Source organism: Canis lupus, chromosome 9 (genome assembly GCF_011100685.1).
Source record: "Canis lupus familiaris isolate Mischka breed German Shepherd chromosome 9, alternate assembly UU_Cfam_GSD_1.0, whole genome shotgun sequence".
NCBI classification, from domain to species: Eukaryota; Metazoa; Chordata; class Mammalia; order Carnivora; family Canidae; genus Canis; species Canis lupus.
The window spans coordinates 45007209-45283939 of record NC_049230.1 but is presented as its reverse complement, the minus strand read 5'-3'; the positions used below and the strand labels follow the sequence as shown (position 1 = coordinate 45283939).

General features: G+C 43.9%; 7 protein-coding genes and 1 long non-coding RNA gene across 16 annotated transcripts; 4 read left to right on the top strand and 4 right to left on the bottom strand.

Annotated features, from left to right (window-relative positions):
* The first annotated feature begins 27017 nt into the window (after positions 1 to 27017).
* Positions 27018 to 28478, top strand: LOC611221 (protein FAM32A-like). Of its 2 annotated transcripts, none has more exons than XR_005364752.1 (2): positions 27018 to 27405; positions 27886 to 28478. XR_005364752.1 is itself a non-coding variant. In XM_038548449.1 (2 exons), exon 1 carries the CDS (start codon positions 27018 to 27020, stop codon positions 27324 to 27326), a length of 309 nt encoding a protein of 102 aa, XP_038404377.1. In that variant the 3' UTR covers positions 27327 to 27370; positions 27886 to 28477. The 2 variants fall into 2 exon arrangements, 1 of the variants encoding a protein (XP_038404377.1); XM_038548449.1 differs by having other exon boundaries at positions 27018 to 27370; positions 27886 to 28477.
* A 24377-nt stretch (positions 28479 to 52855) lies between these two features.
* Positions 52856 to 64640, bottom strand: LOC111097455. Of its 3 annotated transcripts, XR_005364754.1 has the most exons (4): positions 63528 to 64640; positions 60652 to 60769; positions 53902 to 53991; positions 53739 to 53797 (listed from the first exon to the last, which is right to left on the bottom strand). It is a non-coding gene; the product is annotated as an uncharacterized LOC111097455 (long non-coding RNA). The 3 variants fall into 3 exon arrangements; XR_005364755.1 differs by lacking the exons at positions 53739 to 53797; positions 53902 to 53991 and adding an exon at positions 52856 to 53603; XR_005364753.1 differs by lacking the exon at positions 53902 to 53991 and having other exon boundaries at positions 53738 to 53797.
* Positions 64641 to 64740: 100 nt separating this feature from the next.
* C9H17orf97 (chromosome 9 C17orf97 homolog) lies at positions 64741 to 67772 on the top strand. Its single transcript, XM_038548446.1, has 2 exons — positions 64741 to 65002; positions 67177 to 67772. Exons 1-2 carry the CDS (start codon positions 64798 to 64800, stop codon positions 67668 to 67670), a joined length of 699 nt encoding a protein of 232 aa, XP_038404374.1. The 5' UTR covers positions 64741 to 64797; the 3' UTR covers positions 67671 to 67772.
* Positions 67773 to 72804: 5032 nt separating this feature from the next.
* RFLNB (refilin B) lies at positions 72805 to 81840 on the bottom strand. The gene is made up of 3 exons (XM_038548444.1): positions 81584 to 81840; positions 78880 to 78989; positions 72805 to 76085 (listed from the first exon to the last, which is right to left on the bottom strand). Exons 1-3 carry the CDS (start codon positions 81788 to 81790, stop codon positions 75755 to 75757), a joined length of 648 nt encoding a protein of 215 aa, XP_038404372.1. The 5' UTR covers positions 81791 to 81840; the 3' UTR covers positions 72805 to 75754.
* On the bottom strand, positions 72805 to 240707 carry VPS53 (VPS53 subunit of GARP complex). 2 transcript variants are annotated; one of them, XR_005364750.1, is made up of 24 exons: positions 240466 to 240707; positions 238405 to 238485; positions 229838 to 229887; positions 227896 to 227962; positions 202447 to 202533; positions 197941 to 198056; positions 196184 to 196303; positions 186475 to 186553; positions 183766 to 183909; positions 182792 to 182934; positions 179032 to 179173; positions 164306 to 164407; positions 156595 to 156689; positions 146224 to 146466; positions 142942 to 143089; positions 139232 to 139314; positions 138238 to 138316; positions 123380 to 123528; positions 117896 to 117965; positions 103438 to 103575; positions 101373 to 101477; positions 99432 to 100874; positions 78880 to 78989; positions 72805 to 76085 (listed from the first exon to the last, which is right to left on the bottom strand). XR_005364750.1 is itself a non-coding variant. In XM_038548440.1 (22 exons), exons 1-22 carry the CDS (start codon positions 240550 to 240552, stop codon positions 100704 to 100706), a joined length of 2499 nt encoding a protein of 832 aa, XP_038404368.1. In that variant the 5' UTR covers positions 240553 to 240707; the 3' UTR covers positions 97550 to 100703. The 2 variants fall into 2 exon arrangements, 1 of the variants encoding a protein (XP_038404368.1); XM_038548440.1 differs by lacking the exons at positions 72805 to 76085; positions 78880 to 78989 and having other exon boundaries at positions 97550 to 100874.
* Positions 240708 to 258576: 17869 nt separating this feature from the next.
* Positions 258577 to 267484, top strand: TLCD3A (TLC domain containing 3A). 3 transcript variants are annotated; one of them, XR_005364751.1, is made up of 6 exons: positions 258617 to 258801; positions 259211 to 259294; positions 263877 to 264081; positions 265235 to 265330; positions 265801 to 266574; positions 266973 to 267484. XR_005364751.1 is itself a non-coding variant. In XM_038548441.1 (5 exons), the coding sequence occupies exons 1-5, from the start codon at positions 258680 to 258682 to the stop codon at positions 266068 to 266070; spliced, it is 777 nt and encodes a 258-aa protein (XP_038404369.1). In that variant the 5' UTR covers positions 258617 to 258679; the 3' UTR covers positions 266071 to 267484. The 3 variants fall into 3 exon arrangements, 2 of the variants coding, with proteins under 2 accessions (XP_038404370.1, XP_038404369.1); XM_038548441.1 differs by having other exon boundaries at positions 265801 to 267484; XM_038548442.1 differs by lacking the exons at positions 263877 to 264081; positions 265801 to 266574; positions 266973 to 267484 and having other exon boundaries at positions 258577 to 258801; positions 265235 to 265292.
* A 994-nt stretch (positions 267485 to 268478) lies between these two features.
* GEMIN4 (gem nuclear organelle associated protein 4) lies at positions 268479 to 274462 on the bottom strand. 3 transcript variants are annotated; one of them, XM_038548437.1, is made up of 2 exons: positions 274310 to 274462; positions 268479 to 271833 (listed from the first exon to the last, which is right to left on the bottom strand). In XM_038548437.1, exons 1-2 carry the CDS (start codon positions 274317 to 274319, stop codon positions 268664 to 268666), a joined length of 3180 nt encoding a protein of 1059 aa, XP_038404365.1. In that variant the 5' UTR covers positions 274320 to 274462; the 3' UTR covers positions 268479 to 268663. The 3 variants fall into 3 exon arrangements, with proteins under 3 accessions (XP_038404365.1, XP_038404366.1, XP_038404367.1); XM_038548438.1 differs by lacking the exon at positions 274310 to 274462 and adding an exon at positions 273940 to 274049; XM_038548439.1 differs by lacking the exon at positions 274310 to 274462 and adding an exon at positions 273657 to 273769.
* LOC480641 (diazepam-binding inhibitor-like 5) lies at positions 274408 to 275662 on the top strand. The gene is made up of 2 exons (XM_038548445.1): positions 274408 to 274590; positions 275202 to 275662. Exons 1-2 carry the CDS (start codon positions 274420 to 274422, stop codon positions 275520 to 275522), a joined length of 492 nt encoding a protein of 163 aa, XP_038404373.1. The 5' UTR covers positions 274408 to 274419; the 3' UTR covers positions 275523 to 275662.
* The last annotated feature ends 1069 nt before the right edge of the window (positions 275663 to 276731 follow it).

Here is a 276731-nt window from a genome sequence, read left to right as displayed (position 1 = left end):
CTTAAAAACAACAACAACAACAACAACTTTGTATTAAGGTGTCTATTGTTTAGAATCACTTTACCAGGGGATGCCTTCTGGGGGAATTATCTCCTCCCTGCCTGAAGCAGTAGCTAAGGCCCACTCAGGAAGTGGCAGGGCTCAAGATGTGTCTTTGGTCCCCCTGCCCCAGGGCAGGAGAGAGCAGGAGTCAACCAAAGAAGAGGTGTCTACCAGGTCCTCTGCTTATTTCTAAGACAGGGGAGGGCTCCACAAAAAGAAGAGAGGACAATAATTAAGAATTTCATGGGACACCTGGGTAGCTCAGCAGTTGAGCGTCTGCCTTCAGCTCAGGGCGTGATCCCAGAGTCCCAGGATCAAGTCCTGTATCGGGTTCCCTGCAGGGAGCCTGCTTCTCCCTCTGTCTATGTCTCTGCCTCTGTGTGTGTCTCTCATGAATAAATAAATTAAATCTTTAAAAAAAAAAAAAAGGACCATCACTGTTTGAAATTATTACACTTGTATAATTATTATATACTTTAGGATAATATGGATTAAATACTAGATGACATTTTATTTACTTTTTTTTTAAATTTTATTTACTTTTTAAAAAGATTTTATTTATTTATTTGCTCATTGATTCATTCATTCATTCATTCAAGACACACATAGAGAGGCAGAGACATAGATGGAGAAGCAGGCTCCTCACAGGGAGCCTGATGCAGGGACCAATCCTCAGACCTGGATCACGTCCTGAGCCGAAGGCGTCCCTACTTATTTATTTTTAAAGATTTATTTATTTACTTACTTGAGAGACAGAGCATGCAGGAGTGGAGGGAGGGGCAGAGGGAGAGGGGAAGCAAACTCCATGCTGAGCAGGGAGCCCAGGACCATGACCTGAGCCAGGCAGGCACCCCCGGAAGACATTTTTAAATAACATCCCAATCTATTTAGTAACTTGTTTTAACTAATTTTGCTTTAACAGTGAGTAGGGTGATCCATGGCCCTGAACTCCCCCAACAGCCTGGTTAATGAAGACCATCTCTGTCTCATTACCACTGTCTATGCTATTCATGTATTCTCCTCATGGAAAATTCATAGTGTGCTCACTGACACACTAGGCAGAGATGACGCTGACCTGAGTTCCAGAAGAGGGAAACAGAAGAGCAGTAAAACATTAAAAACAGAATTTAAGTGGTGGGCATGTAGGATTTCACTGGAAAAGTCTTTCAACTTTGCTTTACATTTAAAATTTTTCATAATAAATTATTGTGTAAAAAAAAAAAGGAAAAATTACAAATGAGTATTCTGGGCACTCAACTCATAAAACCAGATTCACAGCCTCAGTGGGAGGAAACAATGAGCATAGGCAGCCCCATTTGCAGGTAACTACCCTCACACGTGCTCCTTCTCCTCACAGGCATCTGCAGGTGACAGGGTGGCCTGGAATAAGGAGCAGTGAACTTCCCTGTCACGGCAGAGACCTGGGGTCTGTAGAGACAGTATCCAGATAAATACATTCAGCTCTTTGGGTTTAGACCAAGTCAGAAAATGGGCAGCAGCTCCACTGTTTTTATTAGTTCCAAATGAATTCGGCAATGGATGCCCAGGCTGACCACACAGTCCCCAACCTGGTCCTGTATACCAGGTGGTCCTGCCAAGGGGCAGACAAATACACCTTTTCTGCCGTAATAAAGGGCAATGGTTACAAGTCTGTTCTCTGGATCAGGTGTTGGGTTTGCCTTCTGCTCTGTGAATTATTAGCTCAGTGACCTTGGACAGCTTCTTGACTTCTCTAAGGCTTAGGTGCCTCATCTGTAAAATGAGGAGCTGCCTCCTGGGGCTGTTAAGAAGAATAAATTAGATCAGTGGTTCTGAATCAGGGTGATTTTGTCTCCCAAGGGACATCTGGCAAGGGGGCCACTGGCTACAGCCCAGCGAGTAGAAGCCAATATGCTGCTAAACATCCTACAAGGCACAGTCCAGCCCCCTACATTAAATCATCCAGCTGAAAAGATCAAAGTGCAAGTTTGAGAAACCCTGATTTAGACGGTACAGGTTAAGACATCCAGCACAGGACCTATGACACGGTGCGCTCTCACTGAGGCCACCATGACCTTCACCACCATCGCCCTCACCATCACTGCCATCATCAGTATTATAGCCTTGCAATTTCTGGTACCCAGCAGGTAGGGAGCATTAAGGAATGATGCTGTATGAAACTGAATTAGCAGGTCCTTCCTTTGGGTGGAGGACTGGCCTCCTCTGACATGCGCCTTGAAGAGCCTGAGCTCACCTGAGGGAACTGGAGCACTTTGGGTCAGGGAGTGGGAGGTGGGTAAGGGGAGTAAAAGTGAGGTGCTCTGGGGAAAGGGTCTGAACCAATACTGATGATACCTGCTGATATCCCCATTTAACACTGACCATGGAGGCGCCTGTGTGGCATGGTCCGTTAAGCAGCCACTCTTAGTTTTTGCTCAGGCCATGATCTCAGGGTCTGGGATCAAGCTCCACACTCCGCGGGGGGTCTGCTTCAGGATTCTTTCTCCTGTCCCTCCCCCTGCTGGCTCTCTCTTTCTCTCTGTCTCTCTCTAAAATAAATCAATCTTTTTAAAAAGACACAAAACCCTGACCATGTTTAAGTTTTGTTCATTTTAACATATTAACTCAACTCTCTCAAAGACTGAAGGAGATCACCTCATAATAGAATAATATATCTGTCCTCCCCACATGATCAATAACCAAACAATGCTTCCCCGGCAGGAAGGAGCAGCATTTCATAGAATATGCCCTCTGCCGCTGGCCAGTCTTGCATGACTTGTGTGACCTCTATACAGAGGACCTCAGAATGTAGATGTTTTTTGGGTCTTCCATTTGGTTTTGTGGGAAATGCCCAAAGGGCATCATTTCTGGGCAGGGCACAGGCCTGGGGAGCAGAAATTCTAGCTCCTCGGAAAAGAAATCAGCATGAGGGAAGGGCCATACTGCCTTCCCAATAGACCTATAGGGGCTCAATGGTGAGGCTGAATGAGAAACCAACCCCAATGCCCATGTCTAATGAAGCCAGGAGCCAGCCAGTCTGGATCCACTAATGGAGGCCTCCACCAACCTGGTCACTTTCCCACCACCCCAAAATTTTCCTCACTGCCAACAGCAGGAACTCACTCAAACAAAACGGACCTGGGGTTTATCCTCAGAGAAATCAGAATGAGGAGCAGCTGGGATGTCTACACTTAGAGTCAGGCTTGGAGAAGCAGCAGGGGACAAGGCCCGTAGAAGGAGTAAACAACAGAGGGCGAGTGCAGCAAGTCTGAGGCTTGTAACAAGGGCGGTGAGAGGAGGCCAGGCAAGGGCTAAGGCTGAGAAGTGAGTGCCTGCTGGGGCATGACATGTGCCCCATATGAGCACACATCCTAACTGCTCAGTAAAGATAATGGAATTCTAGTGTGTTCTGGGGTCTCAAAGACTAGGACACAAGAGAAATACAAAGTGTCACACAGAAGTAAAAGGTATGCATGTTAATTATCTATTAGAAGAACCACCATTTATTGAGTGTTTACTTATTTGTCAAGCTTGGTGCCAAGTGCTTTAGAGAATCGTTTCCTTCATTTTTCATTGTATGTATGTATGTATGTATGTATTTATTTATTTATTTATTTATGAATGAAAGCAAGCATGTGTGTGCACACACATTGAGGGTAGGGGCAAGCAGATTCCATGCTGAGCACGGAGTCTGACTTGGGGCTCGATCCCACAACCCTGAGATCATGACCTGAGCCTAAATCAACAGTCAGATGCACAAATCAACTGAGCCACCCAGGCGCCCCGCACAGCTGGTTTTAACATGCTCATTTTACAGGTGAGTAACCTGAGGCTCATAAAGATGAATGATTTACCCAACATCACACTCAATAAGTGGCAAAGCCCAGTATTTGAACTCTGAGCTCAAGCTCTTTATTTTAAGGATATCCTAACTGCTCAACACCAAATAGAACGCTATGTGTTTGGTGGTCAATCACCCCCACATACACACACAATCTTTTTTCTTTATCCTTTCAGATAAACCAGAGACAATGAGTAAGACTCCAAATGGGGGAACACTGTTTTTTCAAACATAAACAACCCAGTTAAAGAATGGGCAAAAGATCTGAACAGACACCTTATCAAAGAAGACACACAAATGGCAAATATTAGCATAAGGAAAGATACTCAACATCATGTCCTTAAAGAATCACAAATTAAGGTAACAATGAGATACTACTACACACCTATTAGAATGGCCAAAATCCAGAACACTGACAACACCAAATGCTGACAAGGGTGCAGAGCAACAGAACTTTTTTTTTAAGATTTTATTTATTTTTTCGTAGACAGTATGTGTAAGCAAGCAGGGGGAGGAGCAGAGGGAGAGGGACAAGCAGAATCCATGCTGAGCACAGAGCCTGACACAAGGCTCGATCTCACAACCCTGAGACCATGACCTGAGCTGAAATCAAGAGCTGGGTGCTTAACCCAATGAGCAACCTAGGAACTCTTATTTACTGCAAAACTGTTCAGTTACTTTGGAAGGCTGTATTTTTCAAAACTTAAATATACTCTTACCACGTGATCCAGCAATTATACTCCTTTGTATTTACCCAAAGAAATGAAAACTTATATCCACACACAAAATGGCATTCTAATGTTTATACCCATTTTATTCATTATTGCCAAAAACCTAGGAGCAACCAAGATCAACAGGTGAATGGATAAATAAACTGTGGTACATCCAGACAGTGGAATAAAATTCATTAATAAAAATGAGCTTAAACAGTGAGAAGACCTGAGGGAAACATAAATGCATACCGCTAAGTGAAAGCAGCCAATCTGAAAAGGCTACATACTATATGAGCCCAAGTCTATGACATTCTGGAAAAGGTAAAACTATGGAGTCAGGTAAAAGATCAGAGGTCCTGGGGGAGAGAGAAAATGATGAACACAGGATTTTTACAGCCGTGAAACTATCATTCTATAAGACACTTGTAATGGTGGATACATTCACATTTGTCATTATACATTTGTCAAAACCCAAGATACAATAAAAGTGACCCCTAATGTAAATTATGGACTTATAGTTAATAATTATGTAGCAATACCAACTCGTCAACTCAACAAATTTACCACATCAACACAAGAGGTTAATATTGGGAAATTGGGGGCAGTAAGGGATATGTGTGAACCCTCCATAAGTTTCACTCAGTTTTTTTTCTACAAACTTAAAACTGTGTTGAAGTCAAACACTACTATAATGCAATGGAAAAAAATTTTCATTTTCTTCTACAGAGGAAAAAAAATACTACACCCCAGTTGTCATTAATGGGAAAGAATCTTGCGATACTGCTAGTAGGATTAAAATTAAATTTGTAGGGCAGCCCCAGGGGCTCAGCGGTTTAGCACCACCTTTAGCCCAGGGCGTGATCCGGGAGTCCTGGGATCAAGTCCCATGTCAGGCTCCCTGCATGGAGCCGGCTTCTCCCTCTGCCTGTGTCTCTGCCTCTCTCCCTCTCTCTGTGTGTCTCCTATGAATAAATAAATAAACTCTTTTAAAAAATTAAAATTAAATTAAATTAAATTTATAGAACATGTCAGACTCTTCAAAATGTTTTTGTGTCGGTTAATGATTTGATATCATCCCGGATCACAAACACGGGAAGCGCATACTGTTCATGCCCTTTATTCCCCGACCATCTTCTGTGTCCCTGCCACATGGGGACACAGCCTATTGCAGAAGACTGCAAGGGTGACAGATGCCAGCTCCCAATTCTCTTCCTTTACCACTTGTATCACAATTTGAATGTGCACATTTATTTCTTTGTTTGTTAATCTCTGTAAGACCCTCTGGGAGTGGGGCCACCTCTGTTTTATTTGCTCTGAATACCCAGTGCAGACTGCATGTGAGTAGTATGAGTCCTGAGTGCATCCGACAATGACTCCAATAAATGCTAGGGCCATTTATTGGAACAGTGAGAGCAAAGAGCTGGCACAGTTAGAATTCCTCTCTGTGGCAATCTTGGAGGGCCTCAAGGGAGGAGTCTGCTGGAGAGCTGAAAGGAACAAGTAGGGACTTGGCAGGCATGAGGCAGGCATTCCAGGAAGAGAGTCATCCTGCTAGAACTGCCAGAAAGGAAGAGGCCTCTCTGAATTTTAGAGCTGGAAAGTAATTCAGAAGATAGCTACTTAAGATCACAGGCATTTAGGACACACAGCTCCCGGGCACCAACTCAGAGCAGATGAGATCCTGGGACCTCCCAGAAGCCCATGAAAACAACAAAGTGTACCCTGATTCTCAGGCTTCCACCTAAGTAAAGCTAAAGATAGAGGAAAGTGAACACAGACCCATCCCCTGTGGCCCCCTGCCATCCAGGGACAGGGGAGTATGGCCAGAAACAGCCAGCCCAAAGGTGAAATATATCTGATGTCAAATCTCCATGCTAGGCCATATATCTTAATTATTTTAAAATTAAAACAATGTTTTTCCCTCACCCTAAGTGATACTGTCCCCAAAAAGTCTCCCAGCAAAATTGATGTTCAGAATCGCATAAACTCCAGTTTTATGTAATCACAGCAGCAGCAGCTAATATCTATACATGACCTTTGCTTTATCATAACTCACATAATCCCCACTGCAGCCCATTTTACAGATGCACCCAGCACGCAGCAGGGGCCGCCCCACACAGACAGTGACTGGATTCTCTCAAGTTACAGATCTTGTCCCCAGTCACACTTCCACAGACAACACCAGCATATGCATGGAATGCAGTTAACTGGCTATAAAATCTGGGGCCAGCTCAAATTCCCCACTCTTCCCTCCTTCGTACAAAGGAGATGATAGTACTTTCTGCAACCGTTTTTGTCCGGGAGGAACTCTGATTCCAAAGTCAAAGTTCCAGACACAGGGACTGGAACACAGTAGGTCCCCAAGGGAGAAAACAAAAATTCTTGTCTTTTATACCAAGCGGATCTCTGAGCTGCTGAACTTACCTGCACTAGAAGGAAGAGATGGGACAGTTAAATAAGACAACTGGCCCAGATGACTGCAGGCTCTGCTGACGAATGAAACCCTTGCCTGGGGCTGTCAGCCAGGCTGCCTGGGCCAACTAGAGGGCAGGAAAATGCACGCTTCCTTCTGCAGGAACTCAGCACCCTGGCCTGGAGAGGAGCTTCCTTCAGCTGCCCCCACCCATTTCCTCCAGAACATTCCATGCTCAGCCAGGAGACAACAAGAGACCACTGGGTCAACTGAGAGGGGTGGGCAGAAGCCTCCTTCCCTGCCTCTGTGCACAGTCTGACCTACACCTTTGCCTGGCTCCCATGGTTTCCCCATACAGAGACCAAGGCTTGCCTTGTCCACCCTAGACTTGCCTCTGCCCACCTGCTCCCGGCTGCTGGCCAGAAACATTGGGAGACCAGCTAGGGTGCTGGGTCTGCTTGTCCTCAGCCACAGCCCTAGGTTGGCCTTTTACACTCTCTTTACTGAGGTCCCTGACAGGTCATCCTACCTCTAGTTCTGGTGCCTACTACAAGTGAGTCTCTTCAACAGCAGTCAGGAACCACTCCCCATCTCAAGCACTTTCAATGTCTCCCACTGCCCCTTCACAGGATTCATAGTCCTCCCCAATATAATCCAAACACCAACCCCACAAGGCTCATCATGAAATGAGTTTGAGCAAGATGTGCACACACATTTCTGGACCTGTGAGTACAGGTTCACCCTATCTAGATCCTAGCTGGATCCTATTCCTCCCTGGCCCCACATAACTCTCCCAATAGCCCTTTCCCTTCCTGGTCTCTGAATTCCTCTAGCATGCTGTTCCCAAACCTCAGGCATCTCAAGCCACCTGGTATCACCATGTGGCCCCTGTACTATTCTTTACTTAATATTTTCCTCAAAATAAACTCACTCTTTCACTTAAGCTTATTTTCAAAAGAAACCTTTTATCTCCACCATAAACAGAAAACTATATTGGGGTGCCTGGGTGACTGAGTCAGCTGAGTAACTCTTGATTGCATCTCTGATCATGATCTCAGGGTCGTGAGATGAAACCCTGGGTCAGTATGTGCTGAGCGTGGAGTCTGTTTGAGATTCTCTCTCTCTCTGCCCCTCTCCCCACTCACAAACATGTGCCCACACATGTGCTCTCTCTCTTTAAAATAAAAAAAAATCATTTTTTAAAGATTTTATTCGTTTATTCATGAGTGATGAATAAACATAGGCAGAGGAAAAGGACTCGATCCTGGAATCATGACCTGAGCCAAAGGCAGACACTCAACCACTGAGTCACCCAGGTGCCTCTAAAATAAATAAATCTTAAAAAGAAAATAAAACTGTATCATTTGCCATAAACAGAAGGCAACTGAAATAAACAAGGCTATATTCCAACAGACATGAAAATACATAATTCATCAAGTGTTTTAAATGCTCATCTGTATTACATACTTAATATTACTGTATAACATACTTAAAATCACACCCTAAGAAATGCTGCTTTGGGGATCCCTGGGTGGCGCAGCGGTTTAGCACCTGCCTTTGGCCCAGGGTGCGATCCTGGAGACCCGGGATGGAATCCCACATCAGGCTCCCGGTGCATGGAGCCTACTTCTCCCTCTGCCTATGTCTCTGCCTCTCTCTCTCTGTGTGTGACTATCATAAATAAATAAAAATTAAAAAAAAAAAAAGAAATGCTACTTTGGCATTTTATTTTATTTGGCAGTTTATTTTTGCCTCTCGTGGTCCTTTGCTTTTCTGGCCCTGTCATATAGTTATCTGGGGACTTGTTCTAGGCCTGTCCTGGTTGACTCCCAAAGTGAGAACTTTGGGGGTACAGATCCTACCACCTCTTTCCTGGTGCCAACATACAGCATGATGTGCAATAAAAAATATTTATCAAACCGGATGTTTCAGTTAGCTCAGTCATATTAATGGGTCCCATTCTCCACCTGGCCCCAGGCCCACTGCTGCTCAGTTTTCTACTGAAACATCTATCCTCTCTATCGACCGACCCCAAATCAATTCCTGTCCACTAGGTCTCTCAGACGATGGCACAGACAGTGACTGTCAAAGCAGCCCCGCTGGGGGAGGTCCCCTTGCTGCCTCTTCCTCCAGAGCAGCAGGACCTGGGTCACCCAAATCCGGAAAAGCAAGTCTCCAATTAACCATTAACCCACACTCACACAGCTGAGACACACACACCCTGCCCTGGGCCTTAGCAAAGTTCTGGGAAAACCCCTGTATGAGCTGAGTCCCTGGCTCTGGGAAATACAAGTCATCTTCCTGTCCCCTCAGAGCCAAAGACCCCAAAACACCTACCAGGAACCGAGGGGGCTTCGTCGGGCCTGACCCTGCTGGCACCCTAGATGGGAGGTCACTCTCCCTCCCACCACATGTTGTCAGGGGCGACCCTGAGCAAGATCTGAATCACTGAGACTTAAGTCAATAAGAGGCAGTCACTGGGAAGGCTCAGATGGAACCAAACCAAGGCCTGGATTTTCCTTGGTGGACTGAAGCCTGGATAAAACCAGCCCATGGCCAGTTTGCTGGTGACCAACCTCCCTGACAACATAGTCTTTTCTAAAACTGAACAGACTCAGGACACTTCGTATTAGAGGGAGGTCTCCGTGGGGAATGTTTATAATCTTCTCAGTATTATTTTTGTAGTCTGGTCAAGGATATTTTTTGTTACAAAGGCTACATTTCACGGAAAGGTATCCAAAATACTCATTCTATGGGATGCCTGGGTGGCTTAGGGGTTGAGCGTCTGCTTTAGACTCAGGATGTGATCCTGGAGTCCAGGGATCGAGTCCCACATTGGGCTTCCTGCATGGAGCCTGCTTCTCCCTCTGCATATATCTCTGCCTCTCTCTGTGTGTCTCTCATGAATAAATAAATAATCTTTAACAAAATACTCATTCTAGATAGGGGTCACGCATGAGACACCAGCTTCACATAAGTATGGGTGTAGTTCCCAGGAAAAAGATAAACTGAGGAACAGGTAACTTGCCCAATGCCATAAATGGAACAGCCTCCCAAATGTAGCTCAAAGAGGACAAGGATAATGGAGTAAGCCCCCGTGTAGCCAGGGATTGTTATATGCTACTGCTGCCTATGGTGGGAAGATGACAAAGATCTCCTCTTTGACCTTTTCATAGTGCAAACAAGTTAATGACAGAATAAAGATTGTAGTAATAAGAAAAACACCACAACTAGCAACCTAATCCCACATGGGGAGCAAAAGCAGATGCCACTGAAAGGGATGGATGGACATAATGAGGAAGAGGTTTTCAAATGGGGTTTCAAGGAGCCCTGTCACACCACCTCTTCAGAGCTGCTGATGTAGGGTGAAGGGAATACAGAATATGTTCCACCCCAACCCAGAGTTACATGGCTCTTGTCTGCCTCTCATACGGGACTTTTTCTTTTTTCTTTTCTTTTTAAGATTTTATTCATTTATTTATGAGAGACAGAGAGAGAGAGAGAGAGAGAGAGAGAGGCAGAGACATGGGCAGAGGGAGAAGCAGGCTCCCTGCAAGGAACCTGATGTGGGACTCAATCCCAGATCCCAGGATCATGCCCTGAGCCAAAGACAGACGCTCAACCGCTAAGCCACCCAGGTGTCCCCATACTGGACTTTCAGGGGAGGTTTCATTTCAAGAAAAGCTTCCATAGCTCACAATGTTGAGGAGTGCTGATGTGTGATACTGGTTGTATCAAATAGGGGACTGTGACGTAGTTGTCTCTGAGTGTGGGGGAAGCAGCTGCTACATACCCAGGTATGCTGGAAACTAGCTGGTCCTTCATCCTGAGGGTAGGCTCTGAGTTTAGGAAAAATGAAGAACCTCCTTCGCCAGGTCCAGCCTGGCCACTTGCCCTTCCCCTGGCAGGACCACAGGCTGGAAAATACAGGTGACACCAAAATCAAGCCAAGCTTAGAGCTAAGTCTAGATCCATAAAGGAGATTCAAACCTCGACAGGAACAGGGCCAAATGCAGACATCAGAGTCAGATTTGTGAATCCCAGGCCAGAAGCCAAAGAGCCACAAGAAGTGGGGTCAGTTGAGTGGAGACACCCTAGGGCACACACAGTGGAGAAAGGTTGGTTTCCACATGCCCCTAGCAGCTTGCTGCCTGCAGAAGGCCAGCCTGGATGAACCAGACCTGAGGATATGAAGAGGCCTGACTTCCTGCATGGAGCCTGCTTCTCCCTCTGCCTGTGTCTCTGCCTCTCTCTTCGCTCTCTCTGAATGAATAAATAATCTTTAAAAAAAAAAAAAATGAAGAGGCCTGAGTGGGCATATTCCTCCCAAAAGCAACAGACATGCTCCCATGCTGCTACACAGACTCCAGAAAGCTGTGTGCCCATGCACAAAGGCAGAGGCTGGCGTAGGGACACATTTCATCTGTCCAGCATTCCTGTCTTTGTGAATGGGTCTTCCTCCAACCTGAGGAAATAATGCCCAGTCCTTGAAGGGGGTAGGTGGTGGGCACAGACACAACACGGCCACACCGTCCCCTTCCTCAGGGTAAAAGTGAATGGGGTCAACTAACTAGAATATCCCCACCCCTGAGCAAAGAATGGCTCAGGACGGGACAGGCATGTGGCCAAAGCCTTGCTACAAAGCCCCCCCCCACCCCAGGGTGCTCACCAGAGTTACTGAGAAATACACTCTTTCCCTATGAGAGTAAGCTGTGAGGACAATATTGGCTAAGGATGGCCAGTGGCCATCTTGCTACCACAGATTGAGAATGAAAGCAGCTGAGCTGATGGAATGTCTGGGTGGCTCAGTGGTTGAGCATCTGCCTTCAGCTCAGGGCCTGATCCCGGAGTCCTGGGATCGAGTCCCATATCGGGCTCCCTGCATGGAGCCTGCTTCTCCTGTCTCTGCCTCTCTCTCTGCCTTTCTCTGTGTCTCTCATGAATAAATAAATAAAATCTTCAAGAAAAAAAAAAAAAAAAAAAAAGAAAGCAGCTGAGCTGATAGAGGTAAATAACCCAGATGGCACTGTCAATCGCTAGATCTAGCTATGCCTGAACCACTACTTTGATTCCCAAGTTGCCAGGAGCACAGAATCTCCTTTTTGCTCAAGCTAGTTTAAGTTCGGTCTTTGTCAGGTGTAATCAAGAGTCCTGAGTAGAGCACTTCTCCAGGAATGGGAAGGAATAGAAACACATATACTAACCTGAATTAACTTGACATATTAACTAAAATACCCTAGAAGGGAACTTCTTGCTCCAGAGCTTGCTGGCCCCTGTGGAGGTCTGTACCAGGAGCAATCTGGCCCAGAGATGCCAGGGCAATGGCTGCTTCCCTTTGAATGCCCAGGGTTCATTCCCAGGCCTACTTGGGCTCCTCTGCAGCAGTCACATGCCCAGAGGGAGCCCCCTCCGCTGTAGGCTTCTTCCGTGGCCCCCCAGATGGTATGGCAGTCTCCCTGTCTGTCACCATGAGTGAACTTTTCCTCGGCATCCACCCAAACAACTACTAGAGGTTCATCCACTCTTCATGCTCCAAGGTTCCAGACCTGAGTCATCTGCCCACTGTCCACCCTCAACCACCCCAGGTTTGCTGGTCTTCCAGACTAGTGTGACCAGAATGAACAGGGCAAGGAAGCCTTGTATGCTGACCTGATAACTTTCCACACTAACATGTAGGGAGTATATGCATCCTCTGGCATCTCTCAATCCAGCATCTTCCTGCAGTGTAGGAATCATAGCAAGAAGGCCTAGCACTGCTACAGCCCCTCACTCTCCAGTCAAAACCTCACTAAACGGGTTTGAATGTGAAAGTAGGAACCAAATTGTTTAATGAATCCATATGTAAGATCTGCAAGAAGGAGGCTAAAAGGGGTAAACTGAATGATTCGTACATGAGAGTAATTTGATACTTAATATAAAGAGGAAATAAAAGTTTCCTAGGTAAATGACTGAAAAACACCTTTAAAAAGCTGAAGAGGAAGGAAATTAGGAAAATGATTCTGTTCCTGAAAAATAAAAGCATTAAAAAACCCATGCTGGGCAGCCCGGGTGGCTCAACGTTTAGCACTGCCTTCATTCAGCCCAGGGCATGATCCTAGAGACCCTGGATCAAGTCCCACATCAGGCTCCCTTCGTGGAACATGCTTCTCCCTCTGCCTGTGTCTCTCATGAATAAATAAAATCTTTAAAAAAAAAAAAAAGCCATGTTCAAGAAAACATGCTACTAATATGATCAATACACATTCTATTTAAAATTGGAAATGTAGGGGTGCCTGGGTGGCTCAGTCAGTGAAGTATCTGCCTTTGGCTCAGGTCATGATTTCGGGGGTCCTGGGTTCTGAGTCAGGCTCCCTGCTCAGTGGCGAGTCTGCGTCTCCCTCTCCCTCTGTCCCTCCCCCTGCTCTTGCTCTCACTCAAGCACTCTCTCTCTCAAATAAATAAATTTGAGGGGCACCTGGGTGGCTCAGTGATTGAGCATCTGCCTTCAGCTCAGGTTGTGATCCCAGAGTCCTGAGATGGAGTCCCACATCGGGCTCCTCACAGGGAGCCTGCTTCTCCCTCTGCCTATGTCTCTGCCTCTCTCTGTGGGTCTTTCAAGAATAAATAAATAAATAAAATCTTTTAAAAAATTAATCTTAAAAATAATAAAATTTTGAAAAATCGTTAAAAAATAAAATTAATTGGAAATGTGTTGACACAGTGTTACGCTGTGAACTAGCTGCATACAGCTGCATACAGCCCCTCTGGAGAGCTGGGCCATGCCAGCAGGAACGGCAGGCACAGACCTGGGCTGAGCTGGGGGCCAGGGGCCAGAGCCTGCCGGAGGGTGGTCTCCAAGGTTGACGGGCGCAGGAGAAGCAGGATATAAACTGAGACTGAAGAATGAAGGCTGCCAGGCCTCCCCAGGTACTGCCTCCGCCACTCCCTGGGTCTAATTTCCCCAGCTCTCCTCCGGCCTGCCCCTGCCTACCTGAGGTCTCTCCCACCCCATCCCTGCTCCACCCACAAACCTGCTGCCACCCGTGCTGCCCGAGGAAGCCTGTGGGCACAGCTCCAGCAACTGACTCCCGCCTCCCCACCGCTGCCCTAACTGTACCCGAAGTAATTCTGGCCCTTCTCTCCTCCAGCTCCCAGGGCCTCAGATGATCCTCCCCTCCACCTCATCCTCATAGACCCAGCAAATGGTGCTCTACCGGGAAGCCTTCCTTGGTCTCCCTGTCCTCTCTGAAAGCAGCCTCTGCTCCCCTGAGGTCCTTTAGCTCTTCACTGTCCCCCCGGATCAGTGCAGAGCATCCGCTGCCGTATGTTGGTATTTGTTTATGTCTTTGCTTCCCAGGCAAAGCCTGTGTCTGCTTCCTCCCTATGCATTTTATTCTTTCATTCATCCATGCCACAGTTGTATACTGGGCACCTCCAACATGCGAAGCCTATGCTGGGATGGGGCATGAGCAGGACACACATTGTCCCTGCCACCTTGGCGCTCCTGTCTCCGAGGGCAACAAAGCCACTAAACAAATCAGCACCAAACAAATGTATCAGTATCAGCTATGATAGGGGTTCTGAGAGAAAAGTGCATGGTTCTTGAGCTCTGAAGCAGAGGAAGAGTCAAGGTGGGCATCTCAGAGGAAGTGACTGGTAGCAGAAGGGAGAGGACAGTGGGTCAGGCATAGTTTCTAGGCAAATAATAGGTGTTTGCTAAATATTTAAGGTACAAACGAGTGGCTGTAGTGAATCAGAAATTGCTATTGTGTCCCTGTGTCCTTCCAGACACACGTATTCCCTATCACCTTGGCAGGTCACTGCAGCTGGCACCGAGAGGGGGTTTAGGGCAAAAATATTTGCCATACACACAGGACTGATCCACCTATGTCACACCTGCAGAGGGGCTTGCCCTGATGGTGCAGTTCCCTCACGACTTCCAACACTGCCATCATGCCCAGTGGGGGCATGCCAAGTGGGTTTTGTCTTGCATGCCGACTCCAAATCAATGGTAATGGCTGCTGCCCAGAGCATATGCTAGAACGATGGGAAGGCTCTCTCTGGCCTCTGCAGGCAAGGGCCACTACCGACTGGTGACATCTGCCATGGGAGCAAGAATACACAGCAGTGGCACATGTGTCCCAGAGTTTCTGGGCCACTCAGGGTCCCATAGATGACCACCCAGGCAAGAAATTTCCTTCAGATCTAATTGCCTGGAAAAGCACTTAGTTTTGGTATCCTTTCCCTCATAGACCACATGGTTTGTGGAAATAATATTGCTTTCCTGCTTTGACCTCTGATGAGTTCGGAGCTAAATTTGTGGTTCAAATGTAGCAGACTGTGTATAGCTCTATGGCCTGAGTACCTATTCTGACTCTCTCCCTGGTTTTAACCTTCCAGTTAATCTACATTTTTCCCGATCTTGTTTTTATGGGTTTCTATTTAGTTACATAACACATATACATATACACAAACATACATATATAGGAAACACCCTCATCTTGTCTGGCATATAATATTTACATTGCTATTATAAATACATATCTCTATATATGTCTTCTATATTCAAGATATACAGAAAAAGCTGTGTTCTCATGGGCATCTTGATTCCTTCATGGAACGAGATGGAGGCCTATGTGCAGAAATAGGTGGATGATAGACAGGGAACACCAGGAAGAATGAGAGCACTCAGATCGCCACCATGTTCTGCTGTGAATGGAGCCTGGGATTAGAGAGGAGTGGCCAGGCTTCTCGGCCCAGCTCGGCGCAGCAGTGATGGAAGGACGGGAGAAAAACTATTCTCACACCCCGACCCACGCCAGGCAACCTGAGGTTGCCAACTCCTGAAAGCATATAAAGCAATCTGTCCTACTTTACTTTGTCTTCTTCTAACAGAAATTAAATGCAGAGGTGCCTGACTGCTAATCAGTGGTAAGCCTGCAGCTTATGCTACCCGCATCATTATGACGCCTAGAGAGAATATTATAGGCAACCAGCACCCAGTCATAAACATGAAAACGCCACACCGCATGGCTTCCTTTAAATGCTGCAGGAATTCAAAGAGAGTGGAGCCTTCGGAGCCAACATCTGCATGCAACGTCCTTCTGTTCCCCCCCCACACACACACACACCCCATGTCTGGGAGCCGTGTCTGACTGAAGGACTTCAAGTCCCTGCTTCTCACAGCCACAGAAAAAGTGCCATCTGGGCAGATCACGCTCCTTAGGGCCGGAAATGGCAGCCACCATCTTCCCCCGCACCAAGGCCCCACGTGGCTCTGCCCCCCATGCATCACCTTCAGGCCAGGTAAAGAGCCTGAGCAAGGCTGAAAACCACTGGGTGGTGTGAGGTCACAGGCAGCCGACCCTCATGCACACCTCCCACCAGAAGTCACATGCATTTCCTGTCCCCTCTCATGCCCCATCAGAGGCCCATTTATTCCACAACCCCCAGGGTTTGGAGGCACCTGAATCAGTGCTACTGAGTTTTAAAAGGCAGGTGAAAACAAGACAAGGACACTAACTGGGGCCCTTTTCAACAAGTCTGTCAGCAGGGCACGGGTTAGGTCTTTCTTTTCTGGGGGAACTGACAGACTTCACAAAGGTAGTAAGACTAATTCTAAATTCTGGAATGTTCCCTGCCCCAGTCAAGGGTTGAAAGTAAAGGCCAAAAGAGGAGGGGAAATGGACAGTCTGCAAACCAGTTCAAGTGACAACAGAAAGTGTCATGTAGTTTATCCCTAAGGGCAAACCTGTCCTAGGCAGTGCATTACCCAAAGTGTATGTGCGAGGGGTGGGGGACACTTGCCATAAAGGAACCTGACATCCCATCTAATGCCCCCTCCCCTCCCTGGCCTCACCGCAGCTGCCCAGCTACCTTCAGGGGTGGGCTGCAAAAGCCCAGTGTTCACACTGTGACCTGCTGACCCTCTGGGGGTGCACCAGGTGTGTTGAAGTCCTTCCCCCTGAAAATCTGGGAAATGGGTAAAAGTCTCAACTCAGCTGCTCTCTGGAACAGTAAGATGTAAAGCCAGGAGCTGATACTGGGCCTATTGTCCCCATGTGGACACCTAGGAGAGAGAAGGGTGGTGTGCAACAAAAGAAACAAGAGGCCACATGGAGGCTGAAGCATTTCCGTTAGGTCCGTGGGCTTGATTCAGCCTTTCCAGGGGCCGGGTGGTAAATTCCCGTTTTTGTTCAATGGCTACAGTTTGCCACCAGCCAGCCCTAGTTAGCCTGATACATAGAAGGCCCATTCCCTACCATGCAGAAGGCAAGGAGATCTCAGCCAGTCTCTGGGCGGATTAAGAATACCCAAGGGGATTCAAATCAGTGGCTGGGGGAGGTCTGGCTCCATCTAGCGGGGGAACCTTGAACAATAACCTCCCTGAAACGCAGAGGCCTCTCCAAACCCACCACTCACCCTCTCCCATCTGTTCTCCTCCACAGTCACAGAGAGCTCTTCAAAATGCAGTCCTGAAATGGAACTCTCTAGGCAAATCCTCCAGGGGCTTCCTACTGCTCTGAAGATAAAACCAAAATCCTCCCTGCTAACCCACCCCCTCTCCAGCTCTCCCTCCCCACTCCTACTCCCCTTAGCCCCCAGGGAATCACTAATCTCCAGGCTTTCTCTTTGGATTTGCATATTCTGGACATTTCATATAAATGGGGCCATTAATACATGGCCTTTTCTATTCTTTCTTTTTTGTGTGTGTGTGCTCTAATCTTTATTATTTCTGTCCTTCTGCTTGCTTTGGGTTTGGTTTGCTCTTCTCTTTTAGTTTCTTAAGATAGAAGATTATTAATTTGAAGTCTTTCTTCATTAATATAGGCACTTATAGCTGTAAACTTCCTCCTAAGCACTGCTTCAGCTGCATCCTGTAAGTTTGGACATGTTGTATTTTTATTTTCTTATATCTCCAAGTATTTTCAAGTCTCTCTCGTGACTTCATTGACCCATTGGTTATTTAGGAGTGTTTACTTTCCACATATTTGTGAACTTCCCAAATTCCCTTTTGTTATCGATTTCTAATTTCATTTCCTTATAGGCAGAGAACATACTTTGTAGAATTTCAGTCCTTTGAAATTTAATGAGGCTGGTTTCATGACCTAACATATGGTATCTCCTGGAGCAAACTTTCTGTGCCCTTGGAAGAATGTGGACTCTGCTTCTGTTGGGTGGGGTGCTATACAGACATCTGTCAGGTCTACCTGGTTGACCATTTGCTCAAGTCTTGGCTTTCCTTGTGGATTCGGCCTGCCCCAGTCTGGTTCCCCAGTCCTGAAAGGGGAACCTCCAACTACTACTGGTTTTTTTTTAAAGATTTTTATTTACTCATTCATGAGAAACACACACACAGAGAGAGAGAGAGAGAGAGAGAGAGAGAGAGGCAGACACAGGCAGAGGGAGAAGGAGGCTCCATGCAGGGAGCCCAATGTGGGACTCCATCCGGGGTCTCCAGGATCATGCCCTGGGCTGAAGGCAGATGTTCAACCGCTGAGCCACCCAGGCATCCCACCAACTATTACTGTTGAATGGTCTACTTCTCCTCTCATTTCTGTTAGTCTTTGCGTCAAGAATCTTGGAGGTCCGTTGTTAGGTACATATATAATTGGTATGTTTTCCTGATCAATTAACCCTTTCATCATCACAAAATGTCCTTGTTTGTCTCTAGTAACTATTTTTGTCTTAAATATTTTGTCTGCTATCAGCAGAGCTACCTCTTTGGTTACTGCTTGTATGGTATATCTTTTTCTACTTCTTTAGTTTCCGCTTCTGTGTATCTTTGAATCCAAAGTATGTTTCTTATAGACAGCATAGAGTTGGGTTTTTAAATCCATTCTTTTACTCTCTTTTCATTAGAGCGTTTAGTCCACTGGCATTTAACGCAATTACCATAAGATTTATGCCATTTTGTTATTTGTTTCCTATATGTCATGTCTTTTTATTCTTATATTCTTCCATTACTGCCTTCTTTTGTGTTAAATAGGGATTTTCTACATATATTTTAATTCTCTCTTATTGCATATTTCTTAGTTATTTTTTTTGTGGTTGTCCTGGAGTTAACAATTAACATTTTAACATAAAATGATCTAGCTCTGATTTATGCCAAATTAATTTCAACATACAAAAAAAATTTCAACAACATACAAAAACTTCACTATACACTAGCTCTGTTTCCTCTCCCATCCTTATATGGTATTACCCTGTCAACAGAGTTTTACAACCATTGCTTTATGCAGACAGAAGAAAGGAGTTACAAACAAAATACATTTATAACTTTAAAGGTGCTCCTGATTTCTTCATGTAGATTTGAGTTCCTGCCTAGTGTCCTTTCATTTCAGCCCGAAGGATTCCTTCCAGTATTTCCTGTAGGGCATGGCTGATAGCAACAAATCCAGTTTTGATTTATCTGGGATGTCTTAATTAATCTTTCACTTCTGAAGGATAGATTTTTTTCTGGATTTAGAATTCTTATTGATGGTTTTTTTCTTCCAGCACTTTGACTATCATCCCACTGCCTCCTGGTTTCCATGGTTTCTGATGAGAAGTCAGCCGTTAATCTTATTAAGGCTCCTTTGCCTAACTGAGTCTTACCCTTCATTTCTGAGCTCAACCATCTCTTTCTCCCTGGACTAGGCCAGACCCTTTGCACATGCCCCCCAGTGCTCTTTATTTCTCCTTTGTAGTGATGATTACAACTGTAATTAAACAATTAACAATAGAAGTAGCTCTTTTGTGTGTGTTTCCACATCTAGAGTCTAAGTTCCATAAGGCAAGAACCAGGTCTGCTTTGTTCACCACTCTATCCCCAGAGGCAGCACAGTGACTGGCACACTGTAGTCTTTAAAAAATACTTACTGAGTGAATGAATGAAATTCACCCAAAGTAGATTGAATTATTGGTGTCAATTCTTTACTCACAGTAACAGTATAAGATAGCCACACATTGCCTAATGGTGGGCAGTGTACTTTTCCTGTCCCTTGGCTTGGGGTTGACCATGTGGCCCGGGATTGGCTGATGGGATGTCGGCAGATACGATGCAAGTAAAGGCTTGAAATGTGCTTCAGCAACTGAGCTTGCTCTCTTGTACTCCTGACTATCATCATGCCACAATTATATGACTTGGTGGTCACTGGTCCAAGTGGGATAAGAGACACACAGAACATATCTAAACCCAACTCCCAGCTTGAAGCCAACGAGTTCCACTGAGAGCAGCTTAGGTCAGCCAAATCTCACCCAACCTGAAGATACGTGAGGAGGAATAAATACTTATTGCCATATGCCGGTGGGTTTTGGGGTGGTTTGTTATGCAGCAATGTTGTGGCAAGAGATGACTGAGACATATGCCTTGGCAAGTTTGAAGAACACTAGGAAGTCCTGGGGAAGATCTTCCATCTGGTCCTTCATATGGCCCATGATTGGATCCAAACCAATTCTATGGTAGATCTGCACCCCTCCTCCAGACTTACAGGATGAACTCCTTAGAATTCTACAATCCCACCACTGGGATAATTATCCCTAGTAGCAGCATCCTGAAGAAGCCCAGAGTGGGTTAGGTACCTGCATGCTGCCAGGCAACAGAAGTGCTTGATGAGTTCACCTTTGTCCTCCTGCACCCACCCTATCACCAGCCTCCAAGAGGCCTGAGTGCACATATTCATGGCCAGAAAAATCTGGGATTTTTTTCTCTGCAGTGGGGTTGGGGAGGGAGGTGTACCTTAACCTGTCCCAGGGACTGACCTTTCTTAAAGCCTTAACTAATCCCCCAAACTCAGGTAAAGAGAGTGGGCAGGGACACAGGCAGGCAGAGCATACCTCCTTACATTGTTACTCTGATTCAATATATGATGTAAAGTTATACGTATTCATTCAAAATGTGTAACTCTCTCTTTTAAAGGGCTTGAGGCAGCCTGGGAACTAAACAAAATAGCAAATAAACAACTTAATGATCAAAGAGAACAGAGGCCAGGCAGAGAGCAGAAAGAAAAGTCTCCTGAAATCTGATGATTAAACTGAGAGACACATCTGACTCAGCTTGCTGCAACCACAGAAACAGGGCAAGTATGTGGGTTATAGAATTCAATATAAAATCAAAGCAGCAGCCCTGGTGCCAGTGTTAACCCCAGCTGCAGGTAGGTCTAAGGCCAAGAGGACACCCATCTGGCCAAACCAGGGAGACCTCAATACTAACAAAAATAATCACCATCACCCACATGTCAAGCACTGTTCTAAATGCTTTATACAAGACTTTTCATTTAGTCCTCATGACAGCAAGACAGATACTCTTATTACTTCCATTTTACAGATGACAAAACTGAGGCCCATAGAGGCAAAGCAACTTTTCAAGACCACAGAGTGAGGGAGTGTTAGAGGCAGGATGAAACCTGTAAGTCTGAACCCAGAGCCCAGGCCTTTAACAGCAACAATCCAGCTTCTGCTTTACTCATGCTAGGCCCACCCATGTCCTACAGACCCTGAACACTTCTGGCTCTTGGCCTTTGGCTCTGGGCCAGGTACCGGCCAACCCTCTTTTCTACTGAAGCCTCATTCCCTACGTTTCTGAAGCTCTTCCACCGCTGGCCTAGCCTGTGTGTCAGTACCCTGTGACTGCCTGGTGAGCCTCCTGCAGACAAACTGGCTGATTCCCACCTGCCAACCTCTGAAGATGTACCTCACCTTCCTATTCCCACTAACCCTGCACTCCCAGCACAGGCCCCCCCTTGCCAGCCAGCCCTCCTTCGAAGGTAGCTCCTCCCAAGCTGCCTCAATGTACTGTCCATCTCACATGCCTTCCCCAAATCCCAACACCAATGCCTTAAGGGTCCATGTTCTACATCTATCAGCAGAGCTCGCCACTAAAAATGATGTACAGTGAGCCTGCTCCAGAACAATGACCCATGCGGTGCAAACCTTCAACCCTCAACTAGCTCCTGATCCATCCTCTGGACAGGCCTGCACAAAGTGAGCCCAGCCCACAGTAGAGTTCCAGCTGCTCTGTTGGCCTGTCCTCTCTGCCATGACCTGAGAGTGACCTAGATGCAAAGTATCAGTTCTGTGAAGGCAACTGAGATTTTTTTTTTAAGTTTTATTAATTTATTCATGAGAGACACACAGAGAGAGGCAGAGACACAGGCAGAGGGAGAAGCAGGCTCCTCACAGGGAGCGCGATATGGGACTCAATCCCAGGACTGTGGGATCACGCCCTGCGCTGAAGGCAGATGCTCAACTGCTGAGCCACCCAGGAGCCCTGGCAACTGAGATTCCACACAGGGCCTGCTTATTTCCCAGCTCTTGCCTTTGCAAAGGTATTCCCCCCATCACCCTGTCAAGGTGATGAACCCAGTTCACCACACAACACAAACCTAAAGACAGGGTTATGGGAAGTCTGAGGCCATCACGGCCCATGACATACTTTTCTGTGGAATCAGAGGAGGTTCCTTTCATCAGAGATGCTTATCTTCCACCTGTTTAAAAAGGATTGTAGTAAACTGCTAATATGAAAACGAGATGCTTCCTATCCATTTGTTAGAAAATCGCTTTCATAAACCACATAAATTGAAGCCCTCTTCTGTGTGGTGCCCTTGTATGATGCTCAACTTGCAAAAAAAGCCTGGCAAACCCACCATGCTCACAGCCACCTGCAGCTCTGGCCAAGTGAGACACTCCAAGCAGCTGAGTGACCTGCTCGGCAGCACCCTTGAGAGGGGGAGGCTATGGGGAACCATATTCTGTCTGCTGAGCTCAAGTCATAAGTATAAGGTCCTAATGAGTCCCGAGAGTAGAATAAAGTTCTTCATGTCTAGGCTGGGGTCATCAGACCCCAAAGCAGTGGCTTCTGCAAATGAGGAAAACCATCATGAGGATTAAAAATGGCTGAAGGAACTGGCCATCCAGAAAGGTCATGGGATGGAAACTGGGCAAATGTGGGCCACTTGGGCGGCTACCCTGAGACCCAGCCTCAGCTGGCTTTTATTATTTGGGGTAAGAGAATTTCACAGTCATATCTGACCTTTTCTTGGCGAACATCACCCATGACACCTGTCCCTTGATCAGATATTTTCCCAGACCCTGATATTAATGAGGACAAGCACTGTGACAACTCAGACACCAGTCAAAATTGAGTCGTTTCCTATCACTAACCTGTGTGATTGGATGACATTAAAAGAGAAATCAGAAGTGAATTCATTTCCTTTTTTTTTAAACTTTTAAATGAGGTCCCACTTAGAGTAGAACAATGTGGGTGCTGAGCCTTCTGAAGCAAACGGTCCCTGAGGGATGGCGCAGAAGAACTCTGACTCCAGGTCTACCCCAGTTTCCCGTCACTGCTCTGAACACCCCCTCCCCTAGCCCCACAGCACTCTATGTGGAGAAGCAAGAGAAATAAACCTGCTTTCCAAAAATGAAGTTCAGAAAATCATACACACTCCTATATTTCACCTTCTAAATTAAGCCAGTGTTCTCCATTAACTTTCCACTGGGGACTGAGAGAAAATTGTTCCAAAATTGCAAACTAAATTTAAAGTTAGAGGGGGGAAAAAACAACAACCAACAATCCACCAGGTCCAAATGTTCGAAGTAGCTTTGCTGCCAACTTTTAAATTAGAGGTAAAGTGACTACCTGTCTCAAAGCTCACCTTGTCAGGCCAGGAATGCAAGGGTTTGAATGGGGTCGTAGAAGACCTCAGGGATTGGTTATAGGTAGATTTGACTGCTAAGATGGTTGTAGCAATGTGAGGGGGGCAATCCACTAAAATCTGGGGGCTAGTGGTTGGGTGTGCTGTATCCACCAGGAATTTGACTGCAAGCAACAGAAGCCAGGTTTGGCTGATATAAGCACAAAGGAATTCACTGGAGGGATACCTGATGGCAAGGCTGAAGGTGCTAATGCGGGAAAAAAAAATCCATGAACTCTAATAGCTACAAGAGTCCGGGCCTCAAAGTCTCTTTGGCTCCACTGCAGAATGAGGGGCTCTACTATCCTTTCCCTCATGCCTCAATCAGCATAGATGTCCAGCCCCAGAATGGACAGCCCAGCTGACTGGCCCAGAGTGGGCCAAGATCCCACCTCTTGACTAGGCGATGGCTACATGGCTGTGTACACTTTCAAAAGCTATCTAAGCAATATACTTTGAATGTGAGTAGTTTTCTGAATGGATCTTATACTAAAAAAAAAAAAAAAAAAAAAAAAAGGTTAGGCCTAACGTATGACCCAGAAATTCTACCCCCAACAGAAACAAAACATGTAAGAGAAATAATATATATGAGAGACATGAGACTCAGGGCCACTCCATTTATAATAACCAAAAGCTAAAAACAGCCCAGGGATCTATCAATAGGTGAATAAGTAGGTAAATTGTACATATTCTTTTTTTTAATTTTTATTTATTTATGATAGTCACACAGAGGGGGGGGGGGTAGAGACATAGGCAGAGGGAGAAGCAGGCTCCATGCACCGGGAGCCCAACGTGGGATTCGATCCCGGGTCTCCAGGATCATGCCTTGGGCCAAAGGCAGGCGCTAAACCACTGCACCACCCAGGGATCCCAAATTGTACATATTCATATAATGAAACGACTCAGCAATAGAAAGGAAGCAGCTACTGATACACATACCAAGGATAAGTACCAAAACATATGTCAAGTGAGAGAGAAAGAAGTCTTTGACAAAAAAGTACATACTGTATGATTCCATTTGTATGAAATTCTAACACAGGAAAAACTAGTCTACGGCAGAAAAAAAACCCAAATAGTGGTTGATTCTGTGGGAGTGGTGTAGAAACTGCCTGGGAAGACGAATGAGGGAACTTTCTGGAGTGAGGTCATGTTCTCTATCTTGATAAGGGTCTGGGTTGCATGGTTGTATGCATTTATCTGAGCTCACTGAAGGAACACTGAAAATTTGTGCACTTCACTGCATGTACATTTTACCACAAAAGAAATAAAACATAAACAAATATTGAACTTATTTTTTTTAAGATTTTATTTATTTATTCATGAGAGGCACAGAGAGGAGAGAAGCAGAGACACAGGCAGAGGGAGAAGCAGGCTCCATGCAAGGAGCCCGACATGGGACTCGATCCCTGGTGTCCAGGATCAGGCCCTGGGTTGAAGGCGGCACTAAACCGCTGAGCCACCCAGGGATCCCCAATATTGAACTTCAGTTAATGATAGGCTTGCTGGCTTAAGCTCTGACTGTTGTATTCAACAAAAGATGCTATTAGGGTGCCTGGATGGCTCAGTCGGTTAAGCATCCAACTCTTGATTTCGGCTCAGGTCATGACCTCAGGGTCATGAGATTGAGCCCCACATTGGGCTCTGTGCTGGGCACGGAGTCTGCTTAAGATTCTTTCTCTCGGGCAGCCCCAGTGGCCCAGCGGTTTAGCGCCGCCTTCAGCCCGGGATCAAGTCCCACGTTGGGCTCCCTGCATGGAGCCTGCTTCTCCCTCGGCCTGTATTTCTGCCTCTGTGTGTGTGTGTATGTCTCTCATGAATAAATAAATAAAATCTTAAAAAAAAAGATTCTCTCTCTCCCTCTGCCCCTCCCCACCCTCCCTCTAAAAAAGATGGAAAAAAAGGAAAAAAAGAAAAAATATTTTTAAAAGATACTATTAAGATAGTGAAAAAGCCAGCCACAAACTGAGAGAGGTGTTTACAACACATAATAAACAAAGAATTAGTATCAAAATGCTCATGTGGGAAGATCACTTATGAATCAGTAATAATCTAATAGGGGTACCACCTGGAGGAGGAGAGGGAAGAGAAAAAAGTTGAATAGGAAAGAAAGAAAGAAAAGTATAGGTGCATAAATGAGGAAACAAATAGCTCATAAATATGTTCAGTGTTAGCAATAATCATCAAAATGCCAACTTTTTAGGGACACCTGGGTGGCTCAGCGGTTTAGTGTCTGCCTTTAGCCCAGGGTGTGTTCCTGGAGTCCCAGGATTGAGTCCCACATCAGGCTTCCGGGAGCCTGCTTCTCCCTCTGCCTGTGTCTCTGCCTCTCTCTGTGTATCTCTCATGAATAAATAAATAAAATCCTGGGCAGCCCTGGTGGTCCAGTGGTTTAGTGCCGCCTTCAGCCCAGGTTGTGATCCTGGAGACGCAAGGATCGAGTCCCACGTCGGGCTCCCTGGGTGGGGCCTGCTTCTCCCTCTGCCTGTGTCTCTGCCTCCCTCTCTCTCTGTCCATCTCTCATGGATAAATAAATAAAATATTTGAAAAAAAAAAATAAAGTCCTTTTAAAAAATGCCAACTTTTTAAAAGATTTTATTTTTTTTAAAGACAGACAGCATGAGGGGTTGACAGGGGTAGAGGGAGAGAGAGAACCTCAAGCAGGCTCCACGCCCAGCACGAAGCTCTCACTTGACATATGTTTTGGTACTTATCCTTGGTGTGTGCATCAGTAGCTGCTTCCTTTCTATTGCTGAGTCGTATTCCATTGTATGAATACGACTGTTATCTACCTATTCACCTGTCGATAGATCCCTAGGCTGTTTTTAGTTTTTGGCTATTGTAAATGGAATGGCCCTGAGTCTTCTTGTTGATATATGTTCTCATGTCTCTCATATATATTATTTCTCTTACATGTTTTGTTTCTGTTGGGGGTGGAATTGCTGGGTCATACAATGCAAGGCTTGAGCTCATAACCCTGAGATCATGATCTGAGCTGAAATTGAGAGTCAGAAGCTCAATCAACTGAGCCACTGAGGTATCCCAAGACTTTTTAAAAGATTTTTATTTATTTGACAGAGAGAAAGAGAGTGAGAGAGCACGACTGGGGACAGAGGGAGAGAGAGAAGCAGACTCCCCACTGAGCAGGGAGCCCAATGAGCCTGGGATCACAACCTGAGCCGAAGGCAGATGCTTAATGGACTGAGCCACCCAGGGGTCCCCAAGATTTTATTTTTTTAAAGTAATCTCTATACCCAAAATGGGGCTCAAAACTGAGATCCAGAGTCACATGCTCCACTAACTGAGTCAGCCAGGCACCCCTCAAAATGCCAATTTAAACCACAATAAGATACCAGTTCATGGGAAAAGCAAGCACCATGGCGGCCTACGAGCAGGTTCAGAAGGGGCCCCTGAAACTAAAAGGCGTCGCAGAGCTCGGTGTGACCAAGCGGAAGAAGAAAAAGAAGGACAAAGACAAGGCGAAACTCCTGGAAGCGATGGGAACGAGCAAAAAGAACGAGAAGGAGAAGCGGCGAGGCCTGGACAAGCGAACCCCGGCCCAGGCGGCCTTCGAGAAGATGCAGGAGAAGCGGCAAATGGAAAGGATCCTAAAGAAAGCATCTAAAACCCACAAGCAGAGAGTGGAGGACTTCAACAGACACTTGGACACCCTTACGGAGCATTAGGACATTCCCAAAGTCAGCTGGACGAAGTAGCCTCCCCACCCAGGGTATGCAGTGGCATCGAGGGGAATTGGAAGGCAAAGTTAAGGTTCTGTTTGGTGCCTTTGGTATTTTCTAGAAACATTCTTTTATACACACCCTTGCGTTTTCTGCTGAGACAGATGCTTTCCAAAGCACTGTGCCCTCTTGCTGGAACTTGATTAAAGTAAGACTGTTCTTTTACTCCATTTCAGTTTGTTGGTAGCATAGAAGGTAAACTTTTTTAGTTTGGACTGGAAATTTTGTACAGGTTTATTTAGAGATTAAGGTTATTTCTGTGTCACATACAGAAAAGCGTCTTTACCCCCAAGTTGCATCTCATTCTGACAGTCATCCAGCTAGCTGTCTTTACCGGGATGAAACGGACTCCAGAGGATAAGGAGTTAATACCAGCATGGACTTCAGAGGATAAGGAGCTAATGCCAGCACAGCCTGAGCTTACAGACCCCACGGGTCCTGCGGGGCCTGTGTGAGCTGTCCTCCCAAGCACCCTTTAGCTTGGGGCTTATTCTCTTCCTTCCAGAGCCTAGGGAAGCCACTTAAACCTTCATGGCCTTCAGAATGCCTCCTCAGCCACCTGGTGTGTGAGACAATGCAGCCTGGGAAGCAGAAGAATCGCCAAATGCAAGGATATAGTACATACCTTGTCCCTGTCTGAGCAGCCTGTGGCCAGCACGCAGTCTCTCCCCCCAGGGTCCCCATTCCAGACATGTCTAGAGGGTATCGCCGTGGCAGACTTCGTTAATCAAGCACAGCATCCCTTTGTAATGGACCCAGACACAGCCTGCCTCACTACCCTCAACCCTAGGCTCTAAGCAGTCCCCACGTTTATTCAAAGTTGGCAGAGAACATGTAGCCTGCTTGGTGTTTCTGGCCTAAGGACACCTCAGGGGTGACAGGACCTGGGCAGAGCCCCAGCACCAAGAGTACAGTCAAAGGGGATGACGGAGGTCCTGGTGCTGGAGAGCCCTGATCTCTGAGGACCTGTGTTATACCGGCGTGATGAGGATCAAACCATATATACTACTGGGAGGAAGACTGTTGACCTAGGTAGTGGCAGAGTAGTAAAGTCAAAAGAGAAAAACCAAGTGTTGGGCTTGGGGCTGTCACGTATGAACAGAATAAAGCAAAAAATAATTATTTAAAAAAAAAAAAAAAGATACCAGTTCATGCTCACCAGACTGACACAGAGTGGATGCTACAAAGCATTGGTAAAGATTGGTAAAGAGGTAAAGAGCCACTGACACTCTGGTCCAGGGCTGCAAGGAATACACATTGCTTCAGAATCTGGAGAAGAAAAAGAGGTGAAGGTGCACGTGGCTTGTGACCTTCTAACTCTGCTCCCAATTTACGTCCCTGAGAAACTTAAACATGGAAAGGATATCGGTAATAGTAAAGAAAAGCAGAAACAACCCAAATATTCATCAACAAGTGGAAGGGATAAAAAAATTCAGTATTAGCTACATGCAACAACAGGATGAATTTCAATAACACACACATAGATCAATTTAAAAACTGGAATCCAGCATGAGTCCACTGATAAAACTTCGAAAGCATACAAGAATCACACAATGTATTGTTTTGGGATCTAAAACCGTATGGTGAAGCTATAAAGAAAGGACAGAAGAGGGACACCTGGGTGGCTCAGCGGTTGAGCGCCTGCCTTCAGTCCAGGGCATGATCCTGGAGTCCCGGGATCGAATCCCACATCGGGCTCCCGGCATGGAGCCTGCTTCTCCCTCTGCCTATGTCTGTCTGTCTGTCTGTCTGTCTCTCTCATGAATAAATAAATAAAATATTAAAAAAAAAGAAAAAAAAAGAAAGGACAGAAGGTTAATAATTATAACAAAATCCAGGTTAGTGCATCCCTTAGGGATGGGGAAAGAGGGAGCTCCAGTTAAGGAGAGGCATAAAAGCAATTCTAAAGGGCTACTGGTGCTCTATTTCTTTTCTTTCTTTTTTTTTTTTAATATTTTATTTATTTATTCATGAGAGATACCGAGAAAGAGACACAGGCAGAGGGAGAAGCAGGCTCCATGCAGGGAGCCTGACACGGGACTCGATCCTTGGTTTCCAGGATCACGCCCTGGGCTGAAGGCAGCACTAAACCTCTGGGCCATGCGGCTGCCCAGTGCTCTATTTCTTAAGCTAGTGAGGCAGATGTCTATTTTATTCTTTTTCTTTAAACTGTACATATATGTTTTATGTGCATGTATATATATATATCAAGTTAATTTTTTAAAATCAATAACTTCTTATATTCCAAAATATCCAGTTGAAAATAAATGTTAAGAAGGGACCTGGGTGGCTCAGTTGATTGAGCTTCTGCCTTCAGCTCAGGTCATGATGCCAGAGTCCTGGGATCGAGTCCCACAGTAGGCTCCCTGCTCAGGGATGGTGGGTTTCTCCCTCTCCCTCCGCCTCTTCCCCCCCAACCCACTCTCTCTCTCTCTCTCTCTCTCTCAAATAAATAAATAAATAAATAAATAAATAAATAAATAAATAAAATCTTTAAAAAGAAAAGAAAAGAAATGTTAAGAAAAAAGATCCTATTCCTTAGCAACAAAAAACATAAAACACCTGGTCACAAACTAAACAAGAAATGTTCACAGTCCTCACAAAGAAATCTAAGAAACTTTACCGCATACTATAAAAGAAGAGATGACTAGAAAGAATGCATAAATAAATACAGGACAGGCCATATTTCTAGATAGGAAAATCCAATACAGTTACTATTTTATAAGTTTAATATAATCCCAAATTTGATTTTAATATTATTTGTAGAAAACCAATGATTATAAATTTCATATAGAAGAATGAATAAATTTCATATAGAGGAAGGAAATTTCAAGAAAGAATCTGTACCACCAGTGTTAAAATATATTTAAAAATGTAATCATAGAGGAAAAAGAGACAGATAATGAATGAAACAGAAAGCTTGGAAGTTAATGTTTGTACACAGAATAAAGTTCACATTTAAGGGCAGCATTGGTGGCTTAGCGGTTTAGCACCGCCTTCCGCCCAAGGCCTGATCCTGGAGACCCAGGATCGAGTCCTGAGTCAGGCTCCCTGCGTGGAGCCTGCTTCTCCCTCTGCCTATGTCTCTGCCTCTCTCTCTCTCTCTCTCTCCAACTCTAATAAATAAATAAATAAAATCTTAAAAAAAAAAAAAAGTTCACATTTAAAGTTGGTCCAGGGGGGATCCCTGGATGGCTCAGCAGTTTAGTACCTGCCTTTGGCCCTGGGCGTGGTCCTGGAGTCTCAGGATCGAGTCCCACATCAGGCTCCCTGCATGGAGCCTGCTTCTCTCTCTGCCTATGTCTCTGCCTCTCTCTCTCTCTGTGTATCTCTCATGAATAAATAAATAAAATCTTTTAAAAAAATAAAATAAAAAATAAAGTTGGTCCAGGGATGCCTGGGTGGCTCAGCGGTTGAGCCCCTGTCTTCAGCTCAGGGTGTGATCCTGGAGTCCCAGGATCGAATCCAATGTTGGGCTCCCTGCATAGAGCCTGCTTATTTCTCTGCCTCTCTCTCTCTCCCTCTCTCTGTGTCTCTCATGAATGAATAAATTTTTAAAATCTTAAAAAAAATAAAATAAAATAAAATAAAAATAAAGTTGGTCCAGAGAAGAGGGAAAGATACTTAGTATCCAAAACCAAAACCTATAACCTAGTAACACATGGTTACTAGTAACACCTGATCTGGAACTGGGAAGCTAAGGGATAAGAGAGGAGTGAGAATCTCATTGTCTTTTGTATCTTTTGAATATTGTGGGTTTTTTTTTTTTTAAGATTTTATTTATTTATTCATGAGAGACACAGGGAGAGAGAGAGAGTGAAAGAGAGAGAGAGAGAGAGACAGAGGGAGAAGCAGGCTCCATGCAGGGAGCGGGATGCGGGACTTGATCCCGAGTCTCCAAGATCATGCCCTGGGCTGAAGGCAGACGCCCAACTGCTGAGCCACCAGGCATCCCAAATATTGTGGGTTTTTAAAAGTTTTTATTTTGATCCCAGTTAGTTAACATACAATGTTACATTAGTTTCAGCAGTACAATTGTATCTTTTGAATTTTGAACAACAGAATTATAATGTAGACCCCAAAAAATCACTTTAAATTTAAAATATAGATGATGGGAAAGGAAATTAAACAGAAGGAACTTGTCAACAATTTGGAAAGAAATAAAATCAGGGTCTTATCTCACATCATAAAACAAAATAAGTTATTTTAAAAAATATATTTTATTTATTCACGAGAGATGCAGAGAGAGAGGTAGAGACACAGGCTCTCTCAAGGGGAGAGCAGGGTCCCTGTGGGGAGCCCGATGTGGGACTGGATCCCAGAACCCCAGGATCACAACCTGAGCCAAAGGCAGACGCTCAACCACTGAGCTACCTATGTATGCATCCCCCAAAATAAGTTTCAACTGGATTAGAGAGAACAAGTAAATGGAAGACTGGGCCCTAAATAAAGAACTGGAAGAAAATACAGGTGAATATTTATCTGACCTTGGGGTGGGGAAGACCTTCAAATCCAAAAGCAAAGGAAGAAATTATAAAATGAAAGGACTCATGGCCTTAGCCACAAGGGTCAGTGGGCTCAGGCTGCCTTCATAAATAGCCTGGAGAGGACAACCCCTCAGATCCCCTCTTTCTTCGGGAGCAGCAGACTCTAGCTCAATATCACTCAATAGACTGGACGTTGCTGCCCACCACAAAACAAAACAAAACAAGAAAGAAAAACAAATACCCTGGAGAATGGGTAACTAAATAACATTGATTTCTCAGTTCTGGAAGCTGAAGCTCAAGATCAAGGTGCCTGCTAACTTGGCTCCTGAGTGCTGTGTGCTCACCTGAGTCCTTGGTGCAGGCAGAGCTGGAAGGGAGGTAGAGGAGGAGAGGGAGAGGGGAAGAGGAAGAGAGGACGGTGGGAGGGAGAGAGGGGGAGGGGGGAGGGAAGGAGAAGGAGGGAAGAAGGAGGGAGGAAGGAGGGAGGAAGGAGGGAGGGGGGAGCCTGCTGGCCTCTCTTCTAGGGATACTAATCCCATCATGAAGGCCCCCCACTCATGGCCTCATCTAATTCTGATCACCTCCTGAACACCCCATCTCCAAATACTATCACATTAGAGGTGAGGATATAAACATACAAATTTTGGGAAAACACAAAACATTCAGCCCACAATACCACAAACTTCTCTATGTTTAAAAATAATGATAAAAATAAATAAATAATAATTTAAAAAAAAAAAAAAAACAATAATAGGGGAGCCTGGCTGGCTCAGTTGGTAGAACATGTGACTCTTGCGCAGCCCGGGTGGCTCAGTGGTTTAGCGCTGCCTTCAGCCCAGGGTGTGATCCTGGAGACCTGGGATTGAGTCCCACGTCAGGCTCCCTGCATGGAGCCTGCTTCTCCCTCTGCCTGTGTCTCTGCCTCTCTCTCTCTCTGTGTCTCTCACGAATAGATAAATAAAATCTTTACCAAAAAAAAAAAAAAAAAAAGAAGACGAAAGAAAGAAAGAACGAACATGCAACTCTTGATCTCAAGGTTGTGAGTTCAAGCCCCAAGTTTGGTGTAGAGATTACTTAAAAATAAAATCTTAAAAAATAAATAAAAAATAGGGATGCCTGGGTGGTTCAGTGGGTTAACCATTAGACTCTTGATTTCAGATCAAGTCACAATCTCAGAGTTGTGGGATTGAGCCCTATGTCAGGCTCCACTCTCAGTGGAGAGTTGGCTTGATACTTTCTCCCTCTCCCTCTGCCCCGCCCCTTGCATACACATGTGCATGCATGTACTGTCTCTCCCTCTCTCTCTAAATAAATAAATCTTTAAAGAAATAAAATAAACATAAAAATAAATTTTTTAAAAAAGAAAAACTGTGAACTAAGAAAAAGTATGTTACATATATGTCTGTCATCATTCTTATGGATAAGTAAACATGTTAAATAAAATGTAGGTTAGAGGCGCCTGGGTGGCTCAGTCAGTTAGCCATCTGCCTTCGGCTCAGGTCATGATCTGGTCTTGCGCTGGAGTCCACTTTGGGCTTCCTGCCCGGCAGGGGATCTGCTTTCCCCTCTGTCTCTGCAGCTCCCCACACCGTGCATACACACACACACTCTGTCAAATAAATAAATAAACTCTTAAAAAATAAAATACAGGTTATAAAATCATTTATATAGAATGATCTCAATTTTTAAACATTAAAAACAGCTATTTCTGGGGGTTGAGAATCACTGGCTCTTATTTTCTTGTGTTTTGGTGTATTTCCTAAATTTCCACAGTGAATATGAATTATGTTTATAATTCAAAAGACCATTATTATCTTGAATAAATATTATGTTGTGGTCAAGCAACAACAGGGGTAGAGGATCCTATTCTGCAAAACTTTAGGAGGATGGCTTATGAGCCAGGTGCCCAGGACAGTTTGGGATCTGGGATGTGTGATCCATATAACCCTACAGATTCTACAAGGAATCCATTTAAGAGATGAGTATTTCTCTCCAGAGGAGGTAGGTATGATAGGTATCTTGCACCAGTGAAAATCCTAGTCCATGGAAAAGGGAAGGCTTATTTGAGAAGGTCCCAAAGGGACAGACTCAGAGGTAGAACAACAGAGTCAGGTCTCAGCTCAAGTAAAGGAAGAATTTCTACCTACATAAGAAGCCCTCAAATGCAAAGCACTATATGATGAGCATGTCACAGTCCATTGGTGCTCAGAGACACACTGAGGAAAGTTTTCTTGTATCACGAAGGGGATTAGACTAGTATTAACCTTTAATTATATACTTTTCCTTTTACGAATTCAACCAGATTATATACTTAAAATGAGTGAATTATTTGAGGTATATAAATTATATACATCAATAAAATCAATTTAAAAACTTTAATATCACAGAGGCTAAATTTCCCTTTGATCATCCCCACCCTACCCCCAACACACATACAATTCTGGTCTCTTCCCTCTTTCCTAGAGATAACAACTATTAGGGGGATCCCTGGGTGGCTCAGCGGTTTGGCGCCTGCCTTTGGCCCAGGGCGCGATCCTCGAGTCCCAGGATCGAGTCCCACGTCGGGCTCCTGGCATGGAGCCTGCTTCTCCTTCCTCCTGTGTCTCTGCCTCTCTCCCTCTCTCTCTCTCTCTCTCTCTCTCTCAGTCTATCATAAATAAATAAATCTTTAAAAAATTTAAAAAAAATAATAAGTTTGAAAGGTTTGGGGCCCCTGGGTGGCTCAGTGGGTTGAGTGTCAGCCTTTCGCCTGGGTCGTGATCCTGGAGTCCTGAAATTGAACCCCATGTCAGGCTCCCTGCTCAGTGGGGAGTCTGCTTCTCCTTCTCCCTGTGCTATTCCTCCTGTTTGTGCTCTCTCTCACTCTCATTCTCTCTCTCTCTCAAATAAATAAATAAAATCTTAAAAAAAAAAAGTTTGGAAGTTGTTGTTGTTTTAAGATTTTATTTATTTATTTGACAAAGAGAGAGAGAGCACAAGCTGGGAGAAGGGGCAGAGGAAGAGGGAGAAGTATGGTCCCCAGGACCCTGGGACCATGACCTGAGCCGAAGGCAGCCACTTAACCAACTGAGCCACCCAGACACCCCTGGAAAGTATTTTTCTAGACCATTTTATATGCTTTTACATGAAGGTATGTGTTACATATATATGTATTCATATAAAGTATAAAGGACTATGTATATATATTTCTACAAATAGTATGATAACAAATTTATTACTTTGAAACTTTTCCTCCCTGTACAATTTTAAAGATTCATCTATATTGTTTTATTTTGTTTTGTTTTGTTTTGTTTTAGAGGGGGGGTGGGCAGAGAGAAAGGAAAAGAGAATCTTAAGCAGGCTCCACACTAGGCTTGATATCACAATCCTGAGGTCATGACCTGAGCCAAAATCAAGAGTCAGACGCTTAAGCTACTGAGCCACCCAGAAGCCCTTCATCTATGTTGTTATATAAAGATCTAACTGATTCTTTTTCAAAACTGCACAGAACTCCTGGGTATGACCATCTGAGTTCCTCTAGCTACTTCACCAACAGTGAACAGTCAGGCTGTTCAGTTTCTCACGACCGCAAACTGCCACAAAGACTATCCCAAAACTTTCTACCTGTGCACACATGCCAGGGTTTCCTTAGGGCAGATCCTGAGAAACAGCACCCCTATGTCGTAGGGCAGATACATTTTTTATTTTAACAAATTGATGTCCATGTGACATTCCTTTCTAAGCCTCAGATCCCGTGGCTTTATCAGTCTGATCCCTGTGAAATATCCTCTTGTTCATTTTGGCCTGACATGTTGGTCTCCCTGGCATATTCTGTGCCCTGGCTTTGTCCCCTTGCTCTTCCTTCCTATGCAGATCCTAACCTTTTCAGATGGGTTGCCCCTGGTCACTTCCAAGCACAGGCCAAATAGTGCCCCCTCCCAGCTACTCAGTGAGGGGACCTCTGGATGGGGAGGAGGCCCTTCTAAATCCAAGATGCTGCATTTCTGGGAATCAGAGGACATACAATAAGTGAATGAGAAGGGGGCTAGGGAGCAGGCAAGAGAGAACTTTATAAACCCTGGCATCGACTCAACCGCCTGGATGGCCAGATCCCAAGATGAAAAAGCAGCAACACGTTGCAGGCATGAGCACAGCTGCATGAGTCAGGCAGGGCTGGGTACTGACGACCATCACCCTCCTCACCAGGCAAACATTGTAATTCTGTAATGATGCCCACGATAATCACTGCAACACCCCACTGATTAACTGCCCCTGGTATACTAAGTGTTTTTACATAAGGTGCTAAGTACGTACAGTCTTACATAAGATGCTCTGGTATTTTTAGCAGTATATAACTGCCATATGAAAGGAGATGCTCTCCCAATGAATGCCACTTACTTTATAGGCTGGCGAAGTCCCTGGAATACTGATGTTTTACAGGCAGCTTGTTGCTGTCAGAGGATTGAGGATGTCTGTGCTGAGGGCAATAGCACCAGCCGTATTCTGCAGTTTCTCCAGGTCAGTCTGACACCCTACAACCAAAAGAAAGTGATACATATCACTTCGATTGCCCCCAAGAATCACAGCAGCAAGAAAAGGGCCACTTCGTTGACTTGGCAGATCCCCACCAGCCACATTCTAGCTTAGTAAGCCCTCCCCAAACCCAACAGAGTGGAGGGGGACAGGAGGAAGCCAGAGCAGAGCTAGCCCTGCTTCCACATCCCCAGAGCTGTCCCCACCCCAGAACCTGGGCAGCTACCATCCTTTACCTCCCAATTATCACTAGAAATCCAAAATTCCAAGGACAGTGAAGTCAGAGGTGTGGCATATCTGTATTCATGTCTTGGGTCTAGGGTCACTGCTGCCTTTATTCTGGTTTTGCTAAATCTTCTTGAAGTATGATACACATACAGAGAAGTACACAAATCAAAATTGATGAGTTTTGGCAATATGAACACACCTATGTGACCAACACCCAGATAAAGAAAACAAAAAATTACCAGCCTCCCAGAAGCCTTCCTCATGCCTCCAGGAATCCACTATACTGACTTCCAACACCTTATCTTCCTTTTGCCCGTTTTTTGTGCTTTATGTAAATAGAATCATATGGTATGAGGTATGAGTAGCCAGGAAGGGGGCGCCATTTGGCCTGTGCTTGGAAGTGACCAGGGGCAACCCATCTCACTGCTGGGTGAGGATCTGAATAGGAAGGAAGAGCAAGGGGACAAAGCCAGGGCACAGAATATGCCAGGGAGACCAACATGTTGGGCCAAAATAACAAGAGGAAATTTCACAGGGATCAGACTGATAAAGCCATGGGATCTGAGGCTTAGAAAGGAATGTCACGTGGACATCAATTTGTTAAAATAAAAAATGCATCTGCCCTACAACATAGGGGTGCTATTTCTCAGGATCTGCCCTAAAGAAACCCTCATAAGTGTGCACAGGTGGAAAGTTTTGGGATAGTCTTTGTGGCAGTTTGCAGTCATGAGAAACTGAGCAGCCTGACCATTCACTGTTGGTGGAGTAGCTAGAGGAACTCAGTCATATGGTTTGTGTGATACATTCACATTGTTCCATGTGCCTGTCCATTGTTCATCCTCACTGTTGTAGAGCATTTTATCCTGTGTATTCCCCCCAATTTATTTGTTCATTCTACTGGCAGTTGGATATTGGGTGATTTCTGGTGGTTTGGCTATTATGAATAGCGCTGCTATAAACATTCGAGTACATGCCTTTTCACCACAGACTCGTGCCCTTAAGACATAAAAGGTGGTGAACTGAAGAGGTGCCTGGGTAGCTTGGATGGTTGGACATCTGCCTTCGGCTAGGGTCATGATCCTGAGGTCCTGGATCAAGCCCAGAGGTGGGCTCCCTGCTCAGTGGGCAGTCTGCTTCTCTTTCTCCCTCTCCCCACTGCTCATTATGTCTCTCTCTCATATGAATAAAATCTTTTTTAGGGGTAAACTAAAAAAGAAAGAAAGAAAATGATGAAGACTGCTGCTTTAAGCCTCAGTGTTGAGAAAGTCAACCTGCCCAACCCCTCCAATTTTCCCTTTCATGCTTTAAACACAGTCCCTCCACGGGCTACAACAACACCTCATCGGGGATCCCCTGGGTTGCTCAGCGGTTTGGCGCCTGCCTTTGGCCCAGGGTGCGATCCTGGAGTCCCGGGATCGAGTCCCTCCTCGGCTCCCTGCATGGAGCCTGCTTCTCCCTCCTCCTCTGTCTCTGCCCCTCTCTCTCTCTCTCTCTCTCTCTCTATATATATATATATATATGTATATATATATATGTATATATATATATATATACACACATATATATATAATGAATTAAAAAAATAAATAAATCTTAAAAAAAAAACACCTCATCAAGGACACTGGCCACAGGAGCCACACTTCCTAGGACTATTGCTGTGGTCCTTGGGCAAGCACTCTGCTTCTCTATACATCAATTTCCTCACCTATAAAATGGGAATGATAAGAGTATTTTAAACTTCATTCAGTTGAAGAGTGAATAAGGGAACAGTGTGTACACATAGTAAGTGCTCAACCAACGTCAGCAGCTATGAGGCCTGCCAAAGGCCTCCTTCCTGAGCGCCCCTGAGGCATCCTGCTTTGGGCAGCCCTTGCAAGAGAGCTGAGTAAGGCTCTAACACAAGAGACAGCAACAGAAGACAATTTCACCACCTCCACGTGGAGCAGAGCTGCACCAAAAAGCCCTGCCCACCACACCAAACCACTCTCTCTCCTGCCTTTCCTGTCATTAAGGGATAAGTGGTGGCCACAGCTCCTGCGCCATGGACCGCACTCAAAATATGACCTAAACCAGGGACACTGGTCTAGGGTCATTATTAATGGCCTGTGCCGGCAGCCCAGTAACAAGTTCCTGGAGCACCAAGTATCCAGAGACCAGGGCCTGAAAAAACCCTGAAATTTTTCAGTGTTTATGAGAAGGGAGACTGAAGCGTAGCATTTTGTGCTTTAGGCGACAGAGATGGAAACCACCCCTTGAAGCTTACAGTGGGAAGACCTCAGAGCAAGAGACTCAGAGCCTCACACTAGTGGTTGCCATGGCAACCGTGTTTCACAGCAGGAATTCATTTTCATATGACAGTGACCTGCAGAGGGAAGAAAGGACTAGGAAACTTCATTGAAGGAGGTACTGTTTAGAGGGTGGGGTGGGGTTGATTTTGTTTACCAAAAAAGCCTGTGAAAGTGCCTAAGGGACAGACAGGACCCAAACGACCTGAGGGCCCTGCAGCATTCTTTGTACCACAACTTTTACTTAACACACACACACACACACACACACACACACACACACACAGATGTCCTGTTTCTAAGGCCTCAGGGCAGATGTCACAGCCTGAGTCATTTGTCCCACCATTAACCATCTGTTTGGTTACAAAGTCTTTTCCTGGAGTCCCAAAGCAACCACCTGACCATGGCACCAGCACATCCCACACACCTGGGCCAGGTGCCAAGAGGACATATAACTCCCTGGACTGAAGCACACGCTTCCCTGAACAGCAAATGCTAGCAATGAAAAAAGTCCTGGAATCAGACAGACTCGAGTTCCAACCTTTGCCCTGCCCACCCATAAGCTGTGTGATTCAGGCAGGTCCCTAACACTCTCTGGGTTTTGTGTTCTCACGGGCAGAACAAGACAATAACTGCAGCACCCACCCATCTCGGCACCAGGAGGATAACCCACACAAGGGAATGCCTTGGAAAGATCAGCATGCTGCCCCCACTCAAAATGACCACTCAATAAACAGCTGCTATGATTAAGAGCTGGAAAAGCATCGCTCATACCCATGATACACCCGGAGGCTAATGGCAGAGAACAAAGTATTAAATTGGGTGGCACACACTGTAATGAATCCATCAATAACCCAGCAGGAGTGTAGATAGATGGGAATCTGGAAGACTGGATCAGCCACAGTCAGAGGTGGAGTTTCAGCCAGACTTGGAAGGATAACAGGGAGGTATTCATGGATGTCCGGGCAGTGGGAATTCTTTTATGTAGTGCTTCCTGGGTGCCAGGTCCTGGGGATCCAGGAGAAAGGGCACAAAGGGTCAGAGATCAGCAGCAGACAGCTGCACAAGGGAAAGCCAAGGAAACACACAAACACACATGTCCAGCCAGAGGAGTCACAAAGCTTTCCCAGGGCAACAGCGACTGAGCAGCATCTCAAAGGGGAAGGGCAGAAGGGCTGACCCTAGTAGAGAGCGAAGATGCTACAGGACTGGAAACTGGTTTGGGAGACAGAGGCAACAGGAATGAGGAGCTTTCAGCTCTGGGCGGAAGAACTAGGCTCTGTGTGGGAGGAACCCCCAACCCTGTGAAGATTTCTCAGGGGAGGAGGGTCGGCAACCATAAGTCTACAGGTGACGTGGCAAGTGGGCTGCAGAAGCTGGATAGGATTCTGGAATCAGGGAGACCAGCTGAAGGGCCTCAGAACCCCACCTGAGATGTTCTAAGGCCTGCAGGGGTAGCCAGTTCACAGAGGGGCCACTAAAGGCAGAGAAAAAGTGGGAGCCCCACTGCTGAAGAGCAAGTGAGAGCTGCTGCCTGGGAGGAGGAATCCGGGCTCAGATGTGCCGGGTTTGGGGTGTCACTGGGGCAGCCAAGGAACCAGGACTGATGCTAGAACCCAGAGGGGTGGGCTTTCCTGAGGGCTCCTGATGAAAGCTCCTGTGAAGTTAAACACAGCCCCTCAAAATACATGCTGCTAAAGTGGGAAGAGGGGTGCAAAGAGAAAGAACAATAGAGAAGAACAAAGCCAGGAGAGTGAGGTGCCCCAGAAATCACAGCAAAGGCTGCAGAGAAGGCCGGAGCACACAGGGGGCCACTACCCAGGCAGAAGGATGAGGCCAGCCAGAGAGGAATGTTTGGAAACAAGATGACTTTCAAGAAAGCAGTTTCAGCCAAGTGGTAGGGCCAGGCTGCGCCAAAGCTGCGGAGGATTAAGAGGGGAGGCGTGGAGCCGAGAGGGAGGCAGCAGGTGCAGCACTCGTCTGAAAATGTGACAGTGAAAGAAAAGAGGAAATGAAGCCTTGGCCTCCCATGCATGATTTTTTCCCCCAAGAGGTGGGAGACCAAGTGGATGTTACAGGAAGGAGGACGGGGGGGGGGGGGGGGGGGGGGGGGGGAGGGTATGGAGACCCCAGTAAGGGCATATTCTCTCAAGGGGGAGGAGAGGGAAGGGGCAGAGACCAGGCTGCAGCCCTGGCTCTGCCAGTGCTGTTACCAGGGTGCCCAGGGCCACCACCCAGACTCCTCCAGCCCCCAGCTGCTAGAAAGATCAAAAGTGCTCATGGAGCAGTGCAAGTGGAACCTGATCATTCACCAGAACCCCCCTGGCCCTGATCTCACTGAGGATGGGTTTCCACCTTCTGCATCACACCTCTCCCTAGAACGACGTCGGGGGGGGGGGGGGGGGGGCGGGTACAGACCACCCAGACCGGAAAATCGGGTGCTCAGCTTTCCCAGCAGCCAGGCAGCAGACAAAAAACCTCAGAACTCCGGGCAGAGCCGTCGCTAAAGCTCAAGAAATGGGGCTTCTGCCCCAACCACGCAGGTGTCTTAGGTACCACTATGAGCCCACAGCCTTCACCCTGAAAGCAATGAGGCACCTAGATGGATTTCAACCTTCCTCCGAGCCTTCTGCCCAGGAAGAAGGTGGGCCTGAGAGCTGGGAGTGGGTTTCCGGGGGGGCTCGAAAACACACCAGGGCAGGACTCTCAGACTCAAAGAGGTGGGCAGAGCGAACCAGAGGAATCCCGTCCGCCTGCGAGAAGTCCTCGGATTCCGCGCTCACACGCCCCTGGGGACCACCGTGCCTCGGGAATCCCGGGCAGAGCCCAGACGTCAGGGCCCGGGCCCACCACGGCGCCCCAGGCCAGCCCCCCGGAGCGCGAGATCCTCACCGGGGGCGGGGGCGAGCGCAGGAGCGCAGGGACCCAGCGGGCAGCCCGCGGCGGGCACCCGGTAACACGGCACTTGTTGACGCGCTCACGGGGACCGCTCGCCAGCGCCGCCTGGCGTCCGCAGCCGCAATCGCCCGCCTCTGGCCGCCCGCTCCCCTCCCCCACCCGGCCGCCCCCGGCCCGCCCCGCCCCGCCCCGGCCGCCCCCGGCCCCCGCCCCCGCCCCGGCCCCGGCCCCGGCCTCGGGCGCACCTCGCGGGCTCCGGGCACAGCAGGCCAGACCCTCAGCGCGCGCCGTTCCGCGGGGCAAAGGGGGCGCCGGCCGCGGCCGCTGGGCCCAGCCCGGGCTCCCGGAGAGGCGGACGGCGGGGAGGGGAGCGCGGCGCTAGGGCCTCCAGCGCCCCGCGGGCTCCCGGGGCTCGCCCCCGCGCCCGAGCCACAAGTTTTCAGGTGGCGCCTGCCAGGAGCCCGCCGGAGCCAGGCGCAGCCCCCCACCCCGGCCCTCCGAGACCCGGCCCCGGGCGAGGGGGCGGCCGCACTTTAGCCGCACTCACCTGGGGTGGGAGTGAGGGGGGCGGCCCTGCCGCCGGGCGCGCGCCCTGGCTGCCCTCTGCCGGCAGCCGCAGGTACCCGGGCGCCCGCCCCGCCCCGCCCCGCCCCGCCCCGCCACCTGTTGCTGGAGCGCGGGGCCTGAGGTCACCACCTGGTGGGCGGAGGACCCTCGGCACCGCCGCCCTCTCCACGGGACGGGTCTCCGGGGCCCCTTCTCCTTACTGGATTTTAAGCATCACTCTTCTCCAGAAGCAGCTTCGAGTCCCCAAAGCCAAAAATGACCCATTCTAACAATTCCAGGACGCAAAGGGGAAGGCAGGGTATGGGTTCGGGGATCTGAAACAGCTCCACACCCGCCGGACCTCAACATCTGTTGAATGAACAAATCCTCCCTTGACAGAGGGACGAATGGAGGCAACGCTACAGTCGCTAAAGAGAACAGCGACAAAAAGCTAACGCTTTCATCAGCCTGGTGTCTGGGCTCTACCATGTCCAGAACATCTGCAACGTTCTTCATTTTCTTCCACTCTGAACCTCAAGGGTGGGAGTGGGGAAGAATGGAAAGGCCAGCCTGCTAAAGCCCTCGAACCCTTCATTCTACCAAAAAAATTTTTTTGTGAAATAATTTCCTGAGAAAACGACAGAAATCAGTAGTTGAGTGATGAATAAATCTGAAAGTCCTGGTTTCCAGAATACAGCAGCCCCCACCATCACCGGGGGTAGACCTCCATTTGGGATCTGGATCTTCCCCACGGGAGATGTGATCTTGGCCATGTGAGCGAATGTCTCTAAACTAGCACTGTCCAGCAGACTTCCTGCCATTATAGAAATGCCATATTGCTGTGCTGTCTACTACACACCAGTCATATGAGATGGATTCTAAAATTTCATTTAATTTTACTTAAATCAGAGTGGGTAAGTCTCAGTTTCTTTATATGCAAAATAGACATAATAGTCCTATTGTAAGGATTGAATGACCCAAGTCTCAGCTCTTTGCAAAAGTTCAGGGCCGCCTGGGTGGCTCAGTCCCTTGAGTGTCTATATTAGGCTCAGGCCTTCCTTGGTCTCTGGGTCCTGGAATGGGGCCCCCACCCACACCCCTGTTGGTCTCCAGGCTCAAGTCCCTGCTTCTCCCTCTCCCTCTGCCCTTTCCACACACCCCCTCATGTGTTCTCTCTCTCTCTCTCAAATGAATAATATCTTTTTTAAAAATAAAAGCTCAAAGGGACTTTTTAACATTAATTTTCACCATCACCATCACCTCACTAACTCTAAAAGGTCAAGGCTGCAGGGATTTTACAGGCTCTACCCCACCTACCCACTCCAAAACCACCCTCCAGGAGTTGCTCACATGCTGCTGGCAGAGCCTGTGACAGAACACCTAGCCTCTCTGGGGGAACCTAATTTCTCTTCGGACTGCTAACCACCTGGAGAAGATTTACACCTAACACTTTTGTGTGAGTAGATTTTGGTGGACAACACAAGGGAGTGTTGTGTTCCAAGAGTGCACAACAGCCGAGGACAGGGTGAGGCCCAAGGCAGGGAGCTTTGAAAGAGTAAGTGCCTCAAATTAGGGATGGAGGCTTCTTTCATTTCAAGGCTTGGGGGAGACCCAGTTGACAACCTGGTTATTAAGACTTATTTCCCAAATGTTCTGTGGTTGCTCCTACAAATTGCCCCCCCCCCACCCCGTGCTGCCAGAAAGGCTTAGTGTTCCTGACACCACAGCAGGTATGCACTTGGATGGCCTTTGAAATCTGCTACATGAGGAGGATGGGTAAAGTGCATGGTTTTCAAGAACCTCATAGTTCTGTGGGGAAAATAGAAACATAAACAATTTCCATGAAATTCATTCTATGGCATGTTGGCTACTGTGTACTGATCACACAGTACACAGGTACCATAAGAAATAGGACCTTGTTTATCCTCATTTTATTGCTATGCAAGTTGAGTAATTTCCCCAAGGACCTAAAGACAGGTAGTGGCAGAGCCACTATGCTCTCCTACCTCTGTGGCTATGTAAGATACAAAAACGGGCATCTCGGTGGCTCAGTCTATTGGGTGACTGGCCAACTCTCTTGGCTTCTGCTCAGGTCATAATCTCCAGGGGTGGTGAGATCCAGCCTCAATGGGGCTCCATGCTGGGTGGAGTTGGCTTGAGATTCTACCTCGCTCTCTGCCCCTCCCCCACACCTCAAAAAATGGTAAGATACAAAAGAAACACAGAGGAGCGAACTGGAGTGTGGCAGGGCTCAGAGGGGGCTTTTCAGAGGAAACCCCAGTGCAGGGACTCATGGGTTGAGTAGAAGTTTGCCCAGTGGGTTAGATGGAGAAGGACATTACAGGTAGAAGGAATAGCAGGTGCAAAGGCACAAAGAAAGCAAGAAAGGGAATATTGACAATTTGGGAATGGCAGATAGGGAGGCAGAGCAGAAAATGAGGCCAGAGTGGTAGGCTGGGATCAGCACAAGAAGGGCCTCATACACTCTACTGAGCATCTGAATTTTAGCGGGCCAATTTCTTCCAGTTTTTGATCCTTGAATTCTGGTACATCGTCAAGAAGATGATCAGCAGGGTGCCTGGGTGGCTCAGTCTGTTCAGCATCTGCCTTTGGCTCAGGTCATGATCCCAGAGTCTTGGGATAGAGTCCTGGGATCAAGTCCTGCATTGGGCTCCCTGCTCTGTGAGGAGCCTGCTTCTCCCTCCCTTTTGCCTGCAGCTCCCCCTGCTTGTGCTCTTTCTCTCTCTGTCAAATAAATAAATAAAAATCTTTAATTAAAAAACCCAGAAGATAATCAGCAATCCATTCGCATGTGTGTGAAGTCATGTTTCTTCTCTACTGAATCTATGAGGCGAGGTAAATAGATATTGGCTAATACAGATTCACTCCCACAGGAGGAAGACTTTATGAACATAATGTATCATTGTTGTTTTTTTAATATTTATTTGTTCATGAGAGACACAGAGAGAGAGGTGGAGACATAGGCAGAGGGAGAAGCAGGATCCCTGCAGGGAGCCCAATGTGGGACTCGATCCCAGGACTCCGGAATCATGACCTGAGCAGAAGGCAGGTGCCCAACCGCTGAGCCACCCAGGGTTCCCTATAATGTATCCTTGTTATAGAGTTTCATATATTTCCAAGGCTGCCATTGATTGATGTAATAGTCTGTGGCCTAGATATTCAGGTTCTAGGTCATAGATGTGCCCATGTATATGCCCAGAAATTAATGATTAAAGCTCAAACTCTCTTCTTACTTCAAGGCACTTGGAGACCTTTTGGTCCAATATACCAAAGCTCATTTTATATGTTTCCTATGATACTTTCAAAAGATTGGAGGTGGGGAACAGGCAGTGTGGACAAGTTGGTATAAACTGGCAGAACACTCCAAGAAACCAAGAGACTCTGGGTATGCATAATGGTCCAGGGTCATATTGGTCAGCATCCTCTGGCCACCTCATCAGTAGAGGACACAGAAATCTTCATTTTTGTATTTCTGAAATTAATCTATTCAGGTTGGGGGCGAGATATGTCAGCCGAGGACATTTTTGTAAATGCCCTAGCTCCCTGTGAAGCAGATCCAGATGACATGGAGAGGGTATGGATCTCTTACCTTCCTTACTCTGAAACCCTGGGAGTCCTGGCATAGCTAAAGTTCCCCATTGCTTTTTTTTTCTCCCCAGTTTGCCTTAAAAAAATTAATAGGCCATTTTAGAATGGCATTAGATTTACAGAAAAAATTGAGTTCATGCAGGTTTCCTTAGTTTTTGCCTACTATCCTTTTTTATGTTCTGATATCTCATTCAAAGTAGCACATTACATTTAGTAGTCCTGTCATGTAATGTCATGCCTTAGGCTTCTCTTCGCTATGACAGTTCCTCAAACTTTCCTTGTTTCCGATGACCTTGACAGTTTTGAGAAGTAGTTGTCAGGTATGTTGGAGGATAACCCACTACTGGGACTTGTCTGGTGTTTTTCATGTCACACTGGGGCTAAGGGTTTTGGGAGAAAGACAGTAGAGGCAGAGCCATGTTCCTGACATCATATCAAGAATCACTACTGTTGCCATAATTTATCACCATTGACTGTTGGCCTAGATCACCTGGCTGAGGTAGTGTTCATCAGATTTCTTTAAAGTTACTCTCCCCATGGAAGTCACTACACGCAGCCCACACTTCAGGAGTGAGATGTTATGTTCCTCCCCCTTTAGGGTGGGATAGCTATATAATTTATTTGGAACTCTTCTGTATGGAAGATTTGTCTCTTCCTCACTGTGATATTGTGATATAACAAGAAATATATATCTTGGTCTTCTTCCTGACTCCTGACCAGAGCTCCTAAAACCCTCCCAATTACCTAAGTGGTAAGAAGTATAGAGCCTAAATAAATAAAAAATCTTTTTTAAAAAGGGGAGGGTGCCTGGGTGGCTCAGTTAACCATCAGACCTTGACTCAGTTCATAATTCCAGGGTCCTGGGATCAAGTCCACATCAGGCTCCCTGCTCAGCAGAAGAGTCTGCTTGTCCCTCTCCCTCTGCCCCTGCTCATGTGCTCTCTCCCTCACTCTGTCTCTCAAATAAATACATAAAATCTTAAAAAAGAAAAATAGGGCCATCTTTTGCTATAATACTTAGGTTTTGTCCCAGGCTCCTGAAACAGCTCCAGAGTGATAAACTGAGAGGAGAGCATCTTTTCTTATTCATAACAAGCCCCTTTCAAGCACACCTGAGTTTGTATTAATGAGTGACTTTTGGAAAGCCCTTTCCTTTTGGAAAGATGGATGAGCCAGTTGCCAGGGGAACCAACCCTGTGTTTAGAGGGTTGGAATTTTCAGCTCCACTTCTGGGTAGCAGGGAGGGAAAGGGGCTGGAGACTTGACTTTATGATCAATGGCCAATAGATTTAACCCACTGTGCTGACATAAGGAAGCCTCCACAAAAATCCTAACTAAAAGGGTTTGGAGAGTTTCCAAGAGGATTGGTGAACACATATATGGAGGTGCTGGGAAGGTGACAACTCAGAGAAGACACAGAAGCTCTGCACCCCTTCCCACATACCATGCCCTACACATCTCTTCATCTCACTGTTAATTTGTATCCTTTAATATATCCTTTGTAATAAATTGGTGACCTCCATTTATAACCAATCAGTTTGAAGCATAGGAGGCCTGGACCTGTGATTGATATCTGAATGGGAGTGGGGGTGGGGGAGGTGTTGTGGGATTGAGCCCTTAATTTGTGAAATCTGTGCTTCTTTTGGGCAATTAGTGTCACGATTGAATTAAATTGTAAAACACTCAGCTGGCATCTGCCGAGAATTGGAGACTTTCTTGATGTGGAAAAATCCATATATCTGGTGCCATAAGTGTTATAGGTCTAAAAGAGAACAAAGCAAAATTTTCCTTCAGTTGGTGTCAGAAAAGTGGGATTTGCTAGAATGGCCAAGGCTCATGTAAACGGTGTGCTTTGGCAAGAAAAAGGATAAAAGGGTGGGGATGAGGAACCGTGGACCTAGGTGGTCCCTGAAGGTCTGGAGCAGCAGGTATGCCCAGTTACTAAAGGTAAATGTTACTAGTGGAATTTAGAGGTAGATCCAACTCCCAGGGAGTTGGTTCACAGGATGTAGAAAGAAATGCAAACTAATAAGAGAAAGGCAAAATACCCAGTTCTTTGGTTATCATCGGTAATAACTAAAATGAAATTAAAAGAGAGTTCTGGTTGGACTCTGATACTAGATTAAGCACAGATTTGGGTCAGTCTAAGTGTCAGCAACTAGCCTTGAAGCCACCCACCCAGCACAAAATATGCAGCGACAACAGAAAGTACTTCTAGGACCTCTCTGGTCACCAAGAAGTAGTCAATGTAGGGGTAGGGAAAACCCAAGAAACTATTGAAACCAGGGGTTATAGTGTGAAGGAGCTGTTACATTTTGTAGGTCAGTATCATTAGCTTCCTGAGGAACCTTTAATAAAATGGATTATGAAAGTAAGTACTTTGGGGGCTATGTCTTTGGTTTTGAATGCTGGAGAGTGGAAGAACATGCTTGGGTTGATGGAGGACCCATAGATCACTAGGGAACAAGGATAGACTACTGGACACATAACCCAGACACAGAGCATCTCATTCCCAAGAGAACAGCCAGCCTGGTGGACTGAATAAAAGCCACTGTAAGGTCTGTTTACTATGAGAAGGGGACAGTCTGTGCCCCCCTATAAATGCCAAGTAGAGCATCCCAGATGAAGCGGCAAGTCACAGAAGATGCTTTACAATGACCTGGATACCACTGTATGTGCTCATTACTCAGATCATGATAAATGCCAGGGTTAATGGGGTGACATGTAAAAGGCACCCCATATGCCGTTACTGCTATAAAACTGAGGGACAGTCCTGGAAGCCTTATCAAATTTGCTGCCTCAGCTTCCCCTCATAGGTCTTACTGATACTAGTAAAAACATTAGGTTAATTAATAAGAGAAGGGGGAAAGGCATATCCTAGCCACTGGTTTAAGCATGGTGGACATTTCTAAATGGCTATTAAGAAATAAGGGGAGGGGTGCCTGGGTGGCTCAGTTAGTTAAGAATCTGCCCTTGGGGGATCCCTGGGTGGCGCAGCGGTTTGGCGCCTGCCTTTGGCCCAGGGCGCGATCCTGGAGACCCGGGATCGAATCCCACATCGGGCTCCCGGTGCATGGAGCCTGCTTCTCCCTCTGCCTGTGTCTCTGCCTCTCTCTCTCTCACTGTGTGCCTATCATGAATAAAAAAAAAAAAAAAAAAAATCAAAAAAAAAAAAAAAAAAGAATCTGCCCTTGGTTCAGGTCATGATCATGGGGTCCTGGGATGGAGCCCCACATCGGGCTCCCTGCTCACCAAGGAGTCTGCTTCTCTCTCTACCTCTTTCCCCTGCTTGTGATCTCTTTCTCTCTCAAATAAAGAAATAAAATCTTAAAAAAAAAAGAAGGATAATAAAGCAAATATTGATAAGAGCGAAACAAAGAGGAAACAGTCATGGGACTCACCCAGCAGAGTGGAAATCTTTAGAGGGTTATTAAGAAATGATAAATGAAGCAGACATTGATGGAATTTTAAAAAAAGGTGTTAATACAGCACTACCAAAGGTTTAGTGGTCCAAATGGACTCCCTACTGGTCTCCCCAATGTTAAAAGGCCCCAAACAAGCCCACTCTCTGTACCCCAGTTTGGAGGAGAAACCTAACCAACTCTACCCAGGCAGTGGTAAGATAGAATAACCAAGATAAGGATTGACAAAAGGGCCAGGCTGGGGACCCAAAGGTTTTTGTACATTGAGGAATAAATTATCAGAAGGTGAAGAAGTTAATTTCCTGGGACCCCTTTCCAGGAGAGCCCCACAAATCATGGTGCCAAAACCCATTGAGAAAGCCTCCACTGGGGCTGCAAATTGATGGAGAACATAAACATGTGAGTTTTGATAAGATTATGAAGGTCAGAATGTTTACATATGCTTTATGTAAAGCAGTTGTAACTCTTTTCTCTGAAAGTTTTATAGGAATGAATTAAAAAAAAAAATTCATGAGAGACACACACACAGAGAGAGGCAGAGAGACACAGGTAGATGGAGAAGCAGGCTCCATGCAGGAAGCCCCATGCAGGACTCGATCCCGGAACCCTGGGATAACTTCCTGAGCCAAAGGCAGATGCTCAACCACTGAGCCACCCAGGCTCATTCCCTATATTCCCTATAGGAATGAATCTTATTAAAAAAAAAAAAAAAAAAGAATGAATCTTATATCTGACTGGGGAACATTTCTTCTCCCTACTACTGTAAAAGCAAAACCTGTTGATGGAGTCCTAATGGAGGCCACAGTCAGGAATGTAAGGGTTGATGGAATTAAGGTAAAAGTTTGTAGAACTGGAATGTTTGAACAGGCTTTCTGTGAACAGATTATGTCTATTCACCTGATATATTATGAAGATGTGTTAGAGCAGGCAGTTAGGCTTTAACCAGATGCCTGGAGGCCACCAAAGGGGGAAACAAGGCCCACTATCAGGAAAGTTAGCAACCAGCCCTGGCAGCATTCCACAAACAAGGCCACAAGAAGCCAGATCAAACCAAACAGGCTCCAGACAAAAGCCTGGGAGACTCCAACCAAAAAAGGAAGAAAAATTGCAAAACCCTGCTCCTTGCAAAGTCCTCCCCAAATAAGAAATATTCCACCCCTTAGTTAACAACTGTGGATAAAAGACAGAGACCCAAACCCTTAGCACAGCCCTCTCTGAGCTTGTTCTCTCTCACATCTCCAGAATATTCTGTCTCTTTGCTTGCACTGCTCAACCATTGTTTAGTCCCTCCTTGAATTTTTTTCTTGCAACAAGTGTTAAGACTCCTCAGTGACATCTGGGGGACGGACTGGGCAGTCACCTCAGAGCCCTGAGGTCTCCCCAGTCCACCCAACAACAGACGGACATTGTGTCTGACTGGGGAACGTCTTCCCTACCTGGTATCATAAAATAGAAGGAGTATAAATCTGGGCCCCTGGGTGCTGGAGTTGGTCAAGCGTCCAACTCTTGCTTTCAGCTCAGGTCGTGATTTCAGGGTTTTAAGGTCAAGCCCCATGTAGGCTCAGCAGTCAGCACAGAATCTGATTAAGGCTCTCTCATCCTCTCCATCTGCCACCCCCCAGTGGATGAGAGGTGTCATTTCAAAGCTCCCAGGCAATTACAGGAAGGGAAATACTCCAGGAACATCCAGGCACCCCTCTCTGGGCCAGGCTGAAATATTCATTGGGTCATTATATCTTATCTGTAAGGCAAAATCTTGAGAAAAGAACCCTCAGTGCTAGGGCCTGGAGGTATGACCTTGACAACTATCATTCTCGTTGGTTTCCTTAAAGTGCATAAGATGTTCTGAAAGTTGTGTTTTTAAGGAATAAATGTCATCATTCCTCAGGGTCAGCCAGGAGTTGAGAATGTCTCATCACTGATACTGCACTCAGGCCATTTGTCTAGAGAAATAAATCCTGATCTGCATGGAGCTGGCATGTGGGATTGCAAGGCTCTAGAGGTCTCTATCAGAGCAGGTGCAGCCAGGCACCACTGTTGATAGAGTGGCGGCAAAACAGGAAAGGAACTTACTTCCTGAGGCCAACGCCAGGCAGACAATGGACTAATGTCTCAAATACTGTCTCCAAAGTGCCAAAAATACTTCCAGGTTTATGTAAGGAAAATGTGGGGCAAAGTGGGTGAGTATGTGCAAGAAGAAGACCAAGGTCAAATCCATCATGTCTTAGAGTCAATCACAGGCCTTGCTGGTTCAGGACAGGCCTTATTATTGCTTGAGGGAGTAGCTTTGGTTCCCATCAGGGATGCTTTGCCCACAGAAGGAAAGGAAGGAGTATTGTCTTTGTTTGAGAACTGGAGTTTTTTACTGAGGATGATGGCCTGGTGTACATGTCCTCTCAAGCATCCAGGCACTGATTAGAACAAAGATGAGGGCCCAGGTGTTATTCCTTACAGCCGAGGAGGGGGCAAGAGGGTGCTGGTATCCAAATGTGTAGTGCAGTGGTCTGGAATATGCAATAGCCCCCTGACCACCTCATTGCCACTTGGTCCTTCCTTAGATGTTATCTACCCTAAAGAAATCCTTGTCCCTTATATGGAGGACATATACTATTTGCATTCTGAGACATGCATAAAAGTGGGGGTGCAGGTCCTAGCAAGAATAGACATAGGAAAAGGAGCAAAACGCAAGTTTTTATAGAGTCCTTCAGTTTCCTTATCTCACAGGCATGAATAAGTAGGTTAAAGTTTTTTTCAAAAACTCATTTAATCCTCTAAACAACTCCAGGATCTAAGTACTCATCATGGTAACTATTCAAAAGATGAGAAAAGTGAGAAACAGAAAGGTTAAGTATTACCCCAGGTCACACAACAAGTAAGTGGCAGAGCTAGGATTCAGCCCCCAGCAATCTGGTTCCAGAGCCCGTACAAGTAACTAGCACCTGATGTAGCCAGCCAGGGTGGGGGTGGGTGGGTAGCTGGGTGGCTTCCCCAACCCCAGGCCTTTGGTCAGCCCAAACAGTTCTCCCAACTCCCAGCATTTTCATGCCAGTTTCTCCCTCTGGAACCCCAGCTCCTACATGGTCTGGGCTCAGGTCTGACGATGGGTTTTTAAAATGCTAAGAACAGGATACCTGGGTGGCTCAGCGGTTTGGCGCCTGCCTCCCACCCAGGGGGTGATCCTGGAGTCCCGGGATTGAGTCCCACATCAGGCTCCCTGCATGGAGCCTGCTTCTTCCTCTGCCTTGTGCCTCTGCCTCTCTGTGTGGATCTCTCATGAATAAATAAATAAAATGCTATGAACAAGGGGTGCCTGGCCAGCTCAGTCAGTAAAGGTTGCGACTCTTCATCTCAGGGTCCTGAGTTCAAGCCCCACTTTGGGTATAGAGACTAGTTAAAATGCTAAAAACAGGAGATGGGATTATTCTAGTCAATGGCAGATCCCACTCTCTTCTGTGCTATGTTTGTCTGCTTTGGTGGCTAAACATACCAGGAAGTCACTCTGAGCCTGGTAGGAGGTAAAGTCCGAAATGGGGAGGTAAAGCTGTGACCCATGGGGAAGGTAGAAGACAAAAATACATGCGAGTCTACTCAGGCTATTACAACAAAGACCATGGACTGTGGGAGCTAAACAATGGAAATTTATTTCCCACATTTATTTGAGGGCAGAAGTCCAAGATCAGGGTGCTAACGGGCGGTTTCTTCAGAGGCCTCTCTCCTTGGCTTGTAGACAGACAGCCCTCAGCTTGATGTGTCCTCATGTGGTTGTCCCTCTGTGCATTTCTGTGTCCTAATTATAATGATACCAGTCACACTGAAATAGAGCCCACACTAATATCCTCATTTTCATTTATTACCACTTTAAAGATCCTATCTCTAAATACAGCCACATTCAAACATACTGGGGGTTGGGATTTCAATGTGATTGAGGCAACACAATTCAGCAGCCAATAGGATCCTGAGGAAATGTACAGGCAGGAGTTGTGTGAAGCTGTGAATTGCTTAGAAAACTTTTTTTTTTAAAGATTTTATTTATTTATTCATGAGAGACACAGAGAGAGGCAAAGACACAGGCAGAGGGAGAAGCAGGCTGCCTGCAGGGAGTCCGATGCTTAGAAAACATTTTAGACAAGGGCACCTGGCTGGCTTAGTCAGAAGGGCATAAGACTCAACCTCAGGATGGTGAGTTCGAGGTCCATGTTGAGTGTAGAGATTACTTGAGTAAACAAAAATAAAAATCTGAAAACAAAAGAAAATATTTTAGACATACCAAAGGGTATAAGGGAATAATATAACATATATATATATATGGGGGTACCTGGGTGGCTCAGTCTTGGTTTCAGCTCAGGTTGGTGAGATCAAGCCCATGTTGTCTCCGCACTGGGTATGGAGCCTGCTTAAGATTCTCTCTCTCTCTCCTCTCATCTCCTTCTCTAAAAAAAATAAATATATTACACACACACACACACACACACACACACACACACACACAATGTACCCACTGCTCAGCTTAAGAAATGAAATGTTTCTGGGGTACCTGGCTGGCTCAGTCAGTAGACCATGTAACTCTTGAGCATGGTTGAGATCTTGGTCATGAGTTCAAGCCTCATGTTGGATGTAGAGATCACTTAAAAAAAGAATTTAAAATTTTAAAAAAATGATGGAGCACCTGGGTGGCTCAGTGGTTAAGCATCTGCCTTTGACTCAGGTCATGATCTCAGGGTGCTAGAATCAAGTCCCACAAAAAGAAAATTTTTTTTCTAAGATTTTATTTATTTATTCATGAGAGACAGAGAGGGAGAGAGAGGCAGAGATATAGGCGGAGGAAGAAGCAGGCTCCCTGCAGAAAGTCCGATGCGGGGACTTGATCCTGGACCCCAGGATCATGCCCTGAGCTGAAGGCAGACGCTCAACCACTGAGCCACCCAGGCATCCCCCTGCAAAAAAAAAAAAAAATTACTGAAATGTTTCCAATACAGTGGAATGTTTCCAATACAAGTGGAAGCCCCTTGTATATAGCCTTTCTGGTCATGATCATCTCCCAAACCTCCAGAAGTAAAACTAGAATTTAGTGTTTCTGGTTTCCTTGCATTCCTTTATACTCTTACTATATACCTGTGCATCCTAAAATGAAATATAATATTGGTTTATTGTGCTTTAAACTTTATGTAAATGGTAACATTCTCTATCCTTTTTTATTAAGGTGAAATTCACATAACATACAAGTAACCATTTTAAAGTCTTACATTTTAACCATTTTACAGCACAGTGGCAGTTAGTGCATTCACAGTATGGGGCAACCACCACTTCTCTCTAATTTCAAAATTTTTCAGCATGCTAAAAGAAACCTTCACATCCATTAAGTAATTACTTCCCGTTTCTCCCTTCTTCCTACCCTCTGGCAAAAACTAATCTGCTTTCCAACTCTATAGATTTGTATATCTGTATTCTTTTTTTTTTCTTTTCTATTCATGATAGACACAGAGAGAGAGAGAGAGAGGCAGAGACACAGGCAGAGAGAGAGAAGCAGGCTCCATGCCGGGAGCCCAATGTGGGACTTGATCCTGGGACTCCAGGATTGCACCCTGGGCCAAAGGCAGGTGCTAAACCGCTGAGCCACCCAGGGATCCCGGGTTATCTGTATTCTTTTACAACTTTTTGCTCAACATTTGAAGATTGATCTATGTGGTCACATTTGACCATAGTTTGTTTGCTTTTCATTCCCATAAAATAAAGTTAATTCCATCATGGGACTCAATCACGTTTTTTTTTTTAAAGGAAAGTTTTTTTTTTTAAGATTTTATTTATTTATTCATGAGAGACACAGAGAGAGAGAGAGAGGCAGAGACACAGGCAGAGGGAGAAGCAGGCTCCATGCAGGAGCCTGATGTGGGACTCGATCCTGGATCTCCAGGATCACACCCCAGACTGCAGGCGGCACTAAACCGCTGCGCCACCGGGGCTGCCCTCAATCATGTTTTTAAAATTCATATACCTAAAAAAATGTTTAATAAAATTCTTATTCCTATTGAAGAATTTACAGAATTTTTAAAAAAATTTTTTAAATTTTATTTATTTATTCATGAGAGAGAGAGAGAGAGAGGCAGAGATATAGGCAGAGGGAGAAGCAGGCTCCCTGCAGGGAGCCTGATGTGGGACTAGATCCCAGAACCCAGGATCACGCCCTGAGCCGAAGGCAGATGCTCAACCACTGAGCAACCCAGGCATCCCTAAAAAAAAATCATTAAAAAAAAAATATTATATGCTTTGGGGAATAAAGTTAAGCATAACAAAAGAAGATAAAGTAAAAACTGTCTCTCCCCTCCTTTCAAAAAGAACAATCACTTTACCTGATTTTTATACATCCATTTATTTATTTATTTATTTGTTTGTTTGTTTGTTTGTTTGCTCATGAGAGACATAGAGGCAGAGACTTAGGCAGAGGAATAAGCAGGCTCCCTTCCAGGGAGCCTGATGCAGAATTCCATCCCAGGACCCCAGGATCATGCCCTGAGCCAAAGGCAGATGCTCAACCACTGAGCCACTCAGGCATCCCCTTATACATCCTTTTAGCACTATGTCATACATACATACATACATACATACATATATATACATATATATTTATTTATTTAAAGTATGCTCCATGCCAGCGTGGAGCCCAATACAGGGCTTGAACTCAAGACCCTGAGATTAGGACCTGAGCTGAGATCAAGAGTCAGATGCTCAACTGACTAAGCCACCCAGGTGCCCCATATGTTGCACATATTTTTTACATATATGTGTTATTTAATAAACATTTATTTATTTTAAAGTTTATTTATTTTTAGTAATTTCTACACCCTATGTGGGGCTCAAACTCACCACCTCAAGTTCAAGAGTTGCATGCTCCTCTGACTGAGCCAGCCAGGAGCCCCCTAGTAAGTATTTATTGAGTGCTTGTATGTCAAGCAGTGTTTTGGGTGTTGGAGGTACAACAGTGAACAAAACAAAATTTCCAGCTTATATTTTAGCAGAGACAGACAGAGGAGGCACAAACAACTAGATGTAGATGTCAAAAGATGATCAAATGTTCTGGTGGAAAATAAAGGACAGTTAGGGACAGTAGTCAGGAAAGGCTTCTCAGAAGGTGATATTTGAATTGTAGGGGAGGAAACAGCTTTTTCTTTCAATCCTCCAAGTTTTGTTAGCTAGGACCTGTGAATTAAACTGATAGAAGATAGATTTACAGGAGAATAAAAGTTTTAATTACCTACACATCACAGCTTACAAAGAAAAAAAATGTGGCTCAAGGAGGGGGCCAGGTGCTTGAGGCTTATATACTATCTTGGGCTAAACAAAAGAAAAGGGATTTGGGGCTTTTAGGTGGGGAGGGAATAGGGGAAGGTGACCAGGAGAAGTATAAGGTAAGCAAGGGTTGGTTGTCTAGTAAGGTTTGTTATGCAGAGTTAAGTCAGTGACTCCTTCGAATTAAGAGTTTGCTTCTACTGATATGGGAGAGGGAGACATCTCTATGACTATAAATTGCAGTTATAAATGTCAGTTTCCCTTACAAGAGCTTTTTTAGAGCTTTTCCCGTGTCTGCTAGTTCTCAATGGCCTGTAGCTCAAAATAAACTATATTCCAAAGAGGTATATTTTGGGGCGGCATATTCTGGTACCCTTTAGAATGAAGGCAAGACATCTAGAGCAAGAGTGTTCTGGGGGCAGCAAGCATAAAGACCCAAGCTGAGGTATCTCAGCATGGTGCAGAAGCAGCAAGCTCAGTGGGTTTGGAGGGAAGTGAAGATAGGGGTAGCAGGTGTGAGCAAACCATTCACACTGTTCTGCACTATTCTCCATGTGGCCTCTGTCCAAAATCAGTTTAAATCAAGCTACCTCATTCTATTTCAGAAGCTCCCAGGGAGTCTACCATATGGATAGAGTGCAATGTATTCAACTGATTGTAGGGTTTTCCTTTAACTTTTTCTGTGGGGACGCCTGGGTGGCTCAGTGGTGGAGCATCTGCCTTCAGCCCAGGGCGTGATCCTGAAGTTCCATGGATCGAGTCCGAGTCCCGTCTGCCTGTGTCTCTGCCTCTCTCTGTGTGTGTCTCGTGAATAAATAAATAAAATATTTAAAAAAAATTTTTTTTTAAAGTAATGTGAGGTATGAAGTGTGTAAAAAAGAAAACCACAGTCCCAAAATGGCATCACTTAGGCCAGGTCAGCTAACCAAGACTTAATACCTAAACTAACTGCAGTTTCAAACCCCAGGAATGTAACCTTTAAAGCAGCCAACGTGGAATTTCCTGGTCAATATTAGGAAATTTACTGATAGAACCAACCCTTCTACTCCCCTTAGGAGGGCAATCTTGCCTAAACAATGCATTCCTTGCTAATAATTTCCTTCCTTCATGGAGTACCTGGGGGGCTCAGGTCATGACTTCAGAGTCCTGGGATCAAGCCCCATGTGGGGCTCCCCACTCAGTGAGGAATCTACTTGAGGATTCTCCCTCTCTCTCCTTCTGCCCCTTCCCCACCTCATGTGCTCTCTCTCAAATAAATAAATAAAATCTTTTTTTTTAAAGATTTTATTTATTTATTCATGAGAGACACACAGAGACATAGGCAGAGACACAGGCAGAGGGAGAAGCAGGCTCCTTACAGGAACCCCAATGCGGGACTCGATCCCTGGACTCCAGGATCATGCCCTGGGCTGAAGGCAGGTGCTAAACCGCTGAGCCACCCAGGCGTCCCTAAATAAATAAAGTATCAAAAAAATAATAATAATTTCCCTCCTTCTTTCCTTTCTTCCTTTCTTCTTTCCTTCCTTCCCTCTTTTTCCCCTCTCCCTGCCTTTAAAAAACCTTTTTTCATTTGGCTCAGTGGAGCATCTCTCTACTTGCTAGATGGGATGCTGTTTAATTCATGAATAGATTAATAAAGCAAATTATAGATTTTCTTTAAAGCAAATAGATTAATAAAGCAAATCAAATTTAATCAGTTGAATATTTGTTATTTAACAAGTGAAAATCAGGAAGCGGTTGGAGTGGGTAATAAAAGGAGGAAAAATAAAGAGCAAACCTGCTTTTTTTAAAATATTTTATTTATTTATTCATGAGAGACACAGAGAGAAAGAGAGGCAGAGACACAGGCAGAGGGAGAAACAGGCTCCATGCAGCGAGCCTGATGTGGGACTCGATCCCAGCACTCCAGGATCATGCCCTGGGCTGAAGGCAGGCACTTAACCGCTGAGCCACCCCAGGATCCCAGCAAACCTGATCTTAACAGTTGTGAAGCCCGAAGCAAGAGTGGAAACAGAGGTCCACATACCATATATCTAAACATTAAAAGTCATAAATTAAATTGACATACTGTTAAATAAACTATGTACTATTTCCCACCTTAACAAACAGACCTTCATAATGATCTGGAAGGCTAGATTTTATTTTAAAATTTCAGTGCCCAGGGAATCCCTGGGTGGCTCAGTGGTTTCGCGCCTGCCTTTGGCCCAGAGCGCGATCCTGGAGTCCCGGGATCGAGTCCCGTGTCAGGCTCCCGGCATGGAGCCTGCTTCTCCCTCTGCCTGTGTCTCTGCCTCTCTCTATATATATATGTCTATCATAAATAAATAAATAAATAAATAAAAATAAATCTTTAAAAAAAAATTTCAGTGCCCAAAACAAAAAAACAATAAAATAAAACAAAATAAAATAAAATAAAATAAAATAAAATAAAAAAAAATTTCAGTGCTGTTGGAGTTTTGCACCTAGCGCATGACCTGCCACTCATCTTCTCATTCCCAGCTCCATCCTGCAATGACAAGGTCCTTGAATGAATAGGTCTGGACACCTCAGTCTGCCTATGGAGTTTCCATCTATGCTGCCCTTGGCCCAGGATAACTCTGCAGGATAGACTCAGAAAAGAGACTGAGGCAGGCCCAACAAATGGGCTGGGGTTATTTGTGCAATAAAGTCCAAGATGCCAGAGACTCAGATTATGGGTTGAAGGATGGGGGAGAGAGACTAGGTGAGCAGGACCAAACTTGATTCCATGGTCTTCCTGTCCCTTTTGGAGGGAGATAGCTGGAGGAGAGTCAGAGCAGGGTCCTGCAAAGCACAAGATCTAGGGCAGGGTCTCTACTTGCACACATCTAAGGCTGGTGCTGCTGAAGAGTGAAACCACCTGGTAGCATTGGGAAAGAAACTGACAGCATGGAGAAAGTGGGCAGGACAGAGCAGAGACCTGGAACCAGCAGCCCAGCCACCTGGAGGGACCCAGACTGAACAGGCAAGTAGGAAAGGATAGAGTCACAAGCTCTCCAACACATGGCCAAGTCAAGTGCTGGCCAAAGGAAAAACTTAATCCTTATAAAGAAACCTCACCTTTTATGTGCTCAAAACAATACCTACCACTGACACCACAAGGAGAAAGTATAAACAAGGAAGCTGAAACAATTAAAAAATACTATCATCTCTTCTGTCGGTCAGTGAACATCATTGTAAAATTGACTGCTCTCCTGCAAGAGATGTAGAACTAGAAATGTGGATTTTGTCACCAGCAAGACTCCAAGACCTGACCTTTACTGCCCACGTGTGTGTACCCATTCACCTTTGTTTTCTTTACAGCTTTTTTTTTTTTTTTTTTTTTTTTTAAAGTAAACACTACCTGCAAGTGGGGCTAGAACTCACAATCCCAAGATCAGGACATGCACACTCTACTGACTGAGCCAGCCAGGTGCCCAATTTCCAGCTTACCTTTTTTTTTTTTTAAAGATTTTATTTATTTATTCATGAGAGACAGAGAGAGAGAGAGAGACAGAGGCAGAGGGAGAAGCAGGCCCCCTGCAGGGAACCCAATAAGGGATCCCCGGACTCAGGATCACGCCCTGGGCCAAAAACAGATACTCAACCGCTGAGCCACCTAGGCGCCCCTCCAGCTTATCTTTTAACCCAGGCAAAAAATCCCACAGGCATAGCATCTTATGATAGAAAATAAAACTACCCTCTAAGGAATAACAACTGCCCTGACCATTCAGACCACTTTGAGTTCAACCAAAGACTCACAACTGTGGAGATGGACCTAGTACAACAGTTATCTCTACCTCATTATAATGCTAAAATATGATGCTAAAATCTTCACCCAAGGAGGAGTTGAGCTTCATTAACATAACATACAATGTATGTACACACTTAGGGCACATTTCCTTAAGACCTATGTGTGACCTTATGCCCACCTCTACAAACAATGACAAAACTCCTCTTTCTGAATATTGAACCTAACCCTAAATAAAAAAGACCCACTCACCATTGCTCAGGGAGTCACAGCAGTGCAAGTTATAGCTTTGGAAGTTATTCCCCGTGATTCTTTATTTGCTGCAAATAAAGTTGCCTTTGTCTGACTCTCCACCTGGTGTGGTCTCTACCTGTAACTCACCAAAGAGAGAGATCATATTACTTCAGCTGGAATTTCAGGCCTCATTAACATAGAGAGGTTGAGCAAGTCACTTTGCATCTTTCTGATTCCTCACATATCAAATTTGGATATACTTCCCCAATTTCTATTTGAAAGAAATTTTTATGATTATTCAAAAATGTATTCCTGAGATGCCTGGGTGGCTCAGCCAGTTAAGCATCAGACTCTTGATTTCAGATCAGATCATGATCTCAGGGTCCTGGGATCTAGCACCAAGTCAAGACCCTCATCAGGCTCTGTGCTCAGATGGGAGTCTGTTTGAGATCCTCTCCCTCTCCCTCTGCCCCTACCCCCACTTGTGTTCTTCTCTTTCTTTCCCACTCTCTGTCAATCAATCAATCAATCAACCAATATTTTTTAAAACAGGGGACCCCTGGGTGGCTCAGTCAGTTAAGCATCCAACTCTTGATTTTGGCTCAGGTCATGATCTCAGGGTTGTGGGATTGAGCCGTGCACTGAGCTCCCCACTCAGCAGAGAGTCTGCCTGTTTCTTTCCCTCGGCTCCTCCCCCTATTCACACTCTTTCTCTGTCTCTCTCTCAAATAAATGAATAAATAAAATCTTTTTTAAAAAGGATTCCTGGGCAGCCCGGGTGGCTCAGCAGTTTAGCGCTGCCTTCAGCCCAGGGCATGATCCTGGAGACCCAAGATCGAGTCCCACGTCACGCTCCCTGCATGGAGCCTGCTTCTCCCTCTGCCTGCGTCTCTGCCTCTCTCTGCGTCTCTCATGAATAAATAAATAAAACATTTAAAAAAATGTATTCCTTTGCTGGATGTGAGTTTTCTCTTTCGAAGCTAACTGGCTGGCTCAACATAACCTCAATACAACCTTCACTAAATAGAAACAGTCAAGCTGCATCCTGCCAGATGAGCATCCAGGCAAGGAGGAACAACTGACAGGGAAGATATGCCAGCCTTTCTTGGAAAGCAAGAGAAGCTAGCCTTTCCAAGCACCTGTCTACAAGCACCAGGGTGAGAAGGGCAGGGTGCCTAGAAAGCAAACCATGACATCTCCTCTAGCAGGTGATCATTTGCACGAAGGATCTCTGTCATTTACATTTCACTTAGCTCTTAGGGACAAAATCAGACAGGCAAGAGGTAGATTCCAAGCACTCATCATGTACAGAGTTGTGCTGGACACATTAGGGAGCTTGCCAGTGTCTGAGGAGACTGAGGACACACATACAGAATAACAGAAGGATCCCTTACAGAGTAATGTGTCCACACATGCCTGTGTGTGGAGCAATATTAATGACTGTCATTACTGAGAAAAAGAGTACCAAACTTGATAGATCCGATGCAATCAACATCAAACCCCCAGCAGGTTATTTTGAAGAAATAGACAAGATCATTTGAAAATGTATATGGAAAGGAATGCCTGGGTGGCTCAGCAGTTGAGCATCTATCTTCATCTCAGGGTGTGATCCTGGGATCAGGGATTGAGTCCCACTTTGGGCTCCTTGTGGGAAGCCTCTCCCTCTGCCTGTGTCTCTGCCTCTCTCTCTCTCTCTCTTTTTCTCTCTCATGAATAAATAAGTAAAATCTTAAAAAAGAAAATGTATATGGAAAAGCAAAGGCTCTACAATAGTCAAAACAATCTTCAAAATGAACAGAGCTGGAGGACATACACTACCTGACACCAACATTTACTATAAAGCTTACAGTAACCAGGACAGTGTGGTATCAGTGGGAGGAGAGACAGATAAATTGATGGAACAGAACAGAATCCAGAAATGGATTCATACATAAATAGTTGATTTTCAAAAAAAAGTGCCAAGTCGGGATGCCTGGGTGGCTCAGAGGTTGAGCATCTGCCTTTGGCTCTGGGCGTGATCCCAGGGCCCTGGGATCAAGTCCCACATCGGGCTCCCTGCATGGAGCCTGCTTCTCCTTCTGCCTGTGTCTCTGCCTTTCTCTCTGTGTCTCTCATGAATAAATAAATAAAATCTTTAAAAACAATGGGAAAAAATGAATCTTGACATTTATCTGACTTTATTCACAAAATTAAATTGAGGTGGATCATGGACCTAACCTGAAACCCCAGAACCATAAAGCTTCTTGAAGAAAACAGAAGACTATCTCTGTGACAAGAAGGAAGGGAAGACTCCTTGGGCAAGATACAAAAGGAAAAAAAAAAAAAACAAAAAACCTGCTAAAATAAATTTAGCATTTTATTTTTTTTTAAGATTTATTTTTATTTATTTATGAGAGAGACAGAGACAGAGACACAGGCAGAGGGAGAAACAGGCTCCATGCTGGGAGCCTGATGCGGGACTCGATCCCGGGACTCGATCCCGGGACTCCAGGATCGCGCCCTGGGCCAAAGGCAGGCGCGAAATCGCTGAGCCACCCAGGGATCCCCAAATTTAGCATCTTTAATTTTAGAATTTAAGATGTCAGCTTATCAAAAGACACTATTAGGAGAATAAACAACAAGCTGCAACCCTGGAAAAATATCTTTGCAGCCATAAAACTGAGAAAGGATTTATATCCAAGACATGTAAAGAGCTCCTACAAATTGACACTAAAAATAAAAACATTCCAATTACAAAATGGGAAAAGCCTTCAACAGATCTACAAATGGCCAAAAAAGCAGTTGAAAAAGTGCTCAAACCATTAGTCCTCAGGGAAATGGCACCTACAACCACAGGGAAATATGACTTCATACATATGAGAATAGTTAAAATAAAAACCCGATGTTCCAGTTACCTGTTGCTGCGTATCTTATCACCCCAAAACTTCATAATGTCAACTATTATAGTCATTTTATTATTTCTTACAATTTCTTTGAGTCAAGAACTCAGGAAGGGCTTGGCTGGGTGAGACTGTGTGGCGGGCAGTGGTTTCTCCTGCTGCTGCAGTCAGACTATGGCTGGATGTGGTAAAGTGGGAACTGGAGCAGCTGGGGCATCTCCCTCCCCCGCCCCTTCACATCGTTTTATGGTCTTTCCATGTGGTCTAGTTTGGGCTTCTTCACAGCACGGCAGCGTCGGGGCACCCAGACTTCCTTCCAGGGGCTCAGGTCTCCAAGGCTAACAAGGATGCTGTTGGATTACATTTTATGAGCTAGCTAAGAAGCCACAGCATCACTTTCAGCACATTCCATGAGTTACAAGTGAGTCAACCAATCCACCCAGATGGAAGGGGAGTGGAATTAGACTCTGTCTCTTGATGTGGAACTGGCAAGATTCTTCAAGCCCGAGGCGGGATAGGAGCTATTACTGCAGCCATTTTTGGAGAATACAATCTGTGGTGGATAAACGTGTCGAGAAAAGCAGATCACACCAGGCCTTGGAAGACACAATAAAGTTCAGTCTCGATGGGTGTTGTGACGGGGACCTACCGGAGGGCTTGAAGCAAGAGTGAATTTAGCCAACTGTCTTTAAAAGTTCGTTGCAGCAGGTGTGTGGATAAAGGATTTGTGAGGAGGGCTTGGAAACGGGGAGACCATCATTTAGGACGGGGGTGCAGAAGTTCCAGGGCCGGGCACGGCCGTGAGTCGCGGCCCGGTCAGTGTCGCTGTCGCGGCAGGAGGGCCGCCAGGTTTCGCTCCGTCCAGCTGTTTTGGTCACTGAGAACCACGGAGAAGCAAGTCTGTTTAAGACGTGTTGGGCTCAAAAGGCCGTGGTAGACGTACGAGACTGGAACTGGGGATATAAAAATTTAGCAGACTACCAACGGCATTTTAAAAGGCACAGATGAGGACTTACGGGTCAGGCCAAGCTGCAGAAACCCTCTGCTCACTCCGCCCTGACGCCCCTGGGACCGGGCCAGGGTCTCACGCGGACCGAAGGGCGCATGCGCACACCTACGCTCCCGGGCGGCCCCTGGGCGGCAGCTTCCCGATTGCGCACGCGTGGTGTGCGGCGGTCGCCATGGAGACGCGTGGCGCCGCGGGGGCGCTTTGCTCCTGCAGCCGCGGGCTTGGCGGCAGGGGCTGTGGGGCTGTCCCAGGCGCAGGTGGCGGCCCTGAGGGCGGATGGACGGCCGCGGGGGAGCAGGGGCGTCGGGGTTCGGCGAGGAGGCCGTGGACGACGAGGACGACGAAGAGGAGCGAGAGGGTGGCGCTGCGGGCTCTCAGGGAGCCAAACTGCCCCCCATCGCCGGCAACGCCTCAGAAGTGAGCAAACGGAAAGTGAAGAAGAAAAAGAAGAAGAAGACCAAGGGGCCCGGCAAGGGGGACGGTAAGAGGAGCAGCTGGCTCAGCAGCCTCAGCTCCCATACCAGAGTTTCTTCTCCAAGGTCACTTACTCCCACTCCTCACAAAGAACCCCATCTACCTGGGGACCACTTCAGACCAAAACCAGAAACTCGCCAATCCCAAACAGAGGTCCTGCCGCTCCCCACACATACCACTTAACACAACACAGTGATGCCCCAGCCCTACCCATAAAAACCGTACGTGTCCACAGAGATCCTCAACATCCGTGGAGACCCTCTACCCCACAGAGATCCCCAACATACCCAGTATTATTCCCGCAGAGCCTCCCAGCTCCACACAGCAACTCAGCTTTGCACAGACATCCTCTCAATATCCTAATCAATCCCTCAGCTAAAATTCAGAATCTTAAATAACCACACCTTCCCCACAGCAACTTCAAGCCCCCCTACAGAGATCCTCTCATCTTCACATGGACTTTCCCCAAGCCTAAGATACTAAGACGCTAGTGACAAACATGCACTGAAACACAGGTTTTTGCCTTGTGCCCCATGCGTTAAGGGGCACCTGCCCTCTAGAAGTCCTGTAATGCAGAGAAAGTATCTTTCCTGCAGGGACTGCCTTCTCACACCCTCCCCCCATTCGCCAGAGCCAGCCTTCAACTGCACACATACCATCACACCAGTCACTGCTGCATACTCTTATAATCCCCAACATCCTCAACAACACCCCCTTATATCATTAGAGCCACCAAATAAAACTAAAGTCAGATACCCCATCAGGCACACACATTCCCAGTCTATGCATACATATGGGCACTCGTCTACACACTCACATGCATAACCCCCCACTCCCCAAGACTTCCTGTACACATACAACCACACACACACGTTCCCACTCCAGGCTCTCCCATGGACACCTCACATACATACACATACCTACACCTGCCACAGTCCCACAGAGTGCCTATATCTCACCAAGGTCCTCTCCCAGAACCACCCCCCTGCCCCAATTTCTTGACAAAGGCACTGAGCACCCAGTTTATGGAGAGAGAGGACCGTCGGTGACAGAGAATGCACCTCTTTATGAGTGCTGAGTCTCCAGCGTCACTTGTGTGGTCCCCTTTTGAAGCTTTGACTGTTAGGAAAGTGGCTCTCATTGATTCTGGCATGGTGGTCCTAACCTCCAGCATGGGTCCTGACCTTGGTTCACGTTTCTGGGCCCTAGCCTGTGGCATGTAGGGCTGGCACCACTAGCAAGCTGAAGGAGTGGCAGCCTTCCCCGTGTCATCCTTGTAGTTTGAGAAAGGAAGCAATGGAAAGGTTATAATGACTTCTTCAGGTGGAATCTTAATAAAAAGGCAAGAAAAAAATTGTGGAGCTGAGATCAAAAGGCCCCATGTGTATCTGCAAAGCCAAACTAGGAAACTTACTGTCTTTTTGGCTTAGTTTCTGACCCTGAAAATTATAGTGGCATGTAATTCATGCTGTCAGCAGGACACACCAAATAGTTCTTGAGGAATAGGAAAGCATAGAAATGTCCAGAGAGGGCTTTTTTATTTTCTTATTTTCTCTTTTTTTTTTTTTTTTTTTTTTTTTTTTTGCAGGGGGAGGGATTTCTGTCTCCCCAAAAGCAGAGGGATGAGCTGATGAAAGAACTACCACTTACAGTATTTCACATGAGTGCCATATAATTCAGCTGGCTTGGCATAATATTGCTTTCCACAACCAGGTTTAGGAAGCTTTTCTGTTGTTCTCCATTTCTCCTCTATCATAAAGAAGTCCAGACTAGGGTGGAGTCATAGACTCCTCAAACTGCAGGGTACCTCGATGAGATATGGAACATGAATGGCACAGTGGAAAGAACAGGGCATTGGGAGCTGGGCCTATGTTCGAATCCTGACCCTGCCATTCACTATGTGATACTGTAAGTTAGACTTTTAGAGTCTCAGTTTCCTCACCAGGAAAATAGCGCTGATAGCCTTTATCCAAAGGACCTGGCCTATAGTATGTGCCCAATAAATTGTTCCTCCTTCCCCAAAAGGACTTGACCCAAAGCACAGAGCCAGTGGTGTATATAAGGCTAGTGGGTTTGGCTATCTGAGCCCAGGTCAGGAGGGGCCTCCACTCCCGTACATCTTCAGGGACTTGGGCATCACCCTTAAGCAGGCTGAGGCTAAAACACTGTTCATCTGCTCAGCAGATAAACATCAGAGTCGAGGCCTGAAGAGTCAGCAGCTGTCCTCATCCTTTCATGATATCTTAAGTCCCGGCAAAGATCATGGCCCAAGGCAAGAGCACAAACAGGACAAGGATGAAACCAAGCCCATCCCCCCTTTCTCCTCCACTGTAAACCTCACCCATTTTGCTGAAATAGAAGAGAGCCTCTCCAACCAGATCAATGAAAGTCTGCGTTGGGATGGAATTCTCGCTGACCCAGAGGCTGAGAAAGAAAGGATTCGCATATATAAACTGAACCGGAGGAAGCGGTACCGGGTTTCGGCCCTCAAGGGCTTCCACCCTGAGCTGTGTGGCGAGGAGAACCCGGAGAACTTACCCTACCTGTCAGATAAAGACAGCAGCACCGAGGGCAGGCAGCCCCGACTGAAAGCCGATCGCCCCAGTCACTTCTTTGAAGGAACCCTCACTCCAAATCTCCTGCACTCTGACTTGGCTGCTGCTCTGCCAGAGTGAAAATCCACTCCTGACACTGACAAGTTTACACTGTATCCTCACTACAAATTTTTGTGTTAAAAAAGAATAATAATAAAAGGAAATCAGACTCTCTGAAGCAGATGTCTGGTGTGTCAACGAGGTCAGGCTCTCCTTCCACTAGGGCACCATTCGTGGCCCAGGGAAGGCACAGCTCCAGAACATAAGCAATTTAATGGACAAAGTTCTTTCCAAATTTTTTTTTCTCAGATAATTTGGTATCTCTTTGTTATTTTTTTTTTTTAAGATTTAATTTATTCATGAGAGACGCAGAGAAAGGCAGAGACACAGGCAGAGGGAGAAGCAGGCTCCATGCAGGGACTTGATCTGCCAACTCCAGAATCTTGCCCTGAGCCAAAGGCTCAACCACTGAGCTACCCAGGTGCTCCGCTTCTTTGTTATTTAATTTCTCATCACAGATGTCTGTAATCTTCCCCTCTAAAAGAGAAAGTGTGTAGAGTATATCAATTCTAAATCTTAAGCTAATTTAATGGATAAAACTCCTCACATAGCATGCTTCTCTAGGCCCAGGGAAAATGCCCCAAATATCTTGGAGGCTTTTTTTTTTTTTTTTAATTACATACACTCCCTGCCCTTATGTGGTCTTCAAAATAACTGAGTTCCAGAACTCTATCCCTGGGAGGTAATTATGAGAAGTCGCAAAAGGAATATTGCTTCTCTTCTAAATATGGTCCTCCCAAAGAGCAAATTGGTGGTTGCCAGAAGGGAAGGGGATTGAGGGTGGGGTCACTGGGTGAGGGGCCTCAATTGTGCAGTGATGGATGGTAACCAGACTTGTGGCAGTGATCACTTTGTAGCATGTACAAATATTGAATTGCCATATGCCTGAAGCTTATGTAATGTTACATACCGATTTTACTTAAATTAAAAAATATATGTATGTAATTCTCTAATCCCCTAAAACAGCATTTTAAACAAAGTTCTGGAACATTTAAAAGGTCCTACTATACTACTTGTCCTAAATTAATATTCATCGCTTGCACAAATATTTATTGAGTGAGGGCCATGTGTTGTGTTAGTATGGGTTCTCCAGAAGCAGTTCCTGAGACAAAGACTCAGATGGAAATAGATTATTTGGGATCTTAAGGGAAACTCGGTAGAGAAGGCACTGGGAGGGGAAGACAGCCAATCCAGGGACACTGTTAAATCAGCTTCCATACTGGGTAAGTGGAGCTTAAATCATGGACAAGGAAACTCTGTGGGGATTATCCTGCCTGAGCCTGAGGGAGCGGGGCTGTCCTACTGCCCGCAGGTATTGGCTGAGGGATGGTCCTGGAGGGTGCTGGTTTCCTAGGGCCTACCTCAGGCACAAAGATACAGACAGAGAGGTCTAAGGAATGGGGTTGTGTAACATGGGGAAGGGCCTAAAAGGGACAGACTGAAGGTCTAAGATCAGGTTCCTGCCTTCTAAGGAATTAAAGACCTGCATTGTACTTGGAAGAAGTTGAAAGTCTATACAAAACATTACAGAATGCTCTTTGAAAGTTAGGCAAAAGTGGTTGTCTTGGTCCCTGCTAGTCCCAGCTGACAGAGCAGCCCTCTTCTCACCTTTCCTTAAATGGCCATTTACAGAGTTTTCATATTTTGGCCATCGTACTGTGGCAAAATATAGGAAGGGGACTTTTGGAAGAGCCCTGTCCTCCCCCTGAAAGGAGGTAGCAGCTGAGTCTGACAGGGGCCCTCTGGCAGACAGGAATGGCCCTCTGTCAGGTTGTGCCACTGTCAGGTTGAGGGGCACAGCATCAAGTGAAGAAGAACAAGGGCTTTAGTGTGTCCCCATGGGGAGGAGGAGATGGGAGACATGTTAATCCTCAGCCACGGGACCTCACCTGATGCCCCAGGGCTCAAGGTAAAGAGAGCAGAGGGTAAAGCAGCTGGGCTGTACCTCCTGTGCCCTCTGGATCAACCACAGTGGCTGGGAGTGCAGTGCATGGAAGGCCCTGAGGCTTCAGGGTGCCCTGATTGCTTTGCATTCGTGTCTTCCATGGGTGCTGAGAGTGGGAGTGGCCTGTGGTCACCTTTCCACTATGAGACATTCTGGCATAGTGGTTAAAATTATGAGCTTTGCCATCAGAGCTGAATTTATGCCTTTTCCACTATACGCTAGCTGTGTGAACTGAGGCAAATTGGTTAGCCTCTCTGAGCATTAGCTACCACATCTGGATCCAGGGATGCAGATACCTACCTCAGTGCTGTGGGGCTCAAATGCAATACTTATATAAAGCATTTAGCACAGCGCCTCACCCCTAGGGAGCACTTAATTCATTGTAAGAGTTTTGAGCAATGATATTTCAGGTTGGGCTGGCTGCACAGCTGCTAGAGCGACTGTCCTGCTGATGGTGTAGAGCTCACCTCATTAAAGGTGAGTTTCACAAAGATGTGGATTCAATGGCTGGCCAATAGATATAATTCAAAGAAACCACAAGACAAATTGCTCCAGGGGTCTGGAGCAAGAGGGAATGTAGGAGGAATGAAGCCAGGGTCTCCAAGTCCAGTATTTTTGGGGACTTGGGGCCAAACAAAAAGTGCCTACTTGGATCTGGAACCTTTTTATTACTAAGTGGTATTCCTTTTTTTTAAAGATTTTATTTATTTATTCATAGAGACACAGAGAGAGAGAGAGAGAGAGAGAGGCAGAAACACAGGCAGAGGGAGAAGCAGGCTCCATGCAGGGAGCCTGATGCAGGACTCGATCCCAGGTCTCCAGGATCAGGCCCTGGACTGAAGGTGGCGCTAAACCGCTGAGCCACCCGGACTGCCCACTAAGTGGTATTCCATTGTATGAATATACATCACAGACATTTCAGTCCCTTCAACTTATGGCTATTGTGAATAAAACTCATGAACATAGTCATTTTTTGAACCTATGTTTTCATTTCTCTTGGATATCTAGTGGTATTTCATTGTGGTTTTATTGTGCATTTCCCTGATATCTAATGATGTCGAACACCTTTTCATGTGTTTATTTTGCCTCCATGTATCTTCCTTTGTGAAGTGTCTAGTCGTCTCTTGCCCATTTTTATTTTATATTTTTAAAACCATTTTATGTATTCATGAAAGACACGGAGAAAGAGAGGCAGAGACATAGGTGGAAAGCGAAACAGCCTCCCCAAGCAGGAGCCTGATGCAGTACTCGATCCCGGGATCCTGGGATCATGACCTGAGCTGAAGGCAGATGCTCAACCACTGAGCCACCCAGGCGTCCCTTTTATTTTATTTTTTAAAAGATTTTATATATTTGTTTAGAAAGAATGGGGGAAAGGGCAAAGGAAAAGGGAGAGAGAATCTCAAGCAGACTCTGCACTGAGTACAGAGCCTGACTCAGGGCTCCATTGCAGGACCCTGAGATCATGACCTGAGCCAAAGGCAGACACTTAACAGACTGAGCCACCCTGGTGGCCCCCTCTCACCCATTTTTTAAAAAAAATATTTATTTATTTATTTATTCATGAGAGACACAGAGAGAGAGAGAGAGGCAGAGACACAGGCAGAGGGAGAAGCAGGCTCCATGCAGGGAACCTGACATGGGACTCGATCCCGGGTCTCCAGGATCACACCCTGGGCTGAAGGCAGTGCTAAACCGCTGAGCCACCCGGGCTGCCCTCTCACCCATTTTTAATAAGGTTTCTCATCTTTCTTTTTTTAAAAAAAGGTATTTATTTATTTATTCATTCATCAGAGACACAGAAAGAGAGAGGCAGAGACATAAGCAGAGGGAGAAGCAGTGATATGGGACTTGATCCCAGGACCCTGGGATCACGACCTGAGCCAAAGGCAGACGCTCAACCATTGAGCCACCCAGGTGCCACTAGCTCATTCATTTTATGGGAAATTTATACTATATAATCTAAGTGGCAGTAATCTTGTTGTCATCCCAAGGAGCCAAATTAGAGCTAATTTCTGTTAAAAAGAGACTGACTTAAAAAAAATACAAACACACTAATATGCATTCCTGGGATATATTTAAGTTGTAACTCAAAGACTAACAGATAAGACACAGAGCCTTGCCCTAAATTTGACACCTGAATGAAATCGCTTCACTTTTGATATTTCTTATCAACTCTTTTCTTATCAACACTTGCCCAAAAGGACTTTCCTTCAGGGAAGACAATGGTCTGAGATTGAAGAGATTGTAGGTATTAAATGAGTAGTGTTATCACTCCAGCTGCCTCACTTTGAGATATTGGAAGTAAGAACTTCCCAACACAGGCCAACATTCTGCCACCACATTCCATTCTTGACCAAAGTGTGTGTAGGACGCTGATAGACCTGAAGCCCTACAGTGGGGTCCTGGTGCCCTAAAACTGATGTTTTTTTTTTTTTTCTTTTTAAAATTTTATTTATTTATTCATGATAGAAATAGAGAGAGAGAGGCAGAGACACAGGCAGAGGGAGAAGCAGGCTCCATGCCGGGATCCCAATGTGGGACTCGATCCCGGGACTCCAGGATCAGGCCCTGGGCCAAAGACAGGCCCTGAACCACTGAGTCACCCAGGGATCCCCAATATTGATGTTTCTAACTGTCCCTTTGTCCAGTGCCTATACGTTTTTCCTGCTCAGAGCAATGTCCTACAACAAAATTAAAAATTAAGGATGTGTTAGACTAACACATTATAGTTCTGCAAAATGGGAGAAAGGCAATTTGTAAGGAGAGGTGAGGAGGAAGAATTGGCCCAGTCATAATTTCGGGGCAGATGGGTTTTAGGAATGAGTACACATTGAATCTGAGAACAAATTCCCTAAAACTATGCCGAGGCATCATCTTGAATTCCACATCAGTATTTTCCTATTAAAATACAATCACATCGGGGATCTCTGGGTGGCTCGGCAGTTTAGCGCCTGCCTTCAGCCCAGGGCATCATCCTGGAGTCCCGGGATCGAGTCCCACATCGGGCTCCCTGCATGGAGCCTGCTTCTCCCTCTACCTGTGTCTCTGCCTCTCTCTCTCTGTGTCTCTCATGAATAAGTAAATAAAATCTTAAAAAACATACAATGCAATCACATCTTAAAATTTCTCAAGATGAGGAGGTGTTTTTCTCATGTTTCTTCACCAACACATTATAATTTTACTTTAAAAAAGAGAGGCATCTCTAAGTTTTGTTTCTTTAAAGATAATTTATTGTGAAGTGAGAGGAAGTCACAAAGCAAAATGGAATGGGGACAGGTGTCAAAGATAAATTTTAAAAATGTTTTTGTCAAATACTATTCTGGATTTCCTAAGGTTAGAAACAAGAAAAGAATCAAGTGAAAATGTAATCGTTCTTTTCAAAAGATTTGAATTTGTAAAGAAAACAACTTTTCTCTGAAAATACAAATCATCCTTCTTACATGAAACCTATAAGACTGAAAAAAAAAAAGACTTTAGTAAACTGTATCTCTCAGATATGCTTAGGAATGTTTGGTTTTAAGGAGATTTATAAGGAGTTTTAAAAATCATGGCTTCCACTTTGTAAATGAACCTAAGTCCAGCAATGATCAATGTCACTTGATCCACCCTGAAGTGTCCCATTATGTCTTCTTATGCTTATGCTTCTTTCCTGTAACTTGCAGCAAAGCAGGTTTGAAGGAAAAGAAAGGATTAGAAGGAACTACAGTTAGTTCCCTAGTGAATAACTTAAGATAAAACCTGCTTTTCCATTCACATTACACATTCACAATTGCTCACTTCTACTTACTTTACTGGTATATTTCAGATTCTCTCCACACCTAGAATGCTTTGTCCGAACCTAATCCAACCCCCAAAACAAAAAACAAAGTCTCACGTGGATATCTCAAAACATAGCTGTGTACAAAGGCCATGGTTTCCCATATATCTCTCCTGTCGTGCTGCCCACAATATTGTTCTGAGCTCATTGAAGTGTTCCCGTTGGGCCAGAATAAAGCCTTGGGAACTCTCTTAACACAATTTAAAAATTACATTTACCACTTGTCTTGAATGAGAAGATTATGAAATCAGAGAGAAAAACCCATTTTTATCAAGAAATGCCACGTAATGGACTCTTCCAGAGGCAGATAGCGTTTGTCACTCTGAGTGATGAAGGTGATCACGGAGTCCCAGGGTGCCCTCTTTACCAGTCCCTGCTGAGCTTTACTACGGCAAACTCAGGACCATGGACCCAACAGCAGGATCCACCCAGAGATGCATCCAAACGAGAGTATGACAGACTAAACACTGTTAAAGCTGAAGAGGACACCAGACGGTTTGGTTCTAGAGGTTTCCAATGACTCTAAATGAGAGCGATGATAATCACACCTGCTCTCCTCAGAACAAAAGTCCCCACTGTGGCTCCAGGGTACCCACAGAGCTATCGATTCTGCTTTCAGGATACATGGAAGCCATCAAAAGAAACCCAAAAATACAGCGGGAATCCGGGCTTATAAAACTCTACAGCCCTTGAGCACGTGATATAATTTGGATGTATTCAAAGAAAATATTCGCGATTGTTCTTTCCAATATTGAAAGAGAAAAAGCCACCTGCCCCTTTCTTCACTCAAAAACCTCGGGGATTGGCAGGAGGAGGAAGTATGGGCTGGTGGGGAGGCAGGGTGAGCAGGGGGCTAAAGCCAGAAACAGTCTGGCCCACCACACCCCCTGGCCCAGCAGCCCTTTCTGCTGCCTTTTTTTTTTTTTTTTAAAGATTTTATTTCTTTATTCATGAGAGACACAGAGAGAGGCACAGGCAGAGGATGACACAGGCTCCATGCAGGGAGCCCAATGCGGGACTTAATCCTGGACCCTGGGATCATGTCCTGAGCCAAAGGCAGCCGCTCAGCCGCTGAGCCCCCCAGGCGCCCCCCTTTCTACTTCTGAGGCCGACTCAGCTGAACTCACAAAGTGTTGTCCATTTGCACCTCACGCCCTGATTGTCACTGCCATTACAGTAAGCACTTACAAGAAATGTGCGCCATCACCACAGCGCCCAGGTGTGGGAGTTTGACTCCTGACAGCAATCCCGGCCTTTCTTTCACCTGGAGGGAAAGCCTTTGGGCTTAGACTAAAGTCAGGGGCAGGATTCCATGGAAGTTGATCCAGGGTCCCTGGAGAGGAGACTCATCCAGATGAAACAGATCACCAGAAACATCTCCATCTGCCTCTCTCAGAGGCCATGCAGTCCTGGGTGTGGCCGGCCCTTCCCACTGGGAGTGAAGCCCCCTCAGGGAGTCCCCAAAAGTGGTTTCCCTAAGCATTCTCTCAAAATGCTGTTTCTCTCCGCTACATTTTGCCTTATGAGAAAAATAGGCAAGTATTTGGAAACCCCAAAATACATACCAGGAGAGTTACACAAGCCTGTGGAGACATTACCAGATGCCAAGGGTTCAAAGCGCTTTGCCAGAGCCCACACTCGGAGCCACCCAGGCGAAGGAACCAGAACTGAAGCCATTGCTGTCAAACTGGCCCCTGGTGGACCTGACTCCCCTGAAGAGAGGTGAGAACAGGATGAACCTTTTCATCCTTTCTTTTTTAAAGAGGTATCTTTATTTTATATTGTGGTTTGGGGTTTTTTGATACGAAAAGGGTTTGGAGAATCCCAAGAGTTTTGGTGATACAGGAAGTACAAATGGGAATAAACTAGGGAATGGAACTCAGCTCTCCACAGATGGGACCCATCTGGATGTCAGCTCACAGAACCAGCACCGCTGTCAGTGAAGACATCCTGGGCTGAAAGTTCTTAAAACTCACTTTTTCCATCCCGGACACTTTCTCCACACTCTTCCTCGGGCTAACAGGCTGACTGAGCAATGGAAGAAGAGCCCTCTCTTCCCTCCCTATTTCAAACTGGGCCCATTTTTCTTTTGCTCCAGTTGGCTTTCTATTTGCTCATCGAATTGAGACTTTGGGGGAAGCTGCACAGCAGCAAACTGGAAATATTTTGAAAATAATTTGAACGTTTTAAAAAACCAAATCGTCTCAATGATTGTAAGATGCCATGACATTTTCTCCTTCCCCAGGCCAGGCTTAGAGGTATGGCTAGGTCAGACTCCTCTGGGGCACGAAGGCCATGGAGGGCAGCAGAAGAGCTGGTCCAACCCCACACAGGCTCACGTCAGCACTCATCTGGGAGGCCATCGCTGCCTGGGAGCTCTGTGGCTTCGAGCTCCACGCTGGACAGGAACCTCCTCAGCGTCTTGCGGCAGTTGTAATCCAGGGTGGTCGTGTAGACGGTCTTGGGGTACTTGGGGTAGACGATGGTGGTGCTGAGGAAGCGGGTGGGCTTGTGGCAGGGCTTGAAGTGCACCTCTGCCTTGTAGTTGCGCCAGGTGCAGTTGGGGAGGCAGGTGACGGTGTAGCTACAGGAGGCCACTGCCAGGCCCAGGGGCAGGTGGACATCATCAATGAAGTGCCGCTCCGAGTCATACTTGACCGATGAAGTGTACCTGGGCAGGAGACAGAAAGAAGGCAGCACAAAGCTGTTCTCCTGAGCTTGGGGCACAGGAGTCCCTACTGTGATATTGATCCTGGGGAGGGGGGCAGGTGGGGTGCAAACTTTGAGATGAGGCTACTCTAGTCAGAAGCAGCAAAGATGGGATCCCTGGGTGGCGCAGCGGTTTAGCGCCTGCCTTTGGCCCAGGGCGCGATCCTGGAGACCCGGGATGGAATCCCACGTCGGGCTCCCTGCATGGAGCCTGCTTCTCCCTCTGCCTATGTCTCTGCCTCTCTCTCTCTCTCTTTCTCTCTCTCTCTCTCTCTGTGTGTGTGACTATCATGAATAAATAAAATCTTTAAAAAAAAAAAGAAGAAGAAGCAAAGATGAAGCACCTACTGGGTGGTACTGTTCTAAGCACTTTACTTCCAGGATCTAATTTAACTGAATTGACCGCCCTGGGAGAGGAAATGGAGGTACAGAAGTCAAGGTCATGGTGGCATTGAGCAGCGGAGCTGGGATATGTGTGCAGGTGTGCAAGATCCCCAAGTTTACCCCACACGTACTGTTTCTCCTGGCAGGCAGCAGCCCCTGGCGTCTTTGTGTGTTTAAAGCCAGGGGAGCCTGCTCAGATTACTTGTCCAAGCCTTGTGTTCTCTTTCTGTGAAAGGTGCCCAGAAATAACCGAGCAGGGTATTAACTCACAGCAAGTGGTATAAGTCAGTGGTAGAACAAGGTGGTTTCTACTGCCTCACTAGGGGTGAATGCTTTGTTTTCTCTGTCCCCTGACATTACAATCAGGTTACTTGCTTTTTTTTTTTTTTTTTTAACATAAGCTTTCTGCCCAACATGAGGCTTGAATTCACAGCCCTGAGATCAAGAGTCGCACACTCTACTAACTGAGCCAGCCCATCACCATCAGCTCTTTAATGAGAGGATGACAGAACCCAGGACTTCTGAGAGTTCAGTGATACCAAGTACTAGTACTTGGTCCCCTTTGGCCTTTGGTTTAGAGACCCCTCAAACCAGAGACTCAGAGACCTTACCTTATCAATCAAAGTCAATGACCATCTTGATTTCTTTCTTTCTCTTTTTCTTTCTTTCTTTCTTTCTTTCTTTCTTTCTTTCTTTCTTTCTTTCTTTCTTTCTTTCTTTCTTTTCTTTCTTTCTTTTTTTTTTTTTTTAATTTATTTACTTGTGAGAGACAGAGAGAGAGAGAGGCAGAGACATAGGCAGAGGGAGAAGCAGGCATCATACAGAGAGCCTGACGTGGGAATCGATCCAGGGTCTCCAGGATCACGCCCCGGGCTGCAGGCTGCGCTAAACCGGGCTGCAGGCGGTGCTAAACCATCTTGATTTCTTAAAATAAATTAGCATCTATGTTCCCCAGCAGCTACTTTTTTTTTTTTTTTTTGAGTCCTTTGGTAATTTGGGAGCTAATTTTTTCTGTAATGTAATTTTGGTAATTTTTAAAAATTTTTTGAAAGATTTTATTTATTTATTCATGAGAGACAAAGAGAGAGAGGCAGAGACATAGGCAGAGGGAAAAGCAGGCTCCCTGCAGGGAGCCCAATGTGGGACTCGATCCCAAGACCCCAGGATCACAATCTGAGCCAAAGGCAGACACTCAACTACTGAGCTACCCAGGTGGCCCAAGTGTTATTTTCTATGTAATGTAATTTTTAATGTAATATAATTTTTAATGTAAATAAAGCATTTGCTTATTTTTAAAATTTACTATTGCTAAAATAAATTGACTATTATAACTTCATAGATCCTGAAATATGTATGTGTATCACACAGCACTGCCTCCCCCAGCCCCTACCCACTAGTCAGGGAGTAAGAATTAGAATTCTTTTCAGCGGGTTGGTTGGATGATGGAAACGTTGTCTATTCTCCTTACGCAAACAGGTAAGAAGGCTGGTGGAAACTAATGTCATGAAGTCATGTCCTCATTTTGTTCAAAATACAAGCTCTGCAGGAATAAAAGACTAAACCCCTCACCTCCAAACTGGTGAGCCTCCTTTGTTCCCCATCAAAGGGCCCTTTGTGTTAAGGGAGCTGAAACTCCAGCAAAAAAAAAAAAAAAAAAAAAACAACCCAGCAGCTACCAAAAGTAAAATTCTTTTTCCTGAAGAGACAGATCTTTAACAGAGGCTCTCAGTGGATCCTCAGCCCCCAGGTAATCCTGGAGGAGATAAATTCCCAAAGGAAGAATGGTATGAAACTGTAATACGGGACAAGGCTATAGTGCCTTGAGTGCCTTGAAGCAGGGGGAGGGGCGATGGGGGACCAGTTTCTGGAAAGAGTAATTATTTTGTTACAAAACTGTGAATGTCTGATGGTCATGATGTCCAAAAGCAAAAAGTGCAAAAAGCAAGTCACCGGACTTTACATGACCTTGTTTGTTATTTCAACAGGTATATCTATGTATGTAATAAGTTAGAATACACAAAGAAACCCAAAAATAGTATCCAACAAACTATGAATAGTCTTTGGCACACTTTTATGATTAACTCATTAAAAAAAAAAAAAAACAAGCATTGGGCACCTGGGTGGCTCAGTGATTGAGTGTCTGCCTTTGGCTCAGGTCATGATCCTGGGGTCCTGAGAGGTAGTCCCGCATTGGGCTCCCTGCATGGAGCCTGCTTATCCCTCTGCCTATGTTTCTGCCTCTCTCTGTTTCTCATGAATAAATAAAGAAAATCTTTTAAAAATAAAAAAATAAAAAAGTAATAAGCATTAATTTCTGCAATAAAAAATGAAAAATGGAAAGCTCCAGTCAAATCTGCGCCTGCTATATTTACCTTACTTCCGTTGGCGGTAAGGGATCAAACTCCACTCCTTCACCAAAGGACAGAGGGCACAGCCTTGGTGAGCAGGCAAAGGCCAGTGGGCTGGGGAGAGGTGCTGGATTCTGTGAGGATGGAGAAGGCAGTTAGACCACAGGCCAGTCTGACGCATCCCCCAAAGAGGTCCTGGCTCTGAGCTTCCAGCTGACAGGCCCCACTGGGATTTGTGTCCTCTTCCTGGAAATGATGCCATAGAAGGGCCGCCCCACAGCATGGCGAGAGCTCTGGATGGAGAGCCAAGAAGTCTGGGTCACATCACCTGCCCTGTGACCTTATCTGTATACCAACGGGATGCCCCCTTCCTTCCCTGAGGTCTGTGAAAGGCTAAGGAGCTCAGCATCGTGACCTTGGCAAGACCCTGGGGCCGTGGCACCATCCCACGACAAGGTAGTGAGAAGACCTCAGTGAACGGGGGCTTCACTCACCAGAACCCTCAACCCTATCACTGTCTCGGCAACACTTTTGAAAAGCCAAAAACAAAATTCTCTCAGAAATCTTTTCACACGGAAGGCTCAGGCCGACTTCCCCCGCGCCTTCTCTGCCTCCAGGACCACAGGATTAACACTCTGCCAACGTGGAGGATCCATCCACAAACTCACTGGGAGGCTGAACACCAAGAAAGTCTTCCTCACCCCCTGCCCCTGCTCAGCAAAGGAGACAGAGCAGTGTCCCTAGACGTTAACTGGCTTCTGGCCCGGACAAAGCTCCACACTTTCTAATTCGTCGAGCAGCCTGAGCGAAGGCCAGGGCTGTCCAAGACATGGGTGCTCGCTTTCACCCGACGTGGCTGGCATCGGGCATCTGTGTTATGTGTTCAACGGGGAGCAGCCCTTTGGGTTCCTGGGTTTCCCGGTGATCGGTCATTTTCTTGGCCTCATTCGAGAGAAGGAGCCACTACGGGGCCAGGATGTGGAGTGGCAGCCCCGCCCCCACACCTTCCAGGATGGAGAAGGAAGCAGACAGTCCTAGAAGGTAGGCTCCAAGACTCTCACCCTGCTACCAGGACAGAGCGCCAAGTGAGGGCCTAGGGTGGAAATACCAAAGTCAAAGGGGACCAGGGGAGGGGAGGGAGGTGCAGAGGGGCCTCCTCGGGCTCCAGAACCTGGATGGGGGAGGGGCTGTGGCTGGCAAGTGAGGTCAGTAGAAGAGGGGGAGGGGGGAAGGTGTGGGCACTGGCTGCTGCAGAGCTTTTGGAAGCAGCCCCCAAGTAGTGGTGATGGGCCCTGCTCTGCCCCCAGCCCCCTGGCTACCACACCTTCCACCTAGGGAGCACCTTCGGGCCGTCCTGGTGGCTGCGAGGTGGCGGCAAGAGGGGAGGTGGACAACTCTCCAACACACACTAAAGCCAGGAATCCACACAAGCACTTGGTTCTCTTGCCCCTGCCTTGTTGGCTCCCTCATCCCGGCCACCCAACAGACACTCCCTGAGCACACACCTTGGCCCAGGTGCAGGGTGGGGATGGGACAGGCACCTGGGAATTACAACAGACACAGGAACAAGTGCCAGCAGGGAATGGGGACCCAGCCATGGATTTGAGCATGGCTCTGGGAAGCATCAAGGAAGTCTTCCCAGAGGAGGCCAGGAGTTGGGCTTGAAGGGCCAGCAGGGCTCTGATAGGTCAAAACGGCAGCTGTGGGAGGGAATGGGCTGGGGGTGGGGGAGGGACGCCAGGGAGAGGAGAGGAGAGGAGGCACCAGGTAAGAACCTGCCTGTGGTCAGGGGCCCGAGGCTAGCAGGGCCAGGCAGCAAGGGTTCTGAAGGCCAAGGTGAAGCAAGGGCCGCCTTCCAAAGAGAAGAGACCCGGAGCCTGAGCCGGGGCCAGTGGGTCAAGACTTCCACCCCATCAAAGGGCCCAGGTCTTAAAGGAACAGCAGCTGCCACCCACGACTTCACCCCAGGGGACTGGGCTGGAAATAGCCATCCCCAAGGGGGGGCAAAGGGGCCTGAGAGCCCCACTTTGAACCTTGCCTGTAGACAGGATGTGGCTTCCCCTGAGCTCTAGGTAAAGGCAATAAACGCCCCCACCTGAGCCGTTCCTAGGGGCGGAAAAGACTAGGCGTTTTTCCTTTAAATAAAAATTTTGAAGTAACATAAAAGGATTCCTTTTTGAAAGGTTCCACCCAGCCAACGCCCTGTCACCCACCAAGTGCCACACAGGGCTAGGCGGCAGGACAAGGGGGCCACCGGGAGGCGGGAGGCTCACGCGGTCAGGCCCCCCTCCACACCCCTAGCCTGGCGCCCCGGGCTGGCCCCACTGCTGCCGGGAGCGGAGCACACACACCCCTCTCCCCGACACGGCCACGGGGCGCAGGTCCTCGGGGGGCGCCACCGCTGGGGGCACGGCCCGGCGCCAGGCCCAGCCGCAGGAGGCTGCGCTTGCCCTCGCCGTGGCCGCCCCGCGGGAGTGTGGCCGCGCCGCAGCCTGGCACCGCGGGGGCCGCCACCCCAAGGAGAGGAGGCGGCCGCGCCTCCCGGGCGATGACGAGTTTCCAGCCGCCGACTCCAGCTGGCCCTGCTCTCGCCGCGCTCCCGCCCCGGGCGCCCCGCGGGGGCCAAGCCGTCCCGAGCGAAGGTGGCGGCGCCCACGGCCGCGGGGGTCCCCGGGGGGCCGGCTGCGGGTGGGCTCGGGAGGGAAGGGGCCCGAGCGGGGCCACTCACCGGGGCCGCGGGGCTCGCCGCCGCGTCGGGCTCCAGCGTCCCGGGGGCCGCCGAGCGCTCCCCGCCCCCCCCGGCCGCCGCGAGCCCCCAGTGGCCGGGGCTGGGGCTGGGGGGCAGCCCCGAATCCGGACTGTCCAGGACGCCGTCGCCCTTCTTCTTCGTGTCCACGAGCTCGGGCACATCCTGCAGGCTCAGCCGGCCCACCATGGCTGGGGCGCGACGGCGCACACGCGGGCTGGGGCTGGGGCCGCCGCCCGCCGCCTGCCGTCGGGTCTCGCGGGCCGCGGCGCTCCGGGCCCCGCCCTCCGCCCCGCCCGCCGGGACCCACCCGCACTGGCCGCGCGGCGAGGCCCGGCGCCAGGGGCCGCTGCGCTCCCGCCCTGCGCGCCCGCACCGCGCTCGGCGCCGCCGCCCTGGCCGCCCTGCACGCCCTGCCCGCCCTGGCTGCGGGTCCCGGCGCGCTGGGGCGGCTTCTCTGCGGAAGGTCGCGCGCCCCGGCCCCGGCCCCGGCCCCGGCCCCGGCCCCGCCGCCCTGCGCCCTGCGCCCTGCGCCCTGCGCCCTGCGCCCTGCTACAGGTGCCCGCGGGACCCTGCTCGCCCCACGCTGCGGGCGGCGCCTTGTCCTCTGGCCCCGGCTCCGCAGAGCCCGGCGGGCGCCAGTGCGGCCCCGGCAGCCCGAGCTGAGCCTCGGCCTGAGGAGGCCTGGGGAGCCGCCGAACCCAGCGAGCAAACAACTGGAAATTATTAATAGTTAATGCGCTTCGTATGGCTCCGACCGCTTCTTGGCTCCGCAGAGCGGGCGCTCAGAGCGTCCCCGGCTTTCATTGCTGCCCGAGAGGAAGAGAGGACCTCCTCCGAGTATCCGCGGGGACTCCAGGGGCGGGGAGAGGGGACGCAGCACTCCCTGGTCTGGCCGCTCAGCTCCCACGCTGTGACCACACCAGACAGGGAAACTCTGCAGAGCGGGACCTCCAACTACAGGGGCAAGCTGCGGAGGCTGCCCGTGGGCTAACGGGCCAGGGGCTCCCTGGTGGGGGGCCCTAGTTTTTCACTCATGGGAGTTCCTTTCTAAAAACCACACTGGGGGGTTGCTGCCTTCTTTAGTTGGACAGACAGGCCCTGTCTCCGTGGGAACTCGGGTCAGTACCTGTCAGCTGCAGAACAGAACTGGGCTATCCTCAAACCTAGTACTTTTGCTCATGGAGACCTCCCTGTATTGGAAGTATTGGAACCTCTCACCCCCACCAGCCACCGTCTTCCAGGAGTTTCTGATGGGTGTTTAGCCAGATAGGAGTTGTGCCCTGGCTGGATGAGAGGTAGGCTCTGTGCATGCCCCACAGTGGCAGCCTAGTCTACATCCTGGCAAAAACAAAGGCTGCTTGTCCTGCTTGGGACCTGTTAAAGTCAGAATTCAGAGTAGGTGGATGTTACAGGTCTCCTGGCAAAGTTCAGCCCTCCTACCTTCCTCATCATTTTGAAGTAACAGAAAAGGAACTTGACTTGGTCCGAGTCACATAGCTGGTGCAAACTCCCTTCACTGGAAAATAAAACCTGGCACATGCCTGTGTACTGGGAAGTCGCTTGTTTACTTAAGGCTTGTGGGAATAGATTACAAAATCAATAGCATCAGTGGTTAGTGCAAGGATGTACTGTAAGCAGTGGGCCTTAGAGGTTGGGCCAAGTATATGGCTACACCTTCCTACCCATGCTGATCCCACCATCTGCACATCCCAGGCTGCTTTCGATATGGGGCATCACGGGAGGAATGGCAGTGCTTCTTGGGGTTGTGAAAAGGGTGGTCTGTTGGCAGTGGGAGGACTCGGCGCCCTGGGGGGAATTCCCCCCCCCCCCCCCCAGCATTCCCAGGTAGGTCCTAAGAACCCTTCAGGTAGAGATTAGGCAGGGCTTTCTGAATCCAGAGGACATCCTTAGGCTTTGCCCAGGACAACTGCCAAGGAGTTCCTGAAGCTAATGGCCCCCCATGCTTCCTTCCCCACAGAGGAAACTGGCCTTGATACACACACAGAAGAAACTGCAAAGGCTTGAAGAGGAACCTAACCCCAGCTCTGCACACTGACAGAGAGGCACAGTTAGAGACCATGGTCTCATAAAGATTCCTCTGAAACAGGTGCCCCCTTTCCCAATAAGCCGCACCAAACTGGGATCCTCCCCTGGCTCCCAGCCAATCAAAAGCCAAAAATGAGGGGGGATCCCAGGTTTGTAACCTCTTGTCAGACTGTCTTTGAAGAACTCAAAGATAAATCCGAGCTGACTGGCAGCCATACGGGGACCAAGAAGAAAGTGGGGGACATCCTGCCTGAGCCACCTCTCTGTCAACTCATGGCATTTCTGGTGGAGATGAGCAGAGGAGTTCTTCCAACAGAAATTACCCAACTTCTACTTGTCCATGTGTCCTTCTGGGTGGGAGGCCAAGAGGACTTCCTTTGTCACCACAAGGGAGCTGTGCAGCTCAGCCTAGAAGTCAGCTGTATTTGCTGGGCTCTGAGCAGTGAGTTCATACTGTAAATCTACAGTAGTCCTTTGGAAGAGCCCTGTTGCCTGTGCTCGTCGTTGTCCTACATCTTATTCCAGATTGCTTTCCAAATGATGCTTCTTTAAAAATCTTTAACTAAGGGGATCCCTGGGTGGCTCAGTGGTTTAGAGCCTGCCTTTGCCCCAGGGCGTGATCCTGGAGTCCCAGAATCGAGTCCCCCATCGGGCTCCCTGCATGGAACCTGCTTCTCCCTCTGCCTGTGTCTCTGCCTCTCTCTTTCTCTTTGTGTCTCTCATGAATAAATAAATAAAATCTTAAAGAGAAAAAAAAAACTTTAACTAGAGCTGGGGAGGGACAATGGATCCCACTTTTACTCACTTCTGTCCCAGCTTTGAAGACAGGCCTTCTTTTGAGGAGTAGCTGGGGCATACCTAGAAATCCGGGGTGAGCTACACAAAACAAGACCACAGAGCCTGCTTCAGAGGAGCCACTTCTCAAAGCTGTCCTTTCAGAGCACACCAAGGCCATGGTACCCCTGCCTGGATCACAGAGACTGATGTCCTCATAGGACTTGGCTTCTGGCCTGAGGTCTTTTTCAGCAGGGTCTGAGGAACAAAAGATCCCTAACAATGATGCCAGTACTGCATTTTCCCTTTTTCTGCACTAAATGAAGCTGATGCCTGAATCCAGTGGAGTCAGATGAGAACAGGGCAGGACCCCTCCCCACACTGCCACTGCTTATTGTTTTGGAACAGTTTGTCTTCAGTAAACCCAGCCAGACAGTGGATTAAAAACACGGCTGGCTCCAGCATGCTGGCTTGCACCCCATGCCCTGTGGCACCTTGTTGTCCCAGCCACTTGGGTCCTGGTGTTCTGGAATTCCTGATGCTGTGGATTTGCCTTACTATTGAATTCAGTCCTCCCTTCCCTTCATATGCCTCCATATCAAGCAAAATGCTCCTAAAACACACACACACACACACACACACACAAAACTTTATTTATTTCCATAAGTATTTCAGGATTAAGATGATAGTTTTCAAAGAACATTAAAAGTGACCTGCTGGGGCGCTGGGTGGCTCAGCCGTTAAGCATCTGTCTTCCACTCAGGTCACAATCCTGGGGCCCTGAGATCGAGTTCCACATTGGGCTCCCCGCTCAGCGGGGAGTCTGTTTCTCCCTCTGCCTCTGTTGTTCCCCCCACTTGTGCTCTCTGGTTCTCTATGTCCAATAAATAAAGTCTTAAAAAAAAAAGTGACCTGCCATATTCAATTAAAAAAAAAAAAAAGGAACTGAATGAAAAAGAGACACTTGGAAACAACACACTCCCAGGAGTGTATGCACCTACATTGTGAGGTCAGTTTAGAGCCCCAAGCCCCCGGGCACTCACAAAGGTGCATCAGCCAGACAGAGCCGGGAGCTACCAAAGTTCTGGCTTAGCAATTTTATTTTTATTTAAAAAAATTTTTTTTGAAAGATTTTATTTATTTATTCATGAGAGACACAGAGAGAGAGGGGCAGAGACACAGGCAGAGGGAGAAGCAGGCTCCATGTAGGGAGCCCGACATGGGACTCGATCCCAGGTCCCCAGGATCACGCCCCAGGCTGAGAGCAGTGCTAAACCACTGAGCCACTGGGGTTGCCCTGGCTTAGCAATTTTAGAATGAAGTGGGCCCAGGGGCACAGGTCAGCTCCTCTTCTGACCTTTCCCCTGGGAGACCACCAAGTCAGGTGGGAAGATTTCCTGCCCAGCCCAGCTGGTGACACTAACCTAGTAAATGAATGCAGCTTGGGGTGGATTCAGGTGTCTCCCCTTGTGGACAGCCCTGTGACCCCAGATACAGACCCTCTCCTCCAGGGCTCCTATTTGTTAGCTTAGAGGCCTGCTCCCCAAAGCTCCCTGGTTACACAGAAAAGGGCCATGGCCTCTGCAAAATAAAACCCAGATGGGATTTTGCAAAGAGCTGGGGCACATGGCCTCCTTGGAACTGCATCAATACACTTGCACTCCTGGCATTGGTCTGCATATTCACACTGGACAAGGACTTGCAGCCCAGAAAAATAGCCCTGAGTTGAGCAATTGAAGTTAAGACCCTTGGCTCCTTGGCTGAAAGGCGTGATAAATGGGTGTGCTGTCACTGTCCCTGGGGAAAAGACGGCTGGTCTGTGCCATCACTCTCCAAGGGCAGCCCTGAAATGCTGGGGTGTTCTGGGACCACCCCGGGATTCAGGGCTGCCTCGGCCCTGTGAGTGGGCCGAAGAGATAGTGAGTGGGAGCCAGTGGAGGTGGCCAGTTGGGTCCACAGTGATGGGCTCACCCATGGTGTCCTTCCCAGGAGCCAGAGCCCCTAAGCACATTCCTCTCCTCCCCCAAATGCAAAGCAGAGTATGCACAGGCAGGAGGCGGCTGTGGTTTGCAGCTATGTACAACTGGAAGCCCTTGATGCTTGCTGAAGACCTTTATGTGCCTTTGAAGAAATGTTTTTCAGTTTTGAGTCTTTGCTGAAAATTAGCCGGGGGTGGGGGAAGAACATGGGGTGAGAGGAGAGGTATGAAAGAAAAAAACTGTCTTGTTCCCCAGGTCATATCACTGGAGGTGGGGGAGGGGACACTAGAATTTTATTGCCTCTTGCCCTGCACTTTTGCAGGATGACCTCAACCACTGACAAGTATTTCTAGAAACCTCTGAAGGTATCTCTCATAGGCTCATGAATAAAGCTGGTCATAGACATGGGATGCCTGCTATCAGTTTGCCTTTTCCTGCCCCCACCACCTCTGCGCTGGTTCTGCTATGCTGCATGACAGTGTCCCACCCTGGCCCCCAGGGGAAGGCTGCCCTTGCTGAGATCACCATCAGCTCCACTAGGCACCTGAGAGAGGTCACAGCCATGCGGCTGTGGGTACTGTTCCTTTGCCCCTTACCAGGCACTACCCAAAGCCCTGGGTGCTGCTGCTAAACACTGACGGTGGGGGGAGGTTAATTTGCAGGGTGATCCTGAAGCAGTGTAGCCTCCTTTATGCCTGTTTCCTGCACTAGGATTCAAACTTGAACCCTGCAGGGCTAGGCCAAGAGGCAAATAATAAAACAAACAAAACCAAAAAAATCCCTTTGAATTCCAAATCCCTCTCCCCAGAGCCAGGCCTATCCTTCTACCACTTTTCTTAGGATTTCTCTAAGATGCTCCCAGGTTCTGTATGGAAAAAAAGGCTGTCTGGACCTGGGGATGAAAGGGTTACTCAACTTCGGCCTCAGCTGGGACCTCTGCTCCACCAGACAACCATCAAACATCACTCAAATCCCATCTCAATGCCTTGCTTTCAAAGACTGAAAGGTAGACTCATATCCCAAGGATATCAGCTAGCTTCCTCAGCATCGACACTATCTGCTTGGCACGCTTTTGGGGCCAGAGCTGCCGGGGCGGAGAAAGGGCCTTCTGCTGTTAGTGGCTCTGTTGGAAGCAGGAGTTTCGAGAATGTCAGACAGCATCTGCCACGTCCCAAGACAGGCCTTCCACATAGGACACAATGCCTGCTGTCCTCCTTCACACGTGTAATCCAAAGAGCGGTTAACACAAGCTCGCCCCGGGCCTTTCATCATACAAATGTTAAAAAATCTGGGCTTTGTGCTCCTAGTTGAAATACTATTTATGGGAAGCTATCCTGGCCTCGTTCCACCAGAACCCATTTTAACTCTACTCTCAAGGCTGATAGCTCTCACCAAAATCTGTTTTGGATTAGAGTGACTGCTCTTTCACAAGACTCATTCATTCACCCAGCACCTACCAAGTGCCTACTGTCTGAGAGGGAGAGAGTGGGAGCACAGAGCTCCACCCAGCCCGGGAAGGAGGGGAGGCAGAGCCTGGGGAAAGATTCCCGGAGGAAGTAGCACATGTGCTGATCTTAAAGCACTGAGTACGAAATAGGCAGGCAAAGAAGGCAGGGGGAGAAGGCAGAGGGAACAACAGACCAAGGCTGGGAGCTCTGGCGGTCTTTGCTTATTGCTGAGTAGACACCCTCTACTTAGTATCCTCATACATCCTCATACAGCATCCTCTTTACCAAGTGCCACCTGCTTTGTGGTCAACCTTGGGAGTTCTTTGATGGCCACAGCCAGAAATACCTCAGACTGCCTAAACTGTGGGGATAAAGGGTGTGTTGGAATCCAGTCATGTTTCCTTGAGTTTGCCTAGCAGTCTCAGACTGGATCTTGAGACCTCATGGCAGAGCTTTGGTGGTTATCTTTCTCTTCTGGCTTAGCTTCATTGGGTAGAGAGCACTGCAGACCTGGCCCAGGCTCCACATTCAATTCCTTCTGGAGTCAATTAGTTCCACTGCAGGACATGCATCCTGCAAAGGTGTTGTGCTGGTGGCAAAGGGAAGCAAGAGTTAGGGTGACTGGCTTAGTGCAGCCATGCTCTTGGCTGGCAATGCCATGTCAAGTACACGGCGACAAGCTGTTAGTTCTCTTCACTTATGATGGGGATTGTTTCGTGACTACATACTCTGGCAGGAAAAAGGTTAATGCTCTTTTAATTTTTTTAACTGGACTCAATTTAGCTCGTGTGCTCCCATTTTCTCTCAATGGAAAACTATCTTCTCTTCTGGAAATGACTAGTGGCTTTGGGTAATTACTACTCTTGTCCTTCTCTTTTGGCTGGATGGCATCTGGGGAGGCTTATTATAACGTCATGGCAGCAGGGGTGGGGTGGCTGCGGTGAGTGCCCGATCCATGGTCATCTTCCTACCTCTGGCCTCTACTAAGGTAGAGCTTGTTTTGCTTGGCTGTGGAATGCTACCCTCTGTTTTTCGTAACCACAGGCCACCTGTTCTGCATCACAGTTGTGTCTTCTAATGAGCTGGCCCTTTCATTACTTCTGGAAACTCAGGTTGCTTGGGAGCCATCATCTGCCTATGATGGGGTATGGGGGACTCTGTGGTATGCACCCTCTCTTAAAGTCTGTTTGCCTGGACAACAACACCCTGAGACACTGTTTCTTCTCCCTCAGGCACCTTGTTCCTGCCTCCTTCAGGCTCCTCTATGGGGCCTGCACTCTCCCAGGTGATCACTGGAAGCTAGGCAATGGCTTCTAGATCAGGATTTCCTTCAAACTTATGAGCATGTCCCTAATACCTCCAGAGGGCTCAGCCCAGAGTGGTGGGGTTTTCTATTTCTTCTCAGTGACCATCAGCTTCTAAGCCAAGTCATATTTCCTTTAGTTTTCCCTTTATGACCTAACAGTCAAAACCCTTTATTTTTATTTTCAATTTAATTAATTAATTAATTTAAAAGAATTTATCTATTTATTCATGAGAGACATAGAGAAAGGCAGAGACACAGGCAGAGGGAGAAGCAGGCTCCCTGTGGGGAGCCCAATGTGGGACTGGATCCCAGGACCCTGGGATCATGACCTGAGCCAAAGGCAGATGCTCAACCACGGAGCCTGTGGTTAATATAGGTGTCCTATATTAAGTGATTTTTAAAAATATTTATTTATTTATTTATTTATTTATTTATTTATTTATTTATTTATCATAGACAGAGAGAGAGAGAGAGGCAGAGACACAGGAGGAGGGAGAAGCAGGCTCCATGCTGGGAGCCTGAAGTGGGACTCGATCCTGGGACTCCAGGATCGTGCCCTGGGCCAAAGGCAGGCGCTAAACCGGTGAGCCACCCAGGGATCCCCTATTAAGTGATTTTTAAAAAAGATTTTATTTATTTATTTGAGAGAGAGAGACAGAGATAGCAACAGAGAGCAGGATCGAGGAAGAGAGGGAGAAGCATGCTCCGCGTTGAGCAGTGATCCTGAGACAGGACTTCATCCCAAAACTCCAGGATCATGACCTGAGCCGAAGGGAGATGCCTAATCAGCTGAGTCACTCGGGTGCCCTCATACCTCTTTTAAAATGGAAAAAAACATTTATGTCAAAATGCACCGTTCCTGTGATGATAGTGTGGATTGTATGCAAGGTCCTCTGGAGTTTTGAGGTTGGCTCAGTTGGTAGTGCATATGACTCTTGATCTTGGGGTCCTGAGTTCAAGCCCCATGATGGGTGTAGAGATTACTTCAAAAAATTTAAAGGTACACTTTTAGAATAAGAAACAAAACCAAAATACACTGCTATCCCAATACTCTTGCATTGACAGCGATGGCTCTCAAGACCTTTCAAGACTTTCTTCTCTACTACAGAATCACAAAAATCTATATAGTTCCAAAGCTAAGAATTTATGCAATTACATCTCTACACATTCCCACCTGAGGACAGTGGATATAAGACACCCTGCCTGCTACTGGAGTGGTGGGGAGAAAGAGTAAAGAGTAGGAAAGATGCTCAATTTAATATCAAACTATTACTTCTCTCATTTACAAAGAATAATCATTGCTTTCATGAGTGAACCAATAAAACACATCCTCCAGGAGCCCTGACCATGGAGGAAACCACAGGTCTTTTGCTTAATAAGGAAGCTTTCTTGCAGCAACGTGCAACCCCTGTTGGGTTACATTCGGTTTTATGCAACGAAACCCAAAGGGGAACTTCTGCTTACTGGGTTTCCATAGGTAAAGCTGCAACTCTATCCTTTAGATCAAGAAGCAGGAGAAGACATCCAGGACCAGTGATATGGAGAGGTGGGTACACACATGCCGTCAATGAGCGTGTACAGCAAAACCATCTCTGTAGAGGACGTTTTGGCAAGAGCCAGCAACATTTTAAATGGGAATAGAACAATTTTAGAAGGGTATCCTAAAAAAGGTGAGAACAAGTAAGCAAAGATATTTACACACACAGTTTCACTGATGTTGTGTTCTAATAGCCAAAAATTATAAACCACCTATTTGTATACTGGTAGGAGACTGGCTAAATAATGATATACCTGAACTATAAAATACCAGGTAGCCACACACAAAAAAATAGCTCTCCAGATACTGAAGAACAAGATGTCTAAACTATGTTATTAAGTTGCAGAAAAATACATAAATATGCTTACTATTGACTTTTTCTCTTTTTGTAAAAGCTCCTCTCCCCCACAGTATAGACATAAAAAAAGTCTAGAAAGACAACAGGACTTTGGAAACCTTGCCATATTGTTTTAACTTATCAACAGGAATACTGATATTATACTTTTTTTAAAATTAAGATTTTATCTATTAGAGAGAGCGCATGCACATGTGCACCCGTAGGGGAGAGTGGCAGAGGGAGAAGCAGACTGAGCAGGAAGTCCAACGCAGGACTCAATCCCAGGACCCCAGGATTATGACCTGAGCCAAAGGCAGATGCTTAACCGACTGAGCCACCCAAGTGCCCCTAATATTACACATTTAAAAAAAATACTTTATTTTTAAATAGTCTCTACATCCAATGTGGGGTTCGAACTTACAACCCTGAGATCAAAAGTCACATGCTCTATCAACTGAGCCAGCCGGTGCCCCTGATACTTTATTATTTTTATTATTTTTATTTTTTGATACTTTACTTTAAAAATGAGTATTATGGGGTTCCTGGTGGCTCAGTCAGTTGAGTGTCAACTCTTGGTCTTGGCTCAGGTCCTGATCTTAGGGTCGTGAGATCGAGCCCTGTGTTGGGCTCTGCACTCTGCAGGGAGTCTGCTTGGGATTCTCTTTCCGTCTGCCCCTCCCCATGGCTCTCTCTCTCTAAACAAACAGAATCTTAAAAAACAAAACAAAACAAAACAAAACAAATGAGTATTACTGTTGCAGTATTTTATAAGGTAAAGAAAATTGAGACAGCAGCCCAGGAAACACCCAGAACCCACGGTGTTGCCAGTATCGGAGAAAGCCTAGCGTAGTGAGGCTTATACTAGCTCCATCTGAGAGACCCTCAGAGCAAAAAAACCTCACTGGGTCTCCCGGCCTTACTGGGGCTGACTGTCTCTATTTGTTGGGGCAAGTTAAATTTTCTCTTAATAATTAAGAAAATGTTTTATGATCACCTGACCACACTGGTTGACAAGGAGAGTTGTCAAGGGTGACTGACTCTAAGGCTTTGAGATGGTGGAACCAGGATAGGAAGCTGGTGCCATAGAGAAATGAGGAATTCCAGGAAATGGGCCAAGTTTACCCAGAGGTGTTATGCACGAGCTAAGTAAGGATGGGACGTGCAAGTAGGCTGGAGTCAGCTGGGGGGAAAGGGCACAAGGCAAAAATCTGCGCAACTTCAGAAGGCACAGCTGCTGCTTACACCTTCAGATGTGTTCTCTGAAGGAGTGTGGAGTAAAAACCTTGGGGCTTGATCACAGTCAAGGGTCAGGACAAGAAGAGTCAGTGAAGGAGACCAAGAAGTATTAGACAGGAAAGCAAGGTATCAAAGTTTAGGAAGAACTCCCAGGGGGAGGGAAGGGCTCATCAAATAAATGGAGGATGCACAGAGAATGAAAATTTAGCCAGATGATCATCAGTGACCTTCAAGAGAAGCTTCTGGAAAGTAGCTGACTGGATGCTGAATAAGAGGAAGTGCAGGTGGGGGATGGATGCAGTGGCTGCACCTCTCATTTGAAATGATAACAGAAACAACAGAAGTAGTAAGGGGGCTGGGAGGGTGGTGGGTCATAATGGGGAGAAGCAAGTGATTGAAACTCTCAGGGCCCAATTTCCCATCTGTGAAATGAAGGAATTTGACCAATGTTCTAAAAATAAATAAATTAACATGCTGCATAACACTCATGATCCAATTCAGAGCTTCCCAACTACAGCACTGGGAATAATACACAACAAATGTCCACACTGATCCCCCATCTCTGGGGCTGTGTTTGGGGGCCACCCTCAAGCAGCCACAGTCCCTAAATCTATCACCTCTAGCCCTGGCACCCTCTTCCATTGATTGGCCCCAATGAGAGGGAACAGGAGCACAGATATTATCATTTCTATGTTTTGAGTCCGGGTTCAGGAAGCGTGGCATGCACTGACGTGAGGCCTCAGGAGTACAGTGTGAGGCTCATGGGGGTTTTGAGAAGGATGGTGCTCAAGCCTCCTCCACCCATTCCAGTTGCACCACTTTGTTCTTAGAACACAGCTGCCTTGCACCAGGGTCTTTGCACCTTGCAAAGACCTTTGCACCTTGCACCTTGCCCTTTGAAGGTCTTTCTAAAGGGAGCAAGGCTAAGCCCAGGAGGTGGCCTCTAGGATTACCGCTTAAAACCTGTTCTGATAATTGAACATTCAAAGCTGTAGTAACACAACGTGCAGCCTCAGATGTGTTCTAGGTGCAAGCATGCGATGACGCAGACCCTCCGTGTGTGAACTGGGGCTGTCAGGGCTGCTCAGGCGCATGCAGACCTCAGGATCCAGAGTCCTTGTCACATCTGTGTAACTGAAGAGTATCTGGGATTGTAAGGAGGGCTCTTAAAACAGAACTGATGTTAGTTGCAATGTCTAAGCTAGATTAAATCAAGATTTCTGTAATCTGTTCAACCAAAGCCAAACACAGAAATAAATTGGATGCTGGGATTGATACACATAAACTGTCATCTGCAACCTTAGATTTAAAATGCTTTCTAGGGGGTGCCTGGGTGGCTCAGCTGGCTAAGCGTCTGCCTTCGGCTCAGATCAGTCCCAGGATCCAGTTCTGCATGGGCTTCTTGCTCAGCAAGGAGTCTGCTTCTCCCTCTGCCCCTCACCCAACTTGTGTTCTCTCTCTCAAATAAAATAAATAAAATCTTTAAAAAAATAAGATGTTTTCTATTCAATGAAATAGTTTGAATATTCTCACTGGCTTTGAAAGTTATTTGAACTCAGAAAATATATTAATAAAATACTTCTGTATTGTAGAGTGAGAGTCATGCAAAATTGTGCCTTGTACATTTGAAAACCACAGGTGTAGCATGAAGAGCAAGGGTAGATGGAGAGCAGAATCAAACCCTGTCACCACCATCACCTACTAGCCACACAGCCCCAGGGGCATTTGCCCTCCTGGCCTCCAGGTTCACATCTATAACATGGAGCTGATCATATCTACTTAACAGGGAGTTTGATCCCATGAGATATCACCATGTATACTCAGTAACTAGTTCCTGCCCAGATACAGACAGCATTGGAATAGTGCAGATCTCTCAGTACCTCTCATGATCAAAGATATTATCTGCCTGCCAAACAGTAGCTGGGCTGCAGCCAGGGACCAACCAGGACTTTACCTATAGTCCGCACCCTCCTCTGACAACAGACCCAGCCAGCTGTAGTGCCAGCACTTTGAATCCTCTAGGAGGCATGCCAGGGATGCAACAGGGTATGAGGTTGTGGGGTGTCTGTGTCAACTCATGTTTTCTTTATACAATATTTGTTACTTTTTCATTTGTCTGCTAATGCTCTTCAGAGGCTGTGCTAGGCACCCCAACCACAGTGCTTGAGCTTGTGAAGAATTCTGTGGAATGCAGTCTTTCTAGCAGCTGGTGTGCTTCCCTTCTCTCCGAGAACCGCCTTCCTTTTCCATCAGCACAAAGCAAACAAGCACAAGAAGATAGAATTTCTCTCCATTTTACCTGGTACCCCTGAAAGTTACGGCTCACTTTGCAAATACTTTTCTTGGCTTCAGAAGTAAAGGGAAGCTTTTGGTGAAGCTGTTCTTAATTTCTCACTTTTGAAAAGTTACCCCAAACAGAAGGAGGCACAGCAATTGTACAGATTCCATTTGATTACTGAGCAGAAGCTACCAGAGGCCTAAGATTAAGTGATAAACATTCCCAGGGGACAAAGCACTGGACCCCATTTAACTTTAATATCTATCACTTAGCACTCTCTGTATCAATGTCCCCAAAGGGGACTGAAAGCCCAGATTATAGGGATTCAGCTGGCCGTGTGAAAGCCCTAAACTTCTTTGAAAGGCAACTGTAAAGTAAACCAAATAGTTGCTGAACCTCTGCCTGTCTCAAGATAGTCTTGCATAGTTTTTTGGGCATTGCAGGTAAGGGAGAAATAAAAAAATAAAAAAATTAAAAAGGAGGGCAGGCAAGAATTTGTCCCTGCCACGAATGGCCAGTTGAAGTCTGGTCTGTGGACACCAGACACTGTATCTAAAGAATTTATCTGGAAGGAAGCCTTTGGCAACCCTTCTAATTTGCCTTCAGAGGAAACGTGCCACATTTTCCACAACAGGTAGCCCAGCCAATACCACCAGGAGGGAGGAAGGTCTCTTCTCTGTGTCTGCAAGTTTATCCCTAAATGCTATGAAAACAGCAGCTGTTAGGGCAAGGGGAACAGAGGGCTCAGGGAGTTAAAGCTTCTGAATAAGCTGGATATCACAAGCCTGACCTAAAAAGGCAAAGACTAGGTATTCCAATGCCTGTCTCAGATGAAGCCTACACACAGCAGCACGGTTATATCAATTGCCATTTTGTTCAAGTAGGTCCGGGGACAGAATAAGTTCTATGGCCACCCACCATCCAGTCAGGCTGGCCACTGGTGGTTCAGGCCTGGCGAGTGATAATGAACACTTCATACTTCACACTGCCTTACGGTTTACAGAGCACGTGCTCACAATTTAGTCCTATGTGACCTCCACAGCCTGATTCATTATAATCCCTTTACAGACACTGAAATAAGGCTCAGAGGACCAAAGACTCATCCAATGTCCAAGTACCAGAACCAGACCTGGACACCAGGGCTTCTGTAGAAGTTTCCAATCTTGGGCTGCTTTTGTTTCTTTTTTTAAAATATTTTATTTATTTATTTATTCATGAGAGACACAGAGAGAGAGAGAGAGAGAGACAGAGAGGCAGAGACACAGGCAGAGGGAGAAGCAGGCTCCATGCAGGGAGCCCGATGCGGGACTCGATTCTGGGACTCCAGGATCACGCCCTGGGCCAAAGGCAGGCGCTAAACTGCTGAGCCACCCAGGGATCCCCTGCTTTTGTTCCAAATGGACACCTTCTTCCTATCCTGCTGCTCTCCAGTGTCTCCCATGCCTGGTTATGTAGGTGAGAAGGAAGAGAACTGGGCAGATGAACCATCCTGCCCTGCTCTTCCAGACGGTTATAGGAAATGTTTTTTTCATCAGATTGATCCCTCGGTCCCCTACTGAAGTGAGGAGCTGGTGAAAATAGAGAATGGAAAGTAGGTAATGATTTTGAAGCCAGACTAATGGAAGTGCTGCAACAGATTTTCCATTGCTGAAAGCAACATTGGACTTCCCAAAAAGTTCACTGCAAAATGCCCACCCAGTTACTAAGCAAACAGGATTCACTTACTGTGCACAGGAGAGAAATCACTTGCGGTCATATGGAAAAGCAGGCTGCAACAGCAAGGTGGAAAAGGGAAAGTCAACAGGATAGAAATTCAGCGCACAAGAAGGGTTCCAAATTGGAAGCAGCACACTTTATCCGTATTTAGAGAGGATGTCCAGCACAGCCGGACATGCTAGGACCCTGCTGATGAGCAGCTCTGTCTTCAGGCATTGCTTCCTTCGGCTGTCAGGGAAGGGGCCCATCTTCGGCAGGAGGCAGGGGGCAGGGGGCAGGGGGCAAGGGGCAGGGGGCTGGGGCAGGGGAAACGCTGAGGGGGGCCCAAGGCTCACAGGCTTCCTGATTCTTTCCTATCCTCCGTTCTGTTTTCTGTCAACAATGAGGAAATACACCCTAGCAAATGACATCCAGTAATGCTTTAATTAACTGTAGTACTGTGCGCTCCAATATGCAGTGAGAAATCACTTCCAGATGGGGGAAATGAAAGATATTTACACAAAAAGCAGTCCCTTTAAGGAAATTGATATCTCCCAAAGGTAGAGAACTTTGAGGGTTTGAGAGGCTATCTAGTTTGATAAATACTAGAATGAGAGTGGAAATTTGGTTTGCTTTATATAATACACGGGCCTCTTCTGCACGCCAGCTTTTCATGTGGCCATGTTTCCAAGTCTATTGTTTAAGTGGCCCAATGCAGTTCTAATGATTTTATTTTTAGAAATCTGACTTGGAGTAGACAAGAAGTGTGAAACACTTGCTTTCACCGTCAGCAAGCTAGTTATTTTGGAGATTTCTCTTCCTAGGGAGAGGAATTGCATTTCCAGCTGTGACCTTCTGGCATTTTCCCTAGCATTCCGCAAACAGAGAACTAGGTTTCCCTGTCCAACAGCAACCTAGGATGGGCTGGTGTAACAGCCCCACATCAGGGAGCAGCTGCAGACCTGCTTGCTCACCCTGTCTGCCCTGTAACTATCACTCGTCTTTGGCAGGCTGCTCTGAGTCCCTTTTGATCTGCACTGAAGAACCATCCTAGGCATGAGAAAGCAGGTACTTTTTTTTCTGGGGGCCACAGTCCTAGGTACCAGTTCTTAGTTCTTTTTTTTAAAGATTTTATTTATTTATTCACGAGAGACACAGAGAGAGAGACAGAGAAAGGGAGAGAGAGAGAGAGACGCAGAGGGAGAAGCAGGCTCCATGCAGGAAGCCCCACGCGGGACCCATCCTGGGTCTCCAGGATCACGCCCTGGGCTGAAGGCGGCGGCGCCAAACCACTGAGACACCGGGCTGCTCTAGTTCTTTGTTCTTTAAGAGAGAGAGGAGTGGCAACAGTTTCAATTCCAGAACGGAACTTGGAGGTCAACACACTCTGTCCATTGTGATTCCCATTTCACTGTTACAATCCAATGGAATTTCCTCCAGCCTGGGTACCTCTAAGCCAGCTATCAGGAAGTCTGTCCATAGTAAGAACAGATCTTTATCAATTATAAATTATCAACATTTGTTTTAATCACATGAAGTGGCTTCAGAGTTTTTTTTTTTTTTTTTTTTTTAAGAGTTAGAGAAAATGGTGGGGGCGGCGAGGAATGGGTACAGCATCTAATTTAGCTGAATAACAGAGTTGTTAGCTACTGTTTTTATCAGAGTACTCTATGTTTTTTTGAAGTGACAGTAATAGAGCAAATTTGTTTGGGGCTTGGTCGTCAAAACTTAAGAATTCTAGTCTGGATGGGAACAGCATAGTTCTGGCCTGGTCTCTATCACCAACACAAGCTTAAAATTTAAACTGCTAGATGTTAGTTAAGAATCTTTACCTGTTGGTAACGGATCAATTGTAATTATATTTGTTTAGAGAGGCAGGAATAATGTATGTTCATGAAAATGTGCTATAGGAACACTTTGATAAAGCAAATTTCTCTCTAATGCTATGGATTTTAAAAAGGGGTAAACATTATAATTACCTACTTGCCCAGGCCCCACTCCAGACATACTGGTTCAGAATCTCCAGGCAATTTTATTTGTAAAAAGGGCTCCACGTGATTCTGATGTGTACCCCCAGTTGAGAAACATGCTCTGTCTTTAGAGGATGCATACACAGCATTCAGACCTCATCAATGTAGACATTTTTACATAACTCCTACTGACATCTGGTGGCTCCTCGGAGATTACTGACAATATAATAAATCAAGAAAGCGACTTCCTTGGTGTGACCACCAACTGGGGGAAAACAGCAGCTTGACATCTCAAAGCATTATGGAGATGTCCAGAAAATGACTCCTCAGGAACGAACCAAAAAGAGAAATGTGGCTCTATAAACATGGAGAGTGACAAGAACCAGCTGCAAAAGACCACTGGCTTTCACAGCTCCCTAGTTTGATGACAGAGGGCTAAAGTGGCTGTGCTGTTTGGAGATGGGCTCATCGGCCCATCTTTCAAGAACAGTAAGAGAATATTCACCTCCATTAGTGGAGGCTGGGCTGTAGGATATCACCAGAGCAGCATCACGACTGTCCTGGCAAAGTGAAATCTTGACAGTGTGCTTCCCTGCTCTACCCTGCCTGGATGCTTGCCCCAACCCATCCCCTACCTGCCCTATCTGCCCTTTCCTTATTTAGCAAACTTTTCCTAAGAGAGCTCAGCCGAGGGCCACACCTCGTCTTGTACTTTCTTCTCAGGGCTGTCCTGAGATGTTCAACACCTAAGAGTCATACTGACTAGCAAGAAGGGACTGGAAGCTGGTGGAGAAATGAGGCTCTGGATCACAGTGGGGCTGATGGACTGAGTCTGGGAGAAGGTTAGTGGAGAGAGAAGGGGGACAGCACAGAGTGCTTATGTTAGGAAACAAGAAGGGGAAACACCATCAGTTCCTGGTCTCATTTTCAAACCTTAAAGTTTTCTCCTATGTGGCTTTCACAAGTTTTATGGATTTTCAGGAAACTTCCTCTGTCCTGAAAACTCATTTTTGCGTGCTATTTGATATCCCAATTTTCTCCCGAGGCCTGTTATGTGCATTCTCTGTAAAGAGCTCCTCCTTCCTTAGCTCCCTCTCCACCTGGCCAACAAATTGTTCAGAATTCCTGAAGAATGCCCACACGAACAGCTGCTGCCCTGATGCTGTGGTCACAGTTAACTGAGGTTCAGTTCCCAGCCAACCTGGCAAATCACACAGCTACCTGCTATGCGGTCTGTTCTCATACAGCTGTGACCTTCTGGCATGTGACCTTCTGTATGATGTGAGGACTGAAGCAGTTCTTGGAGGCAGTTCTCTTCTGCAAAGCTCTGCTGGTGGTGAGCCAGTGGATAGGATTGGCAGGCCAGGGCTCACGTTGCGTTCTGGGCTGGGCCAGGCTCCGAGCAGGTGTTTTAAGGTCAACATTCTGTTCCTAAGGTATCCATGGACCTGGGTTCTTTCTCGTTAGTAATAAAGTAATATGTCATTCTGGCACTTCACATCACCTTTGTTGTTTCAGATCATTCTGTAAAGTTATTTGGGTTTCAAAATAAATGAGCAGGAAGGGGGTTAGAGGGCCCAGGCCTCCTGCGCAGTCCCATAGCTTCATCTGAGAAGAAACTTCCTAGTTTCTCTTCAAAGAAGGCAATACTTCCCTTAGAAGTCAGGAGAATGGGGGGAATAATAACCTGCTTACATCATACAGTGAGTGTCCCAAGCAGAAGTCTCTCTCCAAGGCAGATATATATAGGTCTAGCCCCACACCTGAGCAAGGAGCCCCATGGCACAGAAGACACCTGTATCCAAGGTCCAGTACATCCAATCTTCCTGGGTGAGAGACAGTGGGAATTTTTCCTTAGATGTATATCAACAGGAGACTACAGGTTCCAGAGAAATGGGAAGAACGCATTGGCCCAGTCATGAAAATATGTACCAGGAAATGAATCTACAAGGAAGAGTACTCTTGCTTCCATTGCCTTCCTACCACCAGGCTAATGTCCTACACCTGTAATCTTCCACCTCATTAACTCGGGCCCCAAAGCCAAACCCATAGAGCAGGGAGGACAAATCTTAGGGCCTGGCTACAGAGGAGGAAGGGGTGAGATCCAGGATTTCTCACCCTAGTTGCCTGGATAGGCCCAGGAGATAGGGCCACATGCCAGACGGTGTGATTGCAGAGGTGAGGCTGCGAGGCCAGTGACAGCTGGACCAGTTGAAGGCAACCCAGGACCACAAGTGAACTGCAGAGCCCTTTTGTCTACTACTGCCTATGCTGTAGGAACCCCTTTTTATCAGCCTGCATTTGCTTGGCTTCTTGATTAAGACACAAATTAAGACTGGTCACAGGGAAGACTCATTAACAACCCAAATGTCCCAGGAAGTTTCAAGACTGATGATCTGAGAGTTAGGGAGAGCACAGAAGAGGTGGGGGGCTTCCAGGCAATGGGGTGCTGTGGGTCACCAGCCAGGGGGAAAAAGCGCCCTTTGTGGACTCCTACAGTCTCTTTTTAATTAGTTTCTCTAGTTTGCGGATGCGAGATGATTCCTGTTCTGGTGTCGGAGCCAGGAGGGACAATGAGCTGGAGCCTTCTGGCCCTGAAGGCGGGGTGGGGAGCCTCTGGCGCAAGAGTTCCAGCATGCTGCTCTGCTCACTTCTCTTCAGCCCCTGAGGTTGAAAGAGAGAGAAGGATAATCATGACATCTGGCCCAGAAAGGCCTGAGGTGGAAGTATGGTATCTGGTTGTGCAAACGACATAATTACTCTAGGCTGAGGATGAACACTTTCTTTAGGGGAGTTATCGGCCCAGGTTAGCAGCCCAGGAGAAAAGCAGAGGAAGGAAAAACAAGTAAGAGGAAAGGAGAGAAAGAGGGGGCTGAGAGAGGAGGGACAGGGTGGGGAAGTGTAGTCTTCTTCTCCATCCCATTCCTTCTGCCCCCCAGCTTCCACTGAACAGTGGTTCTCGAAGGGGCATGGAGGTATCAGCAGAGTTAGGAAGTTATTTTCTCCTCAGAAGGATCCCAGGCAAAATCTGGGTGACAGCATGAGGTGAGGCATATGTACTTTAAGAAAGCTCCCCAGGAGCCCATATCCGTCCTCCGAGTTAAGAACCACTGAGTGTGACAAGGATGTGCAAGTGTGGACAAAACAAGACACTGAACTAACCTTCATGTCCAATATCTTCTGGAAGGTTTCTGTGTTGCAGTCTGTAAGGAGTTTGATGTAGTTGTCAACAAACACCACCAACGGTTCATGAGGGGCCATCACCACCTACCAGGAAAGAGAGACAGGAGTAGGCCTTTAGGGACTCATGACTGGAAAGCAGGGCATCATTTTTCCTTACTTGCAAGCTGACCACAAAATGGATCCTGCCAGATTTCCTTAAGTGACAGCAGGCCTAACTTCAGAAATATCCTGATGGCCTATTTCATCTCAAAATTCAACTACAGCAAGTGTTTCTTAAATTTGCTAAATCATAAATATCACCTGGATTACTTTTTAAGTATAGATTTCTATGCTTCCCTCTACCCTGAAGATTTTAACTCAGAAGTCTTGGGGTGGGGTCCCAAGTGATTTTTAAGTATCAGGATCATTTGTGGGACACTGTTGGAGAGTCTCCTGTTTTGGGACAGCGGTTTATGATACCTGGTCCTTCTGTCCCAATGCATCTTTACCTCTGAGGGATGGGGCCCAAAAGCCATAAATCTAAGTGGATTTTCTCAAGACACAAATCCCAAAGCTGCTTCACTCTTTTCAAGACTTAAAATCTGAACTTCAGGGCGCCTGGGCATCTCAGTCGATTAAAGCATCTGCTTTTGGCTTGGGTCATGATCCCAGGGTCCTTCATCAGGCTCCCTGCTCAGCGAGGAGTCTGCTTCTCTCCCTGCCCCACCCACCCCCGCCAATCTCGTGCTCGCTTGTGCACAAGCTGGCTCTCTCTAGCTTGCTCACTTTCTCCCTCAAATAAAGCAATAAAATCTTAAAAAAAAAAAATCTGAACTTCATTTAGCCACGTTCATTTAAATTGTCAATTAATGTACAAACAGAAGGGAATCAATGGCATCGTAATCCTCAAATTCATTCCTATTTGGCTTTGGAACGCAGCATCTGATTTTCTTCCTACAGTAGACTGGTTTTGTTTTGAACTCCTGACAATATCTCAAGGAGTGGTTCACTCAGAAATTCCCTGCAGTTAGCTCCCCAACTGCAGCTCTCCTCCCCAGTCAGTTATGCCAGCTACAGGAAGAAACAATTTCCTCAGGCTGGAGCTCAAGCTTCACACAGGAGGACCCTCACCTGGTCCCATGGATGTCCCATGGATGCCTCCCATGGAGGCCCCATAGCTACTTTTCACTCCTGCCATCATTTGAGCCATTGTTTGGGAGACAGACCTGATGAGCCTGCAGGTACTGCACTTTTAGGAACATTTCATGATAGTTCCATTTGTTCTCTAGCCTCTCTCCTCCCCAAAAAGGCTTCCCTCTTTTCAACAAGGGCAGGTGCAAATCAGATGCAGGTGCTCAAGGCTTTAGGCATTCTCAACATCATCACCCCACATAGAAGAATTTGTTTTTTTTGTTTTTTGTTTTTTTTTTTTTTTTATGATAGGCACACAGTGAGAGAGAGAGAGGCAGAGACACAGGCAGAGGGAGAAGCAGGCTCCATGCACCAGGAGCCCAACGTGGGATTCGATCCCGGGTCTCCAGGATCGCGCCCTGGGCCAAAGGCAGGCGTCAAACCGCTGCGCCACCCAGGGATCCCTAGAAGAATTTGTTAAATGGGGCTTTAGAAAGCCCATTTGCTGATTAGATTCAGTTACTGCAGCATCTGTTTGCAGTTCCTGTATAGTTGCAGAGTACAGAAAGCTAAAGAGGTTTATGTGGAAGGGAGTAACTGATACCTGGGCCGGAAATTCCTGCTGAGAAGCAAAGAGATCCTTGACTTAGACCCTGATTCATAGCGACAACCCATCTAATTTTCCAATCTTGGCAAAATCCAAATGAAAAATTCATTTGTCAGAAAGAATTATTGATCCCCTGAGTAACTGTCCAATGACTTTCAACAATATCTGGTGAGGCCAAAACCTACTCCAGCCAAAGAATGTGGACAATCCTCTGGGACCGATGGGGACAGGCCTTAATCCAAACTTTGAAAACCAGGACTCCTTGGGATAAGTCACCAGATAACCAGCCCCTTGTAGTAGAAACCCCGAGGAAGACACAAACCCCACCTTGAGTATCATTTCTGCCCGGGTCATGCCTTTCACAACAATCTTAGTGTAACTGGCAGGTGCTTTCCTCACCACCTGTGAGCCAATGGACGGTAGATCGAGCAGGACCATCTTTAGGGAATGAGTGTCTAGCAGCAGCTGTGGGAATGAAGCAGAATATTACTAGCCATTTCACAGGGACACAACACTTAGTATATCTATGCTAATTAATATTATTTTCCTGATTTTAAAAAATGCATTGGAGAGAATTTGGAAAATATACAAAAATATAAAAGGAAAAACATTCATTACAACTTCTATTGCCCAGGAGAAAACAAGGAAGACAAGGTTAAATGTGGTATATTCCTTTGAAAGTTGGTGAGTAGATCTTAAATGTTCTCACCACGAAACAGAAACGGTAATTATGTAACAGGATGAAGGTATTAACTAATGCTGTGGTGGTATTCATTTTGCAACATATGAATGTATCAAATCAACACACTGTATCCTTTATACTTATACAATGTTATATGTCAATTATATCTCAATAAAGATTAAAAAAAAGATGTGATATAATTCCTGCCAGTCTATGTGTGTGTATAAAACACTAAATTAGAGGGGTGTCTGGATGGCTCAGTCAATTAAGCGTCTGACTCTTGATCTCAGCTCAGGTCTTGATCTCAGGGTAATGGGTTCAAGCTCAGCATGGAGTCCACTTAAAAAAAAAAACAAACAAAACTCACTAAGTTAGACTCATACTATATATACAGTTTTATAACCTGGTTTCCCCAGTTAATACTTCAGGTTTTTTGTGTTTTTCCATCTTGTCAGTCTTTTTAAAAAATCATGATATTTAATGGTTATATATACTCTATGGTGTGTGTGTGTGTATGTGTGTGTATTTATTTATTTATTTAAAAGATTTTATTTATTTATTTGAGGGAGGGAGAGAGAGAGAGAGAGAGAGAGAAAGCAAGCATGGGGAAGAGCAGAGAGAGAGGGACAAGCAGACTCTGCACTGAGCACAGAGATGGACGCAGAGCTGGAGCCCATGACCTGAGCTGAAATCAAGAGTTAGACACAACTGGCTGAGCCACCCTGGCACTCCTAGATTTTTATTATTATAAATAATGAGTGCTGTGGTGAACAACTTTGTACATATTAATTCTAGGTCTATCAAAGGCATTTCCTTAAGGAAAGATCAAAAGATAAGGACATCGTGTAAGGTTCTTGATACATATCTTGAACTGCTTTTCAAATGGAATGTGTACCTATTCACACATCTGCCAGGAGTGTATACCCTCACCAGCACTGAAAACTGTCATAAAAATCTTGATTATTCAACAGGTAAAAAAATGGTAGCTCAGTACTGCTGTCTCCTCTCTATTTTTAAGTAAGCTCTACGGCCAAATCATGACCCTGAGATCAAGAGTTATACACTTCACTGACTGAGCCAGCCAGGTACCCCAGTATTGCTGTATTTTTAATTTCTTTGGATGTTTGTGAGGATGTAGGAGATGAAGCCAAATTTAAACATCAGTATTTTGGTAACCATCTGCCTTTTCCTCTCTTCAATCTTTTTTTTTTTTTTAATTTTTATTTATTTATGATAGTCACAGAGAGAGAGAGAGGCAGAGACACAGGCAGAGGGAGAAGCAGGCTCCATGCACCGGGAGCCCGACGTGGGACTCGATCCCGGGTCTCCAGGATCACGCCCTGGGCCAAAGGCAGGTGCCAAACCGCTGCGCCACCCAGGGATCCCTCTTCAATCTTTTGTTCTCTCCTTCCCTCTGTTCTCTGGGGTGCCAATTATTTGGAAGGATATTAACTTTCCTGATTGCTCACCAACTGCCAAGAAACATGTTAGGAATGTTTCATCTCATTTTTTCTCTACAAGACGCTGTCCTATAGGTATTTATTGTTTCCATTTATAGGTGACAAAGTCAAAGTTCTAGAGGTTAAGTAACTTGCTGAAAGTGTCTCACATCATGGACAGGGATTAGATGATGAGGTGGACAGGAAGCTGTATTTCCATTTCCTGCTACCCTGATATGTGCTACAGAACAGTGCTGGCTTAGAGTTCACACTGTTTCCTGCTGACTCCACATATACTGCTAAGCAGCTGCTGCTACTGGCAACCAGGTGGCAGGGAAATGGCTGAAGCCTAGAAGGGCATGTAAACTCTGGCCTGTTCAGATAGTAGGAGATAGAATCACATACCCACCCAAGGTAGCAGTGGGGTGAGAGTCCTACTGGCATGGCCACCACCACTCTGACGATCAATCTTATGTTCAGGACAAGGCTGACTTTTTCTGCCACTGCCTGCTCCTCTCAGAAAACCTTTCATAATTTTATCAAACAAGGATGGAATGGGATCCCTTAATGTCCTATGACACTGCTTTTTCCCACTCTTCTGGTACTTGGCAGGAGAATTACCAACTAAAGATAAGATACACTTATTAATGAGAGACCCCGTTGACTTTTATTTTTTAAGATTTTATTTATTTATTCATGAGAGACACACAGAGAGAGAGAGAGAGAGAGAGGCAGAGACACAGGCAGAGGGAGAGGCAGGCTCCTTACCAGGAACCTGATCCCAGGACTCTGGGATCACAACCTGAGCCAAAGGCAGACATTCAACCACTGAACCACCCAGGTGCCCCAAGACACCACTGACTTAATGGTCATGTGATTATAATTTTGACAATGGTATAAAAGTTTGGACCAGACATCAATGTTTTACTTGGAATAACTTAGTAGAAATATTACTCTAAAGGGGAAAGGAGAAAAAATGAGTGGGAAATATCAGAAAGGGAGACAGAACATGAGAGACTCCTAACTCTGGGAAACGAACTAGGGGTGGTAGAAAGGGAGGTGGGCGAGGGGTGGGGGTGACTGGGTGACGGGCACTGAGGGGGACACTTGATGGGATGAGCACTGGGTGTTATTCTATATGTTGGCAAATTGAACACCAATAAAAAATAAATTTATATAAAAAAGAAATATTACTCTAAAAAAATGGTGAGGTCTTGACAAACTGATTCTAAAGTTTATATGCAGAAGCAAAAGACCCAGAATAGTCAACACATTATTGAAGAGAGAGAACAAAGTTGGAGGACTGATACTACCTTATTTCAAGATTTATTATCTTATAATCTCAGTAATCAAGGCAGTGTAGTATTGGTGAAAGAAAGGCAAATAGCTCAACGGAGCAGAAGACAAGAGTCCCCACAAATAGAGTCACCAGATCTTTCACAAAGGAGCAAAGGCAATACAGTGGAGCAAAGGCAGTCTTTTCAACAAATTGTGCTGGAACAAATGGACATCCACATGCCAAGAAAATGGATCTAGACATGGACCTTCCACTCTTCTCAAAAATTCAGAATGGATCACCAACCCAAATACCTAAATGTAAAACCCAAACTTAGAAAACTCCTAGAAGATAATAAAGGAGAAAACATAGATGACCTTGGGTATGGTGATGATTGTTTATACACAACACCTGTGATCCATGAATGAAGTCAGTGATAAGCTAGACTTCATTAAAATGAAAAACTTTAGGGATCCCTGGGTGGCTCGGTGGTTTAGTGCCTGCCTCCATGATCCTGGAGTCCTGGGATCGAGTCCCACATCGGGCTCCCTGCATGGAGCCTGCTCCTCCCTCTGCCTGTGTCTCTGCCTCTTTCTCTCTGTGTCTCTCATGAATAAATAAATGAAATCTTAAAAAAACAAAACAAAACAAACTTCTGCTCTGCAAAAGACAATCTCAAGGGAATGAGAAGACAAGCCACGGACTGGTTAAAAATATTTGCATTAAAAAAATATTTGCGGGATCCCTGGGTGGCGCAGCGGTTTGGCGCCGGCCTTTGGCCCAGGGCGCGATCCTGGAGACCCGGGATCAAATCCCACATCGGGCTCCCGGTGCATGGAGCCTGCTTCTCCCTCTGCCTGTGTCTCTGCCTCTCTCTCTCTCTCTGTGTGACTATCATAAATAAATAAAAATTAAAAAAAAATATTTGCAAAGGACATGTCATAAAGGACTGTTACACATAAAATATACAAAGAAATCTTAAAACTCAACAATTAGAAAACAAGCCAGTTTAAAAATGGGCCAAAGACCTTATAGATACCTCATGAAAGAAGATACACAGATGGCAGATAAGCATGTGTAAATATGCTTCACATTATATGTCACCAGGGAAACACAAATTAAAACAAGATACCACTACACATCTATTAGAATGGCCAAATATTTGGAACACTGACAACACCAAATGCTGATGAAGAGGCAGAGCAACAGGAACTCTCACTCATTGGTGAGAATGAAAAATGGTACAGCCACATTGGAAGATAGTTTGGTGATTTCTTATAAAGTAAACATACTCTTTCCATACAACCTAGCATAGTGTTCCCATGTACTTACTCAAAGGAGTTGAAAACTTATGTCCACACAAAAACCTATACATATATGTTTCTAACAGGTTTATTCTAATTGCCAAAACTTGGAAGCAATCAAGATATCCTTTAGTAGCCAAATAAACTGTGGTAATCCAGACAATGGGAGTATTATTCAGTACTCAACCAGAAAAGAGCTATAATGACACAAAAAGACATGGAGGAACTTTAAATGCATATTACTACGTGAAAGAAGCCAATCTGAAAAGGTTACATGCTGTATGATTACAACTATATGACATTCTAGAAAAGGTAAAACCATGGAAAAAGTAAAAAGATCAGTGGTTGTCAGGAATTGGGGGTGGTGGTGGGATAAATAGGTAGAGTGCAGAGGATTTTTAGGGCTATGAAACTACGATATCTGATACCATAATGATGGATTCATGTTATACATTTGTCTGAACCAGGAGTATGTAACACCAAGAGTGAACCATAATGTAAACTACAGACTCTGAGTGATGATGATGTGTCAATGCAGATTCAGTAATTGTAATAAGTGTATCAATGTGGTGCAAGATCCTGATAATGGGTGAGAGGCTACACTTTTGTGGGGGCAGGGAGGCATACAGGAACTCTCTGTACCTGCCCTCAGTTTTGTTGTGAGCCTTAAGCTGCTCTAAAAAAATAAAGCCTTAATTTAAAAAAATTGGTGAGGAAGCTACACTAAGGAAAGAGTAATTCCATGCAGTAATGTGGCTAGTCATTTCAACTGCTAGGATCTTGGACTCTTTTTGGTTTCCAGAGATGAAAATTCTTATTCTCCTAGTACCTGTTTTTTGAAAAGTCCTTGGGCTTTTTTTTTTTTTTTTTTAAGATTTTATTTATTTATTCCTGATAGACACACAGAGAGAGGCAGAGACATAGGCAGAAGGAGAAGCAGGCTCCCTGCAGGAAGCCCGATGTGGGACTAGAACCCAGAATTCTAGGACCACGCCCTGAGCCAAAGGCAGACGCTCAACCACTGAGCCACCCAGGTGTCCCGAGTCCTTGGGCTTAAAAAGTAAAGTATCTAAGCATGCATAGGAGACGAGATTAGCCTGCTTGGGCCTATATGAAGAGCTTAGCATCAGAATACTTCTCAGAGGCCACTAGAAATGATCACTGCTCTTGCTCAGAGGGAACCCAGTACATGCCTCTATAGAATAAGCATGCTAAATTCCAGGTATAGATTAAAAACATAGATATGAAAAGAAAAACCTTAAGAAGAAAACAGAGGTTATTCTTATTACTTAGAGGTAGAGAAAAATGTGAAATACCGATTGAAAAATCTATTACCTTAAAATGAGGCTATATCAAAAGATACATAAGCAAAGGAAAGACACAAATCAGAAAAGGGTACCTGCAATATTGGCAAAGAAATAATATTCAGAACACATAAAGATTCCTACAAAGCAACAACAGCAACAAAAAGATCCAACAATCTCAAAAGCAATAATAACACCAACAGTGGGGCAAAGATCTGAACAGGCAATTCACAAAAGCAGGAACTGAAGTGCTCACAAGGCATCTGAAATGATACTTAATGGTATTAGTAATCCAGTAAATGCAAATTATTATTTTTAAAAAGATTTTATTTATTTATTCATGAGAGACACCGAGAGAGAGAGAGGCAGAGACAGAAACAGGCTCCATGCAGGGGGCCTGATGTGGGACTCGATCCCGGGTCTCCAGGATCACACCCTGGGCTGAAGGCAGTGCTAAACCGCTGAGCCACCTGGGCTGCCCTAGTAAATGCAAATTAAAACTACAATTCCATAATCACTAGATAGGCAAAAGTAAAAAGCTTGATTAATACCGAACAATGGCATGGATATGGTACACTGAAACTCACATTTGTGCTAAGAGTATGAATTAAAGCACTTTGGGGGAAATTCAGTAATATTTTTCTACTGGAGGATGTGTATAACCCATAACACAGCCCTCACACTTATATCCTTTAGAGAAATTCTTGCCCATGTGAAATATGTTCCCTGCATCCACTGTTTGTAAAAGCAAAAGACTGGAAACAATCTAAATGTCCATCAACGGCTGAATGGATAGACGAATGGTGGCATATTCATGCAGTGGAATAGGATCCTGAAGTTAAGATGAAAGAATTCAAACAACATACATCAACATGGATAAATCTCAAAAAACAATGTTAGGCAAAAAAAGCAAGTGGGGGAAATGGTATGTATAGTACCATTTATATAAAGTTTTAAAATGCAAACAAAATCACATATAATTTGAGAATATAAACAGATGCAACATACCAAAATACACATGGGAACAATAAACATCAAAATCAGAATAATGGTTACCTCTGGGCACGGGGGGAGGGGGAATGGCAGGGTAGGGTCCACCCACATGGGGCTTTAGTAATAACTGTAATGACTTATTTTATTAAAGAAATCCAAAGCAAATGTGGGAACATGTTAAGATTTGATGGAGCTAAGTGTTAAGCCAGTATTCTCAACATTAGTTTCTATACTCTGTTAACTGGGAATATTTCTTTCTTCTTTTTTCTTTCACTCTTTGTTTTGTTTAGTATGCTACTTGATGCCTTGTAAAGACTCAGCTTTATCTTCAATGTAGCAACTTTTCAGGGCCTCATCAAAATCAAAGCCATGTCTTAGTATTATTTGTTGGTGGGAGAAAAATGATTATGTTTTATAACATATGGGGATACTTCCTACTTTTTCTATACTTCCTACTTCCCAGAGATATATTATATGCATAAATAATTGTGGAGTCTTAAGTGACAGGAAGAGTTTTGGATGAACTTGACAGAATTCTCTGGGTCTCCCATGTCTTGAGAGATGTGACATTTTCAGTTCCTGACCAGTCACAATGTTCTCACCAGACAGCTAAACAGATGGAAACCTTGGTCTCAGGTTTGACAAAAAGCCATGAGGTCAGAAAAGGCAAGAGCTAGTCTGACAGACTTTGCAGCTGTCTGTGGGAAATGCAGGTAAAAGGCTTCATTTATCATTAAAAGCTGCTGGTTTTCATCTTGGAAAAATAGCTAATAGTTCATCTCCTGAGGCATGGAGCATTGGGCAGGTGGTGGCCATTAGCCAAATTTGTTTGAGCCTCAGAGAAAAATTTGGGGGTGGCATAGCTCATGTTGTTTGTGTGCTACTGGGATGCAAGGCTGGCCAGCGTGCTATGTCTGTGGAAGGTCATCACCGAGCAGTGGGAAGTCTGAAGGGTTGATTTCTTCTTTTTTTAAAAAGATTTATATGAGAGAGAGAGAGAGAGCGAGAGAGAGAGAGCATACATGAGCATGAGTGAGGAGAGGGCCACAGGGAGAGGGCTAGATCTCAGCAGATTCCCTGCTGACCATGGAGCCCAACGTGCAGCTCGATCCCATGACCCTGAGATCATGATCGGAGCCGAAATCAAGAGCTGGATGCTTAACTGACTGAGTCACCCAGGAGCCCCTATTTTTCCCTTTTAGAGCTTTATTTTTATTTTTTTTTAAAGATTTATTTATTTATTTATTTATTTATTTATTTATTTATTTATTTATGATAGTCATAGGGAGAGAGAGAGAGAGAGGCAGAGACACAGGCAGAGGGAGAAGCAGGCTCCATGCACCGGGAGCCCGACGTGGGATTTGATCCCGGGTCTCCAGGATTGTGCCCTGGGCCAAAGGCAGGCACCAAACTGCTGCGCCACCCAGGGATCCCCTTTTTAGAGCTTTAATACACCTGGAATTGATTTTTTAAAAATCGAGATACAATTCATATATAATAATATTCATCCTTTTAAAGTACAGTTGAGTGTTGTTTCGCCTTTTTTTTCTTTTTAGTATATTCACAGGTTGTGCAACCATAATCACTATGTAGTTCCAGAACATCTCATCACTCCACAAAGAAACCCCATACCTCTCTGGAGTCATACCTTGTTCCCTCCCCTGGCTTCACCAATCATGAATTTCCTTTCTGTCTTTCAGATTTGCCTCCAGGATGCCTGGATGGCTCAGGGGTTTGAGCATCTGCCTTAGGCTCAGGGCGTGACAGGGGATCTGGGATTTAGTCCTACATCAGGTTCCCCGCAGGGAGCCTGCTTCTCCCTCTACCTATGTCTCTGCCTCTCTCTCTGTCTCTCATGAATAAATAAATACAATCTTTTAAAAAATTATTTTGGTTTCCTTTTTGTCTTATTGTTCTAAACAACAGAACTTCAAGGCCAACATAGGAGAGAAATGGCTAAAGAGAAAAGGTAGTAGCAGATATCCTTGTCTTATAGTGTGAAGAGAAAATCTTTCTATAATTGACCTTATTAAGCATGTTTATTATAGTGTGTTTTTCATGAAATGATTCCTTGATTTCACAAGCTTGCTTGATCCTCCCATCTCCACGGCCTTGGTGACCTTGCTGCTGGCTGTAAACTCCTCTGGGGTGTGGCTGTGCCTGTCTCTTTGCTCTGTGGGGCATACACGGGAGGACCCTTTGACTGAGTGACAGAAGAGCTCAAGCTCTCAGAGGGAAGGATAGTCTCATAGAAATCAACGTGGGCTTAACAAGATGGAGAAAAGTGAGTGGCTGGGTATGTTAGAGATTCAAAAAGCTCTTGAGGAAGAGAAAAGTTCTGTGCAAAAGGAAGAAAGCTTTGCTATTGGGGCAGCAGTACATGCATACAAAAATTGGAAAGAGAAAGTTTAGTTTTTCTGAATGTTAAGTTCTTTTTTAAGTAGGCTCCACACCCACTTAACACGTAGAACATGGGGCTTGAACTCATGATGCTGAGGTTAAGACCTGAACCGAGATCAGGAATTGGATGCTTAACTGACTGAGCCACCCAGGCACCCATGTACGTAAGTTCTACAATCAGAAAATCTAGAAGGAAACCAGTTTAATTTCAGGATGCATGGGGTTTTATGTTAATTCTTAAAATTTTATTTTGGATTACTCATGAGTGGGGTAATACCACTGTTATTTTTTGGTAAATTTGGTTATAATGGAGAGTTTTAAACACATATGAGGTAAACAGAATAAGATAATGACTCCTTATTGCACTCATCATTCAGCTGCTACCACCAAAGAGATGTCATTCTCATCACACTGCATCTATGCCTCTAATCCAGTGGCTCTCACGGGGGTGGTTTCACTATACTCTCACTCGTGCTTAGATATTTGGCAATGTCTGGAGATATTTTTCTTGTCAAAATTGGAAGGGTGTTGCTGGCAGCTAGTGGGTCATGGTGAGGGGCACTGCTAAGCATCCCACGATGCACAGGACAGCCCCACAGCGAAAGGTTCTCTGGCCCAAGATGTCAATAGTGCAGAGGGTGAGAAACTCTGCTGTCATCACTCTCTATCCCTCACTTAATTTTTTTTTTTTTAGGTAAAATTTGAATGTATTTGAATGTAAAATTCTTACTGTTTAATTCTGACAAATGGATTTAGCTTTCTAATGCACACCCTCTCCTAAGTTTCTGTATATAACTTTTATCAGATTCAATCGTCTTCTATTCTACTTTGCTGAGTTGATGGTGATGTTTTTAAGTCTATTGCTTATGGGGGCGCCTGGGTGGCTCAGTCGGTTAAGTGTCTACCTTTGGCTCAGGTCATGATTCCAGGGTCCTGGGATCGAGCCCCAAGTCAGGCTTCCTGATCAGTGGGGAGCTTGCTTCTCCCTCTCCTCCCTGCTTGTGCACTCTCTTGCTACCTCTGTCGCTCTCCCTCTCAAATAAATAAACAAAATATTTAAAAAAATAAACCTATTGGGGATCCCTGGGTAGCTCAGCAGCTTAGCACCTGTCTTCAGCCCAGGGCGTGATCCCAGAGTCCTGGGATCAAGTCCCACGTCAAGCTCTCTGCATGGAGCCTGCTTCTCCCTCTGCTTGTGTCTCTGCCTCTCTCTTACTCTCACTCTAATTCTCTCTTTCTCTCTCTCTCTGTGTCTCTCATGAATAAATAAAATCTTAAAAAAAAACTATTGCTTATGGGTATTACACTGTTATCAATCCACTTGCTTTTTATTTATTTATTTTTTGTTTTTAAATTAAAAAAATTTTTTTGCTTTTTTAAACTTTTTTTTGCTTTTTTTTTGCTTTTTTTTTCCCCTTTATTTTGTTTTGCTTGCTTTTTTTTTTTAAAGGGGTACGTAAAAACACATGGCCACACTTAGGAGATCTACTGAGAACTGTGCCCAAGAATAACCATCTTATGTTCCTTGGTGTTGGGCTTAAAAAAAAATCTAAATTTTGCCTTAAATATTTTTTCCATATGGTTTTGAATTACGTGAATTTTTAAAGTCAATATGGTCACAATGTAGTGTGTGTGAATATATATATATATATATATGACGGAATATTAGTCTTAACAAGGAAAGAAATTTTGAAACATGGATAAACCCTGAAGATATACTAAGTGAAATAAACCAGACACAAAAGGACAGATACTGTACCATTCTACTCATATGAGGTATGTAGAACAGTCATATCCATAGGAATAGGAAGTAGAATGGTGGCAGCCAGGAGGGAATGGGAAGTTACTGTTTAATGGGGAATGGAGTTTCAGTTTAAGAAGATGAAAAGGTCTAGTGGATGGTTACACAACAATGTGAATATACTTAATACTACTGTGCACTTAAAAATGGTTAAAATGTTCAATTTTATATGTTTTACCACAATGAAAACAACGTCGATATGTATATAAAGATAATATAAAAGAAACTAACTTCACAGGTGATTTATTGCTCAATATATTTTAGAGTCCATAAATGACAGATTTAGAAGGAGCAAGTGAGAGTCTGATTCAGTGCTCTCTTTATGTATGAGGAAACCGAACCCAGAGTAGGGAAGCAATGGCTCATGATCACAGGGATCATTAACAGCAGAGTGACGACTGGACCCCAAGTCTCAGGGTCCTTTTTCCCACACCATATTGTGCTGTTTTCTCCATGGTAAATTTGTGCAAATGGATTCTATTTCTACTGTGTGCTCAGTCACAGATACCATCGCCATAAGACTAATTAATGACCCTGTAAATCCCATAAGATTCTCTGAAAGATCACTATCTAGGAAGAAGCATTATAAATATCAGTATGGTTCAGTTCCATGTGCCCTTGCAATTGCTCAAGAGGACTCTGGGGCCCACAGATAAATAATTCACTTTGTAGTAATCAGGAAGAGAATAAATCAGGAAGAGAATAAAGAGCAGGAAAATGTCTCCTTTCCTATTTTCTGCACAAGTGCTGGAGATAATCTAAATTTAGGATCTAGTGCCTTTGTGATCAAGCAAAGGCAGCTGAGATTAGGCTAAATCTTAGTTTCAATTCCACAGCTTTTGTTAAAGCTTGGATTAGAGGTGCTACAAGACCTGAATCAGAATCTGTTGCAGTCCTTGTTAATTAACTGATTCCTATGGTTCTGCTGCCCGAGTAATCATGTCTACAGCTATATGACTGCTTGGGTTTCTAAGCCCAGATACTCGGGGCAAGCCATGTACCTGGGCAAACCTGAACTTCATGTAGGAATCCATCAAGGGTCACACTGCCCTTCAGTTCCTACCCATATCCTCTTCCAGGCTGGGCTCCCCTATTACCCACTCCCATTTGCCTGGTGAACAAAGTAAAATCCCAGCTTCACAGATGGTTTTCTCATCCACATCTCAAAGCAGAAGTTAATACTGGCCAAACTGGTATTTTTCTGAAAATATGTGCTTTGACTCCAAGCTGATTATTTTAACATTCTTTTGAAGAAGAGAAAATCTGAGGAACATAGATATGGTATTGGATTTATGTGACAATATGAAAATATCATGGTTATTAGGCACTAAATCAGCTAGCATGGCCCAGGCAAAGCTGCAAACTCATGAAAATATGTTCCCAAAGAGTCAACATTATTATGTTCCAGTGGCTTCTGCCTGGAGACAGAAAGTTAGTAACTCATAACTCTAAAGCTTCTCTTAGATACACAAATCATTACTCCACATCCTCTCTGATTATGCACAACAGCGAAGTAAACAGAATAAATTCCCAGTGAAAGTGTGCTAATGAAACTGGAGACATGCCGGGGCATTATTCTGCTGTTTCCAATGGAGAGAATTAATTCTATGCTTACAGCATTCAAGAAGCAAGAATTTCAAAACACTGAAACTCTACAGTCAGACACAGTTGGTCAGTGTCTGACTGAATCCAGGCAACCTCCCAGGAAGTTTTCTGAGACAATACTTTTGACTGGCTTTTAAAGTTGGTCATCCAGACAGCCTGCAGCAATTAGCAACTAGATGTCATACCAGGTAAGATGGTTATTGAAAGCAGAAACAAAGTTATGTTCTTGGTCTGAGCAAGCCTAAAATTAGTAAGAGCTGGCATTTGTTGAGGGCTTAGTATGTGCCAGATGTTGCATCCAGCACTTTACGTGCACTATCTTGTTTAATCCTCACGACTACCCTGTAAGGTGGTACCATGATTATTCCCATTTTATAGATGAGGAAACTAATGTGCTAGGAGGTTTGTCAAAGGACAAACAGTTGTTATGTTGCAGAGCTAAAATTCAGTGACAGACCTTCATGAACCTGGACCCCAGGATCTTCATGCTCACACCATACTGCTTTTTCATAAGCTAGGAAGGCGAGAGCCTTACAAAAAGCCTGTAAGACAGCGTGCATGTATCAGATTCAAGAGATTCCTGATATTCACAGCTATTACATGTCCAGCTTTGATATTTCACGAGAGACCCATGATGCCCTGGGGCACATGCTCACTTGCCCTCTTCCTGAGGTATAACTCGGCTCAGCAAAGCTGAGGGCCCAGGGTGAGGGCAAGTTACTGAGCTGGGAAAGAGTGGAGCCTCTGCCAAGTCAACTAATTTGGTGGAAGAGCAAGACTTATGGAAATGTCTTGTATTACGTAAACTTGCTTTAAAATGTGGTTGGGAGTTCTTTCAAATATAAAAAGTAATTGGAACAGGTTAAATGTTGCTACATACAGGTCTAGGGAGGATTTATTTTAATGAATATAGAAGAATCATTTATGATCAGTACATGAATAGCTTGTATCTAAACAGGTATTTGTCATGAATTAGGGGCTATTTTATTTTGTTTTGTTTTGTTTCTAAAGTAGCTTAAAATGTTCTCCAAATTCAAGCTGCTCAAATTTCAGAAAGTCTGAATAGGTGGTAGTTGAAAAGAGGTGACTCTGTTGTAGCATATAACTCAACTCATCAGTGCTGAGGTGACACAACCTGTGAGGAGCTATCTTGAAGCACAGCATTCAAGTGAACGGAGTGGGGCTGATCAAGGAAGGCTTCTGGGAGGAGGTGAACAGTTCTTGGTACCAAAAAGATAAGCCTTTCTTTGCTTGCTACTCTGAAGTGGTATCTGGCCAGCCACTATAGGATCCAAAATAATCCAGAGGAGCCTTTGCTGCTCCCTCTGCCTGGCTTTTTTTCTCCTAGTTCTTCTCAAGAGCCAGCTCTCAGAGGAGCCTTCTCGGAGCAACCAATCTAAACTTATTACTCCTACATGCTCCTAAGATATTCTCTCACAGATCCTAGCTTTATACCTTTTAACATAAGTTAAATCTTCTCAGGATGCCTGGGTGGCACAGCGGTTAGGCGTCTGCCTTTGGCCAAAGATGTGATCCTGGAGACCTGGGATTGAGTCCCCATCCAGCTCCCTGCATGGAGCCTGCTTCTCTCTCTGCCTATGTCTCTGCCTCTCTCTCTCTCTGTGTCTCTCATGAATAAATAAATACCATCTTAAAAACAAACAAACCAAAACTATCTTCTCATTTGTTAACTCACATCTTACCTTCTCTTCTTACTTGGATGTGAGCACCACGAAGAAGAGATCTTTTCTGTCTTGTTCACTGTGGTACAACCTGCACCCAGCGGAATGCCTGGGTACTTAGCAGGTGCAACAAAAATGTTTTAAATAAGTGGATGAATTAAGCTGCCAGGTCATCCTCCTGTCCCCAGACAGGGGAAATCAGCAATTTTATTTCTCCAGAGTAAATCCCTACTGGAAAGGTTTGTGTATGACTTATGACAAAAGCTGTAAGAAAAAGGCCCTGTACCAATTTACCTCACCTGTTCTGCTCCCACCATGCTAATTGGCTTGCACTTGAAGAGGTGGGTGATGAACTTGGGAATGAAGGAGCTGTGGATAAAAAAAGGCGGCAAATTAGGCTTATTCTCTCTCTTTAAATATTTTATTTATTTGTTTGTTTGTTTGCTTGTTTATTTATTTATTGAGATAGCATGCACAAGTGGGGAAAGGAGCAGAGGGATAGGGACAAGCCAACTCTATGCTGAGGGCAGAGCACAACATGGGACTCGATCTCAGGACCATGAGATCATTACCTGAGTTGAAATCAAGAGTCAGACACTTAACTGACTGAGCGAGCCACCCAGGCACCCAGGCTTGGGTAAAGAACTGCAGAAACTTTTTTTTGAGGCCGCACTTCTTTCTATAAGAAAGCTGAGAAATGGAGGTAGACGCTACTGTGGCCTCCCAGCATCCATTGTTTTCTTTCTTTGCAGCCAAAACTCTGGTTTTATTTAGGTATATGTGGTTTTTGGATGCTGGGGAAAAGTTGTTCTCTACTAAACTGCAGACGTAAATTCTAATTAGCCTCAGCCAGTCAGAACATGGCATTTCTTGTTGACTATTGTGGGTCCTGAGGTGGGGACATGATCTAAGCCAGCCAATCAGATTGAAGGAATGGACTTCACTGAGTGGACGGGGAAGACTTTCTCTCCTTCTTCAGGGTATTCTTATGTTTGGATAGAGCATCTAGAGCTGACATTTTACCACCATACTAAGGATGAAGTCAGCCTCAAGGAGAGCAGGGTAGAGTAAGGAACTTGGGTCCTTAATGACATTGCTGAACCACTGAATCAACCATCTTTGGATGTGTCCTACCTGGGACCTTCTGGTTATACGAGATACAAACTTAATCTTATGTTTAAGTGAGTTTAAGTAAGGGCTTCTATTACTAACAGCTGAAAACACCCTAATAGATATGACAGTGAGATAGCTAGAGGATGTTAAATGCAAAGATAGAAACTAATTACTGAGGCAGTAACTGTCAGAACAAGGGGAAAAAATACATGATCTCTGAAAAATTTACTGAGGATGAAAGGGCAAGCAGATTTGAAAAAGGGAGAATTATTTTATATTTTTACTTTTTTATTTTAAAAAGATTTTATTTATTCACTTGAAAGAGTGAGTATGAATGGAGGGGAGAGGCAGAAAGAGAAGCAGACTCCATACTAAGCAGGAAGCCCAACTTGGGGCTACATCCCAGGACCCTGGGATCATGACCCGAGCCAACAGCAGATACTTAACCAACTGAGCCACCGAGGCACTCCAGGAGAATAACTTTAATAGACCAGGAGGGCTTTTTAGAAAAAACTGCAGGGCCTGAATAGGGAAAGCTGAGTTGTACAGGTGCAGAATGTAAGGTGTGGGAGAGAAATGCCTATAATCAGGGCTAGGCCCAGAGTGGACTGACCAGGAGAGCATAGGGTCCATGAACAAGGAAGGAAGGATAATAAAACAGGATCTGGAAGTCAAGATAAAAAGGCTGGCTAGCACCCTCCTCTCCCACTCTTCAAAAGCTGCTCTCAGGGCCATGACTTCACTTTCTCCAATCCCTCTACACATTCGTGCCTGCTCAAATACTCAAAGAAGGACCAGACACCTCAGACACCTCACTGGAATAGCACTGGCACCTCAGCTCTAGTATATCCAGGACTCAGCCCCACCCTAGAACGCAGGCTCAGTGGACCCAATCTCGTCTATCCAGTCATCCAAGCCAGAAACCAGGAGTTTGCCGAGACTGCTCCCTTGGCCTTCCACCCCAACATCCAATCAGTTCTCAGCCCTTCCCCTGAACTCCCTTACCCCATCTCCTGATCAAGCCTACCACAGCTGCTTCAATTGTTTCCTAACTGGTCTTGCTGTCTTCAGCCTCCTCTTTTCTAACTATCAGCTGCCAAAGGTATTTATTGCAGATGCAAATATGCTCAAGACCTTCCCTGATTTAAAATTCTTGTAATGGGGATCCCTGGGTGGCGCAGCGGTTTAGCGCCTGCCTTTGGCCCAGGGCGCGATCCTGGAGACCCGGGATCGAATCCCACGTCAGGCTCCCGGTGCATGGAGCCTGCTTCTCCCTCTGCCTGTGTCTCTGCCTCTCTCTCTGTGACTATCATAAATAAATAAAAATTAAAAAAAAAAATTCTTGTAATGGCTGCAGACAAGGCCTTCCTTGATTATTTTCCATCCTTAGCCTTAGCATGCTAAGCTGTGGCACCCTATGCTTGATTCTGCCAGCTACGTAACACCTCTATGCCTTTGCTTACACTGCTCCCTGTGTGCAGAATGCCCTTCATTATGGCCTTGTGGATCAGTAGACACACATCTTCTGCACCCCGCTCAAGGACCTCTCTCCTTATGAAGCCTTTCCTCAGTCACCTCTACCATAATACTCTACATAGAGTCCACAGACCTCCAGCCTAGCATGATAACTTCTTTTTCTGTACCTATTTGCTTGTGTGTTTATTTCCCTTTACCTGATTTTAAGGCAAATGAGAACAGGGACCATATCTAGTAAGCCAAAGCATTTAATTCTGTGTCTGGAACATAGCAGGTGTTCAAATGGCTGCATGTTGAATAAAGAATAAAGAGTAACAAACTGAAATGGTAGCAGTTGCCACTTTTTGAATGTCAGCTTGGTACCAGCACTTTACCAGGAAGTTTACACGTGACTTTTCATTTTTATCTTCAAAACCACTATTAAGAGATTTGTATTATCCCCATTACTGAATGGAAGAGAATCAGCTTAGTAGATGAGGGAGGCTGCTTATGGTTCAAATAGCAGGGTTTGTTTTAAAATATTTATTTATTCATTTGAGACGTGGAGAGGGGCAGAGGGAGCCAGAGAGAGAGAATCTCAAGTGGACTCCCCACTGAGTGCAGAGTCCAACTAGACTCCCATAACTTTGAGATCATGACCTGAACTGCAACTAAGAGTCAGACACTCAATCAACTGAGCCACCCAGGCATCCCTCAAATAGTAGTTGTTTTTTTAAGATTTTATTTATTTATTTATTTATTTATTTATTTATTTATTTATTTATTTATTTATGTATTTATTTATTTATTTATTGAGAGAGAGAGAGGGAGAGAGAGAGAGAGGGGGGCAGAGACACAAGCAGGCTCCATGCAGGGAGCCCGATGTGGGACTCGATCCTGGGATTCCAGGATCACGCTCTGGGCCGAAGGCAGGCGTTAAACTGCTGAGCCACCTGGGCTGCCCTCAAATAGTAGTTTTAATCAAGGGTGATCTTGATGTCAAAATAGGAAATACTGTTGTGCTTCAGAGACCAGATGGAGGCAAAAGGAAACATCCATGGCTTTGCATTGGTGAGATAAGAAAGGAAGTTAAAGGGAAAGAAACATAAACTCCAGAGATCAGATCTAGGGGGACGCTTGCTGATCAAGGAGAACAGGGACCACGTAGAAGGGATTCTTCAGGGCTCTAAACAAGAGCCAGGTCAAACAGGTAATGTGAGATTGAATTCATGACTAATTGCAATAGTACACGCAGTTTATAACCTAAGTCACTTCTATCTCAAGTAGGCTTTGGTTGTACCCTTGAACTGGCTCTATGTGCTAGTCTGCAAGAGTGGGGTGAGGAAAATATAGGGACCAGAAACATGTCACAGGCGAGGGGTAGACGGGAAGAGAGAATTCCTGGCAATATGATGGGTAACTGATAGGTAACTGCCCAGGGCTTCTCCAGCCTGTGGGATGGTAGCAACTATTACTCTTGCTGGGGATGGATCTTCCCACAGCACTACCTCTGAGGTTTCTACTCTTGGCTGGGATTTTACAAGGATGAGAGGGTACTATGGATTAAATCAGAAAACCACTTTTTCTATCAGAGGTAAACTTTTCCAGATGTGAGAGATGGGCATCCTATTCCTAGCTCACCCAATATGAGCATAGTAAAAAAATTAAAGGGCTCTGAGAGAATGTGAGGCCGATGCTGGGGCTAGCTAAGCAAATGGACCCTTTACTCACTTTAATATGAGCTCAGTTGGACCTTTGTGCAACCACACTGGAGATTTCTGGCCACAATAAAATTTTACAAAGATACTGTTTTTACCAAAGGTATGGGAGTGTCACAACGTGATTTATCAGCAATGCTTTTAACACACACTGATGAGCACTCAGAGAGTGAAGGGAATGTCAATTCCTGGTTCATCTGCCATATTGCAAACATTAATGCCTCCCTGGAGAGTCCACTTGATCCTTTCTTGACAAACTGGAAACTGAAGCTTATGCCACAAACCCCTCCATAATTGTTGTTCCTTAGGGATTTATTTGTGAGGGAGAGAGAAAGCCTTAACTGAATACAAAACAGGAAAGATTTGGAAAAGACAGAAACCTGGAGCCCTAAATCCCCCCTTGGGACTTGGATGAGGACAACCTAAATACAGTAGCTTGGAATAGGCTGACCTTCCTGAAGCCCTTCCTTGAGACATGTGCCAAAATGCTTGTTTGCTTGCTGGTCAGAGGAGGCATTGGCCTTCTACATTGCCTGGTCTCAGAGGAAACAGTGCTACAGCCAGATGCTGACTGGCAAAGGACCAAACAATTTCCCCACTTCCAAACTTCAGACCAGTAATGGCCACACATGAGGACATGGCAGGAAGACACGCAGCACAAGTGTTCACTTCATTGCCTTTGGCAATGGAACCCTCTGACTTGCTCTTCCCTGTTTCTAGTACCTTCCCTGGACTCAAGGATATCCAGAAGCAGATAAATTCTGGCAGCCTCAGTAATAAGTACCATGAGGAAGGAGGAAGAGAATGCTTAAAAGAAATAGAACTGAGGTCCTACCCTAAAAAGCTTATCATCTAGTTGAAGAGACAAAATATATACATGAAATCACTAAAAAATAATTTTTTTAATTATCTAAACCTGTGGGGAAGCAGGGACACTGTTATGTCCACATAGTTTCCCCAATTCATTTCTGAGTTTGTCTTCATGTGGTTGACTGTATTGCTTTTACTGTTGTCTGTGACTTTAAGTAGTGAATTTAGTTTTATTCTTCTTCTTTGGGGTACAAGAAAATTAGATGGCTATAGGCACCAGAATAAGCCCCAGCTAGATGGTGGGACATCTGGATTGGGAACATGCTGGTGGTAAGTATGGCATTCAAAATAACCCAGTGAGGGAATCCCTGGATGGCTCTTTAGCGCCTGCCTTCGGCCCAGGGCATGGTCCTGGAGACCCGGGATTGAGTCCCACATTGGGCTCCCTGCATGAGCCTGCTTCTCCCTCTGCCTATGTCTCTGTCTCTCTCTGTGTGTGTCTCTCATGAATGAATAAATAAAATCTTAAAAAAAAAATAATCCAGTGATAAGAATGTTCTAGGGGTACCCGGTGGCTCAGCTTGTCAAAGGTCCAACTCTTGATCTCAGGGTCTTGAGTTCAAGGCCCAGCATGGAGCCTACTAAAAAAAGAAAAAAAAAAAGAATAATGAATGTTCTAGGACTTACTTTGCAAACTTAATGCAGAATTGAGTGAAGTATTTCCGTGTGGAAGCTAGGTTGTCACGGATGATAGGGACATTCTGCTTAATGTGAAGAATGACAGAGGTGACATAAGGGCTCTGGTCACCAACGTGTTCCACATTCTGCCACTGCATCTGAAAATAGGAGACAGGGAGGACAAGCCTTTAGATCTTTCACAGGAGGACAGTCTGACCCATTTCTGGGGAGAGGCAGGTGGGTGGCAATGAAGCTAGAGCTTGCTATCACAGCTGCCATTTTATCTTGGGTAGTGTGTCTTACCCAGTCTGTCGTGGCTAGGCATGGATAAAAACAAGTAAGCCCATCTTATCCTGGCCAGTGAGGTGTAACTTCAGTACTTTCTCTAATCTGTCCCCCTCATGCTTGAAACAGCCTTCCCTTCCCATCTAAGTGGCCATCCTATAGAGGAACTCTCACCAGGAAAGTGAACTGGACTGTCCTGAAGCTGTTCCACCAGAGAGGGGCCATGAGAGGACACGAGAGGGGGCATTCACTTGTGAGCACGTTGGTAGCTTGGGAGATTGGAGGTGGTTGGGGCTAAGTGAAATGAAACCTGGATGAGAGTTACTTAGGTCTTTCTCTCAAGTAAATTGTAAGGAGGGGAGGATTTTGAAAAAAGGAAACTAGATATCAGTGTGAGACTTGCTTCAAAACAATCCAGAGTTTGGAGGAGTAGATGAGAGAAGATTAGTGAAGCCGGGTGATGGGTCCATGAAGTTTATTATACTGTTTTCTCTACTTTTGCACAAAATTGAAGTTTTCCATAATAAAGGATTCAAACCTTGCTCCTAAAACCTTTGAGATTCTATTGGGGTTTCAATCAAGGAAAAGGAAAGAAGATCTCGGGAATTCCAAGGGGTGCAGATCAGAGGGCATGAGGAACAGGGCAGGGACTATGGGTGGCAGGCATGGGGCAGACCAGCACCATTAAGAGGACATGAGTGGTCCTTAACCAGGCCATGAACAAATGAGAGACCTGCTTGCCTCAAGCTCTAACCATCTGCGAATTAGGAGAAAGGCTCTAGGAAATGTCTATGGCAAATCAGGGAAAGAAGCAATGCTGCAGGGCCTCTCCCGCCTTGGATACACACAGAAGAGAGGCAGTGTGGGCTCCCAGCCTGCCCCAAAGCTGCCAGCAAACGGGCACTTTAATCCTGAAAAGAGCAGGAATGTGCTGGAAGACATCTGCTGAGTCAGCCTCTCAGAACGGAGCGCTGGGTTGTCTATTAAAAAGATCCCAAGCCAAACACAAACCATATAATATGTTCATAGAAGGAGGGCAGTAGTTCTGAGGCCTTGATGTCTCTGGCAAGAAAACACTATTTTTTATGGAGCTCTTGGGGAAAGGAAAAATTCAGTACTGAAGGAACTTGTTTAAAAGAATCATATCATACATGGATGACTCCCCAGCTCCTGGGAAGCTTGAGTGACTCTATGTTTTGCCCTAATGTTTCTTCAAATCAGCAGTAATACTTATATTTTGAAAGCTGTAGGTATGTGTAAGCATATAAAAAAGCAGGAAGGGACTTCCATCTTTATTTTAGAGATAAGAAAACCAAGGTCCAGAGATATTAAGTCTTTTGCAAGGTTTCACAGCAAAGTACCACATAGAAAAAGTCTCGAAGTTTTTTTATTTTTTAAGATTTTATTTATTTATTCATGAGAGACAGAGAGAGAGAGAGAGTGAGAGAGAGAGGGGCAGAGACACAGGCAGCGGGAGAAGCAGGCTCCATGCAGGGAGCCTGATGTGGGACTCGATCCTGGGTCTCCAGGATTAGGCCCTGGGCTGAAGGCGGCGCGAAACTGCTGAGCCACCCAGGCTGCCCAGTCTCTAAGTTTTTACTGGGGGAAATCAGAAACAAACAATGGAGAAACAGTAGAAAATTCTGCATGAATTGACTTTATATTCTAATGCTTCAGTTATATGTAATGTTCTCATTATCTTTTTATCTTATTCAAAAGGCTTCTTTTTCTATCTGATTTTTAGACATTTGACCCATTCAAACAGTGAGCATCCTGGGTGATCTTAAATGAGCTCACAGGGTGAGGCCAAAGTTGATAGATGCTGTTAATGTCTGTACTTCATCTTCTTTTCCCCAGCTCCATAGCAACACCTGGTACAGAATGCCCTGGGTAAACACAGTCATCTGGGAAGGGAGCTTGATGCCCCTTCCTCCAACTGCCATGAGGCTCTTCCACAGTAATGACTATTGTTTCCCTATTGGCAGCATATTATATTTCAACATCTCAAAAAAATTAATAAATAATTATCTAACAGAAGACAATCATAAAGGGAGGTGGTGATATGCCTTGTCATTGGTTACAAATCAACTCTGAGGCAAGATGGAGCTTGCGCCGCTGGACTTCCAAGTTCCCGCTGATGAGCCAACCCCTCTTAATCACCACTGGCTACATCAGTACATACCCACATTTGGAATATATGTGAAAAGATATGATGTGCTTTAATACATTAGCACATCCAGTGATCAAGTGTATTAGTATTAGCAAAAGTAAAGTGGATTTGTGATTTTAAATTTAAATCAGCTTAAATGACATAAGAAAACAATGTAAAGTACTGGAGAACAATGAAAATTGATACTGGTTTCACTATTTAAAAAAAGGAAATTCTGCAAAATGTAATTAGTAGTGATTCTGAGCAGTCACTGCCTCAAGTGGGCTGATGCTTGCCATCACCCATCCTAGATGACTTAAGGTCTGAGCTGTAACCTGAATGACTCAAGACACTGACATTAGGACCCACCATATTCAGGTCCCTTTGCCCAGCACTTTGCATCCATTGTCTCATTTACTATTCATACATGAGCTCATTTGGTTCTCACAGCAGTCTTATAGATGAGGAAAGTAAAAAAGCTCAACAAGGTTAGGTAATTTGCCCAAAGGCCAGGTAACTTGTTTGGTAAATGAGAGAGTGGAGACAAACCAATTCTGTCTAAAGCCTAAGCACTGTATCATCAGGCTGTTTCCTTAGGTGCTTGTTTAAAAAAAAAAAAGAGAGAGAGAGAACAAAAACATTTACTGGGCCTTATGCAAGGTAAGCTGTGTTTCTCAGGGAGAAGCTAATGAAACACATAGTGATCAAAGTTCTCTTTCAAAAAAGGCAACAAAAGGTAGCTTGCACTAAAGAAACAAATATCCTGAAAAGCCATCAGTAGGAATAAAATAAAAATTCCAGGGATCCCTGGGTGGTGCAGCGGTTTAGCGCCTGTCTTTGGCCCAGGGCGCGATCCTGGAGACCCAGGATCGAATCCCACATCGGGCTCCCGGTGCATGGAGCCTGCTTCTCCCTCTGCCTGTGTCTTTGCCTCTCTCTCCCTCTCTCTCTCTGTGACTATCATAAATAAATAAAAATTAAAAAAAAAAATTCCAACTTTTCCAGGTTGGATCTGACATTTAAAATTTACCCCTCCCTACTTAAAAGTTTTTCCTTTTGTGCTTTTTATTTAGGTAGGGTTGCATACTACTGCTACTATATACACAAGAAAAACAGTTTACAAAAGCTGTAACTAAGATATAGGATTCACTGAAACTGCACACAAGGAAATGATCACACTTAGCTATATAGAGAGACTGGGGTCAGGGGCACAACCACGATTTCTGCCACCTGAGGACAGCATGTGTGATTGATATTAATACTTTACAGGGAAGCCTGGGGAGATAATCACTTCCTAGAGAGAGCCCGCTGTAGCAGAGAATTTTGACCAATCCATCAATCAGAGAACAGGGCTCTACAATGAGCTTACTTTGGAACTTGTTTTTATCTGTTGCTATATGAAGCTTGGAGAGAGGCCTCCTGAGAAACTACTGTTCCTCAAAATCAAATTCCCACCTATTCATTTTAAAAAATATTTATTTATTTGAGATACAGAGTGAATGAGAGAGAGAAGGCATTAACAGGAGGAGGGACAGAGGGAGAAGGAGAAGCAGACTCTCTGCCAAGTGGGGAGCCTGATGCAGGGCTTGATCCCAGGATCCTGGGATTACAACCCAAGCCAAAGGCAGACGCCTTGGGACACCAGGTTGCTCAGTGGTTGAGTGTCTGTCTTCAGCTCAGGTTGTGATCCCGGGGTCCTGAAATGGAGTCCCACATGGGTCTCCCTGCGAGGAGCCTGCTTCTCCCTCTATGTCTTTGCTTCTCTCTCTGTCTCGCATGAATAAATAAATAAAATCTTAAAACAAAAACAAAAAAAGGCAGATGCCTCACAAATGAGCACCCAGGTGCCCCCCACCTATTCATTTTGATCACGGAGCCAGAGAGATACAGAACACAGACTGAGACTTGTGGATTCTGGGAATATTTTGGGCAATCAGAGTCTAGTGTTGTGATTTAGGCTGCTGGGCCACTAGACCCAAAAAACGGCCTTTGCCCAAGCAACACACATGCACTCTAACGCTTGTCTGGGCTACTTTTACTCCTATAACAGGCGTTTGCTATATTTATAGGTATCTTGTGAGTGTTTAGCACTGGACCAAGCACTGTGTAAGAAATAAAAAGGGAGAAGGAACATTTTTTGAGCATCTACTATGTACCACGCATCACGTAGCTGACATTTTCACATGAACTTACTGCCTACAATAATACAGTAAAGAAGGTAATATTACTCCTGCTCTATAGATAAAACAGACTTGAGGATAATAAGTGATTTGTCTAATGAAGCATAACTGATAAGTTAGCAGGGCTGAGATTTAGAAATTGGTATGTTGGGATGCCTGGGTGGCTCAGTGGTTGGGAGCCTGCCTTCGGCTCAGGTTGTGATCCTAGGATCCAGGATCAAGTCCCACATCGGGCTCCCTGCGTGGAGCCTGCTTGTGTCTCTGCCTCTCTCAGTCTGTGTCTCTATGAATAAATAAATAAATCTTAAAAAAAAAAAAGAAATTGGTATGTCTAACTCCAAAGTCCACCATGTTCTTTCCATTTTACCATGTTGCTTTTCAAAAATGTTACCATCTTACAAGAACTTGAAATCAGCTTACAGAATTGAAGTAAGCAAAATCTATGTATGAGGCTGTAGTATGCAGTCATGTGGTAGTGGTGATGGCAGTGAAGAGGACAAAGATCCATGTTCCTTGACTACAAGGGGAAAATCAAGAAGATCCAGAATAGACAGTGGAATAAGAATGGCTTTAAGAAGATAAATATGTATATTTTTCCTACTCACTGCTACACCAATGGGAAGGTGAATTTATACAACCTTTTCTTTTTTTAAGATTTATTTATTTATTTTAAGAAAGAGGGTGAGCGGAGGGGCAGGGAGGAAGTAGATTCTCTGCTGAACGGGGAGCCCCATGCAGGGCTCAATCTCCCAAAAGGAAGATCATGGCCTGAGCTGAAACCAAGAGCCAGATGCTTAACTGACTGAGCCACCCAAGTGCCTTTATACCCTTTCTTAAAAGCAACTTGATGGGGATCCCTGGGTGGCTCAGTGGTTTAGCGCCTGTCTTCGGTTCAGGGTGTGATCCTGGTGTCCCAGGATCGAGTCCCACATCGGGCTCCCTGCATGGAGCCTGCTTCTCTCTCTGCCTATGTCTCTGCCTCTCTCTCTGTGTGTCTCTCATGAATAAGTAAATAAAATATTTAAAATAAAATAAAAACAAAAATAGAATTTTTTAAAAAGAAAATTTAAAATTTAAATCACTCATATTCCAATTAATAGATTTATTTCAGTCTTTTTATACAGGTATTTTTAAAATATAAGTTCATACTTTATGTACTTATAATTTTTTTCTCATTTAGTAGGTTTTAATAGTTTTCTATGACATTTAATTCAGAGCTACAGTAATTTAAAGTGATTGCATATATTCCATAGTACAGAGTATTTGTTAAAACCATAACAATAGTTAACATTTACCATGGAATGAATACCTGACAAGCACTATGTTAAGAGTACTCCATATGTCATCTTTCAGTAACTGTCCGGATTATAGATATTATCATCCCAATTTTATAACCAAGAAAACCGAGGATCAGAGAGGTTAGGTAACTTAGCCAAGTCACACACTTAGCAGGTTGAACAGATAGTGTTAGAACTCTGGACTCCAGATTTCATTTTAAGTATTCTAATGTACTTCTTCCCTTAAAATATATGTAATCAACTCCCTTTTGATAATTATTTTCATTTAAAAACGGTCTGGTAAAGGACAACCTCATGTGTGTGTGTGGGTATATATGTGTGCATGTGTGTATTTTCTAAACATTCATAATTATTAACATCTAATTAATTTCCTTGAATTGTAGAGATCAAATGCTATGTAAAATGCTAAGATTTTTGGCAGAAATTTTCAAATTGTTTTCACCCAGCACCTCCCAAAATCTGTATTTTTAAAAATGAAGGGGATTTGCTTTGGACATAATGAAAAAAAAATCTCTTTTATAAAAAAAGAAAGATGTGCTTTGATTGTAAGTGGTAATGAATGTGAGATTTCTTAACCATGGAGTTTTGTGGGCCCCCTGAAATAGATCTACATTTTAATGACTGAGGAAAACGAGAACAGATTTGAAGACTGTTCTAGCTATTTCAAATGTCTTTGGGGGATAGGAATGCAGCCTCCTAAATCAGTACATGTTCACAATCTTGAAACCTAATAGAAATTACATGCCAGACTGTAAGAAAATTTAATTTGTTTAGTTTTTTTTTTCTTTCTTTTCCCCTAAAACTACCATTAATGGGCAAAAAACTAAGTGTGTTTGATTTTGGACAGAGAGATTCTTTTGACCCAGTGATGTGAATACCCCTAGGATAAAGGATGTAGTGAGGAGGGTATCATGGGACCAATGGTCTCTTTTTAAGGAAGGCATAGGATTTTTAAAAAATCCTACTTATAAAGCCTAATTACAATGGGTGATTGCTAAGAATTTATAGAATTCACATTTAAAAGACAGAACTTGGGATGCCCGGGTGGCTCAGGGGTTGAGTGTCTGTCTTTGGCTCAGGGCGTGATCCCGGAGCTCCGGGATCGAGCCCCGGGATCGAGTCCCACATCGGGTTCCCTGTGTGGATCCTGCTTCTCCCTCTGCCTATGTCTCTGCCTCTCTCTCTCTCTCTGTGTCTCTCATGAATAAATAAATAAAATCTTAAAGAAAAAAAAAAAAGACAGAACTCTTCATATTTCCACTAAAGCATTCCAAACAACTGCTTTTTCAAGAATCAGGACTTGGTTTTATTTCTGGCTTCAGTGTTATAAGGCTATATATGGCTTTGGGCATATTATAAAAAAGAAAACAAACACACCAGAATGACTTTTCAGGGAGAAATATGCAAAGCAGACTGGAATATCTGGGTTGGTTGCTCAGCCTTTTTTCTCCCCTATAGGAAAGTCATGGTATCAGATAAAGAAAAGCTGAAAGCTGAAGACAAATATCAAACAGAATGCTTGTGAATGCTTGAAGAGCTCATAATTAGCCAAGCATGAATATTTACATTAACTCAGCAATACTGGGCACACAATGATTTAGGGACCCACCCACCACTTTTAGGCAAGTTACTTAAGCTAATTTTGCCTTATTTCCACATCTGCCAAAAGGACTTACTCTTACTTGGTATGTATGGTGTAGTATGTTCCTGCATAGACAGACCTGAATTTGAATCCTGGCTCTCCCACATGCTATCTAAGAGATTTGGGATAAGTGACTTAACTTCTCTGAGTTTCAGTTCCCTTATCTGTGAAAGGCAGAAGGAAATAATTCAAGTACCTTATAAATTTATGATCAGAGTTGAATAAGATACTGCATTTGGGTGCTGATTCCTGGTTAAGTGCTCCATAAATAATAACTTACTGTCATATCATAGAGCTCATCTAAGAAAATAATGCAGTATAGGAGGGGAAAGTGGTCTGAAAGGTAATTCTGACATAACTTATCCACAACATTACTGTAATCTTTTTAAGATTTTATTTATTTATTCATGAAAGATACAGAGAGAGAGAGAGAGAGAGAGAGGCAGAGACACAGGCAGAGGGAGAAGCAGGCTCCATGCAGGGAGCCCGATGTGGGACTCAATCCTGGGACTCCAGGATTATATCCTTTTTTTTTTTTTTTTTAGATTTTATTTATTTATTCATGAGAGACAGAGAGAGAGGCAGAGACACAGGCAGAGGGAGAAGCAGGCTTCATGCAGGGAGCCCGACGTGGGACTCGATCCCGGGTCTGCAGGATCAGGCCCTGGACTGAAGATGGCGCTAAACCGCTAAGCCACCCGGGCTGCCCTCCAGGATTATATCCTGAGCCAAAGGCAGACGCTCAACCGCTGAGCCACCCAGGTGTCCCTCTTTTTTGTTGTTTTAAAGATTTTATTTATTCATGTGAGATACAAAGAGAGAGGCAGAGACATAGGCAGAGGGAGAAGCAGGCTCTCTGTGGGGAGCCCAAAGCAGGACTTGATCCCAGGACCCCAGGACCATGCCCTGAGCCAAAGGCAGACAGACACTCAACTGCTGAGCCACTCAGGCGTCACACATTACTGTAATCTCAAAGTTATAGTTTCAGAGAGACCATTAAACTCTTACCATCTTTTACTTCCTCCATAAGGGCCTGGCTTATTTAAGGCTGTTCCTGTGTATTTTCTATCAAACTTTGCCACTCTGTGTTTTCCTCCCTTCTTCCAGCAGCAGGTCTCTTGCCTACACTTCGGGAGCTAACAGCTAGATGTGGGTATTTCCTATTTCTGACGTTCCTTCAATCAGCTCCAGGATGTTACTTGTTAAAGTAAGAAGTCTTGTTATTGAGTACTATCAAGGAACATCATATCTTCAACAGCACTGGTACATACCCAAAGATTTCAGAGTCTATGATCCTGCCATTTCTTATAAACATACTCTATGTCTACCAGCTCCATCCAGCTAAATCTGTTCAGTGGGGTCATCTATATCTCACTTTGTCACCATTCTCTCATCAAATGGGGTCTACAAACTTTTTTTTTTTTTTTTAAATTTTTTTTAATTTACTTATGATAGTCACACAGAGAGAGAGAGAGGGAGAGAGGCAGAGACACAGGCAGAGGGAGAAGCAGGCTCCATGCACCGGGAGCCCGACATGGGATTTGATCCCAGGTCTCCAGGATCGCGCCCTGGGCCAAAGGCAGGCGCCAAACCGCTGCGCCACCCAGGGATCCCTTGGGGGTCTACAAACTTTAGTTCTTTCTTCTTCCTGCTCTCTTTACCTTCAAAATCATTCAGTGAATATTACGAATATTCAGTGAATATTAAGCTATGCTATGGATATCCAAAAGTGAGTAAGACACAGCCCTCAAACTGTTTAAAGCTTAATAGAAGAGACAGATATAGAAAGAATTGTATAACAAAGTAAAGAGATAATCTAGGTACTGTGGTGTCTTTTAGGGAGAAGGATATTGTGGATGAGACAAAAAATGGGGACACTGCAACAAATCAATTTATTATTATTATTATCATTGAGGGAGGTGGGTGGGAGGAACAGAGGGAGAGGGAGAGAGAGAATATTAAGCAGGCTCTACATCCAGCATGGCGCTTGATCTCATAACCCTGAGATCATGACCTGAGCCAAAATCAAGAGTTGGATGCTTAACCGACTGAGCCACCCAGGCATACTTGCAAGAGATCAAAATAGCCAAAACAATCTTGAAAAAGAACAAACTTGGGAAGATTCATACATCCTGATTTTAAAGCTTGCTATAAAGCTACAATAATCAAAACAGTGTGGTACTGCATAAAGACAACAGAATATAACTGAAAGCCCAGAAATAAACTTGTATATCAATGGTCAACAGATTTTTGGCAAGAGTGTCAAGACTTCCCATTGGGTAAAGAATAATCTTTTCAACAAATGGTACTGGGATAGCTGTATATCTACATGCAAAGGAATGAGGTTGAATCCTTACCTCACACCACGTACAAAAATTAACTCGATAATGGATTGAAGGTCCAAATATAAGAGTTAAAACTATAAAAAGCTTAGAAGAAAATACAGGGGTAAGTCTGTAATTCTGGATTAGGCAATGGTTTCTTAGATATCACACTAAAAGCACAAGCACCGGAAGAAAAAATATAAAAACTGGACTTCAACTAAACTAAAACTTTAGTGTTTCAAAGGACATAATCATGAAAGTGAAAAGACAGGGCAGCCTGGGTGGCTCAGTGGTTTAGCGCCTGCCTTCGTCCCGGGGTATGATCCTGGAGACCCGGGATCGAGTCCCATGTCGGGCTCCCTGCATGGAGCCTGCTTCTCCCTCTGCCTGTGTCTCTGCCTCTCTCTCTCTCTCTCTCTCTCTCTCTCTCTCTCTGTCTCTCATGAATAAATAAATAAAATCTTAAAAAAAAAAGTGAAAAGACAACCCACAAAAAGGGAGAAAATATTTGCGAATCATATATCTGATAAGGGGTCTAGTATTCAGACTATAAAAGGACTTTTACAACTCAACAAAAGGATAACCCAATTTAAAAATGGGCAAAGAATTTCAATTGATATTTCTTCAAAGAAGATACACAAATGGCCAATAAGCACATGAAAAGATGCTAATGTCTGAGTCATCAAAGAAACAAATACAAACTAAAACCATAGTGAGGTAGAATGCCTATAAAAAAAAAGGCATTGGTAAAGGTATGGAAAAATTAGAACCCTTGTACATTGCTAGTGGCAATGTAAAATGGTGTAGGTACTCATGGAAAACAGTTTAGCAGTTCCTCAAAATGTTAAGCATAGAGCTACCCACACGATATAGCAGTTCCACTCCTAGGCATATATGTGAGAATTAAAAACATATTCATACAAAAACTCGTACATGAATATCCATAGCATTATTCATAATAGTTAAAAAGTGGACATAACCCAAATGTCATCAACTGATGAACAAATAAACAAAATGTGGTATATTCACACAATAGAATATTATTCAGCCAGAAAAAGGAAGTACTGATACAAGATATTGCAAGGATGAACACTGAAAACATTAAGCAAAGTGAAGAAAACCAGTCACAAATGGCCACATATTGTATGATTCCATTTACGTGAACTGTCCAGAATAGGCAAATCCATAAAGAAAGTAGATTAGTGATTGTTAGGGAAAGGAGAAGTGAGTGCTAATGAGTAGGAGGTTTCATTTTTTGGTGTGATGAAGATGTTCTGGAACTACTGGTAGTGGCTGCATGGTCTTGGGAACGTACTAAAACCCACCGAATTATATGCTTTAAAAGGGTGAATTTTGTGGTATGTGAATCATACCTTAATATTTAAAAAGGGGACAAATATGAGCTAGATCTTAAAAGGTGTGCTCATTGGGCAGACAATAGTGGGAAGAGAATTCCAGGCAGAAAGAACAGAAAGAGAAAAGGGAGGGAACACGCCCCCCCCCCCCCCCCCCATCCCAAGTAACGCATCCAGGGAAGTAGAAGTGGCTCAAAGATGGGACACCTGGGTGGCTCAGCGGTTGAGCGTCTGCCTTCGGCCCAGGGCGTGATCCTGGGGTCCCGGGATTGAGTCACACACTGGGCTTCCTGCATGGAGCCCGCTTCTCCCTCTGCCTCTCTCTCTCTTTGTGTGTGACTCTCATGAATAAATAAATAAAATCTTAAAAAAAAAAAAAAAAAAAAAGAAGTGGCTCAGAGGCTAGAGTATAGGTATATGTGCAGGAGTGGCATATATAATGGGACAGATAATGAAAGCCCTACATGCTTCCCAAGGACGGGGTCATGGGGTGCCTTCAAGTGAGAACAGGGCCTCTTCCTAGGAGAATGACAAAACTGAATTGCTTAGCTCAACTCATTTTGTCAGAGAAGCTTCCTATCTTCAACTCAGAATCATCTAACAATTCCACTCCAAGTGGGCAGGCCCAACACTCATTTTCTCACTATTTATAAAATCCATTTATTTACAGAATCAATTATTCAAAGTTTTCTCTCTACCAGATTATAATAAACTCCTCCAGGGCAGCCCATTTCCTGTTTTTGATCTTGACTATGTGAGCGCAAGTACCGAGTACTCTGGGAAAGAGACTCGCAATTTTGACAAAGTTCTGAGCTTTCCTAACTTTATAAATCTTTGCTCAGATTGTCACCCTGTTTGGAACACCCTCCTGATCACAAATTTGTTCAAAACTTCACCATCCGTCATGGTCTATTTCAAATGCCACTTCTTAAAAAGGCTTTCTTTGCTTCCTCACCTGGCATGAAGAGATACAAACACTCCTCTTTTATATTTATTTATTTATTTATTTATTTATTTATTTATTTATTTATTTATTTATTTTAATATTTTTTTTCAATTTTTATTTATTTATGATAGTCACAGAGAGAGAGAGAGAGGCAGAGACATAGGCCGAGGGAGAAGCAGGCTCCATGCACCGGGAGCCCGATGTGGGATTCGATCCCGGGTCTCCAGGATCGCGCCCTGGGCCAAAGGCAGGCGCCAAACCGCTGCGCCACCCAGGGATCCCCAATCCTCTTTTAAAGAGGGCATATTTTGTACTTTCCCCCATAATTTATATTGCTGTTTTGAGCATTCCTCTCATCTCACACATCTCTTACCCTACACTATGTGGAATCTAAGCACCCTGGGGTAAGGTCCATGGTCTTTCCTGACTTTGCAACTCCCAGTACCATGCTGGGTAGAGTCTGAATTGAACTGTCCAACCAAAGGCAAAAATGATGGAACCAGAGACAAAAATAAGCATTATCACAAAACCAAAGTTTTAAAAAAACCTTAAAAGAAACTATACAAAACAGGATGCAGGCACAAATAACAGAGTGTATGTTGAATCAATTTGTGACCACTTGGCTTGTTTATATCTGGTCATTTTCATCACATGGATTTCATTTCACTAAAACTCCAAAGACTCAGACAAAGAGTAATAGTCTCCCAGCTGCTGCGTTCCCTAGTCTGTGGTTTTCCTATGATATAAACAAAAGATTCTGGAGGTATGGTCTCTGTTAATATTTGCTGGTGTGAGTCTGGAGGAGAAATGGGTGGAGGTGGGGGGAGTGTGAGGGAAATCCACTAATGAACTGACAGTTCATAAAAGCAACACCTGGAGTGTTAAACCCCCTACAACTGTTATTTCACTGGGAAAAAAAATCCACTCTTCCTTTGGTAAATGTAAAAATTCTTTCACCAGCTGCATTCCAATCTAAAGTGTGTGGCAGTTCAGGAGAGATGGCAGCTGGAACAGATCACATGCAGGATATAGTGAATGCTCACCAGCAGTGAAGGGATAATCAGAGCCCACAGAATGAATCTTCAGAGCCTGTTCCTTTAAGAAAAAGGGTTAGCCTCAATTTGTCTGCATATGTTCTACTCATAAACACCAAGAATCCTGGAAATACAGGTGGAAGGATCAGCCTTTTGAATAGACACTGTGACATCAGCTATTCAGGACTCCCCACTTAGCTTCATAAAACTCTGCAGCTTAAGTTTTGGTTTGTATCCTATTTTTGTTAAATATTTACAATTTACTACGAAACCAAATTCAGACCAAATGTGTGCTTACACAACCTTGTGACATGGCCACTCCTCCTGATAAGAGGGAAAGAGCACCAACACTAGTTGTCCTCAGGCCACTCTCTTCGTGCTCTGTCCTTGTAACACTGGGAGGCAGAGAGGCACATTGCACATACCTAGGAGTTAACTTGGGCGCAGAGAGGTTATGTGCTCAACACCCACAAAGGAATGAGGAGAGTTAGGTTTGACTCCAAAGCCAGTGATTTTTCCACTGTACTGTGCTACTGGCCAGTATGCTCCAGAGAAGTTCTTTCTCCAGAGTTTGTAAGAATGCTACAAAAGTCTGATAACTCGAGAACAAGCACTGGCAAACATCTACTATAAAGGGCCAGACAGTAAATATTTAAGGCTTTTTGAGCCATATGGTCTCATTACTTAATTTCTTGTTAATTACTTAATTCTGCCATTGTAACACAAAAGCACCCTTAGAAAGCATATACATGAATAAGCATGGCTGTGTTCCCATAAAACCTTATGTACAAAAATAGGCAAGGGGTAAGACTTGGACTACAAGCTGTAGTTTGCTGAGCCCTGCTCTAGAAATTCTAGAGTGGACAGCTTCATGTCATTTAGATTAAAAATCAATAAAGAGGGCAACCTAGGTGGCTCCGTGGTTTAGCGCCACCTTCAGCCCAGGGCATGATCCTAGAGACCCAGGATCAGGTCCCGTGTTGGGCTCCCTGAGTGGAGCCTGCTTCTTCCTCTGCCTGTGTCTCTGTCTCTCTCTGTGTGTGTGTCTCTCATGAATAAATAAATTAAATCTTTAAAAAATAATAAAATAAAAAAATCAATAAAGAACTGCGGATTTCCAACTTAACTAATCAAGAAACAAGAATCTTTTATATCCTATATGGTCCAGGTACTTTGAGAATTTACATTCTTTTAGGAAGAAAAGATACAGGCACATAAAAGCCAAATAGTAACACAAGGCAGCACGTACTCCAGGAGGGGACTGAGGACCCAGGGTTGACTGATGCGCCACCACATTAGAAAACCAAGGTCCACAACCTGATCAAATAATACTGTACTGATACAGGAGCTCAGAACGAGTCACGAGTTACTGCTGTAAGCACCAACAAAAACACTCATTCTAGTGTGACTACATTAAGGTTTTTAGCATGTGTCAGATGTTGAACAAAGACATGTCCTATTGACTTACCAAACACACCTACTCCCTGTCTCATCCTCAGAGGACAAGCAGTTCACCTAAGGGACAAGATATATGATCTGCTCTCAGCTGACACTTGAAGCAGTGAAGAGCCTGAAGATGCTCCAGGCAAGGGCTGACAGAAAGCACTTGGGGTCACTCTTGGAGGTCTAAGAAGCGGCACTTTCCAAACCTTACCTTGCTCATGGCAGTAAGGGCAGGATCACAGGCAGCATCCAGATCTTGAACCAATAACTGGATGCTGCTCGAGATGACACTGCAAATCAAACAAATTACTGGTCATAACTTTAAAGAAGTAATTTTTTGAATGACTAACACAGCCCCTGCCAAATCTTTTAGGCACCTGGATCAAAATTAGATTCATCATTTCATCAGAAAAACTCAAGTTTGATTTCAAAAGGGAATGAATGGCAATGATAAGTATTTTGGCTCTTTGTTCTTGCTGCATGTCCTGTCTTATTTGGATGTATCTTCATTGAGTCAGGTCAAGGAATTCCATGGCTAGTCTCCCCCAGAATCCCTCTTCACTTCTTACTCTAAAAGCACCTGTTTGCTCAAAATGTTTAAATCAGAACTTGAAAAAAAAAATTGAGAAAAGGAGAAGAAATGACCTAAGAAGAAAATCTTGATTCTTCCTCGTTATGACCTACCCCAATCTCATTTGCTGACCACAACCAAAAACTGCAAGGCAACACTAGTGAAGGAACTATTTTGAGAAGGCTTTACAGTTTGAACTTTTTGGACAGACACTCTCCACTCCAACCTCTCCCACCTGGCTAAAATCAAGCTGCTCACATTTTCATTCTAAGACACTGAGGGTGGGGTTGGCCCTCTGTGGATATGGGGTAGTGGTGGGGCAGACAGAAGGCCTTGGATTTGACCTTCCTACAGGGATGGTCAAGGAAGGATTTCTTCTCTTTTGTTGTTCTAGAAAGAGCAACAATAAAGGCCCTGTAAGCTAAAAATGACTGCATCTGAGCAGGCCAAATGGGAGGCAGCTGCACTAGCTTCTGATGCTGCTTCTTACTGGCTACTGGAGAGTAATTCTGATTTGACAGGAAGCCCTGGAAACCTCTTAGGTTCCTTAGTAGCCTCAAGCCAACAGGCTGAGACACTCTGCTTTTTGAGGGGTAAAGGGCAGGCCTTAAGCAAATATGTGCAAGGTACGTACGTGCTAAATGTATCCATTTCTCCAGTCAGATTGATTCGTTCAATCAGACTTACATCAACTTTTTCCTTGAGTTTTTCTTCTAGCTATTAAAAATAGGAGAGTAAAACATGCTTAACAATTATCCAAAGGAGTATCATAATAAGAATACTTAACATCTCCTGAGTTTGATGATTCAGGTTCAATTTCAAGTACTTTTCACGTAATGACTCATTTAATTCTCACAGCCCTATGAGGAAGATTCTATTATTATCTTCATTTTACAGAAGAGAAAATGGTGGGGGGGTGGGGGGGTGGGCGCCTGGGTGGCTCAGTCGGTTAAGCATCTGTTTTTGGCTCAGGTCATGATCCCAGGGTCCTGGGATTGAGCCCTGCACCGGGCTCCCTGCTCAGCGGGGTGTCTGCTTTCTCCCTCTCCCTCTGGCCCTCCCTGCTGTTCATGCTTGCTCTATCTCTCAAATAAATAAAATGAAAAAGAAGGAGTAGAAGGAGGAAGAGGATGAGGAAGAGGAGAAGAAAAAATGGAGGTGTGATCTCCCTAAGACAGTATATGGTAGGCTGAGGAGTCAAACTTCCTCCAAAGCCTCTGCCCTGTAGCACTGGGCTAGTTGTACTTGTTTCTTATGACACACTGATCATTTCATTAATTCTAAAAAGACCCCAGTTTTCAGGATCTTCCCTGCTCTATGAACTGCAGGCTCACTCACCAGCACTGGAAACCTATGGTGGTTAAGTGGCAGTAAAAGCAGTTCAAGTATTCACCAAGTGCTGCTATGGGCCACCCACTATGTGAGGGTGTTGGGGATACCGATATAAACAAAAGAAACAACGTCTGCCTTCATCAGCCTACAGCCAGGGAGAGAAACACTGGCTATGCTCCCAGCTGCCTCAAAGAAGTTACTACAAAAGTGGTGGCACAAAACAAATTTATTCTCTCACAGTTACAGAGGCCAGAAGTCCAAAATCAAGGTGTTGGCACGGTTGGTTCCTTTGGAAGTTCTGAGGGAAAACTATTCTATGCCTCTCTTCTACCTTCTGGTTGCTAGCAATCCTTGGTGTTCCTTGGTTGGTAGACACATTACTCCAATCAGGTCCAATCTCTGCCTCTATCATGTGGTCTTCTTCCCTGTGTCTGTTAGCTCTCCCTTTCCTTTCTTTTTTTTTTAAGAGTTAAGAGATTTATTTATTTATTCATAGAGACAGAGAGAGAGGCGCAGAGACACAGGAAGAGGGAGAAGCAGGCTCCACGCAGGGAGCCTGACGTGGGACTCGATCCCGGGTCTCCAGGATCACGCCCCGGGCTGCAAGCGGCACTAAACCGCTGCGCCACCAGGGCTGCCCTCCCTTTCCTTTCTAAGGATGCCAGCCAGTCATTGGATTTAGGGTTCACCCTAAATGCAAGATAATCTTTTCTTGAGACCCTAACTTAATTATAGCTTCAAAGACCCTCTTTCTGAATTCACATTTACAGGTTACTGGGAGTTAGGACTTGGATACATCCTTTTGTACAAATAAGCCCATATGGCTCCCAAATCCTTTTGAAATGACTGTTACAGTCTGATATTTTTCTTGCTTCTTGTATGACATGATGCTCCAGACTCATCTTGTAGATTTCCTGTCCCAGACCAGGAATTACTAATTTCTCCAGGAAGCTCTGGTTTCTTTTAGGGAAAAATGGTATTTAGAGTTCACAATATAGGTGCTAAGAATGTACTGACTTTCATAATCTGTAAAAATAATCTCCACAAAATAACAAAAAAATTGACTACATCTATCATGAGTCATCAAAATGGTCTTTGATCTACTAGTACTTCCAGAATTTTTAAGAATCTGTTCTAGAAAAATAATGCAAAACATATTAGATGTTCTTTGTAGGATTACTTCAAGAAGCAAAAACCTGAGACAGCATAAACAATTATGAGGGATACTATGAAATAATTTATGGTACTATCACTTTATGAAATATAACTATAACAACGTTGGCAATAAAGATATAACAACAGGGGAAATGCTAGTGCTGTGATGTTAATAAAAACAACAAAGGGATACAGGAATGAATTAAGATTATAGCATACAAAACTACGTGTAAAAGGACTGAAAGAAAATACTTTAAAATTGCTAATATGATTATTTGATGGTGATAGGATTAAGAGTCATCATTTTTATTTTTCCCCCCTTTGGTACCATGGTTATTTTACTTTAATTTTTAATTTTTTAAGATTTTATTTATTTATTTATTTGAGAGACAGCAAGAGTGAGAGAGCAGAAGCAGAGGGCCCAACAATGTGGGGCTTGATCCCAGTATCCTGGGATCATGACCTGAGCTGAAGGCAGATGCTTAACTGACTGAGCCACCCAGGTATCCCTATTTCTAATGTTTTAAACCATTTATTTACTTAATGTATTTAATTAATAATTTTTTAAAAAATATTTATTTATTTATTTATGATAGACATAGAGAGAGAGAGGCAGAGACACAGGAGGAGGGAGAAGCAGGCTCCATGCAGGGAGCCCGACATGGGACTCGATCCCAGGACTCCAGGATCGCTCCCTGGGCCAAAGGCAGGCGCTAAACCGCTGAGCTACCCAGGGATCTCTTAATTAATAATTTTAATATAAATTTAATTAATTTATAATTTATCTTTAATTTTACTTTTAAAATAACATATTACATATGTTTATGTCTTTCTGTTTGGTACACATGCCAAACAGTTAAATAGTGTTTCTTCATCACAGAAGTCTGGAACCCCTACCTTGGAGGTCCTTGTAGATATTGCTGTCCTGCCCTGGGAGTTTTTGGGGCTAAAGGGATTGCTGTCTCTGGTTCCAAGGCTAAACATTTACAGATCACTCCCTGTGTGACTCAATGTGACCACGTCCCCAAACAGAGCATGCTATTGCCTCTGTCTGGCTTAACCTCAACTGTGAAGTTTAGGGGGAACACTTCTTATTTTGGCTTCTTGTATTCTTGCTCTGGCTCACAGGCACTCCTAGCTGTACTGTCTGAACTATAATTTATGACTACCTTCCTATGATCCAGACATGTGTAAATAATAAACCCAAAAAGGGAGGCAGAGCACAACCTTCTCCAATTATTTTCCTTCTCTTGGCCTTAGGAATTCCAGACCAATGTGAAAAGGAACTTCTAATCCCATGTCTAAGGCTGAATGGAAAATTCTTCTGGGTCTTCCTTCTGCTGATGGGGAGCTCCAGGAGAGGCATCACCCTTTCCTGCTTCACAGTTCCTGAACGTCAGCATCCAAACAATGGTTGTTTGTTTAGGCAGACTGAGAATGCTATGTACATTTTAGGAGACACATAAAAGCCCAGAGGATTTTGCTTAGCCTACTAACACTTCTGAGATGGAATCACTGGCTGTGACTCATCACCACCAAAGGCTGGGTCCTAGCATCATATTCACTGCTTTTCTCATATGGGAGACAGTGCTACTGACCTACTTTCAAGAGGACATGCCCTCTGAATAGCTTAAACGACTCTGGGGAGGAGATCAGCCAGACTTTCTTGCCCAGTCCCCTTTTAACAAGGCTCTTCTGTGAGATGGCTGCCTGGACCATCTTCTGAATGGACAGCAATTTTCCTCTAGGACCAACTGGTCTGCCCCAGGTGGTATGTGGCTTGTTAGGGCCCATAATTTTACCTACTGAGTCAAGAGGCCCAGATGGTTCAGGAAAAGGAGGCAGTGGGCAGCTCACCTGCTGGGTGGTAGCCAGACAGTACTCGGCTGTGCTTAGGATGCCACAGATGAGGCAGAGCTCCTCTAGAGTGAACTTGGCTACTTCTGAGCCTTCCTTTTCTTTGAGGAGGCTGCTGATGGTCAGCCCTCCACTGCTGCTTGTGGTTCTGAGGAAAAGGAACAGGAACTAGTTAGGCTGGGACTTCTCATTTGCTTCCTGAACAGGTAACCGGACATCTTAAGACAAAGAAAAGGGGGAAGGAAAGGCTGGATATGGCCCAAACAAATTCATGTACAATGAGCCTCTTTCCTACTGACCTTACCTTGACTATCATCTGTTTAAATTCTCTGACCATCAGGAGTGGGAAGAAAAATTCCAACTGTGAGCCTGTAATCAGTCATATTAACTATGATGACTCTGGTACTCAGAGAAAGGCTGCTGAGTGGCCTCTCTGCTTAGCTTACAATCTCCTGATCTGGAGAGCTCATTCAGGATCATCTGTGGTACAAGAGGTTGTTCCACAACTGTTTCAGTTAAGAACACTGCACAGGAATTTGTACATTGTGCTGTAGAGGGTACCAAAGTGAATGTCAGACATGGTTCCTGCCCAAAGGCCACCTTCCTACTGATCTAATAATTTGCTCACAAAACGTAAAAATACAGTTATAAAACCTATTTCAACTGTGAGATTTTATATATATTTTTAAAGAAGACAGAATTCAACTACATTTACCTTAAAAATAAAAATATTTTAAAAATAGCGCTAAAACTGCCCAATCTTACTGGTAATCAAAGATTTGAAAATCTCTTCATTTCCAGCACTTACAAGGGTGTGAGGATGCTGACACTCTCTTGCACTATAGGTCAGGTGCATTAAGTTGTACAGCCTTCCTGGAGGTATATTTCAGGAGCTTAAAAAAATGTTCACATTATTTGATCCAGTGGTTCTACTCCTTTTCAAGGATGCTTTTCTGAGTGTTATTTAAAATACTAAACTGGTTGGGGGAGGCACCTACTCAGGTCATTATCTCAGGGTCCTGAAATTGAGTTCCACACTGGGTTTCCTGCTAAGCAGGGGAGTCTATTTCTCCCTCTCCCTCTGCCCATGCTTGTGTGCTCTCTCTCACTCACTCACTCAAATAAATAAAATCTTGAAAAAAAAAAAAAAAAAAAACTAAACTAAAATAGTGAGCCCAACCTATCTATCAATTAAGAGGATAATCAATAAGAACTTCAGAAGTTAAGTGAGGTTCTTCTGTATGTTGGATTATCACAACATCAACATTAAGTGTTTTGATGACTATACAATGTCCTGAATGCTGAATGTTCTCTGTTGGCCTCCCAGATCCATTCATTACTCTTCTCTTTCCTTCTCTATGGTTCAGGAGACTGACCTCTACAGACTTATCATGCTGGCTCCCTGGCCCTCTGGCCTCCTGTTGGGTTCAGTCAACAGAAGTTGCAGCAAGAAGTTGGAGAGGTAGAGGAGAGACACATCTGAATACTAACGAGGCCTCCTACTCCCTCTGCTTCAGTAGTGGTGCTGGCAAGGACTGTGGCCCTCCATTTTCTGTGTGGCAGCCCTTCATCAACAGCCCCAGCTCTCAAGCGAGTTTTCAGGTAACAACTACCTCCTAGTATTGGGATGCTTCAGTACCTTCTTTTGGTTCCTTTTACCTTGTCCCCATTTCTGTGAATACTTGCTTTGGTGATAATACCCTAGCCGAGTATAACATTTGTTTCCTGCTGTGACACATGGGGAAAAATGCTCACAGGATGATGTTAAGTGAAAGCAGCATGGCAGAAAACTACAAGCTGTATAGACCCAATACTGTTAAACCAAAGCACAAAATCACACACATTATATATAAAAATAAAGAACAGAAAAATATATGCCAAAAAGTTATATTTATTTTCTCTGGCTGGTGAGATTATAGCTGACTTTTATTTTTGTCTCTATGCTTTTCTATGTTTTCTAAACTATAATAAACATATTTTGGTGATCAGGATAAAAATTATTAGAATTTTTTAAAAATATTTTTTATCATAGTCAAAGAAATTCTCATTGGTGAAATATATCTATTACTTCAAGTCTCTGGTTAGAACACAGGTATTTTATTTTCTTTCTTCCAGATAATGTAAAACTCCCATGTAGGACACATTTTAGTGAAAACAACAGCAACTACTTCCAGAATTATTGGATTTAGCCGGGGGGATAATTTATAAATACTAAATTCCTAAGCATTACTTTATATTATTATTATTATTTGTTTAAGGTTTTACTTATTCATGAGAGATACAGAGGCAGGCAGAGACATAGGCAGAGGGAGAAGCAGGCTCCCTGCAGGGAGCCCAATGTGGGACTTGATCCCGGGAACCCCAGGATCATACCCTGAGCCAAAGGCAGATGCTCAACTGCTGAGCCATCCAGGTGTCCCCACCAAAGCATTACTTTAGATCATACTCTATCATAATCAAAATTGCTATAGAACCAAAATCTTTAATATTTTAATTAGTTAATCAAAGTAGGGTCCATGCTGGGCTTGGAGCCCAATGCAGGGCTTGAACTTATGACCTCGAGATCAAATCCTGAGCTGAGATCAAGAGTCAGATGCCTTAATCAACTGAACCACCCAGGCACCCTTGAACCAAAAATCTTTAGTTGAAAAAATCTAGTTGAACAGCCATTTATTTCAATTAATAAGCATTATAACAATATTCTGATGTCCCAGAACACCGTGAAGTCACTATAATTAGGGGCTGTGCTATGTAACCTCCTCTTCCCAAGTCCTACCACATCTTTAAACATGAGACTCTATTCAACAAGACACATACAAACTAAGAGACTTTGGAACATAATCAGATCAAGGGAAATGCAGATTCATGCTTCCCATGTGTTTATCATCCCAGGGCATACTCTCATTGAATGAAACTGCCTGTGCTGTTAATAAAAGTTATTACCACCACCACCTTACTTTTTTTGGCCACCTACCTATTGTTGAATCCACACAGAATAAATACATACATGATGGAATTGACCCTTGAGTTCACTGTGGTTAAGATCTGACCTATGCTGGCAGCCAGTGACGGTATTTCCTCTAATGGTCTTGATCAGCTGTGGAATCCCATTAGAATGGAAATCATCTCAGACCCTTGGGAACTCGGTAAGAGTGTTTCCCTCCTTCCCTGAGACTCTTAGCAGTTCAGTAAACAATTTCAGATTAGATTTTCTTAGATTCCCATATTTAGGTATATTCAGAATCTTGCTTCACCACTCAGATCAGCAAGAATGGCACTCACTTGGGTAGATTGCCAGAAAGGATTTTCCAGGCATATTCTCGGAGGTACTTCTGGAAAATGGTGGTCAGAGCGATCATTGGCTCCCCAGTACTGAGTTGAGAGCACTGCACCATGCACTTCTTGTAGTAGACAAAGAGATCAGCACAGCTGGGGAGCACAGCACCTCCTTCTTCAGTGTTGGGCTTAGGTGGCCCCTGGGCTTTGAAATCGGCCACAAACCTATCAATCAGCTCTCCAAGGTTTCTAGAAGGAAGAAATCCTACAATGTTATTTCAAGAAAGATAAAGCAAATGTGCTCAATTGCCATGGGTAAATCATTCCTAATGCTTTTCACGTTTAAAATCAGACTTTTATCCATATCTTCATTAACCACCATCAGCACTCCAACAATTTGAGTGCTGCTTTATGCTTCTCAAGGCATTTCATGATCACATCTGACCCCAAGCCTCTGTAAGGGAGATAAGGTATTACTGGATCCTCTAAGAGATGAAAAAATTAAGGTCTAAAATGTTTGTCACACAATTTAGTGGCATAGCTGAGCCTAGAAGCTACCATTTAAGTGCTTGCACTGGTCCTACTATCATTTTACTACCATTTCCTCTCTCCACAAATGAAAATCCTAAGTAACAACAGTGATCATTTTCTGAACACATACAATATACCAGGCACACGCTGTGTCAGTAATTTATTTTTTAAAAAAACTTTATTTATTCCTGAGAGACACACAGAGAGAGGCAGACACAGGCAGAGGAAGAAGCAGGCTTCCTGTAGTGAGCCCAATGTGGAACTTGATTACAGGACCCCAGGATCACGACCTGAGCCAAAGACAGACACTCAACCACTGCAGGTGCCCTATGTCAGCTCTTTAGAAATGTCGTTTCACTGCACTTCACTCAATATTCACAATAACCTTATGAAGTATGGACTATTCCTGTCCTCATTTTCAAAAAGCAAGGTGCAGAAAAGTTAAGGACCTTGTCCAAGGTCATAGAGCAAGAGAGGAGCGGATCCAGGATTCAAAACCAAATAGCCTGGGCTCAAATTTCATGCTAAGCACTCTACCTTCGTACGTCTGAAAATACAAAAAGGTTATGGTGTCAGCAAATATTTTGATATTATTAAATGTGCACATAAGACAGATGCCTAAGTATTCTTATATACTTAGAAATATTCTAATGCTTGGGGTTTTAATGCAGTATTTCATTTTATTTTATTTTATTTTTAATTTTTATTTATTTATGATAGTCACAGAGAGAGAGAGAGAGAGGCAGAGACACAGGCAGAGGGAGAAGCAGGCTCCATGCACCGGGAGCCCGACGTGGGACTTGATCCCGGGGTCTCCAGGATCGCGCCGTGGGCCAAAGGCAGGCGCCAAACCGCTGCGCCACCCAGGGATCACTTAATGCAGTATTTTAATGCAGTTTTTTCCTTAAAACTTTCAGAATCAAAAGGGTAAAAAATCTTGGGACAAGGGAGGGTATGGCAGCCTCAGGCTTGCAGCAGGTCACGACAGTGATGACGGCTGTAGCTGTCTCCTCATCCCCCATTCAAACATCACTGAATCTGGCTCAGTCATACTGAGTCATCATAGCTAGGACCCAACAGGGCTCTACTCATTGTTTCCTGCACATTTGTGCTGTATGAAGAATGGGAGGAGTCCCCACCTCTTGACATTTTATGTCTTTTTAGGTTGCTGTCTAAGGCTACAAGAATCCAGCTGTGCTTTCAAAATGTATTTATGTAACAGGAAGAAAAAGACAAGAACCACACACAGCATCAATTAGCAGGAATAGGAGAAAATTGACATTTTACTCAAGAGATTTTGTTATTGAAAGTTTATTATATCCAGATGTAGCCACTCTGCCCTCAAAGAACTTCAGGTCTAGGCTAGGTCTTTGTGGTGATGGTCAGCAAGCAGGGAAGGAGAGGAAGCTGCAGGGTCACCACCCCATTCCTTGTTGCCTCTTCTTGCCCCCCCTTTCCTGTAATCTCTCATTGCTCCTGCATGGGGACCCTCCATGCCAGCCAGATTCCCCTCAACTGCCCCCTGCCCCATCTCTATCCCTGACTCTGGGCCTTTGCCTGTAATGCCTGGATGCCTCCCCTGGCCAAGGAGGCTCTTCTGCTACCTCTCTACTCATCCTTAGGCTTGGCTCAGGGCTCAGGCTGGACAACTCCCACTCCCACCACCTTCTGTCTCAATTTCAACTTCTGTCATTTGCCATACACTGACATTTTTATTATTATTATTATTATTATTATTATTATTATTATTGTAACACTTTACTATCCAGCATAAGGAAGGATGTCAAATGTTCAAGAAACAGGGATCCCTAGGTGGCGCAGCGGTTTGGCGCCTGCCTTCGGCCTAGGGCGCGATCCTGGAGACCCGGGATCGAATCCCACATCGGGCTCCCAGTGCATGGAGCCTGCTTCTCCCTCTGCCTGTGTCTCTGCCTCTCTCTCTCTCTCTCTCTCTGTGACTATCATAAATAAAAAAAAAAAAAAAAAAGAAACATGACAGCCTTCTCCTATCCTGGGCCCGCAGCACAGCAATGTATCAATAATGGCTTTCTCTTTCACTGATCTTTGGTGTAATTTCAGAATCCTTCTTGAACCAGCATCTAGCTAGTTACTGATAAGCTGAAGTTGGTACACAAGCTAAAGGTGCTTGCTCAATCTTCTTCCCCGGTTCATATGCATTATCACATGCTCCTTGAGGGATAATGTTTATTTCTTCCTGCTCTCCCCAGGCCCACCCCTCACGCTTATGTGTGTAAAGGTAATCTTCCAGTTATGTCGGTGCCCAGTATGTACCCAGCTGGTCAGCCCTACACTCTGCCTGAAGGACAGGAGCAGAAGGGTGGGAAGGTGGGGATGGGGCAGGGGCTGGTGCAGGGGAGGAGAGCACATAACAGAAATCAAAAAGTTCCACTTGAGTCTTCTTAGGAGAGATGCTAATTGCCAAATCTCTAGTGCCAACAAAAACAGGGGCCAGAGCTCTGAAGTGTTTTTATTTTAACCACTCATCCAGTTCCCCTAGTAGCTGAAGTCAGGATACTTACTTCCCTGCCTCGTATTTCAGAGCCAACCTGATCAGTAGGATTATAAATTAATCATGCTCCTAAAACAAAAGAAAATTTCCACTTAAAGAAAACCTCTGAAGTTCTTGTATACTTTGCAGGCTGTCTCCCAGAGCACTTTTGACGCCGTCCTCTGGGCAGATGAGATATAAACCCGTCAGAGTAAGCTTCCCTCCCTTACAATGCTACTCTTTGCATCTCCATGCTTCTGTGCCATAGGAGACACTGGAAAACAAGTAATCAACATGTCACAGCACAGATGGCCCTATCCAATGGATTTCAAACTGAGCATGTAGTATGTGCATATATACATATAAGATATGTATAAGATATGGTATGTGCATATATACATACAAGATATAAATGAGTTCAACTAAAAACAACAACAACAACAACAACAAAGGTTGTCATTTCTTCTAGGCACCAAACACTAGCCTGAGTCTGGCCAGACCCTGTAAGACTACTAGAGAAAGGAGCATGTGGCATATTGACCTGCTGAGTGGAGTCATAAGGAGGTGTCTTTCACACTATAAAGCAATTACAATCAAGGAAGAGTTTCTAAAGGGTCAAGCCCTGATCAAGGTGCTGCTGGGTATGGTGGTCAGGACACAGCATCAACCCATCAGGAGCTCTAATCTATGTAAGGAGTCAGAACGCTCATGCTCATGATGTTGAGATTTCAAGATAGCAACAAAATGCTAATTTTGCAGTACAGACAATATTAACCATTTGTTTCAGACAAAGGAAACCAGAGAGAAAATTCTGCAGTAGACTAGATGAGGCAATAAAGGCCTGGAGTAGAAGTGAGCACAGTATATGGTCTGTGGGAGGGAGGACGTAAGGAAGAGGGGATGGGGCAAAAGTTTGACCTTCAGTTTGATTTATACAGTCCTCTGTATTCCCACAGCAAACTACTGGTAGCTTCATGCCTTCATGCCATACACCACAATCTCCCACCAGGCCACAGGCCTATAAACAGATGCCTGGGTGGCATCTGTGCCAGATGCATTAGAAATACTATCTTCTCACAACAGCCCCGAGGAGAAGGCATTCTTATCTCCATTTTGTAAATGACAAAACTGAGGCTGAGCAAAATAATATAGCTTGCCCTAGGTCACAGAATTTGTTGGAGCTGGAATCTGAACTTAGGGGTGTCTGACTCCAAAAGCCAGCTTTATCCACTGTACTGTGATTTTGATTTCACAACACTAAAAAACTCTACAGATAGATGGCATTGTGCTTGTTGCTATGTTCACTTTCTCTCCAGCTTAAAGGAACACACCATGGATGTGGATGGTATCTTTCACCTCCTCCTTTGCAGCATGAGCTTTCTGCCCAAGAATGTACAAGCATGTCAGGGGGCCATGTGAACTACTGCTGAGGGTTCCACCGATCGATGAAATGACCCAAGATGAAAGACCACTGCAGAGCAGTATCAGTAGAGGAAAGACTAAGGCAGTTTCTTCTGGGATTTGCAGTCAGCATCCCCAGCAACAATACTCTAACTGGAATGGCACAGGGAAAGGAAGATGGCAGTCAGACAAAGCTGGCAAGGAGGAGATCATGGGCAATGAAGCTTAGGATCCCCCAGAGTTTACAGAGCTTGTTAACTCAAGGGTACTCAAACTAACTTGGACCCCTTCCTCCCCTGCTCTTAGGTAGAGGCCGACGACTTGGCTCTAGTATGGCCAGTGGTGTTGCAGAGCTGAGGTTTGGCTTGATCACAACTGGGAGATGGGTTACACACAGGTAAATGGGGCAAATAAATAAATACAGGGAAGATCTGGGGAGCCAAGTTTCTCACTGCTGTGGAAGGTAGTTAGAAACAAGGAAAAGGAGAGGCTAAAATAAACCCTGTGGTATTAGATCAGAATTAGAGTTATTGGCATAAACTCCCAGGTTTTAATAAGTCGGTATAAAAACAGATATGGAGGTATACATATATGTATATACCCACATATAATCCTTAGCTCTTTCAACTGCAAGTGCCTAGAAGCATAACATTCAAGCAGTAATGAACATATCTGATCCTCCGAACTTAGTTTCTAAGTATCATTTCCAAAGAAACAAGGGATCTTGGAAAAATGGGTGACTCCAGGGCTGGGGTAGGAAAGTGCCAGAGACTCTGGTATATTTTGTTGTGCCAGAAATGATAGGTGCATGCAAAAAGCATGAAAAACCAGTTTGAAGGGATTCCAGTGGCCAAATCAGGGACAATTTGAGCATTAAAACAATGACAGAACCTGAAAGAAAAAAAAGACATCAGTGGAAAAACTGGTGGGAAATCCAAATAAATCCTGAGTTTAGTAAATAGAACTGTACCAACGTTAACTTGCTGGAGTGGTAACTGCTATGGTTATATAAGATGTTAACATCAGGAGAACTTGGGAGAAAGGAATATGAGCAATCAGTGCTATTTCTGAAACTTTTATGTAGGTATAAACTTATCCCAACATAAACTTAAAAAAAGGTAATAACGGGGGATGCCCGTGGTGGCTCAGCAGTTGAGCGTCTGCCTTTGGCTCAGGACGTGAGTCCCACATTGGGCTCCCTGAGAGAAGCCTGCTTTTCCCTCTGCCTATATCTTTGCCTTCTCTCTGTGTCTCTCATGAATAAATAAATAAAATCTTTAAAAAAAAGAAGGTAGTAACAGATATAACCCACTGAATAAAATAGGAATCTATGGGTACATGCTGACACAATAAATGTGGAAAAGAAAAGAAAGCTTTCTCTTAAAATATAATGCAAACTAATAAAAGCAGAAGAAAAATTGTATTAATAATAATAATAATTGACAGTATTAGAAAAATTGTCATTTGGCAACTGTTTTAGTAATAAGTGATTCAGGCAGGTATCAGCGGGAGGTGGAAGATGAGAAAAAGACTATTTATATGGTTTTAATGTTTCTCCTGACACTTATTATTATTACTTATTAATAAATAGAGAAGCCTGGTAGACTCCATCTAAAGCAAGTAATAAAAATTGAACACAAGTAGGACACTGTGTCCTCCTAAAATGAATTACTGAAAAGAACCCAGCATCACTTCTGCATAAATCATAAATCATGAAGAAACATTAGTCAAGCTCAGATGGAGGGACATTCCACAAACAAATTGGCCTGTACTCTTCAAAAATTTCAAGGTCATGAAAGATAAAGAAAGAATGAGTTATATTTCTGGATTGAAGAGACCAAAGAGACATGACAAGTAAATGCACCCTGTGATTCTGGCACGGATCCTGGATCTAGAAAAGACATGACTGGGACTACCAGTGAAATGGAATGGAGTCTATGAATTAAATGGTACTAATGGATCAAGTTAACTTCCTGACATTGATATGTACACTGTGGCTAGGTAGACTGTATCCTGATTTATAGGAAACACACACTGAAGTACTAAGGAGTAATGGGGGCACTCTTGTCTGCAATTTAAAGAAAGTGTCTATGTAGAGAAATCTCTTCTCCAAGCGTCAGCCAGAGAAAATCACTACATTCCCAAGAGTAAAAGTTATATAACTTCCTTCTTGAACATAAACAAAAGTTGAGAAAGCTGCTTAAAACATAGAAGGACAGGTTAGCCCAATCTGCTGAGGAGACAGCTCTGGGGATATCCTTACTTTCTTCCTCCTCCCTAGGTACTGGCTCTGCAGTTCTCCCGCTGCTATTTGGCTTTTGGCTGGGGCAGGTGCTGCCAGAACTTTGCCTGGGCAGGTGAAAGGCTTGGGAGATGAGAGGGCGGACTCCATGCCAGGCCCAACAGAAAGCTGGCAACACTGATCAGGGCTACTTGAGAGTCTGGAACGAGAGCACCAGGTGGGCAGGGCAGGTATCACTTGTGCCAAATGCCAGCATGTCATCTCATCTCATCCTGGCCACTGATCCTGTGGGGGGAACATTACTAACTTGACTGTAGAGAGGATAAAACAAACTCCAAGAGGTTAAGTACCATGCTTGAGGTCCCAGGCTAGTGAGTGCAGACTCAAATCCTGGTCTGTCTGGCATCTAGGCCCACGCTCTTTCCACTACACTGTGTTGGGTCTCTGTCATCTGGGAGCTTGTGAATGGTCTAAGATTTTCCACCCTTGCAGATTTTTGAGTCAAAGCTACAAGACTGTAATAAGTACAAAATCAGTCCCCACCTGAGTTTCTTCCCTTAGGTTTCTTTGACAAAAGGACTTGTAGAACCCCTTGAAACTGCACTCAAGATAGTGTGTGGGTTTACGTGAATTTTCTTTTGGCAAGAGAGTCTATAGTTTCATTGAGCTCTCAAAGGGATCCATGACTCAAAAAAAGGTTAATAGCCACTGCCATAGGCATTATTTTGTCTGATTCTCTGCTTTAAAAGATGAGGAAATGGATTTCTTGAACTCTGTTTTCTACTTCAAGCCTTTGCTGCTTATTCTGGAGCGACAACAGCACAACCTACGCAATTCTCCTACAAGTAGCTTCTGCTACTTCCCCAGTGCTGTGGAAACATCCTAGTGAGGCCAAACGGCAGGATGAGTGGCCAGCACTTCATTTTTCATAGAGAAATGGAGAGTCCCTAAGGAAGGGTGGTCTGGCTCTCTGCCCGAAGTATCATGAACAATGAGTACACTTTATATGAATCCAGGCTATGTGAAAAGAGTAGATACCAGAATTAAGAGAATTCAGAAAAACAACTCTCTAGACCAGGTAGGTCTGAGGAAAGTATGTGGTTATTTCAGATATCCACTTTAAACTCTGGATCCAACAGCTTTTAAACCTTTTTAAAAATAAGAATCGGAGTTGATGAGAGAAGAGGTTTTGTCCAAAAATAGTGATCTAGGTGGGCTGCTCTAATACCTGTTAATCTCTTAGGTAAATAACTAAATAACTGGTCTTTTACCTGTCTCTTGAGGTGTCTCACTAACTTCCTGAGAAAAAACCTTTTAACACAGAAGACAAGGTGTTCCAAAGGAGCAAATGGCAATAGCAATTACTGCCTTTCTGTGTGCTTTTGGACATAAGTCCAAAGAATAGAGAGGAGGCGGCAGCCTGGCTTTGCAAGGCAAATGTGAAAGCACCTCTTTCTTTGGGGGCTAGGAAACAGGAGGTTGTTTCTGTTAACATAGAAGCTCTTCTACAAAGTTCATTTTCTACAACTTTAATATGAAACATTTTATATTTGTTTTTTAAAGATTTATTTATTTATGAGAGAGAGAGAGAGAGAGAGAGAGAGAAGCAGAGACACAGGAAGAGGGAGAAGCAGGCTCCATGCCCGGAGCCCGACGTGGGACTCGATCCTGGGACTCCAGGATCACGCCCTGGGCCAAAGGCAGGCGCTGAACCGCTGAGCCACCCAGGGATCCCCACATTTTGTATTTATATGGGGTCAAAAAGTAGATGCAATCTACAGAATCAAATAGGTGAATAATAATAAGGTCCCATGTAGTGAATCCACTTGAAAAAGTCTCTCTCTCCTTTTTTTAAAAAAAATCTCTTAATCTTATGGTTTGCCTCTGAAACATATTGGGAAACAAGAATTTGCTAACCCACAACAGAAGCATTAAAAAAAAAAAAAAAAGGGACTAAATTTCAGCACCTAAATGCTTTCCCAGAGAACTTCCCTTGAGAACTCTCTCACAGTCGCTACTGTGCTCCCCACGTGAGCCACTGTCGGGTCCTCCCAAGTATGTTTTTTAGGCTACAAGGCCTCGTCTCAGAGCCAGGACCAGCCTGTCTCCAGAAACCTGACTTTTCCAAAATCTGCCTTCCAGTGTGGAAGGGTCTTCAATTGATCCTCTGGCTGTGGACAGAAATTCAGGGATGAGGAGAGGCCTTCCTCTTTTTCATGAAAAATGGACACTGGAACTTGAACATACTCCTCTGACCACTGTGAGGAAACGTGGCAGCAGTGGGCTGCTTTGTGAAAATTTTTAGGAACTCCTGTGTTTATAAAAAGTATGTATATTAAATGGATGCTAATCCATAAAAGAGGGCAGCCCCGGTGGCACAGCGGTTTAGCGCCGCCTGCAGCCCAGGGCATGATCCTGGAGAACCTGGATCGAGTCCCACGTCAGGCTCTCTGTATGATGCCTGCTTCTCCCTCTGCCTGTGTCTCTGCCTCTCTCTCTCTCTCTCTCGGTCTCTATGAATAAATAAATAAAATCTTAAAAAAAAATCCATAAAAGAAAGTAAGAATCTACCAGTGCATACTGACATAAATAAGCACACACACAGGGGGATGAAGGGGAAGTGCTTCTTTACAGAAGAAATCTAATTAATAAATACAGGAGAAATGATGGAAATGGAAAATCAACATTTGGCAAACACTATAGTAATAACTGCTTCAGGCACGAATCATCAAGGGATGTCAAAATGAGTGGGCACAGTGTGAGGAGAAACAGGAATAGTTACATAGTCCCAATGTATTCCCCCACATGATACTTATTAATTACAAAGAGAAAAATAGTAGCTTCAAAGCAGAAAAAGCTAGCAAGCACCATCTTAAGTGATCAAAGTTAACATCACCAGTAATGAGACATAGCCACATGAAGTGCCTCCTGATGTGATGTAAGCAGAGGGACATGACATCACCTGTATGGTATACTTGCCTGCAATGCAAAATCTAGATTTAACCAAGAGCAAACATCAGACAAACTGAATTTGAGGGCAATGTAGAAAATAACTTGTCAATCAATACTCTGTAGTGTCAAGGTCATGAGAAATAGACAAAAGACTGTGGAAGGATTCAAGGTTAAAGGAAACTAAAGAGACCTGACAACCAAATGCATGATGGGATCTTGGGCCAGAAAGTAGACATTCATGGCACAATGTCACCCTCCTGGTTTTGATAACTGTGATTATGTAAAACAGTAGCATTCTCTGGGGGAAGGATATATGAGGATTTTTGGTAACTTTTTCAGAAGTCTAAATCATTTCAAAATGAAAACCTAAACAAATTATACTGAAAAATATGTATATTAGAGACAAGGCTTTCTTTCTGTATTTTCCAGTGCCTGCCATGGTCAAGCCCTGTGGGCTGACAAGTGTAGCTATATAAGAGCTCAGTACCTATGTGGGAAGAGTTTGTTAGGGATCCATTTAGGACCTTATTATTAGAGTAAAACTAGGGGTTCTAAGATTTATGGATACAATAAATGATAATATTCATAAGAGTGAAAAATCTCCTTAGAAGGTTTCCAGGGAGGGTCACAGGAGGCCTGTGACCTCCTTCAACCTCTGGAAAGGGCTGTGCCCTTGTGAGGCCCAACCACGACTAGAGGAGGGAGAAACGCAGTAGAAAACAGCAAAACGTTCATCACTCACTTGTCCTGGGACTCAATATACACGTAGAGATGAGGCTCGAAACACTTGGAGACAATGCCATGAAATGGATTGTCTGGGGCTTTAGGCTTCTTTGGCTGTAAAGGGAGGGGAAAAAAAGAAAGAAAGAAATCTATACTTAAGCCATTTTTTCAAGTTTTCAAGCAGTTTCAAAGAAAAAAATCCCTTCAAAGTTTACTCCTGACACAGATAAGCACTCCGTGTAGCTGAACTGGGACTATGTCTTGCACTGATTCATGCCAGTCTGTGAACAATGAGCCAGTTTTGTTAATATCACTGACTTGCCCTGTATGGTGAAAGATTTACTGCTATTCTGATAACACATGTGCTTTTAATTTGGAAGCTATTCATCATAGGACTGTTTTAAAAAATTTAATCCTAGCTAATAACAGTACCTTATATTTGCATAATGCTTTAGAATTTATAAAGTGATTTCACATCTATTCTTGATGGCCTCCATTTAGTGGTTTTTATTATGGATCAAGCACTTGTTTTTTTTTTTTTTTTTGCTTTTATGGAATTTATTTTTTTTTAATTGGTGTTCAATTTACCAACATACAGAATAACCCCCAGTGCCCGTCACCCAATCACTCCCACCCCCTACCCTCCTCCCCTTCCACCACCCCTAGTTCGTTTCCCAGAGTTAGCAGTCTTTACGTTATGTCTCCCTTTCTGATATTTCCCACACATTTCTTCTCCCTTCCCTTATATTTCCTTTCACTATTATTTATATTCCCCACATGAATGAGAACATATAATGTTTGTCCTTCTCCGACTGACTTACTTCACTCAGCTGGATCAAGCACTTGTACATGAAATAACATCTCATCTATTCCTCACAACAACCCTTGGTGTAGGAATTAGACTACTATATTACACCTAAAATGCACTTAGCAGTCTGCCCAAAGGCACATGGTGAAGCTTCCTATCTCCTGAACTAGAACTCTTTCTTTTATAGTGTTGCTTTGCTGAGACGGTTCCTGAACTGTTGAATTGATGAGTAAATGCAAGAAAAAGAAACGTAAAGGACCAACATAGCATTGCTAACTTTTTGTTTTGCTACTTTCCATTCTCACCAGTCCCTTAAGAATATTTTATACCCAAATACTTTATAGGGAGAAAATGGCAGCATTAGGGCAGTCCTTCCTATGAAAAGACAGTTGGTGACCTTCTTTTTTTTTTTTTTAATTTTATTTATTTATCCATGAGAGACACACAGAGAGAGGCAGAGACATAGGCAGAGGGAGAAGCAGGCTCCCCATAGGGAGCCTGATATGGGACTCGATCCCAGCTGGGATCATGACCTGAGCCAAAGGCAGATGCTCAACCACTGAGCCACCTAGGTGACCAGTTGGTGATCTTATACCAGATAGATAGATACATAGACAGATAGGCAGGCAAGCAGACTATTTTGTCTTTAGTTTTTGCCTTGGGCCACTGTAAAACAGGGCCAGTGCTGGCCCCCAGTTGATACTTAAAAACCACTGATATATAGGCCATCTAGGTAGGCAAGCATTTAAAAACTCTGTTTGCTTCTTAATTCCTTTTCAAAAGATCTAAGAAATAAGTGAATATCCTCCTACATATCTCTTTGTATTCCTGAAAAAACAAAGTCAATTCTATTCATTGTCAAATGCCAACAAAAGGACCCTGAGCCCTTGCTGGGGTTGATATTAGAGTACAATTTGGGAATAAACTGATACTCATAGCATACTTGTTGAATAGAACTGTTCATACCTCTTAATAGAGGAAAAACTAAGCCCCTAATGACAAACAGAATAATGATTCCCTTCTTCTAGTAACTTTTAAAAATAAAACACTGTAATAGTTAAAAGCATCTGTAAAAACTGGAAATGAACACTGTAAATTAAATGTCAACCTTAGACATATCCCAGTCTCCTGTTTAGCTCTCCCTTTATCACCTTTAGAGAGTTCCATGTCTTCGGTTTTTTTTTTTTTTTTTTGCAAGATTTTTAGAAATTCTGGTCCTTCCTAAAATAATTACACTCGGGTTGTTTTGCTTTATCCAGAAGCCACCACCAAAGTCAGGTCTTGAGGCTGAGACCACCAGAGACGCCCCAGCCTGGGTTCACGGAGTTTGTCTTGTCTGAATTCAAAGTTCTACTTCATTTCTCAGGTGCTCTGGGAGTTTCTCTCACACTTCCATCTTTTAAGCGGCAGATCCATGACATAGTGCTATGTATGGGTGGTCTTTACCTAATTGTTCTGTATTTTCCAAGTCAGATCTATTTTTTATTATTTCATTCTTTTCAATAAGGTGATTGTTAAATGAATAGATAAATGTGATTTAACTTTTATAAGACTAGATATCTGATTTTAGAATTGAAAACTATAGCCACAATACCCAGATAGCTTTTTATTAATAGTCATTATAAGGATTGTAATTATCCCATTTATATTTTTTCCTGTGACAAAACAATTCACACATCTGCAGGATAGCTTCTGGTAATTATAAATTGGAGTTTATATAACACAGAATGTTGTCATGTCTTAAATCAACATGTTTTCATTTTTATTTTTAAAAAATTTTTATTTATTTATTCATGAGACACACACACAGAGAGGCAGAGACATAAGCAGAGGGAGAAGCAGACTCCATGCAGGGAGCCTGATGTGAGACTTGATCCCAGGACTCCAGGATCACGCCCTGGGCTGAAGGCAGGCACTAAACTGCTGAGCCACCCAGGGATCCCCGAAATCAATATGTTTTATTTTTTTTAAGATTTTATTTATTTATTCATGAGAATACACAGAGAGGAGAGAGAGAGAAAGAGAGAGAGAGGCAGAGGCACAGGCACAGGCAGAGGGAGAAGCAGGCTCCATGCAGGGAGCCCGACGTGGGACTCAATCCCAGGTCTCCAGGATTACGCCCTGGGCTGAAGGTGGCGCTAAACCGCTGAGCCACCCGGGATGCCCAATCAACATGTTTTAAATAAAATATTTTGTATTTGGCTTTGTTTACTAATTTATGGGCAATTTTCCAATTACTGACAATGTTTTAGTTTATTACCTTAGAATGGCTACATAATGAAATATAAGCTCTATAAATTAGATCATAGTATTACACTAAAACTACATTTTCTGATTTTGATCTGTGGTAACTGAACTGAATGATCTTCTTGTTAGGAACTACATACAGAAATGTTTAGAGATAAAGGACATGATACATGCTAACTTACAAACTATTCCAAAGAAAGAGAGGCAGAGAGGGAGGGGGAAGATAGAGAGAAAGAAAGGGAGAGGAGGAATGGGGGTGGGGGGGAAAAAAGGAAGATAAAGTAAATGTAGCAAAATGTTATCTTTCCAGGGGAAAGATATTTGAGAGTTCTTGTAATTCTCTGAAAACTTTTCTCTAATTTAGGTATTTTCGTTTCTTTTTCTTTTTTCTTTTTTTTTTTTTTAAAGATTTTTTTATTTATTTACTCACGAGAGACAGAGAGGCGGAGGGAGAAGCAGGCTCCATGCAGGGAGCCTGACATGGGACTCGATCCCGGGTCTCCAGGATCAGGCCCTGGGCTGAAGGCAGCGCTAAACCGCTGAGCCACGCAGGCTGCCCAGGTATTTTCTTTTAAAAAGTAAAAATTAAAAAAAAAAAAAAAAAAAAGTAAAAATTAGTTAGCACTTGGGTGGCTCAGTGGTTGAACATCTGCCTTTGGCTCAGGTTGTGATCCTGGGGTCCTGGGATCGAGTCCTATATCGGGCTCCCTGTAGGGAGCCTGCTTCTTCCTCTGCCTATGTCTCTGCCTCTCTCTGTGTCTCTCATGAATAAATAAATAAAATCTTTAAAATAAATAAATAAAAAGTTAAATAAAATAAATAATAAATAAATAAATAAATCTTTAAAATAAATAAAAATAAATCTTTAAAATAAATAAAAAGATAAATAAGTAAATAAATAAAATAAATAAAATAAATAAAATAACAATAAAAAGCTTGGGAGATGGATGCCAATGGCTTGGCAAATAACCCCAGACAGTAAAGGAACACTGAAGCAATGGCATGTCACCAATTCTTTAGATAGCCCAGAGGACACCAGTGTGGGAAAACATGGGCATTCATGCCTGAGTAAAATAGGGGTTAGAATCAATTTCACGGTTTTAATAATGCACTATAGTTATAGTAGCTGTCACCACTAGGGGAAGCTGGGATGGGAGATGGGTATATAGGACCTCTCTGCACTCTGCAACTACTTATGAGTTTACAATTCAAAACACAAAGTCTAAACAAACAAACAAAAAAACCCAACAACAACAACAAAAAAAACAACGTGGGACAGGAGTTGGACTCTGAATGTGAAGTTGTCTTAGGAATATCTTATTTATTTTGCTCTTATTTTCCTTTTTATGCATGTGCAAAAGTGACACACAATAAAAATCTAGGTCTAGAGAAGCCTGAGGAGCTCATTCAGAATATGTACAAGAGACAAATTCTAAGTGATACAAGAAAATAGCTATGTGCTATTCCAACAAACTCATGTTGGTCAGTCATCCACAGATCCTGTGCTAGATGAGGCACTGCAGATCACTCCAAAACTGGCACTCAGAGAACTGCATCATCAGACAGTGTGAGTGTCCCAACCCTATGGGCAGGTGATTGCTCCACCCTGCCTCTCCCCACTAATGCCACTCCTGGCAGTGAGGAGACACCTGACACCACAGCTCCTGGTCCCTTGTAGCATTTTTCGTCTGAGCTGGAAGCAAAAGGGGAACAATGGGAGGGACTGCCCAAAGTTTCCTTTTTGCTTTTTTTCCACAGGGCTGCCTCCAGCCTATAGTTGCTTGGTGACTGTACTCATATTTAGATAAGAGGTGCTGGAATTTCAGCTCAAACTGGTGTCTCCTTGTGTACTGTCTGGCTCCCCAAAAGGGTTGTGTCTCTGCTGAAAGAACATACGAAGTCATTTAGCAGTAGCATTCAGGCTGCCTATCTGAGTGTGTGAATTCTGTCCAAGAGCCACAGATGTTTCAGTTATTTCCTCCTGGAGTTTGAGGGAATAATAGAAGGTTACTGTTGTCACAGTAAGGAGCTCTGCAGCTGGCCCCACTTCCTTTTATTACCATCCAATGTAAACAGATTAAATCTAACTGCTTGGATCACCAGAAGGGTACATTTTAAAACCAGAAATTCCTTATTTCTTCTCCCCTTTTCTTTGAGTACCCTCAAGCCCCTTTCAGATGCCATTTTTCATCACTTGGGACTCGGCAACTGGTGGTTCAGACTAAACACCTTTTTTCAAATTCACACTCCTTTTTCAACAGCCTACCCTGCAGGAGTGGGCAGGAGAGATCCTGCCCTTGAGGGCCATGTCTACTTACTGCAGTGACACAATGGGTTGAGTAACCCCAGGCCATCAATGGGGGCTTTCCCCTACACCTCTGGCTCAGCTCACCTCTCACTTCCTGTGGACTTCCTCCCTAAGGCCATGCGGGGCTCCTGCACTTCCTGTACACCTAACTCCAGAAGTAAGTGGTTGGGAAGAGGGAGATCCTGGAGCTCCCACCTAATGGACCACAAGCAAGACAAGTGCTACGGAGGCTACAGGGAGCTGGAGACGGTGTGCAGGTGTTATCACTAATAAGTAACGGCCAGTGAGACTGCAGGTGGGTCATCTAGTCCAGGAGTTTTTGGTACTTTGTTTCTAAACAGATCTCAAACCTCAGGTTCAGAAGAAATTTTACCTGAAATTTCATGATAAAAGTGACTCAGAACAGAACTGCTCTGTTTGGAGGGAGTCAGAGCCATGGTCTCCTCCCAACTCCCACAGCCAACATGTGATGGGGCACAGAGGAATATAGTTTGACAACCACGGGCTCTTTCTAAAGATGGAAATACTAGGCAAGTCTAGAGAGAGCAAAAACCCACCAGGTGGTCAGCTAATGGCGGACCAGAGTCTGCCTCTGCTTACCCCCATACCTGTGCTCTATGTCCTTAGAATGAGCACTCTTGGTCCTTACAACAATCACCTCTAGATTCCAGGGTGAGCAACAAGTGCCCTGAGAGAGACAAATCATATTTTATCTAGTAAACTGATTTTGTGGTAACAGGGGCCTCATCAAATCCAGTTTAATGATATCCAGAGATGACTAGCTAAAGAGATCAATTACTTTCCATGGCAGCAGAAGAACAAAAACAGTCACTGGCACTGGGAAGGCACAGGGCCCTGAGAATGGCACTATGATCCAAAGCAAGCACCAAGAGTATGGGTGACGGAGTGGGGGTAGAGGATGCACCAGAGAATGAGCTCTACTTCCATACTCCTTCCTATCCCAGTCCTTCCTCCCCAAATGTGAGAGAGGTTATTTCTTTAGTTATTAGAAATCTTTTGTTTTCTCCCATACTAGCTGATAGAATGGCTTTAAATCAATTACATCTAATCCCACAAATCCCTGGGATATAGCCGTAAGGTATCCTTCCAGTTGTATTCATTCACCTTGTATTCACAGGGTTCATTTCTGTGACCTCCACTTTTCACTGAGACAGCCTGGTGTAGTAAAAGAGCTCCATGAAAGGAATTCCACTCTCTGACATCTAGACTTTGCTACCAGTCCTAGCTTGTCCATGCCCAAACTCTGTAACCCTGGGCAAAATCACTTAATCTCTCTGACCTGCGCATACAGCGGCTCATATAAATTCCTATAAAACAAGAGGCAGGCATTGCCAGAAAGATGAAATGAAATAAAGCACGTAAAAGACTTTTGAAACTATAAAGCCCATAAAAATGCAAGGTATCCATGTTATTATAATTATTTAATCAGTGGACCAGACACATTTTACTGCATCACTTCAGGATTGCTCCTAGAAATTCTTTCTTTTGGCTCCTGCCAAGATTGGAGGTACACCCACTGTCACCATGCGAGGAATGCAGGTTAGCTGAAAGTGTGTGGCTATGGGGTTCCCAGGCTGGTCTTCCCAGCCAGCCTCCCCTTTCTGTGGTGTCTGGAGCAAAACAACACTATAAAATAACCCTCAAGCAGCCAAGTGTAGAAAATTAAAGAAGGATCACTAATCCAGACAGGAAAAGGTCTGATTTATTGCTCTAACCGCTGTCATAAAATGGCAATGAAACAAAAACACCATTCTATAGGATGAAGGGAGAGGAAATTTAGAGTTGGACAGAAAATCCGAAGGAAATGAAAGTGCTAGTGTGCTCTGAAAAGTAACTCTCCAAATATGCCATTGGTCACCTTGATGTTTCCAGGCTTCCCCGATGCCTTCCAGACCTCAAATGCTCAGCTTGCACTGAGTGGAGGCCTCTCCTAGCTGCTGCTGCTACTAACTCCACTGGGGAGTCTCAAGCCTCTCCTGTGTCGTCACCAGCCAGATGAGAACACAACCGAGAGGTAGGCTGGCAGGTGCAGGAGATGATGAACGAGATGGGTAGAGTTCTGGCTGCCCCCACCCTGCCCCGCAGCTGCACCGCACAGACCAATTAAATGTATGCGGGTTGCTCATTCCAGCAGGGGAGCTTTTTGGGAATGGAGGTTGGCAGGAAAGGCTGCTCTTTCACTCAGTTTTCAAAATATGCCTTTAGATAAAGGCTTTCTATGAAGACCACCAAAGCTGTAATCTCTGAATGTGGTCAATGGCCAAAGGGCCACATTTAGAGTGAACAGAGCCATTTTCAGAAGCAGACATTAGGTCAGTGGCACGTGGAAGGGCAAACTGGACTTACTTGATCTAAATCTCCTTTCTCCATTGTCAGTTCCTCCATCTCTGGTGCTGGCTCATCTTCCAGAAAGGGATTGGTGGATGGGGGTGGACACTCAAGTTTTTTCTGTTAAGAAGACATGAGAAAGTGATAGGTATATTGTGAGCATATTCTCAATACCTTTCCCAATTATCTGCTTTTTCTGCTTTTATCTTTAGTCTCTCCAACTGCCAAATTATGAAATTTGATCTAATGAACCAGAACTGAAACAATATGGACCACATTCTTACCTCCCAGCCTTTATACTATTTCCCTTTCTGAAACCTATTGCTCACTCCACCCCAATCCCAAATTCAATCTGGCTAAAACTCTCATTCATTCTTTAGCCCTCAAATTAGAAGTCCCTTCTTCTGGGAAGCCTTCCCTGCTTTTCAAGTTTGGGTTAGATATCCCTGCTACATGTTTCCATCCCACCCAGCATATACACCTACCTCGGTATTTATTAAAATATTGCAACTGTCCATTTATTTGTCTTGTCCCCACTAGATTTTATGATGGTGGGGATCATGTCTGTCCTTCTCCTTCCTCCAATATCTGGGTACCTGGAATTTCCTAGCTGCCCCCTAAATATGAATGAATCAAAATGCTAGATGGATTAGAATACAAGAACTATAAAGCCAATCTTACGTGTTCTAGATTATAGAAAGAAGTCCCTTCCCAAATAAGTCTCATTACAATAAACAGCAAAATTCCTTGGGAAAAATTAGTTCTCAGGATCTGATTATGACCACTCTTTTAAAACACATCATTGAGTGGGACCACAGGATGGTGGAAAAGCTAGAGGCAGGAGGTGTGGTAAAGTTTTAGCTTCCTCAGCAGCATTGGCCAATCACCTAACTTCTCTTGGCCACAGCAGCCCCATATTCTGCACAAAGTCTCCTGTTACAGGACTCCAGGAAGGGTCAGATGTGATAAAGGGTGCGAAAGGCAACAAAGAACACATGACACATATAAGGGATCCCGGTGATGATAATTCCAGTGCAACAAAAGAATTGAGACAGCTCTTCGGATTTTTTTTTTTTTTTCACAAATTTGACCCCCAGATATTGCTTATACCAGGGAACTAAAAGAAAACTAAGTGGACAAGGAGGAGAAAAGGGATTGGCTAGCACTGGGGATGAGGAGAAGGGCAAAGAATGGACAAGAAGCCAGGTGGAGAGGGTGTTGTTTGTTTTCTTTAAGATTTTATTTACTTGAGAGAGAGAGAGAGCAAGTGAGCATGTGCACAAGCAGGGGGGAGGGGCAGAGGGAAATGGAGAAGCAGGCTCCCCGCTGAGCAGGGAGCCTGACTCAGGGCTCAATTCCAGGACCCTGAGATCATGACCTGAGTTGAAGGCAGCTGCTCAACCGATTGAGCCACCCAAGCACCCCGGAGAGGGTGTTTCTACGTGTACTTGGGACATCTTTGCATATTATCAGCAGACCAACTTGAACTAACCCCTAAGACAAGAAGGACAGCACACAGACTATAGTGTGAACAACTCTGTCAAGTGTCAGGAAGTATCTTCTGTCAGCTGAAGATACTACGAAGAAAAAAAAAAAAGAAAAAGGAAAATCCTAACAAAAACAATTCAGGAAAATATAAAAAATTAAAACACAAAAAACACAAATCATGCCAGTGTCTGGTTTAGGTTTTAAGACCATCCTGCTTACAATCATGTAAACTACTTAATTTTCAGCCTAAATACTCGGATGCTATTAGGTTGCCAGACAGACTCAGTGTATGAAGAAAGCCTTGTGATCAATGCGTTAGGTCAAGGTAATCATTAGTAGGACAATGATTTTTATGGTATCATGCTGAGAAACAATATGGTGTAATAACCAAGCAAACATTTACAATTTATACACCCCAAACTTTGGCTTGCTTTGCCTGATACAGGGGAAAAAAAAAATCCCTATCAACTTAAAGCAAAATAGTTTATTTTTAGAATTAGGCCATTTTCAGAAAGTAATGTACATTTGAAAGCAATATTTCTAACGTATTTTTTTCTTTTTAAAAGATTTTATTTATCTGAGAGAGAGCACAAGCAGAGAGGAGAGGGAGAAGCAGGCTCCCCGCTGACCAGGGAGCCCAATAAGGGGCTCAATCCCAGGACCCTGGGACCATGACCTGAGCCAAAGGCAGACGCTTAACCAACTGAGCCACCCAGCCACCCCTGAAAACATTTCTAAATTCTTCTTTATACAGGATGATCAGACAAGGCCTCCTCAAGGAGGTGATATCTGAGCAGAGACCAGAATGAGAAGGAGCTAGTCAGGCAAAGATCTGCAAAGAACATTCTCAGCAGCATGACCTGGTGCAAAGGCTGGAATGAATTTGGTGCTTCTGAGGGACAGACAGGAGGACAGGGGGATGAGGTAAAAGAGGCAGCAGGAGTCCAAGTGCATAGCTTTTGTGGGCCATGGTAAAGATGAGATTTTCCTCTCATAGCAACTGGGTAATCATCAGGGGGGGAGGTTAAACAAGGAAGTGATATGATCTAATTTAGACTTTTACAGTATCATTCCACTGCTGTGAGGAAGATGAGCTGTAATGGAAGACCAGTCTAAGAGGCTGCTACTGTGTTCCAGGCAAAGACTAATACAGGACTGGATTAAGCTAGTGCTGTGTAGATGGAAACAGGTGGCCGGATTTGGGGCATATTTAGTAAGTAAACCCAAGAGGACGGGCTGAGAAAATGAATGTGAGGGTGTAGGAAAAAAAGGAATCAAAATTCATTCCTTTCTTGGCCTGAGCAACTACATGGCTGGTGTCGTCATTAATGAGTGATAAACCTGGGTTTGAGTCTAGGCTCTATCACTTGGATATGCTGCTTAGCTTCACTAAGCCTTGGCTGTTCCCTGCAATGTGAAGGGACATTAATGCCCACCATGTGGAACTGCCTGAGGATCAAATGAGACTATGTATGTAAAGCATGAGATATGTATATAAAGCAGCTCAAACAACATCTGGCATGCAGGGAAAGTTCAGTAAGTGGGAGTTCTCATTCATATTTAATGGGGCAGAACTGGGATCCCTGGGTGGCGCAGCGGTTTGGCGCCTGCCTTTGGCCCAGGGCGCGATCCTGGAGACCCGGGATCGATTCCCACGTCGGGCTCCCGGTGCATGGAGCCTGCTTCTCCCTCTGCCTGTGTCTCTGCCTCTCTGTGTCTCTCTCTCTCTCTGTGACTATCATAAAATCAATAAAAATTAAAAAAAAAAATAATGGGGCAGAACTGTGGCGGTGCCTTTCTCAATGGAGCAACTCTCAAATGGCAAAGAAGTAGGAACACAAGGCAAAAAAGTTCTGTAAAAAGAATTTGTTTTAGACACAAAATGCTGTCCCTACTACTGTGCCTCTTTGGGATTTCCCAAGGAAATGAAAACAATGGGCCCATCAAATTACAAAGGCGTAAGCATGGGCTTCTCTTTTTCCCTAGTCTCCAAGGAAGCTCTCAAAGTACAGCATGTACTGCTAACACTATGGGTAAATACTGTGTTAGAAAACATTGAGGGGTGGAGACACCTGGGTAGCTCAGCAGTTGAGTGTCTGCCTTGGGCTTAGGGCGTGATCCTGGAATCCCAGGATTGAGTCCCACATCAGACTCCCTGCATGGAGCCTGCTTCTGCCTCTGCCTATGTCTCTGCCTCTCTCTCTCTTTTTTTTTAAAGATTTTATTTATTTATTCATAGAGAGAGAGAGGCAGAGACACAGGCAGAGGGAGAAGCAGGCATCATACAGAGAGCCTGACGTGGGACTCGATCCAGGGTCTCCAGGATCAAGCCCTGGGCTGCAGGCGGCGCTAAACCGCTGCGCCACCAGGGCTGCCCTCTGCCTCTCTCTCTGTGTGTCTCTCATGAATAAATAAATAAAATCTTTAAAAAAAGAACAAAAAAAACCCCCAAACATCGAGGGGCAGGCACAGACTCCTGCTGTTTGGTGGGCTGTGTTTCTGCTCAGACTAATTTGCTGTGATGAAAGAATGTCTTTGCAAGGAGCAATCACCAGCACAACTCAGCCTTCTATGCAAGAGCCCCATTATTGGAGCCAACCAGACCACACTTCTCATTTCTTCTCTGCAGCTGTCATAGACCATAAAGAATTACGAGTTTGGGTTTAGATCTTAAATAACTCAAATGACATATTCCATGAGCTCTGGGTAGCTAAACAAAACAAAACAAAAAAAATGCCAAGAACTGAACGACTTTCCAATTTAAAAAGAATTCATAATTTGTGCTATGATGACAGTTGACTTCAAGTCCATATGGGAAAGAAAAATTCTACATACAGCAAGTTAACTCCTACTAATTAAACACATGGGATTCCCACCACCTCCAAAAAAATAAGTCCACGGGATGGACAAGCGGTCTAATTTACTGCTAGGGAGAGAAGCTGGCTTTGGTCAGTAGTGTATCTGCATCTGGGTCCGCCCGCACAAATCCTTTTCTGAGGCCCTTGCTGGACACTTCAAATGATCAGAGAAGGAGCTCTGAAATTTAAGACTCATCTGTTTCCTTTTCCTGGAGGAGAAAGCTTTCAGTTAGTAGACGAAAATTCCACAACTTCTGCATTTCTCATTCCATAAATACTTTATTCCAGCTCAACTCCTGATTTGTCCTTAAAGAGATGGCCTGGAGGCTTCAGCTGATATGACTGTAAACACAGGGCCCTGCACACCTGGTTTAATATTGCTGGGACCTCTCTCAGTACCACCGGGCTCATATCTTATATTGTGACAGTTATGTATAGCTTCTTTCTCCTCTAAACAATAGGCACCCGTCTGATTCAATTTTTCATCTTTTGCCAAGGCTATACACAAATAGCTTAAAAAACGTTCATGAGGAGTGCCTGGGTGGCTCAGTTAAGCGTCTGTCTTCTGCTCAGGTCATGATCCCAGAGTCCTGGGATTGAGCCCCATGTGGGGCTCCCTGCTCAACGGGGAGTCTGCTTCTCCTTCTTCCTGCTGCTCCCCCTGTTTGTGCTGTCTTTATCAAATTAATAAATAAAATCTTTTTTAAAAGTCTGTGAATAAATCTTGATTGGATGAGAAACACTCAATAAAATCCTTTTCAGATACGGGCAAAAGTTTCTATTTTCTATAGACAAAACAAAAAAACCTGTGTGTGTGCAACCTGTGTGTGCATGCGTGCATGTGCATAACTTATAGCACAGTCTCAAAAATATACCCCCAACTATTAAACAGTAGACATCTCTGGGGAGAGGAATTTAGAGTAATTAAGAAGGAAGAGATTGTTCTTTTGAAATATTTTATTCTGGGATGCCTGGATGGCTCAGCAGTTGAGTGTCTGCCTTAGGCTCAAGGCGTGATCCTGTGATCTGGATCTTGGACTCCAGGCAGGGAGCCAGCTTCTCCCTCTGCCTATGTCTCTGCCTCTCTCTCTGTCTCTCATGAATAAAGAAATAAATCTTTAAAAAAATAAAAAAATAATAAAATACTTTATTCTGTTAGAGCTTTAACAAGCATACATTTTTCTTTTTTTTGGTAGACAAATTATCTGAAGAGTGAAGATATTTATAACTAATCTATTTCCTAAAACCTGTAATATTTTAAAATTGTGACATATAATTAACATCAAATTCACCATGTTAGGTGATTTACAATTGAGTGATTTTCAGTATGTTCACAAGATGGTGCCACCATCATCACCATTGTTCAGTTCCAGAACACTTTTACCCCAAAGGAAGCCCCATATCCATTAGCTATTACTTCCAATCCTCCCCTTCCCCCAATCCCTGGTGACTCCTAATCCACTTACTGTCTCTATGAGTTTGCCTATTCTGGACATTTCATATAAAATGTGGCCTTTTGCATCTGGCTTCTTTCACTTTGTATTGTGTTTTAAAGGTTCAACCTGTAACATGTGTCAGTATTTCAGTCCCTTTTTTTTTTGGCTGAATAATATTCCACTGTGTGGATATACCACATTTTGCTTAACCATTTGTTCATTAAAAGATATTTGGGTTGTTTCTTCTTTTTGGCTACTGTGAATAGTGCTGCCATGAACATTCATGTACAAGTTTTTATATGAACATAAGAGAATTTTCCTTTTTTTTTGAATTTTCAATTTTCTTGAGTATATTCCTAGGAGGAAGCGTGTATTACTCTAAAAAAAGTTTCAGATTGCTTTGCCTTTTTTTTTGTTTTAATCTGGCAGAGTTATCCCTTTACATTAAGCATCAGTGCATTAGCACCACAAATTACATGAAAACAAAGAGTAACTCTTCTGAACCTTTACAAACCATCACTAACATCAAGACTAGCGCTGGGGGATTAAGCAGGGGCATTCATAAGACACAAGAATACAGAAAACAGTTTAAAACAGAGGCTATCTTTTTTTTTTTTTTTTAATTTTATTTACTTTCCAGAGAGAGAGAGAGAGAGAGAGAGAGAGCTTGTGCACAGGCAGAGGAAGTGGGAGAGGGAGAGGCAGACTCCCTGCTGAGCAGGGAGCCCAATGCAGAGCTCAATCCCAGGACCCCAGGATCATGACCTGAGCCAAAGGCAGGCAAGTAACCGAGTGAGCCACCCAGGCACCCCAAAACAGAGGCTATCTTAAATTTGAAAAACTCCTCTCTTTTGGCCCTGTAATTCAACTTGTAGCATAAGAAACTTATCTCCAATTTGAACAAAAATTTGTTTGCTGTGGTCTTGTTTATAATAATGAAAAAATGGAGTAGCCCCGGTAGTCCAGCGGTTTAGCACCGCCTTTGGCCCGGGGCGTGATCCTGGAGACCCCGGATCGAGTTCTGTGTCAGGCTCCCTGCATGGAGCCTGCTTCTCCCTCTGCCACCCCCTCTCTCTCATGAATAAATAAAATATTTTTTTAAAAAGAAAAAATGACAAGTACTTAAGGGTCCAACAAGAAAAGGATAGTTAGGGAAATTGTGGACCATCTCTACCATGAAATATAATTACTGAGAAACCACTCAAGATATGACATAGGGGGATCCCTGGGTGGTGCAGCGGTTTGGCGCCTGCCTTTGGCCCAGGGCGCGATCCTGGAGACCCGGGATTGAGTTCCACATCGGGCTCCGGTGCATGGAGCCTGCTTCTCCCTCTGCCTGTGTCTCTGCCTCTCTCTCTCTCTCTCTCTCTCTGTGTGACTATCGTAAATAAAAAAAAAAAAAAAAAAAAAAAAAAAAAGATATGACATAGGAAGAAAAGCTATAAAACCATATTTACACATCATATATAAAAATAAGCTCGATATACACACACACACACACAAAAATAAGCTCGATATGAATCAAAGATCTAAATATAAGAGTCCAGGGATGCCTGGGTGGCTCAATGGTTGAGCCTTTGGCTTAGGGCATGATCCCGAGTCCGGGGATCAAGTCCCGCATTGGGCTCCCTGCGAGGAGCCTGCTTCTCCCTCTGTGTGTGTCTGTCTCTCTCTCTGTGTCTCTCATGGATAACTAAATAAAATTTTTAAAAATAATAATAAATAAATATAAGAGTCCCAAACTATAAAACTCTTAGCATAAAGCACAGGTTAAGTGCTTGTGACCTTGGGGATGACACCAAAACTCAAATAACAAAAGAAGAAAACCAAGAAAGTAGGATTTCATCAAAACGGAAAACTTTTGTATATCAAAGGACACTATCAAAAAAGTGAAACAACAATCCACAGAATGGGAGAAAATATTTATAAATCATGTACCTGATAAATGATAGAATATATTTAGAAAACATTTTATTTATTTATCTATTTATTTATTTTTAAGATTTTATTTATTTATAAATAAATTCATGAGAGACACACAGACACAGAGAGGCAGAGACACAGGCAGAGGGAGAAGCAGGCTCCATGCAGGGAGCCTGACGTGGGACTCGATCCTGGGACTCCAGGGCTGGGCTGAAGGCAGGCGCTAAACCGCTGAGCTACCCAGGGATCCCCTAGAAAACATTTTTTAAAAACATTCCCACAGGAGCACTTGGGTGGCTCAATGAGCAGCTGCTTTTGGTTCAGGGCGTAATCCCAGGATCCTGGGATTGAGTTCTGCATCAGGCTCCTCACAGGGAGCTGGCTTCTCCCTCTATGTCTCTGCCTCTCTCTGTATCTCTCATGAATAAATAAAATCTTAAAAAAAAAAACAAAACCCCAAAACATTCCCATAACTCAAGAATAAAAGACAAACAACCCAAGGATGCCTGGGTGGCTTAGTCAGTTGAGTGTCTGACTCTTGATTTCTGTTCAGGTCACTATCTCAGGGTTGTGAGATGGAGGCCCGTGTTGGGATCAGTGCTAGTGCAGTCTGCTTGAGATTCTCTCTCCCTCTGCTCCTCCTCACCTCCCGCTCTCTCTCTCTCTCTCTCTCAAATAAATAAATAAATCTTAAAAAAAAGGTACAGTTTCAACTTTATAAAAAGAACACACCACCATCTCTGATGGGAAAACGAATGACGTTTTCTCTTGTCTCCGTTCTTGGTATAATTTCTACCTTTTCTATCTTGACCATGTATTACTTTCTTCTCAGAAACAAATTAACAGAAGTTAATCTCTTCTTTAGATGTTATTTAAATGAAGGAATACATTCCTTCATCATCAAAGAAATTATTTATAAAGCGTTTTGAAATCAAAGGAGAGCTATTTCCTTGCTCAGGACAGAAGTCCTCATACTGTGGCAGAACTGCTGAAACCCTGTTCCTCCTCCACTTACATGGTCTCCCTGACTCAGGTGTTAAGTTGCTGTTAAGAGTGAGGTACAGGTGGGATCCCTGGGTGGCGCAGCGGTTTAGCGCCTGCCTTTGGCCCAGGGCGCGATCCTGGAGACCCGGGATCAAATCCCACGTCAGGCTCCCGGTGCATGGAGCCTGCTTCTCCCTCTGCCTGTGTCTCTGCCTCTCTCTCTCTCTCTCTCTCTGTGTGTGACTATCATAAATAAATGAAAAAAAAAAAAAAAGACTGAGGTACAGGGCAAGCCACTCTGGTGGGCTTTCTTACATAGTGAGCTTTCTGCAAACATTTTTATGCTCAAACTTCATGGTTAAAATTATGCCTATAGCTTATACATTTATAATGTAATTTTAAAAATCAGGCAAATATAATATGTACTAAAAAAGCATGCCTATAAGCCAAAGTTGATTCTATTTAGAAAGGCAATTTATGATGGCCAAGAGGAGGGGAAATCCAGCTACATGAAATGGGAAAATTTTTAATTTTATTTAAGAAAAAAAAAAACAAAAACAAAACCCAAAATCTCCCAAACTCAGTGAGTCTTTTACAAAAACTTAACCTAACTGGAACATTGCTCCAGTGGCTCAGTGGTTAAGCGCCTGCCTTTGGCCCAGAGCATGATCCTGGAGTTCTGGGATCAGGTCTCACATCAGGCTCTCTGCATGGAGTCTGCTTCTCCCTCTGCCTATGTCTATGCTTCTCTCTCTCTCTGTGTCTCTCATGAATAAATAAAATCTTAAAAGAAAAACTTAACCCACTCTGCTTTCACAGAGGTTAAATATAATATTTACCTTGAATCTAATCACTGAGTCACTAAGAATGCCTGCAGGTATAGTTAATCACACCCACACATTTGCTTTTAATTTCAAGGCATTTTAACTTACAGAGTATTTTGAATCTCTCTTAAGGGCCAGGAGTTTAGGCAATTAGCAAAAGGCAGCTCACTTCTTCCAGTAAATTACAGCACAGGACACTGTAAACATGTTAGGACTAGTACCACAAAAACAAGACAAGCCCTATCCTTAAGGTTCTTTCAGTTTCCATTTCTTTCAGATGTCAAATTGCATCTGTCAAAAAAGAGCCAATGATGACGCATCACACTGATCAATTTGGAGGAACTGGACTGTGGCAGGATCTTCCAGATGAGATCATCGCCTCTCCTGCTCACTCTACTTGTTCATCAGTCAGCAAGAGGCTTAAAAGGATCTGAATAATACAGTGAGAGGGATGAATGGACCTGGGAGGGTCTATGGTCCACCTGACTGGCTGACTTATCTGTTCCGTAACTTTGCAAGGAATTCACTAACCTTCTCCGAAATCTGGCATATGTTAAAGGGTATCAAGATAATATCTTGGTTCATTTTGTAGTTTATTCTGATGCCCTGAAATAAAATGGTAACCACGGAAGATTTTTCCCCAAAGCAAGACAGCACAGGGAGGAGGTAAGGAGACAAGGAGCAGCTTCTTCAGGTGGGGTGCTGAGCAGCTAGACTGGGGAGTCAGACCACTTGGAACCCCAACACAGCCCAACACTTTTGGGAGCCAGTGGCCATGACTGATCCACCAGTGGCCCTGCTACTGAGGTCTACAGGCTGCAGGTGAAGGTGTGTCCCCACTTGACCCACAGCAAGATGACAGGGCCAGGCTCAGAGAGACCACCACCCACAGTGAGAAGCATATCATTTACATATTCCCACAGTGGGGCTGCAGTGAGCTGATTGGCTAAGACCTGCCTGCCTTATTGAGGAGGCAACAGGAGTTCTGCTGCCTTTCTAGAAACTAATTTTTAAGGGATAATCATTAAGGGTTATGGATCAGCCACTGTCAGGACTTGGAATGCAGAATGGTTGCTGGGTCATGCTAGGACAAAGAGTGGTCCAGAGGAAGTCTGGTCTAAAGAATTTGAATGATTTGGAGAAGTCTGTGGAAAAGATAGTTGATTATTGGGAGGGGAGAATAAAGAGTGTATGTCTTAGCAGGATTTTCTGGCCAAGGATCTTTAACCTAAAATTCTCTGCAAACTTGATAGAAGAAGCAACAACTGAACAATTGGAGAAATTTATAGGTCAATTATGCCAGAAAATTTCCAAAACAGAAGACAAAAAAGGGAAGAAATTGGTAATAAACCAAAACACAGACACAAAAACAAGAAAACAAAACCACAAAGGTTCAAGTGTTCCCAGCTGACCATGACCAACCTTGCAGAGCACAGCACCTGTCAGGAGGTCGAAGGCTACAGTCTAGGAGCCTGGCCCTGGCAGAGTGAGCTCAAGTGAAGAGGCCACACTGCCCTGAGAAATAAGCACCTCCAAGCTCTCTCCTTCCTCATATAGAATGTGCTTACAGGGGGCCACCTGCCATTGTGACATTCCTATACCTATTTTCTATTAAAAAACAATGTCTTCAAACAGCTCCTGCCAGTTTTCCCATGGTACATACCTGATTATCCTGTTCAATAGGTTCACCCTGTCCAGAAGGGGCCTTCCTGGCCCACATTACACTACTCCTTTGGACCTGTGGTGTACTTCCTAGTACAAATGAGATGTGATATGTCCTGGGACAGCTCCAAGTTTATAGGCTATGCTGGTCATCAGATACAATGGGGCCATTTGTTCCCCTGTAATCCTATAGTTCTAAATGTAAAAGCAAAATCACCAGGGAGTAGGGCCCAGCCAAAGGAGGAGAAGAATGGTCTGAAACAGGTGTTTGGCACTAATGTTATTCAAGCAGCCTTCACTGGGATCTATTTCCCACACAGTTAGCTGGAATACTGGCTCATGGAACCTGTCCTTATGCTCCCCTGACCCTGCTCAGATGGAAGCCCCAGGTGCATAGGGGGGCACTCCCACGTGGGGTCTATGTTCAATGCTTAAACCTCCTGTTCCCAAGCAGATCTCTTTGGGATGAACCAAGAGCTGCATGAGTCTCTCTGAAACCAGGCCAGAAACAGCATGGGTAGGGCAGAGAGGAGGGCCAATGTGAGGCTATCAGTCACTGCTAAAGCCAACCAAATACTTCTCAAGAGAGAGATGCATTCTTCTTTCAATCGCATTTCTATCATCTATTATTTCCTTTTGTGATTTGCATCTTTTTTTTTTTTTTATGGGCATTTTCATTTGTTCCATGGCCAATTTTTGTCCTTGTTAGTAAAAAGAAACCGATTTTGAACATGAGGTAACAAGCAGAGCAGTATACCTATGTATTTTTATTTTTTAAGTAGGAAAGAGTGTTCTGTGGTTCCTTGTATTTTATTTCAATACGGTCATGTCTGGCCTGAAGCAGGCAGGGCCTTACAGATTTGCCTTAAAACTGAGTGCTGCCGGCACCACTCTTCAGCCCAGTATCCAGCTCATGATGCACCTACTCTGAGGCAGGTCTTTTTTTTTTTTTTTTTTTTAAGATTTTATTTATTTATTCATAGAGATGCACAGAGAGAGAGAGAGAGAGAGAGAGAGAGAGAGGCAGGCAGAGACACAGAGGGAGAAGCAGGCTCCATGCAGGGAGCCTGACGTAGAACTTGATCCTGGGTCTCCAGGATCACGTCCTGGACCAAAGATGGTGCTAAACCACTAAGCCACCCAGGTTGCGCTCTGAGGCAGGTCTTACAAGGAGGCATAGAAGGGATTCCACTGAAGTCCCAGGATTTTAGGCCTAAAAGGGTAGGGGCTAGAGAAGGTAATAAAGGTGAAGGGTGAACAAGGGAACGGGACTCCAAGCCCAATCTCTGCTCTTCCCTGCTTCAACCAGAGTAGCTGTTTTTCTGTATTTACGTATTAGCTGTGTGACTGCTAGTAAGTTTTAAATGAATATAGGACCTCCCTCCTATAGCTGATGAAGCAAAGTGACCGCAGGAAAAGGCACTTACAGCAGTGTAGAACACACAGTGGATGTTCAAAAAATGTCAGTCAATATTCTGTGTGGATTCCACATTAGAATTTGTTAAATAGTTTGGAAGTCACTGTTTTGGCTCATCTCCCTCATTAAAAAAATCAAAAACAAAACTGAAAAATAACTTCATTAAAGCATGTAAATACAAAAAAGTATTTTTAAAAAACTACTCAAATGCATTTGTGTAAGAAAAATTCAAACATAATACCAGAATAAAATGAAAAAATAATTCTTTGCTTCTCCACATAGTCTCACTCCAACTTCCTTCCCCAGAACATCCATTATTGTCATTTCTAGACCTTTTTCTTAGATATTTATACACATAAACATGCTCTTTGTTTCTTAAGTGTGGAATTACACCATATATACTGGGCTGTAGCTTATATTTTCCACTTGACAATGTATCTGAGATGTTTCTTTTCTATGATAGTACATCTAGATTGATCTCCCATTTTACCACTATTCCATATTAAGGGTATACCATATTTTATTTAACTATTCTGCAGTGATGAACATTATAGAAATCTCCAAATTTATTTATTTTTAATTTTTTATTTATTTACTTATTTTTTATTTATTTTCTTTTATGGCTGCAGTTCACCCCTTTCTTGGTACATCTTCCTCTACAGGTATGAATTTTTTTGTAGACCCTATAACTAGTTGTGAAATTTAAATTTTTGATACATGACAACTGGCTCTCCAAAACGGCTATACTGATTTGTATACTAGCACTAAAGTCCTGTATTGTTAGTCTTGTAATTTTTTTGCCAACCTGATGTAAGAAAATTAGTATCCTGTTCTATTTTTTTTTTCCATATTTATTGGCCAACTATTTCTTCAGTGAATTTCCTGCTCTGTACCCATTTTTCTAGTTGGTTACTTGCCTTTTTCTTATTGATTTAAAAAAATTTATTTTGGATATTAATAATTTGTCTTATAACTTAAGCTGTTTTTTTCCCCAGCTTATTGTGTATCGTTAATTACATTATTGGTCTCTTTCATTCTTTTTATATGTTGTGAAATCTTTCAGTACTTTTCTTTATGGCTTCTGGGTTTGATGTCTTGTTTATTTCCCTAGTACTCTGTTATTTAAGGATAGTTTCTTCTTTTCATGTAACAGAGGAGGCAGTTCTGAATTCTAGCAGGATCTAGATGATCACAAGTGTCTCTTGATTTGTTGGTCCAAGGATTTTCCTACCAAATCACATCACTTTTCTGTTGTTACCAGTTTTAAAGGCATTTAAGAGGTTTAACTCTCTCAACTTTGATTTCTTCCTCCTTCCCTCCTCTTCCTCCTCATTCCTGCTGGCCTACACAGACAGGTCTGTGTTTTTTTTTTGCATGACTAGGGAACAGAGATGAATCAACCACGATTTCTGCAATCAAAGAGCCCAAGGTATGTGTGTGCGCACATGTGTAATAATGCAAACAGAAATTACCATAAAACATAAAAGTTTGGTTCCTCATGGATAGGAAATCTGAAGAAAGCATATTGATACATTAGCAAGGAGGCTGGGTTTCCAAAGAGAAGTTTTTAGAGAGATGCTTTGAACCTAGTCTTTGCTTATGTAGACATTAAGTAATCTTAACTAACAACACATACTCCACTTTTCCAATGGAGGTGCATAGTTCTCAGACTTACGTACCTTGTGTTTTAATCTTTTAGTGTTTCTCTGACATGCGGATTTGTATATTTGGCTGTGAGGTTTACAGAGACACAATGACCTGGTTTGTTCACCAGAGACATTAAGAAAACAATCTCTAAAGTAAAATATACCCTAACTATGATAAAACTCAATAGTCACAAAGTAATATAGTATTTGTAATTCAATAAGTGAAGCCTCTGTAACTCACAAAATTACCAGTCTGTAAAATGGAGCCACTACTTAGATAAAATGATGACAAAATATTCTAAAAATGTGAAATACTGCATAATAGAAAACACGAAATCTACAGAGTACTCTGCATTGCCATTAACATAATTTAGTGAAATCCCTGGAATGAAAGATTGAGCACTCAAGCCACCGGATGGAATCACCGAACTTGGAAAGACTGAAGTGAAGCCCAACCACCCAAACCCCCTGATTTTGTGTTTCAGCCCCACTCAGGAAGGTCCTACCAGAGTTCCATCTGTTAGGGTGCACCCGGAGAAGCGTTTTGCAAGAAATCCCTCAAAGTTAGTTGTTCTCTGAATAGCAAAAAGAAGCAGTTTCACTTCAATTTCCTTAGCTCTGGTACGCATAATCTTGGCAAGTTCTGTCCTTCAAAATAAAGAAATAAGAATGTTGTAAAAACAAAACAAAAACAAAAACCTGTTCAAGATAGGTTAAATAGTTTATAGCTTATACCCTCCCAAGAAAGAAAAAGTATGTGGTCATTTCAAATCCTGAGGTCTGTTACCAACTAAGTTTAATGTTTGGAGAACAGAAATACATAATCTAAATAAGAATTTGAAGGTAAAATTACCCACTAGTCAAAAAAATCAAGGATTAAGGAGATCAAATTGTTTACATGGTTACTACTATTTTTAGATCTTTCAAACTTTCCATAATTTGTTTCCATATAAAGCACTTACTCAGTATTTTATAAAAATGCATATATTTTGTAAAATGTCCTAAGTCATTAATTACTGAATTATAAAGCCCTCTCTTCCAAAGAGGTCAATAACCATCTCTTCAGCCAGAGAGCAGGAACCCCAGATACAGACTAAAATCCCCATGTGAAAAGTGGCATGTACATGCTCAGGTGGTTCCTGCCTGTGAAGCTTATGTACCACTTCAATGTTCTGCTTCAGAATGGGCGCTGTAAGGAAACAGTGACCTGAGAGCTCTTAGTAAGTACTGAGCCATGATGATCTTCCCATACAAATAAATGGCAAAATCAAAGAGCCTCTGTGATTATTTGAAAATTATGTATCTGTAGGATTTTAACCAAAATTCCAACAATATGGCAGCAATAGCAGAAACACAATTAGCTAGCACAATGATAGCAGATTTGTGGCATTAGTATACTTCTAGTCTCCTACAGACTGCATTTTTCACAGAATTAGTTTGCAAGTCACTGAACTATATAGGCTGAAGAAAATTAGTTATCAGTTTCTCAAGGAATTTGCTTTCTTTGCTAATCAGGACTTAGAAAGTGACAATCACAACTGTCCTCAAATCAACATTAAACCGATGGTAGCAAATGTGCTTCTGAAACAACAGCCACAGAGAATGTACAACATCAGGACTGAACGAGCCTAATGTAAACTGTGGACTCTGGGTGATAATGGTCTGTGAGTGCAGGCTCATCCATTGTGACAAATGTACATTTTGGTGGGGGATGCTGATAATCGGGGGGCTATGCACGTGTGGGGACAGGAGTATATGGGAAACCTTTGTATCTCCCTTTCAATTTTGCTATAATCCTAAAATTACTTTAAAAAATAAGGTCTAGGGATCCCTGGGTGGCGCAGCGGTTTGGCGCCTGCCTTTGGCCCAGGGCGCGATCCTGGAGACCCGGGATCGAATCCCATGTCAGGCTCCCGGTGCATGGAGCCTGCTTCTCCCTCTGCCTATGTCTCTGCCTCTCTCTCTCTCTGTGTGACTATCATAAATAAATAAAAATTAAAAAAAAAAAATAAGGTCTACTAAAAAAAAAAAAAAATAGGGACGCTTGGGTGGCTCGGGAGTTGAGCGTCTGCCTTTGGCTCAGGGCATGATCCCAAGATCCAGGATTCAGTCCCACATCAGGCTCTTTGCAAGGAGCCTGCTTCTCCCTCTGCCTGTATCTCTGCCTCTCTCTCTATCTCTCTCTCTCTCTCTCTCTCATGAATAAATAATCTTAAAAAAAATAAAGTCAATAGCCAATATCCCTTAAGAAATCTTGGCAAGTTCTGTCCTTCAAAATAAATATGTGTTTAAAGTGTACAACTTGATTGTATTCTCCATGATTTTAAGAAAGATGCCTACCATCAATTATTCTAAAGTGGCTGAGTTATGCTTAGACATGGGATTTTTTAAAAAAATTAGGCTGGAGTTAATATAATTGTGCACTGTTAGAAGGGCATAGATAAGGGGTGCCTGGGTGGCTCAGGTCATGACCTCAAAGTCCTGGGATAGAGCCCTACATCAGCCTCCCCACTCAGCAGGGAGTCTGCTTCTCCCTCTCCCTCTGCCCCTCCCCCCTGCTTATGCTCTCTTTCTCCAACTGCTAAATAAAAAAATTTTTTTAAAGATTTTATTTATTTATTAATGAGAGACACACACACACAGAGAGAGAGAGAGAGAGAGAGGCAGAGACATAGGCAGAGGGAGAAGCAGGCTCCATGCAAGGAGCCTGATGTGGGACTCAATCCCAGGTCTCCAGGATCACGTCCTGGACCGAAGGCGGCGCTAAACCGCTGAGCCACCAGGGCTGCCCAAATAAAAAAAATCTTAAAAAAAAAAAAAAAAATGGGGGGATGCCTAGGTGGCTCAGCAGTTGAGTGTCTGCCTTCAGCCTACGGCATGATCCTGGACCCAGGATTGAGTTCCACATCAGGCTCCCTGCATGGAGCCTGCTTCTGTCTCTGCCTGTGTCTCTGCTTCTCTCTCTTTGCCTCTCATGAATAAATAAATAAGATCTTAAAAAAAAAAAAAAAGAAGGGCATAGATAACTTTGTTATCTATGGGCATAGATAAACTCTGTTACCACCACTGCTGCGGTATAGCTGCAAGTAAAGAATAAAAGGTTTTGACTCTAGCTTTAGCTTTGTCATGGACACACTGATCTAACCTTGGATTTTAATTCTTCAATACAAATGAACTATCTGGCCCTGGGCTACATTCATGAAACTGCAGACAGGAGGAATGACAGAAAGTCTTTAGAATGCTCAGAACACTCAGATGCTGATATTATGAACTATCCAAAGACTATAAAAACACTGCATTAGGGGCAGGAAATTTGTTTAGCAAATATTTCCTGTCACTGATGTAGATACTACCCTGTCCCTTTAGAACTATGTAGCAAGTCAGAAAAGCAAAATGATGATGGATATATACACCGTACACTGAGGCATGTGATGGAGATACAGGAGTAAATGCAGGGTGACGAATAACATAGGGGAATCTGGTGGATGAACCTTGACTAGGTTAAGTCAAGAAGGCAGGCTGTCTGAGGCAAGAGTCAGGCCAAAGGAAAGCCCCAGAGCAAAGACAGGAGCAGATGCATTACTCTTAAGGGGGAGGAAACATGCTTTGACTATAGGCTACTAGCCCAGGGCTCTTATGTACCCTTTTTTACTTTTCTCCCTAGAAGTTTCTTTTTTTTTTTTTTCCCTAGAAGTTTCTTTTTATTTTTTATTTTATTTTTTTTATTTTTTATTTTTAAATTTTTATTTATTTATGATAGTCACAGAGAGAGAGAGAGAGAGAGAGGCAGAGACATAGGCAGAGGGAGAAGCAGGCTCCATGCACCGGGAACCCGACGTGGGATTCGAACCCGGGTCTCCGGGATCGCGCTCTGGGCCAAAGGCAGGCGCCAAACTGCTGCGCCACCCAGGGATCCCATCCCTAGAAGTTTCTATTCTTCCTCCACACACATGCCCTCTCCTCTAGGTTTGGAAGTCTGAAGCTGGAGAAGTTGGAATACAGCTGCAACTGGAGTTTAGGGTTTGGTTTTGGGTTTATAAAACCTGACTTTTGACAGGAGAAGGGGTTTCTAAAGGGAGAGAAGAATCTAGCGCAGATGAAGAACTTCTCATTAAAAAGGGGACTTTCAAACAACAACAACAAAAGGTAGAAATGGTATCCAATCCACAAGACAACATAGAATTCCTAAAGACTGGGGGATTGATTTCAATCAACCAATTTTAATTGATCTCAATTAACAATAAAACCAGTAGAGTTGGGATCTACCTTGTGACATGGCAAAATTCTACTGCAATCCTCTCAGTCATGTACCACTCACGTGGAAACATACGGCCGTATTTCTCCTCATAGTCCACAAGCTGGCGTTTTATCCAGGCATAGCGTCTGTCGATTTTGTCCAGCCAGGCAACCTTAGGAAGGTAAGGAACAAAATCCACCCGGTGCTTAGAAGTAGTGTCGACATAATCAAAAACACAGAACTAAGAAAAACAGAACAAATCTCTATTTCTCACAGTTTTTTGTTTTGTTTTGAGATTTTTTAATTCATTTATTCATGAGACACAGAGAGGCAGAGACATAGGGAGAGGGGGAGAAGCAGGCTCCCTGCCGGGAGCTTGATGTGAGACTCAATCCCAGGACTCTGGGGTCACATCCTGAGCCAAAGGCAGATGCTCAACCACTGAGCCACCCAGGTGCCCTATTTCTCCCAGTTTTATTTTATGTTATTTTATTTATTTTTTAGACACGGAGAGAGAGAATCCCAAGCAGGCTCCATGCTTGGCATGGAACACAATTTGGGGCTTGATCTCACAACCCTGAGATCATGACCTGAGCCGAAATCGAGTTGGATGCTCAACTGACTCCTGAGCCACCAAGGAGGCCCTATTTCTCACAGTTTTAAAGAATCTAGGCTACTTTTTCACTTAATCCAGAGGTTATTAACTTGGGTCTATGTTAAACTATAAGGGTCTGTAAATATCCTAAAACTGTATGCAAAGTTTTAATGCATAGGTACATTTTTCTGGGGAGAGTATGTGTAGCTCCCATTAATTTCTCCAAAAGGTCAGTGACCTCAAAATGGTTAAGAACCATCAACCTGTACAGTCAGCCCCTACCAGGATTCACAGTTCAACCACCAACATTTTTAGGCAGTAGTACTATTAAAATATAAATCAGATTTGAGGGTACTTAATTGTCAATAAATTCAAATGTAATATCAATTTGGTGTGGTTATTACTTACATCTTGGTTTTCTTGAAAAAGTACTAGATATTCTGACAGATGCTGTTTGATAAATTTTTTGATGATTTCCTGTTTGATTCTAGGATCCAAAATATTAGCAACCAGACATGCATCTCGTAGCACATTGCTGGGTCCTCCTGGCCTCTGGTAAAACAAACAACACACACCAGTTCAAGAGCCAGATGCAACCTTTAAATCTCATGGCTTCTGACAGCTACTACTTCTTGTTCCTCTCTTGAAGACATTATTACTTCCACTCCCCTGACACTTATTCTTTTGCTGTGGCTGGATATTTTACTTATTAGTCGATGAAAGAATTATTAAGCTAGTCCGTAGTAGCCAATATAAAAGCTACTTTGTGAGTCAGCAAGGAGACATCTTGGAAACAGGGCCAGCAATGGTCATAGGAAATTTTGCTTTCTGAATACAAAACTGAAATCACCTTGGTGAAGAGCCATAAAATTCAGAATGACACTGGTCTCACCCCACATGTGCCATTTTCCCCTGATTCCAACCTCAGGTTCCTGTTCTTAGTGACAAACAATGCAGTGGCATTTAAAATCTAAAATCAAGTTCTAAACTACCAGACTTGTTTTGCTGACAGTCAACTACCCACAAAGGTAGCCAAAGGTAAAATATGATATTGGCCCCTTGATCTGAAAGGCAATAGAAGGTTATTGAGGGCCATACTGATACATCATGCTGGAAAGGCCTTTGTTATTACTGAAGCCAATTCAATTTCACTGAACTTTTCTTTGTAGTAACTTATTGAATGAACATGAACATGGTTGGATGAGTGGACTATAGCAAAAAGAACACCTGGAATCTACTCTTGGTTGGGCTAAATAGCTGTGTAGCTTTGGTACAGTTATTAAAACTTATCTGAAAAATAAATGAAAAAAAAAGGACTTCAATTAGGTGATGATTAATGTTCTTCCAAATCTCTATGATTCTTCTGGGTAAACTCTGTCCAATAATGTATCTGTCTCAACTGAAGTTCAAGAGTTTTTAAATTTACCAAGTTGCCTGAGAGCTAAATTGTTAAGATGCTGACTCGCTCTGTGCTGAATGGTTGTTATGTCATCTGCTGAGTGCTCTGACTGCCCACCTCTTGTTTCTTGATGAAAGTGCTTGATCTGATAGAGAAGACACAGAAGCCGAAACCGATGGGCTCATGGATTCAGATATTTTCATTTAGAAAGGACTTAGGTTACCTTGCACAATTTTAATGTCTTGATTTCTATTTGTGAAAGAGGAATAGCAATATAAGGCCTTTAAGAAAAGTCAATAGTCATTGAAAGGGAAAGTAGAAAACTTAAAAAAAAAAAAAAATTAGGTTACCCAGCTACAGAAAAAGGAAGCAAGTTGTTAAAACATTTTTTTTTAAATTTCATCTGCCTGGTGGGATCTGAGAAAAAGACATAAAGTAGATCAAGATTAGTTTCTTCTGAACAATAAAGCTGGGGCTTCATTCATATCTTACTGAACCTTTTTGCAATTGGGCTAGAATATATAGTAAAGCAGACCTTGGACTAAGAAAAGTCTGGTGCTTATAGTTTGTGAATATCTTGCAATTCCTTTTTACAGAATGGCCTTCCAACATCCATACTCCACAGTTATATCAAATGAATAAAGAATATAAAATCCTGAAAGGAACATATTTTACAAATGAAATATCTGATTACTTGAAGGCAGCCATTATAGATGCAGACATTAAAATCAAGAGCAGGTTTCCTACAGGAAGTAATCTACAAAGTTGGGGCAGCTACCCCCACCTACTTCCTAAGTTTCTTTTATGGAGCACAAAGAAAAATGATTAAGATATTTCCAGTTATTGAATTATAGAGCAGATCCAGGAAACGTTCCTTGGCTCAGTAAATGAACATCTATCCCCATCTCTACCCACCAAATGCAGTGAGGAATGCTGCTTGCCTGTGTGTACTTTGGTTTGTTTCTGTGTTGAATAATTTGTTCTCTTGAAATGCTCAAATAATAGAGGAAAAAAACTTCTGAAGAATCTTCTCTCCCTGACATACGCAACGCATTAAAATTACATCTGCTACAATTTGAAAGATAGAGCTAAAAGCAGTTACCCAGAACAATGACAGCCAACTGAGGCAAAGCTTGTTATGGGAGAAGGGTAACCATAGCTCACAAGTGAAATACCATGGCCTTCGCAGACACAACACAAACAGCTATGCTACCAGCAAGAGCTAAAGGGATTACTCCTAAAGAACAGGATTCTGGTCATTAAAAGTGAGTCTCTTAACTGTGTCACTTTGAGAGTTACATAAGCCTGTGGATGCTCCTCCCAGCCATCTTTTCACCAAAATGAAACCAGTAAGTTATGTAATGATCCTAAAAAACACTGTGGTTTGGAAAAAAAAAAAAATTTTTTTTTTAACACAGCCATGAGAAAAAAGGAATTTGCTAGGCAGATGAGATATTAGGTTTGACACACATTAAATTAAACCAAAATAAATCCTCATTCTTTGATGTTTGGAAGAACACAGATGAAGATTCAATGTTGCTTTGGGATATTTAAAATCAAGGATGGTCTTATTACCCTGAACCTCTAGCAAATAGTCTTACAGCTGCCAGAAGACAGTGGATTCTTCCACTTTTGGAAGAATAAAGGAAGAATAACAGTAGCGGGTGTGAATTAGGCAAGAATGGTGATTATGTCTAAGATTGGCGGGAAAACAATACCTTGGTGCCTTGGGAAGGAAACGCTTCTTCAAAATCAGCCAGGATTTGCTGTCCTAATTCAGTCTGGGCAGCCTTCACTCTGTAGGGAAAAGAGAACATGTCACTGCCTGGTATAATTTTCATATATCCATAAGGAACTATGCAAAGATTGATCAGGCTCAGAACTGTTCAAGTCTTTAGAGATCATCCAGGGAACAGGGAGGTGGTAGCTAGATAGGAGAGGTCGCATACTAGTTAGTAGCAGGTTTATGACCAGAACCCAGGCATCTGATTTATGCTCATGATGGATTTTCTATATCCCAAAGTTCTTCTAGGCCACTCTGCTATGAGGGAGTATATGTTAATCTTTACAAGGTATTATCAGAGGGTAGTTATGCTGTGGGAAAATGCTACATAAAAACACCCAATCCAATAGAAATCTATGTGGGGTTACTGCTATAGCTGCACCCCTGCTCCTTGGAGTCCAGAATGCAGGAGGGCTCCATAATGCCTCAGAGATGTTTCTTTTTCACCCTGCAAGCCAACTTCAGGATCCTAAGTTTTAACAAATGAACAAAAGGAGGGTTGCCTGGGTGGCTCCACTGGGTAAGCCTCTGACTCAGTTTTGGTTCAGGTCTATACTCAGTGGGGAGTCTGCTTCAGATTCTCTCTCTCCCTCCTGCTCTCGTGTGCTCTCTGTCCCTCAAATAAATAAACACAATCATTAAAAAAGAATTGGGGATCCCTGGGTGGCGCAGTGGTTTGGCGCCTGCCTTTGGCCCAGGGCCCAATCCTGGAGTCCCGGGATCGAGTCCCATGTCAGGCTCCCGGTGCATGGAGCCTGCTTCTCCCTCTGCCTGTGTCTCTGCCCCTCTCTCTCTCTCTGTGTGTGTATGACTATCATAAATAAATAAAAAAAATTTATAAAAAAAAATTGAACAAAAAGAATGTTTTCTAAAGTAAAAAGAAAAAGCTCCAAAAGATAAAATGAGCTGTAGTGTGGGAGTGAAGGCCATTGAATGAAGATGAAATTCATGCCCACTGACAACCAAAACAAGCTAGCTTGAAAGGGGAGGTCAACCCAGTGATCTGTGTGTCTACCAGGAGCTCAAGAAATCATTGTCACACTGAAATAAGAGGAGAAGCAGTTGGGATAAGAAAGGAACTGTGCGTGTCAGCACCACCTGCAGTGACCATGTCCTTCTTCAGTTGCCAGGAGCTAGATGCCTTGCACCAGTCATTCATTCCCACAGAGCTGACTGCCCTGAGCCCAAGGCAAATATTTTACCTTTGCTAAAAGCACCATAAAACAATGTTCTTCCTTTTTTGGTCTCCACCCTGTTACTTTGGAATTAACTGTAAAGTTTCTAGAAATAGCAAGCAGCTCAAAACCACAATTTCTTTGGCTATTTAGCGGTGGCTGGCAACCTACTGAGAATTTTTTTTTTTAATGAGGGGATAGGGAGGACCCCAAACAATCTGGTTTTTTCTGTGGCACAGTTGTAATTATGCTTTACTCCAAATACTTTCCAGGATTTTTCCACTATCTTCAAAACTTTTAAAACCACTCTTACAGGTAGCTTTGCAGCCTCTTGAGTCATTCAGTGACAGAGGTAATGCTATTATTGGAGTAGCCCCCAAATCACAAGTAGGGCCATCCATCTAGAGTTGCCAAATGGACAATAGGAAGTATGCTTTGAGTATGAGCTCTGACAGGAGTGAAGAGAACTTGCTTTTGCAAAACTGTACCTCAGAGGTCTTGTGACTCCACATAATGGGCCTGGCAGACAGCCTCCCCTGGTGCCAGGTCACAAGACAGAGCTTCCAGAGGCTCAGGCCCCTCTGTCCTACTTGCTTCTTGGCAACACAAAGAGAGTACCAGTTCCTTCCTAAGCCACAAGGACAATTCCTGCAGGGGAAGTTCTTACACTCATTGGGGACATTTCCAGTCATATTCTCAAGGCTCCTGAGCATCTCGGCGATATGAAGGTTCCATCTCTGCCTCTCACCTTTCCCCCTTCAGCCCTTAACTCCATATTCTTGCTGAGGTGCTTGAAAAGACAACCAGAGCCTATGGCAAGGTTTGGTATTTCTAGAGTGCAGAAGACAGGAGAAGTACCAGAGTATGATTTGCAGATCCTCTTGCCATCTTCTCTAATCCATTTTCAAAGTCACGTCTTGAGACAGTCTAGACTTGGCCGTGCCACCAGTGAGCCATTTCCCTTAGGATAAGTCATTTCCCTTATATGTGTCACAACTAAGATTTGTGAAGAAAAAGGTGGGGGATGCAGGCCTGGACTTTCACTGTCTTCTCCAAGACTGACCATTCCCCAACACCCACCTTTACAGCACTAACTGGCAACAGCAGACACCTTCACAGGTGACTGCAAGTTGGATGTATAATTAATGTTGGAGCACAAGAATAGGCTTCAGAACATAAATATTTCCATGGGACATACACGTTTCCAAGTATAGTTTTCAAAGTGTCAATCAGTGTACTCAGATGAAAGAGTGACCATTTCCCTTACAGACATTAACAACAATATCTATAAACCCAAACCATAATTCCATGCATTTTCAGGGTGAGATGTGAATAGTAGTCTTTACAATCAGTTGCCTAAACAGGATCTGAGAAAGAAATCAACACTAAAAAAAAAAAAAAAAACACATCTTTGGCTAAATTCCTTCCTCTTTGAAAACCAAAAAGTTCCTATTGTAAAGAGATGGAGCAACTGAGACTCCATTAGCAGAAGAGAGTTGAGCTACCATGATTTTTAAGAATAATTAGGAAATTTATCTACAACTAATAGAGAAGAGAGTGAATAAAAATTCATCCTGGTATTCAAATAAGCTCAGTCCACTTGGGTGTGACAACTCAGTGTTGATCGCACTTAGGAAACAAAGGAGTCACAGTGCTGCTCAGAAAGGGAAGGTCAATCAACTGACTTCTAGCACTCTCCATGCCATTTGACAAAGGTGATCTTTCCTAAAACTGTGTTATCAGTTTACATAACAGGTAGCAGCAGCAGAATATAGTAAATTTTGAAAATTATTTAGACATTTGTGGATAAGGTAATCCTGATGCTTCTGCTACCTTATGAATGACTGCCCTGAGGGAAACACCCTCAGCACTTCACAGTAAGTTGAGCTCCCAAGCACAGTCTGTACTGGACAGAATGGTTAACTAGTCAGATTGGTCAGACACTCTATTTCCAAACAGGCCCTATAAAGAATCCAAACCCCGAATCTTAAGTGTGATTCCATGAGACAATGAAGTACAACCCTTATGCTTTTGAAACTGAAGTTCTTTCAGAAAGAACTTGTCAAAGTCCCATAGCTATTCAGGTCTTTTCATTCTCTGATTTCTTTCACTGCTACACAATGTGATAGTACCCACCCTCCCAACCTGCCAAATATCTCTCACGTCTAAGAGGTTAACTATAGCCCTGAAAAATACTTTTTAGTTCGAGAGTTTTACGAGTTTCAAAAGAATGCAAGAATCTTCTACTCTTTCTCAAGAAATATTGACTGATTACTAGAAATATTTGCTTTTATGGATATTCTTAAGCCAGGAGGCTCTGAATGTAAAGATGATATTAATGAAAAAAAATATTTCCTTCAATGCTACATTAATATTTAAGCATTTTCCAGAAGGGTAGTTGGAAGAAATAGTCATATTCAAATCAAGGTCCATGAACTTCATATTTCAAAGGTACAGGCAATGGTTTCAGAGCACAAACGTTCATGTGATTTCTACGATTTATAGACAGCAAGCTATTAAATTGGAGAAACTAAAGCAATACACAGAGTACAGCTCTGCTGCCCTCTCCCCTGCCCCTCAACAAACAGCTACTTCTATCATTTCCAGATGGTTCTACCATCACTATGCAAACATAAGGGAGGAGAATTCACCAGAAAAGATGCTAAAAATAAGAAATCTGGACTTTCCTCCAACTTTTAGTACCTCTTGAAAAACAACTGTAATCAAGCACTGAAAACCAGAGAGCTCTTCTCTCGTTTTGTTTTTTGTGTTACTTAATAGCACATATTTATATTTATTCTTTTTAACCCATACAAAATTTTTGCAAATAGAAGTTGTGAAACGAAAGTTAAGTCCTCCCATTTGCAGCAATCCCACATGGTAATGAATGTTCACATACACTGCTAGCATGTTAGATTTTTTCTCTTTTTAAGGAGAATGTTTTATAGCAGTGATCACAAAGTTCCTTCAAATTATAAAACCACTTCTTTGAAAAATGTTAAAAAACAGAGTCCTAAAAGACTGTATCCTCTTGTTTGTCCCTACATTACTTTTTTAGGAACAGAATTCAGTTCTGCCATATTCCTGCCATCAACAATGTCCATCCAACACAACCAATTAGTAACCAGCTCCTCCGCAGATCTCCTTGACCTTATGGTCACTGTCCTGGTAAGGTTCTTATCTTTTCTAGTCTAGAACATAGTCTCAATCTCCAGTCTTATGTACCTACAATACATAAGACTTTTACAAAACACAAATGAGAGCATGTCCCTCCCTGCTTAGGATCTTTCACTGTCCATGAAACAAAGAACAGATTCTTAGGCAAGGCATATAAAATCTGATCCTACCTACCTATGCAGACTTTCACACTTCATTGTCTCCCAAAGTTCCATGATGTCCTCTTTCTCCTTTTTTCCTCCTCTTCTTGTCTTGCTGGTAAGATCCTAGCTATTCTTTTAAGATCAGATGAAAACTGAATTCTACTGTGACCCCTGACCTTAGCCCCTGAAGGCTGAGTCTTTCAATTTCTCTTACTGGTTGTACAGCATCTACCAGTTTTGTTGTATCTATGCTATACTAAAATTTTCTACTAGTGTCTCCTCCACACAACACCAGTGAAACTCCCTGAGGGCAGTGAGTATACATTTCCTACTTTGTGCCTTCAGTACCTCAGCATGGGCCCCAGGACATACAAAGTCCTTAGTATATATCTATTAGGTAAATGAAGGAAAGAATCAGTTAACAGGGAAAAAAAAGATCAACTCTGGATTATCACAAGAGTAAGGGGAAGTAATAGTGCCTTCCCTTCTCCTCCATCCCCTGGGAACAAGTCTGCCCTCTCTAGCCAAGCTTCCTTCTTTTTGGCAGCTTAAAAGGCCCTGTTTGTCTGCTCCCTGGGCTACTCCATGCCCCCAGTGTGATATGGCAATTGGCCAGCTCTAAGTGTGAGGAGTTAGGAAGAATGGCGGACAGGGTGGTGATTTCCCTAGGATTCCGCCAAACTTTGTTCTTACACTCCCTACTGGCTCTCTGGCACTTCCACTATAAGATGGCACACTGAGCACATGTTGTCATCTCTTCTTCCTGCCCCAGATCCCTAGAAATAATAAAAGATATTAAGAAAAATCCAGAACCAGGCAAGAAAAAGAAGTGGTGCACTAGAAACTAAGGACTGCCTGGTAGCACAGAATTGAAGGAAACCATTGCTGAAACTGCTTTTCAAAAATGAAAGACAGGAGGGTAGCAGACAATGAGAGCAGGAGGGGCCCTGAAGCAAATGGTAGCAGGATATGTTGGGCTCTTGCAAGAGGAGTAACAAAGCCAGTCTCCAGGCCTGCATCCCTGCCTTGAACGCTCAGGTCAAGGAATGGTATGGGTCTGAGAACCCCAGGAGTGACCAGAAGGCAGATGAAGAAGCCCACAAGCGATTTACGATTTATGGGAGATGCTACTGCCCGACCCCAGGGCGGGGACAGGGGGAAAGAAAAAAAAAAAAGAAGCCCACAAGCACAGATTAACCACTGGCATATCTACCTGGCAGCTCCTCCAGCTCCAGCCCCACCACACCTTCTTAGAGCTATCTATGGCCCTTAGCTGAGCAGTGCATAGCCCCCTTTCCCTCACTAGCCAGTGGCAATAAAAGAGCATCCCTGATCAGGATGAAAGAATCTCAAAGTTAAAAATAAGCTTTCATCTAGAAATCACCAAACACTAGAAGAATGCTAATGCCAAGAAAGAAAGTCACCATGCTCAACAAACTGAAGACCTGCTATCAGAGGACAAAGAAACAGGACAGGCAACTCAGAGCTTTAAAGTACATAGAGGGCAGCCCCGGTGACTCAGCAGTTTAGTGCCACCTTCAGCCCAGGGCATGATCCTGGAGACCTAGGATCAAGTCCCACATTGGGCTCCCTGCATGGAGCCTGCTTCTCCCTCTGCCTGTGTCTCTGCCCCTCTCTTTCTCTCTCTAGTCTCTCATGAATAAATAAATAAAGTCTTAAAAAAAAAAAAGTACATATAATCTGGGATGCCTGGGTGGCTCAGTTGGTTGAGTGAGTGACTCTTGGTTTTGGCTCAGGTCATGATCTGAGGGTTGTGAAGATCAAATCCTGCGCTGGGCTCTGTGCTGGGCACAGAACCTGCTTAAGAGTCCCCCCTTCCCTCCTCCTCCCTAAAAAAAAAAAAAAAAGAAAAAAAAATCAAAGAAATATGGCAGCAGATCTAGAAGTTCCAATATTCGTGTAATAGGAATGCCACATAGAAAGAGCACAGAGAACAAAGCATAGAAACTACTCAAAGAAATAGAGGAAAATGATTTCTCAGAACTTAAACTCATGAGTCTTCAGATTGAAGATATGGTAAGTACAGACCAACTTGAAGGACAACAGACCTATACTCTAGTAATTCCTGACCATCCTCCTGACCCAATCTCAAGTGCTTCTGGAGCAAAATAAAAATCAAATTAGGGCAGCCCTGGTGGCCCAGCGGTTTGGCGCCACCTTCAGCCCGGGGTGTGATCCTGGAGACCTGGGATCGAGTCCTGTGTCGGGCTCCCTGCGTGGAGCCTGCTTCTCCCTCTGCCTGTGTCTCTGTCTCTCTCTCTGTGTGTCTGTCATGAATAAATAAATAAAATCTTAAAAAAAAATCAAATTAAAATAGATTACCTTATAAAGGAGTAAGAATCAGACTGACCAGATTTTTAATAGACAACAAGAAATACCAGAAAATAGATTTACCTATTCTAACAGCCAATGGGTAGAAGCAACCTGTGTGTCCATTCACAGAGGAATGGATAAACAAAATGTAATAAACACACACACACACACACATGCACACACAGACTCACACACACACGCACACTGAAATATTCAGCCTTAAAAAGGAATGAAATTCTGATGCATTCTACAACATGGATGAACCTTGAAACATTGTACTAAGTAAAATGAGCCAGACACAAAAGAACAAATATTGTATGATTCCATTTATGAGAGGTACCTAAACTAGGCAAATTACAGAAACATAAAAGAGAACACAGGTAACCAGAAGTGGGAGAGAGGAGGAAATATGGGTTATTCTTTAATGAATAAGAGTTTCTGTTTCAGGTAATGAAAAAGTTTTAGAAATAGAAGTGGTGATGGCTGTACAATATTATGAATATATACTTAATGCCACTGAGTTCTACACTTGAAAACTATTAAACTGGTAAATTTTATGTTATTTATATATTAACATAGTTAAAAAAAATAAAAGGAAGTAGGAAATCTGAATAGTCTAATTACCATGGAAGAAATTGCAGTGAGAGTCAAAGATCTGCCTTCAAGATAGGTAACATGTCCAGATGGTTTTACAGGCAAGGTCTACCAGCTCTGCCAAATATTAACTTCTAGAATATATAGAGAACTCTTACATAACAATAAGGAAAAAAATAACCCAATAGACAAAGAGACAATACAGGTAAACAGGCATTTCAGAGGAAATGCAATGGCCAACAATCAAAGGGAAACGAGTCTCAGTAGTCACCATAGAAATGGAAATGAAAGGAACCTGATGTTATTTTTCATCCTTCAGTTAAATAAAAAAGGAAAACTGACAATATAAAGCATGTTCCCTGGGTGGCGCAGCGGTTTGGCGCCTGCCTTTGGCCCAGGGCGCGATCCTGGAGACACGGGATCGAGTCCCATGTCGGGCTCCCGGTGCATGGAGCCTACTTCTCCCTCTGCCTGTGTCTTTGCCTCTCTCTCTCTCTGTGACTATCATAAATAAATAAAAATTAAAAAAAAAAATAAATAAAGCATGCTGAGGTATGGGTAAGTGGGTACTCACATACTGTGCAGATGGTTACTATAAATAGATAAAACCTCTTGGGAGGGCAAGTGGGCAGTTATTAAAATTTTAATTGCATTTTACCAGTGACCCAGAAGCTATCCTAGCAAAATATTTACAGACATGAAATAGCTTTTACAAATTAGAAGCAAACAATTAGTGATATGAAAATGGTTAATCTGTGGTATGTTATATTATGGAATTGCAGGCATCAATTAAAAAAGAACAAGGTAGGTCTGTACATATCAATGTGGAAAAATCTCTAAAATACATCACAAGGTTAAAACCAAAAAGTTTCAGAATGAAGCATATGGTGTGAAACCATTTATTCAAAACAAAACATAACAAAACCACAAATTGAAAGTACAGATTTATGTAAATGCATATAAAAATCTAGAGGGATACACATTAAATTAATAAGTCACTACATCACTATCTGTATATAGGTAGCACTAGGATCTCAGCTATAGCTAACGGAGACTTGAGTTTCATCTGTATATTTGATTTTTTAAAAAATAAAGAAAATGCATATCTGTATTATTTACATGATTAAAAATACAGAGACTTAACAAAAAAAGAAGCCTGTAGTAATCAGGCATCATTAGGAAGACAGAAATAAGAATGATGGCTACTGCTAAAGGCCTGCCTCTTTGTTCAAGAAAGGTTAGGATTCCTTAATCGTGATCAGCTCTACCTTCTCAGTATTCTTTTGGCTGCTACTTCTAATAGAAAAGACACTGAATTCACTCTCCCCTTACTCTCCTTCAGAAGCTTCCTCTTCCTTCTAAGTATCAGGTTTTCTTTCTACTGGCTCTGGATCCGGGACTGGAACTCAGACAGAGGTAGGAAGAAAGAAGACGCTAGCTAAGTCATCATTTTGTCACATCTGAAGTTCTAGTGGCAAATGAGATTTTTCAAAAGTTGCCACAGCAATATGGCCAATCTCATATGCTTTTTTTGTCAATGGGACTTTGACATTCCTCCCAGTGAGGGGGTGGGGGAGACTACGTTCCTTCCTCCCTAATCCTGGCAGCCCTGTGAGTACCAGAGTGATGCTGTGTGACTTCCATGGCCTTGTTCTCTTGGGAGGCTCATTCTTGGGACCCAGCCACCTTGCCATGAGGAAGTCCAAGCAGCCCATGGAAGATAACTCAGCTGAGCTCTCAGTGGACAACAAGTACCAACCTGCCAGCCACGAGAGTGAGCCATGGATCCCTCAGGCCTCTCCTGGCCCACCCCAGCTGATGCTGCATGGAGCTGAGGTGAGCTGTTCCTGCCAAGGCAGGTTAAATTACATGAGTAAAATATTCGTGTTTTAAGCCACTAAGTGTGGTGGTGGTTTGTTATAAGGAAATACTGTGGTTCGTGAGGGAAACAGTTTCCCTCACAAATGTGGACAACCAAGAGCTGGAGAACCACATATATAACTTACCAGCTACCCCTCCAGTGATGCCAGGCCAGCAATTACATGGTAAAAAATTGGAAAGGGGTATAGTGGACATCTATAGCACACAGACTTACATCAGATCACATCTGAGGTTCCTTCTTACAAGATTTTGCGGTGAACATACTGACCTAAGTGCTGAAGTGCATCCTAGCACCATCTTTTCTTAAAGCAGAAGACTGTTTTCTCCAATGACATTTTACCTTTCAGAAAGCTGCCGGATCTGTGGAATTCCCATATACTTGTGGAAATGCTCCAGAACATTCATCACACCTTGAAGAAGGTTAGCAACTTCTCCATACTGTCTTCGCCTGGTCATGGCTCTGCAAGGAAATAAATTGAGAATGTAGAAAAACACCATGACATAATATATAGATATGGAACCACCTATCCTGAGCTCCATAATAGAGCAACTCGATTTTAGTCACCATTCACTGAGCACTGAATATATATGGTCCTGCACACTGGAGGTGAAAGAAAATAAGACCTGGCCCAAATCCTCAAGGTGACATTGCTTAGTGATACAGAGTGCCAAATACCATCTAACTAATACCAAGTAGGATAAACTGAGTTCTAAACAGAATTACACGTTATATGCTATAGAAGATAAAAAAGAATGTGTGAGTGATGGATTCTCATTGGGTGGGGGGCAGGGAATCTGGGAAGATTTAGGTTGGGTATTATGGGATTAGCAGGCTTTAGACAGAAAATAGGGATAGGAATGTTACTATTTGAGGATTACAGCACGGGCAAACCAAACACATCTTCCTAGGCTACAACAAAGGGCATTTATATGTTAACTCAAATCTGTAGATTTTAAGCCAATGTTAAGCACCTCTTTCTACTTCCTTATTACTAAGGTTAACGAAGCTTCAGTAAAAGGATGCTAATAGAAGGACAAACTTTTAGATCTAAATTTTTCAGTAGAGTTGGGCTTTTACACTAAATGTATAATATATTACTTTCTTTAAGAGACACTAAAAAAAAAGAGGCATTTAAAAAGAGGACCAAGTTCAAGTCAACATGTTACCGTAATACCACAGCCTGGTCTCATAGTCTGGTGGGAAGGGACATCTGGAGCATCTGGAGCAAGGGACAAGGAAACTGCTCTTCCAGTCTCCCACTGGCTGGCTTACATCTCTGACTGCTACTTGCAGGAAGATGGGCTAGAGTTCGTTGGAGCTCACACAATGCCTGGAGAGACCAGGAAGGAGTTTGACCCTGTCCTCCCTCTAACTTCAGATGCTGCATCCAAATTTCTGTGAAGATTCTATGTCCTCACATGAGATTCCACTGAGGCTGGGGCAGGGGGAATTCTCAGCCTGAGACAGACAGCAGAAGTGAACTGGCATGTCAGAATCTTGCTAGTAAAAAAGGCCTCTGGATTGTTTCTTGTAATAAATAATCAGCTCTTCCTTTTAATACAATTTCTAATCTCATGCATCATTCCCTATAGCTCCCCTATGAAGCAAACAAGATACTAATGCCTTTGAAAAAGTGGGTTGAAAAAAAAAGTGGGATGAATGATAAATCAAAGCTCTCTTTCTTTTATTTTTTTTCAACCTCTGTTTCTATATGGATCCAACAGTATTGCAACTCAGCCCAGCACAAGTAGGAAAACCTGCCAAGACAGGGGCTACAGAGAGCAGTTATAGTCCTGAATGACCTTGTTGGCCTTAATGGCAGAGATCTACCACATTTCAACAAGCCATAGTCTTGGAATCATCCTCCACATGCTATCTGGGTTCCCTTCTCACTGACTTGCACAGGTGTTTGTCACATTTTGAACACCAGAGGGCAGAAAGCCAAATAGTAGCTAAACATTTGAGACCCATTTGCAGGAAGTGGGGCAGGACAGTGAGCCTTCCCTGGCCGAGAAGTAAAATACCTATAATGCCATTTTCCTTCCGTGGCACATTCATTTCCTGTGGACCCCAAAGAGAAAGGTGACACTGCTTACTCGAGCGAATCCACACCACCTGCTAACATGTGCAGGTGGTTCAGTGTTGTGATTGAGGTGGTCAGGTGGCGTTTGGCATGATCTAGCTGCTTAATATCGCGGGTGATTTCCTTAACCTAAGTAGAAAAAAAAAAAAAAAAACGGGAGAAAAAGGATGAAGGTTAAGAAAGATGTAAATCCATTTGCAGGTAGCTCCAAAAGAAAATAAGGCAAATGAAGCAAGGAAAAAAAAAAAAAAAAAAAACCCAGGTTAGCCCCTGGAGAAAACACATTCTCATCATATAAAATCAAAATACCTTCTAATCAGTCCATTTAAATCTCATGTGGCATTTCTTCAGATGACCCTACCCAGAGGTACAAAGCCTTCAACTGCGAGGAACAAAATGAACTTTATTTTTTGCCCCAAATGGAGGGATCCAAATAGCAAGTTAATATGAAGCATACAAAGTCCAGGGAGCCAAGTTTGGCACACCTCCTCTTCAACAAGGTCAGAAAAGAATGCATTCTGATCAGGGTGGGGGAACTACCAGGTTTGAAACAAAATGGGCAGTTGGCTATTTCTATTGAAGTGATCTTTATTCATGGAACTAGGATTTACTGCCCCATATCCAGAAAAAAAAAAAAAAAGGGCTTGCTCTGAAATCCCAAGAAGACTAAAACGTAACCCCTCTGTGGTGAGTACTTAATATGTACTGTCACAGAGGAGATGTGAAGTCTTCAGGGGCAAGAAGATAACTGGGGGAGTAAAAAATTCAGACAGTGTTGACCCAATGAAATCCAAGAGAAATAAACTGTACCTGGAATACAAGTATATATTTCAGTCACCAGAAAAGCATATTCAGTAGTGAAGTGGGAACAGTGCTCCAACTTTACTAACACCTAGGTAGAATGTTCCACTAAACTGCCGAAGTTCATGTTGATCAAGAAACTTTCTGAAAAGCAATTTGGTATCCCAGGTTCTTTGATACCCTGAAGGAAAGGAGTGCCCTGGATACTAAGCACAAACATTCTAGTCACTGGAAAGATCTACCTCCCATTAAAAGTGAAAAACACGGGATCCCTGGGTGGCGCAGTGGTTTGGCGCCTGCCTTTGGCCCGGGGCGCGATCCTGGAGACCTGGGATCGAATCCCACGTCAGGCTCCCGGTGCATGGAGTCTGCTTCTCCCTCTGCCTGTGTCTCTGCCTCTCTCTCTCTCTCTGTGACTATCATAAATAAATAAAAATTAAAAAAAAAAAAAAAAAAAAGTGAAAAACACTGGAAAGATCTACCTCCCATTAAAAGTGAAAAGTGAAAGAGTTAAGTTAATATGATCTGATTTTTCAGAGTTTGATCACCCCAGGTAAATCCATAAAGTAAAGATTATGACCCTCACAGCTTAGTTCCACACCCACAAACCTGCTAAGCTAACTTGGATCTTGGCAGTAAAAGTCTCTCTCATGGAGACTTCCCGATCAAGCCTGCTCTCTCTCTAACTCAGAGGCCCTCAAAGTATCTCTACTTCTATTACCTGGGGGTGGAGGTGGAAGGGGGAAATAGGTTAAGAATTTACCACTTCTCACTTCTTCAAGGAATGACTGAGCTTAGGGAAAAAGAAGATCAAGAATAGTATAGTGGGGGCACCTGGGTGGCTCAGTGGTTGAGCATCTGCCTTTGGCTTAGGTTGGGTCCTGGGATCAAGTCCCACATCAGGCTCCCAGCAGGGAGCCTACTTCTTCCTCTGTCCACGTCTCTGCCTCTCTCTCTGTGTCTCTCATAAATGAATAAATAAAATCTTAAAAAAAAAAAGAAAAGTGGTATAGTGAACAGGAGTTTGGCTCTAGAATCTGATAACCCACTTCCAACACTGAAATTGTCACCGTGTACTCCTACAGAAAAATCCTGCACCTCTTCTGAGGTTCCTTAGCTCCAGTGCTAACATCAGGGAGTCCTTTCTCATTCCTGCATTACTAGCAGTCATTAAATCCTGAGTATTCAGAATCCTGTGCCTCATCACAAAAAACTGTCCCTTTCTACTCATCCGTCAGACCCTCCCTCGAGCTCTGTACCAGAGCTCATCAGGCTCTACATTCCCAGGACCTCCCATCTTTACCCATCACATATTCTGTGCTTCTCCACACAAACCAAACTACTTGATATTCTCTAAACACCCTTAATGGCAACTCATGGAAAGGATGTTCAGGTCAAAGTCACAGAGATCAAAAAAAACAAAAAAACAAAAACAAAAAAAAAAACAAAAAAAAACAAAGTCACAGAGATCATTACACAAATAAAATATCCATAGTTAAGGTGCCTTAATTGTCAGACAGGGGCAGCCAAAAAAGGACAGAACACGAGATGGCAGGTTTTGGAGTTAGGTAGCTCTAAGGTTGAATCTCAGCTATTCCACTCACCAACTCTGTATCCTAGAATAAGCTACTTAGCCTCACTGAGTCTCAGTTTTCTCATCTATTAAGATGGGTAATCACAGGGGCACCTAAGTGGCTCAGTGAGTTAAGTGTCTCCCTTCAGCTCATGTCATGATCCCGGGGTCCTGGGATCGAGTCCTGCATCGGGCTCCTTGCTCAGTGGAGAGTCTGCTTCTCCCTCTGCCCCTCCCCGCTGCTTGTAGGCTTGCTCTCTCTCTCTAATAAATAAAATCTTTTTAAGGGATCCCTGGGTGGCGCAGCGGTTTGGCGCCTGCCTTTGGCCCAGGGCGCGATCCTGGAGACCCGGGATCGAATCCCACATCGGGCTTCCGGTGCATGGAGCCTGCTTCTTCCTCTGCCTGTATCTCTGCCTCTCTCTCTCTCTCTCTGTGACTATCATTAAAAAAAAAAAAAAAAAAATTAAAAAAAAATCTTTTTAAAACGATGAGTAATTCTAAAAATAATAATAATAAAACTTAGTTCACAAATTTGTTGTGAGAGCTAAATTAGATCACTTATATAAAGCCATATCTATGGCAAAGTATTTGGCACATTGAAGGAGCTCAACAAATGTCAGTTCTCTCTTTAATCCTACCCCTTCCTCCCTTTAGCAAAAGCACTATTTAGGAGAGCAAACTGCTTTAAAATAAGACACATACTAACTTTTGCACTTCAATTGCCTGTGGATGGTGCTAAGGCAGTGCATCCTTGGGGAAAGAACCACAGAGCAAGTCCCTCTCAAAGACTATTTCACTCTGTGACAAAGCAGGATTAATTTTTTTCCTCTGATGAAGGAGTTCTCTTCCTTTGACCCCTCGTTTGGTAGTTAAGGCCTGAAACACCGCCTGCCCAGGAGGAGGAACAGGAAGAGCCAACAGGTAAGAACAGCACCTGGCAGGATCTCAGTGTCTCTACCCCAGCTCTAGCTCTCAGTCTCTGCCTTCCTACTGGCCAGTTTGGATGAGGAGGCCTTGGTGGGCATGCCAGCACCAACTGATCCTTACTCAGGGCTTATGTGTGTCACACATCATCTCATTTATTTCCCACAATTCTATGATGTCCCCAGGACTATTATCTCCATTTTACAGTGACGAAACCAAGGCACAGAGAGATTAAATAACTTGCCACAGTTAGTAAGGAGAGGGGTTGGATCTCAACCCAGGCAGCCTGACTTCAGAGGTCATGCTTTGCACCACTCATCAAATTGCCCATCCCCCTCCCACTCCACATCCTTCCCTATCTTGCCAAATGGCCACTGAAGAGAGCTGAATGATACACAGAAACATGACATCAGATCTGTTCTTGTAGTAAATTAGAATAGGATGTAGGGTGACAAGACTGTAAGGATCTGGGAGTTTTTGTAACCAAAAGAAGTTGGCGGCCAGGGAGGGGTAGGAATGACATTAATAATGGCTTCTATAAGCCTGGTACTATGCTCAGTACTCCTCATACATTTAATTCTTCAACAATTCTTTAAGGCAGGTGTTACTGTTCTTATTTTACGGTTGAAAAAAATGGAATTCAGAGGTAATTCAAAGACATGACATTATGCGGTCAGAATGTAAGCACAGGAGCTAACATTTTATAGTGTTCCCCCATGAAGTAGGAGTGGGTGAGGCTGGATTCTCAGTGAGCAGAGAGGCCCTCCTGAGTACATCACCAGAGAACACAAATTTGTCAAGGGAGAACTTAATCAAAACCATAAGCACATTTCATGGCAGGATACATCCCACCTCCCAGATCCAGACCAGTTTTCATGCTATACGAAGTTATATATCATATATCTTAACTGAGAAATACATGATACATACAGATGCCAGAAAAAGGAATCCCAAATGACTAGAAAACTATTTTGGGGAGAGAAGAAAACTTTTCCTATTTAAAAACAGGGCTGCAAATGTAGGGCAGCAGGGATGGTGAGTCACTGCATGTGCAGCTCTTCTTGAATCAATCTGGAATGTACTCATAGGGCTTGCTTTAGAGAAGTGGGTGCTGTGGTTGGCAGCAAGTGGGAGAAAAAGCCCATTAATTAGTATGACTGGACAAAAACCTAACTTCCTCTTCTAGTGCAAAAAAGTTCGAAAGAAACCTAAACTCACCATTTGCTCCGACTTTTCTGCTTTGTCTTTGATATCTTTGATTTTGCCAAAGAGTTGCTGAATAGCTTTCTGGGCCTCTTCAAGTGCCTAGAATAAGAGAAATAAATGACAAACAAGAAGCAACCCGAGACAACACCAGTCACTACACTACAATCAAGTCTAGCTTCAGACGAAAACTACCATAAAGTTCTTTTGATTCATTGTACTTATGTATATGATTTTACTGCACCAAAGTAGTAGACAGACTCTAGCATTTGGATACAGGCAAACACACAGGATTCTTGCCAACCTGAATCATAAAGTTTTAATTTAAAAATGATCTCCCTCCATCTCAGGGATTACTATATGTTTTTAAATTTTTTTTATTTTATTTAAATCAATTAATTAACATAAAGTGTATTAGTTTCAGAGATAGAATTCATTGATTCATCAGTTGCATATAATGCCCAGTGCTCATTACATCACGTGCTCTCCTTAATGCCCATCACCCAGTTATCCCATCCCCCAACCCACCTCCCCTCCAGCAACCCTCAGTTTCTTATACTTAAGAGTCTTTTATAGTTTGTCTTCCTTTCTGATTTCATCTTATTTTATTTTTCCCTCCCTTAGGGATTACAAGGTGTTACTGTAATAACACATAAACAAGACATGCACACTTGTGCATTCTTTTGTGTGTGTATATATACACACATGTGCATAATAGCCATCAAAGCTTGTAGAGAGACAGAGGTGGCTATAAGTAGGGAGAAACTCTGAATTTTGAAAGTTCTAGAAGACTGTACTTTCAACAAAATCAACTGTTGGGATTTTGGGATTCCAGAACCATGCAAACCTTGAAGACATTTCTAGTACCCCATTTGGAAACCTATGACACGAAGTTAGAAAGGGACACTTAAAGCAGATGGTGAGCCAAATGTTTCTACTGAAAAACCTCTAAGATGGATGCCACACATTAAAAGTATGATAAGCCATGGTAGCTCCCTCGAGTAGGGGAAGTGATATTCGGGAGTTGTGAGGGTGCTAAAACCATACACATGCAGAACATATGTACTTAGAAAAGATGTAGCAGCCAGAAGAGCTCATACTATATTTCATCACACTTTATTTATTTTGGATTTAAGAGTGGCCTGTCCTAACTGGGCCTCACAAACCCTTTCTGAATGTAATGATAAGGCCAATGTAAGCCTCGAGCTGTGTGTGGCCCTCTTAGCCTACAAGGGGAAATAGCCAACCTCCCTGAGAGGGCCGCCCCGGAGGGAAGAGGAAAGCAGAGCTGAGATGAAGGGATGACAGAAGCCCTGACAGAATTATTTGGACTTCTGTGTTCAGCTGGACCCAATGAAAAAGCTACCTCTAGATCATGAATTAATATGTCTTTTTTGTACTTAAAAAACATCCCCAAAAAGCAAACTCAAGCTGGCTTCCTCTGCTGGAAATTCCTTCCTTGCTGGAGGCAGGGCTTGTGTCTTCCTTTCCTTCATAGGTGTCCCGGACTGTTCACTTCTGATACTGGGAATTCTTTCTGCTTTTGGAGTCCCTTGCCCTGTGTGTGGCTCAATCCCAAATAGGAGTTTCACATGCTGAGCTGTTGCATGTGACTGTATTACAGCTTCTAAAATGCAACCAGAAAGTCATCTGAGAAGCTGTTCCTTTAGCCCATTGTGGTCAAGTCTGAGGGGACACTATTTGGACAGCTGCTGGCACCGTCTCCTGGGGCACCAGGTCAGTGTGTGTTCTCTCTGCTGGATCGCTTCACTTGTATCGACAAAGGTTTGTGAGCAAAGGAGCTTCTATACTTGTGATTTCTGCCACCTGGACAAGGGATTTTAATCACCAGAAAGTCTAGTCTTAGAACAGTTGGCATTGCTGTCAGAGTCAAAAATTCCTAACTTGGGAAATGATACCTAAAAAGTAGGGAACAATCAAAAGACAAGATGGAATGGAAGTGGGTCACAGTAAGTAGCTCTACTCAATCCCATTCCACTCCAAGAGGATGCCTCATTTGCCAATGTTTCCACTCGGTTTCTTGACATTCTGCCTTTCTCATCCTAGTATTCAGCACCCCTGAAATGGCAGTGGTGGTTTGAGAAAACCCTCCACTTTTCAGCCAGCAGGCAGCAGTTTGAGGCTCGCCTCCACTATCACTGCGTGCAACCTCTCTGGGCATCTGTTTTATCGTTGGCAAAGTGCTGATGATGGCACCTATTTCCACGGTTGCTGGGAAGATTCAAGGACACGACAGGTGTTAAAAACCGCAGAAATATTATTTCCAAGGCTTAGGACTCCCAAGCAAATGCATGTCTGTAACATGTATAGACACCCAGAGATACATGCATATATAATGTCCCCCAGACCATACCTTTCCTTCTCAGCAAGACCACAAGGCCTGCCCTTCCTACCCTAAGCCATTCTGAGTGAATCCACATCCACTCATCCCACCTCCCCATCTCATCAAAGAATTATCTTCCTCATTTTTATTTTTTTTTAAAGATTTTTATTTATTTATTCATGAGAGACACAGAAAGAGAGGGGCAGAGACACAGGCAGAGGGAGAAGCAGGCTCCATGCAGGGAGCCCAATGCGGGACTTGATCCTAGGTCTCCAGGATCATGCCCTGGGCCGAAGGCAGGCGTTAAACTGCTGAGCCACCCAGGGATCTCCTCTTCCTCATTTTTAATGTTCACCTCCTCAAAACCAGCATACAAGCAAGATTCTTTTGATTGTTGCTTAGTACTATATCATCCAACTTCAGATTTCATAAAATTATGACAAACCAAAACCAAGTTCTAACAAAATTAAAATGATAAAAAGGAACGTCCATTTAAAACCAAAGGGGGAAAAAAATAAAATAAAATAAAATAAAATAAAACCAAAGGGGTGAAATGTCAAAATAAAATGTTCAACACAGCTACTGAGAATGTGCAAATCTTTGTTGTCTGTCTGGCCTAGTTCAAATGCCACTTGTTCCCCATCCTTTCCCCTACCTTCCTCCTCCCTCCCAACAAACTCTCCTGCAGCACACAGTGGAATCAATTCATTCATCATCTGAGTGCCTCAGATCCTTTATGGATACTTAACATTTACAATAATTTTTTTGTGAGTGTGTTTTCTGGTTGGACCATGACATCCTAAAAGGCATTCACTGTGACCTACTGGCATCGAGGGCAGAATAATATAGTAGGTGCTCAATACATGTTTATTAAGTTGAATTTTAAAATCAATCATGGCACACACACACATGCACACTCTGTCTTTGCTCTCAGGATAGACAGGCAACAAACACATCAGCCACAGTAGTTACAACTGAGCCAGCATTTCAACTGCAGACCTTCTGTCAAACAATATAATTCAGTTTTGCAATCCTCACATTAAAAAAAAAACACAAGTTAAGCCTAGGAAATGAGACAGGAAAATGTTTTAACTTGCCATGCCATCAATTTTGTAAAATTGTAGTATGTTACTCATATATATATATATATGTATGTATGTGTGTGTATATATGTATATGTTATTCATATTACTCATACATATATGTATACATGTATTTATATATATATAATTCATATATATATATGTGTGTGTGTAATTTCATCCACCTCAGAACCCTCCATATATTTTTCTATTTAAGAAAGGCACTTTTCAGAGCACCTGGGTGGCTCAGTGGTTGAGCATCAGCCTTTGGTTCAGGGCATGATCTCAGGGTTCTGGGACTGAGTCCCACATTGGGCTCCCTGCAGGGAGCCTGGTTCTCCCTCTGCCTATGTCTCTGCCTCTCTCTGTGTATATCTCATAAATAAATAAAATCTTTATTTTTTTAAAGATTTTATTTATTTATTCATGAGAGACACAGAGAGAGAGAGAGAGAGAGAGAGACACAGGCAGAGGGAGAAGCAGGCTCCACAGAGTCCAACGTGGGACTTGATCCTGGGTCTCCAGGATCACGCCCTGGGCCGAAGGCGGTACTAAACCGCTGAGCCACCCAGGCTGCCCTAAACAAAATCTTAAAAAAAAAAAAAAAAAGAAAGAAAGGCATTTTTCAATGATTGTCTTTGAATTAACTATATCTTTAGATTACTTCAGATATTTGTAAACACTATAATTTTCTCTTCTGAAATAATTGCTAAATCATTGTCTTTTTCTTTCTTTCTTTTTTTTTTTTTTTTTTTTTAAGATTTATCCATTTATTCATGAGAGGCACAGACACAGTTATTTCTCTAAGCACTGAAAACCCAGTGGCAGATGAGACACATGGTCCTCAAGGAACTTACTCTGAGAAGTGGCAGGTTGAGGACACAGTGGAAGAACAACTAACAAAGAAAGAAGATTTCAAGGAAGGACAGGTGTGTTGAAGAGGGAGAAGCAGGCCCCCCTACAGGAATCCGACGCGGGACTCCATCCCAGATCCTGAGACCACGACCTGAGCTGAAGGCAGCCGCCCAACCGCTGAGCCACCCAGGTGTCCTGCTAAATCACTGTCTTTTGACCATGCTGTTCAGGAACTAGAACAAATTTTAATATCCACTTTATTCAATCAACAACTACTATACTGGAGATGTGGGGATAAAAAATGTAATTCCTACTCTCAAGGAGTTTATACTCTAATAAGGTAAATAGGATAATAAACAGTAAGAACATTGAGATATGATAAAGATATGTAGAGAATGTCGTGGGAGCCCAGAGAGCCCATCGCCAACACTGGCTTTTTGTTTGTTTGGTAGGAAGAGAGAAAGAGAGAATGGAGGCCCACAAATTCATCTTGAAGATCACAACCTTACAAGCTACTATTTAGGCCAGGGTCTTTTAAAATAATAGCAATAAGAATAGCGAGTACTTTAAAAATGCTCTTTTTTTCTTTTTTTTAAATGCTCTTTTTTCAAATCCATCCTCAATCACAAATAATTCTCACTTTCCAGCCACACAGACCTTCTCTTCTCGTGCCTGAAGACAACCTGTATCTGAACCATTACTCTGAATTACTGTGACAGTTACAGTCCCAGCTCTATTAGTCAGCATTTCGTTAATTCATTCCTTCTATCATTCAACAAATATTTATTGAGCGTCTCCCATCTACCAGGTATTCCTCTAAGCACTGAAAACCCAATTGCAGATGAGACACACATGGTCCTCAGGAACTTATTCTGAGAAGTGGCAGTTTGGGGATACAGTGGAAGAACAACTAACAAAGAAAGAGAGAAGATTTCAGGGAAGGACAGGTGTGTTGGAGGAATTGAGCAGGGTGGTGGGAGTAAGGGAGATGGTCGTAGATGGTTTCCTGAGAAAGAATACATGAACTGGGGCCTGGAGGATGAAGAAGAGTCAGAATTTTTAGATCTGGAGTAAGAAGGATTTCAAGTAGAGACAACAAATAGAAGATCCTGATGCAGAAAAAAACTTCAGTGTTCTAAAGGACTTAAAAGGAAGGCAGTGGATGGCAGGGTAGTATGGCAGAGGGGGGGTGGGGGGGTGGCAGTGCTAATCATCTGGAGAAGGAGGCAGGTGCCAGAGTTTGGAGGGTCTTAAAGGCTTGGTGAAATCACAGGATTTTGTTCAAAGGGCAATGAGAAGCCACTGAAGGGTTTTAAACAAGGGACTGGTGAATGGTTTACATGCTATGTGGTGGGGGTTGGACAGAGGCAGGAAGGAAAGAGCCAGCTGGGAAGGGTGCTACAGTCTAGGTGAGAAATGGGGCAGGTCTGAAGCAGGTGGCCAGCTGTAGTGGGAAGAAGTAAAGTGACGGGATTTATAGGAAGATAGGACCTGCAGGACTCACACTGATGGACCGGATGTGGATAATGTAGAAAGAATCAAGGATTACTCTTTGGTTTCAGTTTGAAAAGCCACTGAATTACTCCCTTAAACTAAGTAGGGAAGACAAGAGAAGGAACAAGTTTGACAGACCGGTGTGTGTAGCGGTGGTGGGATCAGAAATCAAGAGATCTATTTCAATAGGCTAGGGGTGCACAGCCTCCTTGATGTCCAGTGGGGATATCAACCTGGACATCTAAGCCTGGAGCATGGAGGAAAGGTGCAGGCTAGAGATTTAAATTTAGAAGTCAAAAATAAATAAGCAAGCAAGTAAGTAAGTCATCAGCTTATAGATGATGCTGAAGTCTGTAGGACTAGAAATCACCCAGCAAGACAGTATAGACAACAAAAAAGAGAAAACTACACAGGTTGAGCCCTTAGTCACTCCAATGGTCAGAAGTCTAGAAGAAAAGAAAAAGGGAGAAAAGATGTGGCCTCCTTGTTGCAGCAGCGACATGAGAGAAAATGAGGGACTGTGGTGTCAGACGCCAAACAAGAGTTGGAAGAAGGAGGAAAAGATATTATGTCTTAAGCTCTTGAAAATTTGTGTAAATCAGGGGCACCTGGGTGGCTCAGTTGGTTAAGCGTCCAACTCTTGATTTCGGTTCAGATCATGATCCTGGGTTGTGAGATCAAGTTCTGTGTCAGGCTCTGGGCTCAGCACGGAGGCTGCCTGTCCCTCTCCTTTGTTCCTACCACCTGCTTGCCTGTGCTCTTTCTCTCTCTCTGAAATATTCAAATATATAAATAAAGTCTAAAAACAGAAAAAAAAAACATACACAACATTTATGTAAATTAGGATAGAGAATTGTCACTGCATTTGACAACAGGGAAGTTGCTGATGACTTCATGAGAGCAGTTTGAGTGGGGTCAAGGGGATGGGAGTGCACAGCGATGATACCATCAAGTGGAGATGAGTGTAGGGCAGAGGCCAGCATACAGTGTGGCCTGTGGGCCACATCCAGTGTGCCACCTGTGTTTATAAATAATGATTGGAACACACCAATCCCATTCATTTAGGTATTATATATGGCTACCTTCACCACACAACAGCAGGTAAAGTCTAAAGTACTTCCTATCTGGCCCTTAGCAGGAAAAGTCCGTTGACCTCCCGTGTAGATTATTTTTTTCAGAAAGTGTTTGCTATGAGAAGAAAAATGGGGCAATAGAAGGAGTGAAGGGAGGACGTTTTGAAGATAAGCAATGCCTGCATGTGGCTAATGTGGGAATAATTCAACAGAAGAGAATTGATTTGGGAGGCTAGGGGGATGGTGGTAATGAGACAATTATAGAAGAGAAGGACTTTTTCACAATGTTATTAGATTGTTTAGTGTATAAGTATTAGCTCTTGGGATGCCTGGGTGGTTCAGTTAATTGTGCATCCAACTTGGTCCTGGCTCAGGTCATGATCTCAAGGTATGGGATCAAGCCCTCATGTCAGGATCTGTGTTGGGCTGAGCATGGAGCCTACTTGGGATTCTCTCTCTTCTCCCTCTTCTCCTCCCCTCTGCTCACACACATGCACGTGCTCTCTCTCAAAAAAATAAAAATAAAATAAAATAAAATAAAAAAATAAACAGTATTAGCTCTCAAACAGGGCTGTAAGTCTCCTTTAGAGCATAGACCAAGGGCATGACCAGCATTCTTATATCCCCTATAGTTCAGGCAATCACCCATTTTGGTTGCCAGAAGGACAGGTCCAGTTTAGGACTACTGTCTCGGTATAATTATTAATAGCTCCTTCTCACTCTGAAAAGGGACTCTGGTGATTGACCATACAGTTACATCACCTACAGCATCTAGCCAAAGCTAGAGTACGGCTGGAACTTGACAAATACTTGCCAACTGATTAAAACTATCACAGGGCATTTCTCAGAAGAGTAGCAGTGCTGAGACCATTGCCATGAGTGAGGTGTGTTGACTGGTGGCCCTGCCTTTCTCTAACCTCAGGCATACCTATCAGCAGTGGTTCAAAAATACAGTATCCTGCTTTCTGTAATTGTTATCTATTTGGCTAACATGGAGTCTCATGCCCATGATACTGAAAGGGGTTGGTAAATTCTTTTTTTTTTTTTAAGATTTTACTTATTTATTCATGAGAGAGAGAGAGAGAGAGAAAGAGAGAGAGGCAGAGGCACAGGCAGAGGGAGAAGCAGGCTCCATGCAGGGAGCCCGATGTGGGACTCGATCCCGGGTCTCCAGGATCACACCCTGGGCTGAAGGCGGCACTACACCGCTGAGCCACCCGGGCTGCCTGAGGTTGGTAAATTCTAAACCCTTTGGAGTCTTCTAAAAAAAAAAAAAGTCAGGTCATGGGGTAAAAAAAGTACTACCTGAAAGGCAATCGCCCACCAGAAAGGACTGACTTTTTGGAGTGCAGTTTGCACCAAATTCTTTGATGTTATTGGTCATGTCATGCATAGTGATGCTTTGATGGGATCATAAGCACCATCTTCTAGCCAAATACCCTAAGACACATGACATTCAGCTAAGAAAGGCAGAAAGGACCAAGTTCTATATTCAGATGTAAGGTCTGAAGAAGTGTGCATGATCCCTTCTCAGGGAGTTTCTACCTGAAGTCCTTATTCTCAATCTGGCATCCTACTAGATCCATCTCTGCCAAAGGTACCACGTTTTTCTTCCAGCAAACAAATAAGACTCACACAATCTTACATTTCACAGTCTTAAAGAAAGATAAATTGTTTGCCAGATTTTTTTTTTCAGATTGGAATACTTCTGCCTGTTATAACAATGTACCAAAGTTGAGGAAATTTAACACAATTCATTTTCCAGAGTCAAAAGGGTTCTTCAGAAGCCTCATTCCATTAAGCAAGTCCATTCTCAACACACACCCCAATGTTTGATATCTAATCTCTACTAATCAATTACCCAGGAAGAAGAGTGTTTTGTAATTTGGAAGAATCATTAAAAACTTACAAAAGGTTAAGATTTTATTTTTAACTAATACTAAAATACTTTTACTACCTGGCTAATGAGAAAATGTGCTGAAAGAAAGATTCTGGCACTGTCCCTAGACACTCTTTAAAATAAATGTGGCTACTTTCCCATTCCAAGCTGTATGAGGATTAAAAACAGAAGTATCACCCAAAAATATCTGCTTTCAATCTACCCTTACCAGAATTTCTAGACTGAGCACAGGAATTTCTAGACTGAGCTAAGCCTGCATTCAAGGGTGTTAGTTCTCTTTAGACACTCTAATTCTACAACTGGGAGAGGCAAAGCAACCCACTGAGCTAGCTTAGAAGACTAAGTGAACCAATTAGGCTATCTCTGGTTTTTTGTGTACCATTAACTGTAACCATTATTCTTAATTTTCCTTGCTTCCTGAAGTAGACCCTGAATAGAATACCAAAGGCCCATTAGGTCACGAGCACAGAAAATAAGCAGCATGGAACCTGGCACCACAGACTCTACTGCCTTTTTCTTTTATCTTTTAAATTTTTCTCTCCAGAACTATTATTTGCCACCTGTGTATACAGAGGAGATCTGAGTGAATGGAAATGTGGAAATGCTTTAAGAAATTAATATCCCTTTTGGCTCTTAGATTCATGTAATTTTGTAGTTTGCTCTATTAGAGAATTATATCACCTTTATCCTGTGAGTCCACAGGCAGCCTTTAAGAGATGTGAGACTGAGGGATGCCTGGGTGGCTCAGTGGATGAGCATCTGCCTTTGGCCCAAGGCGTGATCCTGGGGTCCCAGAATCAAGTCTCACATTGGGCTCCGTGCATGGAGCCTGCTTCTCTCTCTGCCTATGTCTCTGCCTCTCTCAATATCTCTCTCTATGTTTCTCATGAATAAATAAATAAAATCTTAAAAAAAAAAGAGAGAAAGAGAGAGATGAGACTAAGATCCCATTTGTCACCACTGCAGAAAGGAGGAAAAGGTTAATTATTTTCAGAAGAACTGGTATGGCTTTATGTTCCTCGAAAAAATAAGGTGCTAATATTCAAGGTTCCTGGGAAGAAAATTGTGTTTTCCCACTATTCTGTTATCATTTCTGTTGTCCAACTTTATGTTCGTCTGCCAGTTCCTTTCCTATTGTTTGGAAAAGGAATGCATCATATTAGTAAAAAAGCAAGGGTTTTTTGAACCAGCAGCCTGGGATTTGAGTGTTGGCCTTGCCACTTACTGTGTGATCTCTATCAAGCCACTTTACATCTAGGAGGCAGGGGCTCACCATTTCTAGAACAGGAGCTCCTACCTCAAAGACATTTTTTTTTCAAAAACATTTTGTTAGGAAGGAATACACAACTTATTCGTGAACACCTCTGGAACTATTAACCCAGTTCTCTCCTTCTGGGAATCTTTCTCTCATCGTGTTCTTAGAGAGTCTGCTGTCTCAGAAGCAGGCCTGGTCCAAGCTGGGCCAAAGAGTTTTCTTGTGACTTTCCAGAATAAATTGGCAAAAAGAGGTCATCTCTCTCTGGTGGGAGCCCAAGATGAGAAGCTTAGTTAGAGAGCAGCAAGTTTCCCCAGTAAGGGGAGGAAGCTGGTCTCCACATAGGGATGACAAAGCCAATACAGGCAGACAGACAAATACAGAAAACTTTGGAGCATTATTCCAATCCTGAGCTTGAACTGTTTGACAAGCTCAGCTGACACTACTCTTCCACAGTCTAACTTCACCTTCTTCAAAACAAGACACAAGTGCCTTTCAAATAATCCCCCTTTTGGCCTAAGCCTGCTTGAACTGGGATTTTGTTTTCTGCATCTGAGAAAATTCTGACAGAGGATGCAGCTCATAAAAAGGGGCTCACTAGGGCAGCTCAGCAGTTTAGCGCCGCCTTCAGCTCGGTGTGATCCTGGAGACCTGAGATCGAGTCCCATGTCCAGCTCCCTGCATGGAGCCTGCTTCTCCCTCTGCCTGTGTCTCTGCCTGTGTCTCTCTCCTCTCTGTGTTTCTCATGAATACATAAATAAAATCTTTAAAAAAGGGGGAGGGCTCACTAAATGGCCATTATTAATACTATTCCCAGATCTCCCCAATGGAGTATGATACTTCATGTGTGACTATTCCTTCAATAGCCAAATGTTGTCGACCACCCTTTAGAGTTTGTAAGTAAGCTGTTTAAGTTCAACATCTACAGGCATACGCAGAAGAATGGCTCACGGATCAGGAAAACTATACCTTTGAACTACACTGTAATTGAGACATTGTCCAGGAAAAAAAAAAGTTTCAATCTTTTGTTCACTTTTTCAATAAAATAAGCCTATTATATATACTATGCTAGATACTTAAAAGAAAAGATCATTAGATGTAGACATGTCTTTAAAGAGTTTGTAAGGAGCACATGAAAAAATGCTCCACAGCACTTACCATCGGGGAAATACAAATCAAAGTTACAATGAAATACCACCTCATACCAGTGAGAATGGCAAAAATTAACAAGACAGGAAACAACAAATGTTGGAGAGGATGTGAAGAAAGGGAAACCCTCTTGCACTGTTGGTGGGAATGCCAACTGGTACAGCCACTCTGGAAAAGAGTGTGGAGGTTCCTCAAGAAGTTAAAAATAGAGCTACCCTATGACCCAGCAATTGCACTACTGGGTATTTACCCCAAAGATACTTATGTAGTATGTAGTATGTAATGCCAGAACACCTGCACCCCATTGTTCATAGCAGCAATGTCCACAATAGCCAAACTGTGGAAGGAGCCACGATGTCCTTCGACAGATGAATAAAGAAGATACTACACAAACATATAGTATATATATCTATAAATAGACATAAAGTATATATATACTATATATATAGTATAAAAAAAAGAGAGAGGAGACTGAGATCCCATTTGTCACCACTGCAGAAAGGAGGAAAAGGTTAATTATTTTCAGAAAAAAAAAAATATATATATAATGGATATTACTCAGCCATCAGAAAAGACGAATACCCGCCATTTGCTTCGACGTGGATAGAACTGGAGAGGTTTTTTTTTTTTTAAAGATTTTATTTATTTATTCATGAGAGACAGAGAGAGAGGCAGAGACACAGGCAGAGGGAGAAGCAGGCCCAATGCAGGGAGCCCGACGTGAGACTCGATCCCCGGTCTCCAGGATCAGCCCTGGGCCAAAGGCGGCGCTAAACCGCTGAGCCACCCAGGCTGCCCTAGAACTGGAGAGTATTATGCTGAATGAAATAAGGCAATCGGAGAAGGGCAATCATCATATGGTTTCACTCATATGCAGAATATAAGAAATAGTGAAAGGGATTATAGGGAAAGGGGGGGAACCGAGTAGGAAAAATCAGAGAGGGAGACAAACCATGAGAGACTCCTAACTCTGGGAAACAAAGGGTTGTGGAAGATGGGGTGACTGGGTGATGTGCACTAAGGAGGACATTTGATGGGATGAGCACTGGGTGTATATGTTGGCAAACTGAATTTAAATGAAAACATATAATAAAAAAATGGAAGAGTTTGTAAGGAATACATGTAAGAAACAGAAATAACTGTAAGATAATAACACAAAGAGAGTAAGAGTGAAGAATGCCAGAATCACTTGGAAACCACTAGACATCTATCAGAGGTAGAAAGCTAAGGGTAAGTATCCCTCATTAATGGAATGTCCCTTGTTTTTGAGTCTGTCTGCCACCTGGCATCATGAAGAGCTGTTGCTATGGAAAAAGGGCATCCTCAGCTGGAGGAGAGATGCTTTAAGAAGCCTCAACAATAATAACAACGCAGCCCATTCCCCATAATGGCGCCAAACAGCAGCAGAGACTACAAGAATCTCACAGCTATGGATGGCTGCATGTGTACAGTTTCCCTGTAGAACACTGGGTACCTTCTCAGTCTGGCAGTCATTGTCAAATGCCAGATGGCCACCCATGAGATGAGAATCACTGGTGTTAACAATAATTCCTCCAGTGCTCATTCAGAAACCTTAAGTACAAAGGGGGTTTATTTAAAGCACAGATTTTTTTTTTAAATTTTTATTTACTTATGATAGTCACACAGAGAGAGAGGCAGAGACACAGACAGAGGGAGAAGCAGGCTCCATGTACCGGGAGCCCGACGTGGGATTTGATCCCGGGTCTCCAGGATCGCGCCCTGGGCCAAAGGCAGACGCCAAACCGCTGCGCCACCCAGGGATCCCTAAAGCACAGATTTTTTTCCAAGTTTGTGAACCAAAAGAATGTAAAGGGCAAAAGGAATAATTCTCACCTTCTTTGTTAAAATGCTCTGTTCCACCTAAGTCACTTTTATTTATAATTTCTGCAAACCACATTCACTGAAAACATGAACCAAAGAGTTCATTTTTATTGTTTTTAGGAGACAAGCCAGAAGTTAAAATCACAAGATGAGACTGGGACACAAATTCAGCAGTGCCCAAACAAGACTAAACATTTACATTTTAAAGTTCTGCTTATATCTGTTATCACCCATAACTTAAAATACATTTGCCCTGAAATAGCTGGGAGTGATAAATGCATTCGAGCAGAGCTCCCTCTGCACAAATGTAACCCTGGGGGATGAGTGCGTCGAAAGCAAGAAAGCAATAACCCCAAATGGCAACAAAAAGGAAGTGTTTAAACAAAAATCTCAGCTGAATAAAAGCTAAATAAAAGGTACAGAAATTCAAGATTTTAGGAAATAGGGCAAACTTCAAGGTACAATTTGTCAAAGTTTAACAAAGGATTGTTTCCCACAAACAGCTAGGACTCCCTGGTTGCCTATATGGCCTAATTCACATCTTCGTGAAGATCAAGTAATATTTACAACAACATTTCGTAGAATGTAAGATAAACATACTTACGTTGTAATGAAACATTAGCATTATAGATCCAGACAAATGACTCAAAACGTACCTTCCGCCAAAGCAACTCAAACATGTCTTTGCTTACAGTGAATCAATCAAGAAAGACATATTAGTCTTGTGACAGTACATTCTTCATTCCAGAGATCTGGGTAACTACAGGGCTGAAATGTTTTGGAACCTAACCACAAAATGCTAATCCAGTCACCAGAAATCTCCAAAGATCAGACTCTCCAACTAGTCCATGAAGAAAAAGCATGTAGCACTTGGTCTACCATAAATGATATTACCATATGAGTAACAGTTGGCTATCTGTCCCCACTATCCTTAGGAGATTGAGAACAAGAAAAGTTCAAAAGTATGACAAGTAGACAAATTTACCTGTCAGTAAGTACATCTCCAGAAGAAATGTCCCCCTTCTGGTTGGAGGTCATTGTGAGAGTCCCACTCATATAGTTTGCCTAACATCTGTATTCTAGGTATCACATACAATACCTAGAGATGAACACAGCATCTGTTCAGACTTTACAATGTAACATGGAAACAAGAGTCAGAAATCCTGGCCTGTGAGCCAATACATGAAGGGAGGTAAGTTTCTTATATGTTTTAATCCCGATGACTGTAGAACACCAAACCAAAGCAGATTACAAAATACCATTATCTCTAGTTTGCAAAATTAATCTCCTTCTAGAGGAGACCTCAGAGTCCAAATTACAGGAAAGGAAATTTTATAGCTATATTACAGACTTACAAGGATTTATAAATGGAAAGGATGACAGGGCAACCACAGCACTGAACTCATGCTGTTCTAAATTTCTGTATTTCCATGTATGAAAAAAGGAAGAGGAAAAAGGAGGTCAAGTTCTTACATGAAGACAGAGTTTCAAATTTCCATCCATTGTTTAAACATATCTGAATGACTTATTGTGTCAAGGACCTGGAACCCAGAAAGCTTTGCTCTGTCAGCAATTTTTCTCATGTGCAACCTCAAAGTAAGGATAGAATTTTCCTTCCCAAATCACTAACTACTAGCAGTCAAAGCAAGAGCAACCTGGGTAACAGCCAGAGCAGCTACAGTAGTGATGAACAGCATTTTCCTCTTTAGATGTAGAGACTCCAGTTTAAACTTGTGACTGCCTTTAACATGGAAACAAGCAGATGGCAAAAGTTATACTTGACCTTCTTGCTTGGCTCCTGAAGACTGCCAATTTATATGGAGATGGCTCAGAATAATAATAAACTTCAGTGTTCCTTCCTGGCACACCATTTTCCAAAACCATTTTCAGTAGTCATGTTGCACACAAGTGGGACTTGATGTGTTTCTAAGGGGAGGGAAGAAAGAGTCCAACTGCTAGACTTGCTAGCTCAAAGAAATCATCTGGGAGGTTTTCCTGGTTGGAGGGGACAGCATCACTGCTAGTAGGTCCTGAACACAAAAATTTATGTGACCCTAAAGCTAGCCTGAAACATATAGCCTATATGGATTAAATGAAGAGAAAATAATATATGCTTGTCTAGTGGAAAAATAAATCTATTAAAGTTCAGAACAACATGGGGAAAATGTTTCCAAAGGGATTAGATATTGAAATGATTAAAAATTATCATATGATTCAGCAATTCAATGCGTAGGTATATACTAAAAGTAATTGAGAGGAGGGACTCAAACAGATACTTGTATGTCAATGTTCACTGCAGCACTGTTCATAACATCCAAAAGGTGGAAATAACCCGAGCGCCCATGAACAGATACACAAAATGTGGTATATGCAATATTATTCATGTTGCAAAAAAGGAATGAAGTTTAATATGAATGAAAATCCCTGATTAAAATGCCAGAATTCAACAATACATTAAAAGTACATAGTGATGCAGCAGGTAGGATTAAATATTAAGAAACAAAACCAAAAAGCTAAGATAATTGATGAGATAGAAAAGCCATATGATCATATCAGTAGAAGCTGAAAAGTCGTGATAAATTTCAATATCTGTTTTCTGGCAAACATTGCTTAGTGAACCAAGGTCATGAGGCTAACTCCTTAACAGCCACAGAATCTGGAAACAAGTAAATGTCACAATTTGTGTCTCTTTGCTTAATTCACTGGTATTATCCTCAAAGCCTAGAATAGTAACCTACACACAAATACACTAATCAGAGTCACTGTCATTAAAATCGTTAAAGAAAAAATTGCCTGAGATCACTACTTATTTAACACTGAAATACTACCCAGAGCATTTCTAAAGCTTTTTATCTCAGGGTCCCTTCATATTCTTAGAAATTAGTGAGGGCCCCAAACAGATTTTGTTTTTGTGGATTGTACCTACTGATATATATATACCATATTGGAAATTAATGCTGAGAAGCTTAAAAACCATTTATCTATTAATCCATTTAAAGATAACAAGCTCATTATGTGTTAACATAAATACCATTTTTATGAAAAATAACTCTATTCCCCCCAAACAAAACAAATTTCTTGAAAACAGTGGCACTGTTTCTGTGCCTTTGTAATTATCTTCAGTGTCTACTCCAAAAGAGGGTAGCTGGACTCTCATGTATGCTTCTGTATTGACTCTGCTGTGGTATGCTGTTGTGGTTGAAAAATATGATGAAATCCTGGCATCACACAGATGAGTAGTTAGAAAAGAAAGAAATACTTCAATACCTTTTTCAGGTGCTTGTTGATAATCTTGAAACTATATTAAAACTTGAGAAGCGGTAGATTCTTTTTTTTTTAAGATTTTATTTATTTATTTGGATGAGAGGAGAGAGAGCATGAACAGGAGGAGAGGCAGATGTAGAGGCAGACTTCCTCGCTGACAGGAAGCCGGACGTGGGGTTCGATCCCAGGATCCAGGGTTCATGACCTGGGCTGAAGGCAGACGCTTAACTGACTGAGCTACCCAGGCATCCCTGAAAAGTGGTAGATTCTTAAAGATTAGCTGCAATGTGGAATCTAAAATCTTATTAATGAACTTATCATAATACTTTAAAAGCCACTGGTCAGCTGTGTTTTTGCCTAGGATATAGAAAGCCGGAAAAAGCATTGCTCTTCTACTAACGATGAGAAAAAAATAAACTGAAAAATCATAACTTTTCTTGAACCCATCAGAGAGCTGCAGGCAACCAAATCTCCTGAAATCCAAGGAGAGATAGGCTCCCCATGGAGAGTAGGGGACACCCAGGGACCACCTCCTACATAGCAGAGCTATTCAAGCAGACAAGAAGGAATCAACTAAAACTTCTAACAAATTACTAGTGGCTAAGCGCTGGGCTAGTGCATCAGTTGGTACTGGGAGCTGCGTGCACAGAGCAGTTTGCAGCCACTCTCAGGCTCTTTCCCAAGAGCTCTGCTGTGTGCTTATGAGAAAAACTGCAGAGCAGGAAACTGGAAAGAGCCTCCTCTCGTGGTGCAAAGACGGTGGAGGAGATTAGTGGGCACTGGAGGAAAGGTGTGAAGCCCTGAGAACCACTGCTCAAATTCATCTCTCAGAAGCCTTAAACCCCGGGGGTGAGGGGCAACCCTGGCCAACGTATGACGCACGTCTTAAGGACAAGACAAGAGAAGAGCCTCTGGCACCTCTGATGAAACAGCAGATATGGGATCCCTGGGTGGCGCAGCGGTTTGGCGCCTGCCTTTGGCCCAGGGCGCGATCCTGGAGACCCGGGATCGAATCCCACATCGGGCTCCCGGTGCATGGAGCCTGCTTCTCCCTCTGCCTGTGTCTCTGCGCCTCTCTCTCTCTGTGTGACTATCATAAATAATAAATAAAAAAAATTAAAAATAAATAAATCTTTAAAAAAAAAAAAAAAAGAAACAGCAGATATTCTGGGCCACAGGGAAGCTGTGTGGCAATTTTCATTCAGACAACGGCACTGTGAGGGACAACAGGGAGGCTTTCAGAGCAAGTAAACCTACAGTTGCTTTGAAGCAAGGCAAGTTGGGATGGAAAGGAGTGGAGCTGATGGAGAAGCCCCAGGAACATGACGAATGCCCGGCCACAGAGCATTAGGATATTCCAGTGGGTGACATCATAATCCACAGCAGCAGATTGGCCATTTTGCTAAGCACACTGAGCCCCACCACCTTCAAGTAAGTATGACTATCTTCTTACCACAGATGAAGAACCTGAGGCTCAGAGCAGCTAAGTAACTTGTCCAAAATCATACCCAGTGGCAGAGCCAAGATTTCAATTCAAAGCTCAAGTTTTTTCACTTGACCCAGGCTGACATCCAATGTTATATCTGTGACGATGTCCAATTGTCCTAATCCTTAGAGGGGATATACAAATAAATGCTCAGGCCTCCCCTGTCCATAGAGGAGAGAGAAGACAGCTAGTGAAATTCCTTACAGGATATCTGAAAATCGGAGATTTTATTTCCTTTTTTTAAAGATTTTATTTTTTCATGAGAGGCAGAGGGAGAAGCAGGCTCCCCATGGAGCAGGGAGTCTGACATGGGGCTTGATCTCAGGACTCTGTGATCATGACCTGAGCCAAAGGCAGTTGCTTAACTAACTGAGCCACCCAGGCATCCCATAATCAGAGACTTTTAGAAGACAAGTGGCAACGGGGTTCTAATATGCAGCGGACAAGTTACTCTGCCAAAAAGTGTTATTTAGGCCCATGTGCAAGAAACAGGATGAAGCAATCAATAAGACTGACCCAGTCATTACAAGTCCTTGCCTCAACTATAGTCAGTCATGCCCCACAAGTAGGCTCCACAAGTCATGTTCAGATTCAACTTGTCAAATAATGGCAAACCGACTTTGACCTCTGTGCCAGAGGTCTGAAATCCTCATTGGGGAATGGTGGGGAGGTTCAATCAAAACCAGGGACCCTGGGACACCTGGGTGGCTGAGTGGTTGGGTGTTTGCCTTTCACTCAGGGCGTGATCCCCGAGTCCCAGGACTGAGTCCCACATCTGGCCTCCTGCATGGAGCTTGTTTCTCCCTCTGCCTGTGTCTCTGCCTCCCTTTGTGTGTATTTCTCATGAATAAATAAAATCTTAAGAAAAAAAAAAAAAAACCAGGGACCCTGTTCCCTACAAAGGCTGTAGGAAAGGCACAAGCCCTGAGCCCCCTCATAACCTGACTCTGGCACTGCCCCTCAAGTGGTCATAGCACTTCTTGCACTCTCTGGTCATTTAAGGTCTTGGCGATTCCTAAAGTGGAGTGTTGTCTGGGGACGCTTTGAAAAATAAAATTAAAAAAAGGTAAAAGAGGGATCCCTGGGTGGCGCAGCAGTTTAGCGCCTGCCTTTGGCCCAGGGCGCGATCCTGGAGACCCGGGATCAAGTCCCACATCGGTCTCCCGGTGCATGGAGCCTGCTTCTCCCTCTGCCTATGTCTCTGCCTCTCTCTCTCTCTCTCTGTGATTATCATAAATAAATAAATAAATAAAATAAAATAAAATAAAATAAAATGAAATAAAGGTAAAAGAAACAAAAAAATGCCTAACCATTCTTGGTCACTAATGGAAAAAATTTGAGCATATGCTTTTAAAGCTCAATTGCTTTAGATTTAGTATGTTTCAGCAGGAGGAAGCAAGAGACAGTACCTCCTCCCCTTTCTTTGCAAAGTATTTATAGTCTCTTTAATATTAATGCCTTATTTTCTTCCATCAATGGGCTTCATTTTCCTCCCAAAGAGAGGATGAGAATAAATTTGATGTGATGGAGGGGAAAAATTCAAACCATCCTGCTAGAGAACTGACAAATACAAATTCATAACCCTACATGATGAAGATCAATGTTATTTTTTTTAATAGATTTTATTTATTTATTCATGAGAGACAGAGACAGAGACACAGGCAGAAGGAGAAGCAGGCTCCATGCAGGGAGCCCGATGTGGGACTCAATCCCAGGTCTCCAGGATCATGCCCTGGACTGAGGGTGGCGCTAACCCGCTGAGCCACCTGGGCTGCCCAAAGATCACTGTTATACTGTGAACTCCCACCTTTTACCTAGTTCAGGGTGTTGGGGAGCACAGTTATTTTTGTTCTAACGCCTAAATTAGATGATAAGCTAATTTTGAGGATGAAAGCATAGAACACTTTCTCTTTGGAAGGCAACAAGCTTTACTGATTGAGTTAATAAATCTTTATATCTCCAGGAAAAGAGACGGCAAGTATGATTAGTCCCCTTTTCTGAGGAAAATGGAGACATGGAAAATTTAAGAAACATGGTGCTGGACAGATACCAAGGACAGGGAGATAATCTTTGTTTTCTGGGCCTGGCACTTTTTACCAAAATGAGGATAAGGAAGAGAAGAAAAAAGCCTCTCATAATACACCACATGGCTCTGAACCCATCCTGTTCAACCTTTTCGCCTACAATGTGAAAGAAGACATAGAAGGCATGCCTGACAAGTCTGCTAATGATAAAATGGGGAGGTCATCAAGATTCCAAAAGGCCTCAACTGAGACAATCAAGCAAAACTAGCAAGATAAAACTGGGGGGAGAACAGAAATTCCAGCATTTGATCTCAAAAGAATCTCTTAAACAAACAGAGGAGGAAAAAGTTGAAAAGCAGTTCATATGAAAAAAGACCTGGGCAGATGTTGCAAACTGTTGGCACGGATATGTTTTGATTGGCCTTAGCAGTATTTGTGAAAAACCCTAAGCCAACATCTAAAAATTTGGAGAGTCACATAAAAATCCGGATTTCCGGCTTCTCTTGAAAAACTGATAGATCTGGCATCTCCGGATCTGCATTCAGACATGACAACAGTTGGCTGGAACTGGGTTGCGCTGTCCCCTTTAGACAGGGCATTCACTTGCCCACTGGATACATGCATATGTAGATGCACACTAGCCTGCTGAAACCATTTAGGTCACTTTCTTAGCTCTGTGGGCATCTGTTTGGAACTCCTGACCTGAGGATTTCAGAGAACTGCCAACTTAGCAGAAGCCAACATCGTGATACAGCTGCCAAAAATTTCACCCAGTCCAAGGTAATGGAAGAACACTGTCTGAACCAGTGGTCCTTAACTTTTGAAGAGTCATGGACTCTTTAGAGAATTTAGAAAAATCAATGAGTATTTTCTAAAAAAAAAAAAAAAAAAAAAAAAAAAAAAAAAAGTCTATTCATACAAAAATGAGTCATTAACTTCAGGAATTATAATAATGAGGGATGCCTGGGTGGCTCAGTGGTTGAGCGTCTACCTTCAGTTCAGGGCGTGATCTCAGGGTCCTGGGATTGAGTCCCGCATCCGGCTCCCTACAGGGAGCCTGCTTCTCCCTCTGCCGTATCTCTGCCTCTCTGTGTTTCTCATGAATAAATAAATAAAATATTTTTAAAAAAGAATTATAATAATGAATTTCAGTCCCCCTGAGCCCCTTGTTCCCATGTGAATGAACAGCCCCCATGTACAACAAGGAGGTAAATGTCCCACTCTACATCCAACACAGTAGGTCTACTCCTGGTAGAGTAGATTTTAAGAATCTACTTAAATGATGGTGGTGACAAACTACAAGATGTCACCATTTTAAGAATTTTAAGAATGATGGTGACAAACTACAAGGCAACCAGGATGATAAAGGGTCTGGAAATCAGATCATAAAGCTGAAGAAACTAAGAATGGCTAGCCTAGAAAAAGGAACACTAAGAAAGGAACATAATATCCATTTAAAATTTTAGAAACTATAATAAGGAAAAGGAATTAGGCTTACACTCATCCAGCTGGCAGAAGGAAGAGCAATGAGAAGTTACAATGAGGTCTATTTTACTATTTCAGTTCAGTCTAAGAAAGAAGTTTCTTACAATTAAAGCTGTTCAAAACTGGAAGACACTGAGACTGTCCTGCAGAACAACAAAATAGCAAGCTGCCCGTAACTGTGACTGTCCGAACAGAAGCAGGTCAATGAAACGTCAGAGATGTCATAGAAAGGATTCTTGAAGGGACGCCTGGATGGCTCAGCGGTTGAGTGTCTGCCTTTGGCTCAGGGCATGGTCCTGGGATCTAGTCCCACATCAGGCTTCCGGCGAGGAGCCTACTTCTCCCTCTGCCTGTGTCCCAGCCTCTCTCTGTGTATCGCTCATGAATAAATAAATAAAATCTTAAAAAAAGAAAAGAAAAGATTCTTGAACTGGGTGCAACATTGTACTACAGATACTTGATGCAAGAGTTAACACTGTAGCCAAGCTCCACTCCAGAGACAGAAGCCCAGTAGCTCATCCTCTTGGTGTTTCTCAGTGAGCTTACTGGGAATTGGTCAAGCTTTGGCCACTCTGACATTTCACATGTCAGCTTTTTCTTTTTCCAACCCACTCCTCTATTCACCTCTTTCTACTCACAGTCAAGCCGTCTGTTTTAATTCTCAGGAAGCTACGTAAGGTTCATAGCATATCAGATCATGTATTAGTTGAATTGACTCATCCACAAAGTTTGAAACATGTGGGCATTTAATTAAAGCTTTTGCCTGATGATTTCAGCAGAAGAAAATGGGGAGAATTCTGTGCTGTATTAACTTTGTATGAGCATCACAGTCTGGTTAGAAGAGGTCACAGACTAAATCAGTTCAAGTCTGCCACGTAGGAGGTGGTCAACAATCAGAGGCTCTCCAAAACGCAGAGCAGAGTGCTAACCGGGCAGCTAGTATTTCAGAAATCTCAAAAACCTAAACAAGGTGCCTTATGGGGTCTTTAATTTCTAAATCATTGCCTCCTCAGAAATACTTTTGTAGTGAGAAACACTGTTTTTCAAAAAGTTCTGCTAAAAATACCTTTTAAGACACCACGAATGGGAAGTAAACATTCCTCCCTTATTTACAGATTATAAGTTAGCACATCAGTTCTGGTTGAATACAATCAAGATGAAATTTATAAAACGAAAATTTCCTTTGGTCCATAATTATGTTCTCCTCCTGAGTGCTCCTCAGAAGATTAGGAAACAAGTTCTGAAGGCAGACTTTTACTCTATTCCAAGGAAGAGGGGAATCTGGGGCCTCTTGACCTATAAAACTCAGTATTTTGGAACATCCATAACTCTCCCAAGTCTGCCAGTCAAATAAGAGTCTCTCTTCAGCAAACCATCAGCCAGCCAGGGCTGGACAGCAAGACTTTTACCCCAGGAGTTGACAAGGAGGGGACCCAAAAGCTCCCTGGGAAAAAAAAAATCTCTACTTCAGCTTGCATTACAAACTGCTGGAAAAGACAGATGGAGGGGATGACAGGAAAAGCAATTATTTCTACTGGGCTTCCTTTCTGTCTGGATTCTAAGGAGACGAACACAAAATTCCACCACAGATTGAAATGCTATCTAAACATTCTTAAATATGTGGTCTTGCTCTCTGAAATATGACCTGCCCTGCTGCAGCAACCTGTAACCTATTAATATGTGAAGGTGGGGAAGCCCGACATTCCCACAGGCTGTCTAATTTGGGGCCCGACTCTCCAATACCGCTAGTTTGTGACCACAGGTTAAAACAAACAACGAACTAAAAGATACATAGCTACATATCATGACCCAACAAAAAGTCCTGACAAATCATTCACATCATTTTCACATTCTGGGAATTTTAAAAACCTGAGACTCTTCTATGTATTTTCATGAGCCATGGTAAGTGTAAGCTGAATCACACAAAATAGTTGTGCTATTATTTCAAATGGCAGTCATTTGGAACTAGTCACACACAAATCAAGCTCTCAACAGCTATATGGGGACATATGCTAATCAAATTGATGTTTTATGGTAAAAGGTTTTTGTTTATTTACAATAAATAAAGTTTGACACAGATCAAATATTCAATACAGCTGAATAAAATGTTACTGTGCATGAACTATGTGTTGAGATGAATACAAAGATGAGGAAGATTCAGTTCTTGCCTCAAGGAACTTATAAGCCAGTCAAAGGGACAAGATGTGTGCACTAGTAAGTCAAAGGAGACCACAAAACCCAAATGGAAAGTATAAGCATGGGCCTGGGATTTTGTGGGCAGAAAGGACATACATCTGAGAGATATCAGGATGAATCTGCTCATCTGTAGAACAAGAATTGTGGACCAGGTGAGTTCCAAGTCCCTTCTAGGTCTAAAATTCTGATTCTTTTTGTATATCCAGGTGAGCTAAACAGAAAATTTCATAGAGGAAGTAGTATTTGAGCTAGGCCTTAGGTAAGATTTTGAGGTGAAGTTACTGTAAGAAAAAAAGGAGAGAGAGCATTTCAGGCAAAAAGAAGTACATGGGTTCAGAAAGCACAGGGCATGCTTCTAGAGTACTAAGTCTGCTGTTTGGATTGATCTTAGCAGGAAGCAAAATTGCAAAGGCAGACTGAGGCCTTGAATGCCAAGCAAAGGAATTTGTATTTAATTCAGTAGACAGAGGCCACTGAGGTTTCTAAAGAGGTAGATGACAGGGCCAGACACAAAGAAGGTAAGCTAAAGGGCAGAAGGGGGCTGGAGTGTTTGCAGGCTACCTTGTTCCTCTTTATTACCTGCAAGGGCCCCATGTACACAGGCCTCACCTGTGAAGTGATGCTTCACGGGAGAAACCTGAATGACAAAAACAAAGCAATAAGAATTAAGATCCAGGCAGGGATCAGGAAATTGGGTCAGCTCTAGAAAACTAATATACAGAAAACTAGGGATCCCTGGGTGGCGCAGCGGTTTGGCACCTGCCTTTGGCCCAGGGCGTGATCCTGGAGATCTGGGATTGAATCCCACGTCGGGCTCCCGGTGCATGGAGCCTGCTTCTCCCTCTGCCTGTGTCTCTGCCTCTCTCTATCTCTGTGACTATCATAAATAAATAAAAATTTAAAAAAAAAAAAAAAAAAAAAGAAAACTATACAGAAATACTGGCAATAACAAGGAAGAAGGTAGACACAAACAGGACAATGGAAGACAATTATTAGGATGAAAAGGATGTCATACAATGTAGGCAAAAACAGAGACATAGATAAAACTAAAAATGTAAGAAAAAAGAGACTCATAATACCTGTAAGCTACTAGCAGAGGAGGCAGGAGTATGAGAGATTAGGACATTTGTACATAGGCTGACACCTCCCATCCCCTGCAAATTTGGACAGCACAATGTATATTTTAAGAAATGAGCTGTACTACAAAATGTCAAAGAGGACAATTAACAGAACTGAGGCTACTACTGCCTGAGTCCGTACTGAAAAGGCAGAACAGATACCACACGAGAGGAAAGCTACGAAAGGTGTCTTTGGCACCTCTGTTGTAACAGCAATTTCTGAAATACGGCGCCTAAACAGAATAGAATCCAAATAAAAAGGAAAATGGTTAGCAGAGAATATCTGGCCCTCAGTCATGCAAGAATCCCTCCACCCCAGACACTCTTTTCTCCCTTTGTTCCCTTAGGGGGATCTAACCTCCTAAGTTAGATCCAAAAAGAACTACAAAACTGGGATCCCTGGGTGGCGCAGCGGTTTAGCGCCTGCCTTTGGCCCAGGGCGCGATCCTGGAGACCCGGAATCGAATCCCACGTTGGGCTCCCGGTACATGGAGCCTGCTTCTCCCTCTGCCTATGTCTCTGCCTCTCTCTCTCTCTCTCTCTGTCTCTCCTCTCTCTGTGTGACTATCATAAAAAAAAAAAAAAAAAAAGGAACTACAAAACTTTGAAATGAATGTATGTTTGCCGCTGAGGAGAAAGACCAGGAAACGTTGGCTTTCTCACTTGGGCCTGGGTGCGCTGTGCTACCATACACTCCTGGTTCCACGGACGCTGAGTGAGAGCTCACTGCTGGTCTGGGCAGCCTACTTCTGGTATTAGTAGGACAGGTCATGAACATTTCCTACTGCGTGTGGAGCACATCAGCAAGAAAGTGCTCTCCACAAGCAGGAAGATCAACACTTTGGATCATGAAGAAATCAGGAGAGTGTGATTAACATGGACGAATAAGTCACTTACTTGCCTGCCATCCTGCCCCACGTTTGTTTGACCTCTTACAACAGTTCGAATATTGTCATCCAGTCTCCTAGTGAAAAAGGTAAATGTTAAGAATCATTAAAACAATCTCCATTCTAGGGTGACCCAAAGAAAAAAAGATACCCATCAACTTCTGCAGGTTGCACCCACTTGTCCGGAAAACGAAACAAGTTTGAATGACAGAAGGAAGATGGAGACCTCAGACCCTAGCTGAGGCAGCAACAGTAGTGTAAGAAGCCAAGCCCAGCAGAGACTGATGAGTGGTCTTTGTTTTTTTAAAAAGGCTATTATTACTTAATATTCAGAGCTGTCCAAATGGGCCAAGGTAAAGTTTAGTATTTCGCAATGGAGAAAACCAGGAATGATGTTGCTGGAACTTTATGGGAACAAGTCAGCGAATTCAAATTATCCCCCATGAAACCCTCAATAATGTCCTCAGAAATCTTAAAGAGCTAAGAAGCCAGAGTGCTATATGAAATCAGTGCTTCACCCCCTGGGCCCTGATTGGGCAAGCTGTGTGGGGCATGGGTCTGTGATCTCAGGCTCCAACAGGGACCATTCAGTGGCACCTCTGCCAGAGAAATTTAGATCAATTTCATTTTTCATTTAAAGAATCTTTTAAATGTATGTTGAGAGAAAGCTGAAAATAACCTGTTTGTGATGATTTGGAGATCATTAGGGAATTCCCATTTTCTGGGCAAATCCTGGACAACTTAGTAGTCTCCACTAGAACTGCTATAGCTGAAGTCCACTAAAACAACAAGAGGCCCTAACTAAACAATAAATTCATGGCAAAGGTCTTCACTGAAAGACCCAAAGCTGGTAAGGGAAAAAGAAATAATCTCCTGATTCAAAATGAAGGCTTCTCCCCATCAAAGCCAACCAAAAATGGGGACGCCTGGGTGGCTCAGTTGTTGAGCATCTGTCTTCGCCTCAGGGCATGATCCCAGGATCCCAGATGGAGTCCCATATCGGGCTCCCTGCAGGGAGCCTGCTTCTCTTTCTGCTTATGTCTCTGCCTCTTTTGGTGTCTTAAATGAATAAATAAATAAATACTTAAAAAAAAAAGAATTGGGATCCCTGGGTGGCGCAGCGGTTTGGTGCCTGCCTTTGGCCCAGGGCGCGATCCTGGAGACCCAGGATCGAATCCCACGTCAGGCTCCCGGTGCATGGAGCCTGCTTCTCCCTCTGCCTGTGTCTCTGCCTCTCACTCTCTCACTGTGTGCCTATCATAAATAAATAAAAAACTTAAAAAAAAATAAAAAAATAAAAAAAGAATCAACCAAAATGAAAAAAAAAAAACAAAAACAACCAACAACTATATTTGAAGTAATGACACCAACCATTATAATATTAATTACAGTGAACAGACATTGACCACCTGGACAGCCATATGCCAAAACTGGAAATCCAGCCACACTACTGGGCAGGAAGGACACTTGATGTTTAACTCTGACAAGTGCACCCTAGATTAATCACAATATTTAATCTTGGGTCACCACAAATGCCAACCAGCAGATCTGACCATACTGTTAGCTGTTGTGTTGGCCAAGGGATACATGTATATGCCCATCCTTGTATCTAAGCCTTAGAGGTACAAAAAATGGTAAATCTGCTAAGGAATTAAAACCATTAAAAATACAATAGAAATGCTTTTGCCCTCTTTTATAATCAACCATTTTGAATAGCCTGCTAAAGCTTCCTTTCCTTTTCATAAATGATTGAAGACTGACCAAAGAATTGAATTCTTTGCCATGAGGTTTATAATGAAATCCACATAAAAGGATTATTTAAAAAAAAAACTGTCATAAACAGCAAACTTGATATTTTGGTGTTCTAACAGATAAATGTGATCCAGAACATGATAAACTAAATCAACAGTATATTTTTCATTAATTATTAATAATCTTATGGTGTTACTTACCTTATTTTCAGTCTAATTTTGTTCACGACTTCATCTATGTTTGCCAGAGACTACAGTAAAGAAGAAAAGTGACAGCTATTATTTCACTTTCTAGAATTCCTCTTTTATAGGGAAATGAGCTATCAAGGCTATTTGACATCTCAAAAAATGTAATCATAGCGTGATACAATTTTATTTTAAAAAGTATAAGGATGCCTGGGTGGTTCAGTTCATTAAGCATCCACCTCTTGATTTCAGCTCAGGTCATGATTTAATAAGGGTCATGAGATCCAGCCCCACATCTGTACTCTGCATTTGTGGCTCAATTGTTTTACTGGAACACAGTCACGCCCACTCATTTACATATTATCCACAGCTCCCTTTGAGGTACAAATGCAAAGTTGAAAAGTTGCAATGAGACAGAATGGTTCACAATGCCTAAGTTATTTACTATCCAGCCCTTTATAGAAAGTTCTCTGACCTCTGGTATATAGGATTGTGACAAATTCACACAACAAAATACATCAACAAAAATGAATGATTACAACACACAAAAATAGGAATAAATCTTACTAACATAATATTACACCAAAGAAACCAAGACACAAGAGTGTATATTGTATGACTCCATTTATATAGTTCAAAAATGAATGAGACTATTCTCTCATGTTAGAAGCCAGCAGGATAGTGGTTATCTCTGACGAAGAGAGTTAACTGTGAGGAGGCAAGAAGGGTCCATCTAAAGAGAGGGACACCTGGGTGGCTCAGTCAGTTAAGGGTCTGTCTGCCTTCAGCTCAATCATCATCATAGGGCCATGGGATTGAGCTCCACATTGAGCTCCCTGCTCAGGGGAGTCTTCTTCTCCCTCTGCCTGCCCCCAGTTGTGCTCATGCTTTCTCTCTCTGTCTCTCAAATAAATAAATCTTTAAAATCTCAAAAAAAAAAAAAAAAAAAAAGACAATGACAAAAACATGGACTATATTCAACCTGAGCCGGCAGAAAATGCGAGGAAATGGTGCCCCCTAGTGGAATAGAGATTGTATAATTTTATAGCACCATTTTAACTCAAGTAGTCAAAATATAATTTTTTAACTCCTCTTTCCCTTTCCCTTCACAGATATTTTACCTGACAAAGAAGCAGGGGAGATGCAAGAGGAATTGTGCTTATAAACTGCTATCAGCAACTTATGGTGGCAGGGGGAGGAGGAGGCCAGAAGCCTGCCAAGAACCAGGTCACAAGTGTTTGAGATGTCAGACCAGACCATCTCCATTCCGTCTACTGTTCTGCCAAAGCCAATGATTATTCAGAATTTTCAGAAATCCAGACTGAGATGAAGATGAATCTCAGAAAAAAAGAAGTTATTTTAATTGAGGAATCAGCTGTCAAGTCACTCTGAAATCAGCCTGGGTATAAATGTTAAACAGGAGCAGAGTCTGTCAGAGAACCTAGATTTGGCACAGCTCTGCCACTACAAACCTGCTATATGTACAGGGGGCAAGCTGTTTAGCTTTTCTGAAGTTATATTTCCTCATGTGTAAATAGGACATAACAGTTCCTACCCTATCTCTGCTGGAACCCATTCCTTTAAATATATATATATATTTTTTGGTATTTTAAATCAATTATTTAAAAAATATTAACATTTGGAGAATCTGGGTGAACGGTAGTGAATTTGTTGTATTATTCTTATATGTTTTCCTAAAATGCATTATTATACCAAAATTTTAAAATAGTAATCTATTTGAAATTGGTAAAACAGGGTCATGACCAAAAATTCAAATAGTGCAAAAGGATAAACAGCGAAAAGCAAGGCTGCTTCTCCCTGTCCTGCCCGTCTCCCTTAATCCTTTCTCCACAGAGGCAATGGCTCTGAGCTGGTTTCTTTTGTACCTTCCCAGAAAGTCTATGTATTTAAAGCATATCCATAACTTATGTCCCCTTCTTTACATGATGCACATTGTCTTGCATCATATTTTTTTTCCTTAACCAAATAACTTGGAGGTCATTCCACAACAGTAAATATAGATTTGGATGATACAGTAACCAATTCTTAAATTTAATACTCCTTAAACATTAAGGTCTTGCTTAAATCATAACAATTTTTCTTTTTTTATAACAATTTTTTTAAGAAGAATAATTCAAAATATTTATGCCTTCTGATGTTCAACTGCATTTAAGGGAGCAATAACCTGGAAATGACCTAAATGGCCAAAGTAGAACAGTTAAAATAAATCAGGCCACATTTACTCAAGGGACTTTTATGCCACTAAAGACGCTGGGCAGGGAGGGTCAGAAAAAACAAAGGTGGCTTATGCCAGCATGCTAATAAAAGGAAAACACTGAAAAATATCAAGTAAAAATATCAGGCCCATGAATGCAGCTACTAAAAGACCAGAAATGTCCTAAATTATCATGCTTGACCACATGCTAGCTGAACCAATGGGTGACCACTTTACCTTTATCTTCTAGATTTTCTGTTGGGGAAGCAAAAGGGAAAGGGTACTAACATTTAATGTAGATCTATTATGCAACACTCTTCTAGAGGGTTCTATAGACATTATTTCCCTTAAGTAGGCATGCCATTTTCCTCTTCAGTGGGAAAAATGGAAATTTAGGCTTTGAAAGGACAGATGTTTTGTCCAAGGTCCTATATGTAATGTTTAGCACAGATGGATCTGGTTGCAGTCAATCTGCCTTCTGGGTCTCTGCTCTTCCTTACTCCAAAATGCTACCTCTAAAGTTAGGTCCTTGACCTAACTTTTCTACATCCCACGTATCTGAGGGATGCTATCAGTTGAGTGTCTGCTATGTCAGTAATCCTCACTGGGATTGAGGAACAATCCCCACAGGAATCCAGATTGGTGACCCTCATTGGAGGTCATCTTCTCTTTTGAGAATCACCTATCTAGTTTAGTTATAATGTGATTGTACGGTTTTACCATTTAAAAATATTTTAATTAGGGACACCTGGGTGGCTCAGTGGTTGACTATCTGCCTTCAGCTCGGGTAGTGGTTCAGGGGTCCTGGGATGGAGTCCTGGGATCGAGGCCCACATCAGGCTCCCCGGGCTCCCCGCAGGGAGACTGCTTCTCCTTCTGCCTATGTCTCTGCCTCTCTTTGTGTCTCTCATGAATAAATAAAATCTTAAAATAAATAAATAAAAATATTTTAATTATTTGGCACACCTGGGTGGCTCAGTCAGTTAAGCATCTGCCTTTGGTTCAAGTCCTGGGATGGAATCTCATATTGGGTTCCCTGCTTCTCCCTCTCCTTTTTCCCCTCCCCGTTTGTCCAGGTGTACTCTCTCTTTCTCTCTCAAATAAATAAAACCTTTAAAAATATAAAAATGTTTTATTATTGAAAATTTTGTCCTGATTCTTTTTTTATTTATTTGACACAGAGAGTGAGTACAAACAGGGGGACCAGTAGGCAGCATTCTGGTATATTGCTTTCTATGGTTCCTTCTAAGCAAGTATCTGGCTTAAAAAAAAATTAAACTGGAATGATAAACAATGTGCCATCTTATTACTGTTTTCACTTAACAACATAGACTCAGAGCATTTTGGGGGGGGTCATTAAAAATTCTTTAGAAACAGCTTCATGTGACTCTTCTTTCAAAGCTCTTAGTTATATTACTTTTATGTTCATTTTTATTTATTTTTTAAAAAGATTTATTTATTTATTCATGAGAGACCCAGAGAGAGAGGCAGAGACATAGGCAGAGGGAGAAGCAGGCTCCCCATAGGGAGTCTGATACGGGATTTTATCCCAGGACCCCAGGATCATTACCTGAGCCAAAGGCAGACACTCAACCACGGAACCACCTAGGTGCCCCTTATATTCATTTTTAATAGATTTTATCTAGATTTCCCTAATCAAACCTCTAATGAAAACATGACAAATGATTATCTTCAGTTTTCTACTAGGAAACTAGACAAGTTTTCCAGATCATTGTTACCAAACCTGGCTACTCTTCAAAACTAACCAGAGGGGGATCCCTGGGTGGCGCAGCGGTTTGGCGCCTGCCTTTGGCCCAGGGCGCGATCCTGAAGACCCGGGATTGAATCCCACGTCGGGCTCCTGGTGCATGGAGCCTGCTTCTCCCTCTGCCTGTGTCTCTGCCTCTCTCTCTCTATGTGACTATCATAAATAAATAAAAAAAATTAAAAAAAAAAAAACTAACCAGAGAACGCTATTACATACAGAAAACTGAGCTCTTCCCACTTGTACCTAGAGTTACAAACATCCACAGATCTGCCTCCAGGCAGATACCTCCAGGTAACCACAGACTTGCAAGTAACTGCTATTCAATAGAAACTGTATACAGGGCAGCCTGGGTGGCTCAGCAGTTTAGCACCCCCTTCAGCCTAGGTCATGATCCTGGAGACCAAGGATCGAGTCCCACGTCGGGCTCCCTGCATGAAGCCTGCTTCTCCCTCTGCCTGTGTCTCTGCCTCTCTCTCTCTGTGTGTCTCTCATGAATGAATAAATAAAATCTTAAAAAAGAAACAAACCTGAATACACATCCTTCTCCTTAGAGTGACACTAAATTTATTCTTGATATATTGACATCTACTTTAAATATTCTAAATATTTGGGGTGCCCAGGTGGCTCAGCGGTTGGGCAGCTGCCTTCAGCTTAGGTTGTGATCCCATGATCCAGGATCGAGTTCCGCATTACGCTCCTGCAAAGAGCCTACTTCTCCCTCTGCCTATGTCTCTGCCCACCCCAAATCCCCCGCCCATGTCTCTCACAAATAAATAAATAAATCTTTTTAAAAATTTCTAAATATTTACTGCAAGCCCTTGAGGTATATAGGTGGGTTTTGTCCCAAATCTAGCAAGAGGTGAAAGAAATGATAAATCATGGCACTATTTTTTTATTACCTTTTCATTAAGGTCCATGAGAATCTGGGTTGGAAAATGAACTGCTAGGTATAAATCTGGGATTGGGGAAATAAAGGTAAACCTTGCGTTATAGATTTTCTTAGTTTGCTAAGAAACTTCACTACAAGGTGCCTGGGTGGCTCAGCTGGTTAAATGTCTGCCTTCGGCTCAGGTCAGGATCCTGGGGTCCTAGGATCAAGCCCCATATCAGGATCCCTGCTTAGTGGTGAGTCTGCTCCTCCTTCTCCCTCTGATGCTCCCCGTGCTTGTCCTGTCTCATGCTCTGTCAAATAAATAAATAAAATCTTTTTTTTTAAATAAAATCTTAAAGAAAGAAAAACTTCACTACATATTAGCATGTATATGGAGGCATAATTAGATAAGACATATAACTGAATGTGTGTTATTTTTTTAAATTTTTTTAAATTTTTATTTATTTATGATAGTCACAGAGAGAGAAAGAGAGGCAGAGACATAGGCAGAGGGAGAAGCAGGCTCCATGCACCGGGAGCCCGATGTGGGATTTGATCCCGGGTCTCCAGGATCGCGCCCTGGGCCAAAGGCAGGCGCCAAACCGCTGCACCACCCAGGGATCCCTGAATGTGTGTTATAACAAATGTCTAGCGTTACCTTCAGTAATTTAAAATCAAATACATACAAAAGCATACCAGAAAAAAATAAGAACCTGGTGGTTTCCTGTATAATTTCCAAACCTAACAGTTATTTTTGCTTTGATGAGTCAGCATTCTTGATAGGGTGGGGCAGACGACATTTTCACAGCTAAAATTGCTGTCTTTATACCAGTTGTTCCCAAATTTCTGCCTCCAGCTAATTCCTAGAATTCCTCTTTTTCGCAGAAAACAATGAGCTCTAAAGACTATCTGTGAAACCTCAAAGACAATCACACAGAATCATACCATTTTTTCCAACTTCATTTAAAAAAATTAACATGTCAAAAAAAATTAACATGTCTATTAGAAAATGTTTGAAGAATATATGCCAAAATATTAACAATTACCGGGATTATGAGCTCCAGACTCAAATATCCAACTACATATTTCTACCCGGAGGGCTCAAAAATGTTCAAGACTTAGCTCACTCTTACACCCTACTCCTACCATATTTACCACTGAAGCCTACTCTTTGTCCTTATGCCCAACCGAGGGTAAAGGTGTCAATATCCACCTAGTCGGCCAGGCTAGAAATCAAAGTTCAAAATCCTTCATTTGGTGTCTATCGTGCAGCTGAAATGCCATTTCCTCTATGAAATCTTTCTGGAGGGCAGCCCCAGTGGCGCAGCGGTTTAGCGCCGCCTGCAGCCCAGGGTGTGATCCTGGAGACCCGGGATTGAGTCCCACGTCGGGCTTCCTGCATGGAGCCTGCTTCTCCCTCTGCCTGTGTCTCTGCCTCTCTCTTGCTCTCTCTGAATAAATAAATAGATAAATCTTTAAAAAAAAAAAAAGAAAGAAATCTTTCTGGATCTGAAAAAGATTTATTTATTTTAGAGAGAGCATCGGCAGGGGCAGAGGGAGAGAATCTCAGAGAATCTCAAGCAGACTCCCTGCTGAGCACAGTGCCCATTCTGGGGCTGGATCTCTGGACCCTGAGATCATGATCTCAGCTGAAACCAAGAGTCAGACACTTAACAGACTGAGCCACCCAGGTGTCCCCAGGTGGAATTTTTTAAATGTGAATCTGATCCAGTCATTACCCTGACAGGAGTCCTTAAAAGAACACCCACTGCCTATAATCACAGTCCCTAGCCAGGGTGTGTACATTTCCAAGGGCTTTGTAATGATACCCATTAGAGTGTGAAGACAAAACATTAAAACCTCTATTTTTACTTATTTCCATGACAAACCCTACTAAAACCTATTTATTTAACACTAGTATTATGAATATGTACATAATATTTTCAGAGTATATAAGCTTAAAATCAGCTCGGTGAAAATTAGTTGTGTGCAAAATATTTCAGTGAGAAGCATATGGTATCCAAAAAAACTGGAGACTGCGGGCCTAGAGAACAGAATCCCTTCAGGACCCTTGTGCTGCCAACCCCTCCAGCCCCATCTCCTAGGAGGCTATGTTCCCTGAGCACACTGTGTTTCTCATCTCCGAGCCTCTGCCCTGTGCTTTGAATGACCTTTCCCTGTCATTCCAGATTTCAGTGGTTCACTCTGCCTTAAACAGTGTTCTCCCAGACTGCCACAGCCTGGCTCTTTCACAGGTATCAAGTCTCAGTTTATAGGTAAGTACCTCACAAATACCTTCCCCGCCCACTGGTCTAAAGGAGCCCCTCCCCGTGCTGTCATGTTCTTTCTCTGTGCCTGCTTTTTATCACAGCATCAACTATGCTTGATGATTTCTTATATATGTATTTGTTGATCTGTTTACTCTCTTCTTCCTTATATTAGATTCCACGAGACCAGGAACTTGCCTATCACATTTACCATTTCTCCCCAGTTTCTAAACAGTGCCTGGCACTTAGTAGACACTTAAATACATTTGACTAAGTGAAGTGAACAAATGACTCCTTTAAGATTTGGCAGAACGGCTGCCTCCTCTCTGAGGTTTTGATTTTTCTTAGGAAAAACTGTTCCTTTGTTCCTTACTAAACCCATTATGTACCTCTCCTATAGCATTCAACACTGTCTCCCCCACCCAACCTTGATCATGTATACTTTAAGAGGGCACAGACTGGGCATTATTCATCTTTGGGTCCACAGCACCTAGCACAGTGACCAATATAGCTGACAGGTGCCCAATGAACATTTGCTGAATTCATAAAATGAAAAACCAAGCAGAACTCTAGCAGAGAGAAAAAGAAGAAAAAAAAAAAAGAGAAAAAAAAGAGAAAAAAAAAAGAAAAAAAAAAAAAAAAAAAGAACTCTAGCAGACTTTTCAACTCTGCTTTCCCTCCTTTTTTTTTTTTTTAAATTTTGATTTATTTATGATAGTCACACACACAGAGAGAGAGGCAGAGACACAGGCAGAGAGAGAAGCAGGCTCCATGCACCGGGAGCCCGACGTGGGACTCGATCCCGGGTCTCCAGGATCGTGCCCTGGGCCAAAGGCAGGCGCCAAACCGCTGCGCCACCAAGGGATCCCCTCTCTCTTTTTTTTTTAAAGCAGGGTCCACAAGCCCAAAGTAGGGCTTGAACTCAGGACTCTGAGTTGGAGGCTTAATCAACTGAGCCACTCAGGTGCCCCCACCTCTGCTGTTTCTAACTCTGATCTACTTCTCACCTAAACACCCAAAATCCAATTTTGTAAGAAAAACCCATTTGTATAGGTAAGTCACCCAATGCAAAATAAATAAATACATAATAAAGTCTGAAAACTTTGAAATAGGACAAAGTAGCCTTATGATTCCAGGGTTATCCTGTCCACTTCACTCTTACTCTTCTCTAATAATTTTAAAAATCCTTCCTACTTCCCACTATACTATGGAAAAATGTGGGAGGGCTCTTACAAGGTAAAGCTATAATTTCATATAATATGCTCACAATACAAAGAATTCTCTTACACAACAGCATTTGGCATAAGCTATCCCTCACCCCCAATCAGTTACAATGGGGTTTGATTTGAATTTAACTCTCACTTGTTTATCAAGTCTCCTTAGATGATATAGTATAACACACCAATCATAATACTTATAGGATAAGCCAGAAACCACTGAAGTGAAGGAAACTATACTTACTTGTTCTGTTGGGAATAAGGTATTGATATACTCCACTGCATTGAAATCTGCACGATCTAGAGGATCCTGGCTTGGAAATACCTATATAAAGACAGGGGATTAAAAATAACCGTCATCCTTCTGTCTTGTTTTATGTATTATTTCTTTCCTTCCTACTGGATGGTAAATTACTTTGAAGGCAAAAAACCTATCTTTTTTCATTCTGTAAGCCTAATACACAACAATTGCTCAGTAAGATATTTGTGAAAGTCAATCTTTAATTTTCACCAACATCTGTAATTTTAACGTCTTGGTGCAACTAACAGAATGTGCAACAGTGGAAGTTCCACAATATCAACAAAATCCCACAGAAAGGAGAAATAAAGGGGCATTGCCCACTCTCAGATTAAACCAGCTGATGACATGACTGTAATAAGGAAGCCTTGATAAAAGACTTATGCACTATGTCTCGGGGATGGCTCAGCATTAGAATTCACTATGCATTGAAACAATTTTTTCGCTTCAGACAGTGTCAGGAAATAGAGCTTGCCTTCGGGAACTGTCCATCTATTTAACAGAAGAAAGAACACTGTCTTCTGAAAAATAATTCCCTTCAAAAGCTATAACCTGAAGAACATATAACAAGGTAGATTATAGGGGATCCCTGGGTGACTCAGTGGTTTGGCGCCTGCCTTTGGCCCAGGGCGCGATCCTGGAGTCCCAGGATCGAGTCCCACATCCGGCTCCCGGCATGGAGCCTGCTTCTCCCTCTGCCTGTGTCTCTGCCTCTCTCTCTCTCTCTATGTCTATCGTGAATAAATAAATAAAATCTTTAAAAAAATAAAAAACAAGGTAGATCATAAAAGAAGCTGAGTGATCCCCTGAGTACTGAATTTCACCAGCTCAAGATAGTCATTCTGAAAGCCAATTCTTTTCTGATGTCTGTTTATTAGATAAGGTTAACCTAAAACTCATTCTTATTAAGAAATAGCAAAAATGTGCTCTCCCCAAATCCTTGTCAAACGGTAACTGACTGCATTGTTTGTTTCTTCTATGAGAGCCCACTAGGCCCAAAGAAAAAATGAAATGCATGTCTTTTTCTGTCAGGAAGAGGTGGGTGGGAGGCTGTGGCCTGAACAACTAAACCTTTGCCCAATGGTCTAGCACCCTCAGGATGTGCCAAATGTACTTTATATGGGTAATCCAACCACTGGTAGAACACCACACGTCCAAAAATCTGTAAGTGGCACAATACAAATAAATTAGTACAGAGACAAACCTAGAGTAAGTGTTAACGCTCAATAAATATTAACATTAGCAATGGTAGTAACAGTACTTTACTTCAAAAAACTTCCCAGTGGTCACTAAATGTGGCATAATCCTCCTTTTCTTAAATCTTATCCCCTACACCAGTTCCATTAAGGGAAATCCTCTCCCTTTATCAGAAGCAATATCCTGAACAGGAGTCTAAAGGACTATTTCTAATATCATTTACTCTTAAAAAAGAGAATTTAGTCAACCAAAGAGTCCCTGAAGGGAAGGAAAGGAAGGTCTCCGGGGAATATTGTTCAATCTAACCCAAACCGATCAACATTAGGAATTCTCATCCACTGAAGTATGATAAGGGGGTCCTTTTCAACCGTGTCCCCTCCCTCTGCTCAGGGACCCGCTTCAGGTATTAAAGTGGCTCCTCCTCTCAATCCCGAGTCCCTCACAAAGGGCTAGATTAAGAATTGGGAGCAGCGGCACACCAGCCTGGTAAATAACCACCCAGATCTGAGGTCGGTATCCGTGACTTCCCTTCTTCCAGGTTCATATGCTTTCAAGGGGCTCGGTTCCTCTGCCCAAACCCACCAGGACGCCTCACCCTCCAAAGACAATCAAGGCCTAGAAAGGGCTCTCTCCCTGCCCTAGATGCTGAAACCCCTTCCCACCACCACCTCCCTCCAAACCTTCCCTGCCCGCTCCTGGTTCTCACCTCTCGGTCCAAAGACCGCTCCCTCCCCATCCATCCCACCCCGGGTCCCACCCCCAGGCTTCCCCAGCCTCCGCTCTCCTCCTGTCAGGGGGCGGAACGCTCACCTGCTCTATGGCGAGCTGCACGTCAGGCGTGAGCTGCAGCACGGCTTCCAGCTCCTCCACGAACTCCAGTTCCTCCTCCTCCATCATCCCGCCGCCCAGCTCCCTCCTGGCGCCCACCTCGACCCCGAGTCTCTCCTCCAGCCGTCACCCAAACTCCAGAACCACAACCCTCTTCTTGCAGCGTTCAGGTAAACCTCCTCTCTGTCAGCCAGCCGGGCACTTCCGGGAAGCCGGGCACTTCCGGGATCCGGGGCACTCTGGGATAGCGGAGGACTGACCTCTGGTTGCCCGGGGAAGGCATTCCCGTCACGTCCCGGGAGCCTCCCCTGCCCGCCCTCAGCTCTCCCTAACGTGATGGGGGCCCACTTCAACTCGCCGAGGGCACGCCCCCGCACTGAAGGCCCCGGTGTTGGGGAGGGCCTGGCCGCCCTGGCAGGACCCCCAGTGAGGGTAAGCCCCGACAGCGTCGCGACCGACCGACAGCAACCCTCCCAGGCCGCGAAGCTCCCAGGGCCCCCTTGGTCAGGGGCAGTAGGTATCCCCCTGCCACCGGGGGAGGAATGACCCCAGCTGGTAAGTGGCGATGCTGCCCAGGACATTTTGTTGGAGGGACAGCGTCCACTTGACATTTAAGTTCCTCACGTGCCAAGCCTCTAGGCAGAGTTTTCCGGGGGCGGGGGGGGGGGGGGAGTGTGCCTGCAGCTTCTCCTTGGGGCGGGGGAGGAAGGTGGCTCCTTAGGTATTGCTCCATCGCCGGGGAAATGTTGACTTTCTGAGACTCAGTATCTGGAGTCTAAGTCCCATTCCACGACCGATAAGCTTTGAGTTCTTGAGCAAAACCCTGCATCTGCCCTGCCTACCCTGCAAGTATGTGGTGAGCATTAAATATAAAAAGCGCTATGCAAATTTAAGCTAGTAATACAGGTAATATTAGACTGTCTAGCTCTTAATGCACCGCAAAGGAAAGAGGCCAGCTCGCCCTGTGCAACCACTTTTCCCGCGGACACTTAAAACAATGAAGCGACTGCAGCCCAAAGAAGCGTTGTTTTACCAGTTAAACATTGTAAAATTCCAAAATGGAAGAGTCCCTGGTCCCACTGAGCTTTTTTTTTTTTTTTTTTAATTTTATCAAAGTTGTTTGTTGTAAAAACATAGAAGCACTTTCTAACAATAAGGAAAGCCTTAAAAATACAAATTGGCAGGACGCCTGCCTGCGTGGTTCAGCGGTTGAGCGTCTCCCTTTGACTCAGGGTGTGATCCCAGTCTGGGATCGAGTCCTGCATCCAGTCCGCATCCAGTCCGGCCTTGGGCTCCCTGCGAGGAGCCTGCTTCTCTCTCTGCCTTTCTCTCTGTGTCTCATGAATAAATAAATAAAATCGTTTTTTAAAAAAATTGGCAGAATAGTGTAACAAAATCATGGTTTTGAAAGTTACTTAATGACATGGAAAAATGTGCTTAATATATACCAGAAAGTAAAATGTACATTTGGGAAAGCAAAAATGTACAGTGTAGTCCCAGTTTATGTGGGTTTTGCACATATAAAAATGATAGGAAAGAAATAGTACTGTTCTGTGGGTGATGAAATATACACTCTTTGTATATTTTCCCAAAATGTCTATAGATAGTCTGTGGTACTTTTATAATACTTTTTTTTAAAAGGAAAAGGTAATTTTATCTACCTGTTTTGGATCTTTATCTTTTATATTAGGGCATAATTTACAGATAGTAAAATTCACCTTTCAGCTTATAATGCCATGAGTTTTGATAAATGCATATAGTCATGTCACTACTATCCCAAACAAGTCCTAGGACAGTTCTATCATTCCTCCAAATTCCCTCGTGCTCCACCCATTGCCTGGCTACCACTGACCTGATTTTTCTCCCTACAGTTTGACTTTTTCAGAACATGATATAAATGGAATCCTATAATATGTCACCTTTCAAGTCTGGCTTCTTTCACTTAGCGTGAAGCTGTTGTATTTCATCCATGTCGTTGCATGTATCAGTAGTTAATTCCTTCTCCTTGAGTGGTATTCTACTATGTAACTATATCACAATTTGTTCAAAGGACACTTGAGTTGTTTCCAGTTTTGGGCAATGATGAATAAAGCTGATATAAACACTCATGGGCATGCTTTGTGTGAACAAAAGTTTCCATTTTACTTGGGTGAATAGCTAGAGGTGGGATTGCTGGATTGAATGGAAAATCTGTGTTAAACTCTATAAGAAACTGGTAAACTGCTTTTCCAAAGTTGCTATACCATTTTTGCATTCCTACCAGTGATGTATTAGATAGAGTTCTGTTTGTTCATAGAGCTTATTTTTATGACAATAAGAATTAACATTTCCTAGCCCCTATATAATGCCAGGAACCATGGTAGGCAGGCATTGTCTCTTTTAATGCACATGCAACTCTGAGGTTAGAAATTAGTATCGTTGTCCCATTTAGCAGATGAGAAAGTGGAGATATGGCTAAAATAAAAAAAACTTTTCCAAAGTCCCATAGCTAACTCTTCTGAACATTCATTCACTCATTCAGTAAACTCAATAAATGTGTTAAGTGAGTGAAAGAATGTTCCTGTTACTGATAGGTGTTTCTACTAGGCTAGGTCCTGGGAATTAAGCAGTCAACAAAATTGACCAAGTGCCGGGCTCCATAGCTATTTCCATGCCTGAAAAGGGTATTAATACAAGTAAACATAACTGTGATGGGTCTAATGATAGACAAATCAAGTATATGTTGAAAGACTATTTTGATAGTGTCCTGATTGGATTTGGGGGTCAAGAAAGGCATCTCTGAGGAGATTTTTAAGCTAAAGCAAAGGGTGGGGGATGGGAAGAACCAGAGGTGACAGATGAAAGGAATGGTATGTGCAAAAAAGCCTTTAGGATGGAAGAAATTGGCCAAAGAGGTGGGACTTTGAAAGCCATGGGGAGAGCGGTGCAAGTGGAGGCTAGAGAAATAGGTAGTGCCAGATGACTGAGGCTCCTGAAGGTCATACTAAGGAATGGGAAGCCATTGAAGGATTATAAGCAGAGAAATGACATGGTCCAGTTTAGCATGCCTGTCATCAGCCTGAGGCTCCTCATTTTTGTTTTTTCTGTTTCTGAGCAGCTTGAGTTATTGTGTGAGTCATGAAGCAAGGGTGACCATCTCCAGTCCAAATTCATGCTGTCCAATTTCCACTGATTATCCTTCAATGCATCTGTTTTATAAACACTCAACTGCATTGCCCCTGCTTCCCTACTCTGAACTCCCAACTCAATTATTTCCCTCTCCTTCTTTGCAGATAAGATACTAGTAATGAATACAAGGTTGAGTTTAAGAGAATTGCACAGTACAAAAAGTGTAGGAAGATAAAAGAGCAGAGATACCGGTGAACACTAGATTTTTTAAAAAGACATTAAGGGAAGGAACCCTGGGTGGCTCAGCGGTTTAGCGCTGCCTTCGGCCCAGGGCGTGATCCCGGAGTCCCGGGATCCGGTCCCACATCAGGCTCCCTGCAAGGAGCCTGCTTCTCCCTCTGCCTATGTCTGTCTCTCTCTCTCTCTCTGTGTCTCTCATGAATAAATAAATAAAATCTTAAAAAAAAAAAAAGGCATTAAGGGGACACAGCACATGGGTAGATCAGTCGGTTAAGCACTAACTCTTAGTTTCAACTTCAGTCATGATCTTGGGGTTGTGGGATCGAACCCAACATTAGGCTCTGTGTTCAGCAGAGCTTCTTTCTCCCTTTCCCTCTGCCCCTTCCCCCACTCATGCTCTCTTTTTCTCCCTCTCTAAAATAAAATAAATGAATAAAATCTTTTAAAAAAAAAAGGCATTAAGGGGCACCTGGGTGGCTTGGTGAAGAGTCCAACTCTTGATTTCAGCTCAGGTCATGATCTTAGGGTTGTGAGATCAAGCCCCATGTTGGGCTCCATGCTAGGCAAGGAGTCTGCTTAGGATTCTCTCTCCCTCTCCCTTTGCCCTTCCCCTCTCTAAAAAAAGTAGAAGAAGGAGCTTGTGAAAGTCTCATAAATGAGCCAAGCTTTAAAAAATTATTTTTCCGGGCAGCCCCAGTGGCACAGCAGTTTAGTGCCGCCTGCAGCCCGGGGTGTGATCCTGGAGACCGGGGATCAAGTCCCATGTCAGGCTCCCAGCATGGAGCCTGCTTCTCCCTCTGCCTGTGTCTCTGCCTTTCTCTCTGAATAAATAAATAAAATAATCTTTAAAAAATTTTTTTTAAATTTTTTTTCCTGTTATACAATGGGATGGGGTATAGTTGATGACAGAGTATTATAGAAAACATATTTTTCTCACTTGAAATTTCACCTTATGCATAAATTCAGTCTCTAGGGATCCCTGGGTGGCGCAGCAGTTTAGCGCCTGCCTTTGGCCCAGGGCTCGATCCTGGAGACCCGGGATCGAATCCCACGTCGGGCTCCCGGTGCATGGAGCCTGCTTCTCCCTCTGCCTATGTCTCTGCCTCTCTGTGTGTGTGTGTGTGACCATCATAAATAAATTTTTAAAAATTCAGTCTCTAATACTTAAAACACTCACATACCTTGGAGAGCCTATCTTTTAATAGAGAATAGAAAAAGGATGGATTGATAAAAGAGGATAGGCTGAAGGGGATTTGTGCAGTGCATCTCTGAGAACAACATCAAAATAAGATGGAAAAAAAACAGTAATCCCCAAAATAATGTTCATAATGTTTCTCATTATGCAAAAAAAAAAAAATTAAGTCCATAGGATGAAAGTATTTCATGCTTATTTTAAGCCTCTGTTGGGGCACCTGGGTGGCTCAGTGGTTGAGCTCCGGTTGTGATCCCCAGGGTCCTGGGATCAAGTCCCGCATCAGGCTCCCCATGGGGAGTCTGCCTCTCCCTCTGCCTATGTCTCTACCTCTCTTTCTGTGTCTCTCATGAATAAATAAACAAATAATCTGAAAAAAAAAATAGCCTTCGTTAATGAAATCCAGTGAGATCTCTAAATTTCATGTTCCTGTCAATTTAGCATTTCTAACTCTGTTAAAAGGTGTCTCCAAAAAAAAAAAAAAAAAAAAAGGTGTCTCCAATACCCTGTTGTATTTGCAACTAGTTTCATTGTTTTTGAAGTAGCTGTACTACATTAAGTAGACAGCATGCAGAGTGTGTTATTTTATAAGATCAAGATAGTATAATTCTTCCATTTAAGCTTCCCCTACATAATGATCTCATCTCCCCTAAACAGCTGACCTTTTTGTGAAGTTTCTTGTAAAGAAAACTGCAAGATGTCTATATTACTGGATCCTTACCTACTAAGCCAGCAGCATAGCTCCTTCCCAACATAGTGTTAACCAAAAATACTCCCTACAAATTTCCAAAATGTCCCCTAGGACTCTCAAACCCTGTCACACACAGATCTTTTTTTTTTTTTTTTTTTTTTAAGATTTTATTTATTTATTCAAGAGAGACACGGAGAGAGGCAGAGACACAGGCAGAGGGAGAAGCAGGTTCCCTGTGGGGAGCCCAATGTGGGACTCGATCCCAGGACCCCGGGATCACGCCCTGAGCCGAAGGCAGATGCTCAACCACTGAGCCACCCAGGCGTTCCCACACAGATCCTATTATTATTATGGGTGGCAAAGTTCCCATCAACTTGTAATGGAGAGGTCTAGTTTGATTTCTACAAGAAATCTTGTTCAAAAAAATGTTTGCTTGGCATTCCTTTAGTGGAATATGTGGCTTTTCATGATGATAGTCTTTTGCTGTACATTCCTCAAGTTTCTGAATATCCTGAACACCAGCATTCATTCTTGATTGGCATTCAGGTGTTCTGCTTGTTCCCATAGGCTGGACACCCAGTTGTGCCTTGATTGGTACTCTGGTTCTCTGTGCATGCCCATTCTTGCTAAACAGATCATAATCTCCAGCTAGCTTCAGCAGCTTGCCTGTTCCCACGATCATAGCTCAGGCATTCAGTCATGCGTACGTGCTAGTTCCTGGATGCTTTTAGAGCCCTTCCATGTTGGCTCCATTGGGTTTGCATTCAGTAATTCCTTCACCTACTCAACAAGGTGATAGTTATGTAAGTCAAAATGACAAACCCTTTTGTGTCAGTCTTATACTTTACAACAAAAAAGAAAAACATTTGTTTTATGAAATTGACATTAACTAACTAGTACAATCATTTTTTTTTTTAAGATTTTCTTTATTTATTCATGAGAGAGACACACAGAGAGAGAGAGAGAGACAGACAGACACAGGCAGAGGGAGAAGCAGGCTCCATGCAGGGAGCCCAATGTGGGACTCAGTCCTGAGTTTCCAGGATCACACCCTGGGCCGAAGGCAGGCGCCAAACCGCTGAGCCACCCGTGCTGCCCAACTAGTACGATCATTATAGTGTATCTATCACTAATTCATTGTATCTAACACCCTTGAGTATCTTACAATGCCATAGCCACTTCCAGCCCTGTGTTCTTGTTTCTTTGCCTCCCCTTCTTTCTATTGCATTCCCTGAGCTGGATCTTCAACCACTTCTCTTCTGGTCTATACCAGTAGTTTTTAATATTTTTTGAGTCTGGATCCCTTCTAGGACATGAAGAACTCTATGTAGGTCCTTTCCCCAGAAAAATATACATTTGCACATTTTGCATGGAATTTTAAGGGAAACGGAATTCCACTGAATATTTATTAAACTTCCTTAAAAAAAATAGACTATTTATTTATTCATGAGAACATAGAAAGAGGCAGAGACATAGGCAGAGGGAGAAGCAGGTTCCCTGCAGGGAGCCTGATGTGGGACTCCATCCCAGGACCCTGGGATCACAGCCTGAGCTGAAGGCAGCCACTCAATCACTGAGCCACCCAGGCGTCCTTACACTTCTTTAAAAAAACAAAAAAACAAACAAACAAACAAAAAAAACTTTTTAAAGTCCATGCCTCCTTCTGCTAAACATAAAAAACTTGTGAGCAACCTTCCCACATATAATATTCTCTAGTTTTCATAACCACTGATAACACAAGATGATATCCCTTCTCCACCAGCCAAGAATATTTTGCCTGGGGATCCCTGGGTGGCGCAGTGGTTTGGCGCCCGCCTTTGGCCCAGGGCGTGATCCTGGAGACCCGGGATCGAATCCCACGTCGGGCTCCCGGCGCATGGAGCCTGCTTCTCCCTCTGCCTGTGTTTCTGCCTCTCTCACTCTCTCTCTCTCTGTGACTATCATAAATAAATAAAAACTTTAAAAAAAAAAAAAAGAATATTTTGCCTGTCTGTACTTTAGGTCTATACCAGAAAAACGTTAAAAGTTTTATTTCCTAAATATAATATTGTTCAAGATTCTGACGGCTTCCTCCACCCCAGTCCCCCATTGAGAGTCACTGCTGAGACTGCTCCTGTGGCCATCATTAGTCTCCAAATTTTTTATATCCACACTTGGCTTTCTCTCCTTAGGGTCAATCTCATAGTTACAACTGCCTATGAAAATCTTGACTTTTTTCATTCTCAATTGCTCTTTTTCTTTGCCCTCACTGCCCTTGCCAAACATGGCTCTCTGTTGGGTTTAGAGTGTAACATTTTATGAGCCGATATAATCCACTACACTAAATGTTAGTGTATGGTTTTAGGAACTAATACAATGAAGTACATTTGCATTGTATTTTATACCAGCTTAAATATCTTCTCATATGTGTGTGTGTGTGTGTGTGTGTGTGTGTATAAAATGGGGGAAAATCTTGGAAAAATCAAAGCCACTGTCTTCTAAGAGCTTTTATGACATTTCAACACTTTAAAAAATGATGACCCCAAAAGTATGTTATATGTATGTCATGTTTTTAAAAATATTACCTTTCATGTATTTTGGGAGGCAGCATGCTCTTCTTCATCCCATTTCTAACTATATTTCAAGATATTCACATGCATGTACTAAATAATGTTCCATAGAAAATAAGCATGTTTAATAATTAGATCCATTATTTTCTAGGTGTTTATTATGATTTTCCTTTTTTTATATTTATGTAACAACCATTTTTATTGGAAAAACTCATACAACACAGGAAAGTGTAAAAGTCACTCTTAATTTAAGGTTTACTCCATATACATACTCATGAAACCATATGAGTTCATACTCATGAACTCCATATACATACTCATGGTATTTTTTTCCTTCCAAACTTTTCTTTGCATGGTTATATAGCAGTGACTATATAGTATCTTATAGTTTGGCCATACCATAAAATATTTTACTTTTTTACTGGATATTTAGATTTTTCCTAAGTTTTTGATATTACAAAAAAATAATACTATATCCTTGTAATACATATTTATACTCCTACCAGCATCAAGAAAATTGCTATGTCCCTGTATCTTTTTTTTTATGTCTCTATATCTTTATGTACACAGGATATTATCAGGGTTTGTTTTTTTTTAAAGATTTTATTTGTTTATTCATGAGAGATGCAGAGAGAGAGGCAGAGACATAGGCAGAGGGAGCAGCAGGCTCCCTTGGGGGAGGCCAACGCAGGACTAGATCCCAGGACCCTGAGCCAAAGTCCAATGCTCAAATACTGAGCCACCCAGGTGCCCCGTTATCAGTTTTTTAAAGTTAGTTATAAAGCTTTCATTGGACTTTTTGTATGTCATCTATTTCCAGTTTATATTATTTGAATAATTCTCTTGGTCATTTGTGTTTCTTCATAATTTATAGGATCTTTTGGCTATTCTGGGTATTAATCCTTACTCTGCTATGTACTACAAATATTTTCTTCTTAACTAATACTTATCTTTAACTTGTTAATAGTGCCCTTTGATGTACGATTTTGTTTTAGCATACACAAATCTGTCTTTTTCTATATGACACCTGGGGTTTGTGCCTTGTTTGGGAAAGCTTTCTCTAGTCTGTGAATTATAAAAATATTTTTCAAACTTTTCTTCTAATACATCTGTAATGTTGCTTTTCATCCTAAATCTTTTATATATCTGGAATTTATGTTTGTGTTTCATGTGTGGCAGTGTATTACTTTTCTAGGACTGTGTATCACAAATTATCAAAGGCTGAGTGCATTATGACAACAGAAATGAATTTTCTCACGGTTCTGGAGGCCGGAAGTCTGAAATCTAGGTGTTGGTAGAATTGATTCCTTTTGGGGGGCTCTGAGAAACTGTTCCAAGGTTCTCTCCCTTAGCTTTTGGTGGCTGCCAGCAGTCTTTGGCTTGTAGATTCATCATTCCAATCTCTTACTCCATCTTTTCTTCTTTTCTTCTACTCCATCACCTTCCTTTCTGTGTCTGGGTCCTTTTCTGTCTCTTACAAGGATGCTTTCTTTGGATTTAGGGCCTACCCTAATGCAATATGGTCTCAACTCAATCCTTAACCACAATTAAATCTGCCAAGACCCCATTTCCAAATAAGATCATGAGGTTCTGGGAGGACATGAATTCTGGAGGGGGACAGTATTCAACTCATTTTATTTTTTCTGAAGGAAGGCTAATGATTTCTGTGGTTTTCTTAGTCCATCCTTTCCCACAGGTATGATATATTTACCACAGATTAAATTTAGTGGGTCTAGTTCAGGACTGTGTTTTATTCCATTGATCTTTTTGTTTCTTCTATACTGTTTCAATTATGATAATTTGAGGATGTTGTTTTGATATACTGTAAATTCCTTCCTTCCTTCTGCCAGTATTCTTTATTCAAATATTTCTTGGCCATTCTTGCACATTTTTTCTAATTCATAGAAGCTTTAGAAAGAGCTTACTGAGTCTGTTAAAAACATCTTAGGAATTCAATTGGAATTGTATTGAATTTATAGATCAATTTGAGGAAAATTGACATGTTTACAGTATTGAATCTTCCCTTTAGGACCATGCTCTTCATTTATTTAGGCTTTTTTAAAAATATATATATATATATATATTTTAAAGATTTTATTTATTTATTCATAGAGACACAGAGAGAGAATGAGAGGCAGAGACACAGGCAGAGGGAGAAGCAGGCTCCATGCAGAGAGCCTGACGTGGGACTCGATCCAGGGTCTCCAGGATCACACCCCAGGCTGCAGGCGGCACTAAACCGCTGCGCCACCGGGACTGCCCTATTTAGGCTTTTATATCTTTCAGTAAAGGTTTGTAGCTTATAGGTCTTGCATATTTCTTGTTAGGTCTAAAACTAACAGATTTTATAAATTAAAAAATATGCCTAGAACTAATAGAACACTCTATGTTGTTAACTGTACTGGGATTAAAATTTTAAAAATACTGTAAATGGTCCTCCTTTTCTTTTTTCTTTTTTTTTTTTTAAGATTTATTTATTTTTGATAGACATAGAGAGAGAGAGGCAGAGACACAGGAGGAGGGAGAAGCAGGCTCCATGCCAGGAGCCTGACGTTGGACTCGATCCTGGGGCTCCAGGATCGGGCCCTGGGCCAAAGGCAGGCGCCAAACCGCTGAGCCACCCAGGGATCCCCCTGGTCCTCCTTTTCTATTAAATTTTCTAATTGATATTTGCTGGCTTATAGAAAAGCCATGTAATATTGCATATTGGTCTTGTAGCCAGCCAGCTTACCTCGGTTATTTTATTCTTTTATTTCAGTTGATTTTCTTCATTTTTCTTGATAAATTACTATATTCTCTTTCTTTTCAATGTTACAATCTTTTTTGAAGGTTTATGTGTGTGCTGCTATACTGGGCAGGACCCAAAAGTAGAGTGTTAAACAGCAGCAGATGGAGTGAACATGGCACTTAAAATTGAAATAGAAGAAAACATATAAAGTTAAACCAATCAACCCACAGATGCTGCATAAGACAACAATGGACTTATCATACATAAAAGAAAGACAGTAGCAGAATCTTGACTAGCAAGTGCTCCCATCCTTTATATTGCAGCAGTGTTTAAAACTTTCTGAATCCTTCTAAGACCTCTGTGGGGCAGCTCCATCAAGTTACCTGACAACATGGAAATCTGTACTGCCTCCAGGGCAAATGTATTTCAGTCTGGCTCATAACTAAACAGTTTATTCAGTCTTCAGACTCACAATTAATAGTTTGTGAGGGGACACCTGGGTGGCTCAGCATCTGCCTTCAGCTCAGGGCATGATCCTGGAATCCCAGGTTCAAGTCCCAAATAGGGCTCTCTGCAGGGAGCCTGCTTCCTCCCTCTGCCTGTGTCCCTGCCTCTTTCTTTGTCTCTCATGAATAAATAAATAAAATCCTTTTTAAAAAATAGTTTGTAAAGTCGGTCACAGACAAGTAGTGACAGTCAGCTGCTACATAAGTATGCACTAGTATGCTTGGGGCTGAGGTTCTTGTTGCTATATATATAATGAAGATTCCTTCCCAAATAAGAATTTTAAGTCTTTGTAACTAATTCACTTTCTCTGCATTATTTTTACTTTTTGGCCATGTGGGTTTTCATCCACAATCTTGTTGAGAAGTAACTAACTGTTGGGGTGGAAGTTGCCTGTGTGGTAAAGGATACTACAAACTTAGCTTCACAAAGAATGATTTTCCTTTATTGCTTAAACAAGCACCAAGTGCCTACGTAATTACAGTTTACTAAATAGGTTAATAGAGCTCAGCCTATAAAAAGCAAAAACTAGAGATTTAAGTAGCAGCTTGAGTTTCTATAGGTACTATGATGCCCAGTTTAAAGACAGAAACTAAATGCTAATAAGGATGGGACTCTTACTATTTTTAAGTTTAAAGTTACCAGAACAGGGACGCCTGGGTGGCTCAGCGGTTGAGCATCTGCCATTCAGCTCAGGGCGGGATCCCCGATCTGGGACGAGTCCCACATCAGGCTCCCTGCAAGGAGCCTGCTTCTCCCTCTGCCCATGCCTCTCTCTCTGTGTCTCATGAATAAATAAATAAAAATCTTAAAAAAAAAAAAAAAAGTTACCAGAACAGAGGCACCTGGGTGGCTCCGTTGGTTAAGGGTCTGCCTTTGAGTCAGATCATGATCCCAGGGTCCTGGGATTGAGTCCCACGTCCGGCTCCCTGCTCAGCAGAGGACCTGCTTCTCCCATTCCTCTGCTTCTCCCCCTGATTGTGTGTGTTCAATCTCTCTCTCTCTGTGTGTCAAATAAATAAATAAAATCTTTTTAAAAAGGTTTAAAAAAAATAAAGTTCCCAGAACCGATGAAGACCTTGTCTGTTTTTGTGCCAGTGTGCATCTGTAGACAAACCCACTCTCCCTGAGTTAAGATAATCTATAATAATCAAAAATCAGATACCTTCTGACTTATTAAAAATGAGGTTTGTAAAGATTGTAATAATGTTGAAAATATTTATAAGTAAAATATTCAAAATTAATTTAAAGCATAATCTCAATCAAATATATAATAAATGCATTTAAAGAGGACTGGGAAAAAATACCAAAATATTAATATATGAGAGTAATATATCTTGGTGATAGCATTATTTATTATTATTTTCCATACTGGGCATGTTTTACTGTCTAACATCTATTTTTTCTAACATATTTTTCAAAATTTATTTAGAGAGTGCATGTTAGCTGAGGGTGAGGGGGTGAACAGAGGCAGAGAGAGAGAGAGAGAGAGAGAGTCAGTCTCAAACAGACTCCACACTGAGTGCAGAGCCTGATGCTGGGGCTCGATCCCACAACCCAGAAATCACAACCTGAGATGGAATCAAGAGTTGGTTGCTTAACCAACCAAGTCACCCGGGTGCCCCCAAACATATTTTTTGATCAAAAAACTAAAAATACCATTAGAGTTGAGTAAGCAAAAATAAACCTGTTATGGAATTATTTATGAGACATTAAAAATTATTGATCTGATGATTTAGGAAGGCAGCTGAATTTGTTCACAGCAATTTGCTGGTTCTAATTCATTTCAAATGTAATTTCCTTAATGGTTCAATGCCCTTGAATATTTTTTTAAACTTGAGTTTAGAACTCACGCTACTTTTGCCTAGGTGTGATTATCTGCAAACAAGCAAATTTTTGCACTTACGGCAAAAGAAGTATGTGAAAGTGCCTTAAAAATATAAAGCAATACACAAAGGCAAGTACCATATAATCAGTTCTTTGTGTAAATTAATGGTTTTTATTGACAGAACCATTATGGTGTACCAGAGCAAAGACTTCCCTGTGGTGTGCAGCTGTGGTCACTGTTTGTAGAAACCATTTGCTTGGGGTGTGACTGTGCCTCTTAGACTTACAGTTTGCTTTTGCACATAGTCCAGGATAAAACTGAGGAAGCTGCAGCCTGGCAGCTGGCTAAGGCCAGGTCTAGTTCGTCTTCAATCCAATAGATATTTACTGAGAAGTTTCAGAGCAAGTAACTGTGCTGCCACCTATAAAGAATAGCCCCTTCCTGTGCCTGGCATGTAGTTTACATGTATTTCTGAAAATCTCTCATCTAATTCTTGCAACCACGCTGGGAGGTAGGCCCAGGAAGTCATGTTTTACAGAGAGGTTAAGTAGTTTTCCCCATGTCACACAGCTTATTGTAGCAGAGCCAAGACTGGAACTCAGGCCCTCTACTGCTAACCCCTGCGCTGTATGTCCTGGTTGTCTTCTGGACTGACAGGCCCTGCCTCCCCATCAAGAGGCACAGTCTAAAGGGGAAACACACATGCAAGTATCAGTGCAAGGCCATAATGATCAGGTGTTCCTGTGGAGTGCAGAGTGCAGGATAAAGAGGAGGATGGTGATTGATTCACTTCCTCCTGGCCACATTCTGTCCTAAGAACAAGCTGCCTCCTTACTTGATCTACAAATGCAATGTGGCTTTTGCTGGTGTCAGCCTAAAGGGAATGCTGTTCCATAAAAGGCTAGCACTTTCTCCCTCTGTACATCTCCTTTTACCTTTCTCTGTGTCTTACTGCCCCTTTCTCTTGTTCACTTGTTGTGAATTCCAGTCTCTGTATCTGAATCTCTGTTTATTTTCCTGAGTCAAAGGAGATGTATCTTGGCATTTTATTCCTTGTAACTGTACTGATCTCAGTCTTCTAATAGATCTGCTTCCTGTGCTATATCTTTCTCTCTGTGTCTCCCATCATTTTATTTCTTCCCTTGTTCTTCTTGCTCTGTTTCCAAAGCCCCTATACAGAAATGAAGTGCAGTTCTAAGCAAAATAACTCATTTCAGCATAGAGTTTGGGTTTCTCTGTTATGACTTTTTTAAAAAAGATTTATTCATGAGAGATACAGAGAGGCAGAGACATAGGCAGAAGGAGAAGCAGGGTCCCTGTGGGGAACCCAGTGCAGCACTCGATCCCAGGACCCCGGGTTCACATCTTGAGCTGAAGGCAGATGCTCAACAGCTAAGCCACCCAGGGTATCCCTCTGTTACGATTTTTTTTTTAAAGATTTTATTTATTTATTCATGAGAGAGAGAGGCAGAGTCACAGGCAGAGGGAGAAGCAGGCTTCATGCAGGGAGCCCGACGTGGGACTCGATTTCGGGTCTCCAGGATCAGGCCCTGGGCTAAAGGATGCACTAAACCGCTGAGCCATCTGGGCTGCCCTGTTACGATTTTTTTAAGTAGATGGGTGGATAAAGACCTCCAAGGTCTCAGTTCTGGAGCTTGAAATGAAGATGTTCATTTGTGAATCTCAGTTGTTTTTTCTTGACAGATTTTTCTGGATAGGAAGAAAATGTCCTTGATCGAGGGTAGCAGCCCACACATCATATATCTTAATGACATTCACCTGAGTATTCTCAGAGTCTCGTACAAGTAAATATGATATTTTCAATTTAAGGCTAGAGAAACCAGGGAGTAGAATGGGAAGAGTTCTGCTATCCTATTCCCTAATGGTGTTTAAAGGAATGGAAGAGATAGGGTAGGAACCAGAGAAATCCCACCATAGCCCTCCCAAACTGGGAGCTTTATAAACTCCCTTTCAAGGGAGTTTTGTAAATGAGGTTTACCTTGACATCAACGCAAACTTCATTCTCAAAACCCACCTACGAGGCATAAAAATTCCTTGGGGCACCTGTTTGGCTCAGTGAGCCCCTAATCAGGGTCCCTGCTTAGCAGAGAACCTGCTTCTCCCTCTCATGCTCCCCCTGTGTGTTTTCTCTCTCTGTCAAATAAATTAACTAAATCTATTAAAAAAAAAAAAGTAAAAAAGAAATTTAAAAAACACTTAAATCCCAATCTACAAGATGAAATCTCCATGAACATAATCAGGAGCCCTGGGTTCTAACTGAGCCTTGTGACTTCATAGGGTGGCATGTCAGTTTACCATTCTTCAGTTTCTTCTAAAAGGAAGTAATATGCTCACCTACCTCACCGGATTATTTTGAGAACCAAGTGAGATTAATATATGTGAAAGTGATTTGAAAAATTGTGAAGGTATATATACATATGAAATGATGTTAATAATAGCAGCACCAGAGCCCCTAAACTACACTCCACACATTTAAACTAGGAGGAAACAATTAGGAACAGTTGTTATTAATCAGAAACTATATTGTGAAAAACACTACTCTTCCCTTGCTTATCAAGGTTGAAGAGAGTGTAGTCATTAAGTGCACTGATGCTGAAGGCAGACAGTAATGAGTTCAAATCTCAACCCTGCCACCAGCAGTGTGAACTTGGCCAGTTTTTTCCTTGCTCTGGGTCTTACTTTGCATGCACGCAAACACACACACACAGAGGATAATAGATTCTTTGTGAGGATCCAATGAGATAATGCTTGTAAAATGTTTGATATAGTGCATGGCACATAGTAAATATTCAATAAATATTAGCATTTAAAAAGTATCAAATATTTCTTGAGCATTGGCAATGTGCCAGGCCTAACTTGGGAAACAAAATGAAAAGACATGGTTCTGTTTCAAAGGGCTAACAGTTTGTGGGGAAACTTACATACAAATAAAAGCACATGCTCACTATTCAAATGCAAAAGTGATCTAGAAAAGGAAATCTAGAAAAGGAAATTTATAAATGTGCCTAGGAGAATCAGGTAAAAACCTTCCTGAAGGGCGGCCCGGGTGGCTCAGCGGTTTAGTGCCACCTTCAGCCCACGGTGTGATCCTGGAGACCCTGGATTGAGTCCCACTCGGGCTCCCTTCATGGAGCCTGCTTCTGCCTCTGCCTGTGTCTCTGGAGCTCTCGCTCTCTCTCTCTTTCTGTCTCTCATGAATAAATAGAATCTTAAAAAAAAAAAAGAAAGAAAGAAACCTTCCTGGAGAAGGAAACACAACTCAAAACTTTTGAGGGGGCATAGAAGTTTGTATTAAAAAGGCTTTATCATTTGCCTAAGGGGTTGAAAAGCCAAGGCTCGTGTTTACGCTTTTTGGTTCGAGTTTAACATTCTGGTGACTTCATGAGCCTGGTGTTGGAAACTGATTTTACTTACTTTTTTCTATATGTGAAACATCTGTTTTGTTTTCATTTCATAGACTCCGTAAGAGCTGTACAGACAAACTTGCATAGGCAATAGCTTGTTCCCCATTACTTAAAAGTTAGCATCCTTGGTGCGTGTTGCTGAACCCTTTAAGGAGGGAAAGCAAGGAAGATGGGTAACCACTTGACCCTCTGGAAAAGCTGGAGCTGGAGGTGACTGGGATACTTAGGTAGGGAATAGAAAGTGGAATTCATCAGCACTTGCCCTGGAGGCGATGAAAGTTTACACATAGCTGTCCTTTGTCCACATGCAAATGTGAAAATACGGGAAGCTGTGTATTTGCCAGGTACCATGCTACCAAATTGAAGTGTCTTTTTCAGTTCACCCAGTATGTTAGCAATGAATTTGGGAATTAGGGATGTTACCCTCATTGGAAGAAATTTCAGACCTTCCTTTGGGTATTCTGTTTCCTTAATGTTGGTTAAATCCCTCAATAATAATATGAGATGTTAAAAGCTCTGTTTATATTTGCTTCTACATCAGTAACGGCCATGATTAATTATTAATTAAAGAGAAATTTAATTGGCATCTAACTGAAATCATGTTATAAAAGTCATAGAATCAGGGACTCCTGGGTGGCTCAGCGTTTGAGCATCTGCCTTCTGCTCTGGGCTGATTCCAAGGTCGCAGGATCGAGTCCCACATCCGGCTCTGTGCACGGAGCCTGATTCTCCCTCTGCCTGTGTCTCTGCCTCTCTGTGTGTCTCTCATGAATAAATAAATAAAATCTTTCAAAAAAAAAAAAGTCATAGAATCAGAAGAATTTAGAACTGGAGGAACCTTTAAAGAGTTTGTAGCTCAGCCTCTTTGTTTCACAAATGAAACAGTGGCCCAGACTGGCTGAACCCATTGTTTGAGACTGAGATCTCTTACAGGGCTCTCCTCAGCATTTTGCATGGTCATGGTGGTAAGAGACCCACAGAGCCTTTCAACCGCAATAGGCCTAAATGAATGGTCTTTCCCACCCTCGTTCGCTGAGGAAGATAAAGGCCCGAGGCAGTAGCGCAGGGCCACACAAAGTCCGCAGACACAGAATTCCACCTCGCTAAGCACAGCGAGAGAGGGTCTGCGGGCTTCTGTAGCAGGATTTAATGCTTTTCGGAGCGACCTCCGCCCCTTCTGGAGGAACTGCAGCAGTTGGCAGGACGCGGAAAAGCCATTTTTGGCCTACAGAGAGATCATTTCCTTAAGACTCCTATTTGGACGCAGGAGTGCCTGGTACATATGCCAGGCGGGCAGATGGCCACAAGCCCACCTGTCCTCTCCCTACGGTCAGACAGATGGCGCGGCGCGGCCTGGAGGGCTCGCCCACTCTCGGGGAGGGGGGGGGGGGCTTCTACCTGCTTCTGCCCCGCCCCCCCCGCCCCCCCCGTGGCCTCGGGCTGGGGAGCAGAGGGCAGGTGCGGGGCGTTTGGTCCGTCGGGGCTGGTCCCGCAGGGAGGGGATGCGTCCGCGGTGACGGAACAGAAGCCCCGGGAGTCTCGGCCCCGCCCGCCGCTGCCGCGGCTCCACGACGCTCGTGCAGGGCGCAGCGGCGGAGCCCTCGGAACCTGGCCGGCCGGGGAACCCGGGGCAGCCTCGGGCCCAGGGGCGGCGGCGGCGAGACCCCGCCCCCCCCGGCCGGCCCGCGCCTATCGCGGCCGCCTGCCTGGTCACGCGGAGGGCCGCGCTGCGGGGTCTGGGCCGAGCCCGGCGGCTGCCGGAGTCGCGGCGGGCCGGGGCCGGGGCCGGGGCCGGGGCCGGGCGGGGGCCGGGCGGGGGCGGGGGCGGAGGCTTGAAATAGGGGCGGGCGGGCCTCGCCCGTCGGGAGTCGCGCGGAGCCGACCTGAGCCACGCCGAGGGCGCCGAGCGCGGCGACCGCCCCCGAGCACCCATGCTGCTGACGCTGGCCTGGGGCTCGCTCTTCTTCCCCGGGCTCTTCGCGCTCTGCACCTGGGGGCTGCGCCGCGCGCGCCCCGCATGGAGCGACAGCGACTGCGTGATGATCAGCACCAGGTACGGGCGAGGCCCCGCCGGCTGCCGGGCGCCGGCCCCTGCCCGCCCCTGCCCGCCGCGACCCGCCGGCGCCCGCCCCTGCCGGCCCTGCGCCGCGCCGAGGGCGGAAAAGGGGGGCGACAGGAAGCGAGGGGGCTGCCTCCCTGGTGCCTTGCCCCTCGGGGGCGCTGGCCAGAGCTCTCCAGGACCCCGGAGTCCGCCCCGGGAGGGAGAGGGAGAGGGCGGAGGGCGCCCACGCGGCGGGGACCCGGCGGGGAGCCGCTGGCCCACGTCTGCCAGCTGCTTCGGGGCCGGGAGCGCGGCGGCGGCGGGACCCCGTGCTCCCCGCGCGGCCGCCCGGGCTTTGGCATTCACGCTGGCCGCGGACTGCATTTCCACCCCTGCCCTCTTCTTTTCTGCCGCACGTTAGGCTGGTTTCTTCGGTGCAGGCTGTGTTGGCCACCGGGTCAGGGATCGTCATCATCCGCTCCTGCAGCGACGTGATCACGGACAGGTAACCTGCGATGCCCGCGGAAAGCCGCACGAACGACAGCGCTGAACTCGTTCGAAGTTTCCACATTTGAGCGGCGCAAAGGCGCTGGTTCTTTCAGCACATGCTGTTGGGTAGCTGATTGATGGGCAACCTTGAGCTCCCTAATTAGTATCTCTTCCTCTCCTTACCTGTCAGCCTCGCCCACTTAGGACTGAAGACGCGCTAGACAATGACAGGGTCTAAGTCTGATTTAAGGTGGCCCATCGATTCAAGCTCTTTATGAGATAGATACCTAAGAGTGAGAATTATTTGGAGGTGGGAGTCTGGTTTGTGGTTCTTTTAAATGACTTCACCTGGATCCTGCTCTGGAGTATTCTTTGGCCAACGTATGCCCAGTGTGGTTAGCAGAGACCCTCTATGGAAAGGAACAAATCCACCAACCCTTATTTACAAGGGCTGCTCCTGTCTTTCCTCTGGATTTGCTAAAGGCAACGAAGAGGCTTCTAGTGCTTTCAGAAGACTGACCTGTAGGGGAATTAGAGGTCAGTCCAGAGGCGGGTCAGGAAATACACATCTAGTGAAACAAATCATAAAGACCTGGATGGTCTACTTTGTATAGTGCTTAGATCTGGGCAACTGTGAACACGCCCACCCCGCCCTCCGCTCTTTCTAAAAAGCTTTTTTTTTTTTTTTTTTTTTTTAATTTTTATTTATTTATGATAGTCACACAGAGAGAGAGAGAGAGAGAGAGGCAGAGACACAGGCAGAGGGAGAAGCAGGCTCCATGCACCGGGAGCCCGACGTGGGACTCGATCCGGGGTCTCCAGGATCGCGCCCTGGGCCAAAGGCAGGCGCCAAACCGCTGCGCCACCCAGGGATCCCTTATTTTTATTTTTATTTTTATTTTTTTTTTAACCTGTCTTCCTAGAACCACTCTTTCTCCTAGTGGAAGAGCAATAGTCAAATGTGCAGGGAAAGTCTCACAGCCTTTCCTAGTCCTTTAACTCTTGTTGATTCTGCAAAGTGTCCTGCTTTTTACCTGTTGCAACTGGAATGTGATGGGAGCAGGAGCAGGATATCCATTTCACTGTGGCCTGCAAATTTAATGTCTGGATTTTTTTTTTTTTTTAGTGTCTGGATCTTATTTGGGATTAGTCCTGCCTCTGTGACTTTTGTACATTTCTTTCTACGCTTCTTTTTAGACAAAACCAGCTATCAGCAATGAATTATAGATGCCAAGAGAAGATAGGTCAAGTGACTTTGCAGGCTAACAGCAGGACTAACAGCATTTGCTTGTCTGGGTTAAATTTTTATTTTCATCGAGCATTTTCTGATCATGCATCAAGGTCCCTCACTGTCCCCAGTTTGTCATATCAGACTTAAAACCCGCCTCCTTTGCAAAGATTAAAATGACAATTGTGACTTCACAGCATTTTTTGAGCTAATATGAGGGTAAGCAGCAGGCACCTAGTATACATTTCAGAAGATATTTGCGAATCATTAACTGTCAATCCTATATAGCACCACTGTTGTGTTTTCCCCTCAGAAGCTCTGTATTTTTAGTGGTTTGATCATGGTAGGACATCTGAGTTTGCTTTTGAGGTTCCTCCTTTTTTGTATCTTTATGTCTTAGATTCTCTACTTACAAAATGGAGATAGACACATTTCTGTGCCCTCTGCCTTTACATGTATGTGTAAGGATGTCTTAAAGGCACCTAGATCATCTTTAAAAAAAGGCCTTTTGGGGCACCTGGGTGGCTCAGTGGTTGAGCGTCTGCCTTGGCACAGGCCATGATCCTGGGGTCCTGGGATTGAGCCCCATGTCAGGCTTCCCACAGGAAGCATGCTTCTCCCTCTGCCTTTGTCTCTGCTTCTCTCTGTGTCTCTCATGAATAAATAAATAAAATCTTTAAAAAAAAAAATGTCCTTTTGGGGCTCATATACTGTACACTCTACTATTTTTCAATCATATGTGGGTTTTTTTAAGATTTTATTTTTAAAAAAGTATTTATTTGAGAGAGCATGCGCAAGTGGGAAGAAAGGCAGAGGAAGGAGAAGCAGACTCCCCACTGAACAGGGAGCATGATGCGGGGCTCAATCTAAGGACCCCAGGATCATGACCTGAGCTGAAGGCAGAGGCTTGGCCGACTGAGCCAGGCACCCCAAGATTTTATTTATTTGAGAGAGAGAGAGAGAGGTCAAGAGAGAGAGATCGAGAGAGACTGCACATGTGCACCTGTGTCCCAGTGGAGGAGGGGGAGTGGCAGAGGGAGAAGCAGGCTCCCCACTGAGCAGGGAGCCTCATGTGGGACTCTGTCCTAGGACCCTGACATCATGACCTGAGCTGAAGGCAGACGCTCAACTAACTGAGCCACCCAAGCACCCCTATTATATGCCTTTTCATTTTATGCTTTCATATAGATTATATATATACATATATACACACACATACTTTATGCATAATTTACAAATTATATGCATAATGTGGTATAGGACCAAAGATTTCAGGAGATTCTTAAAGGAGTCCAGATCCCTTAAAGGGCCAACAGTCATAGCCCCAGGCATAGGGGTTTTAAATACTTATATTTGGATAGTACTTTTTACATTGGAAAGGACTTGCACACTTCTAGTTTTTTAATCTGCACAATAACTTTGTCAGGGAAGTAAAACAAGAATTATTATCTTGATATTACAAAAGAAAGTTAAGTCCTAGACTGGTGGGAGTTAAGATTCTAATCCAGATCTCTTGTTAATAAGCCTTCAGAGAATTCTACCTATCAGCCCCAATTTCAGCTCTCATTGGATTGGTACTGTGTGCAAAATATTAAAACCCCAGGCTCCACTCAAGGGAAGGAGCCGGTTATATTTCAGTTAAGCTTTTAGTAGGTTCTTCATAGTTATTTTACTTGGAATTGCTTCCATAAAGCAATGGATGGGCAGTAGACTAATTATCACACCTTTCTGCCTGAATGGAACCGGGCTAATTAATTCACATACAAATATGTTATATTTGCATTTATTTACTTGTCTGCTTGTTTCATTACTTCTTTTTTTAAGATTTTATTTATTTATTTGAGAGAGATACAGAGAGAGCACAAGCAGAGAGGAGAGGGAAAAACAGACTCCCCGCTGAGCAGGGAGCCTGACATGGGGTTTGATCCCAGGACCCCAGAATCCTGACTTCAGCTGAAGGCAGAGGCTTAACCAACTGAGCCACCCAGGTGCCTCTGTGTTTCATTGCTTCTTAATGATTTAGTTGTGCTGTGACAAGTGTGGACTCAGTCCGGAACAGAAACCTGAATGGTACCCTCTCTAGAGTATATTTCCAATATTGCAGTGCAGTGGACTGGCTTCTTAGGAAATCACCTTTGACAAAGTTAAAAACAAAGATTTGAGGTTCCTAGGCATAGCATGCAGAGTCTCTGGGCAGAAGAGCCTTTAACAAGCACTGCAGGTTAGACACTCAGGTAGTTTGAGAACCATGAAACCAAATTGTTTCTTTTATCTGACACATGGATGCTCAGTAAAAATGTGCTGATTGAATGAAGCTAATCCTTCTCAGCAGAGTGTATAATTTCTCTTCTGATTTTTTTTCACATTTTCTATAGAACGATTATTTCTCATTTCGGAACAAAATTGTAGAAATTGGAGACTTTCTGGGTGCCCTGGGTGGCTCAGTCAGTTAAGTGTCTGCCTTTTGCTCAGGTCGTGATCTCAGGGTCCTGGGATTGAGCCCTGTGTTGGGCTCTCTGCTCAGCAGGAAATCTGCTCCTCCCTCTCCCACTCCTCCTCCCCTTTGCTCATGTTCTCTCTCCCTCAAAAGAATAAATAAAATCTTAAAAAAAAAAAAAAAAAGAAATTAGAGACTTGTAATCTGCTCTGGGACTGTGATAAACAGGGATTTAGACTCAGCAAATATTGACTCAACCCCCTTGGACAAGTAAATGGGAACACTGTCTTTTGTTCCAGCCTCTCTTCTGGTATCTGACTGCTGTTAAGGTAACCCTTGAGCTTTGGGCTCATTTCCAGACATATTTTTCTTAATGAGTGGAATTGGGATTAGCTATAGAATTATACAGAAAAAATGGTCAGGGTAGCTTCCCAGGAACTCCCTAAAGTGGAGTGGCAAGCAGATGCAAGAGGAAACTCCCAACTGTTGAGCAACTAAGTGGAGTTAAACTGGAAATATTGGATTTGGCATTTGGAATACCTTCAAACCAGTTTCTTGGTGGAGCACTTGAATCATTTGTAGAGGTTTCTATTTCAAAGTTAGCTTATATCACAAAATACCAGAAAATCCATTAGAAATGAGTAGCTAAATCAGGGAAGTAGTGGCCAATAGTTACTGAAACATGGTGCCGAGTGAGTCCCAGCTTTCTTCCTCTGACACTCATTAATTTGCCCTGTAATTTAAACAACAGTTTAAAGCTGTTTATTTTTCCTTATTTATCACTGCCAGCATCTTCAACTGTAAAGCGTTGGGAGTAAAAATAGCTAGTCAGGTACAAAGCTGAAGGGGATGTGTTCAAGAAGAGGTTGGCTTTGAGCCTTCATAGTTGATATCCATAATCATCTCATGGACGGTTCCTGTGCTTTCTTTTAGGCACTGGCTTGCCCGAGAGTATGTCTGGTTCTTGATTCCGTACATGATCTATGACTCCTACGCCATGTACCTCTGTGAGTGGTACCGAACCAGAGACCAGAACCACAGACACTCCCTCACCACTTTTCGAAACTTCCTAAGTAAAAATCGCCTCATGGTTGCGCACCACGCAGTCATCCTGTTTGTCCTTGTGCCAGTTGCACAGGTATGACCTTCCAGAACAGCCACCAACAGACTCACTCACTCATTTTCTCCTGTGAAGCTGGTATCTTGCCCATTACAAGTGTGGACTGTCCCTCTTTCCCTTCCCCGTCCTCCTGCACCCACTCTTGTGTGCCAACAGCAGCACAGGAAAATCTCCCAGGCAGATCCTATAGAAGACAATGCAATGTGAAATGTTCATGATCTTCCTTACCGTTTTCCTTTATGCAATCCCCCAGCCCTCTGTGATTCCCTAGGCTCTGTCAGACTCTGTCTTCAGTTTATAAAATATAAAAACAGTATAAAATACAATACTAAACAACATAAAAATTGTTTTAAAAAAATGAGAGTAGCTCAGTCAACTGGTTATTTGCTGTAACAGTGCCAAAGTACCATATGTGCTCTTTTGATGTCACAAAAGCCCCCTCTCAAGGCAGGTAGCCTTCCAATTTCTTCTCGGGTCCATTTTCCCACCTGGTGAGGAAGAGAAATGAGACTGCAGAAAGGAAATTAGTAACTCCTGAGTGCCTATCAGGTGATAAGCACTGGGCTGAAAAGCTCACAGCTTTCTACTAATAATTAGAAGTTATTAGAAATGATAATTAGATACTACTAGCCAGACAGGAAGAAACTGGGGCTCTAAGAGTTTACTTATTGTAACTTACTTCAGTGGTAGTGACAGAGCTGCTATTCTGTGCTATCCTGTTTTCTTGACCAGATAAAATGAGTGGTGGAGTACATTACATTCTTAAAAGAAGTTTCCCCTGATTGCTTTGGAACCCTGACATCTAGTACAGGGCCTGGCACATATTTTGTTGAATTAAATTGGCCAAGTGCCCTTGGCATGACTAAGTCAGATACCCAAAAGTAGGCTACAGGGTTCTTCCAGCTGACATTGAAATTCAGAAAAAGCTTGGTGTGTGATGCAATCAGCTGATCTCTGAGGTTGCCTCTGGGTCCTAGGGATTTGACCCCCGGAGGGCTATTGCTATGGAAGCAGCAGAGAATTAACTGTCGTCCTTGGTCAGTTAGCATTTCCCTTTCCCTTCATGGTCTCTCATGGTTACCCTTTCCAATAGCCCTAGTTAGAATTTTCCTTCCAGTGGTTCCTTAACCTCTAGTTCTTATTTCTCTTTTTTCCCCCTTTTCCTCTGCAGAGGCTTAGGGGAGACCTTGGGGACTTCTTTGTTGGCTGCATCTTCATGGCAGAACTGAGCACTCCGTTTGTGTCACTGGGCAGAGTCCTGATTCAGGCATGTATGAATGAAATGGCGGTGGTGTGGAGGAAGCCGGCTCTGCTCTTCCATGGCAGGTTGTGGGGCTTGGAGAAATCCCTTAGTGCTTGCAATAGTGGGACAGGAGACCCTTTGACAGACTAAAGGTCAGTTGGTCTGAACCTGTGGGGATGAAATTGTACTTTTGATTCAAATTTGATATGGCTTTTTATGTATTTTTTTTCCTGGCCACAGATTTGTGTTTTTTTTCTTTTTTGTTGAATCCACTGTTCCGTGTACCTGTTGGCTGAGTGGCTCAGGCCAAATTCAGTATCATGGTTAGAAAAATGCAAGCCTGTGTGCACATACAAATACGCAGTACTCCCGTCAGCTTTTCCACAAGTTTTGGAAGACTAGACGCTTGGCTTCACTGCCATGGAACTTGGGCTAGTGGTTCCCTGAAGGCACAGCCTCTTGGTAACTGCATTTTCCTCCCCTTTATCCTGTAGCTAAAGCAGCAGCACACCCTTCTGTACAAAGTGAATGGAATCCTCACGCTGACCACCTTCCTTTCCTGTCGGATCCTCCTCTTCCCTTTCATGTACTGGTCTTATGGCCAACAGCAGGGACTCAGCCCACTCCGAGTGCCATTCAGCATCCCTTTCTACTGCAATGTGGCCAATGCCTTCCTCATCGCTCCCCAGATCTACTGGTTCTCTCTGCTGTGCAAGAAAGCAACCCGGCTCTTTGACACCGCCCCAGCCAAAAAGGATGGCTAATTGCTCCCGGAAGTCAGGCAGTGAGGGTACCTCCTCACACCAGCTGCCTCCTCCACTCAGTATTCCACGGACCAAATTGTGCCCTGGGTGGCCTCAGCCTTTTGAGTATTGAATGATAAGCAGATAGATGGGTTTGTTTTTCTAAAGAACATTCATATTACTTCCCTCTTCTAACCTGCCCCTTTTGCAAAAGCACTTTTTTCTAAGTAACAACAATTGGATCCTATCAGACCTCCATTGGCAGCAAGGTGGTTTTAATGCAAGCCCAAGGATCTTTCCTTGGGTCCCACCTCAAGGGTTCTGGGAGGTAGAAGCATGGGGTGTGGAGACAGGTGGACTAGGGTGATAAGTGTCTGGGTACCCACCTGGCCCTAAATATTTGGTGGCTACCCACCTTTCCAACCACTCAGGGCAGTATCTACGCTTACTAGGCCAGCAGCAAGTGATGACTTGGTTCTTGATAAGTTCTCTCCTCGTGATGTTGGCCCAGGAAAATCATTGTAGGTAGGTAGTTTTTTACTGTGTACTAGATAACCCATTGGTCCCATGCCTTATCCTGCCATCCAGGTGCCAACATTGAACTCCTATGTCCACTGACTTCCATTCACAAGTCTCACTGGCACGGGGGTAAGAGGCAGGGAAGGGGACCTGAAGCACATGAGTAGGTGGGGAGGCTGATAGCTCAGCGCCATTGTAGGCTGACTTGGGAAGACCAGCATCAAACTTGTGAGCTTGTTGTAAAGCCACAAAAACTATTCCTTTCTTAGCATGTCCCCTCAAACCCAGCTTTCACCATATCCAGACACACAGGATGCTGTTAAAAACTGTAGGGGTAAAGTGACATGGTGCCTATCAAGCTCTTTCCTGGGTAACCCCACTCTTTGACATTGTCCGTTTCATAGGACATGGAAACGGGCTTCTGTATTCCAAACTGTGAGAGGTCTCATCCACACTGCCTCCCAATAAGCCAGAGCTTGTGTTCCAAAGCCTGTTCTTAAAGGAACATACTGCCACTTTGCCACAGAAGGCTGGAGAGTAAGAGTGCGAGAGAGCCCTGGCCAAAATACATCCTGTGGACTGACTCACCTACCATTTGCAAACAGGATCCTCTGGTGCCAATACTAATTATTCCTCATCTAGGATGGGTTTTAGAAACTGCTACCAAGAAGGTTTTTTTTTTTTTTTTTTTTTTTTTAAAGTGGTAGTAAAGATCTAAATGTTTTAAAGTGCCTTTTAATTCACTGTTTTCCGTGAACTTTTAAAGTACTGAATGTGTGTCTCAAATTCTATTTCAGTCTTTAATAGGTGCCATTTAAAAAATGTCAAATGCTGTAATTTTTTTTACCATTTTTGTTTACTGTCATATCTTTATAAATCACCCCTGTGGTGATTAAATTGCACTAATGTTTCCTAACTTCTTCTCATTTGTTAAATACATCAATACCGACAGCTTTTCAGGCCCATTCTGTGACCTGACTGGACTCCTTGTTGCATGCTTTGAGTCTGGTCTGTGTTCACATCCATGCAGCTGGCAGAGTGGAGTGTGGAGGGCTGTGGTCATGCTTTCAGCATTCAGGAGGGCCTAGCTCATACGTTACTCTAATATGTTTCTGGGGTTCTGAGAGTACATCATAGGTCCTAGTGTTCAAGCCCAGTGATCAGGTAACTCTTGGTTCAATCTTCCCTTCCTACGTGAATCCCAATTAAGAGCTAGGAGGGAACCAAAATAATGCCTCATTTTGAGTGAGGCTATGTGTATGAAGGTGATGGGACATATCCGCTACCCCCCTTCCTTGCCTCCCAAGCCAGTTCTACTTCTGTGATATAAACTGGACACATTAAGTTCATTTTTTATGCTTCTGTGTACACCACTGCCTGCTCCCACTCACTCTTCAAAACCATGACAACCCACCCCAGGCAGAAGATAATTACACCCGTCCTTTAGATCCATCTCTGCTGTGTTTACCAGACTTAGTTTTCACAGCCCCTCCTGGATCCACTGAATGGAGTTGACTATATGGCAAAAGTCCTCAATTTAGAACACACTCATTTTCTTGGGGTTATTAGTCTATTTAATTTTCTTGGTCCAATGCTTTCCTTTTACAGTGCTGCAGGCTTTTTGGGTTCAAAAGTCACACGGCTAACCAGTGACAAGTTATTTTCCTTGCTGCCCTTTCCAAGACCCCACAAAATGACTATTGAAAGAGGGTTTCAGAGCAAAACAACACATACCTAGCAATTTTTCCACTTGGGTGGTTTCACCTTTGGACTTCTTTGCCAAATTCTAGGGTGGATAAGTCCAGTTATGAAAATGTCCCTCCCAGCTTGCCTTGATCTTTAAGACCCTAGCTGTGCCCAACTGCAGAGCACATCTAAGCCTAGACTACTGACGAGACTTAGAGACCCGATCAAAATCAAAAGTGAATTTAATAATTTGTATGTTACAACCTAAGAAACTATTTTCTTTACAGTTACTGCCATATACTTTTAGCTTGTGTACAATTTCACATCACCGAAAAGCTTGTGTTTCTCAGCTCGAGCCCTTAGAGCCCCCCACCAAGGCAAGGCCCAGCTGTTTCCTGGTCTACAAAAGTCAGAAGTTGCTGATCTTCTGCAGCAGGGTTTGGCGCCGTTCCTCAGGGCTAATGTTCTCAGCGATGGACTTTAAGAAGCGCTGCTCATTTACCTTCTGGAGCAGGGAACTACTAGAAGGATTAGCCTTGCTTAGGGTTTCATAGCAGGTGAGGATTTCCAAGGCCAAGACATACAGCGGCTCGCACACCTCGTGGGGGAGCATGGCCATGATGTGCAGAACGTGACAGAATACCTGGGTATAAAAAAACAGGGTTTCCTGGGTCAGGTCCTGTTCTTGTCCTTGAGCCCAAGGGCCAACTGACTGTATCATCCTAACGGAGTCCAGGAGATTGGTCAGACTGTTACAGAGAAGCCTGACTACATGGCTCCAGCCTTCTATAGGAAGCCAGTTACGACAACTCTGGCTGCAGAGAAACTGGAAAACTCTCAGCAAGAGTACGGACAGCTGGAGCTCCGGGGCAAAGGGCTTCAGGTTGAGCAGAGGAACAAATTGAATATATTCCAGGCTATAAGGGACATGTAGGAGTTGTTTCTCCAATAGTCTCCTGGTCAGCTGGTAAAGGTACTGCCACTCTTGGGAGCTGCACCAAGGCATGACTTGTACCAGGGCCACCAGAAAGCCCTTGCTGAACAATCTGACCTCTTCAGGGTTACCCACATCTACCACCAAGAGGGACAGCATCTGCTCAGAGATGCTGCTGGAAATGTAGCAGCACTCCATCCAGGCAAGAAGCCCTGTGCCTGGCCCATACCCAGGGTGGGCCTGGGAAGTCCATTCATCCTCAGAAAGCTTGCAGATCTCAAAAAGCGTGGCTGGCACCTCACATTTGAAGTGGCCCTCAAAGAGGTTCTTCATCCTCAGGCGCACTGTCCAGTCGAGCTGCTCCAACTTCCGGTGGAGCCAAGACAGGGACTTGATCCAGGTGTCTGGGGAAAATGTCTCAGCATTAGCCAGTACGATCTCACAGAGGATCTCCAGGATATGGACCACCAGATCCTTCCCATCCAACAAGAGGCACCGTTTCTCCTTGGGGAGCTGCCAGTATTTGCTGAAGCAGTCCAGGAGCTGGCACAAACTGAAGATGAGGGGGAATGGAGAACAGGTCTGGAGCCAGTATTCCTCTAAACATGCATTTGCTTCAAGAGTCTGGAGGAAAATCTTCAAACTGAGGTCTACCTCTTTGACATCAAGCATCAAGAAAGGCAGGACAAACTCCTTTAGCACCTCATGTGGCTCAAGAAGAGCAGCAACCGGGATACCCTGGGGCTTCACAGGACTCACCAGGCAGCCCAGGAGCTCCAAAAATTGCTTTTCTTCCTTAGGTGTAGAGAACTTTGTCCAAACAGTTTCTTTGAGGCATGACACCACAAAGGTAGTAGATGCATTTGGATCCTGCTCTTCGGTGAACCTAAGGGCAGGGAAGGCAGAGAGAATCTGAGCCAGGAATTTGTGGGTGCCAAGGTTGACCACAGCCATGCTGCACATTTTCTTCACTGTGATCTCCGGGTGCAATATTATCAGGCGGGCCACAGAAGCCACCGCTTTAGCTAAGCCCTGTTCAGAGGCACTCTGCGCAAGCTGGTTAAAAGTTGTGTTGAGGTCCTCCTGAAACCCGTCCAAGTAAGCCAACAGGTTCTCAGAGAGACCCTTCCGCCCCCAGGAAAGCAGGGTGCCTGAGAGGACTTTATTTTTATCTGGCAGCGAGAGGTCTGCGTAGCATTCCAGGATCAAGCCAATCACTTGTTTGATCTGAGATTCAGGGATGGCTCTGTCTGTCGCAGTAACTTCCATCACTGTTTCCAGCAGCTTTAACACCAAGTCTGGCTCTCGGAAGAGAGCCCAGTTATTAACCAGGCAGGCTAGCCACTGGTCTGAGAAGGCCCACTTCTTCTCAGAAGCAAAAATGTAGCACATTTCCATATGCCGGTCCATCTTCTGCTCAATGATGGCCATGGCAATCGAGGCGGTGATGTCCTTCTCAAAGCCCTTATTCTTCAGCACCCTGTTTGTTTTCCTCAGGAAGTCTTCGACACACTCTGCTAGCTCTGAGACCACCTGCCGCTCCTCCTTAGACAAGCTGGTAGAATCAAGGTAGAGCTTCAAGTTCTGGCTGAAGGAAGTCAGGCTGTCACACAGCCGGTAGCTGTCATAACTTGTCCCCTGGCTGCTGTTGAGCATGGTCTGCAGCTCCTTCCCCCACTCCCGCAGGAGGCTGCACATGAACTCAAACCCAGTGAAAATCGTCTCACTTGGAAGCTTGGCCAGGGAGGTCAGGCTGACGTCCCGTTCTGCCTCCTTTACCTTCTCTACTAGTGCCTGTTGGTAATACGGGTTCTGGGTGTCCGAATTCCACACGGAGATCACTGTGGCCAGTTTGTCCAGATACACAGTTGCAGACACTTCCTGGGGGTCATCCTCCATCAGTGCAAATACTGTTAGCATGTCTGCTAAGTTGGCTAATGCGCAGCATTTCATCCCTGGGCACAGGATTCTATTTTGGATTTGCTTTAGCCCAGTGAGCAGCATGGCCAACAGGGGCATAGTGGGACACACCTCTGGGTCTGACTTAAACCTCTTTGGAGGATGGGAGAACTCATCTGAAGAAGACAAGTACTTATGGGCCATTGTTCTAAACTGGGAGAGCAGAGGATCCTGCTGATTGCCTTTGTGCTTCATCATTTCCCACCAGACACTGAGGAAAAAGGCCACATCCTCTGAAGAAGTGTCAACAGACATGTGCTCCAAAAAGCGCTCTAGTTCTGCATGGCAGATGGTGGTGGGCAGGGCCATCAGAAGCTGGATAAAGAGTCCAGAAGCTTCCAGAGACTTGAGCAGCTCAAAAAGGACCGTGTGATTGATGGTAGGGATCATGTTGCCTACCGAGAAGAACACATCTTCCTGCCACCGAGTGTCAGTGTCTGAAGGGGTGACAGGGTAGGGCTGAAGAACCTTGGCCCAGATGATGATCAGAGCTTTCTTCTTCCAGGCAAAGGGCTGGGAGCATGTTGTGGCGGAGGAGATCTCCCTTAGGGCCTCCACAATGGGCTGCCCAACATGTTCCCAGTCAGACTTTGTCAGTTCTGTCAGTGCTTTGGGGTGGAAGAGCTGCTCGGCAAGCAAAAAGCCCCCATGCAGAATAGTCATTTCTTCACAGATATTCAAAGGTCCTGCACAGAAAGAAGCCGCACAAGACAGTGTGGTGAAAAATCTTTAAAATAGTTAGTAGAGGCTAGACAGAGACATCAGTTGGTAGGCTGGCTGTCATCACCAGGGTTAGAGATGATAAGGGTTCTAATGGGGAAGAAGAGATGGCTCTAGCCACTGTAGAGCTGGAATCAAAAGGACTTACCTAAGGAATATAAAGGACTCTCAAAGTCTAGCCTGGATTTAGAAGACAATGGCTATCACTGGAGGAAGAGAATCAGAACAGCTTTGGGGGGAACACTGTTCAGTTTTGGTTATTTGGAGTTTGAGGTAGAACATTAAGAGAGAGATGTCCTCCAGCAATGGAAATGTGGGGTTGATGCTCAAGAGGAGAGTCAACCCTGAGATGTGACTCAGGGAGGGGTCTGCCTAGAGGGGATCAATGGAACGAACAAAGTGAATGAGATTCTGCAGGAAAACCATGTGTAAAGGAAAGGGCTAGGCGCTCCAGTAACGGATGGGCCAGCAGAGGAGGTGGAGAGGAGGGGTGACAGAGGGTGCGTACTGTGCAACATGGCAGTCAAGCTTCTGAATCATGATTCAGCCTAAGAAGGGAGGGGCCAGGGCTGAGGCCGCAGAAGCAATCAAACAAGCCCTGCCTTCCCCCTTTTGTCTTACAGTCTTCTTACAAATTTCAAATGTTCTGCCTTTCAGGGAAACAGTTTACCCCACAGCTCTTTCTGTCAAATAGAACAAGCTACCAAATGCTCTGGTTCTCTCATAGAAACCAAGAGGTAGACATAAAATATACTTAGTAGATTAGGAAAGAAAAGTCTCTTCTCCAGTAAGCCCTGAATCAACACTTATCAAGGAAGGCATCTGGGGAGGTTTAATTAGACACAGCTTTAAATCCTAGTTCAGCCATCTAGAAGCTAGAGCTTCTCTGAGCTTCCCTTCTGCATCTGTGGGGAGAACACAGACTTCATACTAGACTGGGAGGATCAAGTGCGATATACTAGTCACACCCTGAGTACTGAGCTAGTTGTTCAGTGTTAGCCCCCAATTCCTCGTTCCCTCATGCCCCCAAGTACATATCTTTCCCAGGAGCCAGCAAGAGAGAATCTTGATTTAGGAGACTAAAAATGATCCTGCCCTTCAACTTTAAGAGAGCAGCAAAAGGCCAAAGGATCAGCACTCCTATGCAACCAACTGGTGAAGGCAATCCACCTTGGCTCCTAGTGGCCTAGGCAGACTCCCAGGAAGATTAGATTGCTGACAGGTCTCACTGGGGATTCTGGCTTTTTTTTTTTTTTTCTTTCTTTTTTTTAGTTCAGGCTGCTCTCCTAGGCCCCCAAAATATGTTCTCTTATGACTCTGTAAATTTAATTTTGTTGCACAATCAGCTCAGCTGAGATGTTTGTCCCCCAAAACCTATTATTCCAGAGACAGTATGTTCATTGTGCTACCAGAAGGAGTAAGTCCCAGGAGCTATTGGTGAATAGCTGGGCAAATCCCAAGTGTTTTTATCACAACTGGATAACAGGCTTGTAGGTGCCCACTCCAAAACTTTATTAAGCGCTTACTCCGTGCCAGGCACTGTGCAAGAGCTCTTTTAATCCTCAACCTTTTGAGAACCATTCTGTTTCAGAGATGGGACCACTGAGATTCAGAAAAATTTGCTCAGGATGTCCCAACTATAGTGTAGTTGGGGCCTGGGACGGAAATCACCACAGCTCCAGGGCTCCAAGCTCTTGAGCTCTACTGTTGCACCACTGAAGCCGTGGCTGGGGGCAGGACTACAACATTTCTCCACAGCCTGTTACTGGCACACCTTGGGGTGCCTCACCTCAGCTCTCTGAGAACAGCCTCCTGCATGACCGGCAGGGTGGGAGGCTGGACAGGAGTCACCATATACTAGCTCCCCGCTCCCTTCTCCCAGGCTCTGCCTGTGAGGATTCTGAATCAAACGTGCCCCCTCGGCTCCTCGGCCCTCCCCACAACTGCCGGTCGGCTGAACTAGCTGCGCGCATGGCACCCTACCCGACCCTGTATACACGTGCTCTCAATCAAACGCCCCCAACTGTGTGTGGTGGGTATGCTATCGTCACCCCCGTTTTATCGATGAGGACCTCATGGCAGAGGACGCTTGCCCAAGAGCTCAGCAGCGGTTAACTAAGCGAAACCGTCGGTGTATCCTTCTGAGCCTGCATTTTCCAAAGCACGTGCACGAGCACTGTCCACTCTGAGGAAATCTAACCTCACATCCGCTTGGCCCTTCACGTGGAAAGGCGCCCCGCGGGGGGCAAGCCGCGGGTGGAGGGGCGGCGGCGCCGCGGCAGCGCCGGGCCTCCCGATCCCGGCCGCGGAGGACACCCCCGCCCTCCCGAGCCCTCCCCGACCCGGAGGTCTCCCTTAGCCCGGGCCCGCTCTGCACCGCCCTGGCCGCCTGGTGCGGGACGCAGACCACGAGGGCGGAGGACCGAGAGCGGCGACACCCACCTAGGTCCATGGCGGCGACGCTGCGGGTCGCGCGGGCCGCCCCTCCCCCCGAGGCTCCGAGTGAGACGCAGGCGCCACGACACAATGGGCGGCTCCGGGAGGGCGGGACAATGGGCCGCGCCTCAGCCCCCGCCCACCATCTCGGCTCAGGCTCCGCGCCGCCGTCCGCAGGCCTCCCGCCGCGCCGCGCGCACGCGCAGAGCCCACCAACAGGTCCGCGGCGCCCAAGCAGCCCGGCCCACAGCGCCCCCTACCAGCCGAGGCCTCCGCCAAGCCAGCCGGCAAGTGGACCCGCGCTTCCCTTCGGCCGGGCGCGCCCCGCCCCGCCCCCAAGCCGCGGTCCCCACCTTCCCCTTGGCCCGCGCCGCTGCCCTGCTTCTGCCCCGCCCAGCGCAGCCCTGGGGGATCATCCCCACGGGATCACCCCACTAGCTCCGCCTCGGCTCCGCGTTCGCTTCCATCCAGTAACCCTCGGGATCCCGCGCTTAAGGTTCACCGCACTGAACGCCCGCCCCAGGCCGCCCACTAACTAGCACAGACTGGCGGTTCTGAAAGGCCTCCTCCCGGCACAGCGCAGCGCCCCCCCAGCACACTTCCTTCTCACGGGAGGACAGCATCCTTAATTTTCTGGCATTAAAGGCACCTTTGAAATGTTACTGGTTGCCCTCCCCAGAAAATGCACTTTGCTATCCAGAGCAATAGTGGCGGAGATCCATTCCAGTGGGCCTTAGTTTCCAATCTGTACTTTATAAAAACACATTTGACTCCTGAGAAAACACATACACAAACATCCTATGTTCTTCTCACACATTACCCTGTCTTCTTTGCTCCCATTCCCTTCCTCCCAGACCTAATCACTAGCCTCCAGTGTTTCTAATTCTCCATCCTCCAGCTTCCAGTGCCAGCCATCACCCAGAAAGGACACAAGGGCTGGGCCTCAGCACCCCCAATGTGCCAAGTGGAGTTTGAGATGGCCTGTGCTGCTATCAAGCAGTTGAAGGGACCTGTGAGTGATCAGGAGAAGCTACTGGTGTACAGCTTCTACAAACAGGCCACCCAAGGCGACTGCAACATCCCTGCCCCACCTGCTACAGATGTGAAAGCCAAGGCCAAGTGGGAGGCATGGAACCAGAATAAAGGGATGTCCAAGATGGATGCCATGAGGATCTATGTTGCCAAGGTGGAAGAACTGAAGAAAAAAGATACTGGTTAAGGAGGACAGAATATCAAACACAATGAAGTAGCATGGCTCCTCTGGTAGCGAAAAGGGTTTCTTAAAAGACCAACGGCTGAAACGTCCTGAAACCATAACCACCATAGCCGAGACACATCAATAAATCACTTAAACTGCAAGAGAGTGTTAATGGAAAGCTGATTAAACTCCAAGTGACAGAGTTCTGGGGAGGTGTTCAAAATATATAAAAAAGCAGTTCTCCAGGGAAATTCCATCACAACCGGTTTTATGATCCTAAGAGTTCCCAGCTTTCCTATTCCAAGAGTATATGCAGATACTTGGCAGGAGTAGAAGGGCTGGGGGGAAGATCATGCTATGAAAACGCCCAAGTTTTGAGGTCAACAGATCGTTCCCCAGAGGCTTGGCCTTTGGGGAAAGGGGAAAGAAGAGGCTGAGGCCCCTTATCTTCAGGGATTGTCTATTCACTACTAACCCAACATTACTGAGGGGAAAGGGGCTTTGTCTTTCAAAAAGCTAAAGTCAAGTCCTACCAAAAGCCCCTACTAGAACATAGTTCTGATGAAGTTAATATTTTGAGGGAAGTCAAACTTTTAGTGAAATAACTGATGCATGACAACACAGCAGAGAAACACTGGAGCGTATGGTTTCAAAATCCCAGTCTCTGACAGCCTCATCGAAGGCCATGCAACCCAACTTTTCTTGGGATTAGTTCATAGTTAATACTGGTTTCTGTACATATGTCTGTGGGACAATATGTACATAAATGTAAATGAGTTTGTTTCAGAAGCTCTACAAAACCCTAGACCCATGCAAGGGCCAAAGTGCCTGTGCTCAGCTTCCATTCCTTAGTGTTGATTCTCACCGGGGCATCAATGTACTGGGATATGGTGTGCTAAATGCTATTATTAAAAACATTTCAGGGCAGCTAAACCACTGAGGGTGGCTCAGCAGTTTAGCGCCGCCTTCAGCCCAGGGCCTGATCCTGGAGACCCGGGATCAAGTCCCGCATCGGGCTCCCTGCATGGAGCCTGCTTCTCCCTCTGCCTGTGTCTCTGCCTCTCTCTCTATCTCTGTGTGTGTCTCTCATGAATAAATAAAATCTTAAAAAAAATAAATAAAAACATTTCAGAGGAAAAGCCTTGCAGTGGCATGGGACTTCAAAAAATACTTTTCCCCAAAAACTATTTTCATAAATTGTGACATCAGGTCAGCTCCTGTTCATGAAAG

Excerpts from the sequence above, each read along its gene's own strand:
- RFLNB (XM_038548444.1), bottom strand. The coding sequence starts at position 81,790 with ATGGTGGGCCGGCTGAGCCTGCAGGATGTGCCCGAGCTCGTGGACACG. Across the intron at positions 78,990-81,583 it reads CGGCGAGCCCCGCGGCCCCG|AATCCAGCACCTCTCCCCAG; the intron begins GTGAGTGGCCCC and ends CCATCCTCACAG. Across the intron at positions 76,086-78,879 it reads TTACCGCCAACGGAAGTAAG|GTACACTTCATCGGTCAAGT; the intron begins GTAAATATAGCA and ends TCTCCTGCCCAG.
- VPS53 (XM_038548440.1), bottom strand. The coding sequence starts at position 240,552 with ATGATGGAGGAGGAGGAACTGGAGTTCGTGGAGGAGCTGGAAGCCGTG. Across the intron at positions 196,304-197,940 it reads GGTGGTGTGGATTCGCTCGA|AGCCATGACCAGGCGAAGAC; the intron begins GTAAGCAGTGTC and ends ATTTCCTTGCAG. Across the intron at positions 123,529-138,237 it reads CCCTTACTGCCATGAGCAAG|ATGCAGTGGCAGAATGTGGA; the intron begins GTAAGGTTTGGA and ends TCCTATTTTCAG.
- LOC611221 (XM_038548449.1), top strand. The coding sequence starts at position 27,018 with ATGGCGGCCTACGAGCAGGTTCAGAAGGGGCCCCTGAAACTAAAAGGC.
- C9H17orf97 (XM_038548446.1), top strand. The coding sequence starts at position 64,798 with ATGGACGGCCGCGGGGGAGCAGGGGCGTCGGGGTTCGGCGAGGAGGCC. Across the intron at positions 65,003-67,176 it reads GGGGCCCGGCAAGGGGGACG|CAGATAAACATCAGAGTCGA; the intron begins GTAAGAGGAGCA and ends TCATCTGCTCAG.
- LOC480641 (XM_038548445.1), top strand. The coding sequence starts at position 274,420 with ATGGGCCGCGCCTCAGCCCCCGCCCACCATCTCGGCTCAGGCTCCGCG. Across the intron at positions 274,591-275,201 it reads GGCCTCCGCCAAGCCAGCCG|CTTCCAGTGCCAGCCATCAC; the intron begins GCAAGTGGACCC and ends TCCATCCTCCAG.
- TLCD3A (XM_038548441.1), top strand. The coding sequence starts at position 258,680 with ATGCTGCTGACGCTGGCCTGGGGCTCGCTCTTCTTCCCCGGGCTCTTC. Across the intron at positions 264,082-265,234 it reads TCCTTGTGCCAGTTGCACAG|AGGCTTAGGGGAGACCTTGG; the intron begins GTATGACCTTCC and ends TTTCCTCTGCAG. Across the intron at positions 265,331-265,800 it reads TGGGCAGAGTCCTGATTCAG|CTAAAGCAGCAGCACACCCT; the intron begins GCATGTATGAAT and ends TTTATCCTGTAG.